Consider the following 288,358-nt stretch of genomic DNA (forward strand, 5'->3'; position numbering starts at 1 on the left):
TTGAAATCATTGTTGATCATATTTTCTGTAATTTGTGCATGCTATGTATACTAACATTTTTCATGTTTAAAATTTTATGCTTATTTATGTACAATAACATCTGAGTATTAACATATACATTGTTTCTCTCATGTCCACTCACACACTCAGTATCTCTTCTCCATAAATCATGGTTTGTAATACCAAGAAGTACAACCCAGCTCAGCACCAATCCATGGTTAAGTGGTCTGTGTTCAGTTCTGACCACTGCATGCAATCAGCTGGGAATCCAGACCTGGAGTTCTCTCCCAGAGCTGCAGGGTCAGGGCTGGACTGGTATAAATGAGCAGATGGAGATCCTATTTGCATTTCCTCCAACTAGGTAGTCTGTTTGGCAATGGGCACATCAGTGAAGGGAGTCCCTGAACAAAAATTCTGTGCCAAAAGAGATTGTTTCAAAAGCCAGCACTCATTTAAGTACGAATTCTTATGGGATTGTTTGCGATATGCACTTATCCAATTTCTTAATTTATTTTTATACATGAACATAACCTATAATCGATGTAACAGTGGTAATTCTGCCACACAAATGTGAAATTACAAAACAGGCATAAATATGTCTTTCAGCATGTCCAAGAGCTCCCAGAAGGTAGCATGAGGATATGTGGCTATGGTCCTCTCTACTGGACACAACTGCTCACCTGAACAAAGTCCAGGACAGAGCAGGACCGCCATCCTACTGCTGATGTTGCATTTTTTTCACTATTTCTGATGTGTAGAAATGTTTACATAATTTTTGAATTTCATTCTGTTGATGTGGCTAGCATGTCTATGGAGTTGCTTATATTGAAATTTCTTTTCTTTGTTTGGTGTATCCCAATTGATCATCGTGAATAATGTTTTAAATATTCTATTAAAAGTGGTTTTATGATTGCATTTTTTACTTCCACTCATCAGAGATGTTGGCCTATAGTGTTCTTAAATTTGTAGAGGTGTACAATTTTGGTGTCAGGGTGGTCAGATAGTATGAGTTTGGAAGAATTTCTGTCCTGTCAGTGTAAATGGTTGAGGAGGGAGATATTTCCTCCATAAGTTAAATATTACACAATGGACACACATGCCAAAATATCACCAAGTACATAGTAAATAAGTACAATGCTTATGTTTTGCTCTATTGATTGAAATAAATTTAAATGAAAGCTAAAGATTTTGTAAGTCTGGGAAAAATTTGCACTATTCATTAAATGTGTAGTGAAGTTCAGTATTTATCTTTTGGTTCCTGAAGTTTTCTTGTTGTGAGATGTTTCATTTGTGATTCAGTAACATTGCTCATTATTACTGTGTTCAGGTTTTCTTCTTTCTCCTGGTTCAAGTTTAGTATGTTGTATGTGTTCAGGAATTTTTCCATTTCTGACAGGTATATAACCACTTGCACCAACAGAAGTCATTAACACAAGAGGGTTATATGGTATTTCCATTTGTAGTCTCATGACAAACCTCCATATGGAATATGACTATTCCACTTTATGTTTAATGGTATGTTGTTAGGACTTCCAGAAGTGATAGAGACAGGATGATTCTGCTTTTCGACTACTCTTAATGATTCTACTATTTAAGTTTGTGTGCATATGCTCTTTCAATTTTCTTAAATATACAAATAAATACAGAATCCTGGTTCATATGTTAAATATATTTTAACATTTTAAGAAATAGTTAAAAGCCCAGAGTGACTAAGTAATTCCACATTAACATCAGTTTTACAAAAGTGTTTTTATATCAACACATCTTCATCAACACTAGCTAATAATTATAATTTTATCATAATCATACAAATTAGTAGAACATTGACAAGACTGAAATTATTTTTCTAACAAAATAAGTTGTACTCATTATTGTTTGATTCTACTTCTGAAAAAATATCCAGAATTAAGAATTCTACAAAGACAGAAAATACATATTTATTCACACAGTCTTGGGCAGGGAGGAGAAAAAGGAAAAATCAAAAGTGAGTGCTGAGCCAAGTGTTGCAGTTCAAGGTTATAATCCCATAGACTTGGGAGGCAGAGGCAAGAAGATAATGAGTTGCAAGGCTTTTCCAGAGAAAAGTTATGAAAACTCTATCTCAAAACCTACATGCTAACAACAGGGCTGGGTTTGGATGAAGTTTTACAGCTGCATTCATACCATGTTGAAGCAGTGTGTTTACTGCACAGTGATGCAAAAATAAAGGAATGACGGGAGGAATATTTAATGAACATCGTATTCCTTTTGTAGAATTTAGAAATGATCTAAATTCTCTTCTATTTGTGGTTGTACAAATTTTTGAATGGAAAACATGACCACCATTTCAATAAATATGCAAAAATCAGAAAATTTATGTCATTTAATATATAAAATGTTATATGGTTTACAATGTCTTGAAGAAGAATTTTATGAAATGGATATAGAACTTGTGATGTGATGGAATAAAGTGAGGGACATACATAGAGGAGCGGTTAGGGACAAGGAAAGCTAGCAGCTCAGTAGTTCAGTCTCCTCATGGTCCCAGTGCTCATACACCTGTGTTGGGCCTTTGCAATAGATGCATCTTGAGGGTCCCATGGTGTTTTCACACCCCTCAGATGTTCTACTGCTCTCCTGTGTTACTCAGTACCCCACAGATTTCCTATGCTCCATTTGTGTTTCAGATAATGCTCTGTTGTACTCAGTGCTCCTTGCTGGTTCTGATCATCCACTTTGATTCTCTGCACTATACACTGGGAACCCCAGCAGTGATATTTGGTCTGGGAGCCCACTGACTTCTTTTCAGTGCCTATTCCACAATCTGTGCAAATCTTTTCCATAATTCTCCTAATTTACATAAAGGACCTATGAAGTCTTTGGAAATTGTTTTGTATTCACATTACCCAAAATTGTTTTTTGTTCCTATGCTCTGGCATTGACTCACATGTGCAGGTGAACTGAATGCCCAAGTGGTTCCTGAGGTGCACCTGTGATATCCCTAGCTATAGGGAAGGTAAGAGACCCAGCCACCAACAGCCTTCTGAAGGCCATCTTCCTGTTGTGCAGAAGGCACAACCTGACACTTCCCCTGCTCTTGGCTTAGTGGTGTGCAGGTACTAATGCAGGCCCACAAAAGGAAACCTGGAATTCTAGAAAATTTATCCCAAATCCCTCCTGTTCCAGTGGGACATATGTGACATAAGATGATTTTCAAACCTCAGTTATCCCATCTCCATTTTCCTTTACAAGGGAATTTTCTTAAAAATGCATTATTTGCAAACCTAATCCACCATTTTGTCTTTCTCTTACTTGACTCTTGGTATTAAAAATTTTAAGAAAGGTATTTGTGAACTGAAACTGTTTTTACTGCCAAACATGAAATATTAAATAAAATGCATAATTGTCTATTCTAGGAGCCAACTTATCAAATATAGGCTTCAATTATTCTACACCACACTAACCATGGCACTGCAGTGAAGGTATATAACAGATCATGTTGAACCCCATGGTCATCAATTCACTCTAAGTCAGTAAGATTGCCCTATACACCCTGGCTGCGTCTGATTTATTCAGAGCAGAACTGAGGAAAATGAAATTCCATGATAGCCTCAGGTTTGTCATTTGCACAACACTCCCAGGCTGGTCTCTGATGGTCAGATGTAAGTGTATAGGACTAATTGAGTTGCACCTGCCCACTGCCTTGACTGAGTGGTTACAGAAGGCCTGGGTGTCCTTAAGTCTCTCTCCTAAGGACACAGGTAATGGAGCTGACTCTGTGACAGTCAAATAGGAATAAGACTCGTTCTACCTCCACATGTCATCCTGATCAAGGCATCTTACCTTCGAGTGCTTATGTTTATGGTTCTAAATGAGCTGAGGTACACAGGACAGTGTCAGTTCCTTGTGGTGTGTAAATGTGAAGATTTCATTGTCAGAAGCTTTCCATGTGACATGCAGAAACTACATGTGAAGTCCAGGTAAGTACTTCTATCCTTGTATTGAGGTTGGAGATTATATCCTTCACTCTAGGAAAAATAGGAGGAACAGAGAGAATGAAACTTAAGGAAAACTAAGATTTGTTGAAACAGAAAATTCCATCCGTTCTCAGCTTGATGTGTGCAATTATGCATGTGTGGGAGGTTGAGATTTAAATTCACTTCTGTCTTGGATGCAGTCTGAATCTCACACCCTGTCCTAGTCACGGAGACATAACCAAGAGACCTCCATGGGATTTCTTTTCTGATGGGAAATGACTCACAAGGATCTGATGAACATCTTTAAGATCTGGTCACCTGGGCATTTAAACAGGTGAGCATGTCTTCCTATTAAAAGTTGTATTACTGCATAGAACTATGAAGTTATGCATTGAAATAGTAATGATTTCAGAGTGATATTTCATGTATGAATTGTGTATACCTTGCTCATATGGATCCCCAGATATGCGTTTCCCCCTTTCCTACAACCTGGTCTCCTTCTTCTTCTCTGCTTCTCTCCCTTCTGCTCCAATGTTATTTTCCCCCAGAGATCCCACTTATCAGATTAAACATGAAATTCTTCTCATTCTGAGTCTCGGTTATTTCCCTTAACATGAAGTTCTGCGGATCATCTAATTAAAATACATTTTTAAATTCAGAGACATAAGTGCTTAAGCATAGCAACAGGAAACCAGAACCTCCTATGGGAAACAGTCCTATGGAGAGAAAGCATAAGACTTAACCTCTCTCTGCAGCTGTGCTAGGGTGGACCCTCAGCTCAGTGTGCAATGCCCGCCCCCTGCTGGTCATGAGCATACCTGCAGGGAGCTTTATGTCTGGCTCTCACTCAAGTCTTCTTATTGAGCTTTTTGCATAGTAATACACGGCGGTGTCCTCTGCTCTCAGGCTACTCATTTACAAATAAGCAAAGCTTCTGGAATTATCTCTGGATATAGTGAATCTGCCCTCCACGGAGTATGCATAGTATATGTAACTACTTTTTGTACTCATAGATGAGACCCATTGCAGCCCTTTCCCAGGAGCCTGGAGGACCCATTTCATGCAGTAATCAGAACAGTGAAACCAGAGGCTACACAGGAGAGTCTCAGCGACCCACCAGGCCTCACCAATGCTACCCCAAACTCCACCAGCTGCACTTTACACTGGACACTGGCAAACATAGAGAATCCTGCTCAGAAAACTCACAAATACCCACTGTTCCTTTCACTCATGTCCCCTCAATGTCAGTGATTCTCCATTAATCGCCTTTTAAAATAACAACAAGGAAAACCCATCTCAACCTCAACTCCATGATGAGTGGTCTGTGCTCAGTGCTGGTCACTGAATGGGACCAACTGGGAATCCAGGACTGGGATCCTCCCCGAGAGATGCAGCTTTGGAGCTGGGCTGGTTTTCATGAGCAGAGGGAGGCCTTATGTTCATGTCCCCCTGTTATATAGCAAGTTCTGTGATGAAAGTCTCAGAAAGAGCAGTGTCCAGAGGAGATAGGAGAGTTCTGGAGGACAGTGACAATCATGGTTGCATATGAGAAAATGTGATTTCTCACTTATCAAAATGTTTTAGCTATATATTTAGAATACTTCATTGTATTTTATTTTGTGCACGTACAAAACATTTGTTTTTTGTGTGAATGTTACCAGCCTTGCACATGGGAGAAATTTCAAAGTATTCATTCTCTTCTACGTGTGCAAGAACTCCTGATTTGTCCAGTACTGTGCTCTCACACAGTGTACTTAGTGTATTTGATGAAATCTCCCTCATGCATGTGAGATGCTTGCTGCAGCTTTCATAGACTGGCTGTCTGGACATCTTTGCAAGCTAGATGGAGATTGTTTTGTACTCACAGCTGTTGGTTTACTTGTTCTTACAGTGTAATCCCAACATGGTCACCATGGAGGTTTATGGATTGTGACCTCTACAGAAGCAATCACTGAGGTCCATACTGCACCTGGTCAAACTATAGCAACCCACAGCTGGGGAGTCTGAGGATGACAACACAACAATGTATACCTCAGAAACTTGAGGTCACCCTGCACAGAGTCATGAGGTCATGCCATGTCCCTCAGTCGCCATGACACTGCCCTGCTTTCATATCTCTGCATGCTCCTCTCATTTGCCTACTGAACAATACCTGGTTTCTTCCGTCACATCAGCCTTCTCATCACATGAGCCTGGCATCAGCCTGTTCTCCCCAAACACCTCTCCACTCCATTCTTTACAGCATGGCTAGGTCAGTATTTTCCAAATCTTTAATTGCAGTTTTATATCACATTTACTGATTTTCTCTCTTTCTAAATTTTATTACAAGCATCAAGGAAAGCCATGTGAAAGCCTGAACACTTTGTTTAGATATTCATTTGCTCATATATCCTCATCGACTGTTCCTAAGTTCTAACATCTGCAGTACAAGGCCCTGAGAACACTTCAGCAAAGTTCTTTGCCACTTTATTCAAGGGTATCCTGTCTACCATTTTCCAATGCACTGTTCCTAATTTCCACCTGCAGCCTTACCAGAATTCCCTTTTATTATCAATGGTTTTGCTAACATCCTGATCACATCACTTAGATATTTATGTTCAAGCAGATACCATACATATGAAATACTCAATGTATGGTAGTGGTACCATAGATGACTGAGCTGAGATAATCCAATAACCTGTGATATTGTAGCTGTAATGGTGTCATAGCATAACCTATGGCTGCATGTTTATGGTGACTCTGTTGTAAATAAACATTATGCACTCTTGGTCTATGAAATAATGATACACCCAGTTTTGCACAGGACATAGGCCAATACCTCCAAGTTCTGTGTGAATAAGGGTGACATGGAGGACCTTCTAGGAGGTTCTTGATAAGCTGACAAATGAAGTTTTGTTAGAAGGGAATAGTATTGGAATGCTGAAGAAATTCAGGAAAAAATGAAAGTGTACCAAAGAAGTATAGGAATGACCTCCGGGGAAACTCACAGTTGGTTAACAGAAGCTTGTCCAGAGCTCAATATTCTCTTCTCACTGCTTCCAAATATGGCTTTCAATACTGACATGTTGCCATTAGTAGACAGAAACATTCATGTTGCAACAATAAATTAATTAATTATATGATGAAAAAGGTACACACCAAGAAAGCCCTCATTATTTCTGAAAGAGCTGTGTCCTATTAATTAGAGACACAGATGGTCTAAATACATCCAGAAGTAAAAGCTGATCAGGAAATGACAACTCCTTATGTGTTGTTCTAATGAATCCATCTATTACTGGATGGATGGGGCTAGTCACAGTGTTATAGGAGGTTCTGATATGTGTTTAAGCACAGGTGAGTGTTAGTGTACATTTTAGTTGATAAATAAAAGGAATACTTTAAAGTCAATTTATTATGGTAGAAGGAAAATGTATGTTACAAAGTTATTGGCCTGAAGGCGCAGTGCTCCTGAATCAAGAACAGTGCACTCAGAGTTGCCCTGGCCTCCAATCCACCCCCACTAACTGACTAACTGACCAACTTCAGTCCTTCCGGCTCCACATGTGGCATGTGCCTGCCACAATTGCCTGTAGATTGCTCTCCTGGGTCCACTTGCTGTAGTAATGTGTGGATTTGGGGTATTTTATCAGGTGTATCCACAGGGAATGCTACCAGTCTTGGGGCTAGTCTAGGCAGATATTGAAGTAATTCTTTCGGAATGTTGTTAGTTTCCATGAGAATGAGTTGATGCAAGAATAAGCCCAAACCCTCTTGGCTGTCTGAAACCTTTCTTACTGTGTCATCCTTCTGGTTCACGCAGTTCTGCCATTGAGTTTCCATCACGGTGAGGTTAGCTCCACAGCCAGCTAACACTGTGTCACACCTTAAATCTACAGAAATATGAGAGGAATGCATGTCTTCTGGTTGTTCAGTTGCCTGGTCTCAAATGTTTGTTATAAGAACAACGGTTTACTGATATATGACCTATGCATGGACAATTTTACCTTTTTATTATCATCATCATTGTTGTCATTAATAACAATGGCATTTGAAGTCCAAGTTTTACACGTTCTAGACAAGCACTGCACTGCTTGAGTTATGCCCAGCTACATTATTTTTCTTTTTTCCCCAAGCTTGCCTGCACTTGATCTTCTATTTTAGGAATACCAACCTCACCTCACTGACAGTCATGCACAAAAATGAACATCATTTTGGCATGGGGTCTTGTGAATGATGCCTGGGTGGCCTGCAACTGATACTGCTGTTCTCAGTCTCCAGAATAGCATGGGATTACAGGCATGTATCATCATGCCCAGCTATTGCATTTTATGGGGTTTCCTGATCTCAGTAGCTAGAATTACAAGTGTGATCCACTAGTGCTAAACTACATTTTGCATATAATATTTAATGTTTTTCTATGCTTAGATATTCTTGTACTTAACTTTACCATTTTACTACAATTTACTCTAGTATTCAGGTAAGTAATATGTTATTCAGGTCTGTAGCAAAGGAGCAACCTGCTACACTGTAGCCTAGGTGCACAGTAGGCTGTGATGTCTATGTTTCTGTAAATCTAAACTATGTATTCACATAATGACAATAATAGCCTATGGCCTTTGAAAGTTAACTCTTCCCTTAATATCCATATAGTTGCAGCTGTGGCTTGCATCCCTGGTAGATGTGTGGGGAAGCCAGTCTGAGAGAGCTCTTCCTGCCTCAGTTACCCTAAGAATCCTATGCAGTGCACAGATCACCTTGTTCTTGGCATAACTATCACAATTTGAACATAGTTCACTGACATTGCATAGTTTCGTGGTGACTATCATGTCAGTTCCTGTGAGGGCTTTGCTACTTCTAACATTTGATATATTAGGATTTCAATTAACTCTAGAATTCTTTCTTTGTTTTGAGTAACCTATGATTTGTACTCACCCTCTGCTTGGAGAGAGGCTGAGCTTTAGGTTACAGTGATAAATTACAAACTATCACATCTTTTGTGAAAATGCACAAAGCCCTTATCCTCTCTGCAGCCTTGTAGATTCTTAGTGAAGGGTCAGAATTTATAATAGCCTCTCTGATCATCTTAATCCCTGGACAAGTTCTCTTCAGCTACACTCTTTTCCTAGTGTTTCTTCTCAAAGGGAGGAGAAGGGAAATGGCCCAGGAGGAAGAACTAGGCCATAGAGTAATACAGGACCACATCCAAGCATGTTTGTAATTCTGTGGTAATTGAACACAGGCTAACAGCAAACAAATAGAGTCCATTATGAAAAAATGACAAAGTGTAGTAACATGTTTGTGAAATATGAGATCATATTTTCTAAACAAATCAGTAGATAGGAATGTGTGTGACATGAAGTCAATAATAAAGAAAATTTCATTGGTGTAGTGTGTGAGGCATTTCCTCAGTATGACAAGAACCTGATAATCAAAAGGTTTATTGGTTCCTGACTACAGAGGCTCCAGTCCTTGATAGGCAGACAATTGATCTCAGCTGTTGTTATGGGTAATAGACTAGGGGCAGTAAAGTTTGATGGGGAAAGACCTGTCACATCATGGCCAGGTAACAAGATAGAGAGGAAGAGGCTAGTGACTTACATCCCCTTTAAAAGCACACACCCAGTGACCCAAAATCTCAATGAGACCCCATCTCTTACACTTTCACAATCCTATAATACCAGGTTAGGGAAAAATCCTCTGACACAGGGGTCCTTTGGCAGACATTTAAAATACAAATGTTGCATAGGGTAATGTTAATATGAAAACTTAAAGAAAATTTCTTAACCAAAACCAACTGTGCTTAAAATCACTAAACCAGCACTGGATGAGTTAAGTTTTCATATATAGAGTTAAATACATAGGCAAACTGAAGTATCAAAAAAATCAAATTTTACTAAGCCAGGAACTGGTTTCGTACAGTTGGGAAGTTGAAGTAAGGAAGATCAAGTTTCCAGGCCAGCCTAGACAAGAAAGTCTTTGTGTGACCACATCTCAGTGGAATAACTATGAGCCTTGTGGTGCAGATATGTCATCCAAGCTACAGGGGGTGTGAAAAATAGGATGATCACTGTCCAGGCCAGGATTCAGAAAAGCACCACCCTTTCTCCAAAATAATCAGTTCAAAAAGACCAGGAAGGAAAGCTTAACTGATAGTGTGCCTGCATAGGCAGCAAAAAGCTCTGATTTCAAATGTAATAGGACCAAATTTATAGTAACAAGCTCTCTCACTTATTGGGAAGATGTTATCTATGCTGACTTTATCTGTGTTATAGGTCACGTTGCACCTCAGTCTCCCTCACCTGCTTCAGAAACCCACAGGAATCAGAAAACTCAAAAGATAACGTAAGATCAGATCACAGAGGATTACCTATCTCATTTGTTCATGAAATCAGCACAGAAATCAAATATGGAGAAATGGGTCATCTGGCTGAAACCTGGTGTTGAACTATAAAATTACACTGGTAGTAAAGTACCTAATTAGCAGTGGACAACATTGACAATGACTTACATGTCACTGGACACCTGTGCCACATTGGCTTAGTGCACAGAGGTGTGTATAATTTGGAAAAGTGAATTGAAGGAAAATCAGGAGAAATGGAGATATAAGATGCTTGACGTTAACATGAGCTCTACTCACTGGATACCACTGTGAGGTAGGGATCCACCGCCTACCCATCCCATTCACTGACCACTGCCTTCACACATATTCCCATGGTCTTGTTCACCAGATTGGGCCATTTGGACATCCTCTGACCTGAGGGGTGTGTTCAGTTAGATGTGTCCTGTATTCAGGAGCTTTCTGTGCCCCAAATGAGGCAGGATGGCCCTGCAGTGGAAGTTGTGTGACATGGAATCATATGAGTACATGATCATGGGCTCTGAAGGGTATGATCCAGATCCCTGTAGAGTGCATGGAAGAATGGAGACATGACATGTGTCTTAGGGAATGAGGAGTTTGATGCTTTGACGGTGTCATTTTCATTGAATCTCCTCCTGTGACTGGAGATGAGGGAACAATGCCAGGAATTGAACAGAGCTCTGGTTCCATGGATCTCTGGGATTGGAGGTTAAGTTACTCTAAATTCATGTGCTATGGGAGAGGAGATGGTGGAGTTTGGTTTTTTGGGAGCAGTATTCAGGACAGGAGAAAGTAGGCACGAAGTAGGACTTCATCTATCTGTTTTCATTATCCACATGGATTTTTAATTGTTGAAGTGGAAGGTCTTGTCTCTGCACACAAACCCCAGTGCTGCATTCAGAGGCCCATCCTGCACAGAGATTAGCATTGATGGGTGTGATTTTCATCTCTAAGCTTATCCTCCAGCATCATTTAATGGGAATCTTTGAACATGTGTTTTCAGGTTAAGCATCCTTTACTGAAAGCCTCAATACAGTAGAGGAATACCTGCCCATTGTAGGTCAGAGTGTGCCTGTTGATGATGAGGTAAAACAGCCCAGGGAACACAGAGACTTGAGGATCAGAAATGGGGAGTTCCCACCATTGGTGCATGAGACAGGTTTTCTCCTGCTGTGAGGGGAAATGACACAGGTAGGGACAATGTGTTTCTGGACTGCACAGCTAACTACTCCCATCTTGATCATGAACAGAGAAAGTCACTTTCTCCTTAATGCCAGAGTGAGGATGTGAGAGGAGAGATACTTCAAAAAAAGAGAGATGTTGGAGAAGAAAGAAAGAAAACCAATAAGTCCAAAGGAAGACCATGGCATTCCCTCTTGCACAGGTTTCTGGGCTGCGACCCAGAGCTGTGTGAGCCTTGATTGTCCCCTGCAGTCCAGGCCTCCTGTTCCCCTCAGGGAGGTTTTTGTCTGGGTTCTCACTGACTTTGCATCACTGTGCCTTTTGCACAGTAATATATGGCTGTGTCCTGTGTGGTCACAGAGCTCAGCTGTACGGAGAACTGCTTCTTGGTCATGTCTCTGGAGATGGTGATGTGGCTCTTGAGGGATGGGCTGTAGTTAGTGCCTCCACTATAACATATACGCCCCATCCACTCCAAGCTCTTCTCTGCAGGCTGACGGATCCAGTGCCAGCAGTAAGCACTGGTTGTGATGGAGAATCCAGAGACAGCACAGGTGAGAGACAGGGTCTGTGAGGGTTTGACCAGACCAAGTCCCGATTCTTGCAGCTGCACCTGGGAAAGGACATCTAAAGGCAAGGAGAAAAATTGCATTCAGTCACCTGAAGTCATAACCTTGTCATGGACACACATGTGAAACTGTGGACACTCACCTTTGGGAGATGTCACCAGGCACAGAAGAAGACCCACAATCTCATCTTGTAGACCACAGCCTTGCTTTCTCCAGTGACCTATGTCCTTTGTGAGGAGGGAGCTGTAGCTTCAACTGATTGAGAGATGATTTAACCTAAACACTGAATAATAATTTGCATATAAGATGTCCTCTTCTCCTACATGGGGATGTTCTGAGTCCAGGGTTCCTTTGGTTCCCTTTTGCCCCTGAGTTGTTGCCTCTCTTGAATTCAGTGATGCTTAATTTAGTGCTCTGTCCAATTCAGGCATTTGACAATGGCTGTGACAGCAGGTGTGCAAGGTCACAGATCCCTGACTCAAGTGGAAATCTGAGAATTGTATACCTCCTCCATTCTTCTGTGGACAGGATGGGGCTGGCCTCTCTGACATCTGCAAAATGAGTCCTATGACCGACAACTTCCCTGCCCATGATTAATTTCTCCATATCCTTAATGGTTTCTCCTGAGAGATATTCTTAATATATCTTGTCCATATTAATCCATCTCTATGGAACATAGCCCAGACATGAGGCTATGAAGTGTGAAGATAGTGGCTATACAGAAAATAGTCGTTCTGTTCTTGTTGATAAAGCACAGTGATCACCCATGTCTTAGCCTGGGAAGGAGTGAATTCCACCATCCTGATCCAATGGACAGGGGAGGTGTTTCTTATAGGAGCTTCTTCCCCTAGACTTGAATCTAAGAAAGGGTGTCTTCCCTTTCCGAATCTCAAATCCCAGTCCTGTCCTCAACTTCTTGCTGAAGTCATGAGATGTAAGGACCAACAGAATTGAAACAATTAAGGCCAGCGGAGGTGACCATGATGTTGTTCACCACTTTACTTGTGTCAGTTCGTGTGTTCTTTGCATTATTCTTGCATTGTGTTAATGTTTCTCCATTTTATTACTGGGACTTTGTGAAATTTGAATTTTAGATCATGTCAAGATCCTGAGGAAGAAGTGCAGTGCACAGGAAGTTAATGCAATCCCTATGGCCCAGAGTTGTGTTTTTGACAGAAGCATATACCAGAAACTTCAGATTGCACTTGATATGTTTGGTTCGGGGTTGTGAATCAAGTTGTATTTATCAATATAAGCATGAGCTTAAGCATTGGTAGCTCCACTGAGGGTGGGAATTTGAGCCTGGACCTGTAAACTGGCTTCCTAATTTGCTTTCTGGCATTTCTGTTTCCCCATATTTCCAGCTGTTCTACCCCTCTTACATGGTTCCTGATGCTCTTCATCTCATTTGCTCTTCCTTGTTATCCTGACTCTTCTCATTCACAGTCAGACAGATAAAGCTTCAACACTGCTATTTACCCTGCATCTAGTAAAACTGTTTTCAAAAACTGTATTGTAGTTTCGTTAAAAATTAAAAACAAACTTATCATAGGTTTTTATAATCCTACATATGGATAGATGTAATAATAAGGATATATGTAAACATTGTTTTGTGTATATAAAGGACCGAATGACATAAAATCACTTGCTTATTGAAGTATTATTCACAAACCACCTGGTGTCTGCAGTAGATAGGTAGACCAAAAAGTGTGTAATTTTTAGACAATGAAAATTCATTTAGTCCAAAAAGACTGGCATCCTTCCATTTTGATAATGTCTATATAACTGAAGGACAAAATCATAGCTGTAGTAAGCCAAGTTGAAGAGGACAAATACCAAATGATCTCACTCATGTGCAGAAGAAAATAATGGATCACATAGGAGTGAGAGAGAGAGCAGGACTGTTCATTGAAGACTGGGAAAGTTGCAGGAAGAGATAGAGCCAAGAGGAACATTTTCCAAATACTGTTGGAGGAAATAACTCTACTGATCTATAGCACAGTGGGTTCACTACAGTTCCAATAATGTCTGGTACAATTCAAAATATCCTAGGGTTTCAACAAAAATAAATGATAAATATTTGTGACTATGGATACAGAACATTTCTAATTTTATCATTTTACCTTGGGTGCATGTACCAAATATTGTCATATTAATTTCTCACACATGATTTAAGGTTTGGTGGAAATGAGGGCTTTTCTTGCAATTAGATCTGTAACTGTCACCAAAGCCACTGACATCTCCTATCTGGTTAATATTATGTGTGGATTCAAAATATTAATTAATGACACTGGGGGTATAGCTTAGTGTCAGAGCACATGAATATATGCACAGGACCCTGAGCTAAAATTCCCGAATAAAAGTTTAAAAATAGATCAATAAATCAATGAATGAATAGCATTGTTATATAGGGCTTGTCCAGTAAGATCTATGCATTGTGTTCAAAATTTCAATGCTACAGAAAATTTTAAAAAATAACATGAATTATTTAATGAATTTGTTTAAATTGTTAACTTCTTTGTATGTTAGAGGCAGATTCAGACATTTTAATTAATATTGATAACCTTATCATAATTATATTTAAATTATAAAATGCTATAACTGAGTACTAATTATTCGTGTAATGGAAAATATTTTCAATATTCAAATGTGAACAATCTTATTTCTTTAAACGAGTGAAGTGCATTATAATCACAAAAGCATCTTTTCTATAGAGTATATAAGCAACTCAAACAAAAACGTCATGAAGAGAAGAGATCCTGTATGCCTTGAATTCCTCCTCTTCTCTCTCTTTTTCTTTAACAAGATGCACAGTGTTCATTCTGGACCTTCTGGTCTGAACAAATCTCAGGGCCAATATGGGACATCATAGTCACCTGAATGTTTAATTAAGAGATTCCTGCATAAAAAATGAGACACAGATGTGTCCAAACATATCATGGGAGTCACTCAACAAACGAAAGGTCTACATTGGTCTCAGTTTACATAAGAATCCCTCTTGATTGAATGATAGATTTTAGTGGAAGAAGTCATGTTAAGGCACACTTTATTTATATGCAAATTTTTTTAAGATATAAAATTTTCTCTTTCTTGATAATAATGTGATGAAGGGAAAATAAGAAATTGTTTTTTCCTTTACCAAGTGAACAGAGAATGAGAAACAAGAGTCATGGAGTGTTGGGTGACAGGATCCGGGGCTTTGGGACAGAGTGTCATCCTTCATGCAGCAGGATTCTGTTAAAGGGTGACAATCACCATGGGGGAGCTGTGGGAAACCCTCAGTTCCCCCAAAGACTATTGGAAAAGAGCAGAGTCACTGTAGCTTTTGTGCAACAGGCCTAAGATAGGTTGCAACAGTCCAAGAGGATAATTGCTGAACTCCCCTTTTCTCTCTGTGTGTGACCAGGAAGACCAGTCCGAAGAACATGATGTTCTGCACTTGGGATCGTAGCCATAGCAATGTGACAACCAATCTTAGTACAGAGGACAAGGGAGACCTGGGAACTGCCATGTACTCCTTACATCTTGTCTGCACTGCTTAAATACACTCTTCAGAAAATAAACTATGCCATTGCTGACTGGCACAACCCAAGATCCTGTTGTTATTTGCTGCTCGAGCACCCAAGTACACAATCAAAGGCCCCACTGCTGCTGGACTGCAGTAGGTGGCTACATGGACACAGCACACATAGACCTGGAAACTCTCTTCAGAGTTCACAACACAATGGTGTGTCCCATCTGCAGGTCTCTTGAAAGGCACAGGGGATGAAGGTGACTCCATGACAAGCAATGCAGAGAAAGTTTAGCTCCCATGTTGTCAGGCAAGTCTTACACCACACTCTTCAGGTTCAATTCCTTTCCCCACCAGATGCTTTGTGCAGAACGCAGAGGAAGGGTCCTGATCTATGGAGACTGAGAAGTCCTTTTTGCCTTTCCCAGGGGAATATAGGAGCCACAGGCTGTCACAATGAGTGACACGTAAGTGCTGAGCCATAGGAATTAAACTACAAGGGTAAAAAGTAAAATTTTGTGGTTGTAAAATGAAAAATGGGAGATGTGGGAATGATAGTCTGTGAGTAAGAACAAAAATTAGCTAAAATAATTCAGTTGTGTGAGTTCTGAGTCTGATGATCACAGTTCAATAGGAGAAGGAAGGAAAAATTTGAGACCTGTTGGGTTTTAAGTGTCAGTGATCTGACCCTGTTCTGAACTTGCTCTTGTTAACTAAATGAATCCAAAACTCTGTCCTAATCAGGAAACCCAGTGAGATTCTGATCTGAGTCACATGGGAAGACAGTCACAAGGGTGCTCTGATCTCTCTTGGATCAGATCCTGCTGATAATGTCACTGTCATTTCAGACCCCAAAGTGAAATACATGTTCTTCAGGGGATAATGGGTCTCATACATATTTTTTTAAAATAAGAGAAATAAAACAGAAACTTTGATAATCAGAGGAAACAGAGAATAGAGTAAATCATAAGATAGAAAGTATCCTTGGAAAATGTGAACAAAAAGGCAAAGCAAACACACAGGAGACAAGCCCTAGACTTATATCTTCATGTACTCCTGAGTCTGACCTTGAGTGCACTCTGTGCTGAGCACTGCCTGCTGGTCATCAGTGCCCCTGAATGCAGGCTTCAGTCTGGGCTTCACTAAAGTTTACTCACTGTGTCTCTTGCACAGTAATGGAAGGCTGTGCCCTTGGCTGTCAGGATCTTCCTTTGCAGGTAATCAATGCTTTTGAAATATCTCTGGACATGGAATCAGCCTTTCACAGACACTTGGTATTCTGCTGTATGGCTATTAGCTTTGTTTCTATATAACTACAGGCAAAATACATACAGGCTGCCAAGGATAAGAGAAACACCAAGCAAGCAGTGGTGCACTGCTAATTCTCCCAGCAGTTGCTTTTTCTGCATCCCTGGGGAAACACTGTTAGCCATCCCCATGTGTGACTGCCAGGTCATGATTTCAATCAATGCATTCCAGCAACCCTAAAGTGAGGAACTGTCAATCAGAAAACACAGAGTAGCCCTATGTCAAAGCAGGAGGTGATGGTTCATGATCCCACAGTGATGTCCTAAAATGAAAACCCTCAGCTGGATTCCAAATTCTAAAACCACAGTAAACAGGGGGTTTCACCCACTCAATCCCAGCCATCCCCCTGTGTCTCCAAGAATGGATTCTGTACCCCTAAAACACTCCCTGGCCCAGGTGGAATCATGGGGCTAAATAATGGAGCTGAAAATGGTACCAAGTGCAAAGGGAAAAGAGAACAAAGTAGATCCACTGACTCATTTGATCAGAGACATCCTGGGACTCCAAACAATGACTCTGGCATGAATTAATGTAATTCTGCTGACCATATAAAGTCTCATGATTCTCAGCAAACCCCACACTCCATGACCCATCAACTGCTACAGCCCTTAGGTCTCCCATTCCTTCTCATGGGCAAACAACTGTCCCTGAGCCCACACCTGCTTAGAAAAGTCCACGCAAAGTGTTACATATGTTTTCTACTGAGAAGGCCTAAAGCTACAGAGGTATATTGAGTGGCCAGGTTGAAACTATCATCTTTTACCACACCTATAATATCTCTAAAAGCACGACAGAGAAAAGCACAGCCCCTCTGAACAAACAGGTATCTTATGTTCAGAATAACCCAAAACCTCTCCCACAACAGCCAACCATAACCAGAATTCTCAGAACACCAGTTTGTAAGCAATGCTTTCCATTCCAGCACCACCACCACCTAAGCCTGTTCCTCCTGTGGGCGGTCATGTCAGCTCCATTAATAATTGAGCAGTGATCTCTGCCCCCAGGGAAGCAACAGCTCTTCAAAAGATCCAAAATCTCCCACACATACCAGTATCCAGTGGTGAGCCCAGACTCTCACAGAGAACCCTGATGGCCTATCACAGGAGCAGTTGCAGTGCCAGGAATGCTCCTTACAAATTCTCAGAGATATCCATCCATATTTCTGAGGAGAAATAATTCACAGGAGCTCAAAGTGGGGGACCACAGCAGAACTCTGGGGTATTAGGTGGATCTCAGAAAAAAAAATCAAAAGTACCAGTACAGGCCATGATAGCTCAGTCCAAGTCTAGGTAAGGGACCCGAGCCTGAAACAGATGTGGGAGCTCCATTTGGCCCTCAAGCATATAGAGATGTGCCGTTTTCTCCAGGTGAAGTGGTTCCACTTTCTATGAACTCAGTCTGGGTCTATAAGAACTAATGACCTCAGCCACATGATTCCCATGCAACTGCGGAAGGACTTTTATTAAAAGTACTGGTGGAAGCAGGAACAAGAAGTTGTCTAGCAGTGCTTCCTCCAGCACTTCACTGAGAGGAGTGATCTGGGGTCCTCAAATTCCATCCCAGATTATTCCTGGTGAAAACTGGGCACCCTGATTGCATCAACATTTCACATGTTCTGCCACCACGGGGCATGGCTTCCCACCCCAACATGCCAGGCAGCCAGACATGCCTCCATGGATTTGCAGAAATGATAAACTCTGAAATGTAGGAGTCAAATGTCCCCAGCTCAGCATCTGGCCCAGGTCTTTCTTTAGTCAGTTGTCCAGGCGATGTGCCAATAATCCTGGATGATTGAAATTTTCCTTTTCTCAGGGTGTCTTCATTGGTCCTGGGTGAGTTGAGCACTTTCCATACCACTAAGGATTGCCTGAAGAGATGTTTCAACAGCAGCTGGCAGAGAAACAGCTAGGTCTCCCCACCAGGCATGAACATGGAAGGCATCAGGCTCAGCATGAAGTGAACAGGATGATCCAAGGCTCGCAGAACCACATGGAACCTGGGAATAATCCCATTTTCCTTAGAAATCAGTGGAGGACCTTATGAGTCTCTCCATGGGTCTCATTCTAAAGGAATGCCTCCACAGACAGGTCCTGGTCAGGAACTTGAGTTTGGGATGACTCCTGGGGGGATGAAGTGTAATGTCAATCTAAATGTCAACATGGTATCTAACTCTCAGATGATACCTCAGAACATGAGATAGTTTGTGACACATCCTGAGGAGATGATGAAATTACTCCCAGGTAGATCAGACATGGTTCCTGCCCAGCAAAATATGGTGTCCCTGCCATTTGGTGAATGCCAGAAGCAGGAGTATGGCATGTGCCCATACCATTCCTTCCCATGTCTCAGGGTCCTCCCTTCAACAGTGGCTTCTGGAATCTCAGAGAACTTATATGGCCTTTCCAGAAGATCCACACAAAGCTCGGTCATTTGCCACAACTAACTCTCATCCCTTCCAGTAACCACACTAGCCTCAATAAAGCACCTACTGTCCAGTGCGGCCTGGGGTGGAATTCCTTGGCTATATTTGGCAGGCAACCAGTCTTGGGTTCTGCTTCTGCTTCCTCTATTCCCATCAAGCCTACATCACTTCCTGCCCCTTCACCTGGATGGACTTCCTCTCAAAAGCCTCCCTTCCAGAGTCCTGGGATCTTTCCTAAAAGCCCCCCTCACTATGGTCTTCCCAGCCATGCTGGGATGCATGAAGTTAGGTGCCCTCCCCACCTCATATAGGCAGCCAGCCAGTCTTTGTACATATCCCTGGAAGTGTTCCCTTTAGTACACCTTACACTTTACTCAAGGCTATCAGAGCCAACCCTTTCCCAGAACCCACTCCCTATTATACCTGAAATGTCCAAGTTTGCAATGCACAGATCTAACCCATTACAACATGATGCCATCCTACTGGTCAATTTCAACGGCAAATCCCCTCTAGCTTATTCTCCCAACTTGCCAGGAATGGGCATCACTACACAGAATCTTCAAATTTCAGGTCCAAACCCCTGAAAGAATGAAAGATATAGACATACAGAGAATTTAAGAAAGAGAAAGATAGAATGAAAATGAAATTAAGAAAATTAATGTGAGGTAAACAAAGAAACAGAGACAGAGGAAGAGAAGGAAAAGAAAGTAATAAAGAGAGAAAAATGAAGAGATTAGTGATAGATTAAAATAGGAAGAAACAAAGAGAGAAAAGAAGAAAAAGAGGGAGAGAAATACAGAAAGAAAAAGAAAAAGAAAGACAGAGGAGAGAAAAACAATAAAGGAAAGAGCAAACAAGGATGGTAGAATGAAACAGAACAAAAGAAAGAAATAGGGAAAGATAAAAGAGAGAAACAGAGAGAAGAAGAGGCAGAAAGAGAGAAATTGAAATTAGGCATGAATAGAAAGAGTGAGAGAAATAAAGATAGGGAGAGAGAAAAAGAAAAACAATTGACAGAGAAAAAAGGCTGAGAGAAAGAAAGAATAAGGAAAAAAGAGAAAGGAAAGGAAAGAAGAGAGAAAGAATAAAAGAGAAAAAGAAAGATAGAATGAAATTAAGAAAAAAGAGAGAGGAAGTATCAGAGTCAAAGAAAGGGAGAAAGAGGAACATAAGGAGATACAGAGATAGAGTGAAACAGGAAAAGAAAAAGGAAAGAAAGAAGGAAGGAAAGATAGAAAGAAAAAACAGTAAGTGACAAAGAATTACAAAAAGTGTGACAGAGAGGTCTAAAGAAAGAGGAAGATAAAGGAAAGAGAGGGAGAAAGGACGAAAGAAAGAGAGGGTACAGAGGGAGGGAGGAGGGAAGGAAGGAAGAAAGAAAGGAAGAAGTGAAGAAATGAAGAGAGACCAAGAGAAAATAAAGTAAGAGAGACAGAGGAGAGGAAAAGGAAAGAATGAAAGAATGAATGAAAAAGAAAACTTGAAAGGCAGAGATAGTAAGAAAGGGGGAAAAATAAAGGAATGAGAGAGAAAAAGGCAGTCACAATCTCTTAGATGGAGAGATGTGTGACTGGTTGCTCACCACTTCTAATCAGTTCAAGAACTTTAAATCTACTTCCACTCTTTACTAATACATATCTATTACGAAAAAAAGAACAGTAGAAAAAGTTTTTAAAAATTCAATGTAGATAAATAAAAAACACATGAAACAATGTAGATTTTCTATCTTTGTTTTTGATACTAGTGGATTTGAACATGGGGTCTTGTGCGTGCCTGGCATAAGTTCTACCACTTGAGGTTTATCCCCTGCCCTAGATTGTCTATAAGTAAAATTAACATATGAATTATGACCTTCCCACTCTGTCCCCATCATATTTACTTTTAATGCAAATCAATTTTTTTCAATCATCTTATTTCAAATGCCTCAAAATAGGAACAACAAAAACCTAAAATTAATCATGCAAATGCAAAGAGAAGACAAATAAAGTGGAATCCTGTTAGTCTCAGGAAGATTTCCACAAACTGTGCACACAAAATAGATATGGACGTGAGCAATCTGGCTCACCTGGAAGAGAAAATGAGCAAGCCAAAAGGGAGAAGACTCACCCTAGATAGTCACAGGATTCTGTCATCTTCTTCCAATTGTGACCATGTCTCCTTTCAGGGATCCTGGGATTTCTGAGGTCTAGCCTTCCTCTGCAGCTCTTCTTGGTGAGGAAGAAACAATGATAAATGGCTATTCCCTGTATACGAACTGAAATAGCAGTCCAGCCTTTGGTGTAATTCACACAGTGCAGTCCCATGACCTGTGCTGAGTCTGCTCCTTTCCTCATGTAAGACCCTCCCTGTAACTGCAGGCATTTCCTGTTATTTCCACAGATGGTGCTCATAGCAACTACAAATTGTTGTGCCTGTGGACTGCTAAGCCACTAGACTTTCCTTTATCCTGTCAGTCATTGGAAATGAAATGAATCTGGGCCCTGTCTGTGGCTCCCTAGGGAAAATGGAGCTATTCACTCTTTCTCTGAAATATCCCAATAACTGCATGGAAATGTCTTTGCAAATTGTGGAGACATAGAGAAACACCATCTCTGATATATCTAATGTCACAGACACCAAGTCTTACGTTTGCCTCTTTTCCTTTTCTATTTGAGCCTGGTTGAATTTCTGAAGCTTCTGAGCATTCTGGAGATTCTGTGGTTCCTTTTTCCTTGTCTTTTGGGCCCTCAGTCTCTGGGAACATGGACCTTTCCTTGAACTGGATAGGACAACTTTTGCTTCTTTCTTGTAGTCCGAAGGCCACTAGGTCTTCCAGTTTGCCTGCATGTAGAAAAAGAGAGCTATTATTGTCAAACCCATATTACAGGGTGCTCTCAAGTGTCAACATACATAAGTATTTTAAATCACATCCATGTTCTTATAAGGAGTGCACATGGACTTCCATCAGATTTGTTGGTACAGTTTTGAAAATAATATTTTTGTTTATAATGACCTTTCTAGGAAAGGATGCAACAAAGGAAGGTTGGAGGATATCAAGATAAGGATAATGAGCCAGAGTTAAAAGCAGTATAAAATGTGGCTGGAGGATGATTTACTCCTCAGAGTCTCTACATGGTTCCATCTGCTTGGTGAGGAGGTCCTAAGAAGGGAAGGATTGCACATGTCACCTAATCTAATCATCTTGATCTGATCTCATTGGACTTTGTGATCTCCCTCATGGAAAAGTTGTTAAACATTTGAATAATTTTAAATCTATTTCCAGTCTTTACTAATATGTGTTTAGTAGAAAAAGGAACAATAGAAACAATTTAAAAAACACTTAACTAAGCATTCATGAAAAATACATAAAAACAATGACCATATAGTTTCTGTTTTTTTGATGTGTATTGGGGATTTGAACACAGGGACTTGTTCTTGGAAGGCAGTAACTCTACCACTTGAGCCTTATCCCCAGCCCTAGATTTTCCCTAGTGAAAATTAACATATGAATTATGACCTTTTCCCTCTGTCTCCACTTATTTAAACATTATTCAAATCAATTTTGTCCAATCATCTCATTTCAGGTGTCCCAAAGCGACAACAATGAAAACACAAAATTTATCATGCAAATACAAATTAAAAGGGGACAGTATTGCATCTAGAAAACACATAAAATGGAATCCTATTAGCCACAAACTGTGCACACAGAATAGGTACTTGTGAGAGTGCTATGGACCAGGAAGGGGATTACAGTGAGGGAATACAGGTGATTGAATTCATATACTTACAGGAAATAGAATGATGAATCTTATTGCAATTCATTAATTTGGGGCAAGAGGGAGTCAAGGGAGATAGAATATGGGGGCAATCCAATTGATGAACAATACAAGCCTACTAAGAGCTTTCAAAATGAGTACCCACTGTACAAGAAATAACTCTAATGAAAGAGTAATAAAATATACTAGCAGCAAGTAAATCAAATATATGAGGGGCAGAGTAAAATTGTTATATGCATATATATTTATTTTACTTAAAGAATCCATAGCACTGCAAATATGATAGAGCCCCTCCCTAGCAACCACAAGAACCTGAGTTCAAACTCCAGTACCATCACAATTAAATAGGATAGGAAATCTACACTGTTTGGATTCATGTGGTTTTTATTGACCCATTATTAAGTGTTACCTTTGCTTTTATTTTTATTTTCCTTTTGTACTACTAACTTCATGTTAGTATAGATTGTAGGAAGATTTAAATTTCTTCAGATGGTAGAAGTAGTACTGAACCATCACACAGCTTTGCATCTGAGAGTTTAGGAGATCCAATGTGATTGGATCAGTATGATTGGAATAGATGACATGTCAATCATGTGACCCTTGTAGGGCCTTGTAAAAGGCCTCTATGAGGCACCTTTCTTCACATGCATTTTCTCCACTGTCCTGGAACCTGCACCAGGGCTGTTTTTCTAGCACCAGTCTCAGTGAAAATTTGCTGATACACACAAGGAAGGTAACTGAATTTCAGGTTAGATTCTATTTGCAACTTGTAGTTCAGATTTTTTATCAGAAATCAGTACATTGCAAATAAATGGTGATATGTATGTTTGGATCTTAGGAAAAAATTGTTTTATTTTATGCAGGCCTGTAATTGCAAGGCTGATATCCCAGTGGCAAGGAGTTTGTGGCAGGAAGAGCAGGGGTAAGTTGTACCTGAGTACATACGGACTTCAGAAAAAAGTGTGGCTCATAGTGAAGACCCTCTGTAAAATCTAACAGAGAAACAGAAAGGAAAAAAAAGAATAAACAAAGGAACACATGGAGCTCATCTGTAGAGTTCTTACCTAATACAGATGAGGTCTGGGGCTCCACCACAGCACTGAAAGAAAAGAAAATATCAGTTCTTTTTCAGCAGCATTTCATTGAAAGAAGACTCAGAAAAGAATAAAAGGAAGTTTTCAAGGCACCCTTTCCTTAATCAGAGGCCAGTTTGTGTACTTTTGAGGTACCACAGTGCCTGCTTCTTTATATTTCTTTTGGCAGTTAATTCTATTTCTTCAATGATATGCAAATGAGGACATGTGAAGTGATTTAATCTTATGTGTCCAAATCTTAGAAACTTACATGTAAGAATATTAAATTTTAGAAAGGTAAAATCTCATTATCCATATGCCTACCCTTAAATTACCATTATTCAATAAGCTCTCCAGAAGTGTATAAGAAAATGCCTTTTATTCAACAGAACCATCATGAATTTAGAATGATTTTGTTTGTCCTTATGGTATAAAATATGTTGGTATTTGAGAAGGTGACTGGAAATCCCCATCATCACACCTCTTTTTCAGGTGTACTGGGGCCTAGATGTGTGGACACCACACTCTTCTCCTTCCATGTTTAATATGATAACTTACCATTGTTTTCTTGTTATGTATTAGTGTTATATCCTCCCTGTCTTAGTTGCTGGATAATTGTGAAATTTTATGTTGAGAAAATACCAATGAATAACTGAGATGCTTATCTTTCCTATAACAACCAAGCAAGCTAATGTTTTACTATAGAAGGAGGAGCAGATTTTTCCCCAACAATTGTGAAAAATGTCAATCAACCACTAATATATTTGAAATGGGCTCCCTGTGCCTTAAGTGTCTCCCATGAGGGGAATAAACTTTACCTTCTTTTCACCTATGCAAAAGAAAGTTCAGAGTTTATTTTTTACTGACATCTTCAGGCCAGCATTAAGGAGTTAAGGTCAGCACAGTGTTCTTCTTATGAGGATGGCAAAACAAAGTCCAGATGATGGGAACATCAGTGCTCCTGAGGCTGCCTCCAAAAGACATGCATTGGCAAGATGTCCAATCTTTTGGCACCAACCCAGTCACCTGATGTCATAAAAATTCCTGCTTGCAATCTCCAGCACAGAGAAATGTCCAGAGCCCCCAAATCAGCTGTCCATGTTCCTATGCAGAGTGACCAGAATCCCACAAAGAAACCAAGACTTAAAGCCTCTGCTTTCACCCACTAGATCACTGGAAAACCTGGAATGAAACATCTCCAGACTATGCAGTCTAAACCAAATAACTATAGGGGTTATTCTCTCTCTCTTTCTATCACTCTCTCTCTTTCTCTCTCTCCCTCTCTCTCTCTCTCTATATATATATATCCTTTATCTTTTTCACCCTTTCTTCCTAAACATAGCCTTAGGGCCTAGACTAAAATAACAGTAAAACTAACTGTAATCCTAATCCTAAAACTAACCTTAAAACATAACCTAAACCTAACCCTAACACAGCTCTATGTCTAATCATAAATATAGCAATAACCCTAACTTGTACCCTAACTCTAAACCTAACCCTATCCATAACCCTCATCCTAAATCAAGCCCTAGTATAAACCTAACATAAACAGTAAACCTAACCCAAACCATAATTCTAACCACAGGCCTAAACTTAACCATAACACTAACCCTAACTCTAGCCATACCCCAAAGCAAAACACTAACCCTAAACTTACCCTAACACTAATCTTATCCCTAACCCTTTACCTAGACCCAACCCTAAAATAGATCTACCCTAACCTTATCCCTAACTCTAACATTTATGCAAAACCTAACCCCAAAACTAAACCTAAGCCTAATCCTTACCAAAATCCTAAACCTGACCATAGCCTTAGGCATAATAACAATAAAACTAACCTTCAACTTAAATCTAAACCTAATGAAATTTTAGCACCAGGCCTATTCCTAACACAAAACCTAACCCTCAACCAAATCATAAGCCCTGGACCTAGCTGTAACAATAATATTAATTCTAACCCTAACCCTAACCAGAACCCTAACCAGAACTCTAACCCAAATTTGAACCCTGACCCTAACCCTAATCATAAACCTAGCCTTAGGCCTAACACTAACAATAACCCTAAAACTAACATTAACATACTAATGCTAACACTTACACTAGCCCTAACCCTAAGCCTAATAATAACCCTAACCCTCACCCTAAACCTATCCCTAGGCCTATCCCTAACCATAACACTAGCCATAAACCTAACCCTAACCCTAGCCTCAGTCTCATTCATCATCATTTTAAATTTTCTTTTTACATCAACATAATTGTATATTGTGGAGACATCACTGAGTACAGTGTGATGCTCCAAGGCATTTGAAAGTCATATTACACTGACTTCTCAGCTTTTACCTGTCCATCACCTTTCAATTTTAATTTGTATAGGGAAACAATTCAAACCCCCTGTCACAGCAGTCCCGAATATGGAATATGTTATTGTAACTGTGTTTTATCTGTTAGGCCATAGAACATGGTACTTACTTGTTGATCTGCTTGGAAGTTTGTACCTATTGCCCTGTCTGGCACTATGCTCTTCTTTCTTCTCCATTCATGAGGTAGTAATTACTCTACCTCAGCTGCTATTCAGTACTCATCCTTCAAAAGACAGCACAATAAGCGACTTGTCTTTCTGTCCTTTGCAAACTCCCTTTAATCTAATGTCCTCCAGGTCCATCCTTTGAGTCACAAAGGACAGGTTTTCTTTTTTTCTGTGGTTGAATCATATGTCATTGCACAATTTTTGACTTAGTCTTCATTTACTCATTTGCAGGATCTTTGAATTCTTTGTCTGTGATTTCCTTGACTTCACCTTCACTTGAGTCCATATTTAAAAATTGCTGTGTTTTGTAGTGTCCTGGTGCTTCTTTCATATTTCCTTTCTTTCTGTGTTAGGATTTACACATGTGAAGCCTAGTCTTTTATTGAAAGTGGAGGGTTGATGTGAAGTTCTTCAGCACTGGTCTTGGTATTCATCTCAATTACAAATATTCACCCACTTGATCAGGGTAGTGCTCTCCATGCCTAGCATCACTGAGACATGGGAAAAGTAGCTGGTGTCTTCTGCAGCCTTTACTGCACATGTTTGTGTTCTTAGTTGGTAGAGATTAGGGCACGTTAAGGTCTGTTGTTCTCTGCTGTGCTGCTGGCACTTTAGAGGCTTCCCATCTTGTGAACCAGTTGCAAGGACCTTTTTAACCTATAGGCTGAGCAGGCTCTCACTGATGTAAGGCCCCACAGCATCTAAGCTCTGGTTGTTCCCTGAGCAGCTTACATAGAGGGTGAGTAAACTGAGCCTGCAGTACTGCACTGGTGGTAGAGAACTGAGGGATTTATTTCCCTGCCTGCTGGGTAAGTGCATTGTGATGCAATTCACAAGATCCCTTACATATGGAAATCACATAGTTCACAGGATCCATGTTTGGAGCTCTAAGCTGGTTAGGGCAGAAAACACACGTATTAGTAAGGCAGCAACTGGAACCCACTCTATGTCCTTTCAGAACTCACACCACAGTTCCCAAACCTCTTGAGCAAGGGGACGAGTGAAATCGTGTAGTTCTCAGAGCTGTCAGTGCACCAGAACAAAACACATACAGCTTCATTTAACACTTGGAGATCAAGCACAATGCCAGCCACAGAGCCAGTGCTCTGTTCCACAGTGGCCTCATGTGAGGGGACTTCCTACTCACCAAGGAAGGTGTGGCCACCACAACCTTGCCTTTCACTAGTGGAGCTCCTTGCTGTTTAAACATCTCTGGGGTTCACTTTCAGAATCACTCATTCTGTACTAGCACATCTCATGGCATTCTCGCATGCACACACTGATCAAGGATGATTCCTGTTCTCATGTCCCCAGTGAAGCACAGTCTCCAATGTGTTTCCTCTCTCAAGACAGTGACTTGCTACAGCTTTCCATGTAATCAAGAGGAAAAAATGGCTTTTTTTTTCCTATGCTAGCCTGACATACAGGATAAATCACACTCACAAGATATTCACACACAGGGTTTAAGGCTTGGAGGAAATAAGTCTTATCTCAAAGGTAGGTCAGCCACCATCACCAAAGACAGCTAGCACACACGGTGGGGGAGTTTTTGGTCCTTCACCCACATTGGAGGAAGCTGATGATGGGCACACAGATTATTTCCTATATTAATCTGTGACATTTCTGCTTCTTCATTTTTCCAGCTGACCCATCTCTTTTTCATAGTTCCTGATGCTCTTCTCCTCAGTGCATATTACAGTCTGTTCCTTGTTATCCTGACTCTTCTCAGTAAAACTGTTCTACAGAAGACAGTTTCCTCTGTGGTATCCTGCCCTGTAGCTAGTACAGCAATTTTCAAAAGTTCTATTGAATTTTATTCAAAAAATAATTGGTAGAGCAACTACCCAGGAAGCACATGGCCTGGAATTCAACCACTACCACCACCCACCTAAATCAGTGTAGAGATATTTCTGATATTCTGAGACAGGAGAGACTTCAGAATCACTGTGTATGGTGATGTCTGGTACAGGATGTCTGGGTAGGAACCAGAGCTTCAGGAAGAAAATTGCTTGTTTGCAATTGGTTTTTGTGCTTGACTGTGCTTGCTATGATATTCATGCTCCCTGCTGATCCAGAGTGCACCGGAAGAACGGTTTGTGTCTGGGCTCACATTGAAATCTACTCATTCTGCATCTTGCCCAGTAATGCATGGCTGTGTCCTATGTGGTCACAGAGCTCAGCTGCAGGAGGAACCGGTTCATGGACTTGTCTGTGGAGAAGGAGATGCAGCTTTTGGAGTGGGGGTAAAAAGTGTTACCATTCCAACATATTTCCCCTGTCCACTCTAGGCCCTTTCCTGTGGGCTGACTGATCCAGTCCCAACAGTAACTACTAGTTGTGATGGAATAACCAGAGGGAACATGGGGAACATAAAGGGTGTGTGAGGGCTTTACTGGGCCTGGTCCTGCCTCTTACAGTTTTACTTGGGTTAGGACACCTGGGGACAAGGAGAATCACTGACAGTCAACAGCAGTCAAAAGTTTCCCAAGAACACATATGTGATATTGGGAACACTCACCTTGGTGAACTGTCTTTGGGCATAGGAGAAAATCCAACAGTCTCATCTTCTACACAACAGCTTTGCCTTCCCCAGAAACTTCAGCCTTGTGTGAGGAGAGAGCTGTGAGTTCTGGAGCCCTAGAGGAATATTTAACATAAAGCTTAAACAATTATTTGCATGTGGGGAGTCTTCTTTATATGTGAAGTGATTGAAATAGGCTCCGCTGGTACTTCTTGCTCTGTGAGATCTCAGTGTTTCAGATTTCAAGAAGTATTTACATTTGTGAATAGAGATAGCTGCTTTTGAAGGGATGATGTGGGTAGGTCTGAAGATGATCTCATCTTTCTATGGCACTACTGTGTTCCCCCACACCCATTCCCTCTTCTTTTCTCCAGCCAACTCCTTTGTCCATGGAGTCGGTTTGTTTGCTCCCACAGGGCTGATTCCAGGACATCTCCTGTTTTGTGTCTCTGTAGAATCTAGTTGGATTTGTTCACAGGTGTCCTGGGAACTTGTTACATTATCACACTACTCCTCTCACATGAGGCCAAAAAAGAATTACTTGTACTCTGATTTTCTGTGATCTAAAGCACACAGGATCCAGGGCCATAGAGATAGGGAGTACAATGATGTCTGGGGGATGTACATGGTGATAAATTCTGATATTCCTTAACACTTTTAACACTTGGTAGGTCGAAGCAGGAGGATCACACTTAATAGTTGTGAGAATTTTGGGGAAGTGTTATTAATCTGCTTTCAGTGCCCCACTCTAAACATGAAAATTGTGCACCTACTAAGTGACCATTCCGTTAACTTTCAGCTTGCTTTTATTCTCCATAGGCTATTCCTGAATTTAAACTGCTCAATGAATCATAGATACATACTTGGGAACATGTGTATCCTTCAACAAGGTTCTGCATGTCTAGTTGAGCACTGTACTCACACTGTTGGGGCCACTCTTCCCATCTTAGGGAGTCAGGAGAAATAAGGTTTAGGAAATCATTCCATCTATGACTTCCATGGAGCCAGGAATACTGGCATGTATCATAAGCATGGCTTCTTGTTTAAATGGGGGTTTGCTAATTTTTGCAAGGTATCATCCAACAAACATCCTCCCTATTTCCACCACTCTAACAGCTGGAAAATGCACAAAGGTTAAAGAAAAGATTATATCAGTCTTGGACAACACAGAAAGGTTCCATAAAAATGCCTTTAAGTGGGTTTTTATGCATAAGGTGTAAATGTCTTATATCTCAGGATGTGGATATGTTGGAGACATTGGTGAGTGAGTAATTCTTGTTATAAGGCATACATGCATGAGCTCATTTCATCCATTACCCCATGAGGTTATTATTTATTTATTTTAAGTAAATATTTATATGTATTTGGTTCTTTTATGTTGGGCTTGAAAAAGGTATTCATTTTTGCTCCATCAACTTTCACAAAATTATAATATGATGTATAGTGACTTTTAACTCAGAATTATCTGGGACAGTTATAATAGTGAGTTTATTCTTCTACAGAATGGAGATCACTGCGCTTCTGAACTATTAGAGTTTTCAACATGATAATGTAGTTCACAGCTATTCCATTACCTGGGCTTGGAAAACTGTAGTATCATATTCAAGACATTTCACTCTAAAAGTGGCGGAAATTTGTATATTTCAACAATAAAAACATAGTTATACTCTGAATGTCAGGAAGCACTTTGCCAGGTGTGGTGATAAAATTCATTCTGGAAATCAGCCCTTAACTGACTTTTTGGGAGAGACCTGGGGTGAGTGTTTCCTGAGGATCCCATGCTGGTTCCTGGTGGTCCTCTCCTGCTGGTCCTGAATACATGTACTGGTCCTGGGTGACCCTATGTGGTGCTGAGAATGCCCTGCTTTTTCTGAGTGTTCTTTTGATATCTGGGCAACCTTGGTGGACCTGAGCACACTGTGCTGGTTTTTAGCACCTCTGCAGGGAAGATCTTGTCTGGGCTCACAGAGAATGCTGGTCACAGTGCCTTGGGCACAGTCATACACATCGCTGTCCTCAGCTGTCACATTGCTCAGCTGTAAGAACACTTGGTTCTTGTTGGTATCCCTGGATATGATGACTGTGGAGTGCAAGTTGGGGCTGTAGTTAGTGCTCCCCTTAGCCCAGATGACACCAATCCACTCAAGGCCCTTCTCTGGTTGAAGTCGTACCCAGGACACAGAATATTCACGGACTGAGAGTGTATAGGTATCACAGGTGAGGCTGAGCATCTGGGAGGAGACCAAGGCTTCCTTCCCCCATTGCACTAGGTGATCCTTGGCCTGGACACCTGGGGATAGGAAATAACCCTAAGTCACATGAATAGCATCTCCTCATCCCCAGTGTCCCATTTTGAAGCCCACAAGTAACTCACCACTGAGAATATCCACCAGGGAGAACAAGAGAGAAGGAGAGTCCATGTTTCTGTGGATGTTGCAGACAGGAAAGAGACCACGTCCACATCAGGACATATTGCACACCTCTTTTATTTATCCTGAATATGCGGTACATTGCATGACTGGAGGTGGCCAGAGTATGAGATTATTAGAAAATATTTGAAGATTTCGCACCTATGGCTGGCATATGGGAGGGGTCAGGTAATGGGTCATCATGTGGAACTACAAGGAAAGCCCTAGAACGTAGGAAGCAGAAGGTTGAGCTGTGCCTAGGATCTGGGGAGCCCTTCACGGAATACTGCACTATACCTGTTTACTGAGTTTTCTTTGGAAATAAAATTCAAATTTATGATCATCAGTTGATTTCTTGAATGAGAATAGTCAAAAAATCTAATCTAATGTAAACTAGTAATAACTTGAAACTCATTAATAAACAAAGACTGATTCCTTTCTTGTAATCATGCATTCATGATTAAAATGTCCAGCAACTTCCTATCAAATGTTTAACTATTGCATAATTCATCTACTGTAACTTCAAGCCCTGAGAGTCAGACTTCTATATGATTCAGTGTGTTGTACAATCTTGTATGTATATTCTTATGTGGTTCTTCAATCTTTTCTTTTACAAAATTTCAACTTTATTAGTTTCCATAATTTATATACTTTTATATTTTTCTTTGCATTCACTAATGATAAAAGTGTTTTTCACTGAAATTATTCCAGAGATGTGTCTAGTATATTTTGCACAAGTTCAGATGTTATGGAATTCTCTTTCACATTTTGCATTAGGGTTCTAAGTTTATCTAGGTTTTTAAATGTATTCTCTTTTGATTTATTCACGTTTATTCTTCTACTCTTTGATTTCAATGGCTATTATAAACATTCATTGTGTAGGATTTCACTCATTACATTATCATTAGGGTTTTTTTGTGGAATAATTAATTTTTGAGGAGTCCTGTTCCCTTGTTTAGCTCTAATTTTTGTTTCTCTGCATTGGGACTAAGATTCAGGACTGTACACTTTCTCATCCTGGTACTGTGGGCATAGCTCAGTATCCAAATATTGGATGAATATTCACAAGTCTAGGATCTAGTCTCCAATACCAGAGAAGAGAAAACATGCTATAAAATCAGCAGAATTCATTGACACAGCTCTATGTAAATGCAGTAATTACTACAAAACACTCAACACATCTCCAACAGCCATAGAGAATTAGGAAGAAAGGTAGTGTGAGGTGATCATAGTTAATAAGGATAAAGACAGGATAGAAATATGAGGAATAACATTAGTGAATGGTTCAGGAAATATAGAAGAATATGATGGAAAGAGAAATGGTGAAGAAAATGGAAAGGAAAACAGAAAAAGGAGGAAATGAAGAAGATTCAGGTAATGGTAAAGTAAAATAATGACTATAATAAATACTGAAAGCAAAGAAAAAAACAATCAAAACTATGGTAATAAAGAATAAATGTAGAAGAGGGTAATAGAGAAAAAAATGTTAAGAAATAGAAACTGATGTAATTGTAGAAACAAAGAGGAAAAATTGACAGTTATGCACTGCTTTGGGTTAAGTGTAGGTTGATGGCTTTCCAGTGTATACTGTCATTCAGAGAAAACTGTTCCACAGGGCTAGTGTTTAATGCAGTCCAGATGCCACACTATGGTTCACAGAGCCAGGAGAAGACATTGACTTACCTGTCTGTGGAAGAGTAGCCTGCCAGTCCTCTGTGAGGATGCAGATCAGGTTAACTTGAGAGAGCATCACTGGTGCCTAGTTTCTAAGTGTGACTTGCAAGTGTAGCCACTGAACAATCTATGAATGTCAACACAGATGGGTCCCCATTCTCTGCAGCCTTTGAGCATTGACTCTTCCCTTAATGCCCAAATAGGTGCAGTCTGGGATTCCATAACAGAAGGCTGTGTGGGGAAGACAGTCTGAAAAAGCTCCTATTGTCTTAGCTGCCCTGAGAATCCCAAGCCGGGCAGATCTCCTAGATTCTTTGATGGTCAATCACATGTTGAAACCTAGTAATTGATATTGTATTGTGTGATTATGATGACTGTCATATCAGCCTATGTCCACAGGTTCGATATTTCTACCATTTACCATAGGTGAATGGAGAGAGAGAGAGAGAGAGAGAGAGAGAGAGAGAGAGAGAGAGAGAAAGAAAGAGAGAGAGAGAGCACTAGGGAGCTCTGTTGTTGCCAGAGTGTCTTTCCCTTGAGGTCACAGACCTGTTTTGTCTCAGCCTTTATGGACACAATAAACCTTAATTACCTGTAAAATGCAACACTTCAAGTAAGACTTCATTTCCACTTAGGTTTCCCCATGTCAATTTTATGGGGCAGAATTGAGCCCTCAACAACAACCAAAGAATGATGAGAATACTTGTGATATTTTGTATGTGACGGAGGAAGTGCAGGTCATATGGAAATTGGTGAGGGACAAGTTTCAAGTGACTGGTTCCAAAGCATCTTTAAATAGAGAAAGACATGTTCTTGTTTACTGCCACAGTGAGGACGTGAGAGAACTTGTGAAAGAACAAGCAAAAATGATCTTCATGGGCAGCTGAAATGTTGGAAAGAGGAGAAAAGCATGGAGCCCAACAGGAAGTCCCGGGATGCTGCCTCCTGCACCTTCTTCTGGGCTGAGATTCAGGGCTGGGTGAAATTTGAGCACCTTAGGACAGACAGGCCCCCTGTATCCTGCAGGGAGGTTTATGTCAGGGCTCTCACTGACATCCCCTCACTGTGAATCCCACACGGTAATACACATCTGTGTCCTCTATGGTCACAGAGCTCAACTTCAGGACAAATGAGTTCTTGGAAGTATCCGTTGTCCTGGTGACTGGACACTTGAAGGATGGGATGTATCCCATGTCCCCATCTCTACAGATATGCCTTACCACTGCAGAACCTTCCCTGGTAGCTGGCAGATTTAGCCACTTGCTACAGGACAAGTGGGAACAGAGAGCCACAGTGAGTCATGAGCTCAGATTCATCATACCATTTCTATTCACAAAAATTGATGCAACATTAACAATAACACAATTATTTTTATAAGCAATTGAACCTAGATACAAATTCTTACGTTATTGTTTGAAAAATCCATAACAACAGGAAATAGACATTTATACACACCAGCTTGGGCAGGGACTGGGAAAAGGAAGAATCAAAAGTGAGAGCTAAGCCACATGTAGCATTGCCAGCTTGTAATTCCAGCAACTTGGGAAGCAGAGGCCAGAAGATCATGTGTTGGAGGGTAATCCCAGGGAGTAGTTAGTGAAACTTTGTCTAAACATCTATATGCTAACAACAGCACTGGAGTTAGTTTTACAACTGCTTTCCTAACATGAATGAGAAAGTGGGTTCATTTCCCAGCACTGCAGAAATAAATAAATAAAAGACAAGAATGGAAAATGAGTGCTCTTGTATTGTGGTCATACAAGTTTGTGAATGGACATATGGCTAGTACTTCAATAAACATGTAAAGAATAATCAGAGAATTTATGCATTAGAAGTATAAAATATTACATGTTTTACAAGTGCTTGAAGAAGAATTATATGAAGGAGTTATAGAACCTATTATGTCACTGAATAATATGAGGGAGACACTCACAGAAGTGGACGGGGAAGGAGATCCAGGCTCCTCAGATCTGTCTTCTCAGCGTCTAAGGGCTCCTCCTCCTGTGCTGTACCCTTGTAATATATGGAGCTGATCATCCCCTGGTGTTTCCACCTCTCATCCAGAGGTTATGCTCTTACCTCTTGCTATCCGGTGCCCTACAGAGTTTCTGTCATCCCTTGGTGTTTTAAAGTTCACTGTGGTATCAAGCACAGGTCCTGAGACACTCTGGGGCTCATTTCCAGGTACTCTGAATTTATCCACAGGACTTACCAAGAGTTGAGAATATGTTTTGGAGTTAAAGTACACAGAATTGTTTCCTGCCCATATCCTATGGCATTTTATCTACATGTGCAGGCGGCCTGGCTTCCTAGGTGGTTCCTGAGGTGCATTTGTGGTATCTCCAGCTATAGGGAGATTGAGAGACCCAGGCACCCTCTATTTCCAGAAGTCCATCTTCCTTTTGTGCTAATGTCACAACCTGGCACATCTGCTGCTCTCAGCTTAGATGTGTTTCCTAAAATGGAAACCTGGGTTTTTGAAAAATCAACCCAAATTCCCCTTGTTCCAGTGGAGACATATATTCCATAGGATGATTTTTCAACCTCAGTGATACCATCTGCATTTTCTTTCACAAGGCACTTTTTCTAAAAATGCATAATGTGAAAATCTAGTCCATCCTTGGCATTCCTCTCACTTAAATGTGAGAACTAAAACATTCTAGGAACAGTGTTTGTGACCAGAACCTGGTTTTATGGTCAATTATAAAATATGAGATAACAATGTATAATTGTCTAGTCTAGCTGCCAGCTTGTCAGATCTATGTTCTGTTTATTCCACCAAACACTACTCAAGACACTGTGATGAAGGAGTTTAGCAGATGTATTAGACTTCATGATTAACATTTCAGTCTGAGTCAGCAGGAATTCCCTACACCCCGTGGCTGTGTCTGATTTATCTAGAGCTAGACAGAATAAGATGAAATTCCATGGTGGCTGTAACTTCAGCTCCTGCACAACACTTCCAGGATGCTCTCTCTGATGGTCAGCTATATGTATGCCTTGGGGACACTGAGTTACCCCTGTCCACTCCCACATCTGAGAGGTCACAGAAGTCCTAGGTATCCCTTAGTCTCTCTTCCAAGGACGCAAGTGATGGAGGTGAATCTGTGATGGTCAGATTGTAGCAGGCAAGGTGGGAGTGAATAAAAGAAACAGACTGCGTTCTGACAATGAGACGGGGAAGCGGATGGCAAAGCAGACAGCTAAATATTAAAGAATTGAAACATGAAGGTCACCTAGCACTGGGGAAATGAAGTATCCAATTATGTCACATACAGCCATATGTGGGTTGATCTTTGCTTTTTGCTTTTATAACATATTGCAAGGGTATATAAGATGAGACACATTTGTTTTCGGGACTCAGCCTTTGGACATGAGTCCCCTGGGTCAACACTGGCAGAATAAATGTTGATTTCTGTTAATCTGCCTCAGTTTCCTGTATCTCAGCTTATAATTTCCTGCAACATATCAGAATAATATCATTTACATTTCTACTTCCTGTTTTGAAAGAGATATCTTGCCTTTGTCAGGTTTACTCTTATAAATGTGTTGAGATAGAAAAGATCATGAGATTTCCCTGGGCCATGTGTGTCAGAAACCTTCTGCAGCTTTCCCCATGTCCTGCAGAAACCACACCTGAAGTCCAGATAAATGATTTCCAGGCCGGTAGTGAGACAGAAGAATATGTCTTTCCCCCCTAGAAGAAGACAGAGAATGGAGAGGAAGAAACCTAAGGAGTATTAAGCGCATTTGGTAATACAGACAATTCAGTCGGAGTGCAATTATGCATAATGAGGTGGTGAGATTAAAATTCATTTCTGTTAATGTTTCGGTGAGCCTGGTTTAACTCTGTCCTGAATCATTATGCATCCCACACACTAGTCTAGTCCTGGAGACCCACTCAAGGGACGTTGATGGTATCTCTTTTCTGATGGGAAAATTCTCACTAGAATTCCCTGAGAATCTTCAGATCTGGTCCTGAAGACCACTGCAGAATCACTTATGCCCACATAAATGACACTTAAACATTTATACAGGTGAAAATATGTCTTCCTATTAAAACAAATTCGTTACTATTGCACAGAAGTAAAAATTATGCAGGAAAATAATAATGGGTTTCATTGTGATGTTTTCATGTATGAAAAATATACACTTTGCTTATATGGATTGACAATAACCCAATTCCTATTCCCATTCCTACCTCTTATGCCTTCCCTTTCTCTAATTGTCTCTATTTTATGCCAATGTCATTTTTTGGCCCCTAGATTCCACTTGTGAGAGTAAACTTGGAAATCTTTTCTTCCTGAGTCTGGCTTATTTCCCTTAACATGAAAATGTAGAGATCATCTGGTGAAAACAACCTCTTCTACTTCAGAGACACTAGTCTCTGAATTAAGCACCGTATCAGGAAGCCAGAATCTCTTCTGGGAAATAGTTCAATGGAGAGGAAGCTCCAGGCCTACACAAGAAACCAGTACAATCTCTTTCTGCAGAGGCACCTAGGATGACCTTGAGTTCAGTGTATCCTGAGCGCCCCTTGCTGGTCCTCACTGCACTGCAGGGAGGTTTATGTCTGGGCTCACACTGAAGTCCCCTCACTGTATCTTTTGCAAAATAATACAGGGCAGTATCCTCAACCTTCAGGCTTCCCATTTCCAGGTAAGCAATGCTTTTGGAATTATCTCTGGAGATTGTGACTCTGCCTTTCACAGACTCTGTGTAGTATATTATTTTACTAGTTTCACTAGTGGATGAGAGCCACTCCAGCCCTTTCCCTGGAGCCTGGCAAACACAGTTCATTGCATAGTCACTGAAGGTGAATCCAGAGACTGCACAGGAGAGTCTCATGGAACCCCCTGGCTTCACCAAGCCTACTCCAGACTCCACCAGCTGCACTTCACAGTGGACACCTGCAAACACAAAGAACCCTGGTCAGGAAATGGTCACACATGCCCACTGTTCCTCTCCCTCATGATCACTCACACACTCCATAGTTCTCATGTTCCATAAATCACCTTTTAAAAAAGCAAAAAGGAAAATCCAGCTCAGCTCCAACTCCATGGTGAGTGTTCTGTGTTCAGTGCTGATCACTGAATGGGATCAAAGGTGAATACAGGGGTGAGCTCCTATCCCAGAGCTGCAGGTTCAGAGCTCACCTGGTTTTCATCAGCAGAGGGACATGCTGTTTGCATGTCTTCCTGCTGTATAGGAAGCTCTGTGTGGAAGTGTCAGAGAGGGCAGTGCCCTGCAGCAGATGTGAGAGTTTTGAAAGTCACTGATGATAGTGGTGACATGCTAGAAAGTATACATCACACACATGGAATGGGTCTAGTTGTATACTTAGGACCATTCATTGTATTTTATTTCTGTGCATTTACAAACATGTTTTATTTCTTAGTATTACCTCCTTTCTACAGAACAGAAATTAGAAGAGAATTCAGAATGTGCTATGTGAACATGATCTCCTGTCTTGGAACACTGTCTGGGCCTATGACTCTCAGAAATGAATCCGCTGCCTCTGTTTTAGATCCTGAACACAGTTGACTGGCCTGGTGAGGTTTGCAGAACCCCTTGCTGTGGTGTGAACATGTCTGACTATACTGCATTTTAGTGTTCATTGTGAGAAAACATAGAGAACCTTTTTTCATACAGAGGCAATTTAATGAATCTCTGACATCTCCTGTCACGGTCCACATGTCACACACTCTTTCTCTAATGACGTATATTGTTCATGTGTAGCAACCCCACTTACTAAGAATGTATATAACCAAATATATATATATGTGAAGTGTGAAATATATATATATGTGAAGTGTACACATATACATGGACAAATACACAGTTGTCAAAAAAGTAAAGCCCACAAACAGTTATTTCTCCTATTTTTTCCCTTTGTTCCTCTGTAATCTATCCTTTTATCCTCTCTTCATCCTTCATGTGTCCAGCCATGTCGTGACATTCTTTATGTTGTGTTACATTGGTTTCCATTTTCCATAATTGACTTCAAGGTCACATAGAGAATGCACTTTGAATAATTTCTCACGTGAATTCAGAGTCTTCATTCAGATCCCTGCACACGTTTGTGCGGTGTGGGCTCTGATGGATTTTCAGGTGGAGTAATTGGCTGAAATCCCCAATCTCAAGAAGCTACAAAGAGGGAGGCAGCATGCTTTGTCATAGCAGGGTGGGTGGCATCACAGGGCGGAACCTGAGGGGCAGGCAGTGTAAGAGGAGGAGACAAACACAGAGGGTGGCTTTAATTTGTAATTACTAGCACTCATACTAACTACTTCAGGCCCTGGAGACTTCACCGAGGCCCATGGCATCAACCACATGTGCACGAGGAGCCCCATAAACTAATGCCTCCCACTAGGACATTAATCTATTTTGAAATGTTCCTTTTTTAAACATTTTCTATTGTTCTTTATTTCTTACTAGATTACATATCAGTGAAGAGTGGAAGTAGGTTCAATTTTCTTCAAATGACAACAGTCACACAGTTTTCCATCTGAGAGACTATGATTATTTATTTCTCTCTTTCGTTTCTTTCTTTCTTTTTCTCACTCCTTTCTTTGTTATTTGGTCTATTTTTCTCATTTCTTAATTTCTTGCATTCATTCTTATTTCTCTCCTGTGTATTTCTTTTTCTCTCTGTTTCTTTCTTTCTTTCTTACTTTATTTCTTTCCTCTTATCTTTCTCCTTTTTTTTTGTTTCTATCTTTACCTCTCTTTGTCTTTCTTTGTCTCTCTTTCATTATCACTCTTTACTCTTTCTTTCACTTTTTCTTTCTTTATTTCTTAATACCTTTTTCTATCTCTATCTTTCCATCTTTCTTATATTCTTTTTGTCATTCTTGCAGGCTTTCTTTCTTTCTGCCTTTCTCTCTTTGTAGTCTCATGCAGTTTAGAGTGTGCTGGTTGGTGTTCCATGTTTGTTTATGTCAGGGCAGGTGAAGGTCAGTTGTCCACATCTGTGCTGTTGACACTTAAGAAATTTCCCTTGTTTGTTAACAGGAATGAACCTTGGGTGCAAGGATGTTCGCAGCCTGTGGAATGATTAGGATCTCACTGATGCACAGGACCTACAGATTCCAAGACGAGCAGTGTTTCCAGAATGGTTTGTGTAGTTGTGGCAGAGGACAGAGTGACTAAGTGCTCTAGCTGATGGTCTAAGATCTTTCAGATTCCATGTAGCAGTATTTGTGTTTGGGTAGGAGGAGGCATTGAATCACATGGTTCACAGAACTTGCACTTGGAGCTCTATGGTCCCATAGTTAGACCTGCTAGTCTGTCACCAAAGTCACTAAGTGGAATAAGCATTGTATCCCTCCCCTTCTTATGGTGTGAGCTGGGCCTGTACCTTAAGTCAGTTTCCTAATTTGATTGTGACATTTCTTTTTCCCCATTTTCCAGCCGTACTGTCCCTCCTTCAAGTTACCTGATGTTCTTTCTCTCTTTGTTCAAAGTCAATCAGAGAAAGTATCAACTCTGCTATCCTACCCTGAATCCAGAACAACTGTTTACAAAAAGTCTTTTGAAGTTTCCTTTAAAATTAAAAACAGGTCTATCATATGTTCTGGCAATTCCATTAGTAAGAAAAAATTATTTTTCCAACATAACCTAATACTACAGAGTGCTATTTATTCAAGAAATTCAAAATTTATTCAACTTTCAAATTTGAAAAGTTGAATTTATATAAGAATATGGAATGTATTATAATCACAAAAAGTCCATAAGTAAAACTTTCTACAAAAGAGAAATTAAGCACATAATTACAGGTGATTCAGGCATCCACTGATGATCAGGAATGAGAGTAATGTGTCTGCCTAAAGAGATTCTAGTGAGATTCTTCAGAGAGCTCATGACAGATTGAGAACTGTACTCATGCTTTGGGGATCTCATATCCTGTCCTGGGGGTGAGGAAGAATATGGTGGATACATTCCTTCTACCTATGACATCTACATAGGTGGGATTACAGGCATGTGCCACATACCTTGTTTCATGTTGAGATGGAGTCAATGCGGACCTTTAACTGTGTACCCCTATGTATACCTCTCAACCAACTAGAAAATAAGGTATTTTAAAACAATGATGATTGTTTTTAAAAGTTAAATAATAGATTCCACTGCCCTAAACACCACAGCAAGTTACAGTAGAATTGTCCTAAAGAGCATTCTTGTGTAATGTAACAATGTCCTTTGTTCAAGGATGTGGATATGGTAGAGACATTGGTAAGTGGTTATTGTTATCAGACATGTGTGCTGAGATCCTTTTGTTCATACCTCACGCTGTATTTTACTTATATATTTAAATATGTTTTATATTCTTGTATTTATTTGGTGTTGAGCTTGGAAACAGTGTGCATTTTATTTCCATCACCTTTCACAAAGGGTACAGTAAGATGAAAAGTGAACTTGAATTCAGAATAACTGTGGCAGTTATGATGCTCCTAACTATGCTGAGTTTATTCTTCTATGGAATGGAGATCACACTGCTTCTAAACTATTAGAGTTCCCACCATGATAGTACAGTTTAGTTATTCCATTGCCTGGGACTTGGAAAGTAAAGATTCATTTTCAAGACATTTTACAGTAAAAGTGGAGGGAATTTCTGTATTTGAAAATAAAGACATTTTTATACTCTGAATGTCAGGAAGCAGTTTGTCAGGTGTGGTGATAAAATTCATTATGGAAACAAGCCCTTAACTTATTCCTGGGAGGGACCTGGGGTGAGTGTTTCCTGAGGATCCCCTGCTGGTCCCTGGTTGTCCTCTCTTGCTGGCCCTGAGGGTCTTTCACTGGTCCTGGGTGCCCCCTGGTGATAGTGAGAACATATTGCTCTTCCTGTATGTTCCTGTGAGTCGTGGACAACTCTGGCAGACCTGCATACCCTTGCTGGTTTTGAGCGCATCTGCAGGGAGGATCGTGTCTAGGCTTAAAATGCATGGAGATGACAGTTTCTTGTGCACAGTAATACAAGCCACTGCCCTCAGATGTCACAAAGCTCAACTGCAGGAAAGGATTCTTATCTGTTTCCCTGGATATGATGACTGTGGACTGCAAGCTGTGGCTATAGTTAGTGTTCCCTTTATCTCAGATCACACCAGTCCACTCAAGGAACTTCCTGGTTGAAGTTGAACCCAGGACACAGAATATTCAGATGCTGAGAGTGTGTATGTAACATAGGTGAGTCTGATTACTTGGGAGGACACCAAGTCTCCTTCCCACCATTGCATGAGGTGATCCTTGTCTTGGATACCTGGTGAGAGGAAACAATGATAAGTCACACAGACACATCCCCTCATCTCTGTTGTACCAGTTTTGAAAATTGTGAGTCACAAACTACTGAGAACATCCAACAGGCAGATCAAGACAGAGTCAAAAGCAATGTGTTTGTGCATTTGGGTAGACTTGCAAGGGACAGAGTATCCTGAAACTTCACATAACTGTGTCTGATAGAGGTGCTTACATTCTTAGGAATGTTGGTAACTGACAGACAATTATACAGAAGAAATAACATAGTGCAACATGATATTTTTTGATCAGGTAATGTAAAATATATTCAAAAATATAATGTACATCAATGTGTGGAAATTATGATAATCATCAGTTTTGACAATGGCAGCTAAGGACTGTTGTGGAATTTAAAGAGAAACAGTTGGACACCCTTGTCCAGATTGCAGCTAATATTTAGGACATGGTGGGCATAGGTAGTGACTTAAACAGAGATTCCCAATGTCCACTGGTTTGTGGTGTTTAGAAATCCTCTACAACACCAAAACCTAGGAAGTCGTCCAAACCACATTTTCCCAACTCCAACTGTCCTAGGGACATTTCCAGCCCTGAGTCACCTCAGGAACTTAGAGCACATGCTTTAACAATTACATTGCTTGGTATATGCTTGAAGGAATTGTGACTTGTATATCACAGAATTTCCTTCACTAACATATTTAGAGAAGCATTATTCACAAGGAAACAAGGTGTTCAAAAATGCATAGGTTGACATAGGAGAGGCTGAGGTGCCCACTCCTCATGCAGGTATTATTGTGTGGACTGGGGATGTTATTGTGGTTCTATGAGAGGATGGACAGTCTTGGTATAGTCCCAGAATGGAGAGTTCATTAACACTGTCTTACCATAAGACTCATTTTTATTTCTGTTGCCTCCATGAAAATCTACTCAGAATTTGTCCTGAGAGACATGCCCACTTCCTCCCTGATCATTGACAACTGCTGGACTCACTTCCCACCAAATACTGCATCCGCGATTAGCAGATAGCTTCTTTGCTTACTGAAACCTGACGTGTGGGACAAAAGTATTTTGAACTTTGTAAGGTAAATTAAATGTATCAAACTTGAAATTGTAGTGTGTTTTACATTGCAGGAATACATAGTTCTATATTGTATTTGTTTACTTTATTAATTATCATTAATCTTTTATGTATTGTACATGTTGTCATTAAATATATGTGTTTGTATTAGCAACATTTCTTACAGTAATACAATGTCTCTGCTGCAGACACACTGGTCAGCAACTTCTTTATTTATTTAATTATGATTGTGGAGATTCAACTTAGGCCTCTTGCATTTGAGGCATGTGCTATAACCTGAACTATACCAGTAGACTAATTATTAAATTATGAAATCAGTAAATTATTCAATTGACATATATTTAATGATACGTCATACTCTATTGTACCTGCATACAATGTGTATGTATAAAATCAGAAAATTTATCCATCTATTCAAACAGTTCTCATTTCTTTGTGTTGGGAACATATGAATGATTCTACTCTACTATTCAGAAATATATATTATATTAATGTAGTCTATGTTTACCCTCCTGTGGTATAGAACATTAGGACTTGATTTCCTGAAGGAATATTTGCTCCCATGAACCCCTTCACTTTATTCACCCCCTCTTCCTTCCTGAGTTGTGATATTACATGGGATTTGTCTTTCTCAGTTTGACTTACTTCACCTATGATAACATTCTCCTGATCCAGAATTATTGCCTGTACTCAGCACATTCCTATGTCAAAGTATGCATTTTTGAACATCTTTGCTTCTGATTAGTGCTTCTCTAAGTATGCGAATTCAGGAATTTTATTGACATACAAAAAACAATTCCTTCAGGCGTGTACCCAGCTGTGTAACTGTTGAACCATGTGTTAAAAGGGTGTTTAGATTTTTGAGGAATACCCCACCATTTCTCAAAACTGCTATACTAAGCCTTGAGGCAAAAATGTTTATAAACATGTTTTCTAATTTAAAAATGTAGTTAAATTCACTGAAAACTTAGGTTTCCTTATTATGATTGTTAAGATCCTACTGAGATAGGAAATGTCCCAAAACCTGACCTCAAGAATTGAAAAATTATTGAGGCAGGAGCTGTCTACAGAACCACTGTGTATTGTGGTGAGAAATCACAGCCTCAGAAGTCAAAGTTCATGCATCCCAATGCACCTGCTCCTGGGCTGCTGTGTTCCGTGTGCTGAGCGCCTCCTGCTGGACATGAGCTCCCTGCAGGGAGGTTTGTGTCTGAGTTCATACTGTTTCTGTCTGCGTCCCAACACTGTGCCACTGCAATTCGTGCACAGTAATAAATGGCAGTGTCCTCAGCGCTCATGATGCTCATTGATAATGAAATATGGCTCTTGGTGGTGTTCCTGCTGATGCTGAGTGTAAATGAATGTCCTAGGTTATAATGTGTGCTTCCATCTGTCCTTATGACCCCATCCATTCAGGCCCTTTCCTGGAGTCTTCTAGATCCAGTTCATATCATAACTGGTTAAAGCAATCCAGGAGCAGTGCAAGTGAGGGATGGAGTCTGCCACGGCTTCACAAGGCTAGGTCCTGACACCTGTGGATGAGGAAAATCACCACCAGTTAAAACCATCAGAAACCCCATTCTCAGGTCCTTCTTTTGAGGCCCCAGAGACCCTCACAGCAGGGAGCTGCCACCAGACACAGGAGCAGCCCCAGGACCTGCATTGTCTTAGAAGCATCCTGTGAGAAGTTTACTGGGGCTCCTCAGTTAGGGCTGGGCTTTCAACCTGAGCTTGGGGGTTGCTTTGTATGGGGGAGACCTCTGAAGATAGAAGTGGGGAGAGAGGGCTTGGCCTCTTCTGCCTTTCCCAGGGACAGTGCTCTGTCTTGTGCTATTTATTTGAACTGGAGACTCTGGCACTCAGGGACTGTTTCCTGCTTCCTCCCCAGGCTTCTTACTGTCAGACAAACAGAAATCAGGGTGGTGCAGAGTGTACAGGGTTTGAGGGCTCAATTCATGTGGGAATGTTTAAGGCAAAGTGTGTACTTTCATACAGAGGGAGGAGACCAGTATATATTTTCTCTATAAGTTCCTTGAAGAATTCAGGATGGTGCACGGTGGTGTGTGTATTTGTGGCTGTTTTGACTTGCTTATTATTGGAGGTGCTGGGGTTTGAAATAAGGGATTCTTCATAGCGAGGCAGGCACACTGCTGTGTAAACCACAATTGTAGCACTTTAGCTCCAGTAATTTAGAGACAGTGTTGTGCTTTCATCTCAGGCAGGCTTGGACAGTGATCCTCCAATTTAAAATTTACTACTACTGCATGAATGCAATGCCTAGACATTTTCTGTTGTCTTTGGTTCTCAATAAGTATAAGGCCCTGGTTATCCTGGAATCACTGTTCTCTGGATCTCAGCCTTTCAACTTGCAATGATCACAGGCCAGAGGAAACGGTGCCCAGTTATAAGTGTGGTACTTCTTCAGCATGGGGAAGACATTTTAAACAGATTGTCCAATATTCTTTTCCCACTGATAACATTTTCCATCTCTATGAGCTTTTTTCATCTTTATTTTATTCTCACACCTAACAGTGTATCAACACTAAGACATTCTCTGTCATGTAATCTCCAAAAGTCTAGATTTGGGGAACTGACTCTTTTCCTATGGCTCTGTATCAGCCTTCTCAGGGATGTAGCAAATCATCAGAGGAGAATTCTGTAGATGCTGGGGCATCTGGTCTAGGAAGGATTCATGGTGCTTGATGAAAAGGAACCCCCAGTGATTCCCTCTGCGTGCTCTCACCACAAATGCTCACGTTTTCATAATAAGTCTATTTCTGGTGTCAACACTGAAGAAATCCTTCCAATTTCCCAGGCTTACGTTTCATCACTTAAAATGAAAGTGCACTGATACCATCACAGAATGGGAGCACAGGGCCCTGAGAGTTTTCAACTACTTCCATTCCCACTAGCCTCACCTGCACAGTTGATGTGCTGAGCTAAAGAGGCCCCAGCACTGCACAGTCCCTGCTGCCTCTGTGAACGCTGCTATTAATGGAGAGGGACACAGCTGTGGGAGCTGAACTGGACCTCGAGGACCCTCCCAGGACAAGTATTTCCAAGTCCTAAGACACAGGTTCCTGTCAGGAATCAAAGGCCAAGTTAAACAGATACTGCCAGGAATCTTGGCTGTGTTTTACCTGAACTAATGATGATGCTACTCATGTACTCCATCCAAATATCTGCAATAAAGGAATGAGCCACTGAGACTGACTTTAAAGGGAATATTAAATGGGAAAGTGATTGACAAGATTTACATTTGTTGGCTAGTCCTTCAGTGGTAAGAGGTTTACATGTACAGAAGGTCCCTGCTTCTGTCACATTCTCACCTTCCTCCTCCTAAATCAGACTTCTGCCCACAGTGATGCTCCCATGAGATGCCATAGTGGAAAGTGTGCAGAAGACTGGCCAACAGGGGAGCACTCTGAAGTGCTTCAGGATGGCAGGAAGGTGACAATCTACAACAGAGCAGTCTGGGAGCTCAGGTGTCACCACTTAGCTCAGGAGAAAAAGTTGGAGACAACACATTCAGAGAAGATTTAGACTGAGCCATTTCCTACTTGACAGAGAAAATTACATTTATACACATCTCCTTTATCACAAGAACATGCATGTTAATTGTATGACATATAAGGAAGTTCTGAGCATTCCTACCAACATGGAGCAAACCACTTTCAATATCACTCTAGTCTCTGCTGTTGGTTCTCTAGGTGGTACATACAGACAACAGTGTGCCCTGTAGGAATATTGCCATATTTATTCAGGGATGTAGCTTTCTGCTGTATGAGTGTAAGTAATTATGTGAACATGATCAGTGTTGTGTGAGAGAAATACAAAGTGGGGGAGCAGAGAGGTTCCCAGCCAGCCAGACCCTGCAATCCTTCACTGCTTCAACCATTTAATTCTGTTACCTGTTTTACCAAGACTATTCTCATGTGAGATTTTACCTAAACAAAGTCAAATCTTACATCAGTGCGGCTCAATTCTACCTAACGTCATTAAACCACAATAAATTATCTTCAGTGTTTTACCTTTACACATGGGGCTTTGTTAGGCTACAGTTAATGACAAGCTTTTAATTTCACTTCAATTGTAAGTATAACCATTCATTCAGATTTTCAGATGAATATAACTCAAAAGTGACCATTAACAAGGCTTGAACTCTGATGATTTTCATAATTATCATTTATTTATTAAGGAATGTTTCTTAATTTCACAATCTTTCCTACTTTCATCATAAAACAGTTCAAATGGGAAAAATTAAACACTCTTCTTTCCAAATAAAGGCAAATTTTGTTTCTGCTCATCAATCAAAATATAAGAGTGAAGAAAATCACCCATCAATTTCTTTATGAATTTGCAACAATAACAATGACATTGAGAACGTTGGCTGGAAGAGAGTGAAAAAATTAGATTGAAAATGCCCAGTGAATTTCCCTGTACCTTACACAATGACACAAAGAATGTATACATATGAGAATAAATGAATAATTTTTAAAAAGTACCTGTGGACTATACATAAATCATTCACTTGTCCTTTCTTGTATCTTCCTCGCATACAAAGCCTTATTAACAATAATAGATTTTGAACTGTATTATTATTAGTAAAGTGACAATACACAAGGATAATTACACTACTCTTTCAAGACTACTTTTTATTTCTCTTGCATCATTCTAAATATATTCAGAATTGCATGAACTGACATGTTAATGTCACTACTGGGGTTTAGTGGGAGAGATGAGGATGAATGAAGGAGATTAAGGTGAGGGTATATGGTTGATGGACTTCATATACCTATATGAAATAGAGCAAAGAAACCTCTGGCAATTGCTGTAATAAGGACAGGGAGAGGATTGAGGGGAGAATATGATGGAAGCCATGTGACCAATATACAATATAAGTCTAATAGAATTATTGTTATGAATACCACCCTCTATAATGAATATATCCCTAGGAATATTATGAGACTGAATTTGAAATAATGATCTAAAACAAAAGTGGTGTGGTGTTATGGCTAAAATCATAGAGCAAATTGTATACGAAGTTTGACTCTGAGTTCAAACACCACTGCCACCAAAAGCAAAAAATAGAAAAGAAACATTTCTGATGATCTCAAACAGGAGAGATTTCCAGCATCAAAGTGCATGGTGGTGTCTGGTAAGAGCTTCGTGGTAGAAACCAGAGCTTCAGGAAGAAAAGTTCATGTGTGTATCTGCACCCACTGTTGGTCCTGAAGCTGAGCTTGCTGGGAGCTGATTGCCACATGAGGGTCATGAGCGCCCCTGCAGGGAGGTTTGTATCAGTGGAGTCCCACACTTTGTCTTTTGCACAATAACACGCATCTTTTTTCTCTGCTTTTACAGAGCTCAGCTGCAGAGAGAACTGGTTCTTGCACATGTCTCTGGAGATGGACATGAAGCTCGTGTAGAATGGGCTGTCGTTAATGCTTCCATAATATCATATGCTCCCCATTCTCTCTAGAGTCTTCAGTAGGTCCTACCAGAACCAGGTCAAACAATAACCACAGGTTGTGATGGAGAAGCCGAGATATGACAGATGACAGACAACATCTGCAATTGCTTCAAAAGTCCAGGTCTTGACTCTTGCAGGCACACTAGGCCAAGAACACCTGGGAATAAGGAGAATCATCCCTGTTAGTCAACTGTGGTCACAATCTCCCATAGCCACATCTGCAACATTGAGGATACACACCATGGTACACTTTCAGTATGCATAGCAGAAGACACAACAGTCTCACTTTCTAGACCACAACCCTGCATTCCCCAGACACCTGAGCCCTGTGTGAGGAGATAGTTGTGAGTTTCCTTGGTCTGAGGGGGGAGTTCAATCTGTACTTGAATAATAATTTGCATGTTGGGAGTCCTATTCTTATACATGGGTAGAGACTGAGGTCAGGCTGTCCTGGTCCTGCCATAACCTGTGAGGTGTCACTGATCTAGAAATAAAGAGGGGTTTACTCTTGTGGTAAGAGGGTATTTAGGTTTAGAGGATGATGGAAGTTGGGTCACGCACATTCCTACCTTTACAGGAAATGACTGCCATCCTCCAATCTTCTACTCAGTGCACGTCCTCATTCCATCTCTGTCTTCCACTCATGTTCTGGATTACCTTGTCCAGCACTGTCACCAGAACACCTCCTGCTTTGTCTGTATTCCCTTTTCAATGATTGTCTTCACAAGTGACCTGGGCCTTGTTGGATTGTTACCCTGCTGCTTTTAGAGTAGGACAAGACCTCTGATGTGCTTGCGTCATTCTGTGTTGCATGACGCACATGAGACAGGAAGACAAAGATGGATTAGAATGATGTCTGTGGGTCAGGCATTTTAGCACACTCTTATAAGGTACATTTTCACACTATCCTGGGCAATTCTGGATTTCACAAACAAAAGTAAAACAAAAGGCTAGGGATGAGACTCTAGTGGGATATCTCTTAAAGAACAAGTTTCTGGGTTCAATGTCCAGCATTGTAGACAATGCTGCCTGTGCTTAGCCTTATTCACAAACAGGCATGTTTGGGAAAGAGACATAGGCAATCTGCTTTCAGTGCACCATTCCTCAGAGGAGAATTCTGCAAATTCTATAGGATCATTTCCATTATGATTCAAATTCCTCTTGTTCCTCATAGGTTATTCCTGGATTTAAACTACTAAAGAACCATAGATCCCCACATCGAACATCCACTCATAGTTCACACTTCCATATGGAGAAATGTCCATAACTCTCCATAAGGAGAAATTAATAATTCTTCAGAGCACATCCCCATTTTCCTCCTTAAAATCAAATTTAGAAACTTGTCTCCAGACTCCATAACCTGCCTCACTTATTATATTTCAGGTGCTAGCCTACACTGTCACTGTAACATCATTATTATTGTGGCAGGCAGGATGCCAACATCTTTTCCCCAGTGAAGATGGAATGTCAGGAGTATATTTTTCGACCAGATTGAGAGTTCATCACAACCAACTGGTGGCAATTCAAGAAGCTCACTGTTTAGACTCACATGAATTCAGACTAAGCCATAGGAATCAATTCTTCCTCTGTCTGCTGATCTACCTAGGTACCTAGGAGGGTCCTTTTCAGAACATTTGAAGGACTTTATTCAAAACACAGATTACATAAACATGAGGGAATTTTGGCTATCTCTGCAGATACTGACAGTTCATTGGAACATGTGTGTCTTTCAGAGAGATCCTTCATGACTTGTTGAGAAGTGCACTCAGGCTGTGAGGGCCACCTTTCCTATCTAAGGAGGCTGGAAGAATAGGATTAATGAAATCATCCTATCTATGACTCCCACAAACATCGGAATACTTGGATGTGCCCTAGACTTGGCTTATTGTTTTGATGATGGTTTGCCAATTTTTCAAAGGGAACCATACAACAATGATCCTCCCTAATTTCACCTCCCTAGCAGCTAGAGTATAAACAAAGTGTAGATCAAAGTTTTTACCTGCCCTCAATAACACAGAAAGTGTCCACAAAACAGTTTCCATAGAAAACTCTTAAAGTGCGTTTTTATGTGTAAGTTGGAAATGTCTTGTATCTCAGGATGTGGATGGGGTTAACACATTGGTCAGTAGTTCTTGTCATCAAACATAAATGCATGAGAACTTTTCATCCATTAGTCAGGGTGTTATTTTCTTATTTATTTTAATAAGTTTTATTAAAATATTTATATGTATAAATATTTGGTGTTGGGCATAGAAAACGTGTCCATTTTGATTCTATTGACTTGCACAAAGGCTATAATATGATGAAGACTGACCTTCAATTCAGTATATCTTGGGCAGTTATAATGTTCATATTTATTGTGAGTTAACTTTTCTATAAAATTGAGATCAGTATGATTCTCACCATGAAAATCCAGTTTACATTTATTACATTGCCTAGACTGTCAAATGTCTAGAATCACTTTACAAATGTCTCACTCTAAAAGTGGAGGGAAAGTATATTCTAACAATAAAACTTTTTGCTTTATTCACATACTCATATGTAAATATATTGTTTGGGCCATTTCTCTCCCCTGCCTCCCAGCCCCTCCTCACACCCCCACACCCCTCACTTCCAGGCAGAACCTGTTCTGCACTTTTCTCCAATTTTGTTGCAGAGAAGACATAAGCAATAATAAGTATGACAATCGTTTTTGCTAGCTGAGATAAGGATAGCTATACAGAGAGATTCCTAGCACTGCTTGCATGCACAAGTGTTTTATAATGCGAATGAACTCATCTCTACCTGACCTCTTCACTTCTTCTTGGTCTCCTTCCCATATTGTCCTCTTTCTCTCTAAGGTTATTATATTAGCTCCTCTGCAATGGGAACATCAAACACTTTCAAGTTTTGGTTTTTCTACCTATCCCCATTCCTCCCATATGTGTTCTCCCCTTGTCATATGACCCAAGTCCAACAACATTACTGCCTTTGCCCTAGATTTAAAGTCTGCATTTGAGAGAGAACATATGATTTTTGGCTTTCTGAACCTGGCTAAGTTCACTTAAGATGATGTCCTCCAGTTCCATCCATTCACTTGTGAATGATAAGATTTCATGCTTCTTCATGGTTGAGTAAAATTCCATTGTGCATAAATACCACATTTTCTTGATCTATTTGTCAGTACTGGGGCATCTTGGTTATTTCCATAACTTGTCTATTGTGAATAGTGCCACAGTAAACATGGGTGTGCAAGTGACTCTGGAGTAACCTGATTTCCATTCCTTTGAGTATATCCCTACGAGTGAGATTGCTGGATCATATGGCAGATCTAGGTTTAGTTTTTTAAGAAGGCTCCATATTGTTTTCTAGAGTGGTTGCACTAACTTGCATTCCCACCAGAGTGTATAAGGGTTCCTTTTTCACCACATCCTCACCAACACCTGTTGTTGGTACTGTTTTCCCTGATAGCTATTCTAACAGGGGTGAGGTGGAATCTTAATGTGGTTTTAATTTGCATTTCCTTTATGGATAGAGATGGTGAGCATTTTATCACGTGTTATTTTGCTATTTGAATTTCTTCTTTTGAGAAATTTCTGTTTAGTGCAGTTGCCCATTTCTTTATTGTTTCACTGATTTTGGAACAGTTACCTTTTTGAACTCCTTGTATATTCTGGTTATCAGTCCTTTGATGTATAGCTGGAAAATATTTTCTCCCACTCTGTGGGTGGTCTCTTCAGTTTAGAGACCATTTCTTTTGTTTTGCAGAAGCTTTTTAATTTTATTAAGTCCAATTTGTCCATTCTTTCTCTTAGTTGCTGAGCTGCTGGAGTTCTATTGAGGATGTCTGTGCCTATACCTATTGCTTACAGAGTTTCCCCTGCACTTTATTGTACTAATTTCAGAGTTTTGGGTCTGATATTAAGGTCCTTGATCTATGTTGAGTTAATCGACTCAAAATAAAAACATTTTTACAGTCTGAATGTTAGGAAGCAATGGGGATAAAATTCATTGACTTGAAACCAGCTCTTAACTTACTTCCTGGGACAGACCTGGGGTGAGTGGTTCCTGAGGATTCCCTGCTGGTCCCTGGTGGTCCTCTACTGCTAGTCCTGAGTTCATTTCAATATTCCACGGCGCCCCCTGGTGGTGCTGAGAACACCGTCCTCTTCCTGATTGTTTTGTGAGTCCTGGGGAATGATAGTGAACATGCATGCCCCCTGCTGGTTATGAGCACCTCTGCAAGGTGGACTGTGGCTGGACTTGCACTGCATGAAGATCACAGTGCTTGGACACAGAAATACCAGCACTGTCCTCACCTGTCACATTGCTCAGCTGTAACAACACTTGCTTTTGTCTGTTTCCCTGGATATGATCACCCTGAATGTGCTCCGCTTAGCCCAGATCACAGCAATACAATCCAGGCCCTTCCCTGCTCAAATTCATATCCAGGACAAAAAAAATACTTAGATGCTGAGAGTGTGTGTGACAGAGGTAAGGCTGAGCATCTGGAAAGACCATTTGCTCCTTCCCCTCATTGCACTAGGTGACCTTTGGCTGGAAACCTGGAGATAGGAAACAACCATAGGTTATGTAACCATAGGTCACACAGTTAAAATTTGTGTAAAAATAGAGTAAAATTCTAAAATATGTGAATGGATCATTTTGAATAAAATGGGAAAAAATGACTCTATAGAAAATTAAAATTGAATAAGAAAATCAGGGAACTTCCAGTCATCTGAAGGTGATAATCATGAGAAAAGTTTACTGGCTAGATTGCACATTTAGGTACCTAAAATCAACAGAAAAATGTCAATAGCACTTTTATATGTTAAGAATATTGCAGGAAAGGAAATGGAAAGGGATTCCATTTGCAATTATCCATGATGACAAAAACAAAGGTGTAGTTTTAGGAAAAGGAGGGGCTTTACTCATTTATTTTATATCTTTTGATCACTCAAATATTTGGATTTATTTTCTAGTAGCCATGATAAAAGAAAACCTGAGTGAATGAAACTTTTCCTGTTACATAAATATGACTGGTAATAAGATAAATAAGCCAGTCACTAAAGGAGGAATAACGTAGGAGCCATGTCCACAAGGGCCCTAAAACATTAAAATTCAGAGACAGCCATAGAACATAATGCAGGACTGGGCAGAGAGCACGACAGGAGTTTCTTGATGGTCGAAGGCTTCTGGTTTGGGAAGAAGAGAAGGATGCAGGTGAAGGTCAGTGGTGAGCAAGGAATGAGAGAATCAATTTGATGACACCCAACTGAGTACATGAAAATAGTTAAGTTGGTAAATTATGTCGCATGCAATATACCACTATTACAAAAACTTACAACTGACTAATGAAAATTGAACAGAAAAATACAGAGTCATCAGTGAAACTGGGTTTCTTCTGACACTAAGGTGGAAAGAAATTTCCCTCCATAAAAGACATCCTCAGCCTACAGTGATGGTCATGAACTGCTTGGCCCTCAGTGAATGCTGAGGGCTTCAAATAAGCCATGTCATTCAGAGAAAGCTGCACTCAATGACTAGCATTGTAATGCAGTCTGGGAACCACATTAAATGGTTCCCATGTCAGGAGAATCCATCAGCTCACTTGTTTGTGGGAGAACCACTTATCAAGTCACACATTATTAGTAACACCACATCTGTAACATCACACCACATTAGTAACAAAGAAGCCTGGCAATATGGTGTGCATGAATTCTCTCAGCTCCATTTGGTGTTACCAGGAAGACAGTGCAAGATCCACTCCAAGAGATAATATGAGACCTTATCTGAAAAAAATCTAAATAAAAATAGGTTTTGAGGTGTGGCTGATGTAGAGTAACTGCATAAGAAACAACTACCTAACCCATCAAAAAATAAAAGAAAGAAAAGAAACATTTCTGATATCCTGAGAAGGTAGTGATTGGGTAATAACAAGACCACAATGAAGAAATGTTCATATGTGAGTATGTCAATATCATCTGCCATTTGTGCTGAGGCTGTGCTTGCTCTCAGCTGAGTGCCCCTGTTGTGTAAGTGTAGCCTAAGTGTCCCCTGTGAGGACTGAACTCAGGGAACCTTGTTACAGCACTGGTTCCTAAGTTTAGAGTGTAACTTGCAATTTTAATCACTAAGACATTCGTAAGAGTCAATTCAGATGTGAGAGAAATGTCCTTATGCTCTGCACCCTGCAAGGATTGGCTGTTCAGTTAATATCCAGATAGCTGCAGGCATAGCTTCTATCACAAGAAGCTGTGTTGGGAAGCCAGTCTGTGACATCTCTTCCTCCCTCATTTGAAAGCCTCTAGCAGTGCACAAATCACTTTGATTCATTGCATATCTGTAACATTTTGGAACATAGTCACTGTCATTGCATAGTCTGGTAATGGTTGGGATCATATCAGTTCTGTCAATGGCTTTAATATTTCTACTCTTGCATTACCATGGCTTAAATTAACTCTGTAAATCTTCATTTCATTTTCAGTTAGGATTTCTTAGTAGTACACAAATGTTTCAGGTGCAAAATAACCTTCATTCATGCTGTTTAAAATTTGAGAACTCAGATGCTTCACTATGACCAAAGTTCAGTGGTGAATGGTCAACCCAGGCCATTCACTGACCACTGTCAGCACACATCCTCTGATGGCCTTAACACATTGGTGTTCTGCATATGGGACAACCTGTACATCCTCTGACTTCAAGTGCTTTAGTATGAGGTAATCTGGGATCACCAGAAGTATATTACACATGTGATGCTGGGCTACCCATAATTGGAGCCTTGTGGGTGGAAATCCTGACTTTGCATGACACATGGGCTTGCATGGCAGGAGACACTTCCCTCGAGTGTTCATAGACACATGACATGTGTCTAACCCAGTGAAGGGGACATCCATACCTTGAGGGTCAAATTATCATAGAACTTTCTGAATTGGAAGATGAGGGAACAATGGGAGGAAGTGAGCAGTACTCAAGGTCTGAGGACAGGTTTAGTCTGGATTTAGGTGTTAGAGAGAAATTGATTTTGGAGTGACATTCGTTGTGCAATATGGGACAGGAGAGAGTGAGCAGGATGCAGGGTTACATCCATCTGGTTGTCATAATCCACCTGGATTCTCCATGTGGTAGCGGAGAACCTTTCTTACTGCCACCCAGAGGACTGCTTTCTGAGCTCCATGCTGATTATCATCTACTAGAGACCTGCAGGTTTTTCAGCTCTGTACCTGACCTCCTGCCTCCATAATGGGGAATGTGTGAGGTGTGTTTTCAGCTCATGTGGTCTGCTCCTTCTCCATCCATGACCCTGAGGAATAAATAGAGAAGAGAAAACCCTGTCCATTGAGGGCCACAGTGTGCATGTGGTGCAGAAGATTCAATCTTCCAGGGCGCAAAGGGACCTGATGGGCAGAGGTAGGGAGGACTGATGATACCCAACTAAGGCAGGTGTTCCTTTGCCTGCGTGGGGAGGCACAGCAACAGGGAGATTGTTCAGAGGAATTCTTTCCTGATAGTTTTTACTAGCTCATCCTTTCAAAACAGGATGCCAGAGCCCGGGTGTCTTAATAGCAGAATTATTTCCTCAGACATCTGGTGAATAGAAGTCAAAGAAAAAAGTGCCAGTGTGCTTGGTTCCTGTTAACTCCATAAGTTCCAGGGTAGGGTCTGGACATAGAGGCCCATTTAGTTTATGGAATTTTCAATGGGTGAATGGAAGGAGAATGGGGATAGATAGGGTGACTGAAAGAGAAAGAACAGAGAGGAGGAGAGAGGAAAGGAGTGAGGGTGGGAGGGAAGAACAGGGAATTGTAGAGGTAGAGACAGAGACAAATAACTAGGGAGGTCTATTGTTAGGTCTATTGTTAGATTCTCTTCCAATTTAAGTTCATAGTCCTTTTAGATCCAAGCTTTTACTTAGTCATATTTACCTCTTCAAATGACACAGTTCAAATTAGATTCTACTGTCATTTAGGTATCTCCATTTGAATTTTCAGGGACAAGTTTGACCCAAAACAGCAATTCAGGGATAGTGAGAATTTTTGGGCTATTTTGCTTGTCAAGGAGGAAAAGCTGAATTTATGAAGGATATGTTCCTAGTGAATGGTCCCAGTGAATCCTTAAATAGAAAGAGTCACTTACTAATTTACTGCCACAGTGAGAGACATGAGCCAAAACAAAGAAAGTCATCCCTAGAGGCTGCTGAGATGTTGGAGATGAAAGAAAACCACTGAACTAAATAGAAAGTGTCTGGCTGTTCCCTCCTGTGCCTGATTCTGTTCTGGGATCCAGGGTTGGGTGAGACTTGAGAGAATCATAAAGTCCAGGCCTTCTGTCCGCTGCAGGCAGGTTAGTGAAATCCTGTCACTGTATGTCACAATAATACACGGTTTTGTTCTCCATGGTCATTGAGCTCAGCTGCAAGGTGAACAGGTCTGGACTATATCCACTGCCATGGTGACTGGACTCTTAAGGGAAGGGTTGTAATAGATGTCCTCGTCTCTATAGTCGTGCACTACCCAGTGCAGCTCTTTCTCTGTGGGCTGTGGGATCCAACTCCACAAGTGATCACTGGAGGTGGAGTAACCAGAGGAAGAAAAGGTGAGGGACAGAGTCTGTGGGGGTTTCAACAGGCAAGGGGCCCTCTCCTGCAGCTGCACCTAGGACAGGACATCTGGAGACAGAGAGGAGAATGAGTCATGAGCTCAGAGGAAGCATTCCCATGTTATCCTGTCTGAAACCCTGAGACACTCATATCTGGGAGCTGCCAGCAGGAAAACAAAGACCCACAAGTGTGTCATGTTCTTAGGGAGGATGTCCTTTATTCCCAGAGAATATTTCCAGTGTGTAGAAGAGCCTGAATTTAAGTGAAGGTGCAGCTTCATCAATGATGTGATTGGGAAATTGCATGTGGGATGTACACAATGGGGAGCCCTGTCTCCTGGGAGAACGCTGTTTGCTGATCTTTTGGAGAGCTCAACCCTCTCTCTCTCACTCTCTCCTGTTAGCCTCACCTGATCTGTCAGGAGTGAAATGTGCTGAAGATGCTAATCGTGAATGAATATGTGCACACACCACCCACACACTCAGTCACACTCATACATGCACTCACACACACACACACACACATATACATACACAACCCATATACTCAGCAACTCACACAGAAACACACACACACACACACACACACACATGCAAGCCAAGGCTGGCCATTCTGAACTCCTATATTTCCTATATTTGTGGAACTTATTTAATTAGATAATAGCTACATCTGTCAACATCCTTTCTGCTTTTCTAACACACATGTTGAAATGTCAAAGAAATGAGTATTGCTTATCATGCTGTGTTAATCATAACATAACCCAGGCAACCTTGTACCACATCCCCTATCTTCATGTAAATTCCAGTCAGTAAAACCTGTAACAAGAAATTCTCCCTTAAAGTACTCACTCCCTCTCAAGGGTGTACTTTCCTCTGTGATGAAACTTCCCCATAATTCCTTATTTTGTGTCATCTCTGAATTCTTTCTCTGCCAGTGATAATAACCTGGTGACTCTGGTGGAGTTCTCCCTGCCTCTGAGGCACCTCATCCTTCAAAACTGGCAATAATTTTCAGAACCCAAATGCACAGGGAGAAATGTCAAAACAGTCAAATGGCATTGCATCCTGACGCCCAGCTTCTTCACAGCCCAGGGAGGTATTATGAAGTGAAGACCACCCACAGATTGTGAGGAAATTGTTGAAAAGCCTTCTCCCCATTAGGAGTCTCTGACCAAACATATAGAGTGCTCCAACTATTTAAGAGCAAGGAAACAATTTACTCAATGGGCAACAAAATTAAATAGATATTTCACATTCATATGGGCAAATCACACATACACCATCCTCAAATTTTCTAACCATCAGGAAAATGCCAAGTGAAAGCACAGTGTGATTTTACATTGTGTCTGTGTTTGAAAAGTCATAATGAAACTCACTGAAGCTGGGGAAGGAGGAAGGGGTAAAGGAGAGTAATGAAGTGCTTATCTGATAGAAGTTCAAGATATTCACACATGAAATTCCATGGCAAATACACTTTTGACAATGTATACGCAATATGAAAATGAAGTACAAATTTCTTAAAAATTCTTATTGGGGTAAGTAATAGGAAAATGTAGGGGTGAATGTAGAGGTAAAGTAGGGTAAATATGATTGAGTCACTTTATATACCTGCCTAAAAAGAGAGCAATTAAACATTGGAAATCATTTTACACAGAATGGCGGAATGGGAGATGAACCTAACCATGGTACATGGTAACACAATAAAATACCATGTACAACTAATATATGCTGTTAAACTGTTTGACCAAGGAAAAGATACCATCACTAAGCTCCCACAAATCCACTAGTGAACACAAGTCCGGTGGATAGGAAGCAATTTTGTCAAAGTCATGTACACAATAACTGCACAGGTAATTTACAGCAGCCAAATAAGGAATTAACTTCAGTGTTTTTTGGAACAAGAAACATATAATGGAAACGTGGTGGTTTTACAGAATAGGTTAGTGTTCAGCATTCACACAAAGAAATACTACCATGTTTGGCAAAATGATCCACATCTATATGGCAGAACATAGTTACCTTTTTAATTTTAATTTAGTTATAATATGTGTATCTCCTGGTAGAGTTGAGATTCCAGGGTTCAAACTCAAGGCCTTACATTTGGTATGAGAGTGCCTTTTCAGAGGAGCCACTTTTTTTTGGTTATAAGTTTGTGTTTTTGCCCAGGTTGTCTGAATATTGATCCTTCTGTCTATGGTCCTGTGACAATTGTTATTCTAGGCATACACCACCACACCAAGCTTTTCACATTGGCCTCAATCTCTTGTCCTCCCAATCTCTGCCTCCTGAGTAACTGGGATTACAGGATTGAAATACATCACCTTGCCTAATTTTGTAAATCATTATGGTGATACGAGTGAAAAATTGAAAACTTAATTCAAACTAATGTAATAAAAACAATCTCTTCAAATATCAATAATTTTTAAGTTTTGGAATTTTGTGACCTTGCTTTCTGGTCATATTGAAATATATCTTAGATCATTTTAACCTTTGATTGCTTACTGTGCTAAACAAGAATCAGCAGTAATTTCTCCATTCTAACCATGTTTGGCTACTTTTTATTGATCACATTCTCTTTTCCCTCTCATCTGCCTTTCCTAGACTCCTGTGACCAATTTTCCCTTTCATTGCTGCACTCTTTATTTATTAGAATCCACAAATGCATGAGAATATGTGGTATTTGTCTTTGTATGTCTGACGTATTTCACTAGAAACAATGGTCTCCAGTTCTATCATGTGTCTGCAGAAGATCAGAATTCAATTTTTTGGGTGATCAATATCTCACTTCTGTAATATCTCATTTACTTCAAATTTCATCCATTGAATGGTGTCTGGTTGATTCCACTTTTATACATTATATATAGTACTCTGTTAAATATAATCATATATAGAGAAAACATGAAATTTTATGAATAATACATAATTTTAATAAATTATCAAAAATTAGCTTACACAAATAAGTAATATTTGTAACACAGTAATATTTGTAATATCAATAATACACCAACAGGCAACTATCTGAAATAGAAATTGAAAAAATTCTACCTGAAATGCTGTGAGATACAAAACACTTGGGGATAATTTAAACTGAGGAGGTGTGTTCTACATGGAAATTCATAAAACATGCATGAAATAAACTGCAGAAGACACAGGAATGTGGAAATTTCTCACATATTTATGAATAAAGTAATTAATATGTATAATGTGCATTTTTTCAAAAAGGATAAACATTTTTATTACTCTTTCACATTGCAAACAACAATATCTTTAACAGCATAAAAATTGATAGCAATAAACTTTTGCAGCCACAAAAGATGCTGAATAGTGAAGGCAATCATGAGGGAAAAGATGAAAGCCAGTGTGATCACACTACCTTACATCAGCACATGAAAGATAGCTCTGAGACCAACACAGCAAGGCTCCAGGAGAAGATTGAAGCTAGAGTGGTCACACTCCCTGATGTCAACACATGCCATAGAGTCTTGCAGAAAAACACAGCATGGCTCCAGTGAACAGCAGTCACGTGAAACATAAGGACCAGGAAGAATCCCACCTTTTCCAGTGACTGATTTTCCACAAAGTTAACAAAACATGACAGTGAGAAATCAACAGTATCTTCCATAAGTAACATGTGGAAAACCTGATATCCACATTCAGTAACAGTTTCCTTTCCCTCTCTCATATGGATCATAAGGATAAAACCCCCTGAACTTTGCACTACTCATTAATCACAAAATCTTGAACAGAAGATCAAGCAGAGAAGACATGTTTAATGAACAGACATTAGTCGATTTACCCTAGCTCTTGGGGACTCAGTCAATGGACCCCATTTTTCTGCTCTCCCAATGCATGATGGCCACCTTCATTTCAAATCACCCATGTCGCTCATGCATTACTGATTTTCCTACTCTACAGTCACTGCATAGATGCCCACAGGTTCCTGCACAGGGATTGGAGTTCATGAGCACCTGGAGTGGGAAACTCTGTGTACTTTGTATAGATGAAACATTCACTGAAAAGATGAAGAAACCCATTATTGTGGAGCCATGAGGACACAGCAAAAAGAGAACAAGATGCTGTCACCAGAGCTAACAGCACAATGGCAAATTCCATCTTCAAGTCTCCCCAAAGGCATTGGGACGGAGGTGAATCCATGACAGACTGAGCAGTTCAAGATCATCTCAATTTCCACCTCTCATGTTGTGGACTCGAAATGTCCACTTCCATTTCCCACAAGAATCTTTACACATAAGAAAGTAGGAGAGTCCTGGGATATGGTGACTGACAAGGTACACCAGCCTTTCCCTGGACCCCATGGAAAAAAGCACACCTGAGCTCAGGAAGGTACACTGCTCTCTGGGATTTAGAACTCAGGGGTCACCAGGATCATTTTCTCATTAACCAAAGATATAAAGGGAGATGTATGAAAGATTATAATCAAAAGCAAAATAAATTGTGTAAAATATTATAAATTGGCTTGTTCTGAGACCATTCATCATAGTACCTCACAGCAGGGGAACATTGAAAATTGTTAGGTTTTATGCATCAATGGCACTGAGCTCAATCCCATTTTGCTTTCTTAATCCCAAAATGTGTCCAAATCAGGGACTCTCTCTTAGTCTCTGTGCTGTCATAGGAAAAGTCTCACCAGAGAGCCTTGATCCACAGTAAAATATAATCATGTGACCACAGCAAATTTACTTCTGAGCCCCAAATTGACATTCTGAATTATGTTTATTTGAGAATATATCTAGTATTTGAAAATCACAACAACAGGGCCAAAACAGAACTAAAGTCTACAATAGATCATAAATCTACTATGACTCCCTGAGATATTTTAGATGGTGATGTAGCCAAGGCACACAGGAGAACAGTCCTTGACTCATTGCTGCACCTGCTTATGATTCCAGCCCTATGCTTCATGTATGCTGAATGCCCCTTGCTAGTTCTCAATGCCCTTGACTGGAGGTTAGCATTCCGTCTCACACAGAGATCCCATCTCTGTGTCTTTAACACAGTAATATGTGGCCATGTTCTCACCTCTCAAGCTGCTCATTTACAGATAGAATGTGTTCGTTTTGTCTCTGTAGATGGTGAATCTACCCTTCATGGAGTCTGTGTAGTACGGGTTTTCACCATTTGAGTTGATACGTCCAACCAACTCTATTCCCTTCCAAGTACCTGGCAGGTTTTGTATTTACCCAAATCCAAGAAGGTGAATCCAGAGGCTGCACAGGAGTGTCTCAGAGAAGCCCAAGGCTGTACCAGGCCCCTCCCATATTACATCAGCTGCAACTTATATTGGACACCTGCAATCATATAGAATCCTTTTCAGAAATCTGTCCTTATATTGCACACCTGAAAACACAGAGAATCCTGGTCAGAAAATATCATGCATACACACAGTTTCTCTCACTCATATCGCTTCACATACTCAGTATCTCCTGTTCTTCAAAAATATCACACTTTAAAATAGCAGCAAGGAATTCCCAGCTCAACTAAAACATCAGTGTGAATGGTCTGTCTTCCATGCTGATCACTGAGTGGGATCAGCAGGAATCCAGGGCTGGGCTTCTCTCTCAGATCTGCAGTGTCAGGGCTGTGCTGGTTTTCATGATCAGAGGGAGGACTTATTTTCATGTCCTCCTGCTACGTAGCAAGATTTGTTAGAAGTGTCAGAGATGCAAATAGATGTGAATGTTCTGGAGTGTCCATAGCACTTTAGAATGCATCTATAAGCTCAGAAACATGGAGGGGGGATTAAATGTGACCAAGATATCACTTTGGTAAGATTGAACCCAGTGTGATGAACTCTGATTCTCATCACTGGAACATAGTTTTCCTGATTCTATCCCTAGGACAGAACTTCACCTGCCTACTTATGCTGGTACAATCCACTTATTTATTGCTTCATTTCAGGATTTAACTTAGGAAAATGTAAAGGAATTATGGGACAATTGCATCACTGTGGTTTGTCCCCTGTCCACAACACTCTTTTTGTCTGTGGATGTTTTCTCAACCTCTTCACCTGTGTTTATTTGCAACAGCTTTATTGATGCATTGACATATTAAATTTACCTATTTCACCGTTATATTGCACACATAACGAAAAATGTGCCCGCTTGTGCAAACATCACTGCCATGAGAACAGTGAAAAAGTTGTGGAACCTGGAACCATGAGAACCTGATCCTCTCAGTCATCAAAGCCTGTATGATGGTGGACAGGGGAAGAAAATTCCTGTTGCTCCACAGATAAGAACAGATAAATTGTTCCTTCTTTTACCAGGTATTGTAGGCTAAAATACACCTGAGAGTAAAGAAAAGTGTGTTTAAATTGTCATTGATTGGAGGCACAGGCAGTATCATAGATGTCACAAGCATCCTTACAACATATTTTGATTTTGACATTCTGATGCTATTTCTTCTTAGAACAGTGTACTGTAAAACACTGATGTGCAAGACCTCTCTAGACTATTATCAGAATCTTCATTCATTCACTTCTTGTCTACCAGTCTCTCCTTCTGTGGAATGAAGTCAAGTGGAACTAAAAGTGTCTCCAAGCAATGACTTGAGGGATAGATTTGTATGTAAAGAAAGAAGCCAAGTACTATTGTTCAATAGAATTGGGCCAAATGAATTGTGGAGATGGACAAAGATGTCCCTCCCTTCATAGGCTTAGAGTGCTAGGATCTTCTAAGTATAAAGCCTTGAGGGAGAAGCCCAGAAGGCCCCTGGTTCCTTAGCATTCATTGTCCACATCTGCTGCCAATCTCTGCTCTCTCTGCTCTCTGAATCTGCACTTGTCAGCTCTCAAGAAGATACTGAAGGCAATGCAGGGGAAGTCTGATCCACTGCTCTGTAAGAGGAAACTGGCCAACATTTTCAGAATCCACACAGTTCTAGTTCTGCAAGGACAATGAGTGAAAGAACTATGGAGGATGCAGCACACAGTCCTGGAATTTAAACAGAGGTTTGTCAGAGTGAGGAGCCAACACTTAGTCTCCTTCAATAGTGACTTGTGTAACGAAGGGAGCAAGGATTTTTCCAAGACCCCAGAAATGTAAGTCTGTCAGTGTGCATAGCCTGTCTGGGAAAGCAGTATGTGTTGGAGTCCAACCTGCTTGAGTTCAGCATGGGCTGAGCCCAGCAAAGCCAAGGAGCTGGGAAGCCTGAGCCCTTGGGCCTCACTACTGCCAAGTGTGCTTAAGACCTGGAGTAAGAGCATATCAGTCTCAAATTTATGATTCCACATTGCTTATACTGTCTAATCTTGCACTTTTTTGAACCAGTTACCCAATTTCTCTCTTTCTCCTGCATTTTGTAACTGCCAGCATTATAATTTGTAGGTAGTTATTTTTCATAATTCTCAGAGTGGATGCCTACAGGAAACTTGCCTCAAAGTGAATAGTAAGCTGAAGTTAACCCAAATAATATTTAGAAATCCATAGTACGTATTTTTTTTCAATTCCAAATTTTTCTTTATTAGGATATATTCATTATAGGTGGAGATTTATAGTGACTGTTCCAATTATTCTTATATTGTATATTATTTACATTGTCCCCATCATTCCTCCCTCTCATCCCAATCCCAACCCCACATAAAATTATTGCTGGAGGTTTTTTAGTTCTGTTTCATTCATCATATAACATCACCTTAATGTCTATCCTTACCCACCCCGTTCCCCCTGGTAATTCCCACACACTGTGAATGTTTTACAATCCTGGTTTTCATACTTAATATTTGAGTTGATGTTCAAAGGGGTTTTACAATGTATGCAAACTTCTGGGTGTGCTTTACCTTGGTTCATTCAATCCCTTAGAATATTCTCCCTTACCCCTTTACCTCCCACCCTGTTTTTCAACAGCTTTCAATACACATCCTTATATCTCCTGCAGTATTACTGAGGCTCTATGATTTTCTTTTCCTTTCTCTCTTTCTCTGAGTTCCACTGTTACAAACAGGGTCCATAACTGAGTTTCTATATGATCATGCTTGTTTTTCTATACATGTTTATCATTGGACCTATCTTCCATGTATGAGAGAAAACATGTCTCTTTTGTATCTGATCCTGTCTAATTTCACTTAACATGAAGTTAGTGTCAAGGAAGCAGACAGGTGTATTGAATAAGCTGCAAGTTTGAGTTTGAGTTTGGCATAGCCCAAAACCACAACAGGGAACGAGTATAGTTATGCCCAGTAAAATTGCACGCTTAATTTTCAGTCTCAGCTGCAGAAGTGGGCAAGATGCAGTACAACTGTTTTTTCCTTTAAAGTTTATGTTTGGAGAGAAGTTGTCACAGGTCCCTCCTGTTGCCAAGGGGATCACGGGTCACGACCCCTTCCCCAAGAAGTGCCTCTCCACCCAGTGTTGCTATTGATTTAATAAACACACTGGAGATGGGCAGTAGTGGTGTGTGTCCATCTGAGCACACAGCCTACTTGGCCCCAGCTTTATACACATTTTGTCTTCTCTGTTGTCCTTTCTGCATCTCCAGTCACCCCCAAGTTAGATATCTAGGACAAGCCTGTGTGTAATGCTAGAGGTGGCATCCCAAACAGGGACCTGAAAGGGAAGTGACACCTAGATGGGAAACTAACTACTGGGGAACTTGAAGCCTGAGATGAGGAGACACTCTCCATCAAGTGTGCACATAAGAGAAGTAAAGAGGGGGTGGAGGGTGAGTTGAGTACAGCCAAGTATAAAGCCATAGGACTAGGTGTGTCTAAGGACTGAGAGTGCTCCATACAGGCTTTAAAAGCTATGTTAAAGATTAGAGGAAGCAGAGTTAAGTTGATGCAACTTTTGCAGTTTTTAGATATTGTATAGGATACTTGCCCATGGTTTCCTGAAGAGATACCATAAACTTAGAAACATGGAACAAGGTAGGAGTCGGGCTGAGGGCATGCTATGCTGCTGAAAGTCCCGAATGCATGCCCATTTTTACTTTTGGTTTGTGGTCTATGATTAGAGATTGTTTGGGGCCTACTCCCTCACACAAAGCCTCCTCAGTATTTGAACTGGCATGTGGGGCTCACCCCTTACAATCACCAAGGCAGTATCCCATAAAGGAAAAACGTGGGCAGTGCAGCCACTGAGCAATCCACCCCACCTTATGAGAATAGGTTTCCCATAACATTACAATTCAACCCAACAATGATTCAGATTCTGATTTAATGTCAAATGAGGAGGGTGCTCTGGCACACCAAGCATAGGGAACCATGCATTTGGGGGTACCGCCACAGGCCAAAATTTTTTCTATTCTTGCTAAGAGTCCCCTGCAGGCTGCCTGGCAGGAACCTCACAGGTCAGGGAGAGGATACAGCTAGTTTTAAATGTTACCCTGTGCTCAAGAGGCCAGACGCTAACAACTCTGGCATGCAACAGAGATTTCATGAAAAGATTCCATTTAAAATTTAAAGGAAGTGAAACAAGGCTGAACAATGTATGGCTCTACAGAGCCATTTACACAGGGCTATTACAGAGTGTGATAGGAGACACTGCTGTGCCTCCAGAGGAAAAGACAGGGCTTGCTAATGCATGCCTCTCTCTAGGTGATTATTTGCTGTGGCAAACAGATTTTGTAGATTTATGTCAGGAGCAGGCTAAATGAAATTTGGCTCATGGACTTCAAATAACTGCAGATGTGTTCATGGGAAGAGGACCTTTTGAAGGCGTAGATAAGCAATTACAATATCCCCTTCAGGTGTATTGGCAGATTGCCATTGTAGACACAAGGGCATGGAGAGAACTACACAGGAAAGGAGAGAAAGTTTTGGAATTAACTAGCATTCTTGAAGGTCCTGCTGAGCCATATCAATAGTTTGTGGCATGCCTACTGCAAAATGTAGGCAGGAGAGTGGTTGATGCCAAAGCCAGAAACATACTGGTAGAATGGAAGGCTTTCAAGAATGCTAATAAGGCTTGTAAAGCAGCCTTCCACCCATATAGACAAAGAGCTTCTCAGCAGGAAATGATTAGAATCTGTGTAGATGTTGGGCCAATCACATCCAGGGTACAGCTTTAGCTGCTGCCTTAAAGGAAGTGTTGTTTTTCCCCTTGGGGAAGGAAAAAAGGAATATGATTTTTCTGTGGAAGAGAGGAATGTTTTGCTAGGATGTGTAGGAATAGGCCCCAACAACAGCTAGGTATTTCACAGGCTTTCACAAGGCCACTGACTGGCACCAATGTGCCCAGGGTTTGACCCCTGGGGTTTGTTCTTGGTGTCAGAGGGGAAAACATTGAGCAAATGAATGCCACTCCAAAACAGATATCAATGGGCAACCTCTTAGAGGGCAGTGAAACTTTCAACAGGGCTGGCCCCAGCCTCATCAAACAGTGGGCAAAATCATTATGCAGGCTCTGCACAAATACCCACCATTGAAAACCTTTGAGTATATCCCCAGGAGTGGGATTGCTGGATCATATGGCATAACTCTCTTTAGATTTTTAAGAAGCCTCCAATTTTTTTTCCCACAATGGTTGCACTAACTTGCATTCCCACTAGCAGTGTATAAGGGTTCCTTGTCCCCACATTCTTACCAACCCCTGTTGTTGGTGGTATTTTAATGTTGGCTATTCTAACAGGAGTGAGGTGGGATCTTAGTGAGGTTTTGATCTGCATTTCCTTTATGGCTAGATATGGTGAGCATTTTTTCATGTGTCTTTTGGCCATTTGGATTTCTTCTTTTCAGAAAGTTCTGTTTAGTTCTGGTGCCCATTTCTTCGTTTGCTCACTGATTTTGGTAGAGTTTAGTTTTTTAAGTTCCCTGTATACTCTGGTTATCAGTTCTTTGTCTGATGTGTATCTGGCAAATATTTTCTCCCAGTCTGTGAGTGGTCTCTTCAGTTTAGAGACCATTTCTTTTGTTGAGCAGAATCTTTTTAGTTTTATGAAGTCACATTTGTCCATTCTTTCTCTTAGTTGTTGAGCTCTGGGTTCTATTGAGAAAGTCCTTGCCTATGCCTATTGCTTCCAGAGTGTTTCCTGCTCTTTCCTGTACTTACTTCAAATTTTTGGGTCTGATATTAATGTCTTTGACCATTTTATACAGGGTGATAAACATGGATCTAGTTTCAGATTCTTGCAGATGGATAACCACTTTTCCCAGCAACATTTGTTGAAGACGCTGTCTTTTCTCCATCGTATATTTTTGGAATCATTGTCAAAAATAAGGTAGGTATAGTTGTGTGGATTAATATCCAGATCTTCTATTCTGGTCCACTGCTCTTCATGTCTGTTTTTGTGCCAGTACCATGCTGTTTTATTGCTGTTGCCTTGTAATATAGTTTGAAGTTGGGAATTGTGATACCTCCAGCATTGCTGTTTTTGCTGAGTATTGCCTTGGCTATTCTTGGTCTCTTATGTTTCCTAATGAACTTTAGGGTAGATTTTTCAATGTCTGTGATGGAAGTCATTGGGATTTTGATGGGAAGTGCATAAAACATGTAGATTGCTTTTGGTAGTGTGGCCATTTTTTTCTATGTTGATTCTACCAAGCCATGAGCACGGTAGATTTTTCCATCTTCTTTAGTCTTCCTTGATCTCTTTCTTCAGGGGTTTGTAGTTCTGCTTGTAGAGGTCATTCACATCCTTGGTTAAGTACTGGGTATTTGATTTTTTTGAGGCTATTGTAAATGGAATTGTTTCCACAACTCCTTCTCAGTTTGTTCGTTCTTTGTGTACAGAAAAGCAAATGATTTTTGTAAGTTGATTTTTTATGCTGCTACCTTGCTATAGCTGTTTATGGTGTCTAGGAGTTTTTGGGGAGACTATTTTGGATCTTTAAAGTATAAGATCATGTCATCTGCAAATAGGGATATTTTGACAGCTTCTTTATCTATTTGTATTCCTTTTATTTCTCCTTCTTGCCTAATTGCTCTGGCCAGAAATTCCAGTATTATGTTGAATAGAAATGGGAATAGTGGACACCCTTGTCTCGTTCCTGACTTTAGGGGAAATGATTTCAGTTTTTCACTGTTAAGTATGATGTTGCTGTAGTGCTGTAGGTTTGTCATATATAGCCTTCACAATGTTGAGGTACATACCTTCTATTCCTAGTTTTCTTAGAACTTGTGTCATGCAGGGGTGTTGGATCTTATCAAACCCCTTTTCTGCATCTGCTGAGATGATCAAGTGGTTTTTGTCTTTGCTTCTACTAATGTGCTGTATTACTTTTATAGATTTGTGTATGTTGAAGCACCCCTGCATTGTGGGATGAAGCCAACTTGGTCATGTTTGTTGATCTTTCTGATGTGTTGTTGGACTCAGTTTGCCATTATTTTATTGAGGATTTCTACATCGATGCTCATTAAGGGAATGGGCTTAATATTTTCCTTTTTGGAGGTGTCTTTGATTTTGGGGTGAGAGTAATATTGGCTTCACAAAATGAGTTAGGCAGTGTTCTTTCCCTTTTTATTTCATGGAATAGTTTAAGATGGGTTGGTATTAGTTCTTCTTTAAACGTCTAATAGAATTCAGAGGGGAATCCATTTGGTCCCGGACTTTCCTTTTTTGGTAGACTCTTTATTGCTGCTTCAATTTCATTTTGTTTTATAGATCTATTCAGGTAATAAACATCCTTTTGGTTCAGATTTGGATGGTCATAACTATGTAGAAATCTGACCATTTCTTCAAGATTTTCAAATGTACTAGAATATATGTTCTCAAAGTAGTCTCTGATGACTTCCTGGATTTCCATGGTGTTTGTTGTTATCTCCCTTTTTGCATTTTGGATTTTACTGATTTAGGTTTTTTCTCTCCCCCTTTTAATCAGGGTTACCAGGGGTCTGTCATTCTTATTTATTTTTTTGACGAACCAGCTTTTTGTTTCATTGATGCTTTGTATGTGTTTTTTATTTGTTTGTTTCTATTTCATGGATTTCAATCATTACTTTAATTATTTCACTTCTTCTTGTTTTGGGATTTGCTTATTCTTGTTTTTCTAGGAGTTTGAGCTGTAGTTTTATGTCATTGATTTGAGATATTATTGACCTTTTAGTATATACACTCATTGCTATAAACTTTCCTCTTAGGACTGCCTTTGTTGTATCCCTAGGGTTCCGGTAGGTCGTATTTTCATTTTCATTAATTTCCAGGAAACTTTTAATTTCCTCTTTTATTTCATCAATGATCCATTGATCATTGAACAATGTGTTTTTCAGCTAAAAATTGTTTGCATGTTTTACTATTTTTTTGTTGTTGATTTCTAGTTTCATTGCATTGTGATCAGACAGAATACCTGGTGAATGTGATCAGATATAATGCTGAGGCTTGCTGTGTGCCCAAAGATATGAACAGTTTTGGAGAAGGTTCCATGAGCTGCTGAGAAGAATGGATATTGTGCAGAAGTTGGATGAAATATTCTGCAGGCATCAGCTAGATGCCTTTGATTTATGCTGTGATTTAATTGTAGAATTTTTTATTGATTTTTGTTTGGATAATCTATCTGTTGGTGATAGGGGGGTATTAAAGTTTCCCACTTCCACTGTGTTGGAATCTGTATATATGATTTTAGGTCTTTCAGAGTATGTTTGATGAAATTGTGTGCACTGACTTTGGATGCATATAGGTTGATAATTGTTATTTCCTTGTGCTGTATTTCTCCTTTTAGTAATATGGAGTGTCCTTCTTTATCTCCTTTGGAAAATGTAAGTTTGAAGTCTACTTTGTCTGAGATAAGTATTGCTACCCATCCCTGTTTTCGGGGGCCATAGGCTTTGTACATCTTCTTCCAGCCTTTCTCTCTCAACCAGTGCTTCTTTCTGTCAATGAGATGGGTCTCCAATAAGCAACAGATTGTTGGATCTGCCTTCATAACCCAGTTTGCCAAATGGTGTCTTTTGATAGGGGAATTAAGTCTGTTAACATTCAGTTTTAGTATTGATAGGTATGTGGTGATTCCTGCCATTTAGTTGTCTTTGTTGTTTTAGGGTTTGATTGTGTGCAGCTCTCTACTTTCTTTCCTTTTCTGCTCCTGTAGTTTGGTGCTGCCTGCCCTGTCATGGTTATGTTGGGTTTCACTTTTGGTGTGTAGAATTCCTTGAAGACTCCTTTGTAGTGGTGGCTTGCTGGTCATATATTGTTTTACTTTCTGCTTCTCATGGAAGACTTTAAATTGCTCCATGTATTTTGAATGATAGTTTTGCCTGGTAGAGTATCCTAGTTTTGAAGTTATTTTCATTCAATGCCCGGAAGACCTCACTCTATGCTTTTCTTGTTTATAAGGTTTCTGTTGGGAAATCTGTGATTTTAATGGGTTTATCTTTGTATTTTAGTTGTTTTTTCTCTCTTATAGCTTTCAATATTCTTTCTTTATTCTCTGTGCCTGTGTTTTAGTGATAATATGTAGTGGGGTAGTTCTATTTTGGTCAAGGCTGGTGTCCTGGAGGTTTCTTGTACTTTAGTGGGCTTAGTTTTCTCTAGATTTGGGAAATATTCAGTTATTATTTTGTTGAATATATTATGAGTGACTTTTCTTGAACCTCTTCTTTTTCAATGGCTATGGTTCTCAGGTTTGGCCTTTTGATGTAGTCAGTGAGTTCTTGCATATTCCTTTCACAGGTCTTGAGTTGTCTGACTAATAGTTCTTCAGTTTTTCCTTTATATTTCCATTTCGTCTGAAAGTTCTGAGATTCTGTCTTCTGCTTTTTCTAGTCTGCTGGAGTGTTCCTTCCATTTTGTTTTTTATTTCTGTTTCATTCCTTTTTCTGAGTTTTTCCATGTCATGGGTTACTTCCTCTTTAATATTGTCAATTTTCATCTTTAATTCATTTTTCTCTGTATTTATGGTGTTTTCAGTTTCAGTTTGGTGTTTATTTAGGGTTCATTTGAGTTCATTTATTTGTTTTTGTGTTTTCTCATATTCTTTATTTTTGTTGTCTTGGAATTTTTTGAATGCCTCCTGTACATATTGGTTGACCATGTCTAGTAACATCTCTATGAAATTTGAATACTTGCAGGATTTCTTCTTTCAGGGATTTCTTGTGGGCTTCATAGGGTTCCTTTGTAGTTTATCTTTGTTTCATTGGAGTCTGAGTCTGGGTACCTGTTTTCTTCATTTCGCTCTGAATCCTGTACTAATTTATTTTTGCCTGGAGAATGGTTTCCATCCCTTTGTCATCTTCAAATCATTCCACTTGGTACTGTTTCTGTCCCTGGTCTACATATAATTAAGTGTTTGCTAATTTTCAATAAAGAGAAAAAAGTAAAAGAAAAAGAAAGAAAAAAATGGAGAACCAAAGAAATCAACAGAGAGAGATGATGTACAATCAAACAGCAAACAACACAAAGACAAGAAAAAAAATTCCCAGTTCAGGAACAGTAGAATTTCAGTCTTAGTAGATCTGGTGTTACTACTTTAGCATCCAGTCCTGTTTGACAGCATATCCTAGACAGGTTTGGAGTTGGCATCTCCCAGTGGTGGAACTCTCCTGGTTTCTCAGTGTAATGTGCATTGGAGAAGAATTTTATGGGCTGTGGGTTCAGGGTTTCAGTGTTTTGTTTCTTCATTTTTTTTTTTTTTGGTAAGTGTGGTTCCACCTGGAAAATATTCTGTTTTGTCTGCTGAAGGTCTCCCAAAAACTTTTGTAGTGGCTGAATGGGCAGCAGCCTGTGAGTGGAGACTCAGTGGGCCTATGGGGTGGCAGGCAGGTGGTGGACCAGGTCCCTGTGTGTGGCAACCTGTGCCCATGGGGGACAAAGACTGGTAGTCCAGAGAGTGGGCAGTGGCCTGGCAGGCCAGCAGGCTGGTGGGCAGGTCACAGTGGTGTAGGGGTGGCAGATCTCCTGTCCATTCAGTGTATTATGGTGTGGAGAAGCTTCCACAGTCTAGGGGTTCAGGATGCTAATATTTCAGCTCTTCCTGTTGTTTTACCTCAGCCAATCTTGTCTGCAGAGTCTCAGCAAGGTCCCTGATTCATAAAGTTCACACTGTCTGTGTCTGTTTCCCAGTCGCCATTTTGGATCCTCCCTTGATCATTTCCCCACCATTGTTTCAATGTTAATAATAGTATTATATCCTCCCTGTCTTATTTGTTGGATTTTTGTACAATTTTTTGTTGAGCAAATAGCAGTGAATTACTGGCATGCTATCTTTCCTATAGCAACCAAATAGGCAAATGATCTACTACAGAATCAGGAACAAATATCTCCTCAACAATGGTAAAAGGAGTAAACCAACAGTCAACATATCTGAAATAGGATCCATGTGCCTAAGGTTTCTTCCACCAAAGGTTAAGAATGTACCTTCTTTTCATCTGAGCAGAATAAAGGTCGGAGTTTAGCTCTCATTGACATCACCAGGGCAGCATTAAGAAACTCTTGTCAGGACAGTATCATTCTCATGGGTAAGACAGATCAAAGTCCAGAGGATGGCTCACTCAGTGTTCCTGAGGCTGTTTGCATTGTCTAGATCCTCAACCTTTTGCACCAAATAAGTCACCTAATGTAAATAAACAGTGCTGCTTGCAATCCACGGCACCTATAAATGTCCAGAACCCCACAAATCAACTTTACAACATCAACAAGAAACCTGCCCATGTTCTATGCAGAGAGACCTGAATTACCCAAGGAAACCTTCTGGTATCACCTAGGGGAACACTGGAAAACCTGGAATGAAACATCTCCAGGCTATGGAGACTATACTAAATAACAACAGAATTGATTTATAAGTATCTCCTAAGAGACAAAGAAAATATCAGCACATGGATACAGTTGTGACCTACAGCCTGCAAACAACCAGCATCACGTGGATTCCGCCATGACTTTCATGGAACATGTCTAGCCATGTTCCAGGTCAACACCTCAGAATGGTCCTCAAGAGATTTTACAATTGGAACTCTGGGTTTGTCTCTCTCCAACCTCCTCAGAGGACAACTGCTCCAGATGCATGCATCTCAAAGCAGAGATACTTGAGGGTCACTGCTTCCATGTCCCACTGATTGCCCTCTATGAGGATATACAAGTCTCCTCACCTGAGAGTAGTGATTTAGAGTGATATTCCTCCTGGGAGGGGAGACTCACCTCCAGTGTCAGGTGATTTGGAGAGGACTGCTGGACTGAGCAGGGCTGGTCAGAGGAAGCAGGCTGTTTCTGCTTAATCATATCAACTTCTGTGGAACCTGGGCATTTAATGCTCTTGAGTCTTCTCTGAACAGACGTGCAGACACTGAGTGCTTTGATAATGTTCCATGAGGGATCAGACAGTGACTGAAAGGACATCAAAGTTTTTGGGAAGCAAGTATATTAAGCAAGATGAAATCCACTCAGATGACTCCTGTCCAAAGGCTGAGCACCAAGAACAAAGGGGGTATAGGAGGGAGGAGGATCAGAAGAAAACAGACTAGGTCTGAATCCTGAGAAAGTAGCAGGGAGGTATGGATTGCATAGCAGAGAGATAAAACCTGAGGAATCTAATCATAAGGAAGGTCACATAGCACTGGGGAGGGGAAAAAGACATGAAGACATGTAGAACTAGGGTAAATCAGCCTACAAAATTAAATATAACTATATATGGATTAGACCTTGGTTTTTGCTTCTGTAGCCTGCTTGCAAGTGTATATAAGTTGACACTCATTTAAGGCACAGCCTTTGGACATGAGTCTGCTGAGTCTGTGCTGGTGCAATAAACATTGTTTCCCACTAAATTGCCTCAGTGTCTTGTATCTCAGCTAGCAAATTCCTGCAACATTTCTTGGAGACTTGTCTGATATTGCAGAGAGAATGTGAGTTATCACCTCCTCTGTCAGTAAAATGCATCCCTCCAGACAAAAGGGAGGAGGTCCCACCAGGTTGCAATGTACAGCTTGAACTGGAGGGACATTAGTCCACCTGTAAGTAAGAGTGAGGGCCTCAGATGCACATGGGACCAGGTGAGGCACAGGAAACAGTGAGGGATGGAAACACCACTCATCAATCTGGTATGAAACTGGCTTCAATTTCAGGCCTGCCTCAGGAGGCAGAAGTGCAGACTGATCACCTCCCAGAGACAACTAGTTACTGCTAGAAACCATGGTGAAACTGTGCCTCTAAGGTTTGGGGAGAGAGATGGAAATAGTGCTCTGTGAGAGAGTGTGTGAAAGTGCGAGACTGAGATGAAGCCCAGCTGTAAAGCAAGTGAGGAATCACAATTGTTGGGTCCATGGCCACTCATAAGGTCCATTTTCCTGCTGAATGCTGCCATGCCAATATCCTAAATACATTTGATTGTCCCTAGGCACTCTGCTACATTACTACATTGCCATGTTGTGCATTTTCTGAATTGTTAAGTTTTCAGACCCCACATGACTCACTTTCAGTACTGCAATCATGAAAATCTATGATTTCCTAACTTGCAACTCCAAATTATTTCTAACATGCTCATTTCCACAGCTGCTTCCATACCTTTAGATACAAGTTAAAATTGCACCACACCTATCTTAGTCTGTGCTATCTTAAGAAAACCTAACACACGTGGTGATCATTGCATCATACGCAATTACCACTCAGTTCTGGATACTGGGAAGTCTAACATCAAGATATTGTTTTTTTCAGTATCTGGTAAGTATGGTAATATGCTGGCAATCTGACAAATCTATGCCTGGGTGCATTTGGAAACATTTTCTCAGAGCTTGGGAGACAGAAGTCTCATGGTACCATGCCAAGACATCAAAACCAGAGCAAACCATATACGTCCAAAAATCTGTTGTTCTTCTGACATCCATCCCAAGCTGGATGCCCTATGCTTTGGCAGTTAAATGGCCCAGATTCTTGGAGAAATATGTAGAGTAAGTACATCTTCAGTATCTGAAGGCAGCTGACAGAGTCAAAATCCCTGAACATGGGACCCAGCACCCTATGCTTCAGGCTTCTCCACAGCTGAAGGACAAAGTGGAGAATGAAAATGCTGCAGCTGCAGTGCTGAGAGTGGACAGTTGACCCTGAATATGTCTCTCATATTTGCTATGCTCCAAGCACATGACATGCCTTCCCTAGAGATTAGGGCGAGATTCCTCCAGGTGTCCACTCAATTGCTCTTCCTTCTGCCATGGCCTCCAGCCAAACAGCTGCCCCTTGGACTTTACAAAGTTCCAGGGAAGTTGTAATGACTGAGTTGTCATAAAGAAGTTGCTTCTGATTTAATACTCTGTCCAGGATAGTTGGACTGTGATGTCATGATGTACTTGCTTCTGATTGGTTCCTCTGGTAAGTTCAATTGGACTGATTGTGATGTCATGAAAAAGTCAATTCTGAAGGATCACATACACACACTCTCTGAACCACACTCCCTGAGTATTTTCAAAGAAAGTGAAATTACACTTCATAATTAATTTATGAACTATTAGCATGTGAGCATCATCTTCCTCTAATATTTAATATGTACTTGCTGGGCAGCAGAGTTCAATGGTAGGCTGAACTCCAGAGTTTCAGACAGCTCTGGATCTCACAGTCAGTTCAAGGATGCCTGGGTCACAAAAGGAGCTGAAGGCCAAATAAGAAAGAACAGTGATGACAAGGCTAAGCCTGTGTGCATTCTGAAACCCATTCCCAGACCTTTGGATGGAAAAGTCCCATGACTATAGGTTTCTAGGACTATCCTGATATCAAGGAGAACTTATTGTCAAACGAAATTGCCACCTTTGACTTAAGTTTTGGGGGAAATTCGGGCTTGGCCACAACTAGAACACTTGCTTTGCCACCAAAGCCACCTAGTAAACCTGGTGGTGAAAGCTTTGGTTCCCTTCCATCCTTACAGGGTAAACTATTTCTGGACCTGCATAATTATTTCCTACCTTGTTGTGGCATTTCTGTGCATGTTTGACCAGCTGTCTTTTCCCTTTTTCATGTGTCTGATACTATCTCTCCCTTTCTTTGGCTTGGTGTCCTGACTCTTATCACTCACAGTCAGACACAAATCCTTCTACTTTGCCATTGTACCCTGAATTTAGTAAAGCCGTTTTCAAAAACTTTATTAAGGTTTCTTTAAATATTAAAAAATCCACCCGATATCTGTCAGTGCATAGACAGAGAAAAAAATATGTGATGTATAGACAATGAAATATTATTTAGTGAAAAAATAATGACATCCTTCCATTTTGGTAATGAGTATGAAACTGGAGGACAAAATCACAGTTGAAATAACCCATGTTGAAAAAGAGAAATATCACATGATCTCTCACTTATATGGGAGCTAAAAATGGATCCCATAGAAGGAGAAAGTGGACAGAGGTCACTAGAGATTGGGAAAGTTTAAAGAAATTCCTCATTGTTCATGTGCATTATCCTACTTATTTACAATAATGCATTGCAGAAACTACAATTATTAATAAGGATTTTAAAAGCCAGACAGATATAACAAAGGAAAGAAATTGGTGTGAATAGTAAGAGGACAAACAGAAAATAAATGAAAAAGAAAGATGATACCACTTATAAGGATGGTATCACATTCCAACACACAAGGCAGGCAAGGTGGCATACCACAGTTTTCCCAGCTCCACTGAATGTGTGGGAAAGAGGATTACAGGCCAAGACCCACTCCAGGAAAACAGGACACTGCATATAAAAAATATCTAAAGCACAGAAGATCTGGAAGTGTGACTTAAGGGACAGAGCAACTGCCTAACAGCACATGGTCTTGAATTCCATCAACTGTACCACCAAAAAATAAAAAGAGAGAAAAGAAAAGACACATTTCTGATGATCTGAGAAAGGCAAGATCTACAGAATCACTATACATGGTGGTGTTTACTAGGAGCTGGCTGAGCTGGAGCCAGAGCTACAGGAGGAAAGGTTTGTGTTTGACTGCATCTGCAGTTGGGTCTGAGGCTGGACATTCTGTGAGTTGAGCATCTTCTGCTGGTCCTGAGTGCACCTGCAGGGAGGATTGTGTCTGGACTCCCACTAAAGTCCCCTCACCATGCCTCCAGCACAGAAATACTGTGTGTGCTGTGTCCCCTATGTTCACATGGTTGAGCTGAAGGCTGTATTTGTTTTATCTGTAAATGAAGATATGTTCAAGGTCCCCCTCTGGAAAATATAGGGCCAGTATGTATACTTAGCAGTTACCTCAATTGCTTTTCCTTTTCTTTTTTTTTGTAACTACTTCTATGTCTTCAATAACGTGCAAGTAAGGACATGTTAAGTGATTTCACCTTATTTGTCCAAATACTATAAGTGTAGATTTAATATTATTAAATTTTAGAGATAAAATGACACTGACCATATTCCTTCTCTTAAAATACCATTATTCAATTGTGTCCACAGAAGTATATAAGAAAATGCATTTTTTTCAACAGAACAATAATAAACTTAGGATGATTACATTTTTCATTATGTTATAAAATATACTGTAACTTAACAGGGTGACTGGAACCTCCCTGCATCCCTCCTCAGCCTCCTGTGCACAAGGGCCAAGAAGTGTGGACACCACACTCTGTTCTTCCTATGTTTAATAGGATACCTTATCATTGTTTCACTGTTAATATTAGTGTTATATTCTCCCCGTCTTATTGGTTGGATTTTTGTGAAATTTTTTGTTGAGCAAGTACCAGTGAATAATGACATGCTTATCTTTCTTATAGCAACCAAATAGGCAAATGATCTACTATAGAATAGGGAACAGATGTGTCCTCCTCATTGTTCAAAAAAGTAAACCAACCATGAACATGCTTGAAATAGGATCCATGTGCCCTAAGGTTTCTTCGACCAAAGGTAAAGAATGTACCTTCTTTTCACCTGAGCAGAGTAAAGGTCAGAGGTTAGCTCTCACTGACATCACCAGGGGAGCATTAAGAAACTCTTGCCAGGACAATGTCCTTCTCATGAGTATGACAGGTCAAAGTCCAGACGATGTCTCCCTCAGTGTTCCTGACACTGCTTCCAAAAGGAATGGCATTGTTCAGATGCTCAACCTTTTGTCACCAACCCAGTCACTTGATGTACATAGTCTTGCTTGCAATCCACAGCACACAGAAATGCTCAGAACCCCAAAAATCAGCTGTAGTGCATCAAACTAGAAACCTGCACATGTTCTATAAAGAGAAAATGGAAATACTCAAAGTAACTGAGATTTAAATGCTCTGTATCACCCATGAGAACACTGAAAGTCCTGGTTTGAAACATCTCAAAGCTATGCAATCTACACAAAATAAAAATGTACTTGATTTATAAGTATCACCTCACAAGGCAAAGAAAACATCAGCACAGGGACACATTTATGACCTCTAGCCTCTCTATCATATTTTAATATGGTACTAGGGTTTGAACACAGGGCCTATACCTTCAGACACTCCACCTACTCTTTTTTGATGGGTTTTTGAGGAAAGTGTCTAAATAACTATTTGCCCAGGGTGGCTTGGAACTGCAATTCTTCTGATCTCTGCCTCCTGAGTAACTAGGATGGCAGGTATGAGTTACCACAGCCCTGATCTTTTAATTACAGACTCATGGAAGCCCATGGGTCATTTGCAGGAGCAGTTCCCCAAATCTGAACTCTGATACTTCCAGTTCCTTGCCCTGAATACCATCTGACAGAATGTGCCTTTCACTGTGTGTTTCCATCCCAGCTGTCAAGGATATTTACATCAAATCAATTGATCATTGTAAAATACTGGTAAGGAAAAGAAGAGTCAAGGCACAGATTGGAAGTCTAACAAGGTTTTCTATGGGCATTGCAAAAAGGAAATTTCAGAGATTTGAATTGACTTGTAAGAGGAAATAGATGTCATGTTGTGGATATAGAGGGTCAGAGACATACCATCTTAAACAACATAACCCCCACAAGTCTCTCTTGAGAATTGCAGCCCAGGTGGGCCCCTGAGTTACCACCTGTAGCAGGCTGTGCAGAGGACACATGCAGATTTCACTATATTCCTGATCCACAATATGTTTAAGTTAAAGACTTTGTTGATTTCCATAATGAATTTGAGGTAATGTGTTACACAGATTTAGAGAAAAAACATATATTTATCATTTCTCCTGACCTACCCTACATTAGTTTCACATCCAAACAATTGCTGAATATTTTATATGTTGCAATGAATTGGCTGAAGAATTGAATCAAGCGGAACAATTGATACACATGTTTGGTAAAACCTTTTCTTGTGAGAGTGGTTAGATGCTAAATAAAATGGAAAGAGAAACTACCAGATTATTTTTTCTTTATGGTGGCTCCATCAATTTTTGTTACATTTTTGTGTGTCTCCATAAAATATTAAAACATATAGATAGGTTATCAAAGAACATGAATTAATATTTGCTGTAAAGAGTACCAAAAGGGAAAGCTTCCGTGTTTACTTTACTGTACTTTCCTCTAATTATTATACTGTTTTCTGTTAATGGTTTTCTAGGCAAAAATGAAAACTATTTCAACTTACTATCATGAGTTTTACCTTTCATCATTATACTGTGGAAAAACAAATAAAAGCAGAAATGAAAATAATGATCCCAAAGGTGTTATTGGAATTGAATACTTGTCTGCGTCTTTCCTAAAGGCTTCATCCATGTGTCCAGAAGGAATGAAATAGGTCAGACTTGGGAAGTTATAGAGGAGTAATACAGAGTGTTGAATATACAGGCCAGCAGAGGGATCCCTCTTTTGGACATGAGGATAATCAATGGGTCACCTGTAGAAGCCCCACCTCACTGGCTCTCCTACAACCATTCTCTAACCCAAGCCTCCTGCTGCCTTTTAGTTCATGGTATGGGAAGCAGCATGAAGGTGGACACACCTGGCAGACACAGCCAGTGAGGTGAGAACTAGAACAGGGCAGGAGCTGGAGATCTCCCCCATCAGTGGAGTCAGAGGCCTCCCTGAAAATGACTATGAAGGGGAACACTGGCATGGAGCAGGATGAGGTCCAGGAGGATTCAGGATAGAAGGAAGATCCTCCCAAAGGAGTTGGGCATGGTGAATTCCAGACATATGGGGAAATCAAGCCAGTGGCCTCAAGGGAGCAGAACCTACCTCCCAAGAGGAACTCTGCATGGAGAAGAGAGGGGAATCTGTGAACACTACCAATTCCAGAAGACCTGGAAGTAATGACGTCAGTGATTCTAACCAGAATCTGAGCTGGGTTCCTCCAGAGAGACTGCTGTCCATGGAACATCTCTCATTGACAGTGGGCCAAGTTATGAAGGAACTGAGGGCAGGGATTATGGCCTCCTCAGCAACCTTGACAACACACATGAGGAGACCATAGGTCCAGACCTAGAATTCAGAAGAGAAGATAGTGATGGTCTGGTGTTCTTTAAGCCCCCAGCTCCTGAAGAATACTCTCTTTCTGAAGGTTACTGAAACTTTCGGCTATTATTCTATTGAATAGGTTGTCAATGTCTTTAGTTTATCCCTCCACTCTTTTTTTGACACCCATGATTCTTATGTTTGGTCTTTTCATGATGCTCCATATATGTTTCATTTCTGTCATTTTGTAGCATTTTTCAGGATCTTTTATTGTTTGATATAATTCCTCTACTTTGTCTTCTGTTCATTACAATCTATTTTCAACTTGCTCCATTTTGTTCCCCAACATTTCAATTGATATTTTTATTTGTGATATTCAGTTGTTTATTTCTGATTAGTTTTTCGGTATCCATAACTTTATTTATTTCCTCTTTCATACCTTGGATAGTCTTCTCAATTTATCTGCTAGTTTTTATTCTCTTTGGGCTCATTAAATTGCTAATTCACATCCTCTTGGAGGCCAAATACTAGCTTTTGTGTTTCATTTTTGAGGTATTTAATTATTTTTACTATTGGTTTTTGGAATTAATTATTTGCTATCTCTTTCTTAGTGGTTTTAAATCCTTAGTGGTAGAATTGGCTTTTGAAGGAGAGCACTTGTCTTGCTTTTTCATTCTGCTTTGAAATTTATGCATATGGAGTTGATTTTGGTTAAGGTTTTAATCACTTGTGCCCTTGTAGTTGGGGATTTGAGGGGATTTTTTCCCGGATCTCCAGCAGTTTTCCTCAGAGAAGGGCATTCTGTATATGTTAGCTATTCAAGGATTCTTATTGTGGTGCAGATTCCCTCTTTTCTCCCTCGGTTTTGAGAATGTAATTCCCATTCTTTGATTGGGGTACAGGGACCCTACTGCAATCAAAGTGGGGAGCACTGTGTCTCTCTGCACTGTGGGAGGGAGGCCTCTTAGCACCTGCAGTGTAGCTTATTGCACTCAGTGGAAAATCTAGGATTTCAACTCTTGGACAGGAAAGATGTGAGTCCCCTGAAGGGAGGAGCATTGTGAAGTGCTGGGCTTCTGTGTACCTTGGAGAAACAGACCTTCTTCTGCCACTTGCAAAAAAGCAGGTTACAGTGTTCCCCACATCAGTGTGGAATCTGGCATTCTTACATTATAATGGGGAACAAGCACTCTCCCACCATCAGGGACAGTGGGGGAGTTCTGGGTCTCTGTTCAGCTTGGGAGGCCAAATTTCTGGCAGTGGCAGAGCAGTGAACTGTCACTCAGTGGAGAAGCTGGAGTTCCAGCACTTAGACAGTGGTGACTGGACTGTACGCTAGCTTGGCAAGGTGGGAAGTGCCGGTTCTCTGTATGCTTTGTGGAAGTCAGACTTCTGGTGGTATCTACAGAGTATCAGGATAGAGATTGCCTCCCCTTTGTGGGGAACCTGGCATCCTTGCTCTTCATTCATAAAAACAAATTATTACCTCAAACATCTTGTGGATAAGGAATCCAGGAAAAAGTTGCCTGTATCTCCTGCACAAAGTCCTAGAGGTGGTAGGACTCAAACCTGGGCTTTATTTCTCAGTAGAGTTTTGTGGGGGATTGAGTTCCTTAAGATGGTATGTCTCTGACCCTCTATGTCCACAAAATGATTTTAACATCCTTACCAAAAATTAAATTCAAATGAAAAATACACTGAGATCCCACCTGATGTCCACCAGAATAGCAATCCTTGAAAATAAACAACAAAAAAATTCCTATGAGGATGAGGGGCCAAAGGAAGCTTATGCACAGTATCTGAGGGATTGTAAATCAACCTCTGAAAAAGAGAACTGCACACCCATGTTTATAACAGCACTGTTCATAATAGCCCAGGTCTGGATATCAGCTTTTTGCTCAACAAACAATGAATGGGTAAAGAAATATGAGATTTATATCTGCAATGGGGCATAATTCAGAAATAAGAAAATGAAATGTTTTTTTGCAGGAAAATGGGATGGAACTGGGGATCATGTTGAGGAAAATTAGCCAAGCAGGCAATCACATGCTTTTACTCCTACAGTGAATCTAAATCTAAAAGATGAGCAATTATAATGGTAATAACTGCAATAATAATTGGACATTAGGGTAAAATGGAGGACTAGCTAAGTGTTGTATCAGAGAGAGGAGATACAGGTAATATAATACAGGTCACAAGCTGTTTCAAAGTACAGTATTATATGTGTGGATTTATCATGATAATTTCCCCTTGTACTAATAATGTATGCTACTGAAAAATTGCAAGAAAAGCAAAATGACGAATGAGGGATGTTCCTGTAGAAGAGCCCTGTGGAGATACAAATGGGTTCTCACTTTAGGATACTGGAAGAATTTAGAGGAAAATGCAGGCGTGGGGCCTCGAGATGCTATCAGCCTCTCTCTAGTCCCCACCTGTCCTCCAGCTGCTTATGACTGACTATGTGATACTCAGTGATTGGGAATAAGGTCTCAGTTGTGCTTATGGTCATTCCTATCTCTAAGGCTTTCTTGGTGGTCCTCTGTGCATTTTTACATATGTGATGGGAATTAGAAAAAATAGAAATAAAGTTTTAAGAGGTTTTATTGTGTAGGGGTTGTAGTCAATTATTTTCAAGATAATATTTTTTGGTTGGAACAGAGGAATGAAATTCATTCGGTGGTCATGTTGATCTCTCACAAGTGGCAGGTTTCTTTTCTCACTAAGGGCAAATATTTTGTGAGCATTTGTGGCTAAACAAAGAAGTAAAAGCAAGGACACAGCAGGTCACAGATGTGAAAGTCTGAGAATCCAGGAATTTACCCTTGCAGCTGGAATCAGAAATCGCAGCAGTTGGGGAGCTGGCTACCTCTCAGGTTATGGAATGTTCTGGAAGGGCTTACCCACTTGGGAAGGATGCACTAAATTCACCTCTGACCTCATTGCAGGAAGAGAAACTTCTCATTTCTTAACCACAAGGCAGTATTATTAATGCATGAGACACACTCCAGTCCTTTCCCGGATTCTGGCCGACCCAGTGTAACCAGTAGCTACTAAGGTAAATCCACAGGCTACACAGGAATATCTCAAAGTCCTTTCCACAAGCTGCCTCAAGCCTCCCACACATTCAAACAGCTACACCTCACAATGGACACCTGCAAACACAGAGAATCATGGTTAGAAAACTGTCACACAAACCCTTCCTTGCTCTCACTCATGTCCACTCCCACACTCAGCATCTCTTGTTTTCCATAAGTTGTATTTAAAATAGCAACAAGGAAAATCCAGTTCAGTCCCAACTCCATGGTGAGTTGTGTGTGTTCAGTGCTGATCACTAAGTAGGATCAGGTGGGAATCCAGGGATGGGGTCCTCCTGCAGAGCTGCAGGGTCAGGGCTGGGCTGGTTTTCATGAGAAGAGGGGGACCATATTTGCCTACTGTCCTGCTATATACCAACCTCTGTGTGGAAGTCTCAGAGAGGTCAAGAAGCACAGCAGATAATACAGGGGACATTGGTGACAATGATTTCATACCAGAAAATATGGCATCTTACTGTATGAATGTGTCTGCTGTACTCTGATAACTCCCTTTCACAAAAATACAAAGAGAGACACTACACCCTATGTGTTCAATATCTGCTGTCTTGTAACAGTATCTAGGCCTGCTCTCAACATGGTGAAACCACTGATTCTGGTCCAGATCCACCACAGAGTGGATATGCCTGGTAGGTTTGAAAAAACCTTCCTCTCATTACAACAGTGTGACTTTGTTGATTTTAGTGTTTACTGAGGGAAAACAGAGAGAATCAGAGTTCATACAAGGCATGTTAATAAGTCTCTGTCATTTTCTGTGTTGTCTATGTCTGTCACATTTTCTGTAATGACATATAAATGTATAGCAACCTCACATAGGAAGAATGCATATCGTTAAATGCACACTTATGTAGTGTACACTTGTTAAATATTAATCTACATAAATTAATACACAGTTGTCATCACAGTCAAGTCCATAAACACTTACTTCATCCTAAATTCTTTCCTATGGATCCCATGTGATCCACCTTCAAGCAGTCATTCTTTCCCTCCCATTTCCAGATAGGTCACAGCTTTCTTTATGCTGCTTTATATTGGTTAGTATTTTTTCATTAATAATATAAATGTTATATACATAAATCACTTTTAATAATTTGTCATGTTAACTAGGAATCTTCATTCAACTACCTCCAAGTTTTTGTCTGAATCATGTACTCATATGTTTTAGAAGGAATAATTTCCCAGCCTTTTGAAATGCCTTAATTTTTTTTCCAGTTCACTTATTTAAAATGATCTCACTACCTTGTTGTTACTAAGGAAGCTACTAGTCACCTTTCAGATTTAGGGAATGAGAAAAAGTTATTCTACCAAAAACACAACAATAACAAGTAATTTGTAGTAATTGCAAACTCACCAATTCCCTTCAGCTCCTCACACAATTAGGTTCATAAGGCCAAGAGCATATATGGAATCTGGAGATTCAGTTGTCTGTGGGGGAAATGGGTACAAGCATTAGCGTCCTTAGAGCAGAGGTCAGCATGTAATACATGGCTGAGAAAGGAGTTTAAACTGAAGGTGATATGAGTATTGCTGAAAGCCAAGGGCACCAAAGGCACTGAGTTCGATTACTCCAGGATGCACCCACATAGCAGTGCATTAATCCATTCTTCTGAATATAATGAATCGCGCTAGGAAGTGTACAAAGCAAATAATGAAAATTTGATTGTCATATTTCTGGGAGTTAACAAGTTCATGATGATAGCAAAGTGAGATATGTTGTTTTGTACAAGGTGGTGCTCTGCTCCCAAATATGTGTACATGCTGTACCCCACATGTCAAGAGATGCATACTGTGCCTTTACTTTACAGAAGGGAGAAAAAAAGATAAATTCCCATTATCAAACCTTTTATAAGGGTACTTATCCCATCTATGAGGTTAGAAAATTCCTCTATCAATTTACTGCCATAGATTCAGTTTATAGGATATTTCTCTGTTGTTCTTGGATTACTTTTCTTTCTTTCTTTCTTTTTATTTTATCATGTTTTTGTTTCACTGGAGAAACATTGTGACATTTACAAAATTAGTTACAATATGTCTTAAATTCACCATCTCATAATTCTCCTTTTTTGCCCCTCCTCATTCTTAGAACAGTCTCATAAGATATCATGTTTCCATTTTCATACATGAGTACATAGTATTTCAACCATATTCAACATCCTATACCCTCTCTTGATATCTTCCCTACTCCTACCTGTACTAAATCCAGATAAGAACTGTTTTACCTTCTCTTTTTCATTTTTTGAAAAACAGTATCTTTTTCTTTAAGAACAAGCAAAAATAACAGGGAATTTCCTAATTGCATTTCCCTGTATGTATGTATCATAACTTGAATTAGTTCTTCTGTTTCATTTTTCTCAATCTTATGTTTTTTTTCCAAGAGGAAGAAAAATCCCACATTCAGTCTTGTATAGAAATTATATCATCCATATTTACCTTCTTAACTTCCTTCTTTTACCCTTCTCTAGTATTGCTGAACTCCCATTAGTGTGAACTGTTTTTCATTCTTGTCCTTCGGTGTTTACCTGTGTGTTTACTGCTCAGGGGGATTTTTGCCTTGGCATTAATTATACATGTACATTTCTTATGTTTAACTCAATGTTTCCCATCTCCTCAGCCCTTCCTCTGTATAACAGATTTCAGCATGTTTCCTGTGTTTTCTTCCTACACAGAAGTGATGTACTTCATAATTATTCACTATCTTTTCCTTTCTCCCTTAGTCTCCTCTAATAGTACCAATTTAGATAAAAGTTAGGTATATATTTTTCTACATGTATAATATTTCTTGCATTTATACTGGACCTATAAACCACATATGAGATAAAACTTGTAGCCCTTGGCTATCTGAAGCTGGGTAAATTCACTCAAGGTAATGTTCTTCAGTTTCATCCATTCATTTTCAAATGACAAAGTTTCAGTGTTAATTATGGCTGAGTAAAATTACATACATATAAACACCAAATTTTCTTAATCTGTTCATCAGTACTGGGGCATATTGTGTTGTTCTACATTTTGGCTATTAGGAATAACATTGTAAAGACAACAGATGTGTATCTGTCTTTACTGTAACCTTGCTTACATTCCCACGGGTGTATCTCTAGGAGTGGTATTGCTGGATCATCTGGCAGTTGTTCTTTTAGTTTTTTGAGGATGTTCAAATATTGTGTACTTTATGACAGGCATTCAAATAGGAGTGAGGTAGAAAGAAATGTGGTTTGATTTGCATTTCCTTTGTGGCTAGGGAGGCTGAACATCCCTTCCCAAGTTTTTGTTTTGACCATTTGGACTTCTTCCTTTGAAAAAGCTCTGCTCAGTTCACTTGTGTATTATTTCATTCTTTTGTTCATTTGGAGGGGAGTTTAGTTTGTTGATCTCCTTATATATTCTGGTTATTAATCCCTTGTCAGATGCATAGGTGACAAAGATTTTCTAAATTCTATGGACCGCACCTTTAGTCTGTTAACCATTTCTTTTAGTGTGCTAGTGTGCTTTGTGGTTTCATATAGACTATCTGCCAATCATTTCTCTTAGTGGTGAGACATTAGAATTACATTTAGGAATTTATTACTGCACTTATATTTTTTATTGTATTCCCTGCTTTTCCCTGTGGTAGGTTCAAAGTCCTCTTAATGCTAGCAGCTGGGGCTTTAAGTTCTAATGTCATTCATTCAAACCACAGCCTTATACCCAAACTCCAGTACTACTCACATACTGAATATAACCATTCAATCTTTTAAATAGCCACAAAATGGTTAAATAACTTCAGAATCTATTGTGAGGTTTAAGTCCAAATGTCACATAAATGTCATCTGAACCAGATATGAATGAGGTTCCACATATGCTTCTCCCCAACTTTGTCAAATCAAGTGAGGAGAGCATTAAAAAGTTGGTATATTTTAGACATCCACATCCCAAAAGCAATATTAAAAAGAAGCAAGGGAAAAGTGCTATTGATCCAATGTTCAACTAGACATCATTGAATCTTAGGTTCTGGAATGATTTCCTTTGTCATGATGCCATGCTGTCCATGCACAGTGGTGTGGAAATTTGGCCACAAGAACCAGTTATACACATTTACATACTTTGGATGTTGTACTTGATGAAATAGCCATCATGCTATTGATGAAATAGCCATCATGCTTGATGAAAAAGCCACCATGCCTGATGAAAAAGCCACACTGGCTTGACACACTGGTGTTGGAAGTATTGAAGTCTTAAGACCCACTCTAAAGGTCCATTATGCACTGCCCTTTTGGATAACACACAGGATGAACCTAACCTAACAATTTTGAAGGAAAATTGCTCCTGTAGATGTGCTCTGCATTGACTTCCTTCTTTGGTTTACAATCTTGATAGATGCTTTCATGGACCTACAGTCCTGGGAAAATTATCTGGCAGCACCTTATGGGCTCCATGGAGAGTTCTAGACCATGTGCTCTGCAGGGGAAATCTTGAACTCCACACTGGACCTAGCCACACAGAAACTAAACTTGGGGATCTGAGGAGGACATAGCAATAATACACAGTTAAGAACATGGAGGTGACCCTGCAAAGGGAGATCTGAGGTCACACCAGTTCCCTGATCCTAGATGACACTGCCCTCCCCTCAAGTGTCTGAATCTTGGTTTATATTGGAGTGGCATCCTGTGAGTTTTCTGATTTAATTACCTAGTGTTCCTGCGGAAAATCCCCTGGTTTATTCTGTCATGCCAATCTCATAATCATGTTTGATTTACCAAATCCTGTTCTCCCCGAGCACACTGTTACATTACTACATGGCCGCAGTGAGTATTTTCCAAATTGTTAAGTTCTCAGGCCCCACATGACTCACTATCAGTGCTACAATCATGAAAATCTATGATTTCCTAACTTGCGCTCAAATCATTTCTAACAATTTCATTTCCACAGCTGCTTCCACACCTTCAGGTACAAGTTAAAGCTGCACCACTGCTATCTTACTCTGTGCTAACTTAAGAAAACACAACACACTTGGTGATCAACATAGACAATTACTACTCACAGTTCTGGATCCTTTGAAGTCCAACATCAAGATCTTAATTCTTTTAGCATCTGGTAAGTCTGGTACTCTGCTGCCAATCTGACAAGTCTATGCCTGGGTACATTCAGAAACCTTTTCTCAGCACTTGGGAGGCAGAAGTCCTATGGTACCATGTCAAGACATCAAAACCAGAACAAACCACGTGCATCTAGAAATCTGTTGTACTTCTGATATCCATCCCAAGCTGGATGTCCTATGCTTAAACAGGTAAATGGCCCAGATTCTTAGAGAACAATGTAGAGTGAGTATATCTTGAGTATCTGGAGGCAGCTGACCCAGTCAGAAACCTGGAACAGGGGTCCACAGCCACTCTACCACCCAAGGCCTCGCCACAGCTGAAGGATGAAATGGAGAATGGAAATGCTGCAGCTGCAGTGATGAGAGTGGACAGTTGAACCTGAATTTGTGTCTCATGTTTGCTACTCACCAAGCACTATGACATGCTTTCCCCACAGAACAGGGCTAGATTCTTCCAGGAGGCTACTCAATTGCTGTACCTTCTGCCATGGCCTCTAGCCAGACAGCTGCCTCTTAGAATTTCGAAAGTTTCCGGGAAGTTGGACGGACTGATTTGTCCTGAGGAAGTTGCTTCTGATTGGATATTCTGGCCAGGATAGTAGTACTATGATGTCATGAGGTACTTGCTTCAGATTGGCTCCTCGGGCAAGGGTAATTGGACTGATTCTCATGTCATGAGGAAGTTGATTCTGATGGATCATCTGGCCAGGTACTTCTTCCTCTGTCAGCAACCTGAATGGTAGTAACTAGGTGCCATCTTCTTTCAAGTTAATAATTGTTCTTCTCCAATATCCCAAGTGAGCTTTCTGGGACCACCTTGGATGAAGCTGAAGTGGGATGCAATTTCTGATAATTTCTAAAAAAGGAACAAGGATTCACTAGATATGGGGTAGAGAAGGAATGACACCTGACAGGTAAAAAACAAAACAGGTGTTTTTGACTTCTTCAGCCATTACTGGCGATTTTACATTGACCAAGTCAGTTCACCTCTCAGAAGCCCATCTTTGAAAATAAAAAAAAATGGTGGCTAAGATTACCCTGAAAAGTTAACCACCAGGAGTCAATGGATTCTGTCTTTAATTGGAACATTCTGTGTCTATAACTGTACCTCCAGGTTTCTGTCTTTCTCTTGGTCTTTTGATCTCTCTCTCTCTCTCTCTCTCTCTCTCTCTCTCTCTCTCTCTCTCTGTGTCTCTGAATCATTCCCTCTTCAGCCCTCCAACCTAAAGGCATATGAGACATCTTACCAACAGGGTGGGACTGGTTGATCAAGTGAAGCTTCTCTAACTATGGTGCCCATTGACCCATATCTCCTGACAGCAGTCTCTGCCATTTCAAAGTTCCTACAGCAATTACCATAGGTGTGATATGATGAACAAGATACTGGTTACTCCATCCTGATATGAAGCAGTTCCTCCAGAGCCCATCTTCCTCTGGTCTACAGCCATACTCTAGAACACTTTGGCGCCACCTACTGGCCAGAGGATCACTTAAACCTGCAGTTGGTTAATATGGACAAAGGGAGTAAACCACTCAAATTTAAATTGGCATGTAATTTTGATAATATCCAAAACCCTACGAAACAATACCTAGTGTTGTGTTATAGAGACAAGGACAAAAGATTGACAGTGAAAGTAGTCCTCCTACAGTTCCATTTCTTTCATCCATTACTAAGAGTTTTACCTTTGGCAAGTCAATTCAGCTGTTACAAGTCAATCCTTGGCCAACATAGGAACATCTTTTAGGTGACCAAAATCCTTTGCAAACAGGAGTCTAAGGATTGTTTTTTTCTCAGTCTCTGTCTCTCTTCCCAAACACACATGCACACAAACACACAGATCCCTGCCATCTCCACACACCATCACATAGAAACCAAGATATACACAGACACATACACACATATTTACTCTGAAACACACTCTCCAAGTATTTTCAAATAATGTGAAATTACATGTCATAGTTAATTTTTGAACTATTATCATGTGAGCATCATCTTCCTGTAATATTTAATATGTACTGATTGGGCAGCAGTGTTCAATGGTAGGCTGTATCCCACAGTTTAAGACAGCTCTGGGCCTCACAGTCAGTTCAAGGATGCCTGGGTCAAAAAAGGAGCTCAAAGCCAAAGAGGGAAGAACAGTGAGGACAAGGCTAAGCCTGTGTGCATTCTGAAACCCATTCACAGACCTTGGGAGGGAAAAGTCCCATGACACCATGCTGAAACATCAAAACCACTTCTGAAATCCATCAGAAACTGGCTGCCCTAGCTTCAGCACGTCAATTGCCCACATTCTTTGAGAACTATGCAGGCTGAGTAGATCTTTGTTATTTGTAGGTAGCTGACCCAGTGCATACCATCCACTCTACAGCATCATCACAGCTGAAGGAGAAAGTGGTGAGTGCATACCCTGAATCTCTGGTGCTGAGAGGGGGAACTTGACACTAAATTCACCGCTCATGGTTACTGCAAGCAACATGACATGTCTTCCACTCAGAGCTGTTCTAGGTTCCTCCAAGTGGCTACTCCATGCTTTCCCTTCTTCATGGCCTCTAGCCAGATAGCTGCACCTCACTGTATTGAAAGTTCCAGGGAAGTTGGACTGACTGCTATGTCACAAGGAAATTGCTTCTCATTGGAATATCTGGCCAGGGAAGTTGGAAAGACAGTAATGCCATTTAAAGTCACCTCTGATTAATTCTCTGACCAGGTGCTTCCTCTGCAGCCCCAATGGTCCTGAGCTGTTAGCAACCTAGATAGCAGACACTTTGTGCCATTGTCTGGCCAGTGGATAATAGTTCTCAGTTTCCCAGGTGAGTTTGCTAGTACCACATTGATATGTCCACAGAATTTGAGGATACAGGGTATGACAGTCACCCTTGATGTCATTATCACAGGAAATGCTGCCACTTTCTATTTTGAATGAAAACCTTCAGGCTGAAACAGATACTGGAGAGAAAACATTGTAAATCTATACTTAAATCAGCTAAGTTTTCATAGCAAAAAGATCTGGACACTTATGTGTAACTTCATCCTGCTTTGACACATTCAATGGCCAAATATTTCTTTTGAAACCAGAAAGTGAAAATGCACATCATAATAATAGCAAATATAACAACAGACCTTAGGGTTAGCTGCCTTTTTCATATTTCAATTTTTTTTTCTAACTTACCTCTCAAAACTGAACTAATGTTGATTGATCCACCCTAAATTCCTAATGTGCTACAGATAGGGTAGTTCATTATCAAAGACATTATCACCCATGAGGATAGTACACAAAACATCCACAAAAACCTTGGGAATATATAAACAGCAACAGGTTCACAAGGCAAGTGTCTGATGTCCTTGCAAAGTTGATTAAGTAAGAATTACATGCTGATGGCACTATGACTGAAAACCAATCTGGGGAGCAGGGGGAATGCAAGGCAATACTGGATTGCATGTGCATTTCAAGGATGGCCTGGAACACATAAGGATTTCAGGTTTTGGGCTGGGCTGCATTGTGAGTCGAAGGACTGAGTGGGCAACAGTCAGAATTCAATGGCAAGCTGAACCACACAGTGAGTTTCAGACAGTCTAGGGTCTCACAGTCAGTTCAAGGGTGTTCTGGATCAAAAAGATCTCAAGACTAAACTGGTCGGCAAAGTGAGTACAAGGCTAGGCCTGGGTACACTGGGAAACACTATCTCAGACCTTTTGATGCAGAACTCTTATGGTATCATGCTGAGGCACCAAAACCAGAATAAAACACCTACTTCTAGAAATCCATTCCACTACTGATATCCATCAGAAACTGGCTCTCCTAAGCTTTGGCAGGTCAACTGCCTAGATTCCTCCAAATATCTACTCCATCAATGTCCCTTCTTCTATGACCTCACGTAAGATAACTGCTCTTCTGCCTTCTCAAAGTTCCAGGGCAGTTGGACAGATTATGATGTCATGAAGAACTCACTTCCAATTGGATCCTCTCACAAGGGCAGTTGGACAGACTGTGATGTCATGAGGAAGTTGCTTCTGAATGCATCCTCTGGCATGATCTTCATGTAGCACCTAACATGAACACATAACAAAATCCCAGAAACTACACTGCATTAATTTTTTTAACCTTAAAAAATAGTTGTATGAGATATGGAGATAGACACTAATAAACACACTTGGATAAATACTCAAAATATCTACAAATTTTATATTTCTATAGTAACATTAGATGATATGTGGTCTGTAACGTACTTGAAGAACTTCATGAGAGAGTTATAGAACATGTTATGCCACTACAAAGATGGAGGGAGAGACTCACAAGGGGAGAAAGTCCAGGAAAGCCAGGACCTTAGCAGGTTTGTCTCTGCATAGCCTCAGGGCTCCTGCCTCTGTGTTGGGCTGCTGTAATAAATGGGTCTCCAGAACCCAACTGCTTCTGAGCCTTATTGTGTTCTTGGATGTCTCTGTCATACTCAGTGCCCCACAGAGGTTCTGAGCAACCCTTTGTGGTTCTGATGATCCTATGTTGAAAATAGCATCCCCCATTGAGACCCCCAGCAGTGATGTTTGGCCTGAGCTCCCACTGACTTCCCTTCAGTGTCCATTCCAAATCCATCCAAACTTTCAGCTTAAGCCCAGGAACATTGTTTCCATTCCTCCTAATGTATCTATAGGATGTTTCAAAATTCTGGAAGAAATTTTGTATTCAGAATACCCAGAAGTATTCTCCATTCTTAGGCTCTTATGTTTTTACCCACATGTGCTGTTAGCCTGGGTGACAGGCTGGTCCCTACTTCTTCAGAAGTAGGGAGGGTAGAGGGCAAAGGCACCCACTGTTTCCTGAAGGCCATCTTCCTGCTGTGCATATGACACAGGCTCGTGCTTCCTTCACTGTTGGTTGAGTTTTTTGATGGAATTGATGCAGGCCCAGAAGAGGATCATGGTGTTTGAGAAAATTCCAAACAAATTCACTTTCTTTTTTTTTTTTGTGGTACTGGGGCTTGAACTCAGGGTGAAAAGCTTGTTAGGCAGGCACTCTAACACTCAAATATCCTGCCTTGCAGTGGGCACTCATGTACCAGGGGACAATTTTCCAAACTCAAACTTTTAGAAAACACATGTAATGCAATCCTATCCTGTCTTCAGGTCTTGTGCTCACTAGGCTCTGAGTATCTAAACCTAGTAGCAAATGTTCATGGAACATGAACCAGGTATTTTTGTCAAATACAAAATGTTAAATAATGAAGTATAGTAATGATGAATATAAAATATTAAACAGTGATGTATAATAATGTTAAATAATAATATATGATATAAAATATTAAATAATGATGTGTAGTGTCAATGTGTCTGTCTCCATACTCCAATTATTAGCAGTGAAGGTCTTTACTTCATGGAATTAGATCCTGTTATCATCAGTGGACTCCAAGTCAACAGAATTGCCCTGACTCTTTCTGATTTATTCAGAGCAGATCTAAAGAACATGAAATTCCATGGTGACTACACCTTCATCTCCTGCCCAACATTTCCTGGATGCTCTCTGAAGGTAAGCTGTGAGAGTTTGGAAAAACTGAGTTTCCCTCCCCACTGTCTCAACCAAGAGGTCTCAGCAGACCTAGGTTTCCATCACCTGCTCTTACAAGGGAACACGTGATGAAATGATGAAGGTGAATCTTGACAGTCAGATCAGAATAATACCTATGCTCCATTCACATTCCATTTTGAACAAACCATCTTACATTTGTCAGCATATGTTTACTTCTGTTTTTCAAATGTATTGAAATAGAGATCAGTGGTAATTCCCTGAGCTGTAGGGAGTGAAAGATTTCTTCAACTCCCCTGTGGTCTGTAGGAACCACACCTGAGCCCTAGATAATGGAACTTCTGCCACTCCAGTGAGTAGATGGATGATAGAGAGATGTGAGAAACAAACCTGATTAGAAGTAAGTGGATTTCCTCAAAAAGTCAATCAAACCAGAACTTGGTTTGCAGGGGATAATTATCCATTCACATTTATGGTTCCCTTGACCTGGATAACTTCTGTCCCAGATCCAGGCTAAATCCCAGAGACTGCCCTAGTCATGGAATTCCATGCAATCCCTTTCCTTATGACAAAGCCCTCACTCATATCCACAGAGCATTCTCATTATTGGCTCCATGTGATCTCAGCAGAGATATTTCTTCCCTTGTCATTGACACGGGTCTACCTTTTATAACAAATGTTTAATTCTGCATAAAATTATAAGATTATACAGTATAAAATAATGGGTTTCATTGTGATATTTTCACATATGAATAAAATACAATTTGCTCCTGTAGACCCTTCTATATTAGTTCTTCCTGATCCCCTTTCCCTTTCATCTCTAGTCTCCCTTGTACTATATGGTCATATTTTAATTTTTATGCCCCTAGATTACACTTATGAGACCAAACATGTAATTCTTGTCTTTCTAGTTTGGTGTAGTTCACTTAATATGAAGATCAGGAGATAAGTTCATTAAAACAAACTTTTATAGTTCAGAGACAAAGGTGGTGAACACAGAAATAGGAAATCAAAATCTTCCATGGCAAACAGTCCTACATAGAGGAAGTTCCAGACCCTGATCATAAACCAAAACCTAACCTGTTGAAGGAAATTACTTTGCTCTTAAAATTTATAAGAATCATTGAGAGACACAAAAGGAGTTGAAGGTATTCTAAAATTCCATACTGCAAAGTTTCATATTCTACATAAAATCTTTGTTACAGTAATAAATTTTAACTGATATAGAATTTTGGAAATGTTCAAACCTATTTACTTTCCTCCAAATAAATAAGAGAACCTTAGTATTATTTAAGAATTTAATGTAATATTGATTATACTGCACCTTCAACATCGAGCACATGATGGTACTGATAGTGACAATGTATGAATGAATCAAAATTCTACATATCTGTGATCCTCAGTGATCCTGTCACCATGAACTTGAAACCTAGGAGATCGTCCAGGACACATCTTCCTAAAATCCCTATGTCCAGGGGACTCTAAGGCCTGAGTCATCTATAGCAAACTGAGACTCAAAGTTGGTCTCTGCACAGCCTGTCTTCAGGTCACTGAGGCCAGAGAGAAAAGAGCTCTGTCCAGTTTCCAGGTATGTGTGGACCCTGCCTGAACTTTCAAAGTGTTCTTCATAAAAGGGCATCCATTCTGTCATAGAATCATTCTCAAGTACCCAATGTCCACATGCAAGTAAGACCTGCATGAGGAGTGGACACCTCTGAAGTTGTGTGTGTGTGTGAGTGTCATTCTGTCTTCCCTTTTTAAATCAAATTATGCAAAGATTATTCGTATATGTCAAAAACTATTCTGAAACTATGGATTATGACCAGTATAGAGGATCTGGGTCAGAGTTTCTCAACTTCATCTCTACTCAAATTTGGACTCCGAAAGTTCCTTTCAGTAGATATTGCCTTGTATGTCAAATGTTTGACAACATGGATGGTTTTGAAAATCTATATGATAGTAGTAAAATCCTGAACTATATTGTTACAAGGAAAACTGCAGACATTTTCAAAGGTCAGTGGAAATGGAGAGTTCTTTAATATGAATGGACCAGCAGTTCACACAGCATTGCCTGCATCAACACAAGGGAAATGATCTGAATGGGTGAGAATTTGGTGAATTCCTGGTCAAAAAGAAGATGTGGAGATCCAGCTGAAGGTGGAGGAGATCCATATATGCCATTGATATTATAACTTTATAATCAATAGCACTATGTACTAAACTCTGTGACAAGTCATCCTTCATTACAAAGTAATACTGTGGAGTCTGTTTTGAGATAGGGAATGACATCAAGCTTTATCTCAAGGAAAGAAAAATTATTGATGTTTTGAAGTGGGATACGCTCACTATGCATAATGGTGTCAAGTGAGGGGCTGGCTGGTCAGGAACCACAGCATCAGGGAAGAACATTGTGGCTTTCTCTCCATCTTCTTCTGGACTGATCCTGAGCAAACTCAGTCCTAATTGTCCCCTACTTGTCCTGAGTGACATGACATGGAATTTTGTGACTGGCCAAACTGTTACTACAACTGAGTAGTAACAGAAGACCTGGGTGTTCTGGTTTCAGGACAGAAGTATTGCCTCCATATGTCCTGTACAGATTTTTCCTGTTGAGACTCCCTGAACTGGGTCCTACAACAAAATTTTATAATCCCTGCCTCCATGTAGGCTCTCTGCAGTCTCTCCACATCAGCAGTGATTCTCTGCCTGACCCTGAGGCTGTATGGCTATGTTTTAAAATCTAGAAATCTAGAAATAAAATAACTTATTTGCTTATCAGGTGGTACATGCACTTTCAAATCAAAATCCTACTTGTTCAGGCCATCCTACAGACATCAACTGACCAGATCTAGTTGATACTGGTTGAAAAGATACTTAGATATTGTGATTGATGATGTTTCTTCAAGAAAGTGTTAGTCAGGTAGATAAATGTCTTCTTAATAACATCTTTAATTAAAGACATGCAAACATACACTGAACATGTCAAAATAGGCAATGACATCCATCCTCCGTTAGAGACACAAAATGGAAAAGGAGGATGAGAGTGAAAACTTCAGGGGATGAAGGAATGCAAGTTCCATCATATAGTCTTATGGAAATGTCACAAAGAAACCCATGTACAACTGTTTAAAACTAATGAAGACTTTAAAAAATGTTAAAGTGAGGAGACCATCTCAAAGAATGAGGCAGATATTTATAATTCATTCCTAAGTTTGTTTCAGCTTGTGCATTGGTTCTAAAATGAGTCTCAAAGACCGTCCTAGTGATGGAATCCTCCAGATGTCTCTTCCAACTGAAACATAAAATTTCCCCATATTTCCTGAGGATCTGGTCACAGGGACCACGCACAGATATTTCTGCCCAAGTACAAAGACTTGGGCTTTTGTGAAGGGTGTATTGTTTTCTTCTATTAAAAAAATCTCCCCTAAAATCAATTCAGGTTATAATACATATACGTATGGAAATGTCACAATGAAACTCTCTGTACATCAACCTTAAACAAACAAAAATGCCATTTATTTTCTTTTACAAAATCAAAGCATAAGATGTCAAAACCAGTCCTGTCCAGAGTACTAGTACGAGTGGGAGTGTAAGGATGTGGGGAAATGGCATAGGAAGGTGGAAATAGTGTAAATAGTTATTTGCACTACTATAGTTATTTGCACTATTTGGAATGGCGGAAGAAGTGGCAAAGGAGATTTGTGGAGGGGGTGAATTCAAGTTTGACATATTTGTATAATGTCTTTTCAGTGATTTAGACATTTGGTTCCTCCATGAGTGTTTCTGACAGCAATATGAGTATAGTGTAATCATGCCATGGATGAACAAGTTCAGACCTGGTAAGGAAAAGCTCCCTGTGAAGAATTAATAAAGTTTGATGCAGGACAATGGTGGTTAAGCCCATTGGGTGTCCTATTTCACAATGGGCCTGAAGTCTTTTGCTCCACCTCAGGCATATAAGAGGAGTTGCTATGGTCATCCTGGTGGAAACAGTGCTGTCCGTCCTCCATGGTTCATAACAGAGAATAACAGAGAATCCCTGCTATGGACAGTAGGGCACAGTGAATGGTGCAGAACAGTGGGTCAGATTCCTGAAGATCCCTCCAAATGTACCACGTGGTGACTCTCAGACACAACACAACAGCTCTCCCTTGTGTCTTCTGTTGTTTACATTAAATACTAGTCCTTCTGATGGGTGCTATGATTTGAAAGTTTGTCTTTCCATAAAGCATAAAATTAGACTGACATTTTCAGTGTTGAGAGGTGTGACCACTCACATGTGACTGTGTCATGAAAACTCTGCCCTCAGAGGTGGATCAATGTCATTATGAAAGAGATGTCCACCTCCCTTTAAGTGCATTTGACATTTTCCCTGATGCAAGATGGATATTGCATTGGACCTATGAGAAGGAAAGCACAGGCCAGAATAGACCACATGGTTTGAATACTGAGTAAGGACACAGACTCGGCATGGCCCCTTTCCAGGATCTTCAGGGATAAGAGACAAGTAGCTTTCATGAGCAGGGAGGGTCATGTCTGTGACTTTCTCCCTATCACCATGAAAGAGACTGCCCAGGAAGGGTCATAACTCATGGCACCTGTCTCCCTTCATTTTCTCTATTCTGCACATTGAATTTTTGTGTTTATGGAATAGACAATAGCCTAGATTCTGAACTCTCTACCAAGTCCCCCCTCTTCATACTTCTATGCAGTATGGGATGTTGGTGAAGAAGGTTGAAAAAGTTCTCTCTTTCTGAGAGATGTGTTTGGGGCCATTTGGTAACAATCTGTGACACAAACTGAATGTTTCTGCCACTTTCTTTTTTTTCTGCAGGGACAAGTTACCCTAAGACTGTAATGACACTTGAATGTCTTCATGGTGGAGTCACAATGACACCACCCCTAGTCACGGACACTGACCCCAGAGCTAACAGCACAATGAGGTGTCTTATCAGTTGTCCCCAAAGTCAAAGGAGAAGGAAATCACTCCATTACAGATTGAGTAGAGAAAGGCCAGCTGTGTGGTCACATTACATTTTTGTCTGCCAGTCTCACATGTTAATAATGGTTATTTTCATTTCAAACAAGGTCCTTATACAGAGAACAAGAGGACAGCCTGGGCTGCGGGGAAACTGTCACACATCCCTTTCACTAATGTCCATTCACACAATTACTATCTCCTGTTATTCATAAATCACATTTTGAAATAGCATCAAGAAAAATCCAGCATAGCACTAACTCCATGGTGGGTGGTATGTGGTTATTGCTGATCACTGAATTTGTTCACCTTGGAATCCAGGAATGAGCTCCTTTCCCAGAGCTGCAGGGTGAGGGCTGCAGTAGTCTTCATGAGCAAAGGGGATGCCCAATTTGCATGATCTCCTGCTATATAGAAAGCTCTGGAGGGATGTCTCAGATAGGACAGTACCTAGAAGAGTTTAGGGTTTGTTAGAAGAGTCTCATAGAAATATAGCATTTTAGAGATAAATTACATCATTGAGTCAGGCAATGTGTTGCTCCTCACTGGGCTTCATGGTTAGCTAATGACTGCATAGAAACTTAAAAAAATCTAGAAACAAAGCATCTCAAACTTTGAAATGGCTGCTGTGAGTTTCTTGGCCTTGTGACTGATTCTCAGCCCACATAGTTCACTCATCATCTTCAACTCACCCTCTGCTCAGAGTCTCATGTTTGGGCTACAGTGAGATAATACAGCCTTCTTTTCCTAAAACTCTCTTTAACATTCTAGATCTTCAGTGAAATGTCAGAACTTAGTAAAGCCTATATAGGCATCTTATTCTGCAGAAAGATCCTTTCACCTCTCCTCTTTGCCTGACTGTAGCTCCTGCTAATCAAAACACTTATTGACCTACTGGCCTCAAAGATTCCAGTGCAAGACAGACAGACCATGTGTTTCAGTCATTATCTGTGGGTGGCAGATGACAATGGTAGTAAATATTTGCTGGTGAAAAAAGAAGAACGTAAGAGACCAGGATCCTACGACCACTTTTAGAACCCACAACAAATAATCCAAAATGTTTTACTAGACTCAACCTCCAAAATCTACACAGTCCCCCAAATGTGTGAGAATCCTCTAACACAGGAGACTTTGGAGACTTTTAAGCCACAAAGAATGGCATAGAGCAATATTAATGTAAAAACTTTTACTCCAAGTTAAACTCTTAACTAGTTGTAATTCTTTATTAAGATAGAACTATTCAAATCTATATGCAACTGGTAACTTAGATTTCACACACATTAAAATAAACATTACTAGGTCATTGCCAGACATGCTCTCTGAGAAGATTAAATGGAAGCATTGAGAACCTCATCAAGCCCTCCCACATGTTGAGAGGACTGTGACTATGCTGACAGCACTTAGCACATAGAATGCTCTGTCCCACAGACTCCCCCACCTTCTTCAGGAAACCATGGACATCAAGGACCTCCACACACACATCTTGGGAAAAGAGCACACTGGATTTCTGCCCTCTTTTGTTAGAGAAATCAAAGCAGACATCAAAATAAACAATTAGGTTATCTGACTGCATCCAGGAAGGCAGCTGAGAAATGCCAATGATAGAAAGGACAAACAATGCACAACATTCATGCTGATTTATTCATATCTCACTGGATACATGTGCCATTTTTGTTCATTATACAAAGATCTGTGTAACTTGAACAATGAATTGGATGATAATCATGTAATTGGAGCACTCAGATGCTCAGCTATGACATGAGCAGTAGTCCATGGCAGGACAAACATACCAGAGGTGTCTTAGTGAATAAAATGGGGTTGGAGGTTTGATGGCAAAATATTCAATGAACATCTTTCTGGACCTTTAGAAGAGGGAACAATAGAGGAAGGAGTTGAACTCTTGGTCACATGGATATAAGGGTCTTGGGACACATTTCATTTAATACAGTAGTTAGAGAAGGAGGTGGTAGCTTGATGTTCTTTTGGAAGCTGGAGACCTTAGACATTGGGCAAGAAACATGGCTCCACCAACCCCTTCTTTTATCTGTGTAGATTCTCCATATGGAAGCTGAGGGACCTGCCTGAGCACACAAAAATCATGGAAACATTGTCACTTATGAGTCTCCATGTGAATGTTGATGGGAACAGTTGAGCCCACAACAATTGAGGAATGATGAGGGCCTTTGAAGTATGTTTTGTGAAGTAGGAATAGCAGATGAGAAGGATATTGGAACCTTGGATGTGTTCCAAGCTACCCTGCAATTCTGTATCCATAAAAAGAGAAAGTCACTCCTTTAAAGTCCTCCTTTACTGTCACAGTGAGAATATGAGAGAAAACATGCCAAAGCAGAGAAAGAGATGTGCTGGCAGCATCTGAGATGCTGGAGTGTAGAAAAAGTCATTGAGCTACAGAGAATGATCCTGGCCATTTTCAGTAGGACCTGCTTCTGGGCTGAGATCCAGGACTGAGTGAGACCTTATCTCCTCCCGCAGGACAGACCTCCAGTTTTCTGTGGGGAGGTTTCTTTCAAGGCTCACCCTGACTTCACACTGCTGTGTCTCTTGCAATGTAATACATGGATATGTCTTCTGAGGTGACAGAGCTCAAGTGCAGGAAGAACTAGCTCTTGCATGTGTCTTTGGAGATGTATATGTGGCTCTGGAAGGATGGATTGTAGTAAGTACTAACATCATAACAAATGTACCCCATCCCCTCTTTTCCCTTCCCTGTGGCTGGAAGATTCAGCTCCAGCATATGCACTGGTGTTGAAGTCAACTGAGACCACACAGATGAGGAACAGATTCTGCAAGGGCTTCATCAGGCCAAGTACAGACTACTGCAGCTGCACCTGGAACAGGACACCTGAAGACAAGGAGTATCATCCCATCAGTCAGCTGTAGTACAGCCTTCACACATAAGTGTGACATTGGGGACCCTCATCTTGGCAAAGTGTAACCAGACACAGGATAAGACCCAACAGTCTCATCTTCTAGACCAAAACACTGCCTTCCGCAGAGACCTCACCCCTATGTGAGGAGAGAGCTTTGAGCTCCCAAAGTCCAGGCCAGGAAATTTAGCCTCAATAATATGAATTAATATTTAATGAAGGAGTCCCCTTCTTATAAATGGGTAGGACTCAACTCAGGATTCCTTGTGTACCCATGTACAATGCCAATTCTCTTGAATTTAAGTGATGTAATTTTCATAGCTAATCACAGCAAGTGCCTACCCTCCTGATCCCAGATATATCAGATTCAAATCCTTTTCTCTTATCCCTGCCACCAGCACAATCTCCTGTCCACACAAGCTCTCAGTTTTACTTCTCCAGCTCTAATTCCTGCATATCTTCTACTTTTTCCCTCTGTTCCCTCTAGTAAGATTGAATTCCCACGTCAGCTTGGATTTCATTACCTTGTCACATTGATGTTTTTACAGGAGGTTAATGCCTACCTTCTGCTCTAGGACATGCTCTGATCCAAGATATACCTCTATTAAAACCAAAAGAGACTGGAGAAAAAACTGTTTAACCTGTGATTTATTCACCAATATGATTCTAAGCCCTTGAGAAAAAAAGAGGCAATTGGCTTTCAACTCTCCAAACTCCAGTGAGAATTCTGCCTCTCTATTTGACTGTTCCCATTTTACATTCACATTCCTCTCTTGTTCTCCATAGGATTTTCCTGGATTTAAATTCCTCAACTCATCATTCACCTCCATTTTTGTAAATTTCATCACAATTTTACAGTACACATAGAGAGATGGCAGTCAACTCTGACATCCACTGATCCATAAAATCCTAGTTCCATTCTTCACCTAGAAATGTAAGGTGGAAACTTCTTTCAGAAATTCATCACCCATTTCTACTGTTATTTTTCAGGTAATGAGTCTACATTCTGTGTTTAACCCCATGGGATTTGTGGAGAGCAGAGTGAAGACATCACTTCCCAGTGAAGAGAGAATATCAGGAGCCCATGAGTAGTTGAGTAGCAAACAGATTTGGGAGACAGTCACATCCAACTGAGGACATGATAGTCACTGTTTAGATTCTCATGACTTCTAACCCCAGTCACAGGGAGCAGCTGTTGACTTATATCTGCTCAACTCTCTGGTTTGATCTTTTCCAGAAAGACCTAAGAGTCACGTTCAATATCACAGACAATTCTGTACTCAGAGCACTGAGGACACAGAAACAGAGGAGTTCTTGGAATTTAGCCAGGTACTGACCCCTCCAAGGCTTGTTGTGACTTGCAGAGAGGTTCAAATGAGTGGTTGAGGAATATACAATTTTGTCCTGGGGTGTCCCGTTCACACCCTGCCCTGACACCTCTTGATGACAAAATCACTTCAGTTCACTTCTCTCTTCCTCGTTCCCATGAAGCTTCCCTATATACACTATTTACACAAACTCTTGAGTTTCTGGCTGTGAGAACCGGTGTGTGAGAGCCCAGGTCCCTGACTCAACTGAAAATCTCTTACTTACCCACCTCCACAGATAAGATTATAAGTTACATGTTGTGTGCATTTTACCACAATTCCAAGAAATTACAACACAATTGAAAATTAATTGAAAAATGCAGGGCCTTTGGAGAGGCTGCGGTTCTTCTGACAATAGTGTAAGACAGTGGGGGAAAGGGAAGGGGCAGGGAGAAGGGAGGAGGAATGACCCAAACATTCTATGCACATATGAATAAAAAATAGTGTAAAACAAAAGTTCCCCTTAAATCTCCAACCCAAACTCCTCTGAGAATCCCAAGCAGGGCACAGTTCATCATATTCTTTGCATCTCTATTGTTCTTTGGAACAAAGTCCCTGGCACTGTGTCTTGTGGCAGTGGTAACCACCATGTCAGTTCCTGTGAGGCTTCTGGTACTGTTACCATTTGCTTTATTAGGGTTTCATTGACTCTGTAAGTCTTTCTTGTTATGGGACCATTAATATTTCTACTCACCATCTGGTTGGTGACAGACTAAGTGTTGTGCTACAGTGATAAAGTAATAATTTTGAGGTTTTTAATGACCAGGCCCTCAGCCTTAATCCTCTCTGCTACCTTGTGGATTCTCAGGAAAATGTCAGAACTTACTACAGCCCCTGTGGGCATCTCATTCCCAAGAAATTTGCTTTCCAACTAGCCTCTTTGTCTACTGGTCCTCCTCAGGGGCAGAAGAAGGAAAATGGCCCAGGACGGGATAGTAAGGAACACAGTGAAACAACACCCCATCCATGAGTGTTTGCAATTGTGTGTAATAGAATAAAGGCCAAAAGCAAAAAACATGGATATTTCATTAATAAAAATGACATGGGTTAACAACATGCATTTGAGATGTGAAATTATAATTTTTAAACAAATTAGCAGGTGAATATGTGTGACATGAAGTCAAAAGTAAGGAAAAGGTGCTTTGTGAAATGTGTTACGCTGTCACTAACAATGAAAATACCTGATAATCAGAAGGTTTTTGGCTCCTGGTTATAGAGGTTCCAGTCCATGACAGGGAGACAATTGATCTCAGCCTTTGATGTGGATGACAGACTGCAAGGACAATAAAGTTTTGATGGGGAAAAACTCCTCATGTCATGGTGAGCAGATGAAAGAGAGAGAAAGAGACCTGGGCCCCACAGCCCTTTAAGAGCACACACCCAGTGACACAAAATCTCTTCTAAACACATCCCTTACAGTGTCACAACCCATACTGCCAGGATGGGCATGAATCCTCTGACAGAGAAATCCTTGGGTGTTATTTTAAGTTACAAATGGTGGCATAGAACAATGTTAATATAAAAACTTTACTTTATGTTAAATTTCTTAAACAAATTCAGCTTTGCTTAAAATGGCTAAACCTGCATTGGATTAGTAATGTCTTTGTATATAGACAGTGAATATTTAGAAACGCACAATTATAAAGTAAAATCAATATTTAACTGGCCAAGGAGGAATTCCAAGATGGCGGCTAGAGGTAGGAAGCAGAAAGCGACCCTCCTATAGTGAAATCTTGGAGAGACGCTGGAGACACACTTTGCAGGCATAATCACTGAGAAAAGGCATAACTTTGATTCCTCCACATCTCCAGCCGGTGCAGAGAATCTCCACTTCACATTAAATGGAGAAACGAGGAGGGCCCCCAGGGCCGCCAGTGGCCGGCGCCCATACAGCTAGGGAAGACGTGGACCAGCTTACTGTCGATTAGTACACTAACACTCCCTGTTTATACCTTTGAAACTCTCTTGTCTGATACCTTGTTCTGCTTTCTCCCTCTTGTCTGTATATTTGTTTTCCACTTTTCTTTAACTTCTCGCTTTCCATCTCAGCTCACTCTTCCATTCTAAATATTACCATTGTTATTATTACAAGCTAGAAAATACTTAATTACACACAGTACAGGGACAGTAACAACACCAAGGACAATGACGGGAAGACAGAAAAAACAGGGAAACCAGTTTCCCCACAGCAAAAAATTAGTACAGGAACCAGAGGGGAATGAAGAGAACAGAAACTCAGAGCCAGACTCCAACAAAATGAAGATAAACTATGCCAAAGGACCCAATGAAGCCCACAAGAATAATTTAAAAGAAGACATACTACAAGTACTCAATGAGAATTTTATAGAGATGATACTGGATAGGGTCAACCAAAATGTACAGGAGACACTCAAGAAATTCCAAGACAATAAAAATAGAGAATTTGAAAAAGCAAAAGAAGAAATAAAGGAAACCATAGAAGCACTGTATAAACACCAAAGTGAAAGAGAGAACACAATGAATAAATGGATAAATGAACTCAGGACAAAAATAGACAACAATAAAGAAGAAAACTGCCAGGATATGGAAAGCCTCAGAAAAAAGAACGAAACAGAACTGCAAAACAAAACGGAAGGCCAATCTAGCAGAATAGAACAAACAGAAGACAGAATCTCAGAACTTGAAGATGAAATGGTAATTAAAGGAAAAACTGAAGAACTATTAATTAAACAACTCAAGACCTGTGAAAAGAAAATGCAAGAACTCACTGACTCCATCAAAAGACCAAACTTGAGAATCATGGGCATCGAAGAAGAAGAGGTGCAAGCAAAGGGAATGCGTAATATATTCAACAAAATAATAACGGAAAATTTCCCAAATCTAGAGAAAGATATTCCCATACAAATGCAAGAGGCCTCCAGGATACCAAACAGACCAGATCAAAATAGAACTACTCCACGACATATCATCATTAAAACAACAAGTTCAGAAACTAAGGAAAGAATATTGAAGGCTGTAAGAGAGAAAAAACAAGTAACATACAAAGGTAAACCCATCAAAATCACAGCAGACTTCTCAACAGAAACATTAAAAGCAAGAAGAGCGTGGGGTGAGATCTTCCGGGCACTGAATGAAAATAACTTTAACCCGAGGATACCCTACCCAGCAAAGCTATCATTCAAAATAGATGGAGCAATAAAAGTCTTCCATGATAAGCAGAAACTAAAACAATATGTGACCACAAAGCCACCATTACAAAAGATTCTGCAAGGGATCCTGCACACAGAAAGTGACACCCAACTTAACCATGAAAAGGCAGGCAGCACCAAACCACAGGATAAGAAAAAGCAAGACAGTAGAGCGTAACATCAAGTTAGGTACACACAATCAAACCTTCCAACAACTAAGACAACTAAATGGCAGGAATCACCACATACCTATCAGTACTAATGCTTAATGTTAATGGACTTAATTCACCCATCAAAAGACACCGTTTGACAAAATGGATTAAAAAAGAAGATCCAACAATTTGTTGCTTACAGGAGACTCATCTCACTGACAGAAATAAGCATATGCTTAGGACGAAAGGCTGGAAGAAGATTTACCAAGCCAATGGCCCCCGAAAACAAGCAGGAGTAGCAATACTTATCTCTGACAAAGTAGACTTCAAACCTACATTGATCAAACGAGATAAAGAAGGACATTCCATACTAATAAAAGGGGAAATAGACCAAAAGGAAATAATAATCATCAATCTGTACGCACCCAATGTCAACGCACCCAATTTCATCAAACATACCCTTAAAGACCTAAAAGCATATATAAACACCAACACAGTGGTTGTGGGAGACTTTAACACTCCATTATCATTAATAGATGGGTCATCCAGACAAAAACTGAATAAAGAAATCCAAGATCTAAAATATGCAATAGATTAAGTGGACCTAGTACATGTCTACAGAACATTTCATCCAACCTCTACACAATATACATCCTTCTCAGCAGCCCATGGAACCTTCTCCAAAATAGATCATATCCTAGGGCACAAAGCAAGCCTCAGCAAATATAAGAAAATAGAAATAATACCGTGCATACTATCTGACCACAATGCAGTAAAAGTAGAACTCAAAAACAAAAGTAAAGACAAAAAACATGCAAACAGCTGGAAACTAAATAACTCATTACTTAATGAAGACTGGATCATCAATGCAATAAAAGAGGAAATTAAAAAGTTCCTGGAAGTCAATGAAAATGAAAACACAACCTATCAGAACCTATGGGACACAGCTAAGGCAGTCTTGAGAGGAAAGTTTATAGCCATGAGTGCATATATTAAAAAGATTGAAAGATCCCAAATCAATGACCTAATGATACATCTCAAATTCCTAGAAAAACAAGAACAAGCAAATCCCAAAACAAATAGAAGGAGAGAAATAATAAAAATAAGAGCTGAAATCAACGAAATAGAAACCAAAAAAACCATACAAAGAATTAATGAAACAAAGAGTTGGTTCTTTGAAAAAAATAAACAAGATCGATAGACCCCTGGCAAACCTGACTAAAATGAGAGAAAAAACCCAAATTAGTAGAATTAGGAATGCAAAATGGGAGATAACAACAAACACCATGGAAGCCCAGGAAATCATCAGAGACTACTGTGAGAACATACATTCAAATAAATTTGAAAATCTAAAAGAAATGGACAGATTTCTAGATACATATGATCATCCAAAACTGAACCAAGAGGAAATTAATCACCTGAATAGACTTATAACACAAAAGGAAATTGAAGCAGCAATCAAGAGTCTCCCCAAAAAGAAAAGTCCAGGACCTGATGGATTCTCTGCTGAATTCTATCAAACCTTTAAAGAAGAATTGATACCAACCGTCCTTAAACTGTTCCACGAAATAGAAAGGGAAGGAAAACTGCCAAACACATTTTATGAAGCCAGTATTACACTTATCCCAAAACCAGGCAAAGACACCTCCAAAAAGGAGAACTATAGGCCAATCTCCTTATTGAACATTGATGCAAAAATCCTCAACAAAATAATGGCAAACCGAATTCAGCAACACATCAAAAAGATTATTCACCACGACCAAGTAGGCTTCATTCCAGGGATACAGGGGTGGTTCAACATACGAAACTCAATAAACGTAATAAACCACATTAACAGAAGCAAAGACAAAAACCACTTGATCATCTCAATAGAGGCAGAAAAAGCCTTTGATAAGATCCAACATCATTTCATGATAAAAGCTGTAAGAAAACTAGTAATAGAAGGAAAGTTCCTCAACATTATAAAAGCTATATATGACAAACCTGCAGCCAGCATTATACTTAACGGAGAAAAATTAAAACCATTCCCTCTAAAATCAGGAACCAGACAAGGATGCCCACTATCTCCACTCCTATTCAATATAGTACTGGAATTCCTAGCCAGAGCAATTAGGCAAGAAGAAGGAATAAAAGGAATACAAATAGGTAAAGAAACTGTCAAAATATCCCTATTTGCAGACGACATGATCCTATACCTTAAAGACCCCAAAAACTGTACTCAGAAGCTTCTAGACATCATCAATAGCTATAGCAAGGTAGCAGGATATAAAATCAACATAGAAAAATCATTAGCATTTCTATATACTAACAATGAGCAAACAGAAAAAGAATGTTTGAAAACAATTCCATTTACAATAGCCTCAAACAAAATCAAATACCTAGGTGTAAACCTAACAAAAGATGTGAAAGACCTCTACAAGGAAAACTATACACTTCTGAAGAAAGAGATTGAGGAAGACTATAGAAAGTGGAGAGATCTCCCATGCTCATGGATTGGTAGAATCAACATAGTAAAAATGTCGATAGTCCCCAAAGTAATCTACATGTTTAATGCAATTCCCATCAAAATTCCAATGACATTCATTAAAGAGATTGAAAAAATCTACTGTTAAATTTATATGGAAACACAGGAGGCCACGAATAGCCAAGGCAATACTCAGTCAAAAGAACAATGCAGGAGGTATCACAATACCTGACTTCAAACTATATTACAAAGCAATAACAATAAAAACAGGATGGTACTGGCACAAAAACAGACATGAAGACCAGTGGAACAGAAGAGAGGATCCAGATATGAAGCCACGCAACTATAATCAACTTATCTTTGACAAAGGAGCTAAAAATATACAATGGAGAAATAGCAGCCTCTTCAACAAAAACTGCTGGGAAAACTGGTTAGCAGTCTGTAAAAAACTGAAACTAGATCCATGTATATCACCCTATACCAAGATTAACTCAAAATGGATCAAGGATCTTAATATCAGACCCCAAACTCTTAAGTTGATACAAGAAAGAGTAGGAAATACTCTGGAGTTAGTAGGTATAGGTAAGAACTTTCTCAATGAAACCCCAGCAGCACAGCAACTAAGAGATAGCATAGATAAATGGGACCTCATAAAACTAAAAAGCTTCTGTTCATCAAAAGAAATGGTCTCTAAACTGAAGAGAACACCCACAGAGTGGGAGAAAATATTTGCCAACTATACATCAGACAAAGGACTGATAACCAGAATATATGGGGAACTTAAAAAACTAAATTCTCCCAAAACTAATGAACCAATAAAGAAATGGGCACGTGAACTAAACAGAACTTTCTCAAAAGAAGAAATTCAAATGGCCAGAAAACACATGAAAAAATGCTCACCATCTCTAGCAATAAAGGAAATGCAAATTAAAACCACGCTAAGATTCCACCTCACCCCTGTTAGAATAGCCATCATCAGCAACACCACCACCAACAGGTGTTGGCGAGGATGCGGGGAAAAAGGAACCCTCTTACACTGTTGGTGGGAATGTAGACTAGTACAACCACTCTGGAAAAAAATTTGGAGGCTACTTAAAAAGCTGGACATCGATCTACCATTTGATCCAGCAATACCACTCTTGGGGATATACCCAAAAGACTGTTACTCCAGAGGCACCTGCACATCCATGTTTATTGTGGCACTATTCACAATAGCCAAGTTATGGAAACAGCCAAGATGCCCCAGCACTGACGAATGGATTAAGAAAATGTGGTATCTATACACAATGGAATTTTATGCAGCCATGAAGAAGAACGAAATGTTATCATTCGCTGGTAAATGAATGGAATTGGAGAACATCATTCTGAGTGAGGTTAGCCTGGCTCAAAAGACTAAAAATCGTATGTTCTCCCTCATATGTGGACATTAGATCAAGGGCAAACACAACAAGGGGATTGGACTATGAGCACATGATAAAAGTGAGAGCACACAATGGAAGGGTGAGGATAGGTAAGACACCTAAAAAACTAGCTAGCATTTGTTGCCCTTAACGCAGAGAAACTAAAGCAGATACCTTAAAGCAACTGAGGCCAATAGGAAAAGGGGAACAGGTACTAGAGAAAAAGTTAGATCAAAAAGAATTAACCTAGAAGGTAACACCCACGCACAGGAAATCAATGTGAGTCAATGCCCTGTATAGCTATCCTTATCTCAACCAGCAAAAACCCTTGTTCCTTCCTATTATTGCTTATACTCTCTCTACAACAAAATTAGAAATAAGGGCAAAATAGTTTCTGCTGGGTATTGAGAGGGGGAGAAGGAGGGGGCGGAGTGGGTGGTAAGGGAGGGGGTGGGGGCAGGGGGGAGAAATGAACCAAGCCTTGTATGCACATATGAATAATAAAAGAAAAATGAAAAAAAAAACTGGCCAAACACTGGCTCCAATTTTTTTTCAGGAAGGTCAAAGTCTTTTTATGACCTGATCTCAATGGAAAAAGTATGAGCATTGTGGTGGACATCTATACTCCCTTCTACAGGGGGAAGTGTAGAATAGGAATATCTCAGTCAAGTCGAGCATAGGAAAAAACAACACTCTTTCTCCAAAGCAATAAATTCATAAAGGCCTGGAGACAACTTAAGTGGAAGAGCACCTGTCTAGCAAGAAAGAAGCTCTCATTTCAAACCCAATACGATTAAATTTATAATAACAAGCTTTTGCATTTATTGGAAAGACCTTATCTGTGCTGACTTCATCTGCTTCATAACTGCTCTGCACCACAGATTCCCTGATCTGTTCCTGGAACACACAGGAATTAGGGGCCTTGAAGGGGAATACTACAATCAAAATTCCAGAGGATTTACTATTGATTTACTGTGTAAAATCAAGACAGATGTCAATATAGAGAAAATGTGTTCTCTGGTTGAATCCATGGATTCAGTGATTTTCCACTGATAGAAAATCACTCCAGGAAAGTGGACAATCTTGATGATGACTTAGTCATATGTCACTGGACACCATGCCATGTTCACTTACTTCACAGAGATCCGTGTGAATTGAGTGAAAATCAGGCAAAATGTGGATCTTAGATGCTTGTGTGTGACATGAATCTAGACACTGGGGACACTGGTGAGGTAGGGATTGACCACCCACTCAGCCCATTCACTGACCACTGTCATCACAGAGTCCACTATGGACCATCTAGCTATCCTCTGACCTGAGGTATGTGAGCTGTGAGAAAGGTCCTATGGTCAGCAGCTGTCTGGGCTCCACAAGAGGCAAAGCTGTCCTGTAGTGGAGCCTGTTTGACAAGGAAAACGGGCACTGCAGGGTGTGGCACACCTCTCTAACCTCTCTATGTGTCCATGGAAGAATGGATGCATGAGATGGGTCTTAGGCAATGATGGGCTTAGGGCCTTGATGGTGTACTTTTCAGTGAACTTCCTTGTGCCTGGAGATGAGGGAACAATGAGAATAATGGAGCAGAGCTCTGTTCCCATGAACCTCTGATGCTAAGGATTGATTTACTGTGAATTCAGGTTTTAAGAGAGAGGAGATGGTGGAGTTTAGGTAGTGGGCATGAATGATGATTCCATCCACCCAGTTCTCATTACTCATGTGGATTCTTCATGTGGAAGCTGAGGGATCCATCTCAGCACACAAATCCCAAGGATGCTTTCAGATTCCCGTCCTGAATATGCCACAGCGTGGATGGGAGTGGTTTTCATCCCTAAGATTATATTCCTGCCTCTTTCAAGGTAATCTGAGAGTTGTATTCTCAGCAAACATGGAATCGTTCTCCATCCAGGGGCCTCAGTGATGAATAGAAAAGAAGAAATGCTGGCCATCGAGGGCTGTAGTGTACATATGGAGCAAGAGGTTCAACAACCCAGGGAGCACAGGGACCTGAGGAGAAGAGGTGGGTGGCTCAAATTACACAGCTGAGACAGATGTGGTTCTGTCTGAGGGTAGCGACACAGGTAGAAGTGTTGTGTGGCTGGACTGTGCTGGTAACTAGTCCCATTTCATCCATAAACAGAGAATGTCACTTCCTCCTACTGCTACAGTAAGGATGTGAGAAAACAAGTACTCCAAAACAGAGAAAGAGAGATGTTCCTGGAGGCATGTCAGTCACTGGAGAAAAAAGAAAACTTCTGAGCTCAAAGGAAGTAATGGCCAATAGCACCGGCACCTGCTTCTGGGCTGAGACACAGTGCTGTGTGAGATTTGAGTGACCCCAGCAGACAAGGTGTCCAGTCTCCTGCAGGGAGGTTTGTGTCTTTTTTCTCACTGACTTCACATCACTGTGTCTCTTGCACAGTAATACACAGCTGTGTCCTCTGTGGTCACAGAGCTCAGCTGCAGAGAGAACTGATTCTTGGACGTGTCTCTGGAGATGGAGATGCAGCTCTCGAGGGATGGGCTGTAGTTAGTGCTTCCAACAGCATTTATGTATCCCATCCACTCCAGGCTCTTTCCAGGAGGCTGGAGTATTCAGTTCCACCAGTAACTACTGGTGATGGACTAACCATAGACAGCACAGGTGAGGGACAAGGACTGTGAGGGCTTCAAGAGGTCAGTCCACCATTGTTTTAGCTTCACCTGGGACAAGACATCTGGAGTCAAAAAAGAATGGCATCTTGCCATTTTGGTAATGATTATGTAGCTGAAGGACAAAATCATAGCTGAAATGTACCTAGCTGAAAAAGAGAAATACCAAATGATTTCACTCATGTGAAGAACTGAAAATGAGAATAGAAGAACATGGAAAGAGAGAGTGGGAACACTAATCACTTAGAGATACAGGGAAAGGTGAAAAAAGTACTCATTGGTCATGTGTGTTATCACTGGTTACTAATAACAATGCGCTGTAGAATTCACAAATGTCAATATGGTTTTTGAAAGGCAGGCAGATACATCAAAGCACAAAATGTTGGCATACATAGTAGTATGCCACTTTTAATGATACTACTTTTAATGATGATGTCATGTTTCAACAAACAAGGCAGGCATGGTCACAAGCTCCAGTCTTCTCATCTCTATTAGAGGTGTTGGCCGGAGGATGACAGCACAGGAGCTCCACCCTGCAAACAATGAGCCTCTATCTGAAAAACAACTAAGGTGGGAGGGCTGGAGTTGTGGCTGACAGCAAGGAGAAACTGCATAGGTAGAATGTGACCTGGTATTCAAACATGAAGAATGTCTCAGGCAGGCGAGATCTCCAGAATCAATGTGCATGGAGGTGTCCGGTAAGGCCTGGCCAGGTGGGAACCAGAACTACAGGAGGAAAAGATCATGTTTGAGTCTTCATCTACCATTGGGTTGATGCTGTGCTTCCTGTGAGCTGAGCGCCCCCTGCTGATCCAGAGCACCACTGCATACAGGTTTATGTCTTGGCTCACACTGAAGTCCCCTGACTGTGCTTCCTGTACAGTAATACACAGCTGTGTCCTCTGTTGTCACAGAGCTCAGCTGCAGGGAGAACTGCTTCTTGGATATGTCTCTGGAGACAGAGATGTGATGTGGTTCTTTATGTTCTCCAATATTATTGCATTTTTTTTAATGAGGAAAAAAGTTGCAGGAGGACTCTGTAATTTCTCACCCAGGTACGAACAATGGATAAAGTAAAATAGCCAATATTTGTACAACATGCTGAAGTCACAGTGCCCACTCACCAGAACCACTCAGAAAGGACAAACCTTGCTTTCAAATCAACCACAATTGACTGACACAGGTCTATTGAGAGGCAGTTATGGGTATTAAAACATTCACTCCCATAACTCCACCAACCTAAGGGGAATTAATGAGCAAAAGAGTATGAGGTTTGATAATCTGATCTTAGTGAATAGGGGTAGTGACAGAATAGAAGTAAGAGGAACAACAGTGGTGAATAATACAGAAAGTAAAGAATGTAATGGAAGAAATATGCAGAAATAAATGGAAAGGGAACAAGAGAACAGGGTTATGAAGAATGCTAACAATCAAGCCAGTCAGAGAAAATAATGATTGTTCTAGTAAAATCATGAGAGCAGAGACAATAAAAACGATAACTATGACAATAAAGATATAATATAGAGAAAAAGTCCTTGTGTGAGTCTACACCTCACACAAGGTGTAGACTACGCCATTGGGGATGATGCTGTGTTTACTGTGAGCCAAGAACCTCCTGCTGTGTAAGAGCAGCCTGCCTGTCCTTTTGTCCCTGCTCAGGACACCTGTGACAGCACCACTGGTGCCCAGTTTCTAAGTGTATCTTGCAATTGCAGTCACTGACCCATCCGTGAGGGTCAAAACAGATGTGAGGCCCATGCCCTTATGCCATCCAATCTTTAAGGACTGACTCTCCCCTTAATACTCAGATAGCTGCAGCCTTGGTTTCCATCCCAGAAACATGGAAGGGGAAGACAGTCTGAAGGAGATCTTCTTGTCTCAAGTTCCTCTGAAAATCCCAGTCAGTGCACAGATCATCTTGATTCATTGCACATCTGTCAAATTTTGGAACCTAGTCATTGCAATTGCAGTGTGGTGGTAGTGACCATCATATCAGCTTCTTTCAATGTTTCAGTACTTCTGCCATCTGTTTATCAGGGTTTAAATTATTAACTCTATAAATGTTTTATTTTCAATTAGGGTTGGTTAGTAATACAAGGGTGTTTCATGTGCAAAATTCCATTCATTCATACGAATTATTGGTGGTGACCCAGGTTCTGGACAGTGAGAGTAGTGATGATATTGGGAGTTATCAGCCCACCCAGCCCATTCACTGACCACTGGTTATCCAAAGTCTCCCATGTTTTTAAAACCAAGATGCTTTGCAGATGGGTCCACCTGGACATCCTCTAACTTGAGGTGCTTGAGCTGTGAGGTACCCTGCGTTCAGCAGAACGCTTTACCAAACGTGAAGCAGGATAACTTGAAGTGGAGCTTTGTGATTGGAAATCCTATGTTGACATGACATTTGGGCACTGTAGGGCATGAGACCCCTCCTGGAGTGTCCATAGACACATGAGACGGATCTTAGGGATTGAAAGTGGAATTCATTGAGTATAATATTTCTGTTCCTAATGATGTGGGTATAATGGCAGTAAGGGAGCAGAGCTCTGTTTCTATGGAGCTCAGGATCTGAGGACCAACTTAGTCTGGATTCAGGTGTTTGAGAGAGAAAGTGATGTTGTGTTGGTGTTCTTTGTGGAATGTGTAACAAGAGACAGTGGGCAGTTACATCCATCTGTTTTTCATTATCCAGTGGGTTCTCCATGGCACAACTAAAGATCTATCTTATCACAGCCCTAAGGCCTCCTTTCAGAGCTCTACCCTAAATATGGCCCAAGAGGAATGTGAAAGGTTTTTATCTCTGTGCCTATCCTCCTGCCTACCTAATGGGGAATCTGAGAGTTGTGCTTTCAGCTCTATTGGTGTACATCTTTCACTTCCATGAGTCTAAGGATAATGAATAGAGAAGTGGAAACCCAGACCATCAAGGACCATACTGTACATGTGGAACAGCAGGTTCAACAACCCAGAGTGCACAGGGACCTAAGGTGCAGAGGTGAAGAGGACTGACCATGTCCACCCTGGAAAGGTGTTGTTCTGTCTGAGTGAGGTGGCAGAGATAGAGGGAGGGTGTTCAAAGGAAACCTTTTTTAGTGATATTTACTGTTTTATACTTTCAGAACAGGACAGCCTGAGTGTCCTAATAGCAGAATTACTTCTTTACATATATTGAGGCTAGAAGTCCAAGATAAGACTTCCACTGTGCTTGGTTTCTTGAGATACCTGCACTCAAGCTTAGTGATTGGACATACCACAACACTTAGTTAATCTTTTCCTATGGAATTATCCATGTGTGAATGTGGAAAGATGGATGTGGAGAGAGAGAGAGAGAGAGATTGAGAAAATCATAGACTGCCTCACAGACAGAGAAGCATGGACCTGTTGAATTCCTGTCTTTATGAATATTTAATCTTAAATGCCACTTTAAATGACACATTTCAAGGGATATTACATGATCACTATGGCCTTTCTGCAGATACATTTTGAGGGACACAGTTCAGCCCACAACACCAATCAAGGGAGAATGAGAATTTTGGTGTATTGTTTGTCAAAGGTTATATGGGAATTGGTGAAGAATGTGTTCCTAGTGACTGATCCCACAAGACTTTAAATAGAGAAACTCACTGTGCTTACTGCCAGAGTGAGCATGTGAGAAAGAATGTGAAAGTTCAAAGAGAAATTCATCCCAGGGGAAGCTGGGATATTGAAGCAGAGAGAAAACCACTGAACTGAACAGGAAGGCCTGGGCTTTTCCTTCTGCACCTGCTTCTGGGATGAGAGTAAGGGCTGGGTGGGCTTTGAACACCTCCTGCAGTGCAGGCCTTCTGTGCCCTGCAGGGAGGTTTATGTCTGGTCTCACACTGAAGTCCCCTCTCTGTGTATCTTGCACAATAATAAATGGCTATGTCTTTGGTGGTCACAGAGCTCAGCTTCAGGGTGAACCGGTTCTTGGCAGTATCTACTGTCATGGTGACTGGACTCTTGAGGAATGAGTTGTAGTTTGTGTCCCCATCCTTGTAAATTTCCTCAACCCACAGCAGTCCACTCCCTGTGGGCTGTCGGATTCAGCTCCACCAGCTACCACTGCTGATGGAATAACCAGAGACTGTATAGGTGAGGGACAGTGTCTTTGAGGGCCTCAGCAGGCCAAGTCCTGACTCCTGCAGCTGCACCTGGGATAGGACACCTGGGGCAGAGAACCACAGAGAGTCATGAACTCAGACGCAGCAACCCCATGTCATCCTGCCTGAATTCCTGAGTCACTCACCTCTGTGACCTACAAGCAGGAAAAGAAACAGTCACAAGTGTTTCATGTTCTTGTGGATGGAATCCATGACTCCCAGAAAATAATTCCAGGGTGTGGAAACATCTTAATTTAAGTAAATGTGTAGCTTTATCTGGTGATGTAATTAGAGATTTGCGTTTGTGATATATCCTGCTTGTGAGTACTTAACAGGGAGAGCAGAGGCCCCTGTCACCTGGCTCCCTTGGGGGAGGCTGGTGGATGATTTTGAGAGTGCTCACACCTTTTTCTCCTTTCAGCCTCACCATCTGCAGAGCTTAATCTCGAGGAGGGAAATGTGCTGAAGATGCTGACTGTGGATCCAGGTGTACACAGCACACAAAAACAGAAAAATATATGTACACATACATGTACACACCACACACACACATACACTTATTCAGTTTTAAATAAGTCAGCTTCATATGTCAATCTATTATCTGCCTTTCTAACTTGCACTCTGAAATATCAAAAGAATGACTATTTCTTGTTAATCTCTGTTAGTCATAAAATATCTTAAGAATCCTTGTAGCATATTCCTCGTGTTTTTTTGGAGGTGTTGGGTTTTGATCCTGGTGATTCATCCTTGCCAAGCAGAGAATCTTAATGCTTTAGCCACACTGTGAAAACATTTTTGGGTTTTGATTTTGAGATAGGGTCTCACAAACTTCTTGGCCACAGCTTGTTTCTAATGCAATCCTCAAGACCTCTGCCTATTGAGTAGCTAGAATTATAGTTGTGAGCCAGCGTCCACCTACACATCCCCCATGTTAATGTAAATCCATGTAAGCAAAGCCTGTAATATGACTCTCCCTTCAGAAGCCCTCATTCCATCTTGAGGGTGTACTTTCCTCTGTGATTAAATGTACCCTTATTTTCCACTGAATTCTTTTTCTGACAGTGACAAGAACCTGGGGACACTATGTGGAGGTCTCTATGCTCCCTCGTTCTCTCAAGCACCCCAGGTTTCACCTCTGCCAACAATGCACAGCACCCAAAAACACAAGAACAAAAGTCAAAACACCTGAGGTTCTCTCATGTTGCCCAGCTTCTTCTCAGCATAGACAGGTATTACAAAATGAAGACAGAACAGGGATAGTGTGAAAATTATTGAAAAACCTTCTCCTCTTCCGGAGTATGTGTCCAAACATATAGCAAACTCTATTTAATCAAATGGAAAAAATAACCTAATTAATAAATTGTCAACAGACTTAAATATTTCACAAAATAACATAATCACGTGGGTAAACCATTTATGAACAATCCTCAAATTCTCTATCATGGAAATATAAATTAAAATCACAGTGAGATTTTAAAATATATTTCATCTGTGATCATGAAGGCATAATGAAACCCCCTGAAGCTAAGTAGGGTGGAAGGGGTAAGAGAGAGGAACAGAGGGTTTAATCTTATTGATTACAACATATTTGCTGGGGAGATATCATGACAAATTTCCTTTGAACAATGAATATGCATCTAAAAATGAAGAACGGGAATGTAAAATAGGTTTTATAGAGGATGGAGTTTAGTGAGAGGGGGCGAATCAGGAGGTAAAAGTAGGGAGAATATGATTAATATATTTGTATGAATAGAGATCAATAGAGCCTGTTGAAATCATTTTAAGTGGAGCAGAGTGGGAGGAGTGAGAATGATGGTGGGGATGAACTACACAAGGTAACTTGCAAACACATATGGAAATGTCACAATTAATTCCCAAGTACAATTAATGTATTCTAATACAAATCATCAGAGAAAAAATAACATCATCATAGCTCCTAAAATTCCACTAATGAGCACATGGTCAGGAATAGGAAACAATTTTGCCAAAGTCATATGTACAGGTATTATAACTGTAAAATTAGTTACAGGATCCAATAAGGAAATTAATATAAATGTTCTTGAAATAAGGAATGGATAAAGGAAATGTGGTGCCTTCCTAAAATGTGATACCATTCAGCTTTTCAAAGATGGAAATACTGTTATATTTTCCAATATGGATGAGCCAGATGACATCAGGTTAATTGCAATAATCTGGGCACAGAAACACAAGACAGTATGGTCTTACTTATATGTGAACATAAAAAGATGGAATTCACAAAAGTAGACAGTATCATAGTGATTTCCAGGGGTTGCAGTGGGGCAGGAAAGGGAGATGATAGGATCTTGGTGATTTGCTTCATTTTGACAGGGACACACATTTCAATAACCTGTTGCATATTGTTGATACAATACTTGGAAATAATATAATGTACATGTCAAACTTCCTTAGAGAAAATATTTTCAATGTTCTATCTATCCACATGATCAAGTAGGTGAGGTGAATACTGCATAAATTAGCCTATAGTAATTAGTTTGCAATGTATGCCTATGTACACCTAGGTATGTATTAAGTTATGTGGTATACTCAGGACAGGAGAGAGTGTGCTGATGTAGGGTTCCACCTATCTTGTTCTCATTTATCTCTATCATCATGGGTTCTCCATGTGGAAACTGAGGGGACACAGCCTCCAGGGCAGCTATCAGAGCCACTCCCTGAACAAGTGCCACTAAGAATGCCAGGGGTTTTTCATCTCTGTGTGTGACTTTATTCTTCCATCATGGAGAATCTGAGGCCTGTGCTCTCAGCTCACCTGTAATCTTTCATACAAGGGCCTGAATGATGCATGGAGAAAAGGAAACTCAGACCATCAAGGACCCCAGTGTGCACATGGAGCTGGAGGCTCAACAACCCAGAGAGCACAGGGACCTGAGGAACAAAGGTAGGGATGTCTGAGAAAGCCCACCTGGAACAGGGGTTTACCTATCTGAGATAAGTGTCACAGACAGGTATGGTGTTCCTGTACTGCACTGGATTTTCCACAGAACTATTCCTGACTGTATTTAACAGCTCATATTGTCAGAATTGGACACCATAACCTGAGTGTCTTAAAGGGAGAAGTATTTATTCATATTTCTGAATGCTGGAAGTCCAAGACGAAAGTGTCAGTGTGCTTGTTTCCTAGTATTCCCTCTCTCTGCAGTTGGATGCTGGTCAAATGACCACCTTGTATCTTTGTTCCCATATGAAATTCTCATAGACCTCTGTGTTGGATACCAGACTCGATTACCAGATTTAACTGTAACTACTTCTTTAAATGCCACAAGCCATATGAAGGTATCTTTTCACTTAGCACTTCCCCATGTAAATTTTGAAGGACACAGATCAGCCAACATAAATCTAGGAATGATGAGAATCCTTGGGTTATTGTTTTTGTCAAGGAGGAAATGATGGTCATATGGGAATTAATGAAGGATGTGTTCTTAGTTACTGAATCCACATATCCTTAAATAGAAAAGTCCACTTCCTTCTGTTCTGCAACAGTGATAATGTGACAGAACAGGGACCAAAGCAAAGAGAGGTCTGTGCTGGAATCTGAGACTTTGAAGAGGAGAGAAAACCAGTGAGCCCAGCAGGAAGTCCCTTACAAGTTCCTTCTGCACCATCTTCTAGCATGAGATGCAGGGCTGTAATCTAAAAAGTTTCTGCAGAGTAAAGTATGTTAACAGTGAAAATACAATATAATGTGAGAACATATTTGCAAAATATACACCTGGTTTTGTGTTAATATCTTGAATGTGCAAGAAATTCAATAAATGATAAGGAAACCAACACAATGCAACATGAGCAATAGTACTAAATAGGCATATCTCAAACAGATATAAAAATGCCCAACAGTAGAGAGGAAAAAGTTCACACTATCAAACATAGTCAGGGGACTGAAAATTTAAACCTCAGTGTGATATCACCTAAAACCTGTTAGGATGTCTAGTATCAAAAATTGAATGACAAAAAAGACTTCTGAGGATGTGGTGAAAGGTAACAGATATGTACTGCTAGTGGGAATGCAAATTAGTACATTTATTATGGAAAACAATAAGGAAGATCACTAAAAATCCTAAAACCCAAATGACCTTATGAGTTTTCAGTATTATGCCTGCGTATTGATCTCAAGTATTTGAAATCAGGTTGTCTATAACATGATTTTGAAGCATATTCACCACAGCCTTATTCACAAAAGCCAAAGCTTGGATTCAACCTAAGCAACCTTGAATGACCTAATGGGCAGGCAAGCAAATTCATTTCTAGAGACAAGAGAATACTACTAACCCTTGACAAAGAGTGAACTGTCATTTTTGGCAACATGGCTGGATGTGGACCCAGTTTTGTTAAGTGAAATAAGGCAGAGATAGAAATAGAAATCCCTTATGGTAAACAGTATTTCATCTATAGGGGAAGATTTTATTCAAGATATATTTGGACACACAGTGCCTATGGTTAATAACAATATATTGAAGAGTTGAATATTGCTTAGAGAGAAGAAATTATGTGTTTTCAGATGAGAAATCAGAAATATTGTGAAAATGTGTAAGTTTTATATGAAGTACATGTATATTCATCTTTAGATTTCTGACGAAACAGGATCATACACAATCAAGCCAAATTCTGTATAGGAGCAGACGTCATGCATGCTATCAGGTGGTCTTCCTTGTTCTATAACTTGTAGTGTACAATATGGTCCATCTGATCTTCACTGCATCATGCACTGTGGTCAACTCTGTTCCCATGATTCATAATGCATAATGTTTTGGGTAAAGCCTGTGAGCTTTTCAGTCTCAAGACTTATCATACCTTTACTTAGCATTTCCCATTTCACAATATGCTTAATGTGAGCATTCTGACACCTAAGCCTATCAGGACTGAGTGTTTCTTCTAAGCCTTGATTTTAGGAAATGATTCACTGAACATGGACAGCCCCTGTACCCACAAGAGATAAAGATCATAAAAGTCTTTATGCAGTCCTAGGGAGATGAGCCTAAAGATCCAGGTCTGGCACCATCACTGACCAGGAATATCCCAGGTCCTGTGGCTCTGTGCATGAGGGCAATCTGTGCTTGTCCAAATTCATTGTATGAGTCCTGCCTGTGTGAAAAAGATTAGGAATTATGCAGAAGGCAACAGCTGCCTATAGGGAAACCCAGTCATTTGGTAGAAAGTTTTTTTGGATTGTAAAGTTGAAGTAAACTTAACTTTTAAGATGTATTCATTGTGCAACAAGGAGAAGAATCTGTGGACAAAATGGATCGAAATCCACCCTTAGTGCACCACCGATCCCAGTCATTCCTAGATAACCAGGGTTAGGCCAGAAACATTCCTTATGAGTAGACCCAAATTACACCTTGTCCAGGGAAACCTGAAAATACTCCCCTCCCTCCTGCAGGCAGAATTGATTCTCTACAGAGCAGTTTATGGAAGGAACCCAAGTTTACATCTTGAAAAGAGTAATCAATGATGGTTGATAGATCTAGTGCCTGATTAGCTTAGGAGTGTTGTGGATCTAGAGAAAGCAAAACACTGGTCTTGCCCTCAGGACTGTCCTCATATGGCACCAGATCTGTTTCATAAATAGGGAATCTTTTCTGTGAAGTCCTGCAGACATTTATTGGATTTGATGTTATATCAGTAAATACAGCTGCAATGAACTTCCCATATATATCTCCTGCAGCTACTGTGCCAGGCAAGGTGGGTCCTGACAGTCTCAAGACAGTGCTTTTTCCATAAGAAGTACAGTAGACTTTGAAACCCAGGTTATCTGCAGGGACAGAATGGATATCAGATCCATAAAATCTGTAACCTCTGTCCTGAACTATGGTGGCATCATTGTAAAGGAGCAGCCAGGCGAACTCTTTAGCCAAGAAGCAGTATAATGGCTCAAAAAGTTGATGAATTTCCTAGAATTTCCTTTTCCTCCAGCAGATACTAGCAGGAAATGGCTGTGAGATTTATGGCACTGACTCCTATGCACTGCCTGATGATGAGGCAGGAGGAGCTTCAGACAGCTTTGTCTGCTGCAGGGAAGAGCTATTGGGAAGTTTTCAGAAAACTACCATGCTATTTTAGTATCCTGCAACCAGGTAATGGCGGGCCCTGTTAGGTTTCCATGCTAAGCTAAGACACTGAGAGCACTCAGAGGTGTCTGATAGTTATACAGAGCCCACATAAAAGGGTTGCTACCAATTGTACCTTAGGTATGGAAGGCTTCATTTGATCCTGCAGGTACCTCCAGCACCCCTAAAACAGCTATCCCATGCTAAACGTTTTCTGGAATTTCGATTTCAAAGATGATGTCACATATTCCTTGTGATGTAAATTTAAATTTGTATGTGAAAAACCTTTACAATCATGAATTTTGAAAGGTTAGTATGAAGGGTAGTTTTGTTCAACTTAATCCAGCATGCACTTTGTGTCTGGTACATAGAAAATGGTTTGTAGATATGGTGTCCTCTCCTAGCACTGAAAATAGCAGTCAGTGCCCTATTCTTGCTTTTTCCTGTGAAGTGCTGAGATTTTCATGAACACCATGCTATGTAGACAGCCATTAGCTGGAGAACATTGAGGAGAATTAACCTCAGAACTAGAAACAGAAGCAGCTGGTGAAAGTGCCTCAGAACAGAGATATGGAGACAGTGACCATAACTCAGGGACACTCTTCCACAACAAAGGCAGCAGTTTTTCCTGCTTCTTTTTCAAATTCATTGGAATGTTTTCTTTTTTGATCAAAATTTTTATTAGGATATATTTGTTATGGGGGGCATTCATCATGACAATTCCAATTAGGTTTATATTGTATATGGGTTAGGTCACCTCCATTGTCTCTTCCCCTTACCTCCTGATGTCATGAGTTGTGGTGGTGGAGAATTGAACTCAATTTCATCAGTTCCCACTGTGAGGCAAGGATGAGGAATCTACTTTCTAATGTCCAGTCTGAAAAGACTTAAATTTGGGATTGCAGTATTAGCTGTATCAGTCAATGTTACAGCAGGAATCCAGTGGTGTCTAACAGTGTCATCACTGCTGATACTATTATCATTCCACACTGAAGCCAGAAAGGGTCTGTGTGAACTCATGTCGGATCACACCAGACACCTGGTCTGCTCTCCTACATGACACACCTGTGACTTGGGCAGTCAGGGACATCAGCTCAATGTTTTCACACATGTATTTATTATATAGAAACAGTGTTCTTTGAAAATCACTTTCCTCCAAATCATTTCATGAACAGAGACATTAATATAGCATATTACATCCTTCCTTTAAAATAGATTTAATGTGGTACCTGATATTAGCTAATATCAGATCAATAGCTGTAGGATAAGACAGAGAACCAAGACAAACATGGACCCTCTGGTTAGATCCTGGAAAGGGGGAAGAGTTGTGTGGGACTGGGGAGGGGAAGAGCTGACATCCAACATCCAAAAACAGATAAGTTGTTAATCACCAGCTGGTGTCTGGCCCTGAGTTCTGATTAATAGCAGAAAGAATATCTTGAAAGTTATGGAGTTGTGTTGGTCTTATGGTAAGGCTAATGTAGATTCTGAATAACACAGAGAACATGGTAGTTGTCCAAATGCTTATATGATGGGATGGAGGGTGCAGTCTCAATTTCTACCCTGGATAGACCAAAGTAATGGTCACTGGGGCTGAAAAGGATCATTTTTTTCATTCATCATCTAGTTAGAGAAACTGCTGCATAGGTCATACTTTACTCTTGGTGGGGAGAACCTACAGGTTATCCAAGTCATGTAGGGAAAATAAAGAAGTAAAAATTTAAGTTAGATGTCATGACACTGACAAGTGGATGAGGGAATTGAGAGCCAATCAGAGCTGGGGAGTAGGAGAGGATGGCGAGTGTCATGATGAGGAAGTGAAGAGGTTTATCTGATGATTTCATTCTCTTTCACTGGAGTAAAACCTGACGGAAGGCAGGTTTTGTGGAAGGCATTTGGGATGAGCAGTGGGGTTTGATCTGCTGGTGTGAGCTGACCCAGCATTGTCCTGCTGTACACTTGCAGAAACCTTTCAGTGTTCAGATTCAGTAAAGTTGAGAACCCAGTCTCAGGGAAACAATACAGGCACCTTGTTCTAAAAGCAGTTCTAGTTCTGCTTCTCAAAGGAAAATTCTTGAAACTTGTTCATACTTTTACACATGGGATCCTGAGATGAATGAGTTCTTGCTAGATTGTTGGCATGCCTGAGAGGTATGTTTCATTATGTTGCATTACAGAGCATTTGTCTTCTTTTTACTGGTAATTATTTTACTGGTTTTTCACAAGTGTAATGCTCTAGAAATTTTAATCACGCTCTTTTGTGGTCCAACTGCACAGTTTTCAAGTCTGTGAATTTTACATTCTTCTCCTGATTTTCACTGAAAATCTAGCTAACAGAATCCAGCAATATCAGGTGGGTGCCAGAATGCTTAGTTCCCTTGAAATTTGACCCTCATGATAAATGTGTGTATCACTAGAAACTCAGCACCTCACTGTCTCAGTTCATGGACGTGGCACATTCAAGTTCTTGGTCACATGTGACATAGGTAAAATCTCGAGCCCTACTTCCAAGTGTCCTTCACTCCTTCTGAACTTCACTAACATAGCCTTTACCATCCTCATTTCTGTCCACCAGTTCTTCTTGTCAGTTTTCCAGAGAATCACCTATTAACATGTGCCCAAATCAGTCCAGAGTTTGCCTGTACTTCTTCTCCAAATATCCCCAAATTCCAAAATCAAGGCCAACAAGAATGAGATATCACCTTACTTCAGAAATATTCAATGCAGTTCAAATACCAAAAGATAACAAATGCTGTCAAGGGTATGTGGAAAGGGGAGCCCTCACATATTGTTAGTGGAAATATAGGGTATTATGCTGTTTGGAGGAATGGTAGGAGGCTTGCTCAAAAATCTAAACATAATTTTAACACATGACCCAGGAATTACACTGCTGGGTATATGACTAAAGTTATTGTAATTTCCACGTCAAAGAAATTCCTGCACTCACATATTTATAAAGGCACTATTCTCAAGCAAAGGATGTTTTCAACACTGCATAGCTGGATATAAGAATAGGTTCCATACAAGCAATGGAATATGATTTATCCAAAAAAATTGCATACTGTCATCTGTGACAATGAATACAGAACAGGAGGATGTTATCATAGGTGAAATTGGCCAAGCAGAGAAAGACAAATCCCACATGGCCTCACTCATCTGAAGAAGCTAAAACATCCTGCTACTGGAAGTAAAGAGAGTAATAGTAGTCACTAGAGACTGAGGAATGGGGAGTGTTCCCGGTAGAGTGAAGGGTGACATGGGACCAAATAGTTGGCCAGGAAATACACGTTCTGATGTTCTATAACACAGCAGGGTAAATATAGCCTAAGAAAAAAGTATAAGTATATATTTCCAAATAGTAGAATAGAAGAGTTCATAGGTTCCCAAAACAAAGAAATGACAATAGTTTGAGCAGTAGGACAAACCACTTTTCTGATTTTATACTTTGGACATTGTATACAAACTAAAGTGTATCATTAAATATTATGTGTAAATTGAATAATTTACAGATTTCACAATTTAATATTAAGATTGTAGTGTAGTTCATGTTAGAAAACATGCCTCAGTGTTTGAATCTCCACAATCAAAAAGGAAAGGAAGGAAGAACAAAAAAAATAGAGAGAGAAAGAAAGAAAGAAGGAAAGAAAGAAATTGCTTACCCGCACATCTCCTGAAGGTGCATCACTGTAAGAACTGTTGCTAATACAATCACATATATTTAATGTAATGTGTAAAACACATAAAAGAATTAAAGATAATTTATAAAATAAACAAATACAACATAGTATTATTTACTCTTGTAATGTAAAACATGTTAAAATTTTAAGATAGATAAATGTAATTTACCTTAGAAAGTTGAAAATATTTTAGTCATACAAACCACGCTTCAGTGAGCAAATAAACTGTCTGCAAATGCTGTAAGTGGCATTTGGTGGCAAGTGAGTCCAGCAATCTTTGATGACCAGGAAGACTGGTCAGGACAGGACAGGAGATGGGTACTTCTGGTAGGACAAATTCAGAGGAGATTTTCATTTTGTCAAAAAAATAAAAACGAATCTTGGGAGGAAATCCTTATTCAGTGAGTTATGACAGTGTTAATGAACTTTCAATCCTGTTGCTTTACCAAGATTGCCCATCCTCTCATAGGACCATGCTCACTTCCTCACTCTCTACATGTCAAGGGTCACTGTGTGAGGAATGGACACCTGCATTGGGGGATGGAGTGCATGTCACGTTTAAGTCAATCTATTAAAAGATAGATTATATGTGTATATAAAAATTCATTCTGAAGATATGCATTTCTATGAATTTTGATCACTTTAAGGGTTTTTCTCAGTTATTCATCCTCAACCTTATCAACATTTATAATTACATATCACGTTCCTGTTTTGTTTTGTCTTGCAACTGTCAGAAGAGTTTGGCAGCTCTGATTTTCTCTAATCACTGATGCCAGTGTGAAAGTCCTGTCATTAACTGTGACACTGAAAATCGTCCAGACATTGTCAAAGGATGTCTGGGTGGAAACTTCTGGTGAACTGTGTGCAGAACATGAACATGCAACACACTGTCCACCTGAATCTAAGAGGAGGATGCTGAATGGACTATAACTAAGAGGATCTCAGTGGGAAGCAGACACAAGGACCCTTCAAATGCTTGGAGAATAATCATGGGGATTTAATGATAACAAACATATTATGTACATTAACAAGGTAGTTAACTTCACTGAGAATTTAGATTTCCTCATTATAATTGTAAAGATCCTACTGAGATAGCAAATTCCCCTAAACCTGACCTCAAGAAAGAAAAAAAATTCTGATATTCTGAGGCTGGACCTGTCTACAGAACCACTGTGCCTGGTGGTGTTGGGGGAGGTAGGAGGGTGAGAAATCATAGCACAAAAAATGAAGGATCATGCTGGCCACTGCACCTGCTCCTGGGCTTCCCTGCATTCAATGTGTGCTCACCGCCCCCTGCTGGTCATGAGCGCCCCTGCAGGGAGGTTAGTGTTGGTTCACCCTGAAGTCCCATCACAGTGTCACTGGGTTTCCAGCACAGTTATAAATGGCAGTGTCCTCAGATCTCAGACCGCTCAGTGTTAATGAAAACTGGCTCTTGGCGGTGTCCCTGCCGATGGTGAGTCAAGGCGTATGTTCTGAGTTATAATGTACGCTTCCACCATTATGGGTAGTCCATGCACAGTCCATATGAACGCCATCCATTCCAGTTCTTTTCTTGAAGTCTGGATCTGGATCCAGTTCACATCAAAGCTGGTTAAAGAGAATCCAGAGACAGTGCAAGTGAGGCCGAGGGTCTGATATGGCTTCACCAGGCCAGGTCCTTACTCCTGCAGCTGTACCTACAACAGGACACCTGGGAGCATGGAGCACCATCATAAGTGAAACACACAAGAAACTCCAAGCCTATGTCCTTCTCCTGAGAACCTAAGTTACAGCATAGAGCTGCCAACCAGGCATAGGAGCAGCCCCAGGATCTCCATACTCTATGAAGTCTCCTGTAAGAAAGAAAGAGGGGTACTCAGTCAGAGTTGGATTTTCAGCCTGAGTCTGGGGGTTGCTTTTCATGAGGCAGGCCCATGAGGATAGAAATGGGGAGCAGAGCACATGGCGTCCTCTGTCCCACCAAGTGAGAGTGCTTTGTCTTGTGCTATTTAGAGGAACTGAGGAAACAAACATACAGGGGCTGTTTACTGAGTCCTGCTCTGGCTTCCTACTTACAAACAGAAACTCGGGTGCTGCAGAGTGTACAGGGTTTGAGGGCAGAGTTCATGTGGAATGTTTAAGACTAGTTGCATGTTTAGTGTGTCCCAGGATGCATTGTGAGTACCATATGAGGTGTCACCCACATTAGGTTCTGTGAAAGACCAAAATTCCAGCTTTCTTTTCACATCAATCCTCATATGCAGAAGACAGAGGAATTGGCAATGCTCATAGCTCATGACTGACTGGAGCCTTCGGGCTGGTGCAATTCCTGCACAAGAAGCATGGCATTTTTGGTATTGTGACTTTTAGGAATGTTCTTACCATACATGCCCTCTTTCCTGTGGGGTCACAGAGGTACAACACCAGGATGATTTTCCAACCACACAGTCACCTCTGCATTTTCTCTCACAAGAAAGATTCTAAAAATATACACCAAGTGATTCTACTCCATGACCAGGATCTTCTCCAATGGAACCGAAGTGACAGATATTCTCACAGTGATTGGTAAAATTACCAAATGAGATCAGCTGGGAATCCAGGGATGGGCTCCTCTCCCAGAGCTGTGGCATCAGGTCTGGGCTGGTTTTCATGAGCAGAGGGAGGTCCTTATTGCATTTTCTCCTGCTACACAGAAGCTGTGAGTGTAATTCTCAGGAGACGGCTTTGCACAGAGGAAGTGGGAGTATCCTCATGGAGTCTCATGAAAACATATCATTTTAGTGTTGAATCAATAAACTTTGAGTCATGGAGAGGAAACAAAGTGAGCTTAAGGACTAGCTAAAATTTGCCTTTATACTTATTTAAATGCATGGAACTATTTCATCAATCATATTTGCCAAAGGATATGGTGAGCATCATTGTCTTGTGTCTGATTTTGAGCCACATAGTTCACACCTCCTCCTCAACCGCCATATTCTGCTTGGTAGAGACTCAGCTTTGGGCTTCAGAGAAACAATACAGCCTTCTCAGGTCATGCCTAGTCTTTCACAATTGCCACAACTCTCTGCAGTCTTTGAGATTCTCAGTGAAATATCAGAACTTGGTACTCCCTATGTTGGTATCTAATTCCCAACCAATTTCTTTTTATCTCCACTGTTTGCCTAGTAGTTCTCAGGGAAGGAGAGAGAACATGACCCAGGATGGATAGGTAAACACATAGAAACACAACCCCCCAGTCAGGGTTGTTTTGTAAGTCTGTTGTGTTTAATAGAACATAGATATAATGTTATAAAAATAGAAATTTTATTAATAATATTACATGTTTTACTAACAGATTTGAAAAGTAAGAATCTAAAATTTCAATATATTACCATATAGACAATGTGTGGTATGAAGTCTACAGTAAAGAAAAGGCAATTTGTGCAGTGTGTGAGGCTTTCTGTCACTATGGTAAGCACCTGATAATGAAGTGGTTTATTGGCTTGTGACTGCAGAGGTCTATATGTGGTATCAACACTGAAGCATCACTTCCAATCTCCAGGCTCACTCTGGTTCAATTAAAATAACATGGAAGCAAAATGCACAGAAATCATCACAGATCAGGTGCACAGGATTCCCGAGATTTTCATTCTGCCTGCAAACCAATTTCCTCACATGCACAGTGAATGTGCTGAGCTGAGTAGGCCCCAGCACTGTACAGTCCATGCAGCTCCTGCAGACTCTGCTGTTGATAGACCTGGGTACAGTTTTGGGAGCTGCAATGGTTCTGGAGGACCCACACAGCAGGAATACTTTCCATGCCCCAAGACATGTGTTCCTGTCATGAAAAATGAGAGAGTTTTACAGATGTTGCCAGAGATCTTGAGGGTGTTTTATCTGTATTAACGACAAGTGCTAGTATGCTATGCTCCATTATCATTCGTAACATGAGGGATAGTATTCATCATTGTGAAATTCACATGGATAAGCTGAGTCAACAGAAAAAATACTGGCCCAGCATGTTAGGATAACAAGGTAAGGAGTTGATAACAAAAACAATTCGTTCCAACCAACACGACAATAGAAAAATTTTAGAATTTTAAACTATAGGCTTTGTTGGGAATCACAGATGATTGAATCCAGTAATCTGTCATACAGAATGGAATTGTCAGAGCCTGACAGGAATCCAGAGTTTAGACTCCATGTGCACCTGCTCAGCAGCTGGCTCTGAACTCTCTGCTATTACATCACCCTCTCTGGACTTCAGCACCCCTTTCTGGTCATGAGCACCACTGCAGGAATGTTCATATCTGGGCTCACAATGAAGACTCCTCATGGTGTTTCTTGCAGAGTAATACCTGAGCATGTCCTCAGTTCTCAGGCCATTCATTTGCAGGTACAGCTGGTTATTGGGATTGTCTCTGAAGATGGTGAATCTGCCTTTCACAGGATCTGCCCAGTTTGTGTTACCACAGTTGTAACTAATTACTCCAACACACTCCAACCTCTTCCCTGGAGCCCAGCAGATACAGTACATCAAGTAGTTACTGAAGGTGAATGTAGGTGACTCTCAGGGACCCCTAGGTTGCAACAAGCCTACACAAGTCTCCATGAGCTGCACCTCACTTAGGACATGAGCAAACAGAGAATCGTGGTCAGAAAACCCCACTATTCTTCTCTTATTTTTTCTTAGACACTCAGTGTCCCTTGATCTGCATAAATCACCTTTTCAAATAGGGACAAGGAAAACCCTTCTTATACCCAACACCATGGTAAGTGGTCTTTCCTCAGTGCTAATCATTGAATGGGGTTAGCTGGGAATCCAGGTCTTACGTCTGAGAGCTACAGGGTCAGGGCTGGGCTTAGTTACATGAGCAGAAGGAGGAATTATTTTCCTGAATTCTTACAATTTTAGAAAGTTCTGTGCTTGGATATCTATAAAGACTTTGGAGAAAAAAAGAAGAAACACAGAAAGCATGTGAGTGTGTGAGAATGTGAGTGTTTGAGAGTGAGTGAGAGAGCATGTTACTCTGTGTTAGTGTGTGACACTATGCATGTGGTAGGGTGTGTCTGTGACTGTGATTGTGAGTGTGTGTTTCTGAGTGTATGTAACCATGTGTGAGAGTATATGTGAGTGTGTGTGACTTAGTGTGTATATGACTTTCTTCATGTCCTTCTGGGCAAGTATTAAAAACTATGTGGTGGATGGTCTGGAGTTTCTTGTGGTTAAGTGGGAAGAGGAAACCCTAGATGGACTCAGAAAACACTTCATTGACTTCTCTTTGCACCTGCTCCTCAGGGTCCTTCCCTGGCTGAGGTATGAGTGCTCCCTGGTGTCCTGCAGGCTGATGTATGTCTGGTGATGTCCTGTTCTTGGTTACTAGCTGGAAGCTCACTAAAGACTGGGATCTGAGCCCTGGTCTCCTCCACACAAAGGCCAGACATCATCTGTTTGCCTTGGACCATCACTCACATTACTGGAGTTGACTTCAGGCAAATATAAGGTTTTACTATTCAATTCATAATCATGTTCCTGACTATGCACTTGACTTACATGAAGACCTATGTCCACAGTGAAACTGCACACTCGTGTTTGTAGTATTGCATTTGAATAATCATCTGAAGATATTTTAAATTTCACAGGTCACTGAGTGACTTATGTTGATGTTTTTGAAATACCTGGAAGATACTCTGGGGCTCCCTTCATATTGTAAGATCTGTCAGGGCAACACCACCAATTCTCCATGGCTGTTCTAGAGAGTCTTTGAGTGAAGGTGTTGAGGCCATTGATAGGGCCTTGAAAGCTCAAAACCTTTATTCTCTGGGTAGGATACCAAGAGTGGGGAAGGCTGTGTGGGAAGGATTTGGGTAAGTCTGTGAGCCAGTCCCTCCTTTTTTCATCAACAAAAATCAGTTCTGTAAGTACTAAATTCTGCTAAATAAAATGACACAATCACTGTGGTAATTTCCTAGGAATAAAGTTAAAATATCATGTAATAATCCTCCTTCATGCTTCTTATCCAATGGACTTAACACATGTTTCCATGACAACAAACACATGTCTGTTACTGTCAATACAGGTTTGATTAGAAAATGTATATTTCAGGGTGTTGGTGGCTCACACCTGTAATCCCAGCTACTCAGTAGGCAGAGATCAGGAGCATTGCAGTTCGAAGCCAGCCCAGGCAAATCGTTCATGAGACTATCTCTAAAAAACCTATCACAAAATATTGGACTGGTGGAGAGGCTCAAGGTGAAATCCATGACTTCAAGCCCCAGTAACACAAAAAACCCTAAAATGTGATATTTCTGTACCATGGGATTTTATTCAGCATCAAAATGGACTTTTTGTCATCTATTAGTAAATGGGTGGAGCTGGAGAACATCATCTTAAGTTCAGTTAGCCAGGTTCAGAAAGTCAAAGCCTCATGTTTTCTCTCCTATGTACAATACAAACCTATTATAAGTACACGCAATATTATGAAAAACAGGTCACGCAAAGGGGACTTCACATACAAATGATTTAAGCACAATAGGAGGTTAAGAAAGTCAGTGTTGTTGATGCACTTCCTTCAAAAGAATAAATATTAAATTTTTAAACCTGTTGAACTTTCCATAAGGCAGGGCCTAGGGGATCAAGGAAAAGAGATGGTATGAACCAATTCAGGTTTATATATATATATATATCCATGGAAATGTCACAATGAAACACCTCGTGTAAAAACTTTAAACAAACAAAGTCGTCATTAATAAAGGAAGGCAACAGATTTTTTCTGGGGAATTGGAACCCATGGATGGAGGATATGAGGAAATGGTGCCGGAGAGTGAATATGGTTGAAAGATAATATACTCATGAATGTAAATGGAAGAATGAGCCCTTCTGTAACTTTCCCAAGAATGGTGGGAAGAGGGATAAAGAATGATAGAGGGGGTAAGTTCAACTATGATATATAGAAAGAAATTTTGTAAATGTCGCAAAGTACTCCTAGTACAACAGAAATAAAAAATAAATAAGTAAAGCATTGTTAATTGGGAACATCCCAGGACTCTGCATTTGGCTTTTATGATGTCTGGGGTGTGAATGTTTCCCAAACCATCAGAATGGACTCATAGCTCTGTTGTTCTTTTTCTCAATTAATTAACCTCTTTCCTTACACCAGTCTTCATCCTCATACTCTGTGTCATCTTAGCCCAAACCAGCTGCCTTCTGCTTCAGGTTTTTTGACAGACTCAGGATGTGGTTTTCACAATGTGTCTTGCATAGTAATACATAGCCAATCATCAGCTGTCAGCCTGCTCAGCTCCAAGAAGGCTGTGCTGGAGGATCTGTCCACTGTCAAGGTCAGCCTGCCCTGGAAGTTCTGTGCACAGTTGGTCTTATCATTCTCAGGGTTAATCCAGCCCATCCGTTCAATTCCACAACAGAGAAACAGACTGGATCTTGTGTAGGAGACACCTGAGGCGTCTCACTGTGGTTTCGAGCACAATAATAGATGGCTGTGTCTGCAGATTCCATGCTGGGCATTGTGAAGAACACCTGACTGTTGGAGCTGTCCTTGGAGACAATGATTTGGATCTTCAGAACTGGGCTATACTACCTATACAACCATGCCAGTGCCTTCACTGGGGACTGACAAACCAGCCCACACCCATGTTAGTAGTGGACAGTGAGAAGGCAGAGAAGGAGCATGTCATCCTGAGGGTCTGGAAAGGTGTGACCATTCAGGGCCAGACTTCTTCAGTGTGACCTGGGACTTACCCCTGTGGAGATACACAAGAAGAAGGTGAAGCAGGTTCAGGTGATGACAGGACACTTTTACCCCAATGGAGCACAGCAGAGCACTCACATGAAGGGAGAGTCAGCAGCAGCAGAGTTGAACCCAGCCTGTCCATGGTGTTGAGCAGACATGATCCAGGTTCTGTGATGGGCTTTTCAGCTCAGTGCTAGGTGGAACTTAGGAGATTTGCATTCCTCCCACAGGGATCTATATGCTGATGGGTGAAATCTGGTATAGGACTTCAGGAGAGGAGCAATCTGTGATGAGTATCACCTGTACCCTGTGCAGATTCCATTTTTGCTCCCTATGGGGGAGACCGGCCCCCTCAGGACCAGTGTTGGCTGTACACAAATTTTTCTCTTGAGCCCCTTGATTTGAAATTAGTGAATCACTTTTCCAGCAGATTGATGTTCTCTTTAGATATACATCCAGGAATCATTGCAACTATTTTTCCTCCCTAGAGGATTGGTGAAGAGACCAAGCTGTGGCTTTAAAACTCACATCAGATAGACCTAAGGTAATATTATTGCTGTCTCATCACTGAAACCTTTTTTGGAGGTGTTAAATGTGTGATATTATCTTTGTTTCAAACTGTTCTTCAGTTTTCAATGAGGTGAAATATTCCCACAGGACAAAATTTGTGTGCTCCCCCAGATGTGAACAAGCTGAGGGGCAATGAAAAAAATCGCCTGCATCATAAGGATGGGTGTTCCAGCAGAGCAGGAGGTGTGGAGGCTTTTGGAAGAAAGTGGATTCCACCCTTTTTAAGTGCATTTCTCTTCAGCCAGGAGGACCAATGATCACAGGCAGGTTGTCATGCTGTTACTGAAGTCTTTGTGCATTCTCTGTGATGTTTTGTGCTGTGCTACCCTTGTGCATTATGCCACATCTCTGTTATATATTTTTCTGTTCTGTATTGAACTTTGATAATGAATTAACATTTAGGGATAACATTATTGTGTCAAGTCCTCCTTAATGTGGCTGTTGGTCAAATGCATTAGCCCACAATATGTATGTTTTAGAATGACCCATATCTGTCTTAATGACAAATAAAACCACCACTAGGCTCAGGGGAATACTGCTGCCAAGTGATTCAAGGGTTGTCTTCACATGCTACAGTGTGTGCAAAAGAAAAGAATGTCTGTGCAATTAATGGTTACCAGGACTGGATGAGCATATAGATGCAGGATGATCTCTGATCTAAGGAGGGTGGGAAACAACTCAAAATGCAAAGGCAGGTGGCTCTCCGTAACCCTGGGAAGTGCTTGTGCTGCTGCCCATCCTGTCCATTTCCAAGGGGTTCCTAGTCATCAGGGCTGGGTGGAAACACTGCCAAGGCACCAACAAGGATCACCAAGGGATTAATGCAACCCTGTCATGAGGATCTTCCAACGCTGATGATGTTGTTCCAGGGATCTCATAAGAGAAAACATACAGAAATCACTAAAGTAAATGAGATCCCTCTGAAATATATTCTGAAAACAAAAAGAAGATGTACAAGGAGGATGAAGGGGACAAGAGAACAGGAAAAAGAACAGGAAGAGGAGGAAGATCAAATTCCCCCATGGAATTAATGTGTGATAACTCAAAAATTAAAGGGAAGGTGTTTAGTTTAGGCTTTTACCTCACAGAATCCCAATTCAGGTACTCATCTACAGAAATTCATGCACTGGCAAAAGTTCATTTCCTTACTACTAGACACAATAACACCTACTTTAGGGACTCCCATAAAATTTAAGTTTCCACTTGTGCACTAACTGAAATAAACAAACATTAAATAGTAGACACACAGAGCATCCTTAACTTAAATGTGGTAACCAAAAATCGTATGTTCTTCCTCATATGTGGACTTTAGATCTAAGGAAAATGCAGCAATGTTGTTGGACTTGAGTCACACGCTAAGGGGAGGGCATGTATGGGAGGAATGTGGATAGGTAGGAAACCCAAAACTTGAAAATGTTTGATGCCCCCTACTGAAGAGTTGCTAATACAGTAACCTTAAAATGACAGAGGTCAATATGGGAAGGTGACCAGGATGTAGTGAAAAGGTCAGGTAGAGATGAATCAATTCCGGCTGCATGGAAGAAATGCTAGAAATCTCTCATATAGGTATCCTTATCTCAACTAGCAAAAATACTAAGTCTTTCTTATTATTGCTTATGTCTACTTTTCAATAAAATTGGAGAAGAGGGCAGAACAGGTTCTGCCTGAAAGTTAGGATGGTCGGGGGGCTGGGTGCGGGGGACAAATGGCCCATGTAATGTTTGTATATATGAATAAATGAATTTTTAATTTTTTAAAAAATTAAATGACTATAATACAAACTTTTAACAGGCAAAAATGTGGTAACTAAATCCTTATCTGAAGTCATCAGTGCTATCATTACAAGTGCTCAGTAGTAACCCCATAGACTGTGATACTCTCACCCAGGAAGTAATGAGTTATAGCAAGTCATTTGTGAAAGTACACCGCAAGATAGGGACACAGGTAGACATTACAGTGATTGTCTCCACACAAACAAAGCACTTTGAACAAATATACTTAATCCTAATTAATTTCATCAGAGTTTAGGAAATCAAGGAATTATAGCTCCTGAATTTAGCATAACATAGCACAAAGACTCAATGATGAAGGCAAGAGGGATCATAACTGCTGAATATAGCATAACACGGTAAAAAGACTAATTGAAAAATTCTGGAGGGATCAGACCATCTGAATTTAGAACAACACAGTGCAAAGACTCAATGGCCCCTTCTTCCAGGCCAGTGCTCAGGGACTAAACTACTGGAATGGTTTTAGGACAGGAAGCAAAGAGATTGCCTCCACTATTCCTCCTCAATCCTTTGGTAGCAGATCAGAGACCACAGTTTCCAAGGACTGGGACATGGGCACAAGCACAGTGATTTGCATTGGAGGTCATAGCCAGGCATTGAGACCTAGCACTGTGCAGAAAGAAAAGTGCTTACACACAGGTGAGGAATCACAGAAGGGGTCTGCATATAAATACAGTGAACTATAAGTTTCTATTACAGACTCCATGCCAGCTTTCGAGTGAATTTGGAGTACACAGTTCCACATTGATTCAGTGTAGCCCCCTGGGGCTGTGAGTATCAGGTACTTACCAGATTAGCATAAGCCTAAGTTGGCAAGGCCTTGCTGGCCTTATAACAACCTTAGGCAACACAAGGTGTTGTAATGCCACATCATGTGGGTGTAGGCCAGCAGTAGTAGGCTCATAAAATTTGTTCTGGGACTTAAGACCAATATAATAAAATGTAACCATGGGCAGACCCTTAAAGTTCTTATCCCCACATTGGCCTGTGACAGAAACTCTGAACTAGCCCCTGTACCATGGTAAGACACATGGCCCCACTACCTCAGACCTTGATTCAGCTGACTTTAAGTGTGGATGGTTGTGGAACTGTGTCACCATGATTGTACCTCAGCATTATTCAGCCCAAAAGAGCATGGGCTTTCCTCCCTTTCCAGTGACCTGGACAATCACTCAGTTGTGGGTTACCTTAGCATTACTAGTAGTCACATGTCTAGAAAATGAGCTTGAGGGTTCCATTTCCATGGTGATTCTACAGAATCACAAATGGATTGCAAATAAGTGGAGAAATGTCCAAAATTCTCAGCCAAAATGGAAATGCAGATGATTATTACACTAGGATTCCATTTGTCCCCAGTCAAAGGACAATCATCAAGGAAACATATGCTGTCAACATGCTGGAAATGTGAACTAACGCAACCACTACTGAAATCATTACTGAGTTTCGTCAAACCTCAAAATAGACCTACGTATTACAATGCTAATACCACCATTTGGCATATAACCAACAGACAGTAAATCAATAAACAATAGAGATACCAGTGCTCCTATGTTTGTCACAATTCTATTCACAGTAGCCAAGTTGTGGAATCAGTACAAATGACCAACAACCAATGAATTAATATAGGAAAAATTCCATATAATATATGTATATATAAATGTATATATATACATATATATATTTATATAGATACATGTATATATTTATATAAGTATATGTATTTATATATGTATATATTTATATATGTATAAATTTATATATATAAATGTATATATATCATGTATATATATATACACTATAGTGTATAATTCTGCTATGAAGAATAATGAACTTGTGATGGTTGCACTATAATGCACGGAACTGGAGACTATCATTTGAGCAAGATAAGGTGAACTCAAAAGGCCAAGATCATGCCTTCTTACATATGAGGACTCTAGACATAAAATAATAATGACAGTAATAATTATACAGAGTAATAATGATGCATGAATGTAGAGGGGATGTTGGCAGATGTAGAAATCAGTGTGAGGGTCAAGGGGAAAAGAGAGGTGACTGGGAGGTTAATAGGTTCAACGTGTGTATATATATATGTACGTGTATATGTATATATATATATGTGGAGAAGGCATAATGAAACCTACTGAGTACATTTTAAAAAGGAGAGGTGCAAAGAAGTTTAAGAATCCAAAACACCACCACATGAGGATGAGTTTATAAAAGTAAACAGTACTCACACAGGAAAATGCCTCAATGAAACACAGTGTACAACTAATGCATGCTAATGCATTTTAATTATGTGTAAAAATGAAGGCACACTATATCAAAATCTCTTATAAACATCAAAAACAATATGAAGAGGGAAGTTGATAGCACTCAGTACCTAGAAATAAAGCAGAAACATCCCAATTAAAAAATCTATCATTGGATTTTACAACAGTAGTAAAATAAGGGAGAATAAAACTCAGAATTATGAGAAATAAAAAAAATACTAAACATTAAAATAAAATGAATTAGAGATCAAGCAAGGCATGGTGGTCAAGCCTGTAACCCTAGCTATCTGGAGACTAGGAAGACCATGGTTGAGCCCTGCACAGTGTAAATATTCAAAGATTCAAACTCAACCAATGGCTGGGTGAGTAGCACACCTGCCACGTACCTATGTGAGGAAGCACAAATATGAGGACATGGTCCAGGCCACCCCTGCCTATAGCAACTGCCTCTCTTAAAAACACCTAAAAAAAATCAAATACCTAGGTGTAAACCTAACAAAAGATGTGAAAGACCTCTACAAGGAAAACTATACACTTCTGAAGAAAGAGATTGAGGAAGACTATAGAAAGTGGAGAGATCTACCATGCTCATGGATTGGTAGAATCAACATAGTAAAAATGTCTATACTCCCAAAAGTAATCTACATGTTTAATGCAATTCCCATCAAAATTCCAATGACATTCATCAAAGAGATTGAAAAATCTACTGTTAAATTTATATGGAAACACAAGAGGCCACGAATAGCCAAGGCAATACTCAGTCAAAAGAACAATGCAGGAGGTATCACAATACCTGACTTCAAACTATATTACAAAGCAATAATAATAAAAACAGCATGGTACTGGCACAAAAACAGACGTGAAGACCAGTGGAACAGAATAGAGGATCCAGATATGAAGCCACACAACTATAAGCAACTTATCTTTGACAAAGGAGCTAAAAATATACGATGGAGAAATAGCAGCCTTTTCAACAAAAACTGCTGGGAAAACTGGTTAGCAGTCTGCAAAAAACTGAAACTAGATCCATGTATATAACCCTATACCAAGATTAACTCAAAATGGATCAAGGATCTTAATATCAGACCCCAAACTCTTAAGTTGATACAAGAAAGAGTAGGAAATACTCTGGAGTTAGTAGGTATAGGTAAGAACTTTCTCAATGAAACCCCAGCAGCACAGCAACTAAGAGATAGCATAGATAAATGGGACCTCATAAAACTAAAAAGCTTCTGTTCATCAAAAGAAATGGTCTCTAAACTGAAGAGAACACCCACAGAGTGGGAGAAAATATTTGCCAATTATACATCAGACAAAGGACTGATAACCAGAATATACAGGGAACTTAAAAAACTAAATTCTCCCAAAACTAATGAACCAATAAAGAAATGGGCAAGTGAACTAAACAGAACTTTCTCAAAAGAAGAAATTCAAATGGCCAGAAAACACATGAGAAAATGCTCACCATCTCTAGCAATAAAGGAAATGCAAATTAAAACCACACTAAGATTCCACCTCACCCCTGTTAGAATAGCCATCATCAGCAACACCACCACCAACAGGTGTTGGCGAGGATGCGGGGAAAAAGGAACCCTCTTACACTGTTGGTGGGAATGTAGACTAGTACAACCACTCTGGAAAAAAATTTGGAGGCTACTTAAAAAGCTGGACATCGATCTACCATTTGATCCAGCAATACCACTCTTGGGGATATACCCAAAAGACTGTTACTCCAGAGGCACCTGCACATCCATGTTTATTGCGGCACTATTCACAATAGCCAAGTTATGGAAACAGCCAAGATGCCCCAGCACTGACGAATGGATTAAGAAAATGTGGTATCTATACACAATGGAATTTTATGCAGCCATGAAGAAGAACGAAATGTTATCATTCGCTGGTAAATGAATGGAATTGGAGAACATCATTCTGAGTGAGGTTAGCCTGGCTCAAAAGACTAAAAATCGTATGTTCTCCCTCATATGTGGACATTAGATCAAGGGCAAACACAACAAGGGGATTGGACTATGAGCACATGATAAAAGCGAGAGCACACAAGGGAGGGGTGAGGATAGGTAAGACACCTAAAAAACTAGCTAGCATTTGTTGCCCTTAATGCAGAGAAACTAAAGCAGATACCTTAAAGCAACTGAGGCCAATAGGAAAAGGGGACCAGGAACTAGAGAAAAGGTTAGATTAAAAAGAATTTACCTAGAAGGTAACACCCACGCTCAGGAAATCAATGTGAGTCAATGCCCTGTATAGCTATCCTTATCTCAACCAGCAAAACCCCTTGTTCCTTTCTATTATTGCTTATACTCTCTCTACAACAAAATTAGAGATAAGGGCAAAATAGTTTCTGCTGGGTATTGAGTGGGGGAGCGGGAGGGGGTGGAGTGGGTGGTAAGGGAGGGGGTGGGGGCAGGGGGGAGAAATAAACCAAGCCTTGTGTGCACATATGAATAATAAAAGAAAAATGAAAAAAAAAACACCTAAAAGAAGGGAGTGCTGGCATAGTTGCTCAGGTGGTATAGCACCTGTGTATCAAGCTTGAGGATCTGAGGTCAATACCCCAGTACTGATAAAAGTAAACAAGTAAATAATAGAGAAAAGAAGGGAAGGAGGGAGGTAGGAGTGAAGGAATGGAAGAGTAAAGGAAGGAAGAAAGGAAAGAAAAAAGGAAGGAATGAAAGAAAGAGTAGGTAATTAGAGTCCTACAAATTTTTTTAATTTCAAGAGAAAAAAGATCTGGTGGGTTCTAAATATAAACACAACTGAGAATTCCTTAGGCTAAGTAAGAAACAGAGAGTAAAGTCAAGTAAGAGAGATAGAGATAAGGGGAACACATTACTACAGACTCCACAGAAAAAATATCACTAGATATTATTATGAACAATTGAAAGCCAAAAATTTTTATAGCCTGTAGTAAACAGAATAACTGTAGTTCATGTACACTTTCCAAGGCTGGAGCAGTAAAAACTAGAAAACCTGAAAGCATGAACAGAAACCAGTAATAAGACTGAGTCTTTGATTAATAAAAATTATGCAATGAAAGGATTCCATGACTGATGGCTTCTTTGCAGAAATTTACCCAATATTGAAGAAAGAACAGATAAAAATACTTCTTCAGTCATTCAGTCATTCTAAACAATGACTAAATTCTAAATTCACTTTGTGAGTCCTGCACACAATGATACCAAAAACAGGTGAGGACAGGTACCCATTCAAAATTAATGCAAAATCACAAGTTGCACCAAATATAGCCATAAATAAAATAGGATATTGTAAGCAAAGTTAATCAGAGATGTAAGATCCATATCTAGGAAAATATACAAAACAGAAGAAACAAAAACAAAAAAAAGAAGAAATTTGTGTTCATTTGTTGAAATTCCTAATATTGTTAAGATCTTAAGACTACTCAAGAAACGCATTAGTGAAGCTCTGAAAAATCTTAAAATTTGTATAGAACCACAAAAATACCCATTTTAGCAAAAAGAATAAAGTACAAAGCATTGCTCTACCTGATTTCAAACTATAGTAGAGTAATTAACACAACAGGACATCTGCATAAACACAACAGATACACAGACAATAGAGAACAGAGAGCTAGAAGTGACTTGTGTGTCTACAGCCACGGTATTTCTGACAAAGGGTATGAATGCACACTGGAGTCAGGGTAGTATTTATAATAGATGGTTCTGGGAAAATTTGGTATCCACAGGTTGAAGAATAGAGGTAGACCACATCCTAACCAGTTACAAAGATCACCTGAAAATGGCTTAAAACATAAATCCAGGATTCTTCCTGTGAAGCTACTGGAATAGGAAATGGAGGAAATCCTTCAGGTCAGTGGAAATGACAGGACTCCAAATATCAGGATCAAGATCAAAATTCACAAGTAAGATTATTCCAAACTAAAAATCTTCTGCACATCAATGAAAACAATCAACACATGAAGAGGCTAAATTGAATATGGAAGGAAATATATTAAACTATCCATGTGAAAAGTGGTGGATGTCTAGAATATATAATGAACTCCAAAATATTCTTAAAAATAACTTCATTAAAAACCCACCAACAGATGTAAACATTTTTCAAAGAAAGACACTTATGACAATATGTAAGTTTTCATGAAAAAGTTTTCAATGTCACTATTCTCATGGGTACTAAACTCAAAACCACCATGAACCTGAGTGTTTGTGCATGTCTGAATGGGATTAGCTAGGAATCCAGGACTGGGCTCCTGTCCCAAAGTTGCCAGGTCAGGGCTGGGCTGATACTTATGGAGAGAAGGAAGTATTGTTTGCATGCCTGTTTGCTAAATAACAGGCTCTGTTGTTGGGTGTCAAAGAGAAGGCACTGCCAAGGTGCTGTGGGTGTTCTGAGAGAAATGTGCAATCACTGATAATATCTAGTAAGTACAATATTTGTTGGTGCTTTATTAGTCAGTGAACATTCATTATTTTATCTCAGTGTTAGTATGCATGTTGTCATGCATTCTACTCACTTCTTACATGATACAAAAATGTAGAGTCAAAGCTGAAAGATGTGTGATATGATAAGAGCTCATATCTCCTAAACACAAACTCAAGAATTTGGACCTGTAGTCCTTCCCACAGTCCTCAACTTCCTCTACCTCTAAGGGAGATCCAAGGTAGAGATGGACAAACTTCATGATGGACTCCACCTCTCTTCCTCTGTAGAGAAAAGGATGCCATTTTCATACATCTTGTGTTTCTCTAAACATAGACCAGCAATGAAGCTTCTCTGAAGCATCACTCAGGGGTCTCCCACATTTCCTGTGTTATTATCATTCCATCCTTACCTGTCTAAGTTTATTGTTGTTTATTGTTGTTGTAATGAAGTATAACTTGTGCACCATCATGCATATGAAAATCTGTACAATGTGATAATGATCTATAAAACCATCACCATTACCGACACAGAAAAAAATCTGTTTCCCTCAACACTGCCTCTCATTTCTCTGCAATTTCTCCTTTCTCCAATTTCCTTGCTCCTACACTGTCCCCGGGCAACTGCTGATATTATTTTTTCTAATTTAATTAGTTCTATTGTTCTGGAATGTATAATAGTATATAATATATACTTTACTTTGGTTTATTTTACTAATAAGGAAAACTTGTGAATTTGAGCATGTTTTACGAAGTATACATTGATTGGTTGTAATGAATGGTGTTTCTTAAATGAACACATTAATCAAAACTTGTTTGACAATTAGGCTACCTTTTGAAAAATGCAGGCAGCAGAGATAAATTGCATTTTAGCATACAAAAAAATTCCAATTGTCAGCTTTTCTTCAATACTTCAGATAATGGAAATTATAGAAAAAAACAACACAGGAGGATCAAATCAGAAAATCACAGCGTCTTCAGGTACAGATCTAAAGACTTGTATTCCTGACTTGTGAATCTGGGAGACTCCTTGAAAATATCCTTCCTGCTGCTACTCATTGCAGTTATCACATACATGCTCCCTATCAATTTGGATCAGGTCCTGAGCAAAGACCAACCCACAGCATTGTGATTATTCAAATTACTTGAGGCAGCTGTGGGAAGTACACAAAGGACTGTGCTCTAAGCATCCTATAACAACTCCCTCTTCTACAGAATCCTAAGAGCACAGCTCCCCACCATGGGCTACAGCTGGAGCTTCGTCTTTTGGGTGGCAGATGCTCCATGAAAGGGGCTATCCAGTCCCAGGTCTGAAGAGGGGCCAGAGTCTGACATGGGATTGATGCACACCACCTCCTCTCCACAGGATTTCATGCCCAGGTCCTGCTTGAGCAACCTAAAGCTGTTGTGAGGAGGCCAGGGGACTCAGTGAAGGTGTCCAGCAAGACAGTCAGTTTCACCTTCATCAGCTACAATATGCACTGGGTGAGGCAGACACCCAGACAGGGACTTGAGAGGATGGGCAGGATTAACCTTTAGAATGGTCCAACCAGATAGGATCAGAAATTACAGGACAGTCTGATGCTGACAGTGGACACAGCCTTGATGATGCAGAGCAGCCTGACAGCTGAGTTCTTGGCTGTGGATTGCTGTGTAAGATACACAGTGTGAAAACCACACCTTAAGACTTTCAGAAACCCAGAGGGAGAAGGCAGATCCCTTGGGGCTGTTGTGACATGGAGGATGTGGGTGAAGCATAGCCTAGGAAAATGGCTTAATCAATTGGGGAAAAGAACAATAGAACTACAAGTCCATTCTGATTGTTTGGGTAACTCACATCCCAGCCACCATACTAGGAAAACACAGAGTAGGGAAATTTCAAATTAGCAAGGTTTTATCCATTCATTCTTTATCGTTGTTGTGCTGGGGGTACATTGTATCACTTACAGAAGTTCTAACAGTTTATCACAGATGAATTCATCACCTCCATTATTCCCCTTTGTTCATCTTCCCTGATGCTTAGAATTTTCTACAACAAATCTCATGTTTCCATTTACATACATGTATATATATTTCTATACTCCTGATCCGTTTCTTTATATCTTCCCCTAAGCATTGTTACTAACTCCACCGAAAGAACCTCTTTAACCTTCCTGTTCTCCATTTTAATGACCTTTTTGTTTAAGTGTGCTGCACACACATTTCATTGAGATAGTTCTATGTATATATAAAAAATATGATTTGTTTCTTGCCCTCCATTTTCACCTTTCTTCCACAGTCCCAATCTTATGGAGATTTCAACAGGTTTACAATTTTTATATTTATTTTGCCATGGGAAGAAAATCAACCACATTCACCTTCTTCATTTCCTATTTTACATTTCCTCTTTTGCATGTGCCCTCCCCATAGCACGACCTGCTTTTCATAATATTACTTGTATTTGTGTTAGGTCTATACAACATATCTGAGAGAAAATATGTGCCTGTGGCCTTCTGAACCTGGCCAACATCCCTTGAATTGATCTTCTTCAGTTCCATCCAATTACAGACAGATAACAAAATTTCACTCTTTTTTTTGGCTGAATAAAATTCCATTGTATATAAAAACATTTACTTAATCCATTCATCAGTATTGACACATGTTCATATTCTAAGGAACATACGTTTATGGATTTATGGTATAAGAAGCATGGTGCTACATTGTTTCATCATGTGTTAAGTGTATTCCAAGGAAATAACCACAATGATGATGCTACTTTCCTTTTGCAGAATTTAATTAATTATAGAGACTGTTTTTATTCACAGTGACTTGTTATAAAGTGTGCCTCCATTATAATCAATGTTTTGCCTCAATATGTGGACATTAGATCAAGGGCAAACACAACAAGTGGATTGGACTATGAGCACATGATAAACGCGAGAGCACACAAGGGAGGGGTGAGGATAGGTAAGACACCTAAAAAACTAGCTAGCATTTGTTGCCCTTAATGCAGAGAAACTAAAGCAGATACCTTAAAAGCAACTGAGGCCAATAGGAAAAGGGGAACAGATAGAGAAAAGGTTAGATCAAAAAGAATTAACCTAGAAGGTAACACCCACGCACAGGAAATCAATGTGAGTCAATGCCCTGTATAGCTATCCTTATCTCAACCAGCAAAACCCCTTGTTCCTTCCTATTAATGCTTATACTGTCTCTACAACAAAATTAGAGATAAGGGGAAAATAGTTTCTGCTGGGTATTGAGGTGGGGGGAGCGGGAGGGGGTGGAGTGGGTGGTAAGGGAGGGGGTGGGGGCAGGGGGGAGAAATGAACCAAGCCTTGTATGCACATATGAATAATAAAAGAAAAAAAAATCAATGTTTTGCCTCAACTACAGCCCCTTCACTAAGACCAAAGAGACACAATCCTAACAGTAACTAGCAGTTCTATGGATAATCCAGGAAACTCAAAGGTGAGTGTCAAGGTCAAAGAGGCAGCACTGGTCCAACTTTTAAAGCTACACCTGAGGCAGGACAACCTGGGACAGAAAATCACAGTGACTTGTGAGCTTACTGTGCCGCATCCACACTCCATCCTGTCTCAATGCCTGGAGCACTCATATCTAGGAGCCACCACCATTAAAAAATTGGAATCATGACTGTGCTTCTTATAAATTATTTCACAAAGTAGTTTCAAAATTGAGAAAAACCCTTGTCTAAGCAAAGGTTTTCTTTGGGTGAATCTTGTTTCCTAACTGCATCTGCATGTGGAATGCACTCTTATAAGGAGAGATATAAGTGCAGAGGTGAGGTCCTTTGCAGGGCTCAATACCAGTGCAGCAGGCTAGCTGTGCCCTCAGAGAGTTCACCTTCCATGTCACCAAGTCCAGTGTCATCTTATTCCTGGACACAAACTGAGTGCAGGAGCTTTTTAGAGGGCTAGATATATTCACAGATAAAGGAAAGCTGTGGAAATGTGGAAACCTTGCCCTGACTTCTAGGGATGAGAGAAGACAATAGCAATCTGTGAATAACTGTGTGTATGTACTGTGTAGTTGTATGCAGGAACACACAAATATATATGACACAAATGCATGCTACAGATACATACACATTCCCCAAAATTGTAGCATTATGACTCAAATGCAATTATATTCACTAATAGTTCATTTTGTGTTGTTATTCTAATTGGCTATAATTCAGTGTAATTAAACACTAATTTAAATTGTTCTAACTTCATTTAGCTTTGCCCAATTCAAATACACTCAACATGAGTAAGGTGACTCTGAAGTCTAGTTCAGGCCTGAGTGTTTCTTGTGAGCCATGGAAATTATAAACTGCTCAAGGAAAGCTCTTGTACCCAGTGTTCTTGGAGAGGTATTCAATCAAGCCTGGACAGGAAGGACTAAAGATACTGACCTGCCACCATCACTATAGAGGAAGGGCCCCGGTTCTCTGACTTTCTGCATGGAGACCATCTGTGTTTGGCAAACTTCACTGCAGGACCCCGTGTGGAAAAAGCCTAGGGATTGGTCAGAAGGCAATATCTGGTTGGAGGAAACACAGCCCTTTAGGTAGAAAGGGAAGATGGACAATAGCACAAAACTATGCTTGGCCCAATGAGGAGGAGAAGCCATGGACAACATTGATCCAAACCAGGCCTGACAGCTTGCCAGACATCAGATAACCCTGAATGCCTGTGGACGGGATGAAATTTACCTTAAGAAATTAAGCTGCAGCTTATTCAGGTAAAGTTGAGAATACTGATCTCCCTCAATCCATCCCCATCTATTCTCTATAGAGCAGATAACATAAGTAATCCAAGTCTGCACTTTGAAAAGAGCAAAGAGTGATGGCTGATGATTTCAGTACATATTTTAGCATAGCTGATTTGGGGGCCCCAGAGAAAGTAGAAGCGTAGTCTTGACCTTTAGGAATGTCCTGATATGGTGCCACATCTGAAGGCCTCCTGACATTCATTGGGTTTGATGTCATATCAAGAATTGCAGCTGCAATAAGCATCCCAATGTTATCTCCTGCAGCTTTTGTTCCTGGCCAGGTGGATCCTGAGATTCTCCAGACAATGCCTTTTCCAAGAGCAGTGAAGAGAGTGTTGAGACCCAGGTAACCTACATGAATAAAATGAATTCCAGATTCTATAAGAGCCAATCTACCTGACATGAGCCATGGTGGCACCATTATAGAGAAGCAGGCAGGCCAGCTCTGTAGGCAAGAAGAACTTGATATGGTGTAATGGCTCATAAGGCCATCAAATGTGTCTGGTTTTTACTTTCTTATTACTTCAGCAGTGACTGGAAAACACCTGTTAGTTTTTACAGCACTTACTCCTACTCACTGCCTAACTGTAGGCCAGGACAAATCTCAGGCAGCCAAGAGACCGATGTTTGCTGCAGGGGTGAGTTAGAGGGAAGGTTCCAGAAAACCACCATGTCATAATGGCATCTAGCAGCCAGGTGGGATTAGGCACTAAAGGCTTCCACGTCAGGCCAAGGCCCTGAGGACACTGAGAAGGGACTAAAACTTCCATTGACCTCACCTGAAATTCCAACTGAAGTGTTGCTATCCATTGTGCCTTATAGTGGGAATGCTCTATCTACCCTGAAAATACCCATCAACATCCCCAAAATGCCCACTCTGTGCCATAACATGGGATATGAATTTATATCTGTATAATAAAATAAAACTTTAAAACGTATTTTGAAAGACTACTCTAAAGAGGAGTTGTTTAAGTTATGCTAGCATGCATTTTATGTCTGGTACATAGAAGATGTTATGTTAATACGGTGTCCTTCTCCTTCACTGTGTAAACAGACATCAGGGCCCTATTCTTGAATTTTCCTGTGAAATGTTGATGCTTTTCAAGACTAACCTGGTCTGTAGACTGTCCATAGCTGGGGATCATTGAGGAGCATGAACATCAGAGCTGGAAACAGTCAGCTGCTAAAAAAATCTCAGCACAGGAATATGGTGAGTCAGTTATCATTCTCCAGGGACACTCATCTACACTAGAGGCAGCCATTTCTAGTCCTCCATTGGTATCTTTTGAAGTCACCGGAATATTTTCAATAACATTGTAAAAATTACTTTAGTGATCCTTGACAATAATGGCTCACACTGAATGTTTTACAAAAGCAACAACTGTGCTGTGTAATGAGAGATGTTCCCTGGTTAAGAGCACTGATCCGTAAAATGATCCACATGGTAGCTGCTATTCTGATGTCCTGTGTCATCGAATCATGTGACTGGGGTTGACATGCTAGAGGAAGTGGTTGTGGGGAACAGAGCACAGCTCCATCTGTTCCCTCTGTGAGATGCTGAGGTTGAGAATTTCACTTTCTAATCTCCAGTCTGAACTGATACTAAGTTTGGGATTTCTGCATTAACTAGATGAGTCAACTTACAGTCAAGATCCAATGGTGTCCAATAATGTCATCACTGTTATTACAATTTTTCTACACTGATGCCAGAAAGGGCCTTCCTGTACTCATTTTGCATCATACCAGGCACTTGGTCTGCTGTCCTGATCTGGTACATCTGTGACATGGGCAGGTATTGGACTGTCCTCTCACACATATATTGACTGATGGGCACTATGTTCTCTGAAAACCCTTTCCTCCAAATCATTTAATGAGCACAGCCTTGAATGCAGGGTCCTGTATCCTTGGTAAAAAATAGATTTAACACTGTGAATTAGATAAAATCAGGGTGCTTGACATCAGGTAATGTCAGAATAAGTGGAATAGGTTGAGACAGATCAGCATGACAAATATGAATACTTTGGGTCAAATCTGGAAAGCAGGCAGAGTTCTGTGGGACAGGGAGAGGAAGCGCTTACTCTCAACACCCAGGACCAGGTAAGGCTGTTAATTACCAGCTTGTGACTGTCCCTGAAATTTGATTGATAACAGAAACAATACCCTGAAAATTAGAGTGTGTTAGATTTGTGATAAGGCCAATGTGGATTCTGACAACACAGAAAATGTAGCAGGCATGCATGCATCTGCTTATAGGGTAGGGAGGAGAGTGCAGTCTTAGTTTATGGCTGGGACAGGTCAAAGTGGTGGTCATCAGGGCTTAGAAAGACCATTTTTCAGTTGCGGTCCTCTTTAGTGAAAACTCATGCCTAGTCACAATATAGTGCCGGTGGGGGAACCAACAGGCTATCAAAGTATTTCAGGCAAAATTAAGGAGCAAAATTTTAAGTCAAATACTCTGACAGTTATCAGTGAATGAGGAAGTTGAGAACCATCCAGATCTGGGGAGGTGGAGAGGATGCTAAGTGTTGTGAAGAGGAATTGAGGAGGTCCATCTATTGGGTTTATGCCGTTCCACTCGATCTGAGAGTAGAAACTGAGGGAAGGCACGGTTGGTGGAAGGCATTTGAGATGAACAATGTGGTTTCATCTTCTGGCATGATGTGTACCAGGGTCTTCCTTCTCCTCCCCTGCAGAGACCTGTGAGTGTCCTGATGCATTTACAATGAGAACCACATCTCAGGCAAACAATTCCACAGGCTAACAGCATCCTGCAATAACTGGGGCTGCCAGAATCTTCTGCTCCCTTGAAATATCCTCTATGTGATGAGTAAGGTATCACTTAAAACTCAGCAGCACAGTGTCTCAGGTCATGGATATGATGCGTTCATTTTTTTTTTACCAGAACCAACATGGTTAGTCTCAAGCCCAACTTCCAAGAGTCGTTCATTCCATCTGAACCTAAGCAGCATAGCCTTTACTGTCCTCATTTCTCTCCACCCATTCATATCCTATGTCCTCCAGATAATCACCATGAAGCTCTGTTTTCAGCATCCTTGGCTTTGTCTATCATGCTTCTCTAAACTTTTCAAAATGACTTCTGAAAGCCAATCCCAAAATAAAGGCAACAAGGAACAAGATGTTAACTTACCCCAGCAACTGTTATTCTATAGTATAAATGTGAAATTATAGCAAGTACTGGCATGGATATGCAGGAAGTTGTAGTGTCTTTCATTTTTGAGTTAGTACAGCTGTTTGGAAACACTCTGATGGTTTCTCAAAAAATCTTAAATGATATCTAACATGTGGTCCAGCAAGTTTGATGAAGGGTATATGTATGACAGAATTGTGATCTATATATGAAAGATATTCCTGCATTCCCACATGTTGAAGAACTATTCTCAAGAAAACATAATGTCAAACAATGCACAACTGTGCAGAGGAAATGATTTGCACAAAACAGGCTGGCACCTGTAAATTGTGGCAAAGAGTGTGGAGCACAATGATGTTATCATACGTGAATTAAGACAAGCAAAGAAAGAGAAATCCCACATGGTCTCACTCATCTGAAGAAGATGAAACAAGCTTCTCCTAGAACTGGAGAGAGGAACAGTAGTAACTAGAGGCTGAGGAATGTAGAGGAAGAAGGAGGGTGTGACGGGCATCGTAGGAGCAAATTCTGTTAAGAAAAACAAATTCTAGTGTTCTGTAACACAGCAGATATGTGTAGTCTATGACAGCATATCATATATTTGTGAATACCTGGTACACAAGAGTTTGTAGGTTCATAAAGATATGACAAATGTTTGAATAGAAGGATAAGTCACTATTGTGATTTTTATCTTTACACTTTTTATGCATGTGTCAAATATCATAAACCATCAATCAAAATTTATATGGCGATTTAAAAAGTTAGTAATTTTAATAATTTGATAATGGTAGTGGGGCTTTGACTCAATTTACACAGAGCACATATTTTATATACTCAGGGCTCAGGTTCCATTCTCCTGAAACTGTAAGTAAATGAATATATTGGTAAAATAAATAAATTACTAATTTAGTGTATGGGCCAATTCTGAACACATATTCAGGAAAGTTAAGTGAAAATCACAGTGGGATATCACACCTCCCCATAATAATGACTCTTGTGTAAATGATAGAACCTAGCAAATACCAGTTTCTACAGTGTACAAAGGTATGACCTTGTACATGCTAGCAGGAATGAATGTTAGTTCAGCTGTTTTATACTACAGTACAGAGGTCCCTTGAAAATCTAGAAACACATATTCCTTATGATCCAATATTTCAGAACTGGTTTTATATGTGATGTAATGAAATCTGTATATTATATTGTTAAAACATTATTTGCAATAGATATTATAAACATTATTATTATATTATTTTAAAACATTATTATCAATGGATAGATAAAGAAAATGTGCTTTATACAGACAATGTTGTAATATTTAATACAAAAGATTGATATCTTTTTATTTGGGAAATGAGTGTGAGAAGGGAGGTCATTATTTTAGGTAAAATATAAGAAGCAGGAACAAATGTCACATGGTTCCTCTCCCTTGTAGAGGTTAAAGTGTCAATCTCATAGGAGAGAATGGAGCAGTGCTCACTAGATCTGGGAAAGGTGGAGGAAGTTGGGGAGGAAGGGGTTAATCATACAATAGCAGAGTAAGGGGGCTTGATTTCCACTGTTCTGTAGCATTGTTGAGTAACTTCATAATCTAGAAATATAGCCTATACTTCAACATAACAGGATCAAAAGAATTTGAAAGTTTCCTGCCAAAGAAACATGAAAACTTTTGAGTGTATGGATATGACACCTGCCTGGATTTTATTATCACACTTTATATACATGTATCAATTTATTATACTCTTCCTCATAAACACTATGTGTCAATTAAAATATTCAAAAAATCAATTGCAGACCTACCCATGTTCTAACAGAGATGCCACCATTCCAAAAAATGTAATAATACAACACTATTCATATTAAAGGTCATCAAAATGAACCACAATACTGTTTATCCAGGTAACATGAATGCATTAAAATTTCTCTTAATATATTGTCACTATAGGTTTGAGACCAAGATGGAGAAAGAAAAAATTGCAAGGATGATATAATTTGAAGTCTAATACATATATACATGGAAGTGTAACAATGAAATTCCCTGCATCTTATACAAATAAAACTATGTTTTTTCAGAAATGGAAGACAGGCAGGTCAACCAAGTCCTGCCTGGGGGTTGGAAAAAATGTGAGTGGGGAAGATGCAGTGAAAAGTGTAGGAGGATGAATATGGGAGAAATATCATATACAAGTATATAATGGAAACATGAGACCTGTTGAAACTATCCCAGTAAGGAGGAGAGAGGCTATAAAGAATGATGGAGTGGTTGAATTCATCTATGATGTATTAACTTTAGGAAATATCACAGTGTAGCCCCAATAAAACAATAATAAAAAAGGTTAAAAATTTTTATAAATCAGAAAAAAATAAATTGGATTTACATTATTCCATGTAGAAGTCAATACTGAAGTATTGAGGTAAAAAGTCTAGTTTGCAGAAGCCACATCACTGTGCTCACTAAAAAAAGAAATTGTACAATGTGTCAGTCAGTATTAATATGGGATTTGGAAGCTCATCAGACAGACAGAAGAAAGGAGAGAATTCCATTTATACATAACGGGGAGAAAGTCATGTAACAAATCAAACAGAAAACAACATCATTTGCCAATGTTTCCAATATTATAAGGAATGTAAGTTTGTTACTTTTTTGTAATACTATTGTATGAACTCAGGCCTCACAATTGCAAGGCAGACACTCTCCCACTTCAACCACTCTGACAGTCTGTTTTGTGTTGGGTATGTTTCAAGAAATGTTCTTCTGAATTATTTGACCTGAGGTTACAGGCATGAGATTCTAGCAACCAGCTGAGTTGAATCTTAAATGTCTCCTTTAGGAACGCTAAAGAATTATGGAGAGAAACATAAAGGGAAGAAGCTGCTATAAATTTAGTATTGCAAAATTCACATCTCACAAATTTGTTGTATAAAAGTCATTGTTAACCAGTTTTACAATTTTAGACAAGGTCTAAACCAGATTTCCGGATGACATTTAGGAAAGAGTGTAGACATAATGAATTTAAACAGAACTGATGGGAATGCATACTCATGACCAAACCCTGAGAATTCTGTGCTAAAAGCTAGAAAATTATACATTCATCCTGGCCTCTTCTTCCAACAGCCGTGTGTCCAAGGGCTTCTAATACTATGATTATTTGACAGCATAATAGGATTCCAGGATGTCCTCAGTGTCCTGAGGCCACATACAGATATGGCTGACCTCTAGCTTATACAGACCTCTGATCTTGGGTGTTTGACAAATGTGTCACATTCTCCCTATGCTCAGGTCATCATTGTCCCCATGCCAAGCAACAATTCCATAAGGAGTGGGCAACTCCACCCTCTCCCTCTAGTGTCCTGTGTTGTGTGTGTGTGTGTTTGTGTGTGTGTGACAATGTGTGAGTGGCAATGTGTGTGGGAGTATGGGTATATTTGTGAGAGTGTGTAAGAAGTTCTGTGTGCATGAAGTTGTGTGAGTGTGCCTGTATGAGTGTATGTGTGTGAGAGTATGTGTGTCTGAGTGTGTGTGTGAAGGTGTGTTTGTGTGAGAACATGTATGACAGTATGTGATTGTGAGTGAGGATATGATGGTGTGTGTATGAGTGCGTGTGTCAGTATGTGTGTGATTATGTCTGTGACAGTATGTTTGGGTGTGTGAGTGTGTGTGTAATGCAGCTCACTTAGATCACAATTCTGAAGCATGTGTTTCTCTATCTTTTCATTAATTTTAAGGTTTATGACAGTTTCTCAGCCCTACTCATATCTGGGTTTGAATAATTCCTTGTTATTGTCTTCTGTAGGATGTTTGACAGCATCAATACCCTTGAAAAACTACATGACAATACTGACATATTTTTTTTAATCATGATCAAGAAACTGCACCTGGTTATGGGGCTAAGTCTGTGCTCTGTGTGTGCTTTGCACCCCCTGCTGGTCAAAGCAGTCAATTTTCAGATGATCTTCTATGTTCTAGTTCATTGCAGACCATGGGTGAAACAGGGTCACTGTGTGTGAAGGAAGTATCTGTGGACAACTGGTGAGAGACTGGCTTGTCTGTGTGATGCTGTTGCTGCTTTCTCTCTTGTATAAGATATGTTGTCCTCAGAATAGAAAGACCACCTGACAGTCATCATGGTGGAGCTACAAGGACAGGGTCCACAAAGCACTAGACACTGTCCCCAGAACCCACAACACTAAGGGTGACCTATTGACAGGTCTCCCCAAAGCCACAGGGTATGTAGTTGACTCCATGAGAGACTGCACCGAGCACTGTCAGCTCTGTGCCCACGTTTCATTTTGTCTGTCAGTCTTATTCACAGGTTAATAATACCTGTGTTCATTTCCCAAGAAAGTCCTTGCACGGAGGACAGCAGGAGCCCTGGGCTGTGGGGACTGAGAGTTTCCACCAGCATTTCACATGGGCCTGCAAGGGACAGAACCTGAGAAACACCTGAGCTCCAGGTACTTGGCAGAGCTCTGTGCTTTAGACCACAGTGGTCACAATTTACATTTTCTTTTTGAAGAAAGAAAAAAGGGAGAGGTGAGAATGAAAATAATTGAATCAGCTAAAATAATACAATGGGTGATTCCTAAGCCTGATGTGCACAATTATACAGGAGGAGGAGGGAAAATTTGAGACAGGTTAGGACTTAAGGGTCAGTGATCTGCTTCTCCCTCCTCTTATTGACAATTTGAATCCTAACCACTGTCCTAATCAGGGTTCCCACTGAGTCTCTGCAGATGCAGTTTTTTCTTGTCATTGTTTCTGCAGAAGGTGAATCTGCCTTTCTCCAATACACCACGTTCGGTTGTGGGACTGCAGTCTTTATTTCTAATTAAACAAACACACTCCAGCCCCTGCCCTGGGGCCTCATGGATTAACTCATGTAATTACTGAAGGTGAATGAGAGGTTGCACAGGAGTCTCCTGGACCTTCCAGGGCACTTCAAACCTCCTCCTGACTGCACATTTGCACATCACAACACAACTGCAAATACAGTATCTAGGTCAGGAAACAGGCACACATACCCACTTCCCCTCAGATATGTCCACTTAGAAACTCAGTATCACAGATTGTCCATAAATTACCTTTTAAAATAGCAACAAGGAAAAGCAGCCTCAGCCCTAACTCCATGCTGAGAAGTCTGTGTTCATTTCTGGTCACTGTGTGGGATTAGCTGGGAATCCAGTGCTGGGCTCCTCTCTCAGAGGATTCATATTTCCTCCTGCTGTACAGCAATGTTTGAGTAGAAGTCTCAGAGAGGGCAGTGCCAGCAGGAGATAGGAGAGTCTTGGGCAGGGAGCATTGATTATTATGCTGACATACAAGAAAATATATTTCTCCAGTGGAATGTGTTAAGTTGTATATTCTTAAACCCTTATTTCACCTTACTTTATTGCATTTACAAAAACATGCAATTAATGTGCTAATGTTATCTCCCTTTTGTGGAAGGAAGGTGCCAAAATATTCACTCTGTGCTACCTCTCCAATGTTCGCTGTCATGCAACAGTGTCTGGGGCTTGTGCTCCTAAGTGAAGAAATCACTGTCTTTGGCAAGGATCCTGAACAGGTAATGTTTGCAGGTCCCCTTCCCACAGTGAGAACAGGTATGACTTTTCTTTATTTTCTCTCATTTCTATGAGAGAAAAGAAAGAGAACCAGGCTTCATACAAAGGCATGTTAACACATCTCTGTCATTTCCTGTGTCATTGTCCAGAGGTCTGTTACTCTCTTATGACACATATTGTTAAAGTGTAGCCATGTTTCATAGGAAGAATGCATGTAGTGAAATGCACATTTATGAAGTGTGTACTCAGTCAGTGATAATATTCATGGAGAAACAGACAATTTTCAATACAAGTATGCCCATTAACAATTATTAAAGCTGGCAGCAATTCAGCTGACTCATGTCCAAAGGCTGAGTACCAAGAACAAAGGGAGTATAGCAGGGAGGAGGATCAGAAGAAAACAGACTAGGTCTGAATCCTGAGAAAGTAGGAGGGTGATAGGGATGAAATAGCAGAGAGATAAAACCTGAGCAATTTAAACATGAGGAAGGTCACATAGCACTGGGTAGGGGAAAAAGTCATGTAACACTAGGGCAAAGTAGCTAATACAATTAAATATAACCATATATGGATTAGACCTTGCTTTCTGCTTCTGTAACCTGCTTCTGCAAGGGTGTATAAGGTGAGAATATTTTGTTCTCGGGGCATAATGTTTGGACATGAGTCCACTGAATCTGTGCTGGTGTGATAAAACACTGCTTCCTGCTAAATTGCCTCAGTGTCTTTTATCCCAGTTTGCAACTTCCTGCAACATTCCTTGGGGACTCCACTGGGATTGCAGAGACAAGGTGAGTTGTCATCTCCCCTTTCACCAGGGTGCCTTCCCCTGGACCGACAAGGGAAGGTACCACCAGGTGCCAATGTACAGCTTATTCTGGAATGGGAATCATCCTCCTGGCAAGTCAGAGCAAGGGCCTCAAAGGCACACGTGACCCAGGGAGATGCAGGAAACAGCGAGGGATGGAAACACCACTCATCAATCTGGTATGAACCCAGGTTTGATTTCAGACCAATCTCAGGAGGCAGAAGGGGAGATTGATCACCTCCTAGAGACCACTAGGTACCACTCTAACCATGGTGAAACTGTGCCTCTAAGGTTTAGCGAGTGGGATGGAAGTACCGGGCTGTGAGAATGTGTCAAAGTGCTATCCTGAGATGCAGCCAGTTGTAAAGCAAGTGAGGAATACTGATCATTGGGTCCATGGCCAACTCATAAGGTCTATTTTCCTGCTGAAAAACCCCTGGTTTATTCTGTCATGCCAATCTCATAATCATGTTTGATTTACCAAAGCCTGCTCTCCCTGAGCATACTGCTACATTATTACATGGTCACAGTGAGTATTTTCCAAATTGTTAATTTCTCAGGCTCCACATGACTCACTTTCTGAACTGCATTGATGAAAATCTATTGTTTTCTAACTTGGAACTCCAAATCATTTCTAACTTGCTCATTTCCACAGTTGCTTCCACACCTGCAGGTACAAGTTAAAGCTACACCACACCTGCCTTAGTTTGTGCTAACTTAAGAAAACACAACACATTTGCGGATAATCGTATCATAGACAATTACCACTCACAGTTCTGGATCCTGGAAAGACCAAAATCAAGATCTTGGTTCTTTCAGTATCTGGTAAGTTTATGCCTGAGTATATTCAGAAAATTTTCTCAGCCCTTGGGAGGCAGAATGCCCATGGTACCATGCCAAGACACCAAAACCAGAGCAAAGCACATACATCTAGAAATCTGTTGTACTTCTGATATCCATCCCAAGCTAGATGCCCTACACTTTGGCAGTTAAACAGACCAGATTCATGGAGAACAATGTAGAGTGCATACATCTTCAGTATCTAGAAGCAGCTGACAGAGTCAAAAACCCTAATCTGGGCCCCCAGCCACACTATGCTTCAGGCTTCTCCACAGCTGAAGGACAAAGTGCAGAGTGGAAATGCTGCAGCTTCAGTGCTGAGAGTGGGCAGTTGACCCTGAATTCATCTCTCATGTTCGCTACTCTCCAAGCACTATGACATGCCTTCCCCAAAGAGCAGGGTGAGATTCCTCCAGGGGTCTACTCAATTGCTGTCCATTCTGCCATGGCCAAGGATATTTCATCTGTGATGTCATGAGGTACTTGCTTCTGATTGGCTCCTCTGGCAAGGGAAATTGGACTGATTGTGATGTCATGAGGAAGTCGCTACTGATGAATCATCTGACCAGGAAATTCCTTTGATCCCAAACCCTCCTCAACTGTCAGCAAACTGAATGGTAGACACTGGGTGCCATCTTCCTGTGAGTTGGTAATTATTCTCCTCCAATATCCCAGGTGAACTTTCTGAGACCACTTTGGATGAAGCTGAAATAGGATGTTATTTCTGATAATTTCTAAAAAAGGAATAAAGATCCACTAGATATGAAGTAAAGGAATGTCAGTTGACAGGTAAAAAACACTACAGATGTTTTGACTTCTTCAGCCTTACTGGTAATGTTACATTGGCCAAGTCAGCACACCTCTCAGAAGACCATCTTTGATGATAAAAAATGGTGGATTAACCTGAAAAGTTAACCACCAGGAATCAATGGATTCTGTGTTTAATTAAGATATTCTGTGTCTATAACTCTATCTACCTGCAGGTTTCTGTTTCTCTGTCTCAGTCTTTTGATCTCTCTCTCTCTCTGAATCATTTCCTCTTCAGCCCTCGAACCCAAAGGCATATGAGACATCTTACCAAAAAGGTAGGACTGGTTGATCCTGAGCAGCTGCTCTTATTATGGTACCCATTGACCCATATGTCCTGTCCTGGCAGCAGTCTCTGCCATTTCAAATTTCCTACAGTAATTGTCATAGCTGTGATATGATGAAGAAGACACTAGTGTGAAACTCTTCCTCCAGAGCCCATCTCTTTCTGGTCTACAGCCATACTCTGGAACTCTTTGGCGCCATCTACCAGCCTAGGATCACTTAAACCTGCATTTGGTTAATTGGGACAAAGTAAGCAAACCACTCAGATCTCAACTGGCATGTAATTTTGATAATTCCCCAAAACCTAAGATGCCATACCTAGTGTTGTGTTATAGAGACAAGGATACAAAATTGACAGTTGAAGTAGTCCTCCAGCTGTTCTATTTGTTTCATCCATTATTAAGAGTTTTAGCTTGGGCAAGTCAATTCAGCTCTTACAAGTCAATCCTTGGTCAACATAGGAGCATCTTTTAGGTGACGAAAATCCTCAACAAACCGGAGTCAAAGGATTGTTTTTTTCTCAGTCTCTGTCTCTCTTCCTAAACACACACACACACACACACACACACAAACACACACACAAACACATAGATCCCTGCCATCTCCACTCACCAACACAGACAAACGAAGACACACACACACATACTCTCTCTCTCAAATACACTCCTGAGTATTTTGAAAAAAAGTGAAATTACACTTCATAATTATTTTATTAACTATTATCACATGAGCATGATCTTCCTGTAATATTTAATATGTACTGACTGGGTAGCAGAGTTCAATGGTAGGCTGAATCCCACAGTTTTGGACAGCTCTGGGCCTCATAGTCAGTTCAAAGATGCCTTGGTCACAAAAGGAGCTCAAGGACAAACAAGGTAGAACAGTGAGGACAAGGCTAAGCCTGTGTGCATTCTGAAACCCCTTCTCAGACCTTGGGAGGGAAAAGTACTATGACACAATGCTAAGACACCAGAACCACTTTTAAAATCCATGCGAACCTGGATGCCCTATGATTCAGCAGGTCAACTGCCAATATTCTTTGAGAACTATGCAGGCTGAGTAGATCTTTGGTATCTGGAGGCAGCTGACACAGTCCATAACTCTGTATAGGGTCCACAGCCACTCTACTGTTCCAGGCTTCATCACAGCTGTAGGAGAAATTGGTGAGTGCCAACCTTGCATCTGCAGTGCTGAGAGGGGACACTTGACCCTGAATTCACCTCTCATGGTCACTGCTCATGAAGCAACATGATGAAAGTTCCACTCAGAGCTGGTCTAGGTTCCTCCATGTGGCTACTCCATGTTGTCTTTTTTCATGCTTTCCAGCCATATAGCTGCACCTCAGTCTATTGAAAGTTCCAGGGAATTTGAACTGACTGCTGTTTCACAGGGAAGTTACTTCCCATTGGACTACCTGGCCAGGGAAGTTGGACTGAAAGTGATATCATGAAAAGTCATCTAGATTGATCCTCTGACCAGGTGCTTCCTCTGCATCCCCAACAGTTGTCAGTTGTTAGCAACCTAGATAGCAGACACTTGATGCAATTTTATTGCATAATTGTTCTCAGTTTCCCAGGTGAGTTTCTTAGTACCACATTGATATGTCCACAGAACTCCAGGATCCAGGGTATGACAGTCACCCTTGATGTTATATCACAGGAGACACTGACACTTGATATCTTGAATGCAAACTTTCAGACTGAAACAGATACTGGAGAGAATACATTGTAAATCTATACTTAAATCATAAAAGTTTTCATAGCAAAAGGAAGATCTGGACACTTCTGTGAAACTTCATCCTGATTTGAAAAATTCAATTGGCAAATATTTCTTTTGAACTACAAATTGAAAATGCACACCATAATACTTTCAAATATAGCAACAGGCCTTAGGGGCTTGGTGGCTTTTTCGTATTTGAATTTTTCTATCTTCCCTCTCAAAACTGAACTAGTATAATGATTGATCCACCCTAATTTCCAAATGTTCTGGAGACAGGGAAGTTCTCTTCTCATTTCATTACCAAAGACTTTATCAACCGTGAGTATAGCACCCAAAAGATCCACAAAAGCCTTGGGAATCTATACACAGCAACAGGGTCACAGTGCAAATGTCTAATGTCCTTGCAAAGTTGATTAAGTAAAAGTTATATGCTGATGGCATTTTGACTGAAAACCGATCTGGGGATCAGGGGAAATGCAAGGTAGTACTGGTTTGCATGTGCATTTCAAGGACGGCCTGGAAACCACAAAGATTTCAGGTTCAGACCAAAGACTGACTGGGCAACAGAAAGAATTTAATGGCAAGCTGAACAGCACAGTGAGTTTCAGAGAGTGCAGGGTCTCACAGTCAGTACAAGGGTTGCCTGGACCACAAAAAGAGCTCAAGACTAAACTGGGCAGAACACTGATTACAAGGCTAGACCTGGGTACATTAGGAAATCGTTTCTCTGATCTTAGGATGCAGAAGTCCTATGGTATCATGCTGAGACACCAAAACCAGAACAAAACACTTACTTTTAGAAATCCCTTACACTACTGATATCCATCAGAAACTGGCTGCCCTATACGTTGGCAGGTCAACTGCCTACATTCTTGGAATACTGCATTGCCTGAGTAGATCTTCAGTGTCTGGAGGCAGCTTACCGTGTCCAAAGCAAATACAGAGGGGCAAGCATCTACCCTAAAATTCCTTAAACACAGTTGAAAGTGGAGGTTGAGAATGGAATCCCTGTGACTGTGCTGCTTAGAGAGACACATGACCCTGAGTTCAATTATCCTGACATGCCTTCCCCACGAAGCTGGACTAGATTCCTCCAAGTGTCTACTCCATTAATGTCCCTTCTTCCATGGCCTCAAGCCAGATAGCTGATCCTCAGTCTTTTCAAAGTTCCAGGGCAGTTGTACAGACTGTGATATCCTGAGGAACTTGCTTCTGATTGGATCCTCTCACAAGGGCAGTTTGACCAACTGTGATGTCATGAAGAAGTTGCTTCTGATTGATTCCTCTGGCATCATCTTCACGTAAACCTAACATGAACTGATAACAGAATCCCAGAAACTATACTGTATTACTTTTTTTAACCTTAAAAAATCATTGTATGAGACAGCAACATCATATTTATGAAGGAGGAAACACTGCATAAATATGGGCAGTGATTAATATCAACTCCAGGGAGACCATGAAAACTAACTTTCTGTTTTCTCTGTGTATGAATATGGTTATTGAAGATATTTCCTATCAACACACCCATAGCATATGGTGGCTTGTACCTTTGGGAATAATATTTTAAATACTTAACCATATTCTGATGCGGATTCTTAGGACAGCCCTTTTTATGGGTGTTAAATAGTCCATTCTACTGCTATAATTTTTGACTTCATGAGTTTATGGATAAAGAATTATTTCTTCTTTTATGCTTCTATTTAGAGTTCTATCAATTTTTTTCTCAACATATAGATTTAACTTCCTTAGTTATATACGTAAAATAGAAGTATGGTTCATATGTAAAAATTATTTCAATATTTTAAGAGACTGGTAAACTCTTCCCGGTATGACTATGTTATTTATATTCTCATCAGTATTATATGAGTGTGATAATTTCTACCATCCTCAACACACAAGATGATAACTGTAATTTTATCATATGCATATATATTGGCAAATACTAAGAAGACTAAACAAAAAAAATTCCTAGAAAGTCTTTGTCATTGCTTCATCCCACTTTTGATTAAAATACTTCAGGATTTTGAAAGCCTTAAACATAGGAAATACATTTGCATACACAGGGAGGTAGGCAAGGAGAAAACACAGAAAGGAAAGTGATAGTGAAGCTGGGTGTTAGAGAAAAACCATTAATCCCAGTTTACTCAGCACACAAAAGGATCCTGAGAGGACAGTTAGAGAGACCCTATCTCAAAACCAAAGTATTAAGAAAAGCACTTGGTGTGGATCAAGTGGTACAGCCAGTTTCTCATCATGCATGGATCCCTGCTTTCCTCCACAACACAGCACAAAAGGGAAAGAGTTAATGACTCTTTTCTTCTCTTTGGACATTTGGAAGTGATCTAAATTCTAAATGTGGTTTTACACATTTAGGGAAGGAATAATGATGTTTAGCTGCTAATTTTGGAGATAGACACCAGTAAACACACTTCAATGATTACTCAAAACATCCACAAATTTTATATTTCTCTAGAAACATTAGATGATATATGGGCTGCAAAGTGCTTAAAGAAGGATTTCATGAGAGTTATAGAACATGTTATGCCACTAGAAAGAGGGAGGGAGAGACTCACAAGGGGAGAAAGTCCAGGAAAGCCAGGACCTTAGCAGGTCTCCCTCTCCAGAGCCTCAGGGTTCCTGCCCCTGTGTCGGGCTGCTGAAATAAATGGGTCCCAGAACCCAACTGCTTCTGAGCCCTATTGTGTCCTTGGATGTCTCTGTCATACTCAGTGCTCCACAGAGGTTCTGAGTACCCCTTTGTGGTTCTGATCATCCTATGTTGAAAATAGCATCCCCCACTGTGACCCCCAGCAGTGATGTTTGGCCTGGGCTCCCACTGACTTCCCTTCAGTGTCTATTCCAAATCCATCCAAACTTTCAGCTTAATCCCAGGAACAATTTTATTTCCATACCTCCTGATATATCTATAGGATATTTCAAAATTTTGGAAGAAATTTTGTATTAAGAATGTCCACAAATATTTTCCATTCTTATGCTCTGATGCTGTTACCCACATGTGCTCGTAGCCTGAGTGATAGGCTGGTCCCTGAGGTGCACCCTCAGTGTCTTCAGATGTAGGGTGGGCGAAATACAAAGGCACCCACTGTTTCCTGGAGTCCATCTTCCTGTTGTGCATATGACACAACCTGGTGCTTCCTTCACTCTTGGTTGAGTTCTGTGATGGAATTGATGCAGGCCCAGAAGAGGATCATAGGGTTTTAGAAATTTCCAAAGAAATACCCTTTCCTTCCTGTTCTTTTATATTCTTGGTGGTATTGGGGTTTGAACTCAGGGCTTTATGCTTGCTAGGCAGGCACTCTAACACCCAAATGCCCTTCCTTTCAGTGGCCACTCATGAGCCAGGGGATGATATTCCAAACTCAGTGATCCCATCTGAATTTTCTCTCACAAAAGAATTTTTAAAAAATGCATGTAATGCAATCCTATCTTGTCTTCAGGTTTTGTGCTCACTAGGCGCTTAGTATCCAAGCCTAGTAGGAAATGTTTATGGAACATGAACCTGGATTTGTTGTCAAGTAAAAATATTACATAATGAAGTATAATAACATTGAATATAAAATGTTAAATAGTGATGTATAATAATTTTAAATAATAATGTATGATATAAAGTAATAATGATATGTACTGCCATTGTGTCTAGCTCAAAACTCCAATTATTAGCAATGAAGGTATTTAGTTCATGAAATTATATCCTATTATCATCAGTGCACTCCAAGTCAGCAGAATTTCCCTGACTGTTTCTGATTTATTCAGAGCAGATCTAAAGAACATGAAATTCCCTGGTGGCTGCACCTTCAGCTCCTGCCCAACACTTCCTGTATTCTCTCTGAATGAGAGTGATAGGAGTTTGGAAGAATTTAGATTCACTCATTACTGCCTCAACCCAGAGGTCTCAGAAGACCTAGGTGTCCATCACCTGCTCTCAACAAGGGCACACATGATGGGGTGATGAAGGCTAATCTTGACAGTCAGATCAGAATAATACCTATGCTACATTCACATTCCATATGGAACAAGGCATCTTACATTTGTCAACATATGTTTGCTTCTGTTTTTCAAAGTAGAGAGGACAGTGGGAATTCCCTCAGCTGTGGGGAGTGAAAGATTTCTTTTGCTTCCCTGTGACCTGTAGGCACCACACCTGAGCCCCAGATAAAGGAACATCTGCCACTCCAGGAAGTAGATGGACAAGAGTGAGATGTGAGATTTAAACCTAATGAGAACTAAGTGTATTTCTTCAAAAAGTCAATCAAATCAGAACTTGGTTTACAGTGGATAATTATCCATGCATGTTTATATTTCCCTAGGCCTGGGTAACCTCTGTCCCAGATCCAGTCTGAATCCTAAAGACTGCCCTAGTCATGGAATTCCATGGAATATCTTTCCTGATGGCAAATCCCTCACTCATGTCCACAGAGCTTCCTCAGTTTCAGCTCCTGGTGATTTCAGCAGAAACATTTCCCTTGCCATTGACACAGGTCTTTCTTTTATAACAAATGTTTACTGCATAAAATTATAAGATTATACACTATGAAATAATGGGTTTCATTGGGATATTTTCATATATGAATAAAATACACTTTGCTCCTATAGACCCTTACCTATTCGTTCTTCTTGACCACTTTACTTTCCTCCTCTAGTCTCCCTTGTACTCTGTGGTCACCATTTTATTTTTATGACCCTAGATTACACATATGAGAGCAAGCATGCAAGTCTTGTCTTTCTGAGTTTGGTTTAATTCACTAAATATGAAGATCTATAAATCAGTTCGTTAAAACAAACATTAGAGTTCAGAGACATAGGTGGTGAAAACAGAAATAGGAAATCAAAATCTTCCATTGCAAACAGTCCTACCTAAAGCATGCCTCAAACCCTGTTCATAAACCAGCACCTAACCTGTTGAAAGGAATAAATCTGCTCTTACAATTTATAAGAATCATTGAGAGACACAAAAGGGATTGAAGTTATTCTAAAATTCCATACTGCAGTGTCACATTCTACATAAAATCTTTGTTATCAATCAACTTTCAAATGACATGAATTTTGATAATGTTCAAACTGATTTACTTTCCTGCAAATAAATGACAGAACATTAGTACTATTGCAGAATTTAATTCAATTTCCATCAGCTTTCACAAAGGGTATGATACGGTAAAGAGTGACTGTGAATTCAGACCACCTGAGGCAGTTATGATGCTCTTAGTTATGGTGAGCTTATTATTATACCAAATGGAGGTCATTCCACTTCTGAACTTTTAGAGTTCTCACCATGATAATCCAGTTTGCAGTTATTCCATTGCCTGGGCCTTGGAATGTGTAGCATCATTTTCAATACATTTTATGATAAAAGTGGAGGGAACTTCTGTATTTCAACAATAGAAACATTTTTTGCTTTGAATGTCTGGAAGCAGTTTGGCAGATGTGGAAATAAAATTAATTGACAGGAAACCAGCCCTTAACTGACTTCCTGAAAGTAACCTGCAGTGACTGGCTCCTGAGGATCCTCTGCTGGTCCCTGGTGTCCTCCCCTGCTGGTCCTTATGCCTTTCACTGGTTCATGGTGCACGCTGGTAGTGTTAAGATCTCCCTGGTATTCCTGTGAGTCCTCAACAAGCCCTTGGGAAATCAGCACCCCATTCTGGCTATGACTACATCTGTAGGCAGGATTGTGTCTAGGCTGTGCCTTGGGCACAGTAATACAAGCCCCTGTTCTCAGTTGTCCCAGTGCTGAACTGCAAGAACACTGGGTTTTTATCTGTTTTCCTGGATATGATGACTCTGGACTGCAATCTGTGGCTATAGTTAGTTCTGATTTAGATCAAATCACAACAATCCACTCAAAGCTCTTCCTAATTGAAGTTGTACCCAAGACAGAGAATATTCAGAAGCTGAGAGTGTGTGTATGCACAGGTGAGGCTGAACACTTTGGAGGAGACCAAGGTTCCTGCCCCCAAAAAGTCTAGATTTTGGTAACTGACTCTGAATTGCTGTGGCTCTGTATCAGCCTTCCCTGAAATGTAAAAAATCATCAGAGGAGACTTCTGGAGATGCTGAAGCATCTGGTCTGGGGATGGATGCATGGTCCTCAGTTAAAAGGAACCCCCAGTGATTCACTCTGTGTGCCTTCACCACCAATGGCCAGGTTTTCATAATAAGTCTATTTCTGGTGACAACACCAAAGAATGCCTTCCAATTTCCTAGGCTTCACCTTCATGAATTAAAATAAGTGTGCAGTCAGATGCACTGAAATCATCACAGATTGGGGGCACTGGACCCCTGAGACTTTCCATTTGCTCCCATTCCCACAAGCCTCACTTGTACAGTGGAAGTAATGAGCTGAGGAGGCCCCAGCACTGCACAGTCCTTGCAGCTCGTGCTTACCCTGGTATTGATGGACATGGCTATGGGAGCTGACCTGGACCTCAAGGACACACCCAGCATGAGTACTTTCATGTTCTAAGACACAGGTTACTGTCAGGAAACAAAGGCCAAGTTAAACAGATATTGCCAGGAACCTTGGCAGTATTTTATCTGGATTAATGATGATGCTACTCATGTCCTCTATCCAACTAGCTGAAATAAAAGAGTGAGCCGCTGGGACTGACCTTAAAGGGAACACCAAATGGGAAAGTGAATAACAATATTTACACTCAGTGTCTAGGTCTTCAGCAGTCCGTAATTTATCTGGACAGAAGGTCCCTCCTTATTTCCCTTTCTCACCTCCCTCTTCCTAAATCAGACTTCTGCACACAGTGTCACCTCCCTTCCATGAAATGCTACAGTGGAAATTGTACAGCAAGTCGGCTGACAGGGGAGCACACTGCTTGAAGAGCTCCAGGAATGCAGGAATGTGACAATCTAGGACAGAACAGCTAGTTTTAGACTGAGTATTGCTATTTAAACTGCACCCCTGCCTACCATTTCCTATTTGACAGAGAAAATTACATCTATGCACATCTTTTCCTTTATCACAAGAACATGCATGTTAATTGTGTGACATATAAAGAAGTTCTGAGCATTGGTACCAACATGGAGCAAACCACTTTCAATATCACTCCTGTCTCTGCTATTGGTTCTCTATGTGGTACATATAGACCAGCAGTGTGCCCTGTAGGAATATTGTCATATTTATGCAGGGATGTAGCTTTCTGCTCTATGAATGTAAGTAATTGTGTGAACAAGATCAGTGTGGTGTGGGAGAAATACCCACTGTGGTGGAGAGAGGTTCCCAGCAAGAAAGGCTCTGCCATGCTTCACTGCTCCAATCATTTAATTCTCTGTTGACTGCTTTACCAAGTCTATTGATGTGATGTGTGACATTTTCTCTATATAGTACGTTACCTAAGCAAAGTCAAATCTGACAACGCTGTGTCTTTCATTTAACCTAACCTCGCCACATCACAATAAATTACCTTCAGTTTTTTACATTCACACATGGGGCTTTGTCAAGCCAAAATTAATTACAAGCCTTTCATCACATTCCAATTGTAAATATAACCACATATTCTGCTTTTCAGATAAATATAACTCAAAGGTGACCATGGACACACCTAGAAATATTTTTGATGATCTCAGACAGGAAAGATTGGCAGAATCATTGTGCATGGTGGTGTCTGGAATGAGCTGCTGGGTAGAAACCAGAACTTCAAGAGGAAAAGTACATGTGTGTCTGTGCAGGCCATTGGGACTGTAGGTGAGCTTGCTCTGAGCTGATCACCATGTATCAGTCATGAGCATCCCTGCATGGGACGTTTGTGTCAAGGATCACATTGAAATCCCCTCACTGTGTCTTTTTTACAGTGTTTCACAGCTTTGTTCCTTGAACACAGCTTTGTTCCCTGGGGTCACAGAGCTCATCTGCAGGGAGAACTGGTTTTTGGATGGGTCTCTGGAGATGGACATACAGCTCTTGTGGGATGGGCTATAGTTAGTGTTTCAATCATAACATATGCATCCCATCCTCTTTAGGCTCTTCTTGGGTTACTGGCAGATCCAGGTCCAACAGTAACCAGTGGTTGTGATAGAGAACCTCGAGTCAGTACAGGTTATAGACAGCAACTGCGATTGCTTCACCAACAGCTAAATTTGGTCCAGGAACACAAGTAGAATCATCCGTGTCAGTCACCTGTCGTCACAACCTCCCATAGCCACATGTGCAACATTGAGGACACACACTTTGGTGATTTTCAGTAGGCAAAACAGAAGACACAACAGTCTCATATTCTAGACAAATGCCCTGCCTTCCCCACACACCTTATCCCTGTGTGAGAAGATAGCTGTGAGTTTCCCTGGTCTGAGAGGACGTTCAATCTAGACTTGAATAATAATTTGCATATTGGGAGTCCTATTCTTGTACCTAGGAAGGGACTGTGGTCAGGCTTTCCTGGTCCTGCTGTGCCCTGTGAGGTGTCACTGGTCTTGAATTAAAGTGATGTTTACATTTGTGGTAAGAGGATATCAAGGTTTAGAGGGATTACAAAAGTTGGGTCATGCACAATCCTACATTTACAGGACAAGACAGCCATCCTCCAAGCTCCTCCTCAATTCATGTCCCCATGCCAACTCCCTCATCCACTCAAGTTCTGGATTAGCTTCTCCAGCACTGTCACCAGCACACCTCCTGATTTGTCTGTATTCCCTCTTCAGTGATTGTCTTCACAGGTGAATTGGGCCTTGTTGGATTGTTACCTGATGCTTTTAGAGTAGAACAAGACCTCTGTTGTGCTCGATTCATTCTGTGTTGCATGATACACATGAGACAGGAAGACAATGAATGATTAGAATGATGTGTGTGGGTCAGGAATTTTAGCACACTCCCAGAAAAACACATTTTCATTCTAGCCTGAGCAATATTGGATTTCACAAACAAAAGTAAAACAAAAGGCTGGGGACATGGCTGTAGTGGAATATCTCTTCAATTTCAAGGTCCTGGGTTCAATGTCCAGAACTGCATACAATGCTGCCTGTGCTTTGCCTTATTCACAAACAGGATTGCGAGCATTCTTGGCAGAAGAGACATAGGCAATCTGCTTTCAATGCCCCATTCTACAGATGATAATTCTCCACCTATTATGGGCTCATTCTCATTAAGATTCAGCTTCCTCTTGTTCTGCATAGGTTATTCCTGGATTTAAACAATAGATCCCCACATCATACATCCACTCATGGTTCATCCCTTCCATATGGAGAAATGTCCATAACTCTCCATAAGGAGAATTTAATACTCTTTCAGATTACAACCCCATTTTCTTCCTTAAAATCAAATTTAGAAACTTGACTCCAGACCCCGTAACCTGCCACTACTATGATATTTCAGGTACTAGTCCACATTGTCCCTGTAACATCACTTCTCCACTCAAGAGAGAATGTCAGGAGTCCATTTGTCAACAAGATTGAAAGACTTCATCACAACCAACTGGTGGGAATTCAAGAAACTCACTGCTTAGACTCACATAAATTCAGACCAAGCCATACTGGTCAGTTCTTCCTGTGTCTGCTGATCTACCTGGGGACCTAGGAGGGTCCTTTTCAGAACATCACAGGACAGATTACATAAACTTGAGAGATTTTTGGCTATCTCTTCAGGTACTGACCATTCAAGAGAACATGTGAGCCCTTCAGGGAGATTCTACATGACTTGTTGAGAAATACACTCAGGTTGTTGGGGCCACCCTTCCTATCCTAAGGAGGCAGGAGGAATAGGGTTAATACAACCATTCTATCTATGACTTCCACATAGCTGGGAACATTGGCATGTACCCCAGACTTGGCTTGTTGTTTTGATGGTGGTTTCGTAATTTGTCACAGGGAACAATCCAACCATGATCCTCCCTAATTCTACCTCCATAGCAGATGTAATATAAACAAAGGTTATATCAAAGGTTTTACCTGCCCTCAACAACACAGACAGTTTCCATAGAAATGTCTTAAATTGCATTGTTATGTGTAAGTAAGAAATGTCTTGTATCTCAGGAAGTGGATGTGGTTGACACAATGGTCAGTAGTTCTTGTTATCAGAAATACATGCATGAGATCCTTTCATCATTAGCTCAGGTGTTTTGCTTATTTATTTTAAGTAGTTATGTGCATGTATTAATTTATTTTATGCTGGGCTTAGAAAAAGTGTCCATCTTGATTCTATCAACTTCCACACAGGTTACAATATGATGTTGAGTGACTTTCAATTCAGAATATCTTTGGCAGTTATTATGCTCCTATTTATTATGAGTTAACTCTTCTATGAAATTGTGATAAATACTAGTCCCACTATGAAAATCCAATTTACAGTTATTCCATTGCCTGTACTGTCAAATGTCTAGAATCACTTTCCAAATATCTCACTCTAAAGTGAAGGGAAAGTGTATTTTAACAATAAAAACTTTGTTACACTCTGATTGTCAGGGAGCAGTTTGCCAGGTGTGGGTTAAAACACATTGACTTGAAACCAGCCCTTAACTGACTTCGTGAGAGGAGCCTGGGGAGAGTGGTTCCTGAGGATTCCCTGATGGTCCCTGTGTCCTCTCCTGTTGATCCTTATGACTTTCACTGTTCCTGGGCGCCCCCTGGTGGTGCTTAGAACACCCTGCTATTCCTGAGTGTTCTGTGAGTCCTGGACAACCAATGTGGACATGCGCGCCCCCTGCTGGTTATAATCACATCTGAAGGGAGATTGTGTCTGGACTTGAACTGCATGCAGATCACGTTGCTTAGAAAAGAAATACACACCACTGTCCTCAGCTGTCACATTGCTCAGCTATAACACCACTTGCTTCTTATCTGTTCCCTGGATATTATGACCCTGAATGTGCTCCCTTTAGTCCAGATAACATCAATAAAATACAGGCCCTTCCCTGTTCAATGTCATACCCAGGACACAGAATATTCAGATGCTAAGAGTGTGTGTGGCACAGGTGAGACAGAGCATCTGGGATGATTTTGACTCCTCTTCCCCATTGTACTAGGTGACCTTTGGCCTGGACACCTGGACATCAGAAACAACCATAGTTCATGCAGGCACATCCCCTCCTCACGATTGTGCCATTTTTTAAACCCATGAGTCACTCCCCACTGAGTAAAGCCACCAGGGAGAACAGGAGAGAGTGAGGGGCCTTGTATTTGTGTCTGTTGCAGACTTGCAAGAGAACACAGCCACCTCACAGCAGTTTACACACCTCATACATGTATCCTATATCTGAGGCCCATTTGCATGGGTAGAGCAGAGAAGAGAATAAGATGAGTATGTCGTATTTGGGATGCACAATCCCTATGGATATCCTGTGGGGTGGTCATGGTCTTGTTCCATCGTGTGGAAAGTGAAGGGAAGTCATGAGATTTGGAAAGAGGTGGGGTGTACTGCACCTGGGATTTGGGGAGTCCTTCAATAACCTCTGCTCTTGCTACTCCTTACTCAGTTTTATTTGGAAATAAAGTTTAAATACATATTCATCAATTGATTAATTGATGGAGAATAACTAATTAAAAATCTATTGAAATATGAGTTAGGTAATCCCTTCGAACTCAAAAATTAACAGAAAATGATTCCTTCCTTACAAACACACATAAAGAATATGTGAAATGTGCATCAACTATTAAATTTTTAAATATTGCATAATACATGTACCTTATGTTCAAACCTTATATGTGATCCAGACTATTGATAATTATGCATGTATGTCTTTTATTATATTCTTCAAGTTCTTCCTTTCTTAAATTTGTTTTATTTTTTACATCATTTATATTCTTTCTATTCTTATTTACATTCATTAATAATACAAGTTTGTCTCATTGATACCATTTCATAGATGTGTACAGTATAATCTGAACAGGTTCAGATCCTATGTAGAATTCTCTTTCACAGCTTGCCATGTCTTCCTAATTTCATCTATTTACTTGTATTCTCTTTCAATTTATTCAGAAGTTCTTCCTTATCTTCTTTGATTTCATTGATCATTCCTGTAACCATTCTTTCTCCAGGATTCTTTTTTCTCCACAATTTCCTTCACATCACCATCATTAGGCTCTGTTGTTGAGTTATTGTTGAAGTTTTGATGAGAATGTGCTGGCTTTCCAATATTTCTTACATTTCTGTGTTGAGATTTGCAGTATGGTGACATGATTTGTGTGTATTTCCTCACCTGGGAAACATGGGCATACCTCAATAGACAAATATTTTCCCAACATGCTAACGTCACAGGGCCCAGTTCCCACAACAAACCAGAGACGAGAAAACTTGTTGCAAAATCATCCAGAGTTGACTGACACAGCTCTGTCTAAATGCAGTAATGACTCCTCAAACACTCTCCACCACAGCTACACTAATCTTAGAGGAATCAAGTGGCAGATTGGGTGTGAGGTGAGGTAACATGATGCTAGTTAATAAGAGTAGAGACTGAAACAAACAGGAATAAAACAGTAGTGAATTGTACAAGAAGTACAGAAAAATAAGATGGAAAGAGAAATGGGGAAGTAAATGGAATGGGAGCAAGAAAAAGAAAACAACAGAGGTTAACAGGAGAAGGGGGTCAGGAACCAGTTTAAATATCAATTAGAGATGAATCAACTTGGATTATAAAACTTTTGTACATGGAAACAACGCTAGGAATTTCTTTGTATAGCTATCCTTAACTCAACCAGCAAACACGCTTTGTCTTCTTCATTATCCTACGTCTTCTCTTCAACAAAGTTAGAGATAAGGGCAGAACAGGTTCTGCCTGGAAGTGACCAGGAGATGGGGGGATAGGGTGGGGGTAAGAGGAAGGGGGAGAAATGATCCAAACAATGTACACACTTGTGAATAAATGAATCATAATTTAAAAAAAAGAAAAAGAAGGGAATGAATAAGTTCCAACTAATAGTAAAGTGACAAAGAGAAAATTGAAATTATTATAAAGATGTCTGGAAAGCTGAGAAAATACAACCAAAAATTAGGACAATAAAGAATTAATGTAGAATAGGAAGATGCATCATGAAAAATAAGAGAGAAAAATGATATAATTCAACAAATAAAGATAACAAAAGTGGAGGGAAGGACAAAGTTAAAATTGAACAAGAAAAATCAGTGAACTTCCAGTCATCTGAAGGTGAAAGTCTTGAGGAAAGTTTCCTGGTGCTTAAGCAAGATTGGCTAGATTGAACATTTAGGTCGATAAAATCAGCAGACAAGTGTCCATAGCACTTTTATACATTAATAAGATTGCAGGAAAGAAAATGGAAAGGTATTCTATTTGCAATGATCCACAATCACAAAAATATAGGTGTATTTTTAGCAAAGGGAAGGCTTATTACATATTTATTTTATATATTTTTGATCAATCAAATATTTGGATAAAGTTTCTGGTAGCGAAGGCTAAAGAAAACCTGAGTGAGGGAATTTTGTTATGTTTTAAAAATATGACTGGCAGTAAGATCAATAACACAGTCACTAAAAAAGGAACAATGTATGAGCCTCATACACAAGGGTCCTAGAACAGTGAAATTCAGAGACAGCAAGTACAGTTCCTGGAAGTTTGGCAGCAGGCATTGCAGGTGTTGCATTATAGTGAAAGTTTTCTGGTTTGGAGAGAGGAAAAGAATGCAGGTGAATTTTGGTGGTAAGCAAGGAAGGACAGAGTCAAGTTAATATAACACACCTGCACATGCAAAAATATTTAAGTTGGTAAGTTGTATTACATGCAATGTACCACTATTACAAAAACTTATGAATGAAAATTAAATAGAAAAATAAAAAGTCTTGGGTGAAGCTGGGTTTCATCTGACACTAAGATGGGAAGTAATTTCCCCTTAGAATTCCAACTAAAGAGACTTGATCCGTGAAGGACACTCCAGGCTACACTGACAGTCATGAGCTGTGTGGCTGTCAGTGCAGGTTGATGGCTACAAATAAACCATGTTATTCAGAGAAAGCTGCATTTGATGACTAGAGTTGTAATGTAGTCCTGAGCTCCACTGAATGGTTCTCAGAGGCAGGAGAATCCATCAATTCACTTGGTTTGGAGAAAGCCACTTATTATGACATCACTCATTATTAGTAAGACCACATCTCAGCAAACAAGCTTGGCAATATGGAGTGCACAAACACTCTCAGCTCCATTGGCAGTAACAGAATGACAGTGCAAGTTCCACCCCCAGAAAAATGTGAGACCTTATCTGAAAAAAATACCTAAGTAACATTGGTCTTGATGTGTTTCTGAAGTTGTAGAACAACTGCATAAGAAGCAACTACCTAAACCATCAAAAGTACCACCAAAAAATAAGAGAAAGAAACCTTTTTGATCACTTAAGAAAGGAGACATCTCCAGAGAATACTATGCAACGTAGTATCTGGTAGAAGCTGGTTGGATAGGAAACAGAGCTTCCTGAAGAAATGTTCATATGTGAATAAGTATCTGCCATTGGTGGTGAGGCTGTGCTTGCTGTGAACTGAACGCCCCCTCTTATGTAAGAGCAGCCTAAGCATCCCTTGCAAGGACTCAACTCAGGGAACACTTTAGAGCAATAGTGGTGCCAAGGTTATAAGTGTAGCTTGCAATTGTAGTCATTGAGCCATTCATGAGACTCAGCAGAGATGTGAGAGCCAAAACCATATGTTCTGCACCCTGCAATGTTTGACTCTTCCCTTAATACCCAGATAAATGCAGCCTTGGCTTCCATCACAAGAGGCTGTGTGAGGAAGGTAGTCTGCATAAGCTTTTCCTGCCTCAGGTTCATCTGAGAATCTCAAGCAGTGCACAGATCAGCTTGAATTCATTGCATATCTGTCACATTTTGGAACACAGTCATTGCCATTGCATAGTGTGATGTTGGTGATGATCATATCAGTTCTGTCAATGGCTTTAACATTTCTACTCTTTGCTTTACATGGGGCTTAAATTAACTCCATAAGTCTATCTCATTTTCAGTTGGGATTGGATAGTAGTGCACAGGGGTTTCAGGTACAAAAAAACCTTTATTCATGCTGTTTAAAAATTGAGAACTTGGATGCTTCACTGTGACCAGAGTTCAGTGGTGGTATTGGGAGTGATCAGCCAACCCAGGCCATGCACTGACCACTGTCAACACATATCCTCCGATGGTCATAACACCATGGTGCTCTGCAGAGCAGATCACCTGATCATCCTCTGACTTCAAGTGTTTTAGTGTGAGGTAATCTGCTATCAGAAAAAGTCTGTACCACATGTGATGCTGGACTACCCATAATTGGAGCCTTGTGGGTGGAAATGCTAACTTTGCATGACACATGGGCTCTGCAGGGCACAAGTCACCTCCCTGGAGTGTCCATGGACACAACATGTGTCTAACCATATTAAGGGGACATCAAAGCCTTGAGGGTCAAATTTTCATTGAATTTTTTTCTGAACTGGAAGAAGGAGGAACAATGGGAGAAAGTGAGCAGTGCTCAAGTTCTGAGGACAGGTTTAGTCTGGATTTAGGTGTTTGAGGGAGAAAGTGATATTGGATTGACATTCTTTGTGGTGTATGGCACAGGAGAGAGTGAGCAGGATGCAGGGTTACATCCTTCTGGTTTTCATTATCCACTTGGATTTTCCTTGGGGTAGCTGAGAATCTTTCTTACTATACTCTAAAGGGCTGCTTTCAGAGCCCCATCCTGATTGTGGCCTACTGGAGACTTGAGGGGCCTTTGGCTCTGTGCCCATCCAGGTTCCTCCCTCATGGGGAGACTGACAACTATGATTTCAGTTCATGTGGAATCCTCCTTCTCATACAGGAGCCTGAGGAATAAATAGAAAAGAGACAACCCAGTTGATCAAGGACCAAAGTATGCATGTGAACAGGATATTCAATAAATAACCCAGGGAGCACAGGGCCCTGAGGGGCAGATGTGGGGAGGACTGGCCATGCCCAAATGAGACAGGTGCTCTCCTGTGAATTTCAGGAGGCACATGAAAAATAGAGAGTGTTCAGAGGAAATCTTTACTTATATTATTTACTAGCTCATACTGTCAAAATTGGACACTAGAACTTGTGTATCTCAATAGCAGAATTGTTTCCTCACCCATCAGGCAACTAGAAGTCAAAGAAAAATGTGCCAGTGTGATTTTGTCCTCGTAATGCACAGAGTTCCAGGGTACGGTTTAAACATACAGGCACATTTAGTTTATGTTGTCATTATAGAATTTTCAGTGGTTGAATGGGGGGCGGCAGAGAAATAGAGAAAGACAGAAAGAGAAAGAGTCAGAGAGAGAGAGGGAGTAAGAGAGAAGAAATGGGAGATAGAGAGGCAGAGGCAGAGGCAGAGGCAGAGGCAGACACATAGCCAGAGACAGAGACAGAGACAGAGAGAGCTAGGGAGGTCTATTGTTAAAATCTCTTCCACTTTAAGTTCACAAACCTGTTGGAAGCAAGCCTTTATTTAAATTTATTACCTCTTCAAATGACACAAATCAAGTTAGATTCTACTGTCATTCAGGCATCTGCATTTGAATGTTGAGGGACATGTTTGTCCCACAATGGCAATTCAAGATGATGAGAATTCTCAAGATGTTTTGCTTGTCAAGGATGAAAAGGAGGTCATAAGTGATTTATGAAAGATGTGTTCCTAGGGTCTGGCCTCAATGAATCCTTAAATAGAAAAACTCACTTCCTCATTTTACTGCCACAGTGAGAGAAATGTGAAAGAACAAAGAAAGTCATCCCCAGATGCTGCTGAGATGTTGCAGAGGAGAGAAAACCACTGAACCTAAGAGAATTTCTCTGGCTATTCTCTCCTACACCTGATTCTGTTCTGAGATCCAGGGCTGGGTGAGCCTTGAGAGACTCATACAGTACAGGCCTCCTGTCCCCTGCAGGCAGGTTAGTGAAGTCCTGTCACTGTTTTTCACAGTAATACATAGTGTGTTCTCCATGGTCATTGAGCTCAGCTGCAAGGTGAACTGGCTCTGGACTATATCCACTGCCATGGTGACTGGACTCTTAAGGGAAAGGTTGTAGTAGACATCCTCGTCTCTATAGTCATGCACTACCCACTGCATCTCTTTCTCTGTGGGCTGTGGGATCCAACTCCACAAGTAATCACTGGAGGCGCATGAACCATAGATAGGACAGGCAAGGGACAGGGTCTGTGAGGGTTTCAACAGGCAAGGGGCCCTCTCCTGCAGCTCCACCTGGGACAGGACACCTGGCGACAGAGAGGAGAGTGAGTCATGAGCTCAGAGGCAGCGTCCCCATGTTATCCTGCCTGAAACCCTGAGACACTCACATCGGGGAGCTGTCAGCAGGAAAACAAAGACCCACAAGTGTGTCATGTTCTTAGGGAGGATGTCTGTGACTCCCAGAGAATATTTCCAGTGTGTAGAAGAGCCTGAATTTAAGTGAAGGTGCAGCTTTATCTGGTGACGTGATTAGGGTTTGCATGTGGGATTATCCCTGAATGAGAGTACATAATGGGGGTACTGCCTCCTGGGAGGAGGCTGCTAGTTGTTCTTTCAGAGAGCACAGCTTTCTCTCCAGTCAGCCTCACCAACCCCGGTGCATTGACCTGCCAAGGGTGAAATGTGCTGAAGGTGCTAATCCTGAATACATATGTGCACACACTTCACATACATTCAATCACACATACACACACACCCACACCCCCCCAAACATGCTGGGGATACTTTCACTGGGGAGCTGTCACCAGGCACAGGAGAAGACACAACAGGGAGCCATCTCGTATGTGAGGAAAGTCGGAGGTCAGGGTTCCTTTGGTCTGCTCTGTTCCTGAACTGTCACTTCTTTTAAATTCAAGCGATGTTTTTTTTTTTTTCATTTTTCTTTTATTATTCATATGTGCATACAAGGATTGGTTCATTTCTCCCCCCTGCCCCCACCCCCTCCCTTACCACCTACTCCACCCCCTCCCGCTCCCCCCACTCAATACCCAGCAGAAACTATTTTGCCCTTATCTCTAATTTTGTTGTAGAGAGAGTATAAGCAATAATAGCAAGGAACAAGGGGTTTTGTTGGTTGAGATAAGGATAGCTATACAGGGCATTGACTCACATTGATTTCCTGTGCGTGGGTGTTACCTTCTAGTTTAATTCTTTTTGATCTAACCTTTTCTCTAGTTCCTGGTCCCCTTTTCCTATTGGCCTCAGTTGCTTTAAGGTATCTGGTTTAGTTTCTCTGCATTAAGGGCAAATGCTAGCTAGTTTTTTAGGTGTCTTACCTATCCTCACCCCTCCCTTGTGTGCTCTCGCTTTTATCATGTGCTCATAGTCCAATCCCATTGTTGTGTTTGCCCTTGATCTAATGTCCACATATGAGGGAGAACATACGATTTTTGGTCTTTTGAGCCAGGCTAACCTCACTCAGAATGATGTTCTCCAATTCCATCCATTTACCAGTGAATGATAACATTTCATTCTTCTTCATGGCTGCATAAAATTCCATTGTGTACAGATACCACATTTTCTCCCCAATGCAGGCGTCTGACAATGACTGTGAAAAGTAAACATCCCTAACTTTATGGCCACAAGGCAAAGGACAGAGCTTCAAATAACATGCCCACTGGCTAAACCTCCTACTAGTCCCCACATGTTACAGTTTCAAACACCCATCATGCCAAGTTTCAGTCCAATTCTCTGATACATGAGTCTTTGTGGAACAATTAATATACAAACTATGGCAAAAAGCAATATTAATATGGAAATTTAGATTTGATGGCAAGTGTCTTAAATTTAAATCTGCTAGAAGAATATTCTAACCCACACTCATTTCTTAACTTAGAATTCATGTATGTGAAGCGAATATTAAGAGCACATATGCATAAAATTAAAAAAGAATGAGTAATTCAATTTATAAAATTGTCTCTGAGGAGATTAAAGAACAGACAGTAAGAATAGCAACAGGCCCTCTTACATGTTGAGAAGCCACCACTGACTGCGTAACTTCAAGAAGTGAAATGGAAGAAAATCCAGTAAAATTGAGTGTTGGGTGTAACATGATCTCTAATCACTGGTGACATTGAGAGTGACCACACCCCCAGCACGTTCACTGACCACTGTCAGCACACAGATTCCCATGCAGTTACAGCTAGGATGATCTGCAGTTTGGACATCTGGACATCCCGTGAACTGAATTGAGGACTGTGAGCTGTAAGAGGTGTCCAGGAGTCTGCAGCTGGATTGACCCACATGACGCAGGGCTGCTTAATTGAGCCTGTGTGACCCGGAATCACATGTGTGTATGACAGGGGATCTGCAGTAAGTGAGCACTTAATATGGAGTGTCCATGGAAGCATGGGCACACGATATGTATCTTAGGGTATAAAGGGGGCTGGTACATCAATGGCCAAATATTCATTAATTCTCTTTCTGTGCATGGACACAGGGAAAAATGAATGGAAGGACACACTGCTCTGGTCCCTTTGACCAAAGGGCACCAGGACAAATTTAGAGCATATTCAGACATACAAGAGAGATGGTGCTGTAGGGTGAGTTTATTAGGCACAATAATGATAGGAGACTAGGCAGAGTTCCTGCACATCAGCACAATGAAAACCAGTGGCTACAGTGTACATGTGGGTGAAGCCACAGATCCAAAAGTATATACAAACAGAAGGGCAGATATGGGAGGTCTGAGAGTCCACCTGTGACCTGTCTGAGGAAAAAGGCCACTACAGGGCCCTGTGTTGCTGGATTACTCTGGTGTCTGGGGAAACATTTCCAGATAATATTTAACAGAACATTCTCACAACAATAATCCACAATCTGTGTGTTATCAGAAGAATTATTTTAGCACAGTTCTGAAGGATCTAATTCCAGGATCAGAGGACCAAATTACACTTGGTTCCTGGTGTAGATGTACAGTTGATGACCAGATTCCAACTCTCTTGGCTCTATTGACTTTGGATATTTCTTTGTGTGAATGGAGGGAGAGAGAGAGAAAGACAGAGAGACAGAGAGAGAGAAAGAGAGAGAGAGATGAAGGTGTATTCTTTTCCCTATCAGGACATAGACCTGTTGACCTGTTGTCTTGGGTCCCAGCCTGTAGTACCACATTTTACCATAACTACTTCCTTAATTGTCATACTCTGAATTAGGCTATACTAACACTTAGACTTCCCCATGTGAAATTTGAGGAACATAGTTCAGCCACAATAAAAATCAATAAATGAGTAAAACCATTGGATTATTTTGTATGTCATGAGGGATAGCATTTTATTTGTGATTTTGGTTAGATCATGTTCCTAGAGATAAGTACCAGATCATCCTTAAATAGAGAAAGTCACTCCCCCTTTAAGTGCTACCATGAGAATTGGAGAGAACAGATGGCAAAATAGAGAAAGACATCCCTGAGGAAGCTCAGATATTGGAGAACAGAGACACACTGAACTTAACATGAATTCCCTGACCATTCCCTCCTGCACCTGCTTTTGTGCTAAGTACCAGGGCTCTGTGAGCCCTAAGCACCTCCTGCAGCCCAGGCCTCCTGTCCCCTGCAGGGAGGTTTGTGTCTGGGCTCACATAGATTTTCCCTGGCCTTGTTTCTCACACATAATGCATGGCCTTGTCCTCCATGATAACACAGCTCAGCCTCAGGGAGAACAGGTTCTTGGATGCATGGTGACTCAACTCTTGAGTGATGGGTTGTAGCTGATGGTTCCATTAGTATAGAATCACCCTATGCATTTCAGCCCCTTCCATGAAGGCTGCTGGATTCAATTCCACCAGTAGCCACAGATAGAGATTCAAGAGACAGTACAGGTCAAGGACAGGGTTTGCCAGGGCTTCACCTGGCCAGTTCTCAACTCCTACAGCTCCACCTGGGAGAGAATACCTGGAACAGAGAAACACAGGTGAGTCCTAAGCTCAGAGGCATCATTCCCACATCACCCTCCCTGAATCCTCAAAAGAGTCTGGGAGCCACCAGTAGGAAAACAAAGGCCCACAAGTGTTTCATGTTCTTGTGGATGACACCCATGATCCACAGAAAATATTTCCATGCTGTGGAGGACCCTGGATTTTAGAAAATCTGCAGATTCATCTGGTGCTGAATTTGAGTATTTGCTTGTGAGTCAACACTGCATGAGAGTACATAAAAGTGAGAGCAGGGGTCCCTGCCACCTGGCTCTCCTGGGAGCAGGCTGCTGGCTGATCACTCAGATAGCTCAGCCCTCACTGTCCTGTCAGCCTCATCCCCAGGGCCTTGATCTGAAGGGAAATGGGCAGAGAGAGCTGATCTGTGATCCAGTGGGCACCTTAGTCTCTGAGGACCTGTGTTTCATGTCTATATAAGTGTGTTTGTGTGTTTCTGTGTATTTGTGTATGTGTTTTGTAACCTCATCACTGAGAAATATCTTAGATATATCCAAATGCTTTCTGAAAATACACATTTCTGTGATCATGAGCATTTTCATCGTTGTAAGTCAGAGTTTCTCAGCTTCACCCTGTTTTCATTTTGGGCCAGAGAGTTTCTTGTCAGTACTGTCCTGTGATGGTAGGATGTTTGCAAATGTGGATGACTCTAAAATCAATCCCAGTATGGAAATTCTGTCCTCAGTTGTGACACTGAATACTGTCTCCACATTATCAGAGGTCCTATGTGGAAGGAAACTTCTGGCAGCATGTGGACACCAATCTCAATATTGCCCATATAAATCTAAGGAAGGGCAGTGATGAAGGACAATAGGGATGGACTCATTGTGAAGAAAGAACATGGAGAGTGGAGGAAGATCATGTGCACTTTATGTGTTCATAAATATGACATTTAACGTCTCAAATCTCTTTGAGAATTTACATATCCTAAGCCAATATTGTTGAGCTTGTTCTGAGAAAGAGTATGGCAGACAAGATGAGAAACTTATCTGATGTTCTGAAACAGAAAGTCTTTACAGTTGCTCTGCATGGAGGCCTCAGAGGGTAGATGACTGGTAGAAGAGACAGGTTCAAGAAAAAACACTCCTGCATTTCAGAGAACCTGCTGCAAGGGTTAGCTTTTTGCTTAGTGTGTCCTGTGCACGGCCTGGTGTTCCTGAGTGCCCATGCAGGGAAGTTTGTGTCTGGACTGAAACTGATATTCCCTCACTTTGTTTCTTGTTCATTACTGTGTCCTCTGTAGTCACAGAGTTTAGATCCAGGGAGAACTGTTTCTTGGACATGTCTCTGGTGATAGAGATGAGGCTGTTGAAGGATGGGCTGTCGTACGTGTTACCATTATAGTTAAAGCCCCACCTCAACTGCAGCCCTTTCCCTGGGGGCTATCAGATCCAGTTCCAACAGTAGTCACTGGTTGTGATAGAGAACCCTGCACAGGTGAGGGACAGGGTCTGCCAGGACTTCACTAGGCTAGTTCCTGTATCCTTCAGCTGCTATTGGGACAGAACACCTGGGGACAGGAGAATCAATATGTTAGTCTCCTACAATCTACTCTCCCAAGGACACATGTGTGACACTGGGGACACTCCCCTTTTTGAACTTTCACCAGGAGAAGACCCAAAAATCTCATCTCCTGGATCACACCCCTGCCATCCTCAGAGACATCAGACGAGAATTAGAACAGAGCTGTGTGTTCCCCTTGTTCAAGAGGGGGATTTCACCTAAACGTGAATAGTAATTTGAATGTGGAAAGTTCTCTTCTTAATCATGGTGAAGGAATGAGGGTAACATTCCTTTGACTCACCTGTGGTGTTGTGAAACCAAACTTCTCTTGAACTCAAGCAGTGTTTAAATCTATAAGAGAACAGGTGTCTTATAAATGTTGTTGAAAGAAGATCATAGTTTCTCCTTAACACCCTGAGATCAGTTCTTCTTTCTGGCCCTCCAGTCTTTTCTTCCTGGCTCCAGCACATATCACTCATCCATCAAGCTCTGAATTTTTCCTTACTTAGCTCTGATTTCATCACATTTTTACAACAATCTCTCTTCTGGAATTTGGTTCCCAAATATTCTGAGACCATTACAATTCTGCCTGTCATGTTCTCCATGAGCTATTTACTGGATTTAAATGCCCCAAGTCATCATTGAACAACTTTTTTGGAAAATCACTCCCCATATATACCCTGTATACCATGATAATATTGTAATATTCAGGATGGCAGACACTTGCATATCACATTCTGGCCCCTTTCCTCACATTCAAAACAAACTTAGAAACTTTACCCAAGGCTATTGTGGCCTAAATGTACTCTTATTTTTCAGGCAGCAAGTGTCTTTTATCTGCTTTAACATCAGTAATTTTTTAGAGATCTGGATGAAAAATTTTCATCTTCAGGTAATGGAGATATTCAAGATATTGACTATCAGTCAATGGTGTGCCAAAAAGACAGAGAGACTTCATTGCAACCAAACGTTTTGAGGACCAGACACTCACTGTTTATATACGGAAAACTTATGGACAAAAACACAGTCTTCACCTTTGTCTTATTTCTGCTAATCTTCTTGGAGACACAGGTCTGTCTTTTCTAGAATAACACGGGGATACATCCAATGCCACAAACTTACTTCTGCCCAGAGTACAGAGGATATAACTGAGAAAGTGTAATGGGGTCTGCCCAGGTTTGTATAATTTCTTATTTAACATGTTTTATCCTCAAGGGAGATCTCTTGAAACTCTGGTCAGTAGGGAGGGAACTTCTACTCCTGTCCTAAGTGCAAACAGGTGGCCTGGGGTTCATTCCGTGCCCAGATTGGAATTTATCAATGGCTATGTGAGCAGATGTGTGAAACCCCAAGTCTGTGTCTCAGGGTGAACCTCTGAGGTTGTTTCACTTCCATGTATGCTCTGTGGGACACGGTGCACCTGCCTTCTGTGGGATGTCCAGTGGTGACACCCAAGGTAGGTCCTAAAGCTTGGAGCCTCTTTCTGCTCCTGAATCCCCAAATACTGCCTCCTGCTGGTTTCTCTGTGAAGTCATGAAGGAAAATCAAAATTGATATTTTATAATCAATAGAGGTAGCCACTGATCACTACCTGCCCTTTTTCATGATTTATAGCAAATCATGTGTTTTGTAGAATATTACTGTGCCTTTCTTTCTTCCTTTGTTTCTTTCATTATTTTTTCTCTCTCTCTCTCTTTTCCTCTCTTTCCTTCCTTCATTCCTTGCATCCTTCCTTCTTCCCTCCCTCTGTCTCTCCTTCCCTCCCTCCCTCAAGTCTTTTGGTTGCAATGAGATCTGTCAGTATTTTTGACAAACCAGTGACTCACGGTCTCTTGAATATCTCCCTCATTCTTTCCTTCCTTTCCCTCATTTTTTCTGGTGTTTTGTATTGAATCCAGTGTCTCCAGCATGTTAAGGAAATGCCGTATCATATCAGATCCTTCTCAGACTCATTTTTATTTTGATAATTGAGTTAAAGTTGCATGCTTTTTCTTGGCCTTCCTTTTCATGAACATTCATAATCATCTTGTTTCTCTTATTACTTTATTATTATTTATTTGAATCACTTATCCTTCTCGATGAAAATTTCAAGATTATTTTGAGCCTCAAAAACACAAAACTTGTGCTTTCAAATTGTTGCAAAATTCCTGTAAGCTTTCTTTGTTTCTCCTCACCTTCCTCACCATGTACTTCCAAATAGCCAATACTCAAGGTTGCTAAGGCTTTCTTTGCTATTTTCCTACCAGATTCTGATATCTTAGAGTACAGTTTTAACTTTGCTGAGTTTATTTTCCCTCTAAATAGTTCATTTCAGATATTAACATTTCTTTAATCTATTTGTTAAAATTCTCTCAATTTCCATCTAATCAATTGAGTTTTTATCAATCCACTGTTAAATATTCTCTGTCCTGATGTTTCCCATACCAAAAAGCCTGTACAGTTTTGGGACTGATGCAGCATGTCTGCCTGGCTCTGGACAGAGTACCAGGTCTAGCCTCCTCTGTTACAAATTTTGCCTCCAAATATGTTGTGATTTGTTACCCCTGAGCCCCCACACCAACAAGACCAGCACAATAGTGGGTTAAGTCAAAAATCCATTTTCTATGGCTGCCTATTGCTAAATTAGAATTCTGCCCAAAGACAACTGAGCCCATCCCCTGGTGATGCTAGGTACAAAAGATGTCTGACTAGGTTTTGTGCCTTCCCTTAGCAAATCAGACTGCTCCAGAGACTCTAGCACAGGCAAGCCTTGTGACAGAAGGCATTAGAATCCGTCCAGTGTTGGTCCTCACGAGTCCAGCACCATGCTCCAGAGTAAAGTCATTTCATTCACACCCTGTCCTAATCTTCAGTGGGATCTTAATATATACTATGCTTCCATTGGATGGGAAGATGGTGAAGGCAGTTCCTCAGCTGTCTTGGTCAATGCTATGATGGCCTTGCAGATATTTGGGAGAATACTGGGTCTAGGTGTAGTTCAGGGTTCTATGAACTGAACAACTGGTCTGTCTCACTGAGGCACAGATCTCTGACGTTGCTGGTGCATGTAAGGCCCTCAGCTATGCAGCATGAGATGGGGGAAGAGAGGATAGGACAGTTCCAGAGACTCTCAATTATCAAATACTAAACTTTTCTCCTTCAGAGACAGATCAATTGGTCCTACCTCCATCCGGGGTACAGAGTCAGGTTCTAAATATTGCTAAAGCTCTGTGAAATACAGTGAAGGCACTGTTGATGTTAATGACAGGTCAGGTTGAGTGTCCCTGTTAATGTTCACTCATCCTCTCCATGCACTATGATCCCGGAACAGGACAGTTATAACTGATACTTGCTGTTCTCTTTTCTGGTGCCTGGCTGTATTGTGTGGAGGGCTGTCAGCTCAGAAGCTCCTCTTTCCAGACTGTTCACCTTTAGCCCAGCTACTTTGACCTCCTGAGGAATCTGGATGAAGATGCAATACAACCAGAAAATGCTCACTGCAGAAGCACAGCTCTGGCTCCAGAAGGCACTATTCCAGCCATGGCTGTCTCTAAAGACTTGGACCAGACCTTGTACCATTTCAGTCCTCTGAACTCTTGTAGCTGTTTTCACCCAGACCAGAGTGGAAGCACTTCCCCTGGTGGCTGAGCTGAAAGCCTGTGACTGGTTCAAACACAGTCCTTTACTTCATCAGCAAAGGATGGATACATAGTATACATAACATACAAAAGAACACACAAAAGTCAATAACTCAAAACTCACATTAATAAGGCAAATGTTCAAATAAAATTTCCAAAGGCACTTATAAAACAGACAACAGTAACATGAAGCCAATTGTCAGCATAAAATCAGGAAAGGAAAGTCAATCCACAGTGATATTAAAGCCTCCACGCCAGTCAGAAACACTGTTTTGTAGATGTCAGATTACAGTCCATGATAGCAAGGACATGTAGAGCAGTGTGACCTTTTACACTGTTGGCAGGAATGGAAGTCTGTTCCCATGTTTTATAGAATAGTACAGTGGTTCCTCAAAATTCTAGAAACATATTTTCCTCATGATCCTATCATTCCAGTGCTTGGTACTTATGCAGGGGAAATGAACTCTGTATATTAAGGAAATACCTGCTCTCCTGTGTTGTCAAAACACTATCCACAATCAAACAGTATGGCCATCTATGAGTTGATAGATAAAGAAAATTTGTTTGTACAGATCGTGAAATATTATTTGATGCAAAAGATTGACCTCCTGCCATTTGTGTCAATGGGTGAGGGAGGGAGGTCATTATTTTAGGTGAAATAAGCCAAGCAGGGAAAGACAAATGCAACATGATCCCACTCACTTGGGGAGGCTAAAATTTCAATCACACAGGATGAGAGAATGGAGCAGCGCTCACTAGAGACTGGAGGAAGGGGACAGTGAGGGCAATGATGGTTCAGTAACAGAGTAAAGAGGAGCGATTTCTAGTGTTCTGTAGCACTGTGGAGTACCTGCATAGCATAGAAGATGTTATGTACTTCAAAAAAACAGGATCAGAAGAACTGTATGTTTGCTATCAAAGAAATTTGAAAATGCCTTTTTTTAGGATATAACCCCTGTATGGATTTTATTACCACACAACAAACTCATGTATCAAATTATTGCAGTCTTTCTCATACACAATATGTGTTAATTGACAAGTTCAAAAGGGCAAGTGTAGATCCATGTAGGTATCTGATAGAGATTCGAAGAATTGTTAAATATGACCTAAGTTATAGTAAATCATATAAATGAAATAGTAATAGTTATTTATATAATGCAGACAGGATTCAAATTTAATGTTAATAATTACATAAACACATGTAGAAGCCTAAATTGATGCACCCTCATCATATACAAATTACATTGCCTTATTCAGTAATTATTATATATTTTACAGGTATAAATATGAATAAGTTTTTTGAAAGTTCATTGGAAAAATACACAGATGAAAGCATTCTACTTATATATAATCAGAAGTGAGAGTGATGAATTGAAATGGAAGTGAAGGTTTACACAAATTTCCAATATTTAACATATGTGTGATGCTAGGTAAAGATACTTATTAAATGTCTACTGCCAAAACTCGTAAGTCTTATTGAAAGGAACTAATGGGGAAAGGTACTGTAAACTCAGCATTGCAAAATATCACACCTTCCAAATTTGATACCAAAAATATTGCTATACCAATCAGTTTTACAATATATGATTTTGGATACAATGAAGTGGATTTACTTTTGTTCCACAAAACAAGAGTAGCTTAGGGCATTATTGCAGAACTTACAGTGATTCTGTATTAGTGACAAATCACTAGGAATTATAGAAGAGATGGAAAACAAGAAAGTTATCCCTGCCACATCTTTCACCATCCATGTGTCCAAGGGCTTTGACATCTCTGATCACCAGACAGCAGGGTCATCCTCAGAGCCAAAGAGCAGACACACACAGAGCTGACCTCCAGCACACACAGACTGTCCTGACCCTGAATGTCCAACTTATCCTGGTTTTTAGCAATGGTGCCAGGTTCTGTCCATTCTCAGGTCTCTACTGAGCAATCACCAAACAACGTCATGAGCAGTGCACACCTCTGCCTTTAATGGCCAAAACTGTGTGTGTTAGAGAGTGAGTGAGCAGGAGTGAGTGTATGTGTGTGAGAGTGCATGTGAATGTGTGTAGAAGTGCGTATTTTGCAAACACATTACTGGGGGTGGCTGTCATAAATCCCAATTGTGGAGATATGCCTTAGTAAGGTTTTTCTCAATTATGAATTTTTATCAGAGTTTCTCAGCCTCAGCCTCAGCCCTAGGAATATTTGGACCACATGTTTCTGTGTTGGTACTGGTCTCTGTAGAATGTTTGGCAGCGCCAATGTTCTGAGAAAACAAGATGTCATTAAAGAAATCCAGTGAAAAAGAAAATTCTTCAGGCACTGTGAAAAGACCTCCTAGAAGGGAAAGTTCTGGTAATACTTAGGCACCTCAAACAACATGCACAGCCTTGTCCACATCAACACAATGGAAAGGGCCTGAATGCACCAGAATTGGGAAGGAAACATGAGGAAAAGAGGACATGGAGACCCATCTGAGGGTGGAGGAGAACCACAGGTGCCAATAATATTCAATATCTTACAATTAATAGCATTATGTATGTAGTAAACTCCACTGCAAGCAAATTTTCATGAGTAAATAATATTGTAATGTCTGTCATGAGATAGCGAATGCCATCAAGCCTGGCCTCAAGGACAGAGCAACTGATGTACTGAAGCAGAAGTGATTTAGTATGCATGGTGGTGTCAAGGGAGGGGTAACTGTGCAAAAACTTCATTAATGCATTCCTGAGCAACTTCTTATGGGGCTGACCCTGACCTCAGTGAGTCCTGTGCTCCCCCTGATGTTCATAGGTGACCCTTCAGGTAAGTTTGTGTCTGGACTCACACTGAAGTCCTCTCACTCTGTCCTTCATGGTAATACATGGCTGTGTCTTCTGTCATCACAGAGCTCAGCTGCAGGGAAAACTGCTTTTTGGATGTATATTTAGAGATGGAGCTGCAGCTCTTGAAGGATGGGCTGTAGTTAGTTCTTCCATCATACAATATGTGCCCCATACACTACAGGCTCCTGGTTGTTTGTTGAGAGATCCTGAAGCTGTCTTGAACAGAGACTGGTTGGTATGTGCTCCATAAACTTGGATGGAATATACAATGAGGCTCATTCTTGGAACATGGAAGGACACACAGGAACTAAGGAAGGTGAATGAGTAATCTGAACAAGAGAGTCTCAGGGATCCCCGCAGGCTGCACAAATATTCCCCAAGACTAGCCAAGCTATTCTTCACACTAGAGACCTTCAAACTTAGAAAGTCCTCTTCAGAAAACTGGCACATAAACTCACTGTTCCTCTCACTCATGGCAACTCATACTCACTTTCTCTTCTGCTACACAAATCACCTTTTGAAGAAGTAACAAGGAAAACCAAGCGAAGTCCAAACTCCATGGTGTATGGTCTATATTCAGTGCTGATCACAGAATGAGATCAGCTGTTAATCCAGGCCTGGATTCTTCTACAGAGCTGCAGGGTAAGGGCTGGGCTTGTTCTTATGGAGAAGGAGTCTTATTTGCATGTCCTCCTACTATCTTGCAGGATCTGGTATTTGATGTTGATGAGAATGCACTTCCCATGTAGGTGTGCTGGGAGAAACTTAGAGTCACTGATAACATTTAGGAAAATATAATTTTAGTTTGTGTTTGTGTTGTGACAAATACTGAACAGTCTTTATTTTATCGCAATGTTTAAATGCATATAAATCACTCCTTTACTTCTCTTCTACATTTTACAAACCTGTATGTAAATTCAGAAGTGGGAATGTCTGTGTGATATTCTAAGAGCTTTTATCTGATGAAAACGAACTCAACATTTGGACCCATTGTCCTTCCCAGGTCTCAACTGTCCCTGCAACTAATCCAAGACAGATGCAGACAGGCTTAGTGATGCTGTCCACACCTCTTCCTCTTCAGAGTATATGACATCATTTTCATCCATCCTGTGTTTCCCTAAACATAGGTCAGAAATGAATATTCATTTAAGCACCTACTCTGGAATCTCTCACATTTCTTTTGTTGTTAACTCTCACTCTTTCCCTATGAAAGTGTGCAATTGTTTATTTGTAGTAAGATTAAAGAAGTATATATTGCAAGCATTCTCACATATGTAAATATAGAATATGATAAATATTGACAAAATCATCATCATTATCAGGATAGAGAAGCAAACCATTCCCCCAATTATTACCACTTGTTTTACTGTTATTGCTCCCTTTTAAAACTTATTTTTCAATGTTTTTGTAAGTCTTGATAATTAAATTACAATGATGACAAATAGTGTCATTTCCACACATTAGTTCCAGGTATGTTCTGTGACTATAAGATAAAATGAATCCTGTAGTGAGAAAATTTCTGTATTGCTTATCACAAAATCCAGAGATTCTTGTGCTGTTCTGAACTTCTGGGAGTCACTGCTACCTTGTGCTTGTTTCAGGTGTGCCTGTCGTTTTTACGAATATTTTTCATACTTTATTACATTTTTAGTTTATATTTGATATTTTGTGTGTATATAATAGAACATAAATGAGTCTAAGTTACAGAGAAATATTAAATTCATCTAAATGAGTACTAATGAACCAAATGGAAGGTTAAACCTGGCTCTTGAAGCCTCTGTAAATCTGGTGCAGTTTTCACATACTCAGATATCATGTCATCACTAATCCAGATAGGGTCAGTTTTTCAGAGAGAAATATTATAGTATACTCTCACAGCACTTTGTGAAGAATACAACACAGAGTTACTACCACTGTCAAATATTTGCAACCTTTCACCAGTGTCACCTCATCCACCACTGCCCCAGGCCTGCTAACAGCCATTCTATTGAGACTTCCCTGAAATCAAGGGTTTTAAATTTCACAAGAAGTATTATTTTGTGGTACTTGTCATTCAACGCCTCACTCATCTAAATTATTGGAATATTAATCAAAACAACATTAGTTAATAATAACATACAAGGGCTCAAACATTCAGAGATGGTGAGCCATAACAATGAAAACTGCCTGCTTCTGGAAAAACTATGCATTACTGGTCACTGAGTGTGGAGTCACAGGCAATCAAGACACAGGGCAATGACTCTTTACCTGAGCCTCTAGAGTTGTAAGTCACTGACCTCTAGAAATAGGAGCCATAGTCTATGGTTTTCAGGATGATGGTCTCAAATCCTGTGGGTTTTTCAATCTAGCTCTCAGTATCAAGGCAAGAAAGATCTCAGGAAAACATTACTGAGGAAACTGCATTTTGTCCACTCACAATTCTCATCAGCTAGACTAACCACAACTAAACCTCAGCTTAGTGACACATTTGGCCTAGGCACCAGGCATCATTCATTCTGCAGTTATACACAGAAAACAGGAGCTCATTTCCTGACAACTCACAAGGGAACTGTGATCTAGAGTTAGAGAAGCTTCAGGAAGACAGGGCTGTGAGTCCCTGGTTTGGAGAGGAAAGCCCACAGGTTTACAGAAAAGAAAGGGCCACTTCTTCACAATTTCCTGATGCACAGAGGAGGGGGCAGCATTGAGGCCCAGCCTGGGTCCATGTTGAGGATGCACCAGTTGCTGTGCCATTGTGGTGTCTGAGGCAGTAATGTGTGGCCGTGTCTGCAGGCCCCATGCAGGTCATTGTGAGGAACAGCTGGTTATTAAAGGTGTCCTTAGAGATGGTGAGTTGGCTCTTCAGCACTGGGCTGTAGAACTTGTTATTCCAAACTATGAGTGCCTGCCACTGCTGGGGCTGAGAAATCCACATTATATCTAATGAAACACAAAGACAGTTTCTGATCAAGGTAATCTGAATAACATCTTTAAATGCAGGACATGCAAACATCCCATTACATATCAAAATAGGCAATGGAATCTTTCCTCACTTAGATGCACACAATGATGAATGGGGATAAGGGCAAAAAATGTGGGGGATGAACCAATGTGTTGTGTATTATATGTTCTTTTGGAAATGTCACAAATAATCCCCTGTACAACTATTTAAAACTAATAAAAACTTTAAAAAAGATAAAGAGAGACTACTTCAAAAAATGGAAAAGGAGAAGGGACCAGGAACTAGAGAAAACGTCAGTTAAAAAAGAATCAATTTAGAATGTAACACACAAGTACATGAATGCAATGGGAGGAGTCCCCTGTATAGCTATCCTTATTTAAACTAACAAAAACACTTTGCCCTTCTTATTATTGTTTATACTCTCTCTTCAACAAAATTAGAGATAACGGCAAAATAGTTTGTCTGGAAGCAAAGGGGTGGGGGGGAGAGGAAGTGGATGGGGATTAGGGGAGGAAAATGACCCAGATATTGTATGCACATATGAATAAACCTAAAAAAAAGAGTGATGTTAGTGAGTTTCATCACTGTGGTTGTCTTCCTGCTTCCACCACAGGCTATCTGAGAGCATTATTCCTAGGTCCTTTGGAATCCGTCTCCACCAGGAACATAATAGATGAATAGAAAAAGGGAAACAATATCAGCCAGTGGCTACAGTATTCATGTGGGTGAAGTAACAGTCTTGAAAATATATGCAAACAGAGGGGCAGAGATGTGAGATCTGAATGCCCACCTGAGACAAGTGTTCTCTTGACTGAAAGAAGAGGTCAAGTCAGGCCAGTATATTCCTGCATTGCAGTAGTGTTTCAGGAAACATTTCCACATAATATTCAACAGAACAGAATCAGAATAATATACTGCAACCTGTGTGTTGCCAGCAGAAATACTTTCTCACTGTTCTAGAGGCTCTAAATCCAGGATCCAAATGCCAGCACACTTCTTTCCTGGTCCTTCCTCTCATCCATGAACAGATGCACACATTCTGATTTTATTACAATTTGTAATTGTCTTCATGTGAGTAGAGAGGGAGAGAGAGAGAGAGAGAGAGAGAGAGAGAGAGAGAGAGAGAGAGAGAGAGGTGAGTGGATGTGTTGTTGAAGTTTCTTCCCTTGGTAGGTCATTTAGGACCCTTTAACCTTAACTACCACCATAAATGCAATACTCCCTTTAGAGTGTATTAAAATTTATTTTTCCCCATGTGAATTTTGAGGGACAGAGTTCAATCATAGTACCAATCAAGACATGATGAGAAAACATGGGTTTTTTTTATTTGATGGGGTAAAGCAGGTCATTTTGGATTGGTAGAAGGACATGTTCCTACTGATTGGTACCAGAACATCCTTTAATAGAGACAGTCACTTCTGCCTATAAGGTACTGTCAGAATGGGAGCGAACAGATGCCAGAATAACAGAAAAGGATGTCCCTGGGGGAGGTGAGATGTTGGAGAGGAGAGAAAAACACTAAGTACAACAGGAAATCCCTGATCGGTCCCTCCTGCACCCTCTTCTGGGCTAAGTCAGAGAGCTGAGTTAACTGTGAAGCCTCCTGCATGCCACACCTCCTGTCCCCGATAAGGAGATATGTATGTGTTTGGGCTTACACAGGTTTATGGCTCCTGGCTTCACAGTTACCAGACCATAAGAGGCATATTACTCCTCTCAGCCATTGATAGAGGTGTCAGATATCAATGGCAGTGAATGTAGGAATAGGAAAAACTCCTCATATCATGTACAGGAAGGAAAAGATAGAGAGGAAGAGGCCAGGACACCACAGCCACTTTCAGGGAAAACACCCTCTTGAACCAAAACTACCTACTGGACTCCACCTCCTACATTATCATAAAACATATAAATGCCAGGTTGCAGACCTCTGAGATGATTAAACAAGTGACATTTAGAATAACAATAAGTCCTTCCAAATGTAGAGAAGACATTAACTATGGTGACCTCACCTGTGCCAGCTCTCTACAGCAGGTTTCCTCAGGTGAATCTTGGACATCAGGTACATCCTCATAAAAAGGTAGGATTGAAAACACAAGGTATTTCTTGCCTCTTTCCCATGTAAAATCAAGATAGACAAAATGGGATACCAGGAGGAAATCAAGGGGTGCAGCTGTAAAGTTGCACTGAGAGTAAAATAACCCAAGAGCAGTAGACAACCTTTATTGGGATTTTTTCAGATCTCACTGGACACCTGTGCAATGTTGGCTCAGGGAACAAGGATCTGTATAACTTGCAAAACTGAATTGGATGAGAATCAGGTGAAATAAACAATTCAGGTGATTGGTTATGACATGAACTCTATTAACTGGGAGCAGTAATTATGTTTGGAGTGACCAAAACACCCAAGCCATCCATTGACCACTGTCTGCTCACAAACTCTAATTGTCATGGCCATCATGTGCTCTGCAGTTGGGTCCATCTGGACCTCCTCTGATGTGAAGAGTGTGAGCTGTGTGGTGCCCTGAGGTCAGTAGCTTACTGGGCCTCACATGATGCAAGACTACCCTGCAGTGAGAGTGTGTATCTGGTAATCTTGTGTGTCCATAACACACAGTAACCACTGGGTGTGAGCCACATCTCTGGAGTCTCCCTGAAAAGTTGAACATGTGAATTGGGTCTTACAGAATGAGGGACTTTGTTTCCTTGATGGCCACATATTCACTGAAGTACTTTTGTGCCTGGAGATGAGAGAACACGTGAAGGAAGGGAGCAGGTTTCTCACCCCATGATGGTCAGGGATTAAAGACAGATTTCATCTAGATTCAGTTGTTAAAGCCTGATTGTTGATGGTGTGAATTTCCATGGGGTACTGAGCACAGGAGACACAGGGCAGGAAGCAGGGCTCCATCTTATTACCCACATGGATTCCACATCAGAATTTCAAGAGACTTGTCTCAGCCCATAGTTCCAAAGAACTGTATTCAAAACCACATCAAGAACATGGCTGAAAAGTATTGTCAGGTGTTTGCATCTTTGTGTGGCCTTCACAGTTCCTTCATAAAGAATACAAAACTGGTGTCCTCAGCTCACCAGGAATCCTTCTTCATATAGGATTGTAGTTCAGGAAAAAATAGAGAAGGGGAAACCCTGAACACAAGGTCCTCAGTGTGCTGGTGAAGCAGGAATTTCAAAAGTGACCTGAGGGAAGGAGGTGGGGAGGACTGACTATGTCAACCTGAGAAACCTGTTCACTTCTCTGAAACGAGTGGCAAAGGAAGGTGTGGTGTGTTTCTGTATGCACTGAGGTCTTGTCCCAGCTCATCTTTAAACAGAAAAAGTCACTTCCTTTAGTGTCACAGTAAGTACATGACAAAGAAGAACCAGAGAATCAAAGATATAAGACATCAATTTTGGCATCTGAGGTGATGGAAAGAAAAGAGCACTAAGCCAAATAGGAAATCCCTGGGCATTCCTTTCTGCACCTGGTACTAGCTGAGATGCAGGACTGGGTGGCCCTTGAGCTCCACCTGCAGGCCAGACCTCCTGTTGCTGCAGAGAGGTTTGTGTAAGGGCTCAAACTGAAGTCCCTTCACTGTGTCTCTTGCACAGTAATATACGGCTGTGTCCTCTGTGGTCACAGAGGTCAGTTGCAGGGAGAACTGGTTCTTGGATGTATCCACTGTTATGGTGATTCGACTCTTGAGGGATGGGTTATAGTTGGTGCTCCCACTTTTGTAGATTCACCCTATCCACTGCAGTCCCTTCCCTGGTGGCTGGCAGATCCAGCTCGAGTAGTAACCACTGCTGATGGAGTATCCAGAAACAGCACAGGTAAGGGACAAGGTCTGTGAGGGCCTCACCAGGCCAGGTCCTGACTCCTGCAGCTGCACCTGGGACAGAACACCTTAGGAAAGAGAACCAGAGTGAGTTTTGAGATCAGATGCAGCTTCCCCATGTCATCTTGCCTGAATCCTTGAGTCACTCACCTCTGGGAACCACCAGCAGGAAAACAAAGACCCATAGGTGTTTCATGTTCTTAGAGATATTGTCGATGACTTCCTGAAAATACTTCCAGTGTTTAGAAGTGTGTGAATTTAAGTAAATTTGTATCTTCATCTGATGATGTAATTGGATATTTGCATGTGGGATGTACTGTGCTTTGTGTACATAATAGGGAGTGCAGTGGTCCCTGTCACCTGGATCCCCTGGGAGAATGTCACTGGCTGATTTCCCAGAGTACTCAGCCCTCTCTGTCCTGTCAGCTTCACCATCCCCAAGGCCTTGTTCTCCCAGGATGGAAGTATGTTGAAGGAATTCCTCAGGGATCCAGGTGTACAAATCACACTCACACACATATATACATACATACATACATATATATATACATAAGTTCACACATGTACACATATGTACACTAATCATGTATGTACATTCAACAAAGGACTAATATGTGTCCATTGGATGTCTGTTTGGATCACATTGTGGAAAATTTGTCTTTCACATGTGTGAAACAGAAATTATGTCAGCACTCTTTCCCTATGAGTAATTACCACCTGTATCAGATGAAGTACCCATCATCAACAGAGGCACCTCTCATATAAATACAAAACTTATTTGAATCCTACCACACAGAGAAGAACCTGCAGCAGGGTGCACAAATTCATGAGAACCAGCATTGGTTGCTTAGTTCCTTCACCCCATAAAATGGATAAACAGGTTTCTAGACCTAAATTGATCTTATGAGATACATATGTTGTTTAAACCACTGTTCCTGGACTCTGACGCTGGTATGATGCTAGTTGGAAGGTTTAACCTTAGATCTTTTCCTGCATCTCATAGATTTGGAAGCCAGTGTCAAATGAGGTGTAATGGAAGTCAAATAATAGCAGTTTATTACATGAAAATGTCTATGGCATACTCTCATTTAAGCTCTGAAATGTCAATTTTTATAACAATATTAATTAATATGAAAACTTAACCAAGAAAATAATCTTAATGTAAAATAACCACAAAATAAATAATGCCATGAATGAATTTCACCAAAATGGTGAATCATCTGAAATTTGACTGGAACAAAATACCCCAAAATGCCACAGGAAGCTTGATTAAAATAGCACAGCAGAAAGCATGGCACTTCTGGACTTCAGAATCCAGTATAGCACTGTAGAAATTACACAGCAAGTCACTGGGATAACAGACATATGATCAGAGGAGCAGAATTTTCACCAGAATCTTCAGAGATGTAGATGAGCTGCTTCCATGAGTGGATGGCATCTGTGACTTTCTCCATAGAGAAATGGTCTGATAAGGAGAGATCATACCTCCTGACATCTAGAATTCAGGGAAGTTAGAAGCCAAGAGTCCTGTGTTTTGGTGCTCACAGTGACTATGAGCATTTGGGGAAGAGACATGGGGGATCTACTTTAAATGTCCCAATCCCCAGATGAAAATGTTTTGCCAACTATGGAACCATTCCCACTGACGTTCATCTTTCCCTTGCTCTCCATTCATTACTAACACCCTCCATAGATTCATAATGTGGATAGTGGTAAACTCTGATCACCCAGTAGAACGTAGGATCCCAATCCCCTTCTGATCCTTCAAATCTAATTCAGAATCTTGCCTCCTGACTACAAAAACTTCCTCTCTTCTCTGTCAGGTTCACATCCACCATCTCTCTTTTAACAACATTAGGTTTGTGTGGGACAGGATTAGAATATGACACTGAAGAGAGATGGTCAGGGCAAATGAACTGATGCTTTTACAACATAATTGAGAGGCTTCATCACAATCAACACAGAGTTCAGCAGAACACACTGTTTAGATTCACATGTCTTCTGTCCCAAGTCACAGGAGTCAGTTCTTGCATATGGCTGCTCATCAAACTTGTGAGCTAGTATGGACCTTACTAGTACAATACAATGGTCAAACTCAATGTTAAAGACAAGTCCCTATTCAGAGCATAGAAAATATGGGGGTCCTTGATATCTGTATATGTAATGACCATGTAGGTTCATGTTGTGTCCTGCAGAGAGATATCCAGGACTGGATGAGAACTGCATTTGGGCTAAGAAGGTCTCACATCCAGTACTGTTGAGCCAGGAGGAATACGGAGAATTCAACCCTCCTATCTATGACATCTACATAGGTGGGATGAATCCCCTGAGCCAGATGCATGGGCTGTTGTTGAGATGGGGATCTCATTCCTATTTCCCATGATGAGCTTGACTTGTGTCCTTCCTATGTATTTCTCCCGAATGGCTCAAAAATAAGATATTTTAGTACAATGACACTTGGACACAGAAAGTTAAAGCAGAAGTTGAATGTACCTTAGACTGACAGAAAGTTTCCAGGGAATTGTTCTAAAGATCCTTTCTGTTAAGTCAGAGTGTCCTGTGTCCAAGGATGTGGAAATGGTGGAGACATTGTTGAGTAGTTCTTGTTATCAGACATACATGCACAAAATCCTTTCTTTCATTACTCCATGGTGAAATTATTTTAAGTAATTATTTATAACTACTTATTTATTTGGTATTGGGATTGGAAAAATTCTCTATTTTGGGTCCATGAATTTTTGCAAAGTGTATAATATGGTGACAAGTGACCTTCAATTCAGAATGCCTGGAGCAGTTATGATACTCCTGTTTATGGTGAATTAATTATTCTATGGAATGGAGATCACTGTGCTCTAAACTATGAGAGTTCTCACCATGACAATCCAGTTTACAGTCATTCCATTGCCAGGACCTTGGAAAATGAAGACAAGTTTAGAAAACATTTCATGGTGAAAGTGGGTGAAATGGCTGTATTTAAACAATAAAAACATTTTTTACACTCAGGAAGCAGTTTGCCATGTGTGGGAATAGAATTTATTGACTCAAAACCAGCCTTTAACTGAATTCCTTGAAGGGACCTGAGTGAGTGGTTCTTGAGGAGCCCCTGCTGGTCCCTGGGGAGTCCACTCCTGCTGCTCCTGAGAGCTTTTTACTGGTGGTACTGAGAACACCCTGCTTGTCCTTACCATTCCTGTTAGTCCTGGACAAACCTGGTGTACCTGAGTGCCCCTTCTGGTTAATTGCACCTCCGCAGGGAGTATCCTATCAAGCCTCAGACAGTATGCAGATCACAGTGCTTGAAACGGTATTACACAACACTATCCTCAGCTGTCACAGTGCTCAAAATTCCATAATTTCTCTTTTATATTTTATCTGCAATCATTAATATTACAAGTGGGTTTCATTGAAATTATTCCAAAGATGTTCATAGTATATTATGAATATTTTCTCTTTATATTTCTTTCAATTTATTCGGATGATCATTCTTGTCTTTTTCATCTCATTGATGATTCTTCTAACCATTCTTTGAGTTTCCATGAGCTTCATCATCATTAGAATCAGTTGTGTAATTGCTAATATTTTGAGGAGTATCACCTTGTTTTCCAATGATTCTTGTTTTTATACATTGGAGCCAAGATTTGTGGCAAAGCTATATATTTTCTAAGCCCATTACCATGGGTACAGCACAGGAGAAAATTACTTTTCCAGCATGCTTAAGTTACAGGGCACAGTCCTCACCACCACAGAAGAGAGGAGAAAACTTGCTGCAAAATCAACCACAGTTGACTGACACAGCTCTGTAGAAATGCAGCATGACTAGTAAAACACTCACCACCACAACAACATCCCAAGAGGAAGTAAGAAAAGAAATAGTGGGAGGTGAGGTAATGAGATGGTAGATAGTAAGAGTAGGAACAGAATGAGAGTAGGAGGACAAACAGCAGTGAATGGCAGAGGAAAGATAAGGTAAAAGAGCAATGGAGTAAATGCAAGCAAAACAGACAAAGAAGATGAAAAACATTCAGCTAACAGAAAAGAAATGAAGGGAAAGTAATAATTATTAAAACAAAATCCTGAAAGCAGAAAGTACAAACAAATGTTGTGACAATAAAATACAAATGCAGAAGAGGAGAATAGATGAAGAAAAAATGTATGAAAGAAAATCTGACCTTATTTATGAAATAAAGAGAATAACCTGATGGCCATGAAACACTTTGTACTCAGTGCAGGTTGAAGTCTTCCAAAAAACCATGACATTCAGAGAAAGTGGAACCATGGTCCTAGGGTTGTAATGAAGTCCAGGTTCATCAATGGATGTTTCACAGAGACAATAGAATCCATTGACTGAAGTGGTGTGGAAGAGCAGCCTGTGTGTCCCATGCAAGGACCCAGCTCAGGGAACTTTGTTACAGCACCACTGATGCCATTTCTAAGTGTGACCTGCGAGTGTAGAAAAATCACCATATGTGAGACTCAACATAAACATGAGGCTTGTGTCCCTGTGCTCTGTCACCCTGAAGGATTGTCTCTTCCCTTAATATCCAGATAGCTGCAGCTTTTGCTTCCATTCCAGGAGGAAGCCAGTCAGAAAGAGATCTTTCTGTTCAGGTTCCTCTGAGAATCCCGAGCAGTGCACTGGTCACCTTGATTCTTTCCACATCTGTCACATTTCGGAACCTAGTTATTGCAGTGCTTAGTGTGGTGGTTGTGACAATCATATAGCATTTATTCATGGCTAGGATACTTCTACCATTTGCCTTTGTTGAATGGAAAGAGAGAGAGAGAGAGAGAGAGAGAGAGAGAAACAAAGAGAGAGAGAGAGAGAGAATAAGTTATTGTGTCAGAGTCTCTTCCCATGTCAGGTCATAGACCTGTTTTATAAAAGTCCTTTTTGAACACATTAAACTTTAATTACACTACATTGCCACTTAAGATTCTGAATGTGAATTTTGAGGAACACACTTCAGCCCACAACATCAAGGGCAGATGAAAAGAATTCTTGGAATATTTTGTTTGTTAAGGAGTAAAAACATGTCATATGGGAAGTTGTAAAGTATTTTAACTAGTGACTTGTCCAAAAACATGCTAGAAAAGAAAACACTTTCCTCTTAACTTCCACAGTGAGAATAAGAGAGAACATGTAAAGAAAAAAAAGTCATATCCAAGGGCATTGTAGGTGTTGTGGCAGACAGAAAACCACTGGGCACAACAGGAAGTCCCTAGTTGTTCTCTCCTGCACCTGCTTCTTGGATGAGACTCAGGGCTGGATGATGCTTGATTGCCTTCCTCAGGCCAGGTCCTCTGTGTCCTGCAGGCATGTTTGTGTCTGGGGTCACTACTCAGTCTTCTCACTGTGTGGAACTGCTGAATGGACTCCAAATGAGAGGAAACTAGTGAGAAGACAGTATACAGGGTGCATCTTAGGGAGGAGAGGAGGAGAAGAATCACATGTAATAAAAATTATGAACATCTCATGTAACTTCATTGAAAACTTAGGTTTATTTATTATTGATGATATGTAACTGACATAGAAAAAGTCAGCCAATCCTGACATCTAGAAAAGAAAAACCATATGATGTGCAGAGGCAGGACTTGTCTACAGAATCACTGTGAATGGTAATGGTGGGGAGATGGGAGGGTGAGAAATCACAGCATTAGAAATGAAAGTTCATGCACCACACTCCACCTGCCCCTGGGGCTGCCTTGTGCTCAATGTTTGCTCACCACCCCCTGCTGGTCCTGATTGTCCCTGCATGGAGGTTTCTGTCTGGGCTCAATTCAAGTCCCATCACAGTGTCTCTTGCACAGTAATAAGTGGCCATGTCTTCCGTTCTTATGCTCCTCACTGTTAGTGAAACCTGGCTCTGGGAGGTGTCCCTGTTGATGTTCAGTTGGGATTTATGCATTGAGTTCTAATGAGTGTTTCCATTACTCCATATGGCATCCATCCATTGCAGGCACTTTCCTAAAGCTGGCAGACCCAGTTTACATTACCGGTGGTTTATGAGAATCCAGGTATAGTACAGGTGAGGAACAGGCTCTGCGAGGGCTTCACCAGGCCAGGTCCAGACTACTGAAGCTGCATTTGGGACAGGACACCTGCTGACAAGAATCATCAGTTAAACATACCAGAAATCTCATGCTCAAGTCTGTCTTCTGAGACCCCTGAGACACTCACATCAGGGAGTTGCCACCAGGCAGAGAAACAGCCCCAGGACCTCCATGCTTTGTGAAGTCTTCTGTGCGAAGTAGACTGGGCTCCTCAGCCAGTGCTGGGCTTTCAGCATGAGCCTAGCATTTGCTTTGCATGGAGTCCCCTGAGGATAGAAGAGGGGAGCAGAGGGCAGGGTCTACTTCATCCCCCTCAGGGAGACTGCTTTGCCTGTGCAGCCTACAGGAACCTGGGACACAAACGTCAGAGGGCGTTGCCTCCCTGGATGTGCTAGGTCCAGACAAATAGGAAGTGTGGGTGAAGAGGGTGCATGGTTACAGTCACAGCCCATGTCTGAACGTTGTCCACTACTGTCTACATCATGCAGTGGGAGGAGACGAGGATGTGACATCCTCTGTCCATTTCCTCACCACTGTTTTGTGATTAGGGTACATAAGTTATACAGGGGTGAATTCACAGTGACAATTCTGGTTAGACTTATATTGCACATTAATTACATTGCCTCCATCACCTCTCCCCATTAAACCTTCCCCAATACACTTAAAGCAATTGCAAGAGGTTTCTTTGTCTATTTCATATAGGTATATGAAATCTCTCTACCATATCCCCTCACCTTAATCTCCTTCCAGCCTCCTATTAGTACCCCCTTCACTTTAACTATTTTACAGTCCTGTTTTTCATTATCAATATTTATGTTGGTGTTCATAGGTGTTTTTCAACATATTCCCTGTTAGTTTTCTTTCTGATGATTAGTTCAACCCCTTCCATTACCTTCCTTCCCTTTTACCTCTCACCACCAACTTCTCAACAGCTTTCAATACACAACCTTATATGCTCTACCTTCACCTTTTATGTTATGCAATATTACTGATACTTTATCATTCTGCTTTACTTTCCCTCTCCCCACGTTCCATAGTGTACTTCCACTATTATAAGCCTGTTCCCCATGTGAGTTTGTCTATGATAATGCTTACTTCTGTGTATATGTTTCTCCTTTGGACCTTTCTCTCATGTATGAGAGAAAACATATGGTCTTTGTCGTGCTAAGCCTGGCTTACTTCACTTAACATGATGTCCTCTGGTTGTATCCATTTACCTTCAAACCACATGTCATTATTTCTTATGACTGAATAAAACCACATTGTTATATGTACCACTTTTTTCTGATCCATTCATCAGTTGTAGGGATCCTGGGGTGATTCCAAAGCTTGGCTATTGTGAATACTGTTGTGATGTAATGGTGGCTCAATTGTATCCTGACTTATGCTCCTTTGGGTAGATGCCCAGGAGCAGTATCACTTGATCATATGGCAGTTCTATCTTAAGCTTTTTAGAAATCACCATGTTGCTTCGATGGATCCTCTCCAGCATTTGTGGCTGTTATTACCTTTGAATATGGTCAGTCTAACGCATTAATGGTTCAGGATAGGGCAGGGCAGCATGTGAAACACTGCCTTGTGTTGGGCATGGAGAATATATTTTTAAGACATAGACTAAATTTCTTTTTAGATGTATGAAACATTTTTTCTGATCTGCATAAATAACTTTTTAATGTAATAAGCTCCTAAAGGTCCTATCTCTCTTCTCTGTCGCATTGTAGTTGAAGTTAAACTCATTAAAAATCAAGAGACACATTCAAACCTAGCAATTCTGCTACTATAAATGTGATTTGCCCATGTGTTAACCAAAGATGTTGTAGTTACATTTTTCCTATAATATTGCTGTATTTTAAAGGTCCACATGTTAAAATCTTGGATGTCAGCCTGTGGAGCTATTGGGTGATAGAATCACTAGGAGGTGGTGACTCGTGTAGGAAAAGAATGTCATTGCTCTTGTACCCTTAAAGGCAATATAGTCATCCAACCAATTCCTGTGAGGCCCTCCAGGAATGGTTCCCTTTCTCTACATGCACAATAAATGGTTTTCAATCTAATGGTACTGATAATTTTAGCAATGGCACCCTTGTGGTCCTGGTGTGTGCCTGTCTTCTGGTATAGCACCCTTCTGGGCCAGGTGCTTACCTGTCTTCTGTTATGGCCAAAAAGCAAGAATTCTCAATCTTGCCATTCTGTTCTCTGCTCCACTTTTCACTGTAAATGTGACTAAAAGTGGCCAGTAAATACCCAGACTGCTGCCTCAGTGATGTGTTTTTTTAGACCAGTAGGTCCAGCACACCTCCTTTCACTTCAACCTCCCACAAAATCTGAGCATGTGTTAAAAATGTAGAAAAGCCTTTAAGATAATGCAGCTCTAGCTGAGCTGTGAACATTATTGACTTTTTCCTGGGTTTGCCTCAACCTACAATTTTCCCTATCTCCACCTGACTGTGATCCTCTGCTAAACCTGTAGGATCAGGGCTAGGCTTGTCTTATGAAGAGAGGGAGGCTCTATTTACATGGTTCACCTGCCACAGAGCAAGCTCTGTGGTAAAAATCACAGACAAAGAGGACTCAGAGGAGATAGGAGTGTTTTGGTCGTGTTGGTGTAAAGAAAGCATTTTAGCAATGAATCAATCAATTCAGATCTATTCATTGGTGGAGAAATGTATGTCAACTCACTGTGTTTCATGACTACCTAATGATTGCATGTAAACACACCACACAGGCACATCAAATTTTCTGCAAAGACTACTCTGAATATCTTGGTCTTGTGTCTGACTGTCAGCCATATAGTTTATACTTGATCCTCATTTTAAGAGAGATGTGTGGGCTGCAGGATGCAGAGTCAGGAGATGTTTGTCATCTCTAAAACACAGAATGAGAAAACCAGTCTAGAATTCACCTATTGACTGAGTGCTTTATTCTGCACAAATTGAGTAGGTAAGAAAGTAAACATGAAAGACAAATCCAGAGCAAGGAATCCCTGTACCATTCTGGTTTTCTTAAATGCTCAGTGAATTGTTAAAGTCCTCTTGAACCATGGTATGAAAATGAACGTTAACAGATAAGTGTGAGAAAGCTGAGTTGCATTGCTAGGATGTGAAAATATGCATAGAATTTGTCATACATGTAACGATTTTACTGGTATTGAGAAAAGTAAACACACAATTAAGGATGTTAGGGAAATCAAACATAAGTCAAGAAGGTCATTTGCCACAGCCATTGCTGTTGATAACAATAGTCAAAAACTCATATTTCATGTAGGTCACAGGGAAAGTTTAAAATGACAGGGACTATCAAGAGTTTTCCTTAAATAGTTTTATTTTGATAGGAGGCACATTTTGAGTATTAATTTCCCAGTTTAATATGTACACAGGTGTGTTATTCTTATTTTCTATGAAACTAACTGGATGGAAAACTTTTCATATGACATTATATTAAGTTCCATTGTAAGTACAACATAAGATTGCATACACTGAACCCTCACTGTCTACATGTCTGTCCACAGAACTATCTGGAGATACTTCACTAAAACTCTCCATTTTCAGAGTACAGGCCAGGGAGGGGAAGTCAATCAAATGTGAACTAGAAATATAAAAACTCAGCCCACCCAGGAGAGTCAGCTTCCTCATCAGCAGCAAACTACATTTTGATGAGAGGCAGAGACAACAGATGTTTGGAGCCAGTGTGAGTAGAGACTAATCCTTCTTTCTTCTGTAAACAGGGTAGTCAGGATTCTTTCGGCATTTCTTCTCAGGATACCTCGACTCTCCACATTCATCTCCTTAGAAGCAAGTTGTGTGTCATATGTAACATGGCAATTTTCCATCCCCTGGAAATTAAAAGCCTCACAGAGTTGAAAGTAAGAGTTTAAAGTAGTTACTTACATAAATTTTTACATAATATATATAATTTATAAATTAAAAATTTTTATGTATTTAAAAGAAATTAACTAATGTTTACAGGATGTTAGAGGAAGCATATAGTTTAATGTGTACACAGCTGTGTCAAGTCTGTCTTATGAAATTAACTTGATGCAAAACACTTCTGATGGTACTATATTAAGCTCCGGTTAAAATACAACCTAGTGTACATTATCTAAACCCTCAATGGCTGTGTGACTGTTCCCAGAAATCTCTTGAGAGCAACCATTGTATAGGTTCCACAGAAGGTAATAAGGTTAAGCAGAAAGAGCCTGTGCCCTCTGACAACCCCTGCTCAGTCCAGCAGTCCCCTACAAGTCACCTAACACTGGAGATTGAATCTTCCCTTTCTGTAGGTGTCTCACTCCACATCACTCTCCTCAGATGAGGACACTTACAGATCCTCACAGTCAACACTCAGTGGGACATGGGAGCAGTGACCCTTAGGCATCTGTACTTTGGGATGCTGGTGTCAGGAGCATTTTCTTCTCTGGAGATTGGGATGAGGCAACTGTCACCAACCTGGAGCTTCATTTGTCACTGTACAATCTCTTCAAGGACATTCTCAGTTGTTGGCTTGGAACATGGCTCTACAATGGGTTACTGGACTTTGAAAGACATGGCAGAATCAAGGTGAAGTTTGTTGCTTAGAGGCTGTAGGTCATAACTCTGTCCCTGTGCTGAAGTTTTTCTTTGTCTCTTGAGGTGTTACTTTCATTTCAAGTCTATGGTTATTCAGTTTAGACTGCATAGTCTGGAGATGTTTCATGCCAGGTTTTCCAGTGATCTAGTGGGTGAAAGCAGAGGGCTTAAGTCTTGGTTCCTTTGTGGGATTCTGGTCACTCTGCATAGAAACATGGACAGCTGATTTGGGGGCTCTGGACATTTCTCTGTGCTGGAGATTGCAAGCAGGACTTTTTATTTACATCAGGTGACTAGGTTGGTGCCAGAATGTTGGGCATCTGGCCAATGCATGCCTTTTGGAGGCAGCCTCAGGCACACTGGTATTCCCATCATCTGGACTTTGGCTATCCTCATAAGAAGAACACTGTCCTGCCCTTAGCTTCTTAATGCTGGCCTGGAAATGTCAGTAAAAGATAAACTCTGAACTTTCTTTTGCATAGGTGATCCTCATGGGAGACACTTAAGGCACAGGGAGCCCACTTCAGATATGTTAGTGGTTGATTGACATTTTTCACAATCGTTGGGGAAAAGTCTGCTCCTCCTTCTATAGAAAAACATTAGCTTGCTTGGTTGTTATAGGAAAGATAAGCATTTCAGATATTCATTGGTATTTTCTCAACATGAAATTTCACATTAATCAAGCAACTAAGACAGGGAGGATATAACACTAATACATAACAAGAAAACAATGGTAAGTTATCATATTAAACATGGAAGGAGAATAGTGTGGTGTCCACATATCTAGGCCCCAGTACACCTGAGGAAGAGGTGTGATGACTGGGATTTCCAGTCACCATCTCAAATATTAACATATTTTATACCATAAGGACAAACAAAATCATACTAAATTCATGATGGTTCTGTTGAATAAAAGGCATTTTCTTATACACTTCTGGGGAGCTTACTGAATAATGGTAATTTCAGGGTAGGAATATGGATCATGAGATTTTACCTTTCTAAAATTTAATATTCTTACATGTAAGTTTCTAAGATTTGGACACATAAGATTAAATCACTTCACATGTCCTCATTTGCATATCATTGAAGACATAGAATTAATTGCCAAAAGAAATGTAAGGACAAAGGCACTGTGGTACCTCAAAAGTACACAAACTGGCCTCTGATTAAGGAAAGGGGGGCCTTGAAGACTTCATTTCATTCTTTTCTGCATCTTCTTTCAATGAAATGCTGCTGAAAAAGAAATGATATTTTCTTTTCTTTCAGTGCTGTGGTGAGCTCCAGACCTTGTCTGTATTAGGCAAGAACTCTACAGATGAGCTCCATGTATTCCTATGTTTATTCATTTTTTTGTCATTTTTGTTTGTTTGTTAGATTTTACAGAGGGTCTTCACTATGAGCCACAGTTTTTCCTGAAGATCCTATGTATTCAGGTATAACTTCCCCCTGCTCTTCCTGCCACAAACTCCTTGCCACTGGGATATCAGCCTTACAATTACAGGCCTGCATAAAATAAAACAATTTTTCCTAAGATCCAAACATGCATATCACCATTTATTTGCAATGTACTGATTTCTGATAAAAAATCTGAACTACAAGTTGCAAATAGAATCTATCCTGAAATTCATTTACCTTTCTTGTGTGTATCAGCAAATTTTCACTGAGACTGGTGCTAGAAAAACAGCCCTGATGCAGGTTCCAGGACAGTGGAGAAAATACATGTGAAGAAAGGTGCCTCACAAAGGCCTTTTACAAGGCCCTATGAGGGTCACATGATTGACATGTCAGTCATCTATTCCAATCATACTGATCCAATCACATTTGATCTCCTAATCTCTCAGATGCAAAGCTGTGTGATGATTCAGTACCACTTCTACCATCTGCAGAAATTTAAATCTCCCTACAAACTTTACTAACATGAAGTTAGTAGTAAAAAAGGGAAATAAAAATAACAACAAAGGTAACTCTTAATAATGGGTCAATAAAAACCTCATGGATCCAAACAGTGTAGATTTCTTATCCTATTTAATTGTGATGCTACTTGAGTTTGAAGTCAGGGTCTTGTGCTTGCTAGGCAGGGGCTCTATAATGTTTGCAGTGCTATGGATTCTTTAAGTAAAATAAATATATATGCATATAACTATTTTACTCTGCCCCTCATATATTTAATTTACTTGCTGCTAGTATATTTTATTACTCTTTCATTAGAGATTTTTCTTGTACAGTGGGTACTCATTTTGATAGCTCTGTGTAGGCTTGTATTGTTCATCAATTGGATTGCCCCCATATTCTATCTCCCTTGACTCCCTCTTGCCCCAAATTAATGAATTGAAATAAGTTTCATTGTTCTATTTCCTGTAAGTATATGAATTCAATCACCTGTATTCCCTCACTGTAATCTCATTCCTGGTCCATAGCACTCTCACAAATACCCTATTCTTTGTGCACAGTTTGTGGCTAATAGGATTCCATTTTATGCATTTTTCTAGATGCAAAACTGTCCCCTTTTACTTTGCATTTGCATGATAAATTTTGTGTTTTCATTGTTGTTGTTTGGGACACCTGAAATGAGATGATTGGACAAAATTGATTTGAATAATGTTTAAGTAAGTGGAGAAAGAGGGAAAAGGTCATAATTCATATGTTAATTTTCATTAGAGAAAATCTAGGGCTGGGAATAAGGCTCAAGTGGTAGAGTTACTGCCTTCTAAGAACAAGACTCTGTGTTCAAATCCCCAATACACATCAAAAAAAAAAGAAACTGTGTGAACATTGTTTTTATGTATTTTTCATGGATGCTTAGTTAAGTGTTTGTTTTTTTAATTGTTTCTATTGTTCCTTTTTCTACTAAACACATATTAGTAAAGATTAGAAATAGATTTAAATTTCTTCAAATGTTTAAAACTGGTAAGCAGCAGTCATACAACTTTTCATAAGGGAGATCACAAAGTCCAATGAGATCAGATCAAGATGATTAGATTAGGTGACATGTGCAATCCTTCCCTTCTTAGGACCTGCTCACCAAGCAGATGGAACCATGTAGAGACTCTGAGGAGTAAATTATCCTCCAGCCACATTTTATACTGCTTCTGAACTCTGGCTCATTATCCTTACCTTGATATCCTCCAACCTTCCTTTGTAGCATCCTTTCCTAGAAAGGTCATTGTAAACAAAAATATAATTTTCAAAACTGTACCAACAAATCTGGTGGAAGTCCATGTGCACTCCTTATAAGAATATGGATGTGATTTAAAATACTTATGTATGTTGACACTTGAGAGCACCCTGTAATATGGGTTTGACAATAACAGCTCTCCTTTTCTACATGCAGGCAAACTGGAAGACCGAGTGGCCTTTAGACAACCAGAACGAAGCAAAAGTTGTCCCATCCATTTCAAGGACAGATCCATGATCCCAGAGACTGACGGCCCAAAAGACAAGGAAACAGGAACCACAGAATCCCCAGAATGCTCAGAAGCTTCGGAAATTCAACCAGGCTCAAATAGAGAAGGAAAAGAGGCAAAGGTGACTTGGTGTCTGTGACATTAGAGATATCAGAGATGGTATTTCTCTATGTCTCCACAATTTGCAAAGACATTTCCATGCAGTTATTGGGATATTTCAGAGAAAGAGTGAATAGCTCCATTTTCCCTAGGGAGCCACAGACAGGGCCCAGATTCATTTCATTTCCAATGACTGACAGGATAAAGGAAAGTCTAGTGGCTTAGAAGTCCACAGGCACAAAAATTTGTAGTTCCCATGAGCACCATCTGTGGAAATAACAGGAACTGCCTGCAGTTACAGCGAGGTCTTACATGAGGGAAGGAGCAGACTCAGCACAGGTCATGGGACTGCACTGTGTGAATTACACCAAAGGCTGAACTGCTATTGCAGTTCATATACAGGGAGTAGTCATTTATCATTGTTTCTTCCTCACAACGAAGAGCTGCAGAGGAATGCGAGATCTCAGAAATCCCAGGATCACTGAAGGGAGACATGGGCACAATTGGAAGAAGATGGCAGAAACCTGTGACTATCTAGGGTGAGTCTTTCCCCTTGTGTCTTGCTCATTTTCTCTTCTAGGTGAGCCAGATTGCTCACATCCATATCCATTCTGTGTGCACAGTTTGTGGAAATCTTCCCGTGACTATCAGGATTCCAGTTTATTTGTCTTCTAGATGCAACACTGTATCTTTACCTTTGCATTTGCATGATCAATTTTAGGTTTCCATTGTTCCTATTTTGAGGCATTTGAAATAAGAAGATTGGAAAAAAATGATTTGCATTAAAATTAAATATGGGGGACAGAGTGGGAAGGTCATAATTCATATGTTAATTTTACTTATAGACAATCTATTCTGAGGAATAAACCTCAAGTGGTAGAACTTATGCCAGGCCAGCACAAGACCCCACGTTCAAAGAAAGGAAATATACATTGTTTTATGTGTTATTTATCTACATTGAATTTTTAAAAACTTTTTCTACTGTTCTTTTTTTCGTAATAGATATGTATTAGTAAAGAGTGGAAGTACATTTAAATTTCTTGAACTGATTAGAAGTGGTGAGCAATGAGTCACACATCTCTTCATCTAAGAGATTATGACTGCCTTATTCTCTATCTTTCCTTTCTTTTTTCTCTCCCCTTGTTCTTACTATCTCTGTCTTTATCTCAATTTTTCTTTTTCATTCATTCTTTCATTCTTTCTTTTTTGTCTCCTCTGCCTCTCTTTCTTTATTTTCTCTTGGTCTCTCTTCATTTCTTCCCCTTTTCCTTTCTTTCTTCCTTCCTTCCCTCCTCCCTCCCTCTGTACCCTCTCTCTTTCTTTTGTCCTTTCTCCCTCTCTTTCCTTCTTTATCTTCCTCTTTCTTTAGCTCTCTCTGTCACACTTTTTGTAATTCTTTATCACTTTCTATTTTTTCTTTCAATCTTTCCTTCCTTCTTTCTTTCCTTTTTCTTTTCCTATTTCACTCTATCTCTGTAGCTCCTTATTTTCCTCTTTCTCCCTTTCTTTGACTCTGATACTTCCTCTCTTTTCTTAATTTCATTCTAACTTTCTTTCTGTCTTTTATTTTTTTCCCTCTACTTTCCTTTTCTTTCTCTTTTTTCCTTATGCTTTCTTTCTCTCAGGCTTTTTTCTCTGTCAATTGGTTTTCTTTTTCTCTCTCCCTATCTTTGTTTCTCTCACTCTTTCTATTCATGCCTAATTTTAATTTCTCTCTTTCTGTCTCATCTTGTCTCTCTTTCTCTCTTTTATCTTTCCCTATTTCTTTCTTTTGTTCTGTTTCTTTCTACCTTTCTTGTTTGCTCTTTCCTTTATTGTTTTTCTCCCCTCTGTCTTTCTTTTTTCTTTTTCTTTCTGTATTTCTCTCTCTTTTTCTTCTTTTCTCTCTGTGTCTCTTCCTATTTTAATCTACCACTAATCTCTTCATTTCTCTTCTTTATTACTTTCCTTTCCCTCCTCTTCCTTTGTCTCTGTTTCTTTGTTTATCTCACATTAATTTTCTTAATTTCATTTTCTTTCTATCTTTCTGTTTCTTAAACTCTCTGTATGTCTATCTCTTTCTTTCTTTTACTTTCTGTCTTACTCTTTTTCTTTCTTTTTCCATCTTTCTCTCTCTCTTTCTCTAAGTTTTCTTTCTTTTCTCTCTTTCTCATTTTACTCCCTTTAGCTCTTCCTTTCCTATCTTTGTTTCCCAATCTTTTTCCCCATCTTTGTTTAATTTCCTTCTCTATTTCTCTTTCTCTCATACTCTTTCTCTGTTTTTCTTTCTCAATGTATCCTCTTTCTCTCTTTTTATCTTTTCCTCATTATCTCTCTTTTCTTTTCTTTCTTACTGGCTTTCCTTTTTCTTCTCTATTTCTATTTCATTCTATCTTTTTCTACTTTCTCTTGTCATTCTCTATGTTCTTTTTCCCTCTCATTCTGTTCTTCTTACTATCTTTCTATCTCTCTTTAATTCTCTTTCATTCTGTCCTTTTTGATTCTTTGATTATCTGATACATGTTTTCTCTCTTTCATTATTTCTAAAAGTCTGTCTTTGTACTTCCCATTCACTCCTTTTCTATTTCTTCCTTGCTGTTTCATTCTCTCCCTCTCTCTCTTTCTCTTTCTCACTCGATAGCCTAACCCTATCTGTAACCTCATCCCAAACCAAGCCCTAGCATAAATCTAACAAAAACAATAAACCTAACCCAAATCTTAATCCTAACTCCAGGCCTAAACCTAACCTTAACACTAACTCTAACCTTAACCTTAACCTTAGCTCTAAACCTAAACAAATCCATAGGCCTTACCCTAACAATAACACTAACCCTAACCCTAACTGTAACCCTAGCCTTACCCCAAAGCAAAACCCTAACCCTAAATCTACCCTAACACTAATCTTACCCCTGACACTTGACTTTGGCACAACACTAAAATAACTCAACCCTAACCCTATCCCTAACCTAATATTGATGGAAAACCTACCCAAACCCTAAACTTAAGCCTGAACCTAACCAAAATCCTAAACCTGACCATAGCCTTAGGTATAATAACAATAAGACTAACGTTCAACTTCATTCTAAACCTAATCAAACATTAGCACCAAGCCTAATCCTACCACAAAACCTAACCCCCAACCAAACCCTAAGCCCAGGATGTAACTGTAACAATAATAATAATCCTAAACCCAACCCTAACTATAACTCTAACCAGAACCCTAACCCAAATATGAACCCTGACCCTAACCCTAGTCCTAAACCTAGGTTTAGGCCTAACACTAACCATAACCCTAAAACTAACACTAACATACTAATGCTAAAACTTACCCTACCCCTAACCCTAAGCCTAATAATAACCCTAACCCTCACCCTAAACCTACCCCTAAGCCTAACCCTAACAATAACACTAACCATAAACCTAACCCTAACCCTAGCCCCAGTCTCATTCATCATCACTGTAAATTTTCTTTTTACATCAACATGGTTGTACATTATGGAGACAACAGTGGGGTACAGTGTGATGATCCAAGGCATTTGAAAGTCATATTACACTGACTTCTCAGCAATTACCTGTCCATCACCTTTCAATTTGAATTTCTATAGGGAAACAATTCAAACTCCCTGTCACAGCAGTACCGAGTATGGAATATATTATTGTAACTGTGTTCTTTCTGATAGGACCTCACCATTGGAGTATGTCATCAGCAATATATACCATGCCCAGGCAGCCCAGCCTGATGAGAAGCCAAGTTGCTGCAGTGGGCATGATTTCAGCAAGGACTGATGTAACCTCAACAGAACATCATGATTTTCACACAACTGTGGCTCCCGGGCATGGCGGCTGATGTGGGTAAGAGTCGGTTCAGCCAAGGACCTGGCAACCCAGGAAATGTGATGATTTATGCTGCTAAGATTGGGCATATTATCCTGTTCAAGATTTGTTTCCAGGTTCTGAGAGCTGCAGTGAGGGAACTCCAAGAAGACTGACAGTTGGTCATGTAGTAAGAGAACAAAGACCCCCACGGGCTGCTTTGGAGCAGGGGAGGGCTCAAGAATGTGTGGATTTACCTGAAAACAAACTATTCATTCAATCAACAGGCATTTTTTAGAATTCTTTTCTGGTTTTGTTCTTTGATTTGGGCTTTATTTTTTGTGTGTATTGTACTATACTGTAAAATTTTAGCAGACTCTAGTCTTCAGGACAACAGGAGAACAGGAATTCTGGACTGTTAACATTAGGTAGAGAATCTGACTTCAGACCTTTTTACTATTTTCTTTCAACTTCAGTGTAGAGAAAAGCCAAGCTATCACCTCATAGCAGAGTATTAGTGAAAAGCAGAAGAAAGGAACTAAGTTTGGTGGGAAGCAGAATTGTTTTTTTTTAAATAATGAAGCTTAGGTAACTTGTTTTTCAGTCCATGTGCTCTTTGGCACAGATTGTCTATTCCAGTGTACAAATCAATCACCATGCTTTTGTCCTTTCCTCCCTACTCTTCCAGTCCCTTGGTTAAGTGTGTTTCTCCGTCAGGCCTGTGCTGGTGGCTTTCCTCTTCTCTTCACTTTGGCATTGACAATACCCAATTATCTTCCAGGAAAATAACTCTACTGAAGCCTACATAGGAGCATCTTCCTGAAACCAGCAGGGATGGCTCTGCCGTGAGAATATCCTCTAGAATTATCACCCCCCTCACCTTTCTTTTTCCTAGTGAAGACTTTGCGACCCACCATGCTTTCTCTACTCCTTCTCTTAACAATTCTAAAGTGAATTTTATTAACGGGGCACTGGAACAAATGCTAAAATCTATACAAGATATTATTTTTGTTTCAAATGTTTGTTTCCTTTCTCTGTCATGCACAAGATGTTCTGTCTAACCTTCATTAAATTTTGTACAAAACCACTTGCCACAGTTGTGGTGTCAGAAAAATAAAATATACTGTTTCTTATACGAAATAGAAAGCATGTCCTATGATGGTGGAGATTCACATTTTCATAAGTCTATCTGTGATGTAAATGCTGTAGCATACCTTTCAGTTCCCCAGGATCACTCAGCATCAACTAAAATGAGAGTGTGGTAAAATGTGTGGAAATCTTCACAGATTAGAGACACAGTAGCGTGGAGTCTTTCCACAAGCCTCACACCTACAGCGAATGTGCTGAGCAGGCCGTGGCACTGCACAGTCCCTTCAGCTCCTGCCCACTATGCTATCGGTGGATTGGGCACAGCTGTGGGAGCTGCACAGGCCCTGAAGGAACCACCCAGCACGAGAACTTTCCATGCCCCAAGACACAGTTTCCTGTCATGAATCAATGACAGATTCAAACAGTTGTTTCCAGGAACCTTAGCACTATGCTATCTGCATTAATGGTGAGAGTGTTTGCCTAATATGCTACAGTATATTAGTGGCTCATAAATATGAGAGTTGCTATCCTTTATTGTGAAATTCACACAGATAAGCTCTGTCAACAGAAGGAAATACTGTCCTAGCATGGTGGAACCATGAGGTAGTGAGTTGATAGTAAAAACAAGTTCCTAAAACCCCTCCCACCCTAATATCTTTCCTCAGAAACCTCATTAGAAGAATCCACGACCACAGAACTGTAGCATTCTGCACACCTTCATAGCCAGTATCCATCTCATAATTTAGTCCCTGGTGACTTGGCCCTGTTCATTTGTCCCTGCCTCAGAAAAGTACACATGTTGGGAATGGGTGGCAAAGGAAGTGTCTCACATCATTGGGATAGGAAAAGCAGGAGAGGTGTTCCTGTGGGCTTTGTATGACCATCACCATCTTGAAACAGGAGCTACAATGAAGTCTGAACAGTGAACACAGCCAGGACGTGGCAACAAATTGAAATATACATCATGCAGCTGGACCATCCATACAGAGACTGTTGTCATTCATTCTGTGTGCAGACCTTTGGTGCAGCTTCCAGCCTCTGGGTCATTAGTTGAAGAGGGAAACTGCTTTGTCTTCAGGTGTTCACTGTTGTTTCGAATTACAAACCTGTGCAGATTCAGGCAATCCAACTGGTACTGCTTAACATGTATAGTTGATAATGTTAGAGATGTGGCTTATGTGTTCTGCTTTAAACTTTACATAGGGATAGTGTTACCAGGTAAACACAATGTCCATCTTAATGGTATAGGTAGCTGGAGGCCATGCATTCATTCACATCAACTCTTCAAAATTCGAACTTCATTCATACATTTACATTAATTTCATCAACCATTTCATTTCTATGTCTTCAACAACAGGCTTACACTCATCCAGGGTTTTGGAATCATATCCTCCTTCAAATATTTTTTTTTCATGAATGCTAGTTGTCTATCCTACATGGTTTCAAATAATCATGTTCACATAATGGATAGTGAATAACACCTGAGCTGCCTTAAACTCTAGGGTCTGTGAAGGACAGAAGCCTGAACTGCCTACTAACATCCATCATTATGTGCAGAAGACACGGGAACTAACAAGGCTCCCAGCACTTGACTGAGTGCAGAGGTGGCACTGGTGCAGTCACAGAACAGGAAACAGACTTTTAGGAAACTTCAATCCAAACAACTTCTCCTAACCAGGGGATAATCATGAACCATGTTAGGAGAAATTTCTGAAGCTCACAGTCCCGTCTTCATATTCTCTTACATGGGAGCTTCCTAAATATATACACTATGCAATCCTATACCACACATGTCGGTCTTTCTCCACATGGACCCTGAGTGACAAAGACATTCTCAGGAAGTTAACAATTACATAGACTGGGTGTTATTGGCAAACATCACATACAAATAGCATAGCAGCGTGTAATGATCAGTGTAACATGGTAAGTGTTACCGTGTCTGAATAGAGCTCCAGTGTTTACGTCCAACATTAAGTGTGTAAGTTGCTTGTAGATTGTGTTAGTCCCTTGTCATTGACTCTCTCTGAGTCAGGGAGGTTTCCCTAGGCAACTTACTTCATTCTGACCTACTCAGAGAATATCTGAAATGATGTCGTTCCATGGTGGATGCAGCTTTAGTCCCTGTCTAGCACATCAAGGTTATTTGCTCTCAAGGTCAGCCCATGTGACCTGGACATGTCCCCATCATATGAACAATTGAAACAACCCAGCATCTCTTCCCAAAGATACATGTGATGGAGGTGACTCTGTGACAGGAAAGGAGGATAAGATCTGTTCTTTTTCCACATCCCGTTTTGAACAGGGCATCTTATGCCTTGACAGCTTATATCCTTATTGTTTGCTCTGTCTTAATTCCTATTAATTGAAGGTAATCAGCTGGTCATCCAGAGCTATTCTTCAGTCCAAGAACCCAGAGTCATGGATGGGTTGGTTTTCATGATCTCTATTTTCATGTCTTCCTTCTATGTAGCAAGCTTTTGGTTGGAAGACTCAGAGAAGCATTACTCAAGGAGATGTGAGTGTCTTGGAGTTTTGTGGAAAGATAACATTTTGGGGATAAATCAATAAATTCTGTATCATATATTGCTGGTGAAATGAATGTAAACTTACTGGGCTTCATGATTGCATATAAACATTTGAAAATTCTTAGGAATGAGTACATCTCCCATTTTCAGCCAAAAAAGCAGTGAGTATCTTGATCTTGTGTCAGATTCTCAGTCATGTAACTCACATCTCATCTTCCACCTTCCATTTTCTCAGAACCTCAGCTTTGGCCTTCTGTGTGGTGTTACAGATTTCTCAGATAATGCCTGGCCTTGCACAGAGGCCTAAACCTCACAATAACCCCTAGTTTCTCAGGATTGTCTGAAGAGATGTATCAAGAGCAGCTAGCAGAGTAACAGGTGGGTCTCCCACTGGGGATGTGCACTGAGATGAACAGGATGATCCCAGGCTCCCAGTACCATGTGCAATGTGGGAATAATTCCATTTCCCTCAGATACTAGTTGAGGGCCATCTGAGCCCTTTCAGAGGTGACTTTCCAGAAGAAATGTCTGCACAGATAGGTACTGATGAGAACATAAATTTGTGATGGTTCCTGGTGGGGAGAAGGGAGATGTCCATCTATATGCCTACATGGGACCTAGATCTCAGATGATCTCTGAGAAGATTTGAGAGTCAGGGTCAGGCTCTGAGGTGATGATTAAATTACACCCAGCTAGTTCAGACATGCTGCTTGCCCAGCAAAAGATGGTGTTCCTGCCGTTTGCTGAGCACCCTCAGCAGCATTGCATGGGCCCAGGCCAGTCCTACCCATGTCTAAGGCTCCATGCAGCAACAGTGGCTTGAGGAATCTTAGAACACAAATAGGGCCCTGTACAAAGGACTAACAGATGGCTCAGCCATATGCCCCCACTACCTCTTAACCCGTCCAGTAACCCCACTAGCTTAAACACAGTTACCACAGTTGAGTGAGGATATATCTGTTGCAAGCAGCCACGTGTATTCCCCAGGCATTAACCTTCTGAAATTGCCCATGATGCACCAAGTCCAGTCCCCCATGCTGTGCTCGCCCTTGGGGAATCTCAAGGCCCTCTCTCACCCCCTCACAACTGTCATGTATGCTGGCAGGACCAGCAGCTGCTGTTCCATTAAATCACCCCCAGTACTGGGGTCTGCTGCTGTTTTTCCTGTTCACCTCAAATATCTGTCACTTCCTGCCCCATCACCTGTTTGGACCTCCTCTCCCAAGCCTCCCCTCCAGACTCCTGGGATGTCTCCAAGCTACAAAGCCTTCTACACTATGGCCCCAACACCAGGCTGGGAAGTATGGAGTCAGGTGGCCCCTGACTTCCTACAGCATGCCAGCTTGACTCTGTGAATATCTCTGAAAGTGTTCCCTATAGTACATCTTACACCTTACACTAGGCCTCCAGATTCACCCTTTCCCAGAACTCTCTCTCAGTTATGATGTCCAAGTTTGCAATGCCCAGTTCTACCCCATTCCATTGTACCATGAGGCTCTCAAGACTGTGGCCAGCTTCAATGGCAACTCCCCTCCAGCTTGTTCTCCTGAATTACCATCAATGAATAATGGGAATCAATACAGAGCCTTTGAATTTTAGGTCCAAACTCCATGGTTCAGATGCCAACCCACTGCCCAATGGGGATGACCTAACCACTTTCTCATTCCATTCAGATGCTTTCTCTGAATACCATGGGACCCAACATGCCTCTTCATGGGGTCCCAATGGGGCCTCACTTGACGTCATACAATTCTATCATGAGGCATAGGTCCCAGGAGCCTCTGGGCACCTTAGGGAGGGATAGATTTACCCCAGGCTTACCTCCAGCACAGTCTCCTCCAGTGCAGTTTCCATTCCCTCACAGTGGTCCCTGTGGGAGACAACACAACTTCCCAGTAGGGACATATTTCCCAAGCAAATACACACTTGGCCTCTCCCACCATCCTGCCCCAAAGTTCAGCAGATGCAGCACTTTGCAAGCCTGGAGGCCCAGGGGTCATGGTGCCTTAACTGTGCTGGGGAGCAGTATGTCCTTGGTGTTTGTAGACCCAAATCTGTGGGAGGACATCTGACCTGGAGTGACTAGAATACCTGAGTTTGATCAGCCCTACATTACTCCATCTGAGAAGCTAGACAGAAGGAGATGGTTCACACCATTATCCTAGGTCCTGGACCTGGATTTTTGCACATGCAAGGAACGATGGGTGACCAATAGGATTAGCATTACCTGGCATGGGTGGTCCAGGACCAGCAGGAACTGTGAAGATGCCCCATGGTACAAGTCCATCCATGACATGGCACAACCCAATGAGACCATAAGCCTTTCTCCAGCAAAGCAATATAGACCCTCAGTAGCATACGACATCAACACCACAATCTACCATGGCTGAGCAGCACATCCTGAGAATCAACCCAGCTTGTCCCATGTGCATGATATGCTGCAAGAGCCTGCCTGGCTCTAAACCCACCTTGGGCCTCTGGGCTTTCCAGGCAATATGATGTCCATGAAGAGCATTTGTTTTCCCCACAGTTGACATGGGCACCCATGGACCTGGAAGCCCAGAAAACATGATGTTTTTAGATGCTACGTTCATACATAAGGATCCTTGTCAAGACGCTTTGAGGGAACTCCAGGAAGATTGACTTGACTTTGGTCATGCAATAGGAGAACAGATACCTGAGAGCTGTTTTGGGGAAAGAGGGGAAGAGCTGGAGAATGTTTGGATTTGTGTGAAATTATTATTTTACTCAACAGGTGTTTTTATTTAGTATGTATATTTAAAAGGACTCGGGTATCCCAGGATGGCACCTACTTTTGGGAATTTGTAGCTGGGCTTTGAGAATTGTCATCTGCCCTGTGGTTAAATATTGTCTGTGTGTTTATGTCCTTTGTATTGGCTTCTGCCAGGATTGCTTTCTGGTTTTGTTCTTTGATTTGGGCTTATTTTTTTTCTTATTTAAAAAATAATGAAGATTAGGAAATTCGTTTTTCAGTTCAAATACTCTGCAGCACAGTCTGTCTCTTCCAGTATACAAACCAATTGCCATAGTTCTCTGCTTTCCTCCCCACCCTTGCAGTCCCTTGGCTAAGTCTGTCTTTCCCTTCTGCAATCCTCCTTTCCTCTTGGCTTTGGAACCTGCAATAGCTGGTGTTCTTCCAGGAATATAACTCTAGCAAAACTTTCAAAGTAGCATCCTCCTGGCTCCAGCAGGAACAGGTCGTTCCTAGAGATAACCACAGGACTTCCCCCCTTCACCTTTCTCTTCCAGGGATGTCTTTGATGTCCATTTTGCTTTCTGTTCACCTTTAATTAGGAATTCCCAAGTAAATTTTATTAATGTGTGAGTTCTTCAGATGTCACAAGCTATCCAAGATTTTGTTTTTGTTTTCAATATTATAGTTCCTACACTTTCCTCCTTCTCCCATATGCAAAACATTTTGTATAACCTTCTTTAAATTTGGGACAATACCTCTTGACAGACTAGTGGTGTCAGAAAAATATTTTTTTCCTTACAGAATGAAACAAATGAAATCACATCCTATGATGATGCAGATGTCACATTTTCATAAGTCTATATGTGGTATCAACACTGAAGCATCACTTCCAAGTCCCCAGGCTCACCCTGTATCAATTAAAATATCAGGGCAGTAAAATGCACAGAAATCATCACAGATCAGGGGCACAGGATTCCTGAGATTTTCATTCTACTCACAAACCAACTTCCTCACATGCACAGAGAAAGTGCTGAGCTGAGGAGGCCCCAGCACCTGCTGACTCTGCTGTTGATGGACCTCGTCACAGCTTTGGGAGCTTTGGGAGCTGCAATGGTTCTAGAGGACACACACAGCACAAATACTTTCCATGTCCCAAGACATGGGTTCCTGTCATGAAAAAATGAGAGAGTTTTACAGATGTTGCCAGGAATCTTGAGGGTGTTTTATCTGCATTAATGACAAGTGCTAGTATGCTGTGCTACATTATCATTTGTAAACATGAGGGATAGTATTCATCATTGTGAAATTCATATGGATAAGCTGAATCAACTGGCCCAATATGTTAGGATAACAAGGTAAGGAGTTAGGATAACAAGGTAAGGAGTTGATAACAAAACAATTGTTATATGTTATAACAATTGTTAGGATAATATGTTAGGATAATATGTTAGGATAACAAGGTAATATGTTAGGATAACAAGGTAAGGAGTTGATAACAAAAACAATTAGTTCCATCCAACACAACAATAGATGATTGAATCCAATAATCTGTCAGAGCCTGACAGGAATCCAGAGTTTAAACTCCATGTGCACCTGTTCAGCAGCTGACTCTGAACTCTCTGCTATTGCATCACCCTCTCTGGACCTCATCACCCACTGCTGGTCATGAGCACCCCTGAAGAAATATTCATGTCTGAGCTCACACTGAAGACCACTCATGGTGTTTCTTGCAGAGTAATACCTGACCATGTCCTCAGTTCTCAGGCTGTTCATTGCAGGTGCAGCTGGTTATTGGGATTGCCTCTGAAGATGGTGGATCTGCCCTTCACAGAGTCTGCCCAGTTTGTGTTACCACCATTGTAACTAATTACTCCAACACACTCCAGCCTCTTCCCTGGAGCAACAGATACAGTACATCAACGTAGTTACTGAAGGTGAATCCACGTGAGTCTCAGGGACCCCTAGGATGCAACAAGCCTCTGTAAGACTCCATGAGCTGCACCTCACTCAGGACAGGAGCAAACAGAGAATCATGGTCAGAAAACCCCACTATTCCTCTCATTTTTTCGTAGAAACTCAATGTCCCTTGTTCTGCATAAATCACCTTTTAAAATAGGGACAAGGAAAACCCATCTTATATCCTACACCTTGGTAAGTGGTCTTTGTTCAGTGCTGATCATTGAATGGGGTTAGCTGGGAATCCAGGGCTCATCTTATGTCTGAGAGCTGCTGGGTCAGGGCTGGGCTTAGTTACATGAGCAGAAGGAGGCTTTATTTTCCTGAATTCTTACAATTTTAGAAAGTTCTGTGCTTGGATATCTATAAAGATTTTGGAGAAAAAAGAAAAACACAGAAAGCATGTGAGTGTGTGTGAATGTGAGTGTTTGAGTGTGAGTGTGAGAGCATGTGACTCTGTGTTATTGTGGTGACTGTGCATGTAGGAGTGTGTGTCTGTGACTGTGGTTGTGAGTGTGTGTTTCTGAGTGTATGTAACCATGTGTGAGAGTATATGTGAGTGTGTGTGACTTAGTGTGAATATGACTTTCTTCATGTCCTTCTGGGCAAGTATTAAAAACTATGTGGGGGACGGTCTGGAGTTTCTTGTGGTTAAGTGGGAAGAGGAAAACCTAGATGGACTAAGGAAACACTTTACTGACTTCTCTTTGCAACTGCTCCTCAGGGTCCTTCCCTGGCTGAGGTGTGAGTGCCCCCTGGTGTCCTGCACGCTAATGTATGTCTGGTGATGTCCTGTTCTTGGTTACTAGCTGTGAGCTCACTAAAGACTTGAGTCTGAGCCTTGGATCACCTCAATGTAGACCTCACACTGAGTGCTGGTCTCCTCCACACAAAGGCTGGACATGGTCTGTGTGCCCTGGACCATCACTCACATTACTGGAGTTGACTTCAGGCAAATATAGAGTTTTACTATGAAATTGGTTATCATGTTCCTGTCTATGCACTTGACTGACTTGAAGACCTATGTCCACAGTGAAACTGCACATTTGGATTTGTAGCATTGCATTGAATGATCATATGAAGATATTTTCAATTTCACAGGTCACTGGGTGACTTACATTGATTTTATTGAAATACCTGGAAGCTATTCTGGGTCTCTCTTCATAGTGTATGATTTGTCAGGGCAACACCAATGATTCTCCATGGCTGTTCTAGAAAGTCTTTGAGTGAAGGTCTTGCGGCCATCCATAAGACCTTGAATGCTCAAAACCCTTATTTTCTGCGTAGGATACCAAGAGTGGGGAAGGCTGTGTGGTAAGGATTTGGGTAAGTCTCTGAGCCAGTCCCTCCTTTTTCCATCAACAAAAACCAGTTCTATAAGTACTAAATTCTGCTAAAAAATAATAAAATTACCACAATCACTGTGGTAATTTCCTAGGAATAAAGTTAAAATGTCATGTAATAATCCTTCTTCATGCTTCTTATCCAATGGATTTAATATATGTTTCCATGACTACAAACACATGGCTGTTACTGTCAATACAGGTTTGATTAGAAAATGTGATATTTCTGGGTGTTGGTGGCTCACACCTGTAATCCCAGCTACTCAGGAGGCAGAGATCAGGAGCATTACAGTTCCAAGCCATCCCATGCAAATAGTTCATGAGACTCTCTCTAAAAAACCTATAACAAAATATTGGTCTGGTGGAGTGGCTCAATGTCAAGGCCCTGAGTTCAGGCCCCAGTACCACAAAAAAACCCAAAAATGTGATATTTCTGTACCATGGTATTTTATTCAGCATCAGAATGGACTTTTTGTCATCTGCCAGTAAATAGGTGGAACTGGACAAGATCACCTTAAGTGCAGTTAGCGAGGTTCAGAAAGTCAAAGCCTCATGTTTTCTCTCCTATGTACAATATAAACCTATTATAAATACATGCAATATTATGAAAAACAGGTCACGCTAAGGGGAGTTCACATACAAATGATGGAAGCACAATATGAGGTTAAGAAAGTCAGTATGGTTGATGCACTTCCTACAGAAGAATAAATATTAAATTTTTAAACCTGTTGAACTTTCCAAAAGACAGGGCCTAGGGGATAAAGGAAAAGAGATGGTATGAACCAATTCAGGTTCTTATACATATATCCATGGAAATGTCACAATGAAACACCTCATGTAACACCTTAAACAAACAAAGAAGTCATTAAAAAAGGAAGGCAAAACAGGTTTTTCTGGGGAACTGGAACCCATGGATGGAGGATATGAGGAAATGGTGCAGGAGAGTGAATATGGTTGAAAGATCATATACTCATGAATGTAAATGGAAAAATGAGCCCTTTTGTAACTTTCCCAGGAATGGTGGGAAGAGGGATAAAGGAGAATGATGGAGGGGGTAAGTTCAACTATGGTATATAGAAAGAACTTTTGTAAATGTTGCAATGTACTCCTAGTACAACAAAAATAAAAAATAAATAAGTAAAACATTGTTAATTGGGAACATCCCAGGACTCTGCATTTGGCTTCTATGATGTCTGGCGTGTGAAATTTTCCCAAACAATCAGCATGGACTCATAGCTCTGTTTTTCTTTTTCTCAAGTAATTAACCTCTTTCCTTACACCAGTCATCATCCTCATACTGTGTCATCTTAGCCCAAGCCAGCTGACTTCTCCTTCAGGTTTTTTCACAGTCTCAGGATGTGGTTTTCACAATGTGTCTTGCACAGTAATACACAGCCAAGTCGTCAGCTGTCAGCCTGATCAGGTCCATGAAGGCTGTGCTGGAGGATCAGTCCACTGTCAGGGTCAGCCTGCCCTGGAAATTCTGTGTATAGTTGGTCTTATCATTCTCAGGATCAAGCAGACCCATCCATTCAAGTCCAGCACAGAGTAACAGACTGGATCTTGTGTAGGAGCCACCTGAGGCATCTCACTGTGTATCTGAGCACAGTAGTAGATGGCTGTGTCTGCAGGTTCCATGCTGGGCATTGTGAGGAACACCTGGCTGTTGAAGCAGTCCTTGGAGATGATGAGTTGGATATTCAGAAGTGGGCTATACTACCTATTATCATTCCACCAAATCTTATCCAACCAGGCCAGTGCCTTGCTTGGGGGCTGACAAACCAGCCCACACCCATGTTAGCAGAGGACAGTTGGAAGCCAGAGAAGGAACATGTCATCCTGAGGGTTTGGGAAGTTGTGACCATTCAGGGCCAGACTCCTTCAGTGTGACCTGGGACAGGACCCCTGTGGAGATACACAAGAAGAAGGTGAAGCAGGTTCAGGTGATGACAGAGCACTTCTACCCCAAGGGAGCATTGAAGAGCATTCACAAGCAGGGAGAGTCAGAAGCAGCAGAGTTGAACACAGCTTGTCCACGGTGTTGAGCAGTCATGATCCAGGCTCTGTGAGGGGCTTTTCAGCCCAGTTCTGGGTGGAACTTAGGAGATTCGCATTCCCCCCACAGGGATCTTTATCCTGATGGGTGAAATCAGGTATAGGAGTTCAGGAGCAGAGCAATCTGTGATGAGTATCACCTGTGCCTGTGCAGATTCCATTTTGGCTCCCTATGGAGATTATCTGCCCCCTCAGGACCAGTGTTGGCAGTACACAAATTCTTTTGTTAAGTCCCTTGGTTTGGATTAATTGAGTCACTTTTCCAGCAGATTGATGTTCTCTTTGGATATGCATCCAGGAATCATTGCAAGTATTGTTCCTCCCTAGAGGATTTGTGAAGAGAACAAGCCATGGGATTGAAACTCACATCAGAGGATGAGAACTGTGTGCTTGGGGTCCTGCAGGAAAGTATTTTAGACAGCTTTTTATTGAGCTCTCTGTGACCAACAGAGAAGGATTAAAGTCTACTATAACCATTGTTTGGTAAAATGGAATCACAGGATAATAAGGCAATAAGATAAAATAAATGGGTTAAAGAAAGTGGTTATGTGGTGAGTACTATAGCAGGAAAAAGACTTCCAAATACATTGCTTGTGCTACCAGATGATTAATTTTGGGAACTTTTTGCATCCCACTCATATTTACAGCACCCATTTGAGAAACCTAAGGTAACATTATTGCTGTCTCATCACTAAAATCTTTTCTGGAGGTGTTAAATGTGTGATACTATCTTTGATTCAAGCTGTTGTTCAGTTTTCAATGAAGTGAAAACGTCCCACAGGACATAATTTGTGTGCTCCCCCAAGTGTGAACAAGCTGAAGGGCAATGAAAAAAATCACCTGCATCACAAGGATGGGTGTTCCAGCAGAGCAGGAGGTGTGGAGGCTTTTGAAAGAAAGTGGATTCCACCCTTTTTAAGTGGATTTATCTTGAGTTGGGAGACCCGATGATCACAGTCAGGTTGTCATGCTGTTACTGAAGTATTTGTGCATTATTTTGAGATGTTTTGTGCTGTGCTAACTTTGTGCATCCTGCCATATCTCTGTTATATACTTTGCTGTTCTGTATTGAACTTTGATAATGAATTAACATTTAGGGATAACATTATTGTGTCAAGTCCTCCTTAATGTGGCCGTTGGTCAAATGCATCAGGTTGCAATATGTATGTCTTAGAATGACCCATATCTGTCTTAATGACAAGTAAAACCAAAACTAGGCTTAGGAATAACTGCTTCCAAATGATTCAAGGGTTGTCTTCACATGCTACAGTGTGTGCAAAGGAAAAGCAGGTCTGTGCAGTTAATGGTCACCAGGACTGGATGAGCCTGTAGCAGTGGGATGCTATCTGATTTAAGGAGGAAGGGAAACAACTCAAAATGCAAAGGCAGGTGGCTCTCCATAACCCTGGGAAGTGCCTGTGCTGCTGCCTGTACTCTCCATTTCCAAGGGGTTCCTAATCATCAGGGCTGTGTGGAAACACTGCCAAGGCACCAACAAGGATCACTAAGGTATTAATTCAACCCTGTCATGAGGATCTTCCAACACTGATGATGTTGTTCCATAAGAGAAAACTTACAGAAATCACTAAAGTAAATGAGATCCCTCTGAAATATATTCTGAAAACAAAAAGAAGATGTACAAGGAGGATGAAGGGGAATAAAAGAACAGGAAAAATAACAGGAAGAGGAGGAAGATCATATTCCCCTGTGGAATTAATGTGTGATAACTCAAAAATTAAAGGGAAGATGTTTAGTTTAGGTTTTTACCTCACAGATTCCCAATTTAGGTACTCATCTACAGAAATTCATCCACTGGCAAAAGTTCATTTCCTTACTACTAGACACCAATAACACCTACTTTAGGGACTCCCATAAAACTTAAAAGTTTCCACTTGTGCACTAACTGAAATAAACCAAGATTAAATAGTAGACACAAAGAGCATCCTTAATTTTATATGTAGTAACCAAAAATCATATATTCTCCCTCATATGTGGACTTTAGATCTAGGGCAAATGCAGCAATGTTTTTGGACTTGGGTCACACACTAAGGGGAGAGCACATATGGGAGGAATGTGGATAGGTAGGAAACCCAAAACTTGAAAATGTTTTCAGTTCAAGTTTTTCCCACTGCAGAGGATCTAATACAGTAACCTTACTAATTTAAATTGTCCTAACTTTATTTATCTTTGACCAATTCAAATATGCTCAACATCAGCAAGGTGATTCTGAAGGCTAAGACAGGCCTGAGTGTTTCTTGTGAGCCATAGAAATTAAAAACTTCTCAAGGAAAGCCCTTTTACTCACTGTTCTAGGAGAGGTATTTAGTCAAATCTGGACAGGAAGGACTAAAGATACTTGTCTGCCACCATCACTATAGAGGAAGGGCCCCGGTTCTCTGACTTTTTGCATGAAGACCATCTGTGTTTGGCAAAATTCACTGCAAGATCCTGTGTGAAGGAAGCCTAGGGATTGGTCAGAAGGCAATATCTGGTTGGGTAGAAAGGGAAGAGGGACAATAGCACAGAACTATGCTTGGCCCAATGGGGAGGAGAAGCCATGGGCAACATGGATCCAAACCAGGCCTGACTTCTCCCCACGCATCGGACAACCCTGGATGCCTGTGGATGGGATGAAATTTACCTTAAGAACAGATGAAAGCTGCAGCTTGTCCAAGTAAAGTTGAGAATATTGATCTCCCTCAATCATTCCCCATCTATTCTCTATAGAGCAGATAACATAAGTAATCCAAGTCTGCACTTTGAAAAGAGCAAAGAGTGATGGCTGATGATTTCAGTACATATTTTAGCATAGCTGATTTGGGGGCCCCAGAAACAGTAGAAATGTAGTCTTGACCTTTAGGAATGTCCTGATATGGTGCCACATCTGAAGGCCTCCTGACACTCATTGGGTTTGATGTCATATCAGGAAATGCAGCTGCAATAAGCATCCTAGTGCTATCTCCTGCAGCTTTTGTTCCCGGCCAGGTGGATCTTGAGATTCTCCAGACAGTACCTTTTCCAAGAGCAGTGAAGTGGGCATTGAGACCCAGGTAACCTTCATGAATAAAATGAATTCCAGAGTCCATAAGAGCCAATCTACCTGACATGAGCCATGGTGGCACCGTTATAGAAAGCAGCCAGGCTAGTTCTGTAGGCAAGAAGAACTTGATATGGTGTAATGGTTCATAGGGCCATCAAATGTGTCTGATTTTTATTTTCCTATTACTCCATCAGAGACTAGAAAACACCTGTTAGCTTTTACAGCACTTACTTCTACTCACTGCCTAATTGTGGGCCAGGAGGAACCTCAGGCAGCCACTACAGACCCATGTTTGCTGCAGGGGTGAGTTAGAGGGAAGGTTCCAGAAAACCACCATGTCCCAATGGCGTCTAGCAGCCAAGTGGGATTAGGCACTGGAGCCTTTCACATCAGGCCAAGGCCCTGAGGGCACTGAGAAGAGACTAAAACTTACATTGACCTCAACTGAAGTCCCACCTGAAGAGTTGCTATCCATTGTGCCTTATAGTTGGAATGCTCTATCTACCCTGAAAATATCCATCATGACCCCCAAAATGTCCACTCTGTGCCATAACATGGGATATGAATTTATATCTGTACAATAAAATAAAACTTTAAAACAATGGATTTTCAAAGGCTACTCTGAAGAGGAGTTGTTTAAGTTATGCGAGCATGCATTTTGTGTCTGGTACATAGAAGATGTTATGTTAACATGGTGTCCATCTCCATCACTGTGTAAACAGACATCAGGGTACTATTCTTGAATTTTCCTGTGAAATGTTGAGGCTTTTCAAGAATATCCACGTCTGTAGACTGTCCATAGCTGGAGATCATTGAGGATCATGAGCATCAGAGCTGGAAACAGTCAGCTGCCGAAAGAATCTCAGCACAGGAATATGGTGAGTCAGTGACCATTCTCCAGGGACACTCTTCTATGCTAGAGGCAGCCATTTCTAGTCCTCTATTGGTATCTTTTGATGTCAACAGAATATTTCCAATAATATAAAAAGAACTTTAATGATCCTTGACAATAATGCTGCACACTGAATGTTTTAGAAAAGCAACAACTGTTGTGTGTAATGACAGATGTTCCTTGGTTAAAAGCACTGATCCTTAAAATGATCCACATGGTAGCTGCCATTCTGAGGTCCTGTGTCACTGAATCATGTGATTGGGGTTGAGATGCTAGACTAAGTGGTTGTGGAGAACAGAGCACAGCTCCATCTCTTCCCACTGTGAGACGCTGAGGTTTAGAACTTCACTTTCTAATCTCCAGTCTGAACTGATACTAAGTTTGGGATTGCTGCATTAACTAGATGAGTCAATTTACAGACAAGATCTAATGGTGTCCAATAACGTCATTACTGCTATTACTATTTTTCTACACTGATGGCACAAAGGGCCTTCCTGTACTCATTCTAGTTCGTACCAGGCACTTGGTCTGCTGTACTGATCTGACATACCTTTCACATGGGCAGGTATTGGAGCCTTTGCTCAGTCTTCTCACACATATATTGACTGATGAGCACTATGTTCCCTGAAAACCCTTTCATTTCATGAGCAGAGCCTTGAGTGCAGGGTCCTCTATCCTTGGTAAAAAATAGATTTAACAGTGTGAATTAGATAAAATCTGGGTGCCTAACATCAGATAATGTCAGAATAAGTGGAATAGGTTGAGACAGATCAGCATGACAAATATGAATACTTTGGGTCAAATCTGGAAAGCAGGCAGAGTTGTGTGGGACAGGGGAGAAGAAGAGCTTACACTTAACACCCAGGACCAGGTAAGGTTATTAATTAGCAGCTTGTGACTGGCCCTGAAATTTGATTGATAACAGAAACAATACCCTGAAAATAAGGTGTGTTGATTGGTGATAAGGCCTATGTGGATTCTGATGACACAGAAAATGTAGCAGGCATGCATGTGCTTATATGTTAGGGAGGACAGTGCAGTCTTGGTTTATGTCTGGGACAGATCAAAGTGGTGGTCATCAGGGCTTAGAAAGAGCATTTTTCAGTTGCGATCCTCTTAGTTAAAACTGATGCCTAGGTCACAATATAGTGTTGGTGGGGAGAACCAACAATTTATCAAAGTATTCCAGGTAAAATTAAGGAGTAAAATTTTAAGTCAAATACCGTGATAGTTACCAGTGAATGAGGAAGTTGAGAACCATCCAGATCTGGGGAGGAGGAGAGGATGCTGAGTGTTATATGACAATTTTAAAAGTTAGTAATTTTAGTAATTTGATAATGGGAGTGGGGCTTTGACTCAATGTACACAGAGCACATATTTTATATACTCAGGTCTCAGTTTCCATTCTCCTGAAACTGTAAGTAAATGAATATATTGGCAAAATAAATAAATGACTAATTTAGTATATGGGCCAATTCTGAACACATATTCAGGAAAGTTATGTGAAAATCACATTTGGATATCACACCTCCCCATGAGAATGATTCTTGTGTAAATGATAGAACCTAGAAAATACCAGTTTCTACAGTGTACAAACATATGACCTTGTAGATGCTAGCAGGAATGAATGTTAGTTCAGCTGTTTTATAGTACTGTACAGAGGTTTCTTGATAATCTAGAAACACATACTCCTTATGATCCAATATTTCAGAACTGGTTTTATATGTGATGTAATGAAATCTGTATATTATTTTGTTAAAACATTATTTGCAATCGATATTATTATAAAATATTATTATCAATGGGCAGATAAAGGAAATGTGCTTTATACAGACAATGAAGTAATATTTAATGCAAAAGATTAACATATTTTATTTGGGGAAATGAGTGTGAGAGGGGATGTCATTATTTTAGGTAAAATATACCAAGCAGGGACAAATGCCACATGGCTCCTCTCCCTTGTGGAGGTCAAAATGTCAATCCCATAGAAGGAGAGAATGGAGCAGTGCTCACTAGATCTGGGAAAAGTGGAGGAAGTTGGGGAGGAAGGGAATAATCATAAAATAGCAGAGTAAAGGGGTTTGATTTCCAGTATTCCGTAGCATTGTTGAGTAACTTCAGAATCTAGAAATATTTCCTTTACTTCAAAATAACATGACCAGAAGAATTTGAAAGTTTCCTGCCAAAGAAACATGAAAACTTTTGAGTGTATGGCTATGACACCTGCCTGGATTTTATTATCACACTTCATATACATGTATCAATTTATGATACTCTTCCTCATACACATTATGTGTCAATTAAAGTATTCAAAAAGACAATTGCAGACCTACCCTTGTTCTAACAGAGATGCCACCATTCAAAAAATGTGATAATACAACACAATTCATATAAAAGGTTATCAAAATGAACCACAATACTTTTTATTGAGGTAACATCAATGCATTAAAATTTCTCGTAATAAATTTTCACCATAGGTTTGAGACCAAGATGGAGAAAGAAAAAATTGCAGGGATGATATAATTTGGAGTCTAATACATATATACATGGGAGTGTAACAATGAAATTCCCTGCATCTTATACAAATAAAACTGTTTTTTTAGAAATGGAAGACAGGCAGGTCAACCAAGTCCTGCCTGGGGGTTGGAAGGAATGTGAGTGGGGAAGATGCAGGGAAAAGTGTAGGAGGTTGAATATGGGGGGAATATTACATACAAATATAAAATGGAAACATGAGACCTGTTGAAACTATTGCAGTAAGGAGGAGAGAGGCTATAAAGAATGATTGAGTGGTTGAATTCAACTATGATGTATTAACTTTAGGAAATATCACAATGTACCCCAATAAAACAATAATGAAAACGATTAAAATTTTTAGAAATAAATCAAATTTACATTATTCCATGTAGAAGTCCAAACTGAAGTATTGAGGCAAAAAGTCTAGTTTGCAGAAGTCACATCACTGTGCTCACTAAAAAAATAATTGTTCAATGTGTCAGTCAGTATTAATAAGGGATTTGGGAGCTCATCAGACAGACATAAGAAAGTAGGAAATTCCATTTATACATAATGTGGAGAAAATCATATAACAAATTAAACAAACAACATCATTTGCAAAGGTTTCCAAAATTATAAGGAATGTAAGATTGTTACTTTTTTCTAATACTACAGTGTGAAATCAGGCCTCACAATTGCAAGGCAGACACTCTCCCACCTGAACCCCTCTGACAGCCCTGTTTTGTGTTGGGTATGTTTCAAGAAATGATCTTCCTAATTATTTGACCCGAGGATACAGTCATGAGATTTTAGCAACAAGCGAAGTTGATCCTTAAATGTCTCCTTTAGAAAACCTGAAGAATTATGGAGGGAAACATAAAGGAAAGAAGCTGTTACAAATTTAGTAATGAAAAATTCACATCTCCTAAATTTGTTGCATAAGTCATTGTTGACCAGTTTTACTATTTTAGACAAGGTCTAAACCAGATTTTAGGGTGACATTTAGGAAAGAGTGTAGAAATAAATAATCTAAACAGAACTGATGGGAATGTATATTAGTGACCAAACACTGGGAATTCTGTGCTAAGAGCTAGAAAACTAGACATCCATCTTGTCCTCTTCTTCCAACATCCGTGTGTCCAAGGGCTTCTAAGACTGTGATCACTTGACAGCAGAATAGGATTCCAGGACGTCCTCAGTGTCCTGAGGCCACACACAGACAGAGCTGACCTCCACCTTATACAGACCTCTGACCCTGGGTGTTTCGAAAAGGTGTCACATTCTCCCTATGCTCAGGTCATCATTGTCCACATGCCAAACAATTCCATGAGGATTGGGCACCTTCACCCTCTCCCTCTAGTGTCCTTTGTTGTGTGTGTGTGTGTGTGAGTGACAATGTGTGTGAGAGTATGGATGTGTTTGTGAGTGTGTAAGAAGTTCTGTGTGCATGAAGTTGTGTGAGTGTGCCTGTATGAGTGTAAGTGTGTGAGAGTATGTGTGTCTGAGTGTGTGTGTGAAGGTGTGTTTGTGTGAGAACGTGTATGACAGTATGTGATTGTGAGTGAGGGTAGGATGGTGTGTGTATGAGTGAGTGTGTGAGTATGTGTGTGATTATGTCTGTGACAGTATGTGTGGGTGTGTGAGTGTGTGTGTAATACAGCTCAGTTAGATCACAATTCTGAAGCATGCATTTCTCTATCTTTTCATTAATTTTAAGGTTTATGACAGTTTCTCAGCCCTACTCATATCTGGGGTTGAATAATTTCTCATTATTGTCTTCTGTAGGATGTTTGACAGCATCAGTGTTCTGCAAAAACTATACAATACTGACATACTTTTTAAATTATGATAATGAAACTGCACCTGGTCCTGGGGCTAAGTCTGTGCTCTGTGTGTGCGTTGCACCCCCTGCTGGTCAAAGCAGTCAATTTTCAGGTGATCCTCCATGTTCTAGTTCATTGTGGAACATGGGTGAAACAGGCTCATTGTGTCTGGAGGAAGAATCTGTGGACTACTGGTGAGAGACTGGCTTCTCTGTGTGCTGCTTTTGCTGCTTTCTCTCTTGTATAAGACATGTTGTCTTCAGAATAGAAAGACCACTTGACAGTCATCATGGTGGAGCCACAAGGACAGGGTCCACAGAGCTCTAGACACTGTCCACAGAACTCACAACACTACGGGTGACCCATCTGCAGGTCTTCCCAAAGCCACAGCGTATGCAGATGACTCCATGACAGACTGCACCAAGCACTGTCAGCTCTGTGCTCCCGTTTCATTTTGTCTGTCAGTCTTATTCACAGGTTACTAATACCTGTGTTCATTTCCCAAGAGAGTTCTTTCACAGAGGACAGCAGGAGCCCTGGGCTGTGGGGACTGAGAGGTTCCACCAGCATTTCAATGGGCTTTCAGGAGACAGAACATGAGAAACAACTGAGCTCCAGATACTTGGCAGAGCTCTGTGCTTTAGACCACAGTGGTCACAATTTACATTTTCTTTTTGAACAAACAAAGACAAAAGGGAGAGGTGAGAATGGGAATAATTGAGGAAAAAATGAATCAGCTAAAACAATACAATGGGTGATTCCTGAGCCTGATTTGCACAATTATACGGGGGGGGAGGGAAAATTTGAGACTGTTTAGGACTTAAGAGTCAGTGATCTGCTTCTCCTCACTCTTTTTGACAATTTGAATCCTAACCACTGTCCTAATCAGGGTTCTCACTGAGTCTCTGCAGATGGAGTTTGTTCTTGTCATTGTTTCTGGAGAAGGTGAATCTGCCTTTCACCAATATACCACGTTCAGTTGTGGGACTGCTGTCTTTATTTCTAATTAAACTAACCTACACCAGCCCCTGCCCTGGGGCCTCATGGATCAACTCATGTAATTACTGAAGGTGAATGAGAGGTTGCACAGGAGTCTCCTGGAATCTCCAGGACACATCAAACCTCCTCCTGACTGCACCAGTTGCACATTACAACACAACTGCAAACAGAGAATCTTGGTCAGGAAACAGGCACACATACCCATTTCCACTCACTTATGTCCACTCAGAAACTTAATATCACTGATTCTCCATAAATCGCCTTTTAAAATAGCAACAAGGAAAAGCCACCTCAGCCCTAACTCCATGCTGAGAGGTCTGTGTTCATTTCTGGTCACTGTGTGGGATTAGCTGGGAATCCAGTGCTGGGCTCCTCTCCCAGAGGATTCATATTTCCTCCTGCTGTATAGCTATGTTTGGGTAGAAGTCTCAGAGAGGGCAGTGCCAGCAGGAGATAGGAGAGTCTTGGAGGGGGAGCGGTGATTATCATGATGACATAAAAGAAAGTATATTTCTCCAGTGGAATGAGTTTAGTTCTATATTCATAAACTTTCATTTCACCTTACTTTATTGCATTTACAAAAACATGCAATTAATGAGCTAATGTTATCTCCCTTCTGTGGAAGGAAAGGTGTCAAAATACTCACTCTGTGCTACTCTCCAATATCTGATGTCATGCAATCGTGTTTGGGGCTTGTGCGCCTCAGTGAAGAAACCACTGCCTCCGGTACAGATCCTGAACAGGTAAGGTTTGCAGGTAAGGTTCCCACAGTGAGAACAGGTGTGACTTTTCTTCATATTCACTCATTTCTATTAGAGAAAAGAAAGAGAACCAGGCTTCATACAAAGGCATGTTTACACGTCTCTGTCATTTCCTGTGTCATTGTCCAGAAGTCTGTTACTCTCTTACGACACATATTGTTAAAGTGTAGCCATGTTTCTTAGGAAGAATGCATGTAGTGAAATACACATTTATGAAATGTGTACTTAGTCAGTGATAATATTCATGGAGAAATAGACAATTGTCAATACAAGCATGCCCATGAACAATTATTTAAGCTGGCAGCCACTCAGCTGTCTCATGTCCAAAGGCTGAGCACCAAGAACAAAGAGAGTATAGCAGGGAGGAGGATCAGAAGAAAACAGACTAGGTCTGAATCCTGAGAAAGTAGAAGGGTGATAGGGATGGCATAGCAGAAAGATAAAACCTGAGGAATCTAAACAGGAAGAAGGTCACATAGCACTGGGTAGGGGAAAATGTCATGTAGCACTAGGGTAAATTAGCCAATATAATTAATACAACCATATATGGATTAGATCTTGCTTTTTGCTTCTGTAACCTGCTTGCAAGTGTATATAAGGTGAGAATATTTTGTTCTCAGTGCGCAGCATTTGGAGTCTGCTGAATCTGTGCTGCTGTGATAAAACACTGCTTCCTGCTAAATTGCCTTAGTGTGTTGTATCTTAGTTTGCAACTTCCTGCAACATTTCTTGGGAACTCCCCTGGGATTGCAGAGACAAGGCGAGTAGTCACCTCCACTGTCACCAGGGGCCTCCCCCCAGACTGACAGGGGGAGTTCCCACCAGGTGCCAATGTACAGCTTGATCTGGAGGAGGATTCGTCCTTTGGGCAAGTCATGGTGAGGGCCTCAGATGCACAAGGGACCCAGTGAGATGCAGGAAACAGTGAGGGATGGAAACACCACTCATCAATCTGGTATGAACCCAGGTTTGATTTCAGACCAGCCTCAGGAGGCAGAAGGGGAGACGGATCACCTCACAGAGACCACTAGTTACCACTCTAACCATGGTGAAACTGTGCCTCTAAGGTTTAGCGAGCGAGATGGAAGTACTGGGCTGTGCGAGTGTTTGAAAGTGCTATCCTGCGATGCAGCCCAGTTGGAAAACTAGTGAGGAATCCTGATCATTGGGTCCATGGCCAACTCATAAGGTCCATTTTCCTGCTGAAAAATCCCTGGTTTGTTCTATCATGCCAATCTCATAATCACGTTTGATTTACCAAAACCTGTTCTCCCCACGCACACTGCTACATTACTGCATGGTCACAGGGAGTATTTTCCAAATTGTTAAGTTCCGTGCTGCATTGATGAAAATCTATGATTTTCTAACTTGCAACTCCAAGTCATTTCTAACTTGCTCATTTCCACAGCTGCTTCCACACCTGTAGGTAAAAGTTAAAGCTGCACCACACCTGCCTTAGTCTGTGCTAAGGTAAGAAAACACAACACACTTGGTGATCATTGTATCGTAGACAATTATCACTCACAGTTCTTGATCCTGGGAAGTCCAACATCAAGATCTTGGTTCTTTCACTATTTGGTAAGTCTGGTACTTTGCTGCCAAGCTGACAAGTCTATGCCTGGGTACATTCAGAACCCTTTTCTGAGACCTTGTGAGGAAGAAGTCCCATGGTAACATGCAAAGACACCAAAACCAGAGCAAACCACATACATCTAGAAATCTGTTGTACTTCTGAGACCATCCCAAGCTGGATGCCCTACGCTTTGGCAGTTAAACGGCCCAGATTCATGAAAAAACAATGGAGAGTGGGCACATCTTCAGTATCTAGAAGCAGCTGACAGAGTGAACAACCCTGAACAGAGGCCTCGGCCACAATATGCTTCAGGCTTTTCCACAACTGAAGGACAAAGTGGAGAATGGAAATGCTGCAGGTGAGGTGCTGAGAGTGGGCAGTTGATCCTGAATTTGTCTCTGATGTTTGCTACTCTCCAAGCACTATAACATGCCTTCCCCATAGAGCAGAGTGGGATTCCTCCAGGTGTCTACTCAATTGCTGTCCATTCTGCCATGGCCTCCAGCCAGAAAGCTGCCTCTTAGATTTTCCAAGGTTCCAGGGAGGTTGGACTGGCTGAGTTGTCAAGAGTAAGTTGCTTCTGATTGGATACTCTGCCAAGGATATTTGGTCTGTGATGTCATGAGGTACTTGTTTCTGATTGGCTCCTCTGGCAAGGGAAATTGGATTGATTGTGATGTCATGAGGAAGTCACTTCTGAAGGATCTTCTGACCAGGAAATTCCTCTGAGACCATACCTTTCTCAACTGTCAGCAACCTGAATGATAGACACTGGGTGCCATCTTCCTGCAAGTTGATAATTATTCTCCTCCAATATCCCAGGTGAAGTTTCTAGGACCACCTTGGATAAAGCTGAAATAGGATGTTATTTTTGATAATTTCTAAAAAAGGAATAAAGATTCACTAGATATGAGGTAGAGAAGGAATGTCACTTGACAGTTGAAAAACACCACAGGAGTTTTAGACTTCTTCTGCCATTACTGGTAATTTTACATTGGTCAAGTCAGCTCAACTCTCAGAAGCCCATCTTTCATGATAAAAAATGGTGGGTTACCCTGAAAAGTTAACCACCAGGAATCAATGGATTCTGTCTTTAATTAAGATATTCTGTATCTATAACTCTATCTACCTGCAGGTTTCTCTTTCTGTGTCTCTCAGTCTTTTGATCTCTCTCTCTCTCTCTCTCTCTCTCTCTCTCTCTCTCTCTCACTCTCTGAATCATTTCCTCCTCAGCCCTCCAACCCAAAGGCATATGAGACATCTTACAAACAGGGTAGGACTGGTTCATCCTGAGAAGCTCCTCTAATTGTGGTACCCATTGACCAATATCTCCTGTCCTGGCAGCAGTCTCTGCCATTTCAAAGTTCCTACAGCAATTATCACAGCTGTAATATGATGGAGAAGACACTGGTTACTCAATCCTGGTGTGAAGCTCTTCCTCCAGAGCCCATCTCCCTCTGGTCTACAGCCATACTCTGGAACCCTTTGGCACCATCTACTGGCCAGAGGATCACTTAAACCTGCATTTGGTTAATTCGGACAAAGGAAGCAAACCATTCACATTTCAATTGGCATGTAATTTTGATAATTCCCAAAAACCTAAGAAGCCATACCTAGTTTGTGTTATAGAGACAAGGACACAAGTTTGACAGTGAAAGTAGTCCTAGATGTTCTATTTCTTTCATCCATTACTAAGAGTTTTAACTTGGGCCAGTCAATTCAGCTCTTACAAGCCAATCATTGGCCAACATAGGATCATCTTTTTGGTGACCAAATCCTTCACAAACAGGAGTCAAATGACTGTTTTTTCTTAGTCTCTGTCTCTCTTACAAAACATACACTCAAAAATGAGCAAATCCCTGCATTCTCCTCACACCAACACACACAAACCAAGACACACACACACACACACACACACACACACACACTCTCAAACACACTCCCTGAGTATTTTGAAAGAATGTGAAATTACACTTCATAATTAATTTATTAACTACTATAACGTGAGCATGATCTTCCTGTAATATTTAATATGTACTGATTGGGTAGCAGAGTTCAATGGGAGGCTGAACACCACAGTTTCAGACAGTTCTGGCCCTGACAGTCAGTTCAAGGATCACAAAAGGAGCTCAAGTCCAAACAGGGAAGAACAGTGAGGACAAGGCTAATTCTGTGTGCATTCTGAAACCCCTTCTCAGACCTTGGGAGGTAAAAGTCACTTGACACCATGCTAAGACACCAAAACCACTTCTGAAATCCATTAGAACCTGGATGCCCTACAATTCAGCAGGTCAACTGCCAATATTCTTTGAGAACTATGTAGGCTGAGTAGATCTTTGGTATCTGGAGGCAGCTGACCCAGTCCAAAATGTTACATAGGATCCACAGCCACTCTACTGCTCCAGGCTTCATCACAGCTGAAAGAGAAAGTGGTGAGTGCCAACCATGCATCAGTGGTGCTGAGAGCAGGCACGTGACACTGCATTCACCTCTCAAGTCACTGCTTACCAAGCAACATGATGTATGTTCTATCTTCGCTCTCAAAACTGAACTAGCATAAAGATTGATCCACCCTAATTTCCTAATATGCTGGAGACAGGGTTGTTCTTTTCTCATTTCATTACGAAAGACATTCATCCATGAGTATAGCACCCAAAACATCCACAAAAGGCTTGGGATTCCATAAACTGCAACAGGGTTACAGTGCAAATGTCTGATATCCTTGCAAAGTTGATTAAGTAAGAATTACATGCTGATGGCATTATGGCTGAAAACCAATCTGGGGAGCAGGGGGATTGCAAGGCAGTACTGGATTTCATGTGCATCTCAAGGATGGCCTGGAACCCACAAGGATTTCAGATTTGGGCTGGGCTGCATTGTGACTCCAAGGACTGACTGGGCAACAGACAGAATTCAATGGCAAGCTGAACAGCACAGTGAGTTTCAGACAGTCTAGGGTCTCACAGTCAGTTCAAGGGTGGCCTGGATCACCAAAAGAGCTCAAGACTAAACTGGGCAGCACAGTGAGTACAAGTCTAGGTCTGGGTACATTAGGAAATCCTTTCTCTGATCTTGTGATGCAGAAGTCCTATGGTGTCATGATGAGACACCAAAACCAGAACAAAACACCTACTTCTAGAAATCCCTTCTGCTACTGATATCCATCAGAAACTGGCTGCCATATGCTTTAGCAAGTCAACTGCCTATGTTCTTGGAAAACTACTTTGGCTGAGTAGATCTTTGGTGTCTGGAGGCAGCTTAACATGTCCAAAGCAAATACACAGGGGCCAGTAGCTACCGTACCATTCCTTCAACACTTCTGAAGGTGGAGGTTGAGAGTGGAATCCCTGTGACTGTGCCTCTTAGATTGGACACATGACCCTTAATTCAATTATCCTGACATGCCTTCCCCAAAGAGTTGGACTAGATTCCTCCAAGTGTCTATTTCATTAATGTCCCTTCTTCCATGGCCTCAAGCCAGATAGCTGATCATCAGCCTTTTCACAGTTCCAGGGCACTTGTACAGACTGTGATGTCATGAAGAACTCCTTTTGATTGGATCCTCTCAGAAGGGCAGTTGGACTGACCTTGATGTCATGAGGAACTCAATTCTGATTGGATCCTCTCACAAGTGCAGTTGGACAGACTGTGATGTCATGAAAAAGTTGCTTCTGATTGGATCCTCTGGCATCATCTTCATGTAACACCTAACATGAACTGATAACAGAATCCCAGAAACTATACTGTATTATTTTTTTAAACTTAAAAAATGGTTGTATGAGACAGCAACATCATACTTATGAAGGAGGAAACACAGCGTAAATATGGAAAGTAATTACTACCAATTCCAGGCAAACCATGAAAACTAACTTTCTGTTTTCTCTGTGTATGCATGTGGCTAGTGAAGATACTTCTTATCAACACACCCATAGCATATGGTGGCTTGTATCTTTGGGAATAATATTTTGAATACTTAACCATATTCTGATGCGGATGCTTAGGACAGCCCTTTTATGGGTGTTAAATAGTCCATTCTACTGCTATAATTTTTGACTTCATGAGTTTATGGATAAAGAATTATTTCTTCTTTTATGCTTCTATTTAGAGTTCTATCAAATTTTTTTCTCAACATATAGATTTAACTTCCTTAGTTATATACATAAAATAGAAGTATGGTTCATATGTAAAAATCATTTTAATATTTTAAGAGACTGGTAAGCTCTTCCCAGAGTGACTATGTTATTTATATTCTCGTCAGTATTACATGAGTGTGATAATTTCTACCATCCTCATCAACACTAGATGATAATTGTAATTTTATCATATGCATACATTTTGGCAGAATACTAACAAGACTAAACAAAAGAAATTCCTAGAAAGTCTTTGTCATTGCTTCATGCCACTATTGATTAAAATAATTCAGAATTTAGAAAGCTGTAAACATAGGAAATAGATTTATATTCCCAGGGAGGTTGGCAAGGAGAAAACAGAAAAAGAAAAGTGATAGTGAAGCCGGGTATTGGAGGAAAACCTATAATCCAAGTTACTCAGCACACAAAAACATCCTGAGAGAACAATTAGAGAGACCCTATCTCATAATCAAAGTACTAAGAATACCACTGGGTGTGGATCATGTAGTGCAGCCAGTTTCTCATCAGGCAGGGATCCCTGCTTTGCTCCACAACAGTGCACAAAAGGGAAAGAGTTAATGACTCTTCTCTTCTTTTTGGAGATTTGGAAATGATCTAATCCATGCACGTTTATATTTCCCTAGGCCTGGGTAACCCCTGTCCCAGATCCAGTCTGAATCCCAAAGACGGCCCTAGTCATGGAATTCCATGGAATCTCTTTCCTGATGGCAAATCTGTCACTCATATCCACAGAGCTCCCTCAGTTTCTGCTCCTTGTGATCTCAGCAGAAACATTTCTTCCCTTGTCATTGACACAGGTCTTTCTTTTATAACAAAGGTTTACTGCATAAAATTATGAGATTATACACTATGAAATAATGGGTTTCATTGGGATATTCTCATATATGAATAAAATACAATTTGCTCCTATAGACCCTTAGGTATTAGTTCTTATTGACCCCTTTCTCTTCCTCCTCTAGTATCCCTTCTACTCTGTGGTCACCATTTTATTTTTATGCCCCTAGATTACACATATGAGAGCAAGCATGCAAGTCTTGTCTTTCTGAGTTTGGTTTAGTTCACTAAATATGAAGATCTAGAGATCAGTTTGTTAAAACAAACTTTATAGTTCAGAGACATAGGTGGTACTGATAGTGACAATATACATATGAATCAAAATTGTATATGTCTGTGATCCTCAGGGATCCTGTCACCATGAACTGCAAACCTAAGAAATTGTCCAGGACACATCTTCCTAACATCCCTATGTCCAGGGGACTCTAAGGCCTGAGTCATCTATAGCAAACTGGGAGTCAAAGTTGGTCTCTGCACAGCCTGTCTTCAGGTTACTGAGGCCAAAGATAAAGAGCTGCCATACAGTTTCCAGGGTATTTGTGGACCCTGCCTGAACTTTGCAAAGTGTTCTTCATAAAACTGCATCCATTCTGTCATAGAATCATTGTCAAGTCCCCACTGGCCACATGCAAGTAAGACCTGCATGAGGAGTGCACACCTCTGAAATTGTGTATGTGTGTGTGGGGCGCAATTCTGGCTGTATTTTTTTAAACTAATTAGAGAAGGATAGCTCATATATATCAAAATGCATTCTGAAAACTTTGGATTATGACCAGTATAGAGAAATTGGGACAGAAGTTCTCAACCTCAGCCCTACTGAAATTTGGAGTCTGAAAGTTCTTTGCAGTAGATATTGCCTTGTATGTCAAATGTTTGACAACATGGATGGTTTCTAAAATCTACATGTCAGTATTAAAATCCTGTCCTATATTGTTATAATGAAAATTGTGCAGACATTGTCAAAGGTCAGGGGAAATGGAGAGTTCTGTAATATGAGTGGACCAGCAGCTCACACAGCATTGCCTGCATCAACCCAAGGGAAGGGAACTGAATGGGTGAGAATTTGGTGAGTACCTGTTCAAAAAGAGGACAAGGAGATCCAGCTGAAGGTGGAGGAGAAACATTTGTGTCACTGATGTTTAAAACTTTACAACTAATAGCCCCATATACTAAACTCTGTGACAAAAACTCCTTCATTTGAAATAATACTGTGGAGTCTGTCCTGAGATAGTGAATGTCATCAAGCTTGATCTCAAAGAAGGAAAATTCCTGGTGTTTTGTAGCGGGATAGATTTACTATGCATAATGGTATCAAGTAAGGGGATGGCTGGTCAGGAACCACAGAATCAGAGAAGAACATTAATGCCTTTTTCTGCATCTTCTTCAGGGCTAAATGTGAGCAAGCTGAGTACTAATTGCTCCCTGCTGGTCTTGAGTGATAGTTCATGGAGTTTTGTGTCTGGACTCTCAACTGAGTAGTAACAGAAGACCTGGATGAACCTTAGCCTGTCTCCAAAGGAGAGAAGTGATGGAGGTGATTCTGTGACAGTCAGGTCAGAATAATATCAGTGATATCTTCACATACTGATCTGAAAAAGGCATGTTACCTTTGACAGGTTATGTTTATTTTTATAAATATTTGAAGTATAGAAGACCATTTGAAATCCTTGGCCTACAGTGAATCTGAAGATTTTGTTGTCAGAAGCATTCCCTGTGGCCAGCAGAAACCACACCTGATGTCCAGGCATAGGAGTTTATCACTGGTATTGAGATTGGAGACTAAATTGCTCCCTCTGAGAAGAAGGTAGACACCAGATACAGTTGAGAAATAAACCTAAGAAGAATTGTGAAGATTCGTTTCAAAAACATCAAATCAGTTCCGAGATTGCTGGATTTAAATACATTCCTCCTCATGGTTCACTGATACTGGGTTACCTCAGTCCTGGATCTTGTCTGAATCTTCCTGACTGTCCTAGGCATGAAGACCAAATCAAGAAACCTCCATGAAATCTCTTTTCTGGTCAGACAAGGCTTGCTAGGATAAACTTAGCATATTGAGTATCTGGTCCTGAGGACCACTGCAGACTATTTCTACCACCATAAATGACATCTCAGCATTTATACAAGTAAGAAAGTGTCTTCCTATAAAAGTTTTTATTGCTGCATAGAATCATGCAATTACACAATAAAATAATATTTGGGTTTCTTTGCAATGTTTTCCTGTATGAATCATATAAAATTTTCTCATACTGATCACCAATTACCCCATTCCCCTCTCCTGTTTTTGCATCCTGACACCTTCTGCTTCTTTGCTAGTCTCCCTACCACTCCAATATCATCTTTTGCCCCTAGATTACACTTATGAGAGAAAACACACTATCCTTGTCTTTCGGAGTCTTGATTATTTCCATAAAAATGAAGATCTGGAGATCATCTGGTGAATACAAACTTTTCTAATTCAGAGACACCAGTGGTTAAACACAGAAACAGAGAACCAGAATCTCCTAAGGGAATTTGACCTAGAGAGAGAAAAAACTAGACTGATAGGAAATCAGCACTTAACCTTCCTTTGCACCTGCACTTGGACAGATCCTGGACTTGGTGTGTTCTGCCTGCCACCTGCTGGCAATGACCGTCACTGCAGTGAGTTTTGAGTCTGGGCTCACACTGCATTCCCATCATTGTGCATCTTGCACAATAACACATGACCGTATCCTCGGCTCTCATGCTGCTCATTTGCAGGTAAGTAAAACCTTTGGAATCATCTCTAGAGATGTGAATCTCCCTTTCTCAGAGACTGCATGGAACATGAAACTACTTTTTTGCCTTATAGATGAGACCCATTCTAGTCCAGTCCCTAGAACCTGTAAGTGAGCCCTGGGGCTGTGTCTGAGAGTCTCAGGGACCCCCAGTCTACATCAAGCTTCTCCCAGGCTCAACCAGGTGAACTGCACATTGGACATCTGCAAATACAGAGAATCCAGGTCAGGAAACTGCCACAGATACTTACTGTTTCTCCCACTCTTGTCCACTCACACACTCAGTATCTCTTGTTCACCATAAATTACAAGTTAAAATAACCACAAGGAACCCTCAGCTCAGCTGCTACTCCATGGTGTGTGGTCTGTGTTGTGGGGATCACTGCATGGGATAAGCTGGGAATCCAGGGCTGGGCTCCTCTCTCCCAAACCTGTAGGATCAGGGCTGGGCTGGTTTTCATGAGCAGAGATAGGCCCTATTTGCATGTTCCCCTGCTATATAGGAAGCTCTGGTTGAAAGTCTCAGAGAGGGCAGGACCTAGAAGAGACAGGAGCATCCTGGAGGACAGTGATGATCATGGTGGCAAATGTTTTTGTGTATTGGGCACTGATGTATTTTAACATGGAGTGATTTGACAGTCTATGAAAACAGTTTATTATTCTAATTGAAATCTTCATTGGTGTTTAAAATTGTTCTCACTTCATGATTTTTACCAAGTAAACTTTTAATAACCATTCAGATGTAGTGATCTGAGAAAAAGTTGCGCTTCCACTAACAACAAGCACAACAATAACAAGAAGGTGGGAAAAATTTCAAACTAACAAATTCCCTTCAGCTCCAATTACTTCACTTCTTACAAATATTAGATTAAGTTCTAATGCATGCACATTGCCAATTCATGCATTCAAATCATAGCTTCCCATCATTTACCCCAATACTATCCTTCTCACATATTAATACATTAATTTGTTCTATCTAGATCTAGAATTTTAGCTCACTTATGCATCAGTTTAAAGGTTTAAATCATCATCTGATCAGATGTGAGTGAGACTCCAGGTATGATTCTCCCCAGTGCACTTGTTAAATGGAAAGTATTGAGTACTTCCATAATGTGAGCATAGAATAGACATTCAAATAAAAAGGGAGAATAGAAAGGAAGCAAGTGATATCGAGTCTGATGAATCCAAAATCCCACTGGACAGCATTGAACCTTGGGCTCTGGAGTCATCCCCTTAGAATTAGTTTCCTGTGTCCATGCACACTGTGATGGATTTTGGCTTTGCTTGGTGGTGTGCCCATGGTTCAGGGCCATGTGTTTATCATGTGGCATCTCTTAATCTCATTCAGAATGCATTATGTTCTCTTTAACTTGATTTATTCCTCTGTGGTTGAGGTGTCCAGTATCTGCAAGTGCTGTGTGTAAAGATGACAGATAGTACCTACTACAGGAGGATCCTGAGGAACTGACTGATGAGGTTTTGTTGGAAGAGAACAGAATGGGAAAGGGGAGGAAGGTCAGGAGAAGATGAAACTGCAGTAGATAAATGAATGAATGTCCTACAAGGAAACTCACAGTGGGGTTAACAGATGTTTTTGCAGACTTCAACAATCTCCTCTCACTGCTTTCACATATGGCATCCTATGATGACATGTTTTCATTAGTACACAGAAACTTTCATGGTGCAATGTGTGCTTTAATATATTACATGATTAAAAAGAAACACACCAAGCAAATATTCATGACATGTCTCTGAAAGTGTGATACCTCCTTAATTAAAGCCTGAGCTGGTCTTGGGGCTCTGTGAAGGCACTGCTATCCAGGAGGTGAAGGTTGCTTGTATGTTGTTGCCACTGAACTCCTTCCACTACTTGAGGCATGGAGGTGGGTGGCATTGATTCTGGTAGTCCTGACCTGTGCAGAACTAGGCTCATGTCAATGTTCCTTTATTAATTAACATACTGAAATTGTACATTAAAATTAAATTATATTTCAAGAAATACACTAAATTGTATAAAGTTATTGCACTGAGTGTAGAGTGCACATGAAGTCTATAGTGAGCACTGAGGCATCCTCACCTCCCATCCATCCCCACTCTCTGACTGACTACCTGGCCAACTCCAGTTCTGCAGGCTCCATACATAGTAAATGCTGATATGTTTGCCTGCAAATTATACCCTGGGGCCATGTGTGTAGTCATCTTCTCAGTGTGCTAGTGTGGATTCAGAGTATTTTATAAGGTGGACCACAGGGAATTTCACTGGTTTAGGGCCTAATCTAGGATACGTTGATGTACTTCTTGTGGATTTTGTGTGTGTTCTCATGAGAGTGAGTTTATGCAAGAATACCCTGAACCTGGTTGACTCATCCTGTCTCACTGTGTCATTCTTGTTCACACATTCCTGCTATCAAGGTTCCATCTCTATGAGGTTCTCACCAGAGCAAGTTAATGTTGTGCCACACATTGAATCTACAGAAATGTGAGAGGAATACATGTGTTCTGCTTGTACACTTGTGTGGTCTCAAGTTATTTGTTCTAAAAACAAAAGTTAAGTTCTTTGTGCCTATAGTTGTGGATGATTTTACCTTATGATGATTGCTATGATGATTATAATGATGATGGTTATGGTACTAAGGTTTCAACTCAAAGTTTAGCTCTTTATAGGCAAGCCCTCTACTGTTTGAGCAATGCCTTCACTTATGTTTGCATTTTTCCTAAGTAATCTACTTTGTGATCCTCCTATTATAGGCATAACCATCTCACTGAGCTGACAGACATGTGCCAACAGGCTTCTTATTTTTTTCATCAGATTGGGACTTGAGGATCATGCTTGGTTGTCCTCCAACTGGTCCTCTTTAACCATTATAGCTTTGGATGAGAGACATCCTTCACTTTCCACATAAGTTAGGATTACATTTGTGAGACATGAGTGCTACACTATATTTTGAATATTATTTTTAATGTTCCTTTAAGTTTAGATATATTACTACTTACACTTGCCATTGTAATTCTATCTCCTCTAGATTTAAGTAAGACAACTCTTCTTAAGACTGAAGTGTAGGAGCAATAGGTTTCACTGTAGCCTAGGATTGCCGCAGGCAGGATGCCCATGTTTGTGTAGGCTCACTCTATGTGATCACACAATGACAAAATTATCTAAACATATCCTCCTCATTCAGTGACACATGATTGTATCTGATAAGGTTGATATTCACTCTAAATTCTTACATGGAACAGTCCATTTTTGACACTTCCAGCTTGTTTAGCAAGCACCTCCAATCCCTTTCACCCTCTGTCCATTTCTCAGCTCCAATGCTCAGTACACATCTTCAGGTGTTTCTTAAAGCAGCATCACCACCTTGCTACTGTACATATCTTGGTCTGTTTGTCATTCTGTGAGAAAATATAACAACCTAGGTAACTTTAAAATCATAGACATCTCCTGCTCACAGTTGTGGAGGTTGGGAAGTCCTAGTCCAATGTTCTGGTGGTGAATCTGGAAAGGCTGGTTTCTGTCTTCCAAGGTGACATCTTGTTGCCACAGCCTCACATGGTGAGTGAGGTAAGCACAGTGCAGTCACATGGTGGAAGGAAGGAACAGTGACAATCTCAAGTTCTCAAGATATTTATAAGGGTATGAAGGCAGAGTGCTCATGGGGACTGACATAAGATAATCCTCACTGTAGTCTCAGCATTTCATAAACATTGATGACATGCACACCTGAGCAGCTTTCCCCAAGTAGCACAGAGAGCACAGCCATGAATTTGAAATTTTACCGTTGCTCTACTGTCCTTATTTCCTCCTTTGCTCCTTCCCCACCATGTTCCCAAGCAGTTCCTGATATTGACCTCCCTTGGTCCTCTAGGTCAGGATTCAGTTTCTAGAAGTTAAGGGAGTGAAGCCATGCATTATGCACTTCTCTTTGATCTGTCACTGGGCATGATTAATCAAGAATGCCACAGTGCCCAGGCATTTACAGGATTAATGATAGCTGACATTTTATGAGTTAATTAGATACAAATTGTTTACATGTTGAATTGCTTATGGGTATTGCATTGTTCTCAGGTTCTGACTCTACAAGTAAGGCTTCAACTGAGGTTAGCAAGGTGGGCTTCTGTGAATCCAGCTGCTCTCATTCATAAAGCAACAAACAAAGCAGGAAACACTGATTATTGGTATAGAATCCACAACCCATCAGAGATCAACAATTATAAGCAAATCACTAACCTTCTGGGTACTGACAATGCTTAGGGAGAAACTTAGTACCTAGGAATGATGCCACATGGCAGATGCAATCAGAAATAACAAGCTAGTACAACCTTACAGAAGAAAATTTCCAAGGACTCCCAAAGGACATGAGTTCAAAAGACGCTATATTCATAAATGGTCTGAAAACTTACATCAGTAGGGTTAGAGTTCAATTCAAAGTTTTGTTTCCTGGTTTAGGGTTTATTCCAGTTCTCCACTAACCCCAAGGGAAGTACATGCACCTCTACGCTACTGTGCAATATTCACCAGCTCATCACATGACAGAAATACATAACCTGCAGGGTTGAGACTTCAGAGTCAGCAACTTGGTCATGAGGGAGAACAGAGGTCTGGGGGAAACAGACCTCTTCCCAAAGCCACCTCCCCTCTGTTCCTAAGTAGTAAGTGTTTCACCTTCAATCAGGACAGCACACCAGGAAGCTGAGTGCACTGTAGGAACCCTTGCAGATGTGGTAGTGAAGAACTGGGAAAAGCAAAACCAAAGCACACCCTAGGTGACAGGTAACATATCAGGGCCCCATGTCACTTCTGTGTCCCTTTCCCAACATTCACAATTATCAAGTGAGTATAAACCTTAAGTGGACCTGGGTGGGCACAGTGAACTAGATCTTCTTGAGGAGAACACAGTACCCTCTTCTGGGGTACAAAGAAGAGGGAATGTAGTTCTGGTTTTCAAAGCCCCCAGAATGCCCAGCAAAACTCTAATTTTATAGAAATTCCACAGAATAATCCTGTGAGGCATCAGGTGTGGTGATCTCTAGAATAAAATAAGACAATAATGTGCTAACATACAGTGTGGTGTTAAGCATGTAGGAATTAGAGAAAATAAAGCTGACAGGATAACAGGAAGACAAAACTCATATGGAGAGAGAATCAGAATGACAATTCATACAGATTTGGGACACATGAAGTTGAACAGAAACGTGAAAAACTTCATAATTGCTGTTAGAAATTCTGAAGAAAGTGTAGGCTTAATGAAGATCACCTAGGCAAGTAAGCTGAGGGGTGGAACTGAAGGAAAATGAAGTGGAAATGCCTGGTGCAATCACAATGAACACAAGGAGAATTGCACACCTTTCACAGTTTCATTATAGGATTGGAGTCCACATTGAAAAGAAGCAGAAGCTGAGGACCTACATGAGGGTACACCTGCAACATAAAGAGAGAGTTGAGGCTTCCAGAGACCACCAACCTGAGGCATGTGATACTTGAGGGTCTGGGCTATAACACTAGGAGGGAGAGAAGTTCCAGGGCAGAGTCTGCAAGAACCCATGAAGAGAGTGGAAAGATTTAGAAGATGACTACACTGGAAAGCTTAGACTGTTGAGAGGAGAGGAAAAGAAGAAATCTGGATAGAAATGAGAATTTGATGGCTGTAAGCCTGGTCACTAGATGAGCTCATGGGAGCCTCTGGGGGTTCAGGAGCTGAAGGAGTCAACAGCAGAAGCCCAGACCAATAGGGATGTCTCACACCCTCTCACACCCAAATCCTGAACTTCACGAAGGACACCTGAAAACTCAGAGAAACCAGATGGAACTGCTACAGGTGAACTTGATGCACTAGGGAAATTCCATTAAGCATAATGAGGAGGGAAGCCAAGGCCAGCACAAAAACCAGGTTGTTGACATTGAGGAAGGACACAGGCTTGGGGTGGCCCCACTCCAGGCTCTGCAGGGATGAGACATGAGCAGCTTTCATGAGTGGGATTGACCATGTCTGTGACTTTCTCCCTATACACACACAGGACGCCCAGCAGTGCTCATAACTCCTGCCATCTGGACTCCAAGAGGGCAGGTAACAATATCTCCTGGGATTTTCTGCTCAGGGTGACTGCTGACCTCCATTACTTTTCTCTATTCTGCACATAAGTAACTGTGATTACAGGATGGACACTTATCACCTTAACAAAATAGCCCAGTGTGATCTCCTCCTGCTGCCTGATGCCCATCAGCATGCAGGATTGGACTTCTAGTACAGGTGCAGCAAGGTCACTCTGAACAACCCCCAAAGCCACAGAGGAAAGAGGTGACTCCATGACAGACTGGACAGAGCAAGGTCAGCTCTGTGCTCACACTACATTTTGTTTGTCAGTCTTTTTCACAAGTTAATAATGACCATGTTCATTTCTCACAAGAGTCCTTGCACTGAGGACAGCAGGAGGACACTGGGCTGTGGGGACTGAGAAATCCCTCCAGCCTTTCCCTACAGCCTGCAGGAGACACAGCCTGAGACACACCTGACCTCCAGCTATGTGGGCTTTGTCCTGGGATTTAGAGCACAGATGTGACAAATACTATTTTCTGGATGAACAAAGGAAAATGGGATATGTAAAAAGGATTGGTATTGAACAAGAAAAATGAATTAAATAATATAAATGGGTCAGCTCTGAGGGCATTGTGCCTAGTTCCTCACAGAAAGAGGGGAAGAGAGACCCCTGTTAGGTTTTTTGCATCACTGAGAGAAGTCTGAAACTCCTCTTTTTCACAACCTGAATCCTAATGTCTGTCCTAATCAGGGAATCCCACAGAGTCTCTGATCTTTTATTGGAAAAAGACTTAACCTGGAGTTCTGAGCCAGTGTAGGACCTGACCAAGGCAGAGTCACTTCTTCTCCTAAATGTGACATTCTACACCTTGTTCATGTCAGCATATACCTTTTTTATTTGGAAAATAACAATAAAATAGAAGTATTTATGTTTAAAGTCATAAAACCCTTTTGTCATGGCAGCACCTGGCACAAAACTGACTTTGAGATCAGTGTGTGCAGACCGCCACCTTCTGGTCACGCACAGCACTGCAGGGAGGTTTATGTCTGGGCTCACACTGAAGTCTCCTCACTGTGCCTGTTGTACAGTAATACACGGCTGTGTCCTCGGCTCTCAGGATGTTCACTTGCAGATACAGCTGGTTCTAGTTATTGTCTCTGGAGATGGTGAATCGGCCCTTCACAGAGTCTGCGTAGTACGTGCTACCACCAACACTGTTAATTTCTGCAACCCACTCCAGCCCCTTTCCTAGAGCCTGATGGACCCAGTCCATGGCATAGCTACTGAAGGTGAATTCAGAGGATGCACACGAGAGTTTCAGAGCCACTCCAGGCTGCATCAAGCCTCCCTCAGACTCCACGAGCTGAACCTCACACTGGACACCTGCAAACACAGAGAATCATGGTCAGGAAACTGTCACACTTTTCCTCCCACTCATGTCCACTCACACACTCAATATTTCATGTTCTCTATAAGTCACCTTTAAAAATAGCAACAAGGAAAATCCAGCTCAGTGCTAACTCCATGGTCAGTGGTCTGTGTTCAGGGCTGATCACTGAATGGGGTCGGCTGGAATCCAGGGCTGGGCTCCTCTCCAGAGCTACAGTTTCAGGGCTGGGCTGGTTTTCATGAGCAGGAGGTCTTATTTGTATGTCCTCCTGCTATATAGCAAGCTCTGGTGGAAGATTCAGAATTGCCAGAGTCCAGATCAGATCTGACCATCCTTGTATAGATTCTGATAATGCTTGCATTAAAGAAAGAAAAGGGAATATTTAGCTGGGAAACAGTGGAGGTAGAAAGGGAAAGGACAGAGACCTTGGTTGTTGAATATGATCAAAGCATTTTGTATGAAGAATGCCACATTGAAAAATTAAACAGTTTAAAATTGTTTAAAAATAAGGGAGGGCTGATCAGGAACCATAAGAGATGGGGTGAGTTTGTTCATACATGCATATACACATTATATGAATGCATGCAAATAAAAAATGAAATTTAATTGTACAATATACGTTAAACAAATTAAAGTGAACACGAAGTTTCATGATGAGACAGATAATCATTATGAACACTAGGTCTTATTTAATTTTTTCCATGAACACAAAACATATAAGCATTAAATTTACCTTTTTTTTCAAACATGTGGAAGTATAAAATAATCACAATGGTTGGTGCTGTGAGTACAGGAGTTCATGACTTCAACTATCCACAACACTGATCCCTAAATCAGAGTGAGGCATACCTGGTGAGAAGTGCACAACCCCTTTCTGTGATGAGCACAGGTGTTACATACCTGCAATCTAGGTTTAAAAGAATATAGAGAACCAGTGTTCAGTCAGATGCAGGACTTTTAGTCTCTGGCATCTCATGGCATTGTTTCCCAGTCACATTTTATACATTGAAATGTGTTGTCTCTCTTTAGCAAACTTACTGTATTTCAGCACAGCATTTAATAAACTGCATATTTATTGAGAGGATGTTTTATGTGTATTCCCGTTACAGGATGGAATACTAATTGCATCTAAGAGGTTAGATATCCTGCATAGTTCATGCCTGTAAATATCACCTTGTTGATTAAGGTACAAACATGAGCTTTCAGGATTGTATGTATTCAGAACATGCTTCCCACAGTGGACCTCAAAAATTCAAGTCCATTCTCCATATTGAATGAATTACTCTGTTGCAATAGTCACAAAAGAACTTGTTCAAGTACCAACTATAAAATCTAAGATTAGTAATATGATGTACAAAGTTGGTATTAAATCAAATATGGTGGAGACTGTGGAAATTTGTTCCCCCATCGGATTTGGTTGACACCCCCATTCCAAAATAGATGATGTGAAAGAAGAGATCGATAGCAAGTCCCATAGAAACCTAAAATTCAGTGGGTCACACATTAAACATCAGTGTTCTATTGATTCACACTGCAGTAGGTATGTGAATCAAGGGCAGGCTCACTCATATTCTGCTGCATGCACCTTACTCAGGAGCCTCATGTATGGGAGCTGGTTTCTTGAGCATTTCATGTCTTATTTTACATGATGAAGCCCCTACAGGGATGTTTTCATAGCAGAAATACCACACCCATATGTCCTCTACAGATTTTCCCTGTTGTGACTCCCTGGACTGTGCATACCGTGCCCCCACTGAGGCTTTCTGTACTCTCTCCACATCTACAGTGATTCTCTGTCAGATCCTGCGGCCATGTGGCCATGCTTTAAAATCTAGATGAAGGTTTCCCTGCATCACAGCTCTAGTATTATGTAGACCAGCAGCAGAGTGAGCACCAGATAGACTCCACCAAGATTTTTGGAATGTGGCCTCTGCAGGGGCAACTATCAAAGCCCACACTGTATCTGGGCATATTGGAGCCTCACCAGCAGAGAGTGATGACTATGGTATGGGATTGTGTGAGGCAGAGACTGAAGTTGATCAAGTTCAGTGAACCATGAATTCATGCAAGTTCTCTGTGTACTGTGGAGTGACAGCTTCTGAAAAGCCTATGGGTCATTCTTCCATTATCCTGATGAACAGCACCTGACTACCTTCTGTCTGCACCAGTCACCTCATCACAAGTTCCTCTGGCTATGGCCTTGATAATCTAACCCATCCAGATCGCCCTCCACTCCATTCTTTACAACATGGCCAGGCTGAGACTTTACAGATCTGTAAGTTTGACTTTTATTTGGTTTTAAATTCCATACTTGTCCTGTTTTTCTTAATTATTTTTTTACAAGAAGTCATGGAAAATGGTATCATCCACTCACTCTCTGTTTAGAGATCTGTTCTGTCACATGTCCTGTATCACTGCCTTTACTTCTGACACAGCACAGGAGGGAATGAACACACTTCAGCCATGTCATGTACCACATCACACGAGGACATCCTGTCCTCTAGTTCCTAACAGCCTGTTGCACATTTCCATCTATGCTTTCATCAGAATGGCTTCATCATCCATGATTCTGTCCACATCGTGACATGATCATTTAGCTGTTATGGTCATGTGCCACATAACACAGCTTCAGACAATGATGGTTACATGTAAGTCCATAGCCACCTAAGACTATAATAGAGCTGAAAGTTTCCAACAAGCTAGTACCCTCTTAGCTGTTATAAAGTCACAACCTAGAGCATTTTGCAGGGGATTGAAGAGAGGCTGGTGCATTCAAACCCCCTGCTCTGACAGTCTTATGGACGTATATCCATACGGTTATGGACATTGAATATGTGATCATGATCATGAAGGATGATGAGTCTTGGGTTATCTTTTCCTGGAGTCTTGTCCTGAACTCAGTGTTAAGTGTGTTTTTCATCAAGTCCTAGACTCACTCCTGTGTTGTGTTCATCATGTCCCTAATTATACATAGAACTTTACTATGTTTCTGAGTCCACATTGAGTGATGATCAGGTAATAGAAGTATATTGATTAAAGTGTATCAATGTGGACAATTGTGTTGGTTATTGCTCTGTGGTTGTGCTTTCCCCATTCCACGTTGCCTGTGTAGCATCCATCCACTTTGCATTTTTCCCTACATGTCCTCCCCATCCCTCCCCATATATCCTTCCTTTCTCCATTTAATGACTATACATTACTCATCTCACTACTACAGAGGTACAGGAAAATTGATTCACACAGTGTACTGTGGTTCCCAGCACACTGCCTACTAAGTATCACGTGAACAAACTGAAAATGTGCAATCCATGTTACTGTAAGGAAGGAATGCGTGTTGTGTCTGAAAGTCTGACACATGTCTCCTATTCTTCTCATGGCTTTCAAAACATCAGCAAAACAAGGAATTTTCAGGCAGGTAACTTGTGCTCTTCACTGGAAAACAGACCATTTGTATTGAGCAATGATGTGTAGTAGATGGGTTCTGCATAGTGTGCTTAATGGTATGGGGAGTTGGGTCTGTGAGGACTGTCATCAATATGGCCATTGAACTTTCAAAAGATGGATTACCATGGCTTGATTTAGAGTTTCCTAGTTGTGATGGTTTGAGTCCTGGATCTACACAATACTCCAAAACACATCACAATTCCTGAAGCCTTGTTAATTAAATGGCTCTCTTATTAGTGTGCCAGTGCCGTCACCTCGGTTGAAACCCCAAATATAAGTTCAAGTACGGATGCAAACACTAGTTTTGAAAGGGCTAGGACCAGTCACTGGCTTATTAAGGCCCTACAGAGTCATACACATTGTCTTGGTACTTAGTCAGAGATCTTCCCAAGTTAGAGAATGGAGATCGCATGTGAGTGTCTTGTCATCTTTGCCTACAAGTTGTAGTGATTCTCAACCTGGGAGCCTTTTAGAATCAGCCTGAGTGTTTACAACTCCAATGTGCACGCCATACAGGAAAGCACTGTCTTATAACCTCCAGGGTAGGATGGAGAGGCTAGTGTTTTTCAGCTTTTATGAGATGTAATCAACTAATACATTTTACATGTTTCCCAAAGAGTTTAAATTATAACTGCCTGGTTATTCATAAGTTATTCAGAGAAAATTAGGTTAAAATTTTTCAAGATAAAAATTATTGTCAGATACCCCTGAGAGTAAAGATATGTGGAGTGGGGGATTGGACGTTTAGATCAAGCAATTGAATAGTATGCAGCCTTCAGATCAAACTCCAAGATAAATGATCAATTACTATATATTTAGATATCGTTGATATAAGAAAATTATATTACCTCATCCATACTTTGTCTCCTGATTTTGATAAATTACCTGATATAAATTATGTAATATAGAGAAAAGTGAATCTGAAGAAGAAAAGAATTTATGTGCAAGAAATCATTTTTCTTTTTTTAAAGTTTTAATTGACAAATAATAATTATTCATGTTCAGGAGATTCAGTATTCCATACATGTATATAATGCCCAGTGTCCAAAAATTGTCAAGATTATCAGCCTTTCCATCACTTCAAATATGTACAATTTCATTGTGGTAAAAAATTGAAAATGCTCTCTTCTTCGTGTTCTGAAATACACAATACATGATGGTTAGTGAAAGGATGGAGATGGAACTGGAGAACTGTGCTCAATGAAATAAATCAAGCCCAGGGCCATTTTCATTCTTTTAAACCAGTTTCTCATCAGTGCCCAGGTGCTGGCCTGTGAAGACCAGGAGCAGAGTACATGCTGTCTGTGCTCTGCAGTGAAGGAGGAAAAGAAATGAAAACCTCTGCATACTGTTGTTTACAGTGAGTTTATTGTCCCATGGTTCAGAAGAACCATATGCTTGCTCTCCCTATGTGTCCATACACCTGAGTTTTACGTGAAAGTGTGTGAGAGCGTTCATCTGCAGTGAACAAGAGCAATTCTGCCCACCTGAAAACTTCACACTAACTTAAATGAGAAATGTGGAGACTCAGAATTCCTGGATTGGAACTAGGAATCCTGAAAGTTTCTGGGGTGCTGTTAGAGGAGGCCCAGGTCCTATCCATGAAGCCCTACCCCAACATTTCCCCAAATGATCCCCTACCTTTTCCATACAGATGTTTTGTGCTGAAACTGAATCAGATTTTCCTGTTCAGGGTTGTGTTCCACTATTTCCAGTTCTCAACTCTGAGTCTGACACTATAAACTCTACATGCCCTGGTTTCATGATTATTGGGGAGGTCACAATCCCTTTATCCAGTTCCTTCATAAAGGAGTCCAGCATCAATGAGAGATGCTCCATGGACAGCAGACCACTCGAAGGCATCCAGATCAGTTTCTGGTTAGAATCACTGGAGATCATCACTGGCAGGTCTTCTGCTATTGGCAGTTTTAAGTGGCTCCCTTCTGATCCGCATGCAGAGTTCTACTTAGGAGTTAGGTTTTGCTCTCCTCTACCACTGGCTTGGACTTCCCACATGCCTGGAATTCTCCATACCCCACTCCTCTGCTGGGATCTATATTCTATCCTGAATCCTCCTAGACCTGACCTGCTGCACCTCAGTCATACCCTTCACAGTCATTCTCAGGGAGGTCTCTGACACCACTAATAGGAAAGATCATCAGCATCTGCCCTATTCCAGTTCCCATCCCTCTCACTGTGCCTACCAAGTGTGTTTACCTTCATGGTTCTTCACAGAACTATTACCAACGTTAGCAGGAGGTTAGAGTAAAAGAGAGGTTTTATGAGGAACCAGTATGCTCGACCTTCTGCACTTGATCCATTGTGTATCCTCATGTTCTGCCAGTCTGTACATCCAAGACCCTGTTTTACTCCTCTAACATCCCAAGCCTTACCTAATTGCTTGCTTCTGGACACATGAAGTAAGCTTTCAGGAAATATGCGGACACATGTAAAATTCTAGAGACTCAACTTTAGGGTTCCAAGTTCTCATTTCTACATTTATCTGTTGATACTTGGTGTAAAGATGAATGGTGAAACTCATAATAGCACATTAAAATAGTTTCCATTTTTACTCAGAAAAACATTAACAGAGGAAAGCAATATAATCATTTGAGAAAATACAATTAAAAAAAAACAAGGAAGCTTTCCCTTTTGGGGACTTTCATGACAAGTTTTTCCTCATGTTCTTTGAATACCCATTCTGACTATTGTCAGCTTGTACAGAAACACATGAAACCTGTGAAGAAACCATAAAGAAAAGATATTCTTCGTGTTTCTTGTTCTATTTTATGTAGTGTCTCACCAGACTTATGTGAAAAAGTCTTTAGCAAACACGCATGACACTTGTTCCACAAGATTCTCTTCTTCAGCCTACATAAACGCAATCACCAATTGTTTGGATGTGAAATTTATGTAGGGAGAGTCAGGAAAAGGACTAAATATATCTTTCTTTCTTACTCTAATTCTGGGTAACACATTTTGGCAAATTCACTCCTGAAAACAACAAAAGTATTTAACTCAAACTTTTTGGATCAGGAATCCATGGTAAGTCTGCCTGTGTGTCCTGCATAGCTTCCAACAGGTGGTAATGCAGGTCTCCCCTGGGCTGTGATTCTTAGAATAGTCTTTTAGGATATCCAGTTCCTTAGGATGGTATGTTTCTGACCTTCAGTTTGCATGCCATGAGATCTATTTCCTGTTGCAAATCACTTCAGATCTCTGAAACTTTCCTGTTAGTGGTGTTGCAATGATGGCTATTCTAACAGGGGTGAGGTGGAATCTTAGTGTGGTTTTAATTTGCATTTCCTTTATTGCTAGTGATGGTGAGCATTTTTTCATGTGTTTTTTGGCCATTTGAATTTCTTCTTTTGAGAAAGTTCTGTTTAGGTCACTTGCCCATTTCTTTATTGTTTCATTAGTTTTGGGAGAGTTTAGTTTTTTAAGTTCCCTATATATTCTGGTTATCAGTCCTTTGTCTGATGTGTAGCTGGCAAATATTTTCACCTACTCTGTGGGTGGTCTCTTCAGTTTAGAGACCATTTGTTTTGTTGAGCCGAAGCTTTTTATTTTTATGAAATCCCATTTATCTATGCTATGTCTTAGTTGCTTTGCTGCTGAGGTTCCATTGAGAAAGTTCTTGCCTATACCTATTAATTCCAGAATATTTCCTACTCTTTCTTGTACCAACTTTAGAGTTTGGGGTCTGATATTAAGATCCTTGATCCATTTTGAGTTAATATCAACCATTTTCTTTTATTTGTCTAATTCACTTCAGCCATTTCCCTGGTACCTGGTGAACGCAACTCATGTAGGAGCTACTGAAGATGCATCCAGAGGCTTTACAGGGGAGTCTCAGTAAACTTCCAGAGGCACCAAGCCTCCTCCAGACTCTACCACCTGCTCCTCACACTGGACAATGGCAAACACAGAAAATTGTGGTCAAGAAACTTCATATATACTCACTCTTTCTCTCACTCATGTTCACTCACAGACTCAGCATCTCTTTTCTCCATAAATCTTCTTTTAAAATAGCAACAAGAAAAACCCAGCTCGTCCCCAACCCCATGGTGAGATGGCAGTCTTTGTGGTGGTTGGTGGCCATGATAGAATTTGAAAAATGTGACTTTACGTTGTGAGATGGAGAGCAAGTCTCTGCATCCATTGCTGTTTTATTCACACCTTATTAGCTTATTAGCTTTTCATTTTATTTTTGCCTTTCAAAGTGTGAAGTTGTGTGATGTGAATTAAGATCCCTGAGACAGGCTGGTGAGGTATGGTGTCTGTTGCTGTGTTGGTTTACCCCTTGCATACTGACTTTAATGAAATGTCTGCACAAATAGTTGCCAATTTATATATACACTTAATATCTGAGTATTTAAAGTTCTCTTTAAATTCTGGTTACTGGTGTAGTGGTTGTTATGTGATTTGCGAATATTTCTCCTTTTGTGAATTTTCTGACATTTAAGTAATAGTCACAAGCTAAAAATAGTTTTGGAATTTTCATAAATTCTAATTAATAGATTTATTTTATTTATAATATGTTTCAGTTTTCCTGATTTTTGGTTGAGACTTCATTCCATATTTTCTAAAATCTACATAAACATTATTTTTTGTTTCTTATACTGTGATTGGATTAGTCATTGGTCTTTGCAAAGTCAGTTGAGAGATTTGTCCATGTGGGATGTTCATATATGTGTGCATGTGATTGTATGTAATAGTATGTGTGTGTGTGTGTCTGTGTGTGAATTTTGTGTTTGTGGGTGTGAGTATGTGTGGTAGAGTGTATGTGTGTGCACATGCATAGATTTGTGGGCACTGATTCATTTACATGGGACAGTTTTCCTAAAGACATGTACAAATCTGATTTTAGGCTCAAACAAGACCTAAATGAGAAACAGGGTTCTATATTCAACAACTGTGTATTTTATGTCCACTATATATCCATGTGATATGGTTGGTCCCAAGTGTGGCACTATAGGGAGGTGGTGGAATTTTTAGAGGTGGGGCTTAGTGGAAGGTTGTCATATCATTTGGGTCACAGATATGAAGAGCACAGTTATATCCAGCTCCTTCCTGTTCTCACTCTTCCTGTTCTGTGTAATGAGATGAGTGGTTTGACTTTCTACACACTCCCTTAAGAATTTACCACCACAAAAACAACATAAAAAAAGCACAAAAAACCATGGATAGAAAATCCTAAAATTTAGTGGACCAAAAAAACCTCCAGAGTTACTGGCATTTTCCTAATAAGTGAAATATGGAAAATGCAGTAAATTTTGTATTAATCACTTAATTCCAAACGTTAATCAGATTTATTGAGATGTGTTTCTAACAGGAAGATCGCATGTTTCTCTACCCAGTTTCCATTTTTCAACCTAACTGAGCCTCTAGCTCACTCCTGGTGTGAGCAGATCCCATTGAAAACCACAGAACATTTGCTTCTGCAATGCATGTGTCATACCACAGTGATGGAGACAAATGCAGGCACTTTTCCAATTCATAAATCATGTTTTCCTTCCATCTGTGAATAATGGCTATCTTCTCCATTATAAGAAACAAAGCATTTCCATTTCTGTAAATCCTCATGCATTCTGCATTCTGATGCAATCATGCTTGTCCTACTCCATTTCCAAAAGTTTTGTTGAGGTAAACATTGTGATTTGTGTTCTCCTGCTGTGGCCATGTGAGCAAGTGTAGTGGGTTGCACCATACCAATGACCCATTTGGATTAGGTACCAGGCACCCTTCATCCTGCAGCTTTAAAAAGAACAGGGAAGCTCAGTTCATAACAACTCTCAAAGTACCTGTGATGTAGAATTAGAGAAGCAATAAGTAGATCAGGCTGTGAGGCCCTGAGTTGGAGAGGAAACCCCATATGCTGACATGACAGGGCACCTGCCCTCCACACATTCCTGATGCACAGAGATGACAGCAGAGTTGAGGCCCAGCCTCAGTTCATGTGCATGTGACACCTGAGGCTATGTCACTGTCTTCTCTGAGCACAGTAATAGGTGCCCATGTCTTTATGGTCCATGTTGGTCATTGTGAGGAACACCTGGCTGTCAAACCTGTCTTTGGAAATGGTAAGCCAGCTCTTCAGGGATGGGCTGCAGTACTTATCATCATCCCAATAGATGTTTGCCATCAACTACAGGGAATACCCCAGGGGCCGACAGATCTAGCACACCCCAATACCATAAGAGCTCAGTGAAAAGCCAGAGAAGGAGCATGTCAGCCTGAAGATTTGTGAGGGTGGTATCAGCACAGGGCAAGTCTCCTACAAGATGGTCTGGGACAAGATCCCTGTGAAGATACACAAGGAGAAGGTGAAGCATCTCAAGTGGACTGGAGAATTTCACCTCTGATGGAGCCCTGCAGAGCATGTACATACAGAGAGAGTCAGCAGCAGGGTCATGGAACACAGCCTGCCCATGATGAAATAGCAGTCATGATGAGTCTCTGTTTTTGGCTTTTCAACTCAGAAGTAGGTGGAGCTGAGGAATTTTGCATTCCTCTAACCTGGGTCATGATCCTGATGGGTACAGAATGGTCTCAGGAGTCAGTAATGGAACAGATCTGTGATGGGCGGCATCTATGTCTTCATGGGAGGTTTCCCATATCTGTTTCCAACATAGGTTGCCTGCCTCCAGGGTCCAATGCACACAAAGTATTCTCTTTCATCCTGTGCATTGTAGAGAGTGAAAACCTGTTCCAGGAGATAAGGTGCTCTCCTTGGATATTCATCACTGAACACTTGCAACTATGGTTCATGCCTACAGGACCATGGAAGATTTGAAGTGGTGGTATTCCACCTGCAGTCAGATTATGTGATTCCTGTGTCTGGGCAGCAGGAAACTTTCCCTGAGTGCTTTTTTTCTTCTTTCTATAATCCACGCAGATAGTAATGAATTGCTGCCATAACCACGGCTGATGAAATGGAAAGACATAACAAAAAATTCAATGAGTTTATGTTTAATAAAAATGGACTGTGGTGATTTCCACATCAGACAGAAGTCATGCTGAATGCACCATGCTGCCAATGTTTTTAATTTGGGGGAACTTCCTATGTCTCACTCATTTTTCACAGTCCCTATGAAAAACCTACTGAACATTTTTTGTGTCATCATTTGAGTCTTTGTCTGGGGAATTTGAATGAGAGATACTATCATGGTTTGATGCTGTGCTTCCATTATCCATGAGGTAAAACCTCCCCACATCACATAACATTTGCACTCCCCTACCTGTCAACAACCTGAATAGCACAGAAGTAAAACAGCTGCATTTATAGTAAATGTATTCCAGCAGTGCAGGAGCTGTGGAAGCAACTCTGTAGGTCATTCAGCAGCCAACAGGGTACTGAGTGTGCTCAGAGAACCACCAATCTCTGATGGTCCTCATAGCCCCCTGCTGGTCCCAAGCACCCTCTGCTGGTCCTCATCACCCCCTGCTGGTCCTGAATGCCCTGTACTGGTTCTGAGTGCCCTCAGTTGGTCCTGAGCAACCTCCACTATTCCCAAGTTCTCTCTGCTGTGTCTAAGCATCTCTTATTCTTTAAAGTATTCTTTGCTGACCATGAGTGCACACTGCTGGCCCTGGGTGCCCATCTTGAGCACATCCTGTTGACTCAGAGTTCTCCTGGTGGTATTCAATAACACTGTAGTTAGGTTTGTATTAGGGACCATTGAAGTCCCATCAAAAGTAGATCCCACAGTAAAACTGAACTTGGTCTGGATTAGCAGACTTCATTTGCATGTATACTGTGTTCCTGTCTTTGTCTCTGAAGATGGTCAATTGTTCCTTCATTGGATCTGCAAAATATGTGGTATTAGCAGTATTAATTTTCCACCTGGTCCTTCCTCTACCTTGGAGCCTTGTGGAACATCTTGTGTCACAAATTTTGAGGTTGAAACAAGAGATTTTACAACAGAGTCTCAGGGCATCCCCAGACTGTACCAATCCTTTCCCAGAACCCACACACCTCCCCTCAACGTTGGACACCTGCAAACACAGATAATCCTGGTCAGGAAACCCTCATACATTCTCACTGTGTCTCACTCATCTCCCCTTACTCAAACACAGAGTCTCTGTTGTTTTTGTATATTGTATCCTGAAATAGCAACAAAGAAAAGCCAACACAGCACCAACTCCATGGTATGTTTTGTGTTCTGTGTTGATATCAAATGAAAACTCCTGGGAAGTCAGTACTGGGGAGCCACTCTTGGGTCTTCAGTGTCAGGATTGGATTGATTTTCCTCAGTAGAAATAGTCCTTTTTCATGGGTCATCCTACATTATAACAAGATCTGTCATTGGACACTTAGAGAAGACACTTACCAGAGAAGACCTGTGTCCTGTGGAATTTAGTGTTGATAATGTATGGAATCTGTGGGGTTTTTATCATGTGTTGGAGCTGTGGTAAACACTGAGGAAATTTCACATTGTTTCATTTTAGCACATGCACATACATTATAAAATTCTCCATGTTTGAAATTACAAATAAATCAATCCACCGGTGAGCAGCATATTCTAGAGTATACTCTCAGAGTTAGCCCCACTGTCTGGGATTGTTCTCTTCACCATTGCACATAATGCTCACTAATCCACTCCAACACTGAGTGGATCTGCATGCTGAGGCTGAAGAACCCCCATCCTGTATTGAGAAACACATGGTGATACTAATTCCAGTATGAACCTTAGGAAGGGCAGGAAAATCTGTAACTTTCTCCTGCCATTACCAAACGCAGTCACTACTTCCCTGCACATTTCCAATTCTGTAGTACGTTACTGTAGTATTAACTTGGATGACATGAGACTGAGAAGAGATAGTCTTCACAGTAGTCTCAGTATTTGTTAAACACTGATGAGCATACAAACTTGGGCAGCCTTCCCACACGGAGCAAAGTGAGCACATCCACCACTCTGAAAGTTTCCCCATGTTCCTTTTGTCCTCCCATGCTCCTTCCCCACCATGTCCCCAGGTAGCTCCTGATACTGAGGTTTCTATAATACTCTAGGTCAGGATATGGTTTCTAGCAGTTACAGAGTGCATTATGTGTTTTCTTTGACCTGTCATTGGCACTGATTAATCATGAATGTTACCATTCATCAGGCATTCTTTGGATTAATGATGGCTTATATTTCCATGAGTTAATTAGATGTGATTTGTTTACCTGGTGAGTTTCTGGTTGATATTTACATTACTTTCAGATTCTGACTGGACATGTGAAGATACAACTGAACTTAGAGATGTTGGCATCTGAGAACACAGCCCCTCTTTTTCTTATAGCAACAAACAGAGCATCAAACACAAAATCTAGTACATTAGCTTCATCATTCAGATATTGAACATTACAGAAAAATAACTATCCTAACTCTGGGTGTAGACAATGCTTGAAGAAAGACTCATGAATTGGGGATGAGCTCACATGAGTTACAGGCACCCAGATGTCACAAAATAGTATAAACATACATGTGAAAAATACCAAGGAATATAAATGGTTGTATGTTTTGATTACATTATATTCATAAATGCTCAGGAAATTCATATCAATTGGGTTCCAATGCCTTCAAGAATTTTTCTACTGTGTTAGTGACTATACCACAGTTCTCTCCACAGTGGTTCTGAGTAAAGTGAAGGAGATCAAATTCTACCGTACTGAGAAAGACTCACCTTCTCCTCATCATTTCAGAAACACACAGTGAATCTGTCAAGTTGAGCCAGCCATCTGGGCCTGATTAATAAAAGTTGTGTGGGAGAAGCATCATAGAAAAATCTTGAATACTGTCAAGAAACACCTCCCCTGTGTCCCTAAGGAGTCAGGATTCATCTTCAAGCAGGAAAGCACACCAGGAAGCTGAGGGTACTGTGGTGAACTATTGCAGCTGTGATGAAGAAGGACTGGGAAAAACCAAATCAAAGCCCTCTCCAGGGAATAAGCAAGAGAACAGGACCACATGTCACTTCTGCAGGAGGGACAGTGAGGTATGGAATATTACAGAATGAACCAAAAACATGATACCTGCCTGGAATCTACACTCAGGCAGGAGGTCACAAAAGACATCCTACATTTTCAATTTCCTTAATATTAAGAATTATCAAATCTTAGCCTGTAGTACAGCAGGGAGGGGACAGTCACATAAATCCTCTCTTGAAAAGCCCAGAGCATCATGAAAGCTATGGTATGGGACCAAAACAGAGCACTTCCCTAACATCTGAACTCTGCTGTGCTCAGAAGAAGAGAATTTAGTTCTAGTGTTCATGATAACAAAATCTCCCAATGTCATTGTGATTTCTTGTACTGAAAATCCATAACAAATTTCTATGTAGTTCCATGGTTTCATGATCTCTAGAGTAAAATAAGAAAATAATAAGCTAACATATCATGTGCTATTAAATATACATGGATTTTAGAAAATAACAAATGACCTGAATAAGAAGGTAAAAGTCATATGGACAGAGAATTACAATGCCAATTATATAGATTTTGTAATTATCAAACTGAACAGAAAGTTAAAAATCATCATGATTACTGTGAGACACTTCTATATGTAGACTTATTGAAGGTCACTTAGGCAAGTCATCTATGAGTCACCAGGGACAATCACAGTGATCATAAGAACTGCACACCTTTGAGACTCATCACTGCATTGTGAAAAGAGGGAGATGAGAACCTGATCCCTGAAGCTAACCCTCTAATACCAAGAGGCAGCTGAGAGTTGCTGAGACTAGCAAGATATGAAGGCTGTGATTCCTGAGGCTCTGAGCTATAATAATAGAAGGTAGAAAAGAGTCCCAGAGAGACAGGGCAGAGTCTGAAAGAAGCTATAAACAGCATGGAAAAATTGACAAGGTGAACAGAGTGAGAAACTGAGACTGTGGAAGAGAAAATGCTGGAAAGTGGTGGAGTTGGAGTCCAAATGGTGAGGGATGCAACCTTGTTCACTAGAGGAGCTCCTGGGAGACTATGAGGGTTCAAAAACTAAAGGATTCATCTCCCAAAGCTGATGATGCTATAATGATAGCATCAAGTGCTGATACTGTAAGGACAGAGCAAGAGATATGGCTGACACTTATATTCCATTGACAGTAATGAAACAGACGCCCAGGGCAGCATACACACCATGGTGTTGTCATTGAGTTTTGAACCAGACTCTGGCTATCCCTCACCTGGATCAGCTTCCACGGGTCAGATGGAATGCGTCTGTGTCTTTCTCCTTATAGGTGTACACATGATGCTCTTCAAGGTTCATAACTCCTGGCACCGGGACAACAGTTAGGACAGGCAAGTAACATTCCTGGGTTTTGATGCTCAGGGTGACTATGTTCCCATTCCGTTTATCTAATGTGCACATTGACTGGCTATGTTTATGTGGTGGACGCTTGTCTCAACACCCCTCACCCACTGTGCCCAACTGTGTACTTCTGTATTACACATTGTAGGTCATGTGTGATGTGTGATGTAGGTCTGGGGACTTCTGGTGACAAACTCTTGCTACTTTCACCCTCCTGCAGGAATAAGTCATCTTTACATTAAGAAGATCACCTGACACTCATCATGGGGGAACTATAAGGATTGGGCCCACAGAACTTTAGACTATTTCTGAGAACTCACAACACAAATGGGTGTCACATCTGCAGATCTCTCCTAGGAAACAGTGGCTAGAGATGACTCCATGATAGACTGAACAGAGAAAAGCCAGCTATCTGTTCACATTACATTTTGTCTGCCAGTCTCACTCCCAGGTTAATAATGCTATGTCCATTCACTACAAGCATCCTTCCACAGAGGACAGCAGGAGGCCCTGGGCTGTTAGGATGGAGAGGTCCAACCAGCTTTTCCCAGAGGTCTGCAGGAAACAGAGCCTAAGACACAGCTAAGATCCAGGTGCGTGGGCCAGGTCTTGGTATTTGTATCTCAGGATGTGAAACAGTATTTTCTCATTGAACAAAGTCAAAGGGGAAATATACACAAGACTATTACTGAGTAAGAAAATGAATTAAATAAAATAATACAAAATAACAATAATAATAAATAAATATTAAGTTATCACAATTAATAATTAATAGTAATATTTACTATTAATAAATTAATGTAATAATAATAATAAAAATAATAAATGGGTCAGATCTGAGCACAATGTGCCTGGTTTCTCACAAGAGGAGAGGAAAAGAAAGCCCTGTAATGTTTTATGCATCATTGACAGTTGTGTGGAAGCCCCTTTATCACAATCTGAATCCTAATGTCTGTGCTAATCAGTGAATGCCTCACAGTCTCTGTGATTTCGTGGTAAAAGACTTACCACGAAGCCCTGAGCCACTGCAGGATCTGATGCCATTGATACTTCACTGGATTGTTGGTTCCCAAGTTCATGTCCTGGCACAGTTGATGACTGAGGAGCTGCACAAGCAGTTAAGAGTTAAATAATTTCACCCTGCAGACCAGGAGTTAAGAGTAAAGCAAGAATAAAGTTTACTGAAAGGATATCAAAGCACCCTAATGAATGGCACATAGTGAGAGAGCTAAGCCAAAGAATGGCTGAAGTGTATGAGACCTTACAGGGTCTGACTTTAGGCACTTCCCCCACTCTACAGACTACACTGGTGTAATTGACAGCCTAATTGACTTTTCCCAACCACATCCTTATCAGACTTGACATTCAAGAGTGTCCATGCTGTCAGGATTTTCAAAAACATTTTATGACTACTGCTCATTGTTGAGCTGAGACTCCTTTTTGTTTTCTTGGGAAACTGGCTATGCTACTCTCATTAGAAGATCTATATTGCTCTTAGGAATATTTTATCTTGTTTTCCTTATCTAGGAAGAGAAACTACTGTGCCTCAGCACCTGTGTGCTAAGCTGTTTTCTCAGTCTCCCCAAATGTTTTGCTTTTAAATATGCCTTACTATCTACTTTATCTGAAACACAGTTCCTTTTGCCATCCTTCCCTTTATATCCAAGGGTTATTTCTGCTGTTTGTTCCTAGGGTCATCGCTGCCATTTCACTTCCTCACACACTTTTACCTTTAAACCATGACCATAGCACAGTCATTTCAGCCCCATAAGTGACATTCTGAATATTACATATGTGAGAATATATTTTATGCACTTGATTAGCATAACAAAACCTTACTCTTGATATTCAGAGACATTACTTATTAGTACAAGCAAGAAATTTGTTTCTCTGGGGAAACTGTTAGATGGAGAGGCATCCAACATACAAGGGAGACCAGTCCTTCATTCCTGTCTGCACATTACTGAGGCTGAGCCTGAGCTCCATGTGTGCTGTGCGCCCCCTCTGGTCATGAGTGTCCCTGCAGGGAGGTTTGTGTCTGGGATCACAATGAAGCCCCATAACTGGGTGTCTTACACAGTAATACACGGCAGTGTCCTCGGCTTTCAGGCTGTTCATCTGCAGATACAACTGGCTCTTGGAATTGTCTCTGGAGCTGGTGAATCTGCCCTTCACGGAGTCTGGGTAGTATATACTACCACCATCTTTACTAATATGTCCAACACACTCCAGCCCCTTCCCTGGAGCCTGGGGGACACAGTCCATGTAGTAATCACTAAAGGTGAATCTGGAGGCTGCACAGGAGAGTTTCAGGGATCCCCCAGGTGGTACTAAGCCTCCCCCAGACTCCACCAGTTGCACCTCACACTGGACACCTGCAAAGACAGAGACTCCTTGTCAGAAAACTCTCCCACATATATATTGTTCTTCTCACGCATGTCCATTTACACACTCCGTCTCTTGTTATTGTAAATCACCTTTTAAAACAGCAACAAGGAAAACCCATCTCAAACCCAACTCCATGGTGAGTGGGTTGTGTTTAGTACTGACCTGTGAATGGGATCAACTAGAAATCCTGTACTGAGCTCCTCTCCAAGAGCTGCAGAGGAAGGTCTGAGCTCGATTTTATGGACAGAAGGAGGTCTTATTTGCATGTTCTCTTGCTATATAGCAAGTTCTTGGGTTTGACATAAAACAGAATAAGGTGCCCACTCCTGATGTGGGTGTTCTAGGAGAAACTTGAAGTCATGATAACATTTAGGTAAGTAGTTTTTATTATATGTTTATATTGTGATAATCATTGAACCCTGACTATTTTATCTCCATGTTCATGTACATATAAGTCATACATTTCATTTGCATCTTATATTGTCAAGGCATAAAAATTGAGTGAGAAGTAGTTAAGGACTAAGTGATATGCTTAGAACTCTTTTGTAATACAAGAAATCTCAATTATTTGGACCTGTAGACCTTCTCACAGTTCTCACTGACCATGAAGAGAATCCAAGGCAAAGGTGTACATACCTCTTCCTCCATAGAGAACACAGCATGATTTTCACCCATCCTTCATTTTCATAAACATTGACAAGCAATTAAGAATCTTTCATGCATCTGCTCATGAGTCCCTCACAATTCTTATGTTAGTTTCTCTCACTCCTTAACTACCCAAATGTACTTCTGTTTATTTTTAATAGCGTTAATGAGCTATGAATGATACACAGTTTTACGTTTGTAAATATGTACAATACGATACATATTGAGAAAAACAACCATTGACACAATAGGGAAAAGCAATTTTGCCAAATATTTCCTCCTGTTTTGATTTTCTTGTTCCTATCCACAACTTACCTTACAAAATTATTGCAGGTATAGATATGTGTATTATAATACTTCCATACAGTGTCTTCTGTAGTTACTAGATCATATAATGTTCCATTTGTATAAAATACTAGCTATAATGAGAGAGTCTGGATGTTACTTATCAAGAAATCCAGAGATAGTAGCATTATCCTAAATGTTTGGGCATCATTGCTGCTGTGTTTCACTTGTGCCTGCCTTGGATATTAATATTTTTCATTTTTAGTTTGTGGTTAATTTTTGTTGAGTTTATCATGAAGAACATACATGAGTCTAAGTTTCAGAGAAACATTAAATATATCTACATGCCATTATAATAAAGCAGAAGGAAGGCTGAACTTGGGTCTTGAACCTTCTGTAAATTCATTGCTGTTTTCATACATTGTGCATTGGCTAATCCATCTATGATCAGTTTTTCTGTAAGAAATCTTATAGTCTAAACTCTGAGCACTTTATAATTAATAGAGTATGTATTTACTACTATAATCACCATAGGCCACACAAGATCTGCTTCATTATTGTCCTTCTGTAACAGAAACTTTAAAACCTTCTATCAATATTTTCTCACTTCTTTTCCCCACACTCTTAACCTCCATTCTACTTGAGACTTCCGTTAGACCCACTGCTTCAAGATTCCACAAAACAAGTTTCACTTAGCACAGTGTTAATCCAAATATAACTCTGGAGCCATCACAGTAGTGGCTATTGACTGGAAAAGCCTCTGACACCCACAAAACTGAAGTACAAACTTGTCCAGTTCTTATTTCCACAAACCATGAATCACTGGTCACTGAGTGTGGGCCCATGGACAGTCAATGCCTAAGTCAATAAACCCTGACCCAAACTCCTAGAGCTATGATCTCTGCCTTATAGAACTTGGAGCCACAGACTCTAGTTTTCAGGATCCGGGTATGAATTCCTATGAGTTGTCAGTCCACCACACAATCCCTTGGCATTCAAGGAATCAGGATACCAACTGAGGAAGCTATCCTTTGCCTATTCACAACTTACAACAGTTACAGGAAAAGAACCCCAGTATTGACTAGATTCAACCTCTCCATCATTATCTCTCAACTACTTTCCCCTGCTTAAAACAAGTTCAGCAGTTTTCATTGTTTTATTTCATACAAGTATATGAGATACATCCACCATATTGTCTTTCTTTGGTCCTCCCTTTCCCAGTGGATCCCTTCCCCTGAAAAGGACATCTTTTACCTTCCCATCCTTCAAATATTCACTATTTTAGATGAGAAAATTAACTATAGTCAGTATGCTGCACCATATTACTATAGAATTTATTCATGCTGTCAACCTGAAGCATTGTGCACTTTGACCTCCATTTCCCCATCCCAAACTGTGGTAATCACCATTCCATTGATTTATGAGTTCAACCTTTTGTATTCCACTTATTATTGAGGCAGTGCAGTGCAGTGCTTGCTCCTCTGTTTCTAGCCTTTTTCACTTAGTATGTGACCAAGGTTTTTCTTATTATTTTCAATATTGTTGGGCTGGGGATACATGGTCACATTTACAAAATTTCTCACAGTATATCATATTTAAATTACCCCCTCCATCATTCTCCCTTACACTCTTTACCCCATTCCTGGAATAGTATCAACAAGTCTCATTTTCTATTGTCATACATGTGGATAAAATATTTGCAACATATTCACCCTCCTATACCATCTCCTCTACCCTCCCCTTATCATAGGTACCAAACCTTATATAGGATTGAATTAATAATCATTATTTAATGAGATGTTTGTCTGATATTAGAATCTCACATGCCACTTTCCAAGTTTCAGGATTCCAACTTCTATGAACTTCTAACTCTCTCCTGGGCATAAGCTTTCCAATGAGCAGATCCCATAGCATCTCCACTTTCATTTGCATACCACTTCTCTCAGATCTTCCATGTGTGCAAGATACCAATTTTGTATTATCAATTCATAAAATTTTTAGAAATTCCTCTCTTAAAAGAAAATTATGGTGTCCATACTTCAGAAAACCTTAATCTTATGGATTCTGATTCACTAATGTTTGTCCTATCCCACATCCAGAAGTTCAATCAAGACAAACCTAATAGGAATTTGTGTTCTCCTATGGTAGAGGTGTGAGCCTTTACAGTGGGTTGCACCATAACTCTGATCCATCTGGCCAAGGCACCAGATACTTTTTATCCTGTGCCATAATTAAAAAAAAAACACTGTATCTCATTTCATACAACACCCAAGGGACCTACGATGTAGTTAGAAAAGAAAAAGGAAGACAGGGCTATGAGACCCTCGGGTGTAGAGGGAACTCCAGAGGCTGACAGGAAAGAGAACATCCTCCTTACTGTGCTGTTGCAAAGAGGAAGGAGCAGAGTTGAGGTCTTTCCTGAGATCTTCTGCAGGAAGCACCTGGGGCTGTCACCCTAAAGCCTTAGCACAGTAATAGGTGTGTCTGCAGGCTTCATGCTTGTCATTGTGAGGAACACCTTTTTTTGGAACTGTTCTTGGAGATTGTAATTGAGGTCTTCATGGCTGTGCTGGAGTAATTATCATCATCCAATCAAAGTGGGATCACCACTACTGGGCCTTCCTTGGGGCTGATAGGCTGAGGTAACAAACCAGTAGATTTCTGAGAGAAGGCAGAGAAGGAACAGGTCAGTCTGAGAGACTGGAAGGGTGGAACCAGCCCAGGGTTAGACTACTTTAGGGTGACATGGAACAGGTTCCTTGTGGAAAAACACAAGAAGAATGTGAAGCCCATTCAGATAATGACTTTCATTACCAAGGGAGACTTGCAGAGCACTCACAGTCAGGGAGAGTCAGCAGCACAAGCCTGGAACACAGCTGGTCCATGGTGGCTCTATGCTGGGCTTTTTAATCCAGGTGTGGCTGGAGCTGGAGAGATTTGCATTCCCTGTACCAGGATCCTGACCCCCTTGGGTCAACTCAGGTGTCACAACTCAGGAAGTGTGCAGGTCTGTGATGAGTATCACAGGTGACCACAGGTGAAGCTTCCATGTCTGCTTGCAATGGAGGTCACCTGCTTCATTAGGACCAAAGTTCTCTACAAACAAATTCATCTAAACAGCTGGGTGGTTTGTGGACAGTGAAACTGAGTGGCCATCATTACAGCTCACAGGGTAATCTTTTGGTGGGCTTATTCAAGGACCTTTGCCCATGTAATTCCTTCCTAAAGGATGAAAGGAGATACTATAGGATTTGTGACCCCCTGTTTTCATGATCCTGAAGGCTGTGTGTCTAGGGGACAGATGTTTCTGAGTTTCCTGTCCTCTTTATGATAGACAGAGAGATGAATTCATGATTAGCATGGAAAAAGGAGAGTGGAGGAAGCACTTTTGTTTCCTGTGTAAAGACATTCATGTGCGTAAGCATCTGCTCACATCTGTATTCTACAGAAACAAGTCACAGCAAACACCTCAAACCCCGTGCCATTATTCTGAGGAGACAGAGGACAGAACATTTGACTTCCCTCTTCTCTGACTATGGCAGGAGAGAGACATGGGTATCTTCTCCCTTTATTGCATCTTGCAGATTAATATAAATTTTACCAAGCAAATCCTGTGAGTTGGCAATCTCTCTTCAGAAGCACACACTCCCACTTGAGGGTGTACTTTGTTCTTTGATAAAATTTCCCCAATTCCTTATTTTGTATTCTCTCTGAATTCTTTCTCTGTCTCTGACAAGAACTTGGAGACACTGTGTAGAGGTCTCCTCTCTCTGAATCAGAATGAAAACAGGGAACTGAAATTGCACCACATTGTACAGCTTCTTCATCACAAAGGGAGTGATTGAAAAGTAAACAGAAAACTTCAGATTGTGAAGAATTAATTGAGAGCTAAACTCCTCTCCCAGAACCAGTGTCAAATGCATAAAGATCTCAGGGAATTCAACCACAAGAAATAAAATAATGCAATAAATTTTCAGGTGACTTATATAGATATTTCATAAAAGAACATATTCCTGTGGGTAAACAATGTAAGAAAAATATTCACATTCTGTAATCATCACAAAAATCCAAGCAAAACTAATAGTGATGTAGACCTTTGCACCAGTTATTGTAAAATCATCAGACATATCAAGTGTTGGAAGAGGACTGGTGAAGAGTTTACACTGTTAGTGGCATGGTCCTTGTCTGAAGTTAAACATTACATGTCCACATCATGTAATGGGAGTAGACCAGGATGTGACATCTCAGTCTATTTCCTCCTCTCTGTAACTTTTCATGGATGGTACAGGATGGAGCAAGGCAGTGTATGCAACACTGCCTCCTGTTGGGCATGGGGAAGATACTTGTAAGAGATGTGCTAAATTTCCTGAAGGATTTATGTCACATTTTCCCCATTCTATGTGAATAGATTCTTAACTTAATAAGCTACTAAAGTCCTACCTCTCTACTTTGTTGCACTGAAGTTGAAGTTACACACATTAATATCAGGAAACATATTCAAAACAAGCAGCTTAATATTATGTGTGTTATTTGCCTCTATGGTCACCAAAGATGTTGAACTAAATTTTGCTGTTGTAATAATTTGTATTATAAAAGACCAAATATTAAAATCTTGAGTGCCAGCCTGTGGTGCTATGAGTAGTGGAATCATTAGGAGTGGAGCCTTGCGGAGGGAAGGAAGTTGATTATTGCTGTGCCCTTAAAGTGAACATTGTGCTCCAGCCAATTCCTGAGATGAACATTCGTCTTCATCACGTGTGAATAAGTGGCTTTTTAGTTGCACTGTAACTATAGCAATGTCACCCTTCTTGTCTGATATTTACCTGTTACACTGCCTTGGTAAAGAGAAGTTTTCTGAACCTGTCCATTCTGTCCTTTGTTCCACTAAATGTGGGTAAAAGTAGTCAGTTAATACTCAGACTGCTGCTGAGTGATGGGCTCCCTCAAGCTACATAAACTAGCCCACCATGTTTCATTTCATACTGCCACAAAATCTCAGGACACAGAACAAATACCGTCAATGTCTTTTGCACAGTGGAGGACTGGTGACCTCTTATGCAACTTCTACCAGAATTCTCACCTCCAGTAACCTTCCACACCATAATGATTGTCCACAATCCTTTCAGCATTAAAGTCTTCTGAGACTACAATAGAATCACCAGTAACCTCACTGACGGCATGAAAAATAATATTCTATTCTAACTCCTCTAAAGAGTTCTCCAATTAGAAGGTATAGTCATGGCAACTGAACTACTTCCTCTCCAAATTTTCCTGTGTTTGCCATTTTTTTCATCATGTACAAAAGTGGAATTTTAAGAGTTTATTAATTTAGGCAGGCTTTGTCTTCATGAAGAATTATCCCTACTACTGAGGAAGATGTTCAGTTATAGCTAGAGTTGCTCCCTGACAAAAAGTGACATTGGTTCCTCCTTTCCTAACTCTTTTCTGTGCACATGATGCCTTCCACCACATTATAGTGCAAAAAGGAGTTCAGAGTATCTGACTCATGATCTTGTGTTCACAGTTCCACCTCTGGTCCAGTAAACTTATCTTCTTCATATATTACTCAGTTTCTAGTAGTGTAGCAAAACAAGTTAATGCACTAGAAAATTAATTCACAAGAATTAAAATTAATACACTAGAAAAATTAATTCACCAACATATAAATGATCCATATCATAATCTAGTCGGATTTGTTCCTGGAATGCAAGGGTGGATCACACATGCAAATACACAAAGGTGATGCATAAAACTAACAGAGTGAATTACAAGATATATCTGATGATTTTCTTAGGTACAGATTGAGAATAAACAATATTGAAAATACCCTCCTAATAAGACTCTAAGTAATTGAAGGTTTATACCACAATACAATTAGAGGCATACACAACAACTCCAGAGCAAACCTCACACTTACAGTGAAACATGGGGTGATGTCCTCTAAGAGGAGGAAGAAGAGGTCTGTAGCTCTTCTCACCACTTCTGTTCATCAGGGCACTGGTGCTTTAGCCACAGCAATTAGTGAAGTGAATGTAATCAACCATCTTGGAAAGGAAGAAGATGTTAACTTGTCAGTGTTTATATATAACCTGATCTATTTTTACTTTTTTATTTTTGAGATATAATACATGTACATCTTGGTATACTTGTGCTTCTGTTGTCTGAACTTAGGCCTCATAGTTGACAGCCAGGTTTCTTCTACGAGAGCCACATTGCAGCTGTTTTTCTCTAGGTAATTTTAGAAAGAGAATCATAATTTTGTTCAGATTAGCCTGGATGTTGAACTTCCTACTTATTCCACTATGTCAGTTATTATTTCAGGCATGCACCACCAAACCTGGCATTTTGGTTGAGTTGGATGGGTTTCAACCTGCTCTCTTCCCAACCTCTCCTTCCTGAATAGCTGAAATTACAGATGTTCCACCCCACACCTGCCCCTAATTTTGTATATCTTTGTGGAGGTATGAGTCCTTTATTCAAAAAAAAATTCAAGTTACGATAATAAGTAATCAATCCCTTCCAACATTAACAATTTTTAAGTGTTAGCATTTTGGACCCTTGCTTCTTGGTAATTTTGACATATATCAAAACAGTAACTTTAGTTATTGTGATAAACAAGAATAAGCAGTGCGTTAGTGGAATGGCTTAAGTGGTAGAGCACCTGCAGATCAATCGTGATGTCCTGAACTCAAACACCAGTACTGCCAAAAGGATGAATCAATTCCTCCACTCTAACTGTGATTGCTTCGCTATTATTGAACATACACTGTGTTACCTCTCACCTTTCCTTCCCAGTCTCTGGTGACCCTTATTTCCGTTCACTTCTACATGATTTACTTTTTAGTTCCCGTAAGCACTTGAGAATATGTAGTCTTTGTCTTTGTGTCTGACTCATTTTACTTGACAGGTGACCTCCATAATCTTCCATAAGTCTGCAGACAGTAATTCAATGTTATTACTGATTAATATCCCATGATCTATGAATACCATATTTATTTAATTTTTTTATCCCCCACATGGCATATTAGATATTTTATCAATTATAAGTAGTGGTCCAATAAAATACTCTTATATAGGGAGGTCATCAAAATTTTATGAATAATAAATGACTTTATGTAAAGGGACAGGAAAACAAACATAAAAAATCTGTAATGTTTCAATACATTAACAGAGAATTATGTGAAAATGAAATCAAGAAAATTCCATATGAGATGCAAAATACTTGGGAATAAATTAAACCAAGGTGGTGCAATATGTCTACCATGAAAATCATAAAACCTACATGATGAAGTCCCAGAAAATACAAGGGTATGGAAGTATGTCACATATCTATGATTAGAGAATTATTGAAATTCTTCATTCTTTTCAATATGATGCACAGTTTTAATATAATCTTTCAAAAATACAAATGAAACTACTTAGAAAAATATAAAATCAATACTGAAATGAGTGCACATTCACTAAGGAATCTGGACAGTGAAGGCAATCATGAGGGGAAAGATAGAAACCAGAGTGATCACATTTCCAGACATCAGCACATTCCACAGAGCTGTCATGTCCAACACTGAATCACTCCTGGAAAAGCAGTCACATGACAATGGAGGGCATAGGAAGAAACCCATCCCTTACAGGTGACTGATTTTCTACCACGTTTACAAAAACATGGCAATGGGAAAATGACAGTTCCTTCAGTTGGTACTCTGGAAAACTAGATATCCACACTCAATATTTCATGACCAAAAACTAATTCTCAAACCCATCCCTTGAGAACTGAAAAAATGACATGATTTCCTGTTTTCCTCTCAAATCATTCAAGTTGTTCATGCAATTCCCAGGGCCCCATCCTGCAGTCACTGCAGGGTTCCCTACAGCTTCCTGAACAGTGAGTACAGCTCCTGTACATGTGGACAGGGAATATCTGTGGACATTATAAGAACGAAAGGATTCCTTCAGTTAAAGGAAGAATTGGTGGAGGCCCAAAATGCTTCACAATTACTATGGTTGGCTATCTTGAGTGACTTATTTGAAATTTTCTAAGACAGGTATCTCACCCCCTGAAACGCAGGTCCCATGTAAGGTGAGGTGCAGTTTAATCATCTTCACTGTGGCAATGGTGTCACAAGGTATGCATGCACTGAAACATTGTACTGAAGACAAATATACTAATGTAAATATACTTTGCATATGTTTATCACTTTTCCCTCAGTAATGCTGGGAACAATGAAGTATACATTCATCTTTCAGACATTTCTAAGAGGAGTCCATAAATGTCACAGACAATGAAGTCTCTGCATAAAGACATTCACACCATGATGCCATCATTCCTGTCCCCATATCCACAATGTACAATGTGACTACAGCTCCCTAGACCATATAGTCTGAACCTGTCTATTTGCAAATCTATAGAAGACTGCAGAGTTGCATGGAAATTTAAGAGTGTCATTCTTAAAATGAGATACATCTGTGCCTCCACATTACACAGGAGGCACTTAGGAACAGAAATGTCACATTAGGTGGGCTTGTTCCTTCAGTTCACAGAAGAATGTCTCACAATGGAACATTTACATATGGATAAACATTGTCCAAAGCACAGTTGATTTATTTGTCTTTGTTCAAGACACAAAGTTTTTTTTCTTCTTGATTATGATGAACATGGGGAAATCATAGAATTGTTTTGTACTTCACAGATATGAGGGTAACATATCTGTGAGAAGAGAGTCAGGGGAGATGACAAAAGAGGACCAAGTATATGAACCACCGGACCTTCTGGTGCAGGACCTTCGAACATCAGGATTCATTTGCAGTCTAATAGTCATCAGGATGGAGCCACACAACAAGGCTCACAAGAGAACTGGATAGTGTGCCTAGAGATCACAGCACAATGAGGTGTCTCATCTACAGGTCTCCCCAAAGCCACAGGTGTTTGAGGTGACTCCTTGACACACAAGGCAAAGCAAAGTCATCTCTACTTCCACCAATGATGTTACCTGGTCAGTCTTAACCCAGACTCCTAATACCAACTTCTTTGCCCCATAAGTGACCTTGCATAGAGGACAGAAGATTTCCATGGGCAATGGGCACTAAGGAGGTACAGCAGCCTTTCCACAGTCATGCTGGATCCATGGCCTGAGCTACAACTGAGCTCCAGGTGTGTGGCTGAGCCCAGCATTTAGACCACACAGGCCACAAGTTGTATTTTCTGGTTGAAAAAAATAGAAAAGGGAGATGTGAGAATGAAAGAGCTTTAGTAAGAACATGAATCAGCTAATACAAAATAATTGGCTGGATTCTGAGCCTGATAAGCACAGTTCTACAGAAAGAGGTGGGACAGAACAGAGACCTCCTTTGTAAAGTGTATCTGTGTTCTGATCTCTCCTCCACATTGCTTCCATAATGTATCTGCAGTCTGTCCTAACCAGTGATCACACTGGGTCTTTATCCAGAGTCTCAGGTGAAAGGTTTTCCAAGGTCTCCTGCTTCATGAGTTCTCATCCAGATGACAATAGCAGAGTCACTTTTGACCACTCAAGTGACGTGTGAAGATGTCTCTTATATTTTGTTTGAATTTTATTTTTGGATAGACAAACATTGATAATAAGAGGAGATATGATTGTGATAATTCCATACATGCAGTCAGTGGTACTTCAACAAGTTCAGCCCATCTGTCTTACAATATTTAAATATCAGCAAAAGTTAAAACTTTTTTCTAATCAGAGTTATCTCTGATTCAGTAGACCATAAACCAAGAGAAGATCCATGGGAAACTGTGGACAAACTACCATCCTAGACACACAGAGCAGCACTTGACTCATGTCAGCACCTGCTCTTGAGGCTGAACCAGACCTCCATGTATACTGAGCACCTCATGCTGGTCATGAGTGTCACTGAAGGGAGGCTAATGTGTGAGCTCACATTGAAGTCCTGCAATGTGTCTCTTGTATAATAATACACGGCCGTGTGCTCAGCTCTCAGGCTGGTCATTTGCAGATACAGCGTGCTCTTGTCATTGTCTCTGGAAATTGTGAATCTGCATTTCACCAGTGTATTGTGTTCTGTGGTGTAACTATTACCTTTGTTTCTAATGCTTGCAACACACTTAAGTCCCTTCCCTGAATCCTGGTGAAGGAAGTCCTCAGAGTAATCACTGAAGATGAATCCGTAAGCTGCACAGTAGAGTATCAGGGATCTCCCAGATGCACCAAGCCTCCCCCAGACTCCATTAGCTGCACCTCACCATGGATGCCTGAAAACACAGAAAATGATGGTCAGGTAACTGTCATGCATAACCAATTCTCCTCTCAATCACGTCCACTAACACACTCAGTATGTCTTCTTTTCCACAAATCATCTTTGCTAATAGTGACAAGGAAAACCTAGCTCAACCCCAAGTAAATGTTGAATCATCTCTTCTCAGTGATGATCACTAAATGGGGTCAGCTGGGAATCCAGGGCAGGTCTTCTCTTACAGAGCTGCAGGGTCAGGGCTGTCTGGTTTTCCTGAGCAGAGGGAGGCCCTGTTTGCATGTGTGTATGCTATGTATCAATTGTGGAGAGGTCAGGGAGCAGAACAGATGTGAGAGTGGTGGGGCAGTTTGACAATGGTGGTAGCACTGAAAAATACATATACAAACCATATGTGCTGATGTTTAACTCTAATCCCAGTTACTTGGCAGGTTGATGTGTTGGGCTCAATTGTTAGACAAGCCTGGGCTCCACAATGTGACACTGTCTTAAAACATATGATCTTTCATCAGTGTCCTTGTTATGTAATACCAATAACTCAAGATTTTATCAATCCTTCATTGCATTTAATATTAGGAATGAGCACAAACATGCAAAGCAGTATTAAGTCAAGTCTTTGTATTTATAGAATTACAGACAATCATAAGTAGTTTTGTACATTTACAAGTATTCCTATCTTTAAAATTCATCCTCTGCACCTATCCTCAAGAATGGGTTCTTGCAGCACACTGATGTGAGGAGATGAGATTTGGCAGATTTTGTTTGCAGAACACCTTATTACAATGAGTACTTGTGCAACTTAGCTGCATTTTAGTGCTTTTTGAAAAAAAATAGCACCAATCTTCAATCCAATGCATGATAATGAGTATCATGTATTTGTTTCCCATTGTCCATCAGTCTGATTCTGTCTGTTGATGTGTATCTTTTATATCTGACAACCACATTAAGCACAGTACAAAACATAACCTATTCATATGTAAGTTAAGTACTTTGTAGATATTCACTAGTGTGGAGATTTGTTCAACCATTGCTTCCTTCAGACTAGTGAACACATTCTCATTCTCACATATTTCCTTTGTTCCCTTCCCTCTTCCCTATTTTCTCTTCACACACACCGTGTTGTTCTTCCTGGGCTATTAAATTTGTTTTCATTTTAGAAGATTTAGATAAATCTCAAATTGAGCACCAGATTTAATCCTTGATCATGATAACTCAGATTCTGTATTCTAACCATCTCCATGTTATTGTGTGTATCAGGCACTCATGGGTTTTGTGATGAGTAATTATCTAATGGATAAAAAATATGTTTTTTCAATTCAACTGTCTTATGTTTATAAAACCCAAATAAGATCATTAATTGCAGTTGTAAAGACCTCAGAAAAATTCTTATTCTCACAAGAAGCAGAAAACCAGTAAAAACAATACTGCAGTAAGGACAAATTCACAAGTAACATCCAGCATAGGAGAAAACTGAAGTGAAATGTAAAGCAAAAAGTATGGAATGTAGAGTTTCCTTGCCTACAGGGTAAAAGAAGTAAGAAGCATTGGCTTCCCGGAGGAAGAGGTAAGCAAATGGTCCATGTCTAATAAGAGGACCAAACTAGAGGTTGGCATGGATTATTGATGGACAACTGTATTCCACTGGGAGACAATTAGGGAACCTGCTTGAACTGCCTCATTCCCTAGGTGACCACTGGGCATTAGATGTGGACCACTACCATTCTATGTTCTGTCTCTTGTGGAATCCATGGATTATCTGTGGATGTAAATGCCCCAACTCATTAATGGCCCCTATTTTCATAAATCATTCACCATGTATAGCCTGTAGATTAACTTAGTGACAGTGCCTTGCATATCAGCTTCTGGCCCCAGTCCTCAACTTCAAAACAAACATAAAATATTTCCCCCAGGAGACTGTGGCCTAAATCTACACTTATTTTTCAGAGAGCAGGTGTCTTTTATCTGGTTTATTATCAAGAAGTTTGGCAGAGACTTGGATGAAGACTTTACATCTCCAAGTAATGGAGATATTCAAGAGCCTATCCTTCACATGTTTTGAGGATCAGGCACTCACTGTTTAGATAAAGACAACTTCTGAAAAAAAGCACAGTAGTCACATCTTGTCTAAATTCTGCAAAACTTATGGGGACCTAGGACTGTCCTGTACAGAACAGCATGGGGTACCCCCAATGTCAAAAACTTATTCCTGCCCAGAACACAGTGGATGTAGCAGAGAAAGAGTAGCGGGGTCTGTTCCCACCTCATTATAATTCTTTATGTACCATGTTGTGTCCTCAAGGGAGATCATTTGAAATTCTGGTCAGTGGGGAGGGAGCCTATCCTCCTGTCCTAAGAGAATATTGGTGGCCTGGTGTTCAGTCCTGCCTAGAGAAGCACTTGTCAATGGTTATGAGATCAGATGTGTGAAATCCCAGGTGGGTGTCTCAAGGAAACTCTGAGGTTTTTCATTTCCATGTTTCCTCTGTGGGACAGGATGCAGCTGCCTTCTCCGGGATCTCAAGAGGTGATACCTATATCTAGCAACTTCCCTGCTAGATAGAAGTTGCTGCCTTTATGTGATTTACAGTTCTCCTGAAAACAAAAATTAATAAATCTCATTGACATAAATCTGTAACTGCAATTCAAATTTCTGGAATATGCCCAAGGAATGAGACTACCAATAGAGATGGTGATTGTTGACTGGAGAAAAAGGCTTTAGAGAAAGGGTCAATCTGGTTCTGTAACATAGAACATAGAGAACAGTCATGACCTTGGCTGTGATCGCAGCATCTTCCACCAACCTGGGTCAGTATGTAGGGGAGGCTTGTGCTTATAGGAAGTCTCTTCTTTCAGGTGGGCCCTAAAGTATGGAGCCTCTTTCTTCTCCTGAAGCTCCAAATACTGCTCTCTGCTGAGTTTCCCTATGAAATCATAAGTCATTTTAATGGAAGTTGAAAATTGATATTGTGCTTTCTCCAGGATCCCTGTGACTTTGTGTCTTTTTCTCTTTCCTTTCTTTCTTCCTTTTATTCTTCCTTCCTTCTTTCCTCTTTTTTTCCTTTCATTCTTTCTTTTATTCTTTGAAGTACTGTGGATTGAATCTAGTGTATCCTGCATGTTAAGCAATTGCCCTATAATTTCTAATCTCCCCCAGACTAGTTTTAATTTTGTTCATGGAGTTAAATTTGCCCTCCTTTGCTCAGACCTTCATTTTCTTGGATATTCATAACCCTCTTGGTTCTCTTTTTATTTCTGTTATTTCTTTGAAATAGTTTTCCTTCTTTATGAAAATTTCAAGTTCCTTCTGAGCTGCAAAAGACAAAAGTTGTGCTTTTTATATTATCCTAAATATTCCGTAGGCTTTCTTTATTCCTATTCACCTTCCTCCACTATCTGCTTCTAAATAGTTAATCCTCGAGGTTGCAAATGCTTTCTTTGCTTTGATCTATCCATACTGATATCTTGCTGAGTGTAACTTTGCTGAGTGTATTTTCCTCCTCAAAAATTCCTTTTAGTTAGTTATATGACTTCCATTTTGTTGCAAAAATTCTCTTTTAGCATATTGAAATGATTCTGTTTATTTTCGTTTATTTAATTTAGTTTCCATGAATCCACTTTTTAATATTATCTTTGCATGAATTCTCCATATTGATTACTGTCTACTCATTTTTTGGAACTGTCCGGCAGGAGTCTGTCTGGCTCTGGGAAGAGTCACAGAAGTGGTGCAGGCCCAGCTTCCTGTTACACATTTGGCCATGATGCTGGTGATGCTAGGTAATATAGATGACTGATTGGACTGTGTATCTTCCCTTAGCAACTGGAGCTGCTCCAGAGGCCTTCCACAAGCAGGCCTAGACACAGAGGCCATTAGAATCCACCCACCGTTAATCCCACCTCTCCAGCACCATGTTACAGAAACAAGTCATGTAGTTTAAACCAAGTCCTAATATGTAGTGGGATCTTAAGACTTGCTATGCTGCCATAGGATGAGGAGATGCTGGTGAAGTAAGACACTCAGCTATCTTGGTGGATGCTATGCTGAATCATGCCTGGTCTGGCACAGTCTTGGGAGATCACTGAGGGTCTAGGTGTAGTTAAGTATTCTGAGAACTGAAGAAGAGGTCTGGCTCATTGGGGCACAGGTCTCTGCTGTTGTTGGGTGTATGTAAGATGTGCTGCTGTGCTCCCTGAGGCAGGGGAACAGTTGATAGGAAAGGTTCTAGACAGATCTAAGCTGGTTTCACCTCAAGTCAGGGCCACAGGGCATGCGCAATCCTGGGAAGTTCTACATAGCCCCTCCAATGTTGGAACTCAGAGACCCATGCTCAGCTAGGTCACAAGTACACATGTCACTGGACGATGCCAGGGACTTTACTTGATCTTATCCAAAAGGCCAAGAAGAAAGGTAAAAGATCATTTAGAAATTTTCATTGAGTATTGGGCTGCAGTGATACGCTGAATTTTCTAATACATGCTTGGTTTCTGTAAGAAGGCTAACACTAATGTCTGAGGTTCAGCCATGAACTGCTTTTGTACCCTGCTCCAAGGTCATGGTCCTTCTGCCTGCTGTGCTGCTCAAGGCTCAGAAAGGTGCTAGAAGCAGACTCATTGCTGCCTGGCCTTCAGCCATCCCTGAGGATGGGTCACAGGTGCTGGCTTGGAAACCGTGACCATGCGAATTTACCACACTGTTTTTTACCATAGAGGGCCTGATACTGCTCTTGAATTCTATGTTCTGGCTTGGTTCTCTCTCCCTCACCCAAGCAGGATGGCTCTGTCCATGCACTGGTAATTTGTGGAAGAATGACATGTTCGAAGCACTTCCCTCTTTTTCTTTGTCAAGGGGTGTGATCTGACACTTGGTGGCCTTAGCACTTATGCAGTAGGGTTTTTGTGTGAACAGCTTTTAGACTTAGTGAGTTTTGGGCAGCTTTCCAGAGGTTTTTCTGAGGCAGGATATTGTTCTTCCTTTCTCGAGGAAATTTTTGATATTCTTGTTGCTATTGTGGTTTAACATCAGGGCCTCATACTTGCTAGGCTGTGATTATAGAGATGAATCACTTGTCCTGGCCCTTAAAGGTAGA

At 40.6% G+C, this 288,358-nt stretch overlaps 1 long non-coding RNA gene and 2 pseudogenes across 1 annotated transcript; all 3 read left to right on the forward strand.

Annotated features, from left to right (window-relative positions):
- Nucleotides 1-17,023: 17,023 nt before the first annotated feature.
- Nucleotides 17,024-17,858, forward strand: LOC141410431 (B-cell CLL/lymphoma 9 protein-like; annotated as a pseudogene).
- A 69-nt stretch (nt 17,859-17,927) lies between these two features.
- Nucleotides 17,928-222,689, forward strand: LOC109679226 (B-cell CLL/lymphoma 9 protein pseudogene; annotated as a pseudogene).
- On the forward strand, nt 213,160-217,635 carry LOC141421321 (uncharacterized). The gene is made up of 3 exons (XR_012445917.1): nt 213,160-213,288; nt 216,409-216,580; nt 217,323-217,635. It is a non-coding gene; the product is annotated as an uncharacterized lncRNA (long non-coding RNA).
- Nucleotides 222,690-288,358: the final 65,669 nt, after the last annotated feature.

Source organism: Castor canadensis, chromosome 3, assembly GCF_047511655.1.
Source record: "Castor canadensis chromosome 3, mCasCan1.hap1v2, whole genome shotgun sequence".
Taxonomy (NCBI): domain Eukaryota; kingdom Metazoa; phylum Chordata; class Mammalia; order Rodentia; family Castoridae; genus Castor; species Castor canadensis.